This window comes from Clarias gariepinus, chromosome 19, assembly GCF_024256425.1.
Source record: "Clarias gariepinus isolate MV-2021 ecotype Netherlands chromosome 19, CGAR_prim_01v2, whole genome shotgun sequence".
In the NCBI taxonomy this organism is placed as follows: domain Eukaryota; kingdom Metazoa; phylum Chordata; class Actinopteri; order Siluriformes; family Clariidae; genus Clarias; species Clarias gariepinus.
In genome coordinates, this window is record NC_071118.1 from 24,118,962 (window position 1) to 24,407,319 (window position 288,358).

General features: G+C 38.0%; 2 protein-coding genes across 2 annotated transcripts; one reads left to right on the plus strand and one right to left on the minus strand.

Moving 5' to 3' along the window:
• Positions 1-22,213: 22,213 nt before the first annotated feature.
• Positions 22,214-149,064, minus strand: sfswap (splicing factor SWAP). Its single transcript, XM_053478414.1, has 18 exons — positions 148,728-149,064; positions 145,762-145,925; positions 143,554-143,685; positions 140,196-140,275; positions 133,681-133,906; positions 133,437-133,561; positions 129,991-130,135; positions 117,994-118,273; positions 114,873-115,061; positions 114,440-114,533; positions 90,297-90,375; positions 89,715-89,948; positions 74,660-74,844; positions 45,398-45,669; positions 39,100-39,231; positions 33,702-33,872; positions 32,902-32,974; positions 22,214-22,899 (listed from the first exon to the last, which is right to left on the minus strand). Exons 1-18 carry the CDS (start codon positions 148,913-148,915, stop codon positions 22,840-22,842), a joined length of 2,829 nt encoding a protein of 942 aa, XP_053334389.1. The 5' UTR covers positions 148,916-149,064; the 3' UTR covers positions 22,214-22,839.
• Positions 149,065-172,987: 23,923 nt separating this feature from the next.
• Positions 172,988-183,180, plus strand: si:dkey-11o15.4 (C-type mannose receptor 2). The gene is made up of 12 exons (XM_053478033.1): positions 172,988-173,013; positions 173,407-173,435; positions 173,587-174,030; positions 174,984-175,340; positions 175,421-175,795; positions 176,936-177,322; positions 177,405-177,752; positions 177,861-178,232; positions 179,547-179,912; positions 180,109-180,120; positions 181,079-181,161; positions 183,100-183,180. The coding sequence occupies exons 1-12, from the start codon at positions 172,988-172,990 to the stop codon at positions 183,178-183,180; spliced, it is 2,880 nt and encodes a 959-aa protein (XP_053334008.1).
• The last annotated feature ends 105,178 nt before the right edge of the window (positions 183,181-288,358 follow it).

A 288,358-nucleotide genomic window follows, 5' to 3' on the forward strand; every position in this document is an offset into this window, starting at 1 on the left:
ACTTCTGAAGCCACGGCCTGAGTCATCTTTACATTTAGGCATTTGGCAGACGCTCTTATCCAGAGCGACTTACATTTTTATCTCATTACACATCTGAGCAGTTAAGGGCCTTGCTCAAGGGCCCAACAGTGGCAACTTGGTGGTTGTGGGGTTTGAACCTGGGACCTTCCGAGCCGTAGTCCAATGCCTTAAGCACTGAGCTACCCCTGGCCCCTTCTTTAGACCTTAACTTAATAGCATAATAACTGTTTGACAATGGTGAAGAAGGCAGTAGCAGTCTTCTGTGCATGATCTTCAGGAAACAATCGAGCAGGCATTGGTTGAACGAGTGGCACCAGAGTAGTGTAGACATCTTTTCGACTCTATGTCCAGTCAGATCCAGCAGGTCAAAATTGAGAAATAAAAGACTTCATGATAAATATTGATTGATTGTTGTTTAGCAATTTCACTGCATAAAATAATTAAACAAATATTCTTATTATCTCAATTGGCATTACGGGGAAAAAAAAATCTTTTTAAAGATTTTAACATTTTAAAAATATTGCATTTCGTTTTATTTCTCGATACTTTTAGCCATCACTGTATACATTATATTATAGACGTATATCACAGTATCACTATATTATATAATTATATAATTAATTAGTAGGCCATCTGATTAAGGGGTGGTTTCTTCAAAATGCACTTACTTCAAAGTGGAAATTGATCTCACGATCACAGAATCCCACCTTTGGTGCTAGCGCGTTTAAGGCAGTGGTAGCTCAGGGGGCTAAGGCACTAAATTTACTAATCGGAAGGTTTGAGCTGGAACCACCAGGTTGCCTCTGTTCTTGAGAAAGGCCCCTTACCCTATCTGCTCCAGAGACGCTGTATCTTGGCTGACCCTGGGCTCTGACCCTAAGTTATGCTAGGATATACGCTGGAAGGATTTTACTGTGCTATAATGTACAGTATACTGTACAGTATGTGACAAATAAAGGTTTAACTTATCTTAAAAAAAGGATAGTGATGAAGCTCTTCCTCCATGGGGTCTAGAGAGCAATATTGGGCGCTGGTACCCTGTGGCAATCGCATGGACACTAGCGAAACATTGGGCATCTGTGAGCTTGTGTAGGATAGATAGTGCTTTTCATCATTTGTCTTATGCTTATATGACGCAGCATGAGCAGCAGTATGGTAGGTTAATTTTATTTAATTATAAGGTGTGGGTGTGAATTGATCAGATTATGAACATCATAGTAGAATTACTGTGCAAAACATCATTAATTACCTTCATTGTATTTAACAAGCAACAAATAAAATATTTCAGGATAATTCTAACCCAAAATCCCCCAACAGCTACACCTCTGGTGAAGTTAAATGCGATTTAGGAACATACATTTTAGTTGATTTCTTTTAACAGGAACAGTAAGTGATGAATCATCAAGTACCACCAGGAATAGATCTGAGCAAATGCTAGGCAGCATTAATAACACCTTATCATTACAAAAAATACATTTGGTGAACTCCAATGGAAATGACAGTGTAACAAAGTAAGGAAAAAATTCCTTACTTTTAATAGATACTAAGAAGAATACAAATCGGAATCTATAAAACCTTTTTACACCGTATTCATTTTTTATGTTGTTTTTTCCCCCTTTCCCATATGCACTTTCTCATTTCAAATAAAATAGCGCTATGTTCCTGGAAAGTTTTTTTTTTTTTTTTTTTCGCGAGGGGGAGAACTTTAAAGAAATGAGTTTTTGCCAAGAACAGATGCTTTTTTAAAACACCCAATGTACTTTTCCTGCTGCACCGGCCATATTCGAGATATTGAGTTTTGTACCCTTGTTGGTAGACAGTTGTGACTGTCATTCACAGCATTTCAAATGACATGACATGTGGGTAACATGAACTTTCACCTCTAATCCCTGTTCACACATATGATACACAAACACACATACACACTCACACATGCAAACACATGGCATATCACCTTCACCCACACCATATGCACCAAGGCTTGGGGCAGGTCAAGACACACAGATACGTTGTACTGCAAAAAGCATGTTGGGGAGGGAATGTGTGCCGTTCCTGAAGGACACAGAGAGAATACTGCTGTTAAAGAGACTACACAAGTCCAGTTCTTATCTAATAAAGGTCATTAAACGGCTTACACTCTGTGTTAAAAAAATCTACACATGGTAAAAGGTTTTTAAAAAACTACCTGACTTGAATGACGTGTTTCTCTTTATATTTATACTTACTGTAAAAAGTCTTAAACCCCACTCATTTTTTTCTACTTTATTATATTTTTAATGTAGAAAAATATTGAAAAAAAGTTCTTCAGATTTTTTGAAGGTCTCCAATCCCTGTACCTGACTAGTTTCAGAGGATTTATTTATTTTTTGTTATCCAACACACAGTAAACTATTAATAATAAGAAAACTTAAGACCATGAACCAGTGAGAAACAGGTGCAAATATTATTATAATTACATTAATTACTATACTAGTGATGCTGAATGCTGAGAGGTTGGACAAGACGAGAGGGGGAATGAGGTTGCTGTTGAGGCTATTATTAGAATTTTAGATTGTTCCCAACATTTCTTCAATTTAAGCTATACATTAAGTCCCCTATATATAAATGAGTTCCATAAGTCCAATTTGTTCGCAAGTCCAACAAACATTGTCTAGGTACTAGGATACTAACACAATTGGTTACGCACAGTATATAAAAGTACTGCGTTCGTATCTTGTAAAGTTCGTAACTTGAATGTTCGTATGTAGGGGACTGTGTATGTAAATTCCCCGGCTTGTGCATTTTGATTTACAGTGGGGTACAGTAAATAAGTATTTAGTCATTCTTTAAAAATCCTACAATTTGATTTTTTTGTTTTTTTCCCCCTTATTTTGTCTCTCATAGTTGAGGTAAACCTATGATTAAAAATTACAGGCCTCTCTTATTTTTTTTTAAGTGGGAGAACTTGCACGATTGGTGGCTGACTAAATACCTTTTTGTTCCACTGTAATTCCATCTGCTGGCATCAACATGGTCAATAACACCTTACCACCACACGCATATGCAGGTTCTTACAAAACTATAGCACACAATTCTCTAGTAAATATGCAGGTATCTGGTATCATGCTGGCTATACATGCTTGTTGCATCTCTACCAGTGCCTGTGGATCAGCTGTAGGATTATTAGCCAGGAACGACCAATCTTCAGTGTTTTTCTCCTTTAAACCTGAAACATCACCTGGTGACGGAGCGGTAACAGGATGCTTCCCTGCCACCCTATTAAGCTCGCCCCTGGGTTAGATGATCTTTTCCCAACACTTGTCCTTCCTCCTTCACCACAGCCAAAGCTGCCCTGCTCCGATCCTCCTCTGCCAGTTCTTTTGTTGCCGGCCCAAATTTTCCTCCCAACACTCCAGCATCCCTCACCAGGGATGTGATTAACACCCCAGCTAAGCTTCAGCATCTGATTTCCACTGGTTAGCTGGGAGTCTTCCAGCTAACCTTCCAGAACTCAGCAGGCAGGTCTGAATACTTGACCTTTTTCTGTTCTAAGGCATCTGCCATCTTCTTTTTGCCATGGCATTGTGACCTTAATGAACCACTTGACTATGTCAGGGTGATAAATTGTGGCAGTGATCTTGCTTGGGAACTAAAGCTTCCTCCAGGATCAATGCTCATGGTATTCCCTGGTGGTGGAAAAGAGCCTCGGTGTTTCTCCTGGACTGGTGCTCTTTTCTCCACCTTCCCTGACAAATTGTATCTATAATGTCTTTGTATGCTATTATGTTTTTTTTTTTACTGGTCGAAGTAAAATAAATTGAGAGGCTTTGCACAAGACTCCAACTTTAACTCTATTGATCACTTTTAAAACAAATTGGAATGTCGACAGTACCCCAGACCAACAGTAGTGCCTAACCTCAGCAATGCTCTCGTGACTGAATAATCACAAATGAAATTTATTTTAAAATGAAATAAAGTGGACTAAATCCAGGACTAAAAATTTCCTTTTGAGACATCTTAAGAGTTTTATACTCTGTAGGACTTGACTTGGAAGGAGGAAGTCATGCCCTTTTTGACTGAAATACAGTATATAAATAAACAAATATTGAAAAATGGTTGCTTTCATAGTCATCCTTTGTTCATGTTACAAATTTATCAAGCTATTATGCAAATTCCAGTATATAACTCACTTTACTGTAAATTGAAAACATTCCAACATCATTTTTAACAAGAATATTATTCATGCCAAAACATTTAAATACATTTACCTCTAGTGCTGTCATCATAAATCTTTACAGGAGAAAAAAAATCTACATTAGAAACAAAACCAGAAGCAATACAGGCATTTATTTAAATCCCTATTAAGCAGCTCTAATATTTCCTTGTTTTTCAGCCTAACGGTGTGTGTGCGCTTTCTACAGTAGATATCAGTGATGGCTAAACAGGAGGTCAAACCTTGACAGGTCTTGACCCCTGATGTTTATTTGTTTAAAACAGAAGCCGAGCCTGAAAAAGAAGAGCGGATCTTGAAGGGTAACGTGACGATGGGCTCGAGAAGATCTGAGTACACAGCCAGCTTGACAGTATGAGAGCAACCAAATCTTTCTCAGTGTGTATCGCGGACGCACACTGTTTTAGACGAGCTTACTGCCCAAGGCAGAACGAGCAGAGAGCCAAGGCTAAAGGTTGGCGAGAATCCTCCTGCAATATTACACGGCTGTTCCCAACTCCCTCAACGCCCATAATGTCAAAGTAAAAAAAAGTAACTCCACATAATGAGCCGGCATGCTCTCTCGTTTTTTCGAACGGAGCCGACCACAACCCGTTTCTTGTACTATTAAAATTAGATTCCCTAGCGCTAAAGCAGTGTAATCCACTTATGTGTGCCTGGATTTCTTGCCTCTTTTATTCAAAACTAGGTGTATCTCTTTGTACAAATCCCTTCATCTCCTTCTCTCAGGAAATATTACATTTGGCTTCTACTACACTACCAGCTGGGGGCTTGAGTAATGTCAAACTTATTATACACTATTTCAACAGACTTCCTACGCTACTATAATTACTTCTTCCAAAGTCAGATTGAAACCAGGGTTGCAGGGAGAAGTGCAGTTCGCAGAAAATCCATCACTGACACGCTACAAGGCTGATACCTCCAGAAGTACAGCAGGAGAGGACAAAAAAAAAGCTTCTTATCGTAATGATATGATAATATGATGAGAATGGTACAGAGGATAAATGGTAAAGAGATAGCGATAATAGTTTTACAGAGCCTGACGTGTTGAGTGGTTGACTTTTTATAATCAGAGGGAGCAAGAGGATGGCGGGGTATTCTAAAGAAAACCTGCTCACCAGCAGAGGAGGGTTCGGGGGGTTAGCAGCGATGAATCGAGCCTACACAGATATAAGCGATAGATGTGGAGTCTGAAAGGAAGACAAGGTAGTGGTCTTTTCATATCGGATGTGTGTATTGATAGCAGGAATGTCTGAAATGGTTGGAATCGCATCCAATGGAGATTCTATCAATTACCTTTTACAGTCATATTCATCACCATTGTTAGGGGATGTTACTTTATAAAGTAACTAATTACATTACAAAATTTCTGATAAAAGTAACTAGTTTGAGTACTTTTCCATCGCAGAAAATGAAAACTCCTTTGTTGTTTTAGTCAAGACCTCTATAATTATTCTACCATCATTACTCAGCGAAGTTCAGCCCATAATCTGTTAATTACTAATACTGTACGTCTATGGTTTCGCAAGTACGGTTCATTATGATTCACTGCGAGTTTTGTCGCTGTGATTACGTTTCCATCTTTCCGCGCATCAGTCCTCGCATAGGTAAGATAGGGGTATGACAGCAGGAATAACAGAGGGGGACGGGTTATCGGGGGCGGGGCTTGTAGGACGACTTTCACACACACGCACTACGGGAATGGGAATGACTGCTGTTAAAACATGTTAGATTACTCAGTACATCAAAATAGTAATCCAAGTAGTCTAACACAACACTGTTTATCACACTTAACCACCATGACTAAGCTGTAATGGTCTTTTAGACATTTTATTGGAATTAATGGATATAATAAAATATATAAAAGAAAAGATATATGGAAAATAACATCAAATATTCATATCAGTATATCTGTAATATTGCAAGTCCAGCTCGCTTTCCACATCATCTACTGTTAAATAGCAGAGTAAATAACACAGCAGGAAAATTGTAGGGGTCCAATATACTGAGAGAAAGATAATTCTACCATGTAACTGGTCTAAATTTGGTCTAAACAGATATGAATACATTTATTTCTTAAAACAAAATAAAATACCCTTTCTCGTACCCTCAGGATAGGCTCCAGGCCCCAAGGTGCCCTGTATACAGGATAAAGCGGTATAGATGATGAGTGAGTGACCAGGATACAGCAGGATGCAACAAAAACAAGTGGTGTTAATGGAAGGTTCATTGGAAACATTGTTAACATTAAACATTAGGATAGTATCCAACAGGAATTTTTAGTTGGTCTGCTGGTGTTAACTTGGTTATGGAGGTTAGAGCAACGCTGGTATTAGTTTGATTTTAAAAGTTAAAATGACTTTGGTGAAATGACGTCAAAACAACATTGACTACATGACAATAGGACAATGTTGAACAACCCCCTAAAACAATGTTTACATCGAAACAAGATTCATATTAGGACTCAAACTTTTGTAACATGTAGCAGTAATAAAAAATATATACAGCAATATTTCGGAAAAAGAAATTAAACACTAACATGTATAACATGAGATACACACACTGTGTGTGGGAAGCTGTTGTTTCCATCCCAATCTCAAGTTGAAATTCTAAATCCTGTTAGAAACTTAAGGGAGCATGGGTTTGGTCAGAGGTCATGCGAGTGGATGTGGATTGGCACAAATGCCCCAAATAAACGTTTTGCCGTTTTATGTCATTCATTCGACTTTATCTAAATGCAATTTCATAAACTACATTGTTACAACTATTTCAAAGCACTCATTCAAAATTAGCATTCCTGCTGGGTATTTACATTATTATTATTTTTTTTTTTACACTTTTTGCTAGAAACTTTTGCAGACATAAAAAAAAAACCTGCATGAGTGGGTGATGAAGCTGAGGTTGAGAAACTGCAAGAGAATTCACACACCGTGCTGACACTGCTGGCGAATCTGCCTCTACGTTTCTTTCCTTGTGTTACCGATAGTGCTCAAACCAAAACAAAAATGTAAGGAGGAAAGAAAAACCTTTTACATTTAGGCTGCACTCGCATCGGATTTAAATAAGAAAACAGACAGAGGCATTGCAATGCATTCAATTCATCATGAGTGTGACCTTCAAAACAACTTGACAAATACAGTTGCTGTTGTGTTTTGTGTTGCCATGTTTCTTTACCTGGGAAAAAAAAAAGGAAAGAAAAAAAAAAAAGCAGAGTGGGTCTGGGAAAATTGTCATGATCCCTCAAGATTTTTTCATTCCACTACTTCAAGGCTAAGATATTGCACTAGCAAAACAAGACCTTCATCATAAAGACAGTGTGTTGCCCTGAGTTGTAACCCGGCTCAATAATAGACTGCATAAATCCTTCTAGGGATAACATTAATACAGCATTAATCAGGTATGGATAGCACCTACTATTCAGTCAAGTGCAATTACCCTTCCAATATGCTAAGGTCTCTGTATCCTCAGTGCACCATGAAATATACACAATGCTTGACAGAGTGTCTGACCTATTGAATAACACATTTGAAATATAGTTAATCCTATTCATATAGAGACGTGCCAACATTGACAAGTTAGCAATAACGTTGCTGTTTTTAACATCCGATTTGGAATATTAGGTCCCAGATTTTTTTATTTATACATTTTTTGCTCTGGACCTCAATAAAAATATTGCTCTGTGGAAAATAGCGTTTGTTTGCAACACCAATAATGCGTTGTCAAAGTGCCAGGCTCATATCTGGTCCATCTATTTTGATGTAAAGTAGACAGAGATGCTGATTTATCTCGAATGCATTTACCGAAAGGGTGAATTGTAGCAAGCAACCGCACAAGAAACACAAGCGAGACAGATGTTGATCTTAAACGAATTTCTTTTAAATAGCGCTAGAATGAACATAGCATCTAAATAAAAAAAATTTAAAAAATATATCTATCTAAGCAAATGTGAATAAAAGAAAGTTAACTGAAGGACAGGTGGTGGTAAAGGCAGACGTTTGCACCTGGTAACGATTAGTTACTACAGTATATTTAGATGAAGAACATGGTTTTGTGAACCAATTTTAATAACGTTGGCTAGGGTTGCAGTCTCCTTCTGGTAAAGAGTGTACACAGCGTTTAACCATAACCTTCGTACCACAAAACATAAAGACATTAGCATTGATTATCATTTATATACCAGTAAACTGGTGACAGGATCATGGGCACCTAAGGCTCACCCCTGCCTATTGGGACAAAAGACCAACCCTACTGGTTTTTCCAAAGAAAAGCCAATGCAGCACAACTCAACAAAAAACGTCAGTGCTAGCCATGATTGGACGACACCAGACAACCCAATGTACCACAGCCTGTCTCACATGGGGACCAGCAGGCAAAAAGTTCAAGACCGCCGACCAGGGATATAAACTCACCAGATGAGATGTTCCAGACAGTCCGATCCATGGAGGCCCAACCTCGCCACCCATTGCACCCAAAGTATCCGCTGCCAGACATCATTGTACACCCCTGAGGTCTCGTGGTGTCATGTCCCGAGGGGCCAGAGCTGCACAGGTGGCACAAGGGGGAACCCAAAACCTACTGTAGGTGGTTATAATGGAAATAATCTGCCCGATCAGTGCAATTGTTTATGTTATCACAAAGCTGTCAAGAATGCTAATAATGTTTTGTGGTAAAATACTCTCTGCCTATCAGGATTTCCTTATTAGCAATATTAACATCACTCAACATTCTTTTTCGCCTTCCACAGTCTATGCATCTTCCTTCCTTAACACAACGCCAATGCTGTAGCACCGAACTTGGATAAAGATCACCCTAACTCCTTTGGACTCCATCCACCCTACAAAGCCTCTGTTAAAACATGGAAATAAATGAATAAAACCCTCCTGACAATTGGAAATATAAATTCCTCCAGCTGTGAGGATTTCTTCCCAGGTTGCAAATTCCAAACAGATTCACAATGGTTATTAAACCAAAGAGGATTAGTCTATGCTGGACAGTGTTTTTTTTTTTTTTTTGGCACACTTACCTTATCACAGTCATGTTGACATACATTCCTCCAAAATTAGGTGCATCCTGTAATATTTTGTTGGCCCATCTTTAGTGTTGATTATGAAGCGCGTTTGCCATGGCATTGTTTCAATAACCTTATGCGACCCCATAACATTTATTCCCGCCTAGAGCAGCATAAGTTTCTGGCAGAGATCTTCTATTGATAATAGCAGAGTCAAAAAACTCAAAACTTCAGTTTATCTCAAAGACTTTCAGCGTGGTTATGTCAGGACTAGGTGGTGGCGTGTGCCATCAGAAAAGAAAAAAATCTATTAACGGGATAAACCTGGTGACCGAGTAGATTTTATTGCCACATAATGTTGCAGAGTCTAGACCTGATCAACTGAAGCAACCCCAGATCATAACATACAGTGGGCACTATGCATGATGGGTACATCGCTTCATGCACTTCTCTTCTTACTCTAATGCACCCATCATTCTGGAATAGGGTGAATTTGGACTCAGTCTCATTACAATGTGTATATAAATTTCTTATTTTGACTATTAAACATACCTTTGGTTTCTACTAGCCATTTTTTATGATTGGCAATCATGCATTACCTTTTTTTTTTTATTCTGCAATGGCTGATTAAGAAATAAGACACTACTGACAGTTAGCAGATAGGGTTAAAAGAATCGTTGCTGTATAAAACATATTAATCAATGCTGTAATTATCCAATTATCCAAAGTTGCTTATTAAATCCACAGCATGATTTTTTTTTTTTTTTTTTTTTGCCAGGCAGATTATAAACATTGGCAGCAGATCCTCTAAATTCTGTAAGTTGCAAAGTAAGGCCCTCCATGGAAGGTTTTCAAGTACATTCCCACACCGGGTTTGCTTGGATTATAATTTGATAAATTTGGAAGCCAATCCAACACCTTCAACACTTTGTCGTGTTCCTCCAACCTATGCATATGAACAATTTCTGCAGAGAGTCAGGGCGCATTATCCTGTTGAAGGACCACTGATGTTAGAGGGTGCACTCAGTCCGTAACGATAGTTGGATAATTGGTACCCAGGGTTTCCCAGGAAAACCATCTCACTCTAAGTAGGATTCATTAGACTTGGTCACCTTCTTCAACGGCTCTATGATCCAAATCTGAAGCCGATTCTCCACATGCTCACTATACTGTACAGTAGCTGGTGGAAATTCTGACCCGTCTGTGGTTATGCAGTTCAATACAAAGCAAGCTGTGACAGAATTTTTCTTCTAACAACTTTCTATCTATGTAGAACAAAACAAAAGAAAGCAAAAAAGTATTTTCTACTTGCAAAAGGATTATTTGTTTAATAACGTGTCACCATGAACAAGGCTCAGGATAATTAGTCAGCGCTGTCAGAACCTGTGTTTGCATCAGATTTACTTCTAACATAATAACTGAGACATTTGCAAAAATTCTATTAAAAAAAGAACTGCGGAGGCCTTATTTGCATGCTGAACATGGCACGTGATGAGCCTTCATCTTGGCGTAGCAGGTCAGAACTGTTTGACCCGGTTCCACTTTTTCTGAGTGCGGATGGAACACAGAAGGGGCCGAACCCATTCCCGAGTTCTAGAGCTGCTAACTCGGCACTCAGCACTGGCTGCAGTTGATGAGGCCATTCTTCACTTGATAAAAGGAAGGTGTGTGGCATGGAACGAACACAATGGCGCACTTTGCAGGTAAATTATGCTCACGCTGCTCGGTAATCACGCCGCAGTCACGGCTGGCTGAGATTGCGGCTCTCGTGGCATGTTGCTGAATGACCACTTTTCTCGATCCCAGATCGTACCCTTTATTTTTTTATTTATTTTTTTTTTAAACGTTTGATTTCGGATGTACTGTTATAACCGAGAGAGTTTGTTGGACAAAGACTGGTGTACCGGAATTGAGATTTAGAGCAGGTTCAAGGAGGTGTGGTGCTGGAAGTCTGGCACTGTCTCATTTCTGTAGCGTTTCTTTCAATCAACAAAATGGGTCAGGCGCTTACGCAAAAGTAGCCCTGACAAAATCGAAACTGGGTTGTAGAGGTTAAGAAGTCGGTGAATGTGTTCCCGGCGTAAACATACCTTCACTTTTACCTAGTACAGAAGGTAAACAAGCGTTCTATCGTACGCCGATCTCTCGCAGGGAACAATTATGTCGAGCTGTTATTATGTTAGTGTTAAAACAGAACATACAGATGTTACTCAACATTAACATTAATGAATCTAAGTGGATAAAAAGGATATGTTGTAGTATAAAAGGAATACATCACTTTAGAAATCAAACAATCAACCTCAGGGTAGGAGCAGTAACTCTCCTTTAGCGTCAGGTCCCATCACTTCACCCTGACACCGATGCTCCACTGCGTTTTATTCCATACGTAACTAATCTTACAAGTATACTACTCCCCATTTATTCCCTTCTGCTTCTAGGCCAGTACAGCACAAAGCATCTAGAAGATTTGTGATGATTAGGTCGCAACTATACCGGTTTATCTCGCAGATGCTATGCTAAGGCGACGGCGTAATATAAACAAATGCATTAGTTTCCTGCGATTGCATTATACTGAGAGGCAGTTCCTCAGAGGGAATTGCACACAGAGGTTAGAATCAGCAATTATTACATCCATCGCTCACAGCTGAGCTCCACTGCACCCCCTCCTCCTGTTCTCTCCACTGGCCTGCGTGGTAAATGGAGGCCGTTATTGCCATCCGAAACGGCTCCGGAGGTCACCGGCTCCTGCGTGTGACTAAGGTGAAGCGAAGACAGCGACAGATTGCACCGTCGTTGTCTTAGTGATGGAAGGAAAAGCACTTCATCGGCTTGCCTGCCTGTGAAAGGAAAGACAATATCTGGCTGAGAAGATGGGCATCAAATCACAGGGCATCAAAGAGATGGGCATCAAAGGGATTTAAGGAAGTGACTGGATTCCAAATGATTAAATTATAAGTAATAAAGGTACAGCCTTGGAAATTGACACATGAGGGTGTGAATCAATGAAAAATCCTGCTTTGCATTTCAACTTGTGTTGTAAAGTGTGTTCTTTTGTGTCTTATTTGTAAGAAAACGCGTTTCCTTAAAATATTAACGTAATGAATCCAAGTCCAAGTTTTGAACAGTTTGCACAGAAGATAAGAAACAATTCAACACAACATGGACCCTCCAATCAAGCGCATCTGGATCACAAGCTTTCTCATTACAGCTGTTTGGGAAATGATTTTTCTTCAAGACTTCATGAGTAAGAATTAAGCCCTGTGGAAGGCTTTTATGAGGACACCAGGGATTTGGCTGGGAATGTGAGAGACACCCATCAAACGATTGTTTTCAGTCTTCACCAGCAATTGAAGCCCAGCCCTGGTGGCCATCATTAACCTTCAAGTGGTGGCTGGTGGCTGTGTGATATCTGACAGGCGGGGACATAACGAGAGCAACCGTGTTCTGCCTCAAGCCTTGTCAGAGTGTGAGCAATGCCATGTTAAAGGCTGACAAAAGCACCAGTGCTGCTTGATCTGTCTCTGGCTCCGAAGTAACTTTCACTCCTCGGACACACGGACCGAACCCAGTCCAATCAATGACGAGTTGCGTGATAGCGAATAAAGTGAGGAAAGGAAAATAAGCTAACCAGACACACACAGCTTCAGGGAAACTACTTCATCTAGCGCTGGAAATTAAAACCTTTCAGGTGTTACAATCCGGAGACAACCAGATTTGTGCAGTGGTGATGAAGTCACTCCTATTGACTCTATCTTTTATAAACCAACCGGTCCTCAGAGATTAGCTAGTGCACCAGCTTCATCTCCGCAAACATTGTAGGATGCAAGCATTTTTTTGTTTATTTCTGCACGTCTAATCTGATACATCTGACGGGGGCATCAGACCAGAGTCAGTGCCAAGTGTAAGAAAGAGATAAGAGAGGAGGAATGCGGCTTCAGACAAGTGCCATTAAACATCTCGCCAGTTTCTTACTCAAGACCATTTCCAAATTAGACTTGCAAATGATTACTGAGGAAGGCTTTTAAAACATTTGGAAGAAATATTCTTTATCCGACTCATCTTGACTTTCTAAAATCGGCAGCAAATGATCTGCACAAGACAAACTGACACGACGAAGAAAATGAACTCGGCGAAAACCAAGCTGGCCTATTAGCTAAAACTCACTGAGGGGAAGGCGGGAATATATCCTGTCTGGGATGGAAGGTAGAGACATCATAGGGTACCATCTATGGCCCTTATACAGTATTATTTAATCCACCATGGATTGCTTTGGTGAAAATCCATAGAAACCACAGGTCATAAATTTTGCCCTGGGAGGCGCATTTAATACTTTACTCTATGTAGACAATACCCCAAACTCAGGATGCATCACTATGGCACCCACCTGTAAATGAAAAAAAAAATGCATTCTTTAAATAAAACACATTTTTTTTTGAAAAGCTGAGTTAAATTTCAGTTGACACACCCAGGCTTGAGTACTTGTAAAACCTGTTGGATCAAGAAGTTACCTAAATAGAACCTTAATGACAAAGTGAAGCATGCTATAAGATCTCAAAAAGCAACACATCATAGCGCAATCTAAAGAAATTCAAAAACAGATGAGAAACAAAGTAATTGACATGTATCAGTCTGGAAAGGGTTACCAAGCCATCTTTAGGACTCCAGCAAACCACAGTGAGGGCTATTATCCACAAATGAAGAAAACTTGAAACAGTGGTGAACCTTGCCAGGAGTGGCCGGCCTACCAAAATTACTCCAAAAGCACAAGGACGACTTTTACAAGAGTTTATAAAAGAACCAAGGACAACATCTAAAGAACTGCATGCCTCACTTGCCTCAGTTAAGGTCAGTGTTTTTCAGAAATAAGAAAGATTTTGTATTTTGACTGGGCAAAAATGGCAACAATAGAAGAGTTCCAAGGTGAAAGCCACTGCTGACCAAAAAAACAAAACAAAAAGGCCTGTCTGACACCGGCCAAAAACATCTAGATTATGATTAGAACTTTTGGAAAAAATATATTGTGGATCAAGTTTAACTTTTTGGAAGCTGTGTGTGTCCCATTATATCTGGCATAAAACAAACACAGTATTAAATAAAAAGGACATCATACCAACAGTCAAACCTGGAGGTGGTAGTGTAATGGTCTGGGGATGTTTATATATTCAGGTTCTAGACGACTTGCCATAATTGATGGAACCATGAATTCTGCGCTGTACCAGAAATTCATAAAGGAAAAAGGTAGGCCATCAGTTTGTGTCCTCAAGCTCAAGCACACTTGGGTTATGCAGCAGGACAATGATCCAAAACACACCAGCAAGTCCACCACGGTTAGGTTTTAGAGTGGCCAAGTCAAAGTCCGGATTTTAATCAGATTTAGATGCTGTGGCATGACCTTAAACAGGCCGTTTAGGCCTGAAAATCAATGTAGCTGAATTAAAACAATTTATCGCAAACACTTGATTGCCAGTAATTAGTTTTACGGGCAATCACATTTTCAGATAGGGTTAGGTGGGTTTGGACAGATTTTTTTCCTTAGTGACAGATACGCAAAAAAATAAATAAAAATAGGCAAATACTTTTTTCACAGTGTTTACCCTGTGTAGGGTCATATGGAGCCTGGAGCCTGGAGCCTATTCCAGAGAACTTGGGGCACAAGTCAGGGTATATCCTGGATCTGGTGCCAACGTACTCATGTGCAAAAGTGCACACAATCAGTTATACACTAAATTGTCAATCATACTTAATCAAGAAAACCAACAAGACCCAGAGGAAAGCCACTGAACTGGGATTTAAACCCTGCCCCAAGAATTGCAACGTGACAGTGCTACCCAATAACCCACTGTGCCACCACTTTTTTTTTTTAAATACAGTTTGGGACACCATGATTTTGTCATACAAGACACATGATAACAACTGGTACATCAAACTGCTATTCATATAACATAACAAAATGTGATTGTACCTTGGTGTGGAGTGGAGCACTAACTGCCATCTTAGTAAGTGGGTGATTATAGGCCTCTGGGTTGATCTTTTGGAGGGTTTTATTTTTTTGTCCATGCAGGTTTATTTCAGGTTTCCCAAGCCCAATGAAGCTAGGTGGATCAGATAGAATGCGGATAAGCTGTAACTCTGACCAGGATAAAGCTTTTACTTGGGTTGAAGAATTTACCCAAAGAAAGAATGATTTCCCCAATAAAGGAGCCAACAGTAAGCCCATTCTAGAAGCAAAGCAATGCTGTGTAACCGTATTAACTCTAGTTATTTAACAGTAGCTTCATTTATCAAATGTGCCCCATAAATTAGAAGGCTGCCGTTTTGTCTGAATACATCAGTATTACTGGTTAAGAAACAAAAAGCCTTATTTCCCAGGTGGTCTCCATCTTGTAATTCGAGGCACCTTCAAAGTCTACAAAAAGCCATTGTTGCAATTAAGAAACAGCAGGAAGTGATTTACTAAGTGCCCCGAACCACCAAATTGAAGCACAACAATGAAGGGAGAAATAAGCCAGTTGACGCTACATCAACCTAATTCGAATGGACGCAGGCGTCTAAGCAAATATTATTACATAATGGAACGCAATAAAGCTTAAACACCAAAAACCAGCACCAGTTACGGGTGACGTCTCCCTCCCTTGTGGGAAGTCTATATGTCTGAAGTGGTCTGGACAGAATTTAAAGCAGTCCTCTAGGAACCACATCAGGAGTCGGTTTTCATTCGGCACATCTCGAGCTCTTTAATTTTCTCCTGAATCGATGGCAGATTTGAAGCCTGCTGCGCTGCCGTTTTGCAGCTTATTGCCTAGTTTAGTTCCTACAGCCGAACGAATATGTAGAGGTTGGAGAAAACCCACAACAGAAAGCAATTGCATGCTACGCTTTAACCTCTCGGAGTTCTCCCAAGGTCTCTTCGTCATCTAACTGCGAAATTGTGTCAACACTGTGTATCGTTGGTGGTGGACATGGATACTTTTCTTCAGATGAGGTGCATAATGAGAGCGATGAATAAACTCACCATGATGTAACTCTACCCGAGAGAACTATTCTCTCAGCATGCAAAATGATGATCTGTGCACGGCCGTGCTCTGTGCAAGCCAGATAAATGAAATGTTCCTTCTTTTTGTTTGGGGGGGTAGAGGGGGGTGGGAATGGCGTATGGAAAATATGGCGGGAATATGGTTTATTTTGGAATGCAGTAAGCCGGTGATTAGGTTGGGCCTCTACAGCAAGCTACAGATGGAAGAGAGAAAAAGCATCATGCTTTCTGTTTGGATCGTATTAATGACTGTAGCATTTGTCCCGCAAGAAAGGTTTCTAGGGTCATTGTTTGAACAAAAGTAAATTTTAATTTAAAAAGATAGTGAGGCCACTTACCATAGACATTGACTATGGAAAACAAAGAGAAAGTGTTAGTACAGTTATTGTACTTGAAATGATATAAGGATTGAATTGGATAATAGAAAATATTGAAGATATCACAATTGAGAAATGCGTGCACACCGCTGTTGACTTCCCACACAAGGAAAATTGCTTTTCTTTCAAAGAAAAGCCTTTTTTTTTTTTTAATCTTCAGCTCATTTTGTGTTGTTTTTGCTTTTGTGGAACCCTGCCAGTGAGCTTCCTACTCACGCTCCAGATTTCCAAAAATCCTAAAAACACATTATTGTTTTTTTTTGTTGTTTTTTTTAAATGCAAAAAATATTGCCACTATTTGGCAATGACGTTCAATGCGCTGGGCAGCCATGTGAATTGTGTAATTACTGCTGAAGTTAAGAGGGTCATTCATTTGGGTTGAAATCTTTGACATATTACATCCTCAGGTACTTCCTCGGTCATTAGAGCCACTCCAAACCAAACATGAATAAAAAAAAAAAAAAAAAAAAAAAAAAAAAAAAATTTTTTTTTGGTCCAAACTGGTACATTTTCAGTCCCAAACTCCAAGGCAAACATCCATGTCAGCAGGGCAACGCTGATCCGCAAATGGCCGAACAGTCCTCCAGGGAGCTTGTTTCGGTCCAAAGGAAAGCCTTTTACCCAAATTAATTATGTTAATTAGCAAAACCTATAAAGTAATCCATTAAAATTATTTGTGACTGCCATGCTGCAAAAAAAAAAATATATAAATACAATTTTTATTTTAAAAAAGCACATCAAGGTAAAAAGGTATTTACTAGCACCATCTCGTCAAAATTAATTTGTTTCTGCCAAAACATTAATTTTCCCTTTGCAGTCATTAGCAACTAATTTAACAGTTTAGAGAAATACGTTTTCGCAGGATGCTTTTTGCACTTAGGCTCGGCTCCACTGAGAGCACTCTCGTGTCCAAACATTTCTGTTCAGAAACTACTCAAGGATTTCCAAAGTATTTCCAAACCCATCTCTCTCTTTATTTTTTTTTAAACAGTTACTCAATTACTCATCATCTTTACCACTTTATTCTGTATATAGGATCATGGGGGGCTTGAAGCCTATCCCAGGAGACTTGGGGTCAGAGGCGAGGCACCACTCACATGCTCCAGACAATTTTGGGAACACCAATTAGCCTAAACTACATGTGTTGGACTGTGGGAGGAAACCGGAGTACCTGGAGGAAACCCACCAAGCACGTGCAAACTCCATGCACACAGACCAGATGTGGAAATTGAACCTGGAGGTGCAAGGCAACGGTGCTAACCATTAAGTCACCTTTTAACAGGTAATAGTTTGTAAAAATCTTTTTCAGAACTTGCATCCTAACCAATGTAGGTCTCTCAGTCACTCATTCTCTGCATCGCTTATCCTGTACAGTACAGGGTCGCGGGACACCTCGAGCCTATCACACAAAGCGGGGTGCCAATCCATCGCAGGGCAAACATGCAGAAACACTCACTCCTACACTACAGGCAATTTGGGAACTGCTTAAACATTTAGCCTAATCTGTATGACTGTGGGGGGAAAACCACCAAGGACAGAAAAAAAACCATGCAAACTCCACACATGAAGCCCCAAGACGGGACTCGAACCCTCAACCTCGGAGGCGCGAGGCCACAGTGCTAACCATTACACCGTTGTGCCATCCGTTGTGTATGGCTATGTAGAAAAATTATAAATAAAATGAAATAAATAAATCAAAATGTAGAAAAAAAAAAAGTCCTTGGTATTAAATCCGTCCATATAAAAAGTGCTTAATTAAACATATTTCATTTAATAAGATTGAATTTTATATTTTAATGAAATCAATACACTTCATAAACTTGCCAATTCCATCTCTAGAACCCCGAACGCGTGCAGCACGAGGATGGGGTGTTCAGATGCAAAAACCTAATTAAAGTTTCCTTCATCAGCTGCGGTTTGAAAAGCAGAAAAGATGCATCGCTTTGTGTAATTAAATATTGGCAGCGTGCGAGCAACTGTAAGAGATTTGCCTAAACATATCGTTAACCTCTGATTAAGCACCATTGTACACTTTAGTGAAGCTGATTTACTCTGAACGTTGTTTGCTTTCGACACAACGACCTACACAGGGATCACGGTTCAGGGTTTATAGACTTATGGACCAAGCAACACAACCAAGTAATGCTTTTAGCAACACACAGACCACATCTGGGCAGGGCATGTTTTTTTGGGAAGTCTTAATCTTAGCGGTCAAGTGTGTTAGCAGTACATGGCGGTCCAATTTATCAGGAGATTTAATAAAAAAGTGCACTTTCTTTCAGGCCAAAATAAAAAATAAAAAAAGCCAGCGAAATCCCTGCAATCATCTTAAATCTACTAGTCGGTGAGGGTGAAAGTTAACACAAGACTCCCTTTGGTACACATGAATGCAGCATCTTTTTAAACATTTGAAAGCACTTGGGAGAATGCAAAGCGCTTATTCCGTGTACAAACAGACTCCAGTGTTCGATAAGGGGTAGAGAAAGGCCATCCGAGTCAAAAAAACAAACAAAAAAAAATAAAAACTGGGGCTTCAGCATTCGGGCTCTCAGACATGGGTGGCTGTAGCGTAGTCAAGATTGAATCTTGTAATTTTCTGATAATAGCATGAACTCTAAGACGAGGTTCGTGCCCAGAGAGGGTCTTCCTCATGAACTCGGACCAGATTTACGAATTTACTGAAGATTATCAGTTACCAAGCCGACCGGACAGACGGACAATCCGAAAGACGGATTTACAGATGCAAGAATTAGAAAATACATAGAAGCGAGCACATGGATGATCCAGATTACACTGTGGACAATTTGGGATTTTTTTTTCTGTTGAATTGAGAAACCTAGGATCTCAGACCTGAAAAAAAAAAGTGTACTATAGGTGGCTTAATTATAATGTCGTATATCTACACAAAATACTAATAAAACTCCTAATATACACTGTCGGCTAAAAGAGATCTCTGTTTCACTTCACAGAAGGAAATTAAAAATCCTGAATGTCTTTGAAAGGAAATCACTTAAATGTTTGATGAAGTTGCATCGTAGTAGAATGCAGAGTAGAAATCTTTAGAGTAGAAGTACTTTCCACACAAACGGTGCAATTACAGTACAGCTCACAAGATTGTGACTAACCAACGTTGCATCCATAAGAAAAACACTTGTTAGAAAGATTAAGCAGGCTTCAGGTTGCTAGAAAGCATAAAGATTGGACTTTAAACTATAGAAAAAGATTATGAGGCTGATGAGTCCAGACTGCCCATATTCCAGAGCATTGGTGCATCAGGGTAAGAAGGGAAGCACAAGAAGCCATGTACTCATCATGAATAGTGGCTCCTGTAGGGAGGTCAAGCTAAATATTGAAGCGCGAGACTTTTTTCTTTAGGGCAGGAAATGTAGTTCAACCGTGAATTAATTCAAAATAAGAAAAAGGAAAAGAAAAAGTCACTACGTAAGTATGCACTCCTGTACCCGCAAAACACTTAAACTAGATCTACGCCAACCAGCTGCCATCAGATGTCAAAAGCCATGACCTTGTGCAGTTGTAGGGTCACTTTGGACTCAATATACACGCATCTGTTCCTGGAAGATCCTGAGAAAAAGAAGACTAAGACAGAGAAAGGTCATGGAACACCACCACCGAAAGTCAGTGATTTATAATCCCAGTTAAGTTAATTTCATACTATAAATTGTAGAAAAACTTTAAGAGGGAAGACTAATTTGTGTTCTAATAATTAAAAAAAAATTAGTTGATAAAGTTTTTCTTATTATGTCTATGGTAAAGCATTTTAATTATAATCTCTAGGATAGCATAACTGTAGAAAGACGAAGTCTATGCGGTTGGTCTTTCGCCTGATCCCGGTGTTCTGTCCATTTTTGCTGCCTTGTCGAAAAATGCTACCATAGCACGAATCGATAGCAGAGTCTATCGATTTACGCTACCTCAATTCATACGGTAAACCTCATCACCGGGGTAATAGCGCAGAAGTTAGTTAGGAGTTAATTCGCCCTTATTGTTACTAAGGTTTTTGTAAATTAATAAATGCTGACCGAAATTATTAAGAAACTACACTACAGTTTAGTTTGAGCTCAACACGTTTATGCGCTCTGTCGCTTGCTGTCAATGGGCGCCTAAGAGAGAGCACACATTTTCGGCCTCAGTAGACACACAATACTTCAAACTGAAACACGACTGCCCCCTACATGTGGTAATGAAGGGCATTTTCACAGCTTGCCGTGAGCAGCCGCGCAATGCCGCGGCAAGTCACGGGATTTCTTTTCTCGAAACATGCGTTTTTAACGGCGACATCTGTATGGACGTTCAATCTTCTTAGAAGAGCTTTAAGTATTCAAAAAGATGTAAATGTAGGTGTTTAAATTTGAGTAATAAAGCTTTTCCATGATAGTTTTCTGCTCTACGTTTTTATTTTTCGTAAACATTAAGGCTCATTCATGACAATATGAAACTCAAATGTTTCAGTCAAAGTAAGCAAAGGAAAACGGTTTAAACTCACGGTCAACCGAAGTCTCAGCACCAAGGTAGCATGGATTTATGGGTGTGGAAACAGAGCGCCAACTAGTGGGACTGCGCATGCGCAGATACGGTATGTAGCACAACTCGATGGGTAGCATTTTTCGATTAAACACCGGCAAGGGGTCGGCATTGCGGAACGTCCGGTCCGCGGATACAAGCTTGGCACAGGTTTTACAACCCTCCCATTGTATCCGGGCTTGGGACGGGCACTGCATCCAGGGGCTGGGGTTTGGGCGTTGGGTGGGAATCAAACCCAGGCCTTTCGCATGGCCGGCGAAACACCTACCACTGAGCCACCAGTGCCCTAAGAAGACTAAGCCCATACTGGACATATTTTATAAGTGTGTAATATGCTCCTGTACAAAATATGAACAGCTGCTTTACATTAGTGAAAAACTAAAATACTAGCAGCTCTGTTAAGAACTGAAAAACGCAGCTGATTATAAATAAAGCACCAAAATTAGAAGCATCCTTACTTTGTCACAGATTCATTACAGCACAGTGAAACGATCTTCTACACACACCTCAGCTTGTTAGGAACCCGGGGTCAGAGTGCATGGTCACACATGAAACAGTACTCCTGAAGCAGTCAGGGTTGAGGACCTTGCTCAAGGGCCGAACAGTGGCAGCTTGGTGGAGCCGGGGCTTGAACCCTTCACCTTCTGTTTAGCAATCCAGAGCTTTAACTTGCTGAACTACCACTGCCCCACTTTGCGCAAATGTTATTTAGCATTGTACATCAACTTAAAACATACATTATTTACATATTTTGCACAAAAGAAAATATTTTGGGTACCATTGGCATTAGCCAGTCATTAACTCACTGATCATGATTTAAAATTTAGAAATATCTCCCTTTTCCACTCAAAACGGCATTATCTCAAAGAACTAAATCCGGATATACTAATCAGCTTTTCTGGAGCGTTTGAAAAGCAGAATTAGCTCATTTTGAATGAGCACGATTAGCAGTTCTGGTATGCAGCATCTTATCATGGATCTGTAAAGCAACACTGAACTTAATCAGACACGGACTCAGTGGCACAAGTTCATGGCTCGAATTTTATTGACTGTTCAGTTTTACAAAGCAGATGCAAAGAAAGGCCTGTACAAACTTACAGCATGAAGGCCACATTAGATAAAAGTAAACGCCACAATCTCGAGCAGCAAAAGGCTTTAGAAAAACGAACCTGGCTGGGAAAAAAGAACTGAGACAGAAGAAGAGAAATGATCCTAATCCTTCACAGAAGGATTAAACACTTCCCCGCTGGTTGAAGCCTAATCACACAAGATGGGGCTCTGTTATCAATTTAGTCAAACGTTCTAATTTGTTCTCGTAAAATAAAGCATTTCAATTTTCAGATTTTTTATTTATTTATTAATTTTACAATAGCACCTCCCGTGGGGGAAAAAAAAAAGAAAGAAAAAAAAAAAACATGGGAATACCGCAAGTACGCAAAATCAATAAACCCTGCATGCAGCCTGGCTCATCACAAACCTTTTACATTAAAGGGAATCACCAACGATGCCCGGTGACATAAGATCCATAAGAGTATGCATAAAGGGATAAAAGCGCATCAGTAGAGCCCTGCATTGCAGTCCTGAATGGTGCTGATGAAGGTGACGCTCGTGGCTGGCTCAGTCTTCTGTCTTCCCCTTTTCTCATCTTTCAGGACGGGTTGGGCTGCAGGCCTTTGGCCAGCATTGCTCGTACTTTAGCCATGAGGTCCTGTATCAAGGAGGAAGATAAACAAGAGGTATGAGATACACTGGACTGAGTTTGGGAGGCAGAAAAAAAGGGGGTGTAAAATAAATAAAAAAAAAATCAGAAATGATCAGTAAAAAATTCAGACATAAACCAGAAGGCAGAAACTTGAAATGGAAAATAAAAAAAATAAACCCAAAGCAAATCATAACACAGAGTGATTGAAAACATTGCTAGAATGCTACATCACAGCACATGTACAGTAACCTGCTCAATCGTGGAATCATCCAATAGTGTCTGTTAGTGCCAAATGGGCTCGTTTAACATTTCAAGGCCCGAAACACCTGTTTAAGAAATGAGAACGGCAGACAGTTGAAGTTGTCAGGACAGCTCGAAGTAAAGCATCTAAAAATGAACAACATGTTGAAGCTTGAGGCGGAGGCTACAACAGCAAGAGACCACATGCTTCTGTTTCGCAATTCGGTTCTATCTTAACCTCCTGAGACTTGAATGTCCTGAAATGAGCACATGAAACTGGGACTTGTGCAGAATAACAGAACACTGTTATGATAGTAAAAACTCCCTGTATTTCTCTATATAATCCCCCCTCTATATAGTACACTAGAGACATAAAACGCTAGCCTCCCAGGAACTCCTTTAATGACCCAAACATGTCAAGTGAAAAGGGCTTGGAGCGAGGTCAGGACTGTACGGAGGTTGTGTCCCTTCTGAGTTCCTGTAATGTGTGAAGTGATGTTGGTGAGTGAATGTGTGTACAGTTCCCACTCTCTGTACAGTTGCCAGATGATTTTACCAGTTGAAGGTTTTCACCGTTCCGATGATTTACTGCGGCTAAGAGTCTCATCACTGTACTGCGCTTTAAGTCTTTTGTAAATGTCACTTGGTTTTTATGCCTCTGCTCAGAAGTAAAGTCCTAGTTTGACTTGAATGCCTATCATACATACCCATGTGCAATTTTCATATGAAAACTTCTAGGTATTTTTGTCTAAAGACATTAGATTTATACTTGTTTTTATTAATTAGATTTGAATCTTGAATTGAATGAATCTAATAGTAGAAACAGGAATGTACACAACAGTAGCGTTTAGGTCACGGGAGGTTCATTATAATGAAACGTCCAGCATTTAAATTTTGATCCCAAAAATGACAGAAAAAGAATATTACATTTCAGGCTGAGTCTATTAGTCTCTAGTATCATTTCCTGAGGTAAATGTCAGCCATACCTGATTCAGACTTGACTGATCACTGTTGGCTCTTACAGCTGTGCTAATTACTGATTAATTCAGTAAATTTCCCATTTTTTTTAAACAAGCATTTAAATTTAAGCTGTCATCTCTAAAGTGCCAGAGTAGAGTGTGTATGTGTGTGCGCGCGCATCACAGATCATTTGACAGCTGGTATTTAGAGCATTTACAAACTGAATCTATTAGGCTTAGATCTGTTTTGCTACAGCAGGTAACCAACAAGTTGCGAGGCATGACGTTCAATGACAGGAAAACACACTTGCCAATTAAAACATCTTTATGCGACTGTGTTTGTGTTCCTAGCATGGTATTTATCTAATGTGATCTCAGCAGGAAGATAGCACAAACAAGAGTAAAAATGTAAAATGTAAGAAAAAAAATTGTAAAAGATTCCGTTATAATTTAAATGTTTCCTTAAACTAGAAGCATTTGGTCAAAACCTGACTTTTGATCTTTTTTGGCCATAATTCAGCTGTGGGACATATGATGAGGTTTTCTAAAGATATACACAAACCCAGTACTTAGAGATTACTGTAAAAATATTACTGCAGTCAAAGTTAGTGATTGAAAGTTTGGATCATTTTAGTGACTCGGTTCTTTAAATCTCCTTCATCAAAATAAACAAATCCTTTTTTTAAGTCATTTAGGTTATTTAGTTTGTTTGATAAGCAATAAAATACAATGTGACATTATTAATACACAGACCCCCAACACGTCTACATACACAAATTTTGGCTATAGTTCCAGTAATGAAAATATTACAATGCAGCTAAGGACATATTATGATAAACAGAATGAGTAGTTGGAGTAATCTTCTGGTCTGAGTCGTTCGTTCATTTAAGTCTTTTGCATTGGATAGCGTCTATGGCTGTCATGTGCCTAAAAAAAAAATTAACGACTAGAAATAGAAGACTTATTGAAAAGAACCGTTCAATTCTGTATCCTGTGTACTGCATGGCATAGCGTCTCTGAAAGTCACGTAACAAAAGAACAAACGATTCGGACCAAAGACTCAAAGATAACTACTCATTTCTGTTTCCTGTACATAACCTACGGACGTTTTTGCGATGCTTTGCGCATGCACGCTCAATAGAAAATTAATGAATCACTCTCCGAGACTACTCGTTCTTCTGAGTCACGTTAAAGACTCGTTCAAATAAAACGAATCGTTCATGAACGACCCATCATTAGTAAAAGTAGAAGTCATGAATTAAAACTTTTACTTGAGTAAAAGTATAAATGCCTTTAATGTACTTATGTATCAAAACAGTAAGCTTACTGTAGCCTTATATGTATGGTAACACCTGCCTGAGTCTTTTGGTTGGAGATCTCGTCGCTTGTTTGGGATGCGTGCGTTGACTGGCGGACAGTTCCACATGACTACAGACTCAATAGTTCAAAACTGAAATTCCTACAAACAATTTTGTACCTGAGCCTTTAATAACGAAAATAGACTGCATACAAACTTAAACACCTCTACTGTTAGACTGAACTTCCAGCCTCCTAACACACAGTATGACAGCAGATCACTCGCTGCTATCTGATATGAGCACGGGTTCCCATGTTAAGTCTGGTATCTCACAATGTTTCTTCCTACCGTCATCTCGGAGTCTTAATTTTATTTTTTATTGACATAACTCTCAGCTTGCTCAATTGAATCTGTAAAGCTGCTTTGGGACAATGGCCCAAAAAAAGCGCTATACAAATAAAGATGAACTGAAATCTAAAGACTGGATGCTGTTTGAGAAGGAAAACACACATCACTTGCTCTAGTTAGAAAAACCTGAACACGTGAGTTTAAGGGCGTATACACTTGGCCATGCAAACCTGCTCATCAGCACGTTCTTTATAGAGTTATAGATTTTAACATTAGCTGGCTCTCCCTGAGTCAGCATTAGAAATGTCCTGATGGTATCTGTAATGTCTCAGAAACTGTTATAAAAATGTGTTATATCTTACTGTTATATTATATTTAATGTGTTAAATATAATAGCAAGAGAAGAAGGTAAGAAACCAACAAGGTCTTGAAGGCGCTGATAAAAAATAGATATGGATACTTTAAAAAAGGAAAATAAAAAAGGCAAGCACATAGGAGAATACTTCTAAGCAGGAATCGAACAACTTGGAGTGTGTACGGTAATCCTTGTCTTTATATGCACCTTGGGACACAGCTGTGTTGCTGAAAGGGTCACAGAGTCTTTCTCTGCATATCTAAGCCTTCCTGTCACTAATGTGGTTTAAATCCACGGTACTACACACTCCTCTGCTTCTTCTACTGTTTGTCTATTCATTTATGTATTACATTCATTTATGCAGAAAAGTGTTTCATCTCAGGAGATCGCACATCGATATATCAGCGCGGAGTCGTTACATGATACACGGTACCAGGAGCCGCAGCGTGCTCGAATGTCAGCTGCTGCTTCAGTGCTGATGCGCAATGATCGGAGATATGCTCAACCCGCTTGCGATCTGATAAAGCTAATGTTTTAGCAGTGACAGCTTAATGTGCCTTGACTATTTACGTGCTTGTCGCCTTCAGCACCTTTTCGCAAAACTGCTCAATCGTGCTGTTTCCCGCTTGAAACCAGTCCAACTTGGAGAGCACGCGCAGCATCACGGAGATATTCAATCTCCCAGAGCGGGAGGTGCTTTTGTACAGGGCGAGCCAAAATGAGCCATCAGCACAGCCCTCGTCTCACCTTGCTTTTGCTCGTCTCGCCCGGCTGAGATATCGATCCAGAAATTCCAATAAAACCCGACCAGAAATAATCATAAAACAAACCAAACATTGACTGAATACAAACAGGCACGTCAGCAGGCTCGCGCTGAATGGCGGTGAGGAGGCGGATAAATACAGCGCAGTAGGAGGTTGGCGGTCCAAGTGCTGAATAAAACTCACCCCAAGCGGTACAGTATAAAATACTGGCTTACAAGCGAGAAGGAAACACAAAAAGCACAGAAGCAGTCACTGAAAAATCTCTCCTGACCCTCTCTCTTATTTGTGTCAAGTCAAGTCAGCTTTATTTATATAGCGTGTTTAAAAAGACAGCCCGTGGCAGCCAAAGTGCTGTACAGTAACTATTTGTGAATCCAAACAGCAATGAAATAGGATAAGGAGGAGGAAAAAATGCTTTTAAAGATAGAAGGGATAAAAACACAGGCCGAAAACTGAAGACCTGATGCTATAGACATCAAAAAGACTTCAAAAGTTCAAGGAGTAAATCACGTTTAAAATTTAATTCCAATTCCGTTGAAATCTTTATACAGATCAGGGAATCCTCACTTAAATCACGAGTACCCTTAAACATCAACCTCATGATAACCTTTTAACTTGACTGTTCTGTGTTCATGCTAAACTCGTTGGCATAATAATCACTAATTAATTCAGACACGACTGTTTTACTGGGGGGAAAGTCTTACTAATATCTATTTATTAGGTATTTTAAGCCATTTAATACTTTGTCTCCTAAATAGAGACTGTCCCCGGTTCTTTGTGTAGTTAATGATGTGATGGCTCATGAGCGCTGAGGACATTTTGACAGCAATTATCTAAATACAAATGTAACTGATTAGGTCGCTATGGCATGAAGTTATGCAAAAAACTTACTCAATCACACTTAAATACCACCATTAGCTAGCACAGCTTTTAATCTTTAGTCAGACTTACTTCTCTGACCTTTGCATTTGTTAGCATGTTTTATATACTGCTTGGCCAAAAAAAAAAAAAAAAGAAAAAAAAAAAATGCAGCTTTTTTTTTTTTTTTTTAGATTTGATTACAGCACACAAAGTGGTGTCCAGTTCATGTATGAAAATGATTCCTCATGATCACAGGATCACACTTTCACAATCTGAATCTAGGAATATGCCTGTGCCGTCGGGGATCAAATACTCCACTGATGTGATAACTTGGTCATTCTGTACATTCAGGTCATCAGCTAACTGTATTTTATTGCCACATAATATTGCTAAGTCTAGCCCTGACCAAGTGAAGCAACAACAGATCATAACACTGTCGATCTGAACCTTTTTCCATCGTTCCAAAGTCAAACACTTATACTCCATAGCCAATTTTCTTTTTTATGAGTCTCACTAAACAGTGGTTTTCCTATGGCCACACAGCTGTTTAGCCCCAATCCTGTGAGTTTTAATCAACGGTAATGGAAAGGCTCTTACTTTTACTAATAAACATAGCTAGGTTTTTCTGCTGATTATTTTAGCATGCAACTTCACAGAGTGTTTAAATGATCTTCATGTATGATGTCTTTCCAACAAATTTTGATGATTTAACACTATTCTTCAAGCTTTTAATAATGTGTTCAAGGGCTCTTAATCCAAATCAGGTCATTTTAAATCTCCAGGCTGTTTTCTTAACAGGTAAAGAACAACAAGGTTAGAAAGTAGACTAAATAAAAACACTACTAGTATATTTGTGTAATATACTATATCTATGTTTTCTTACCAGAGAGACATTAAAGCATATTACAGGCAGAAAACATCTTTTTTTTTTTTAAAAAACATATTTTTTCAACTGGTGACACAATTCAGTCATAGTGACATACAACAGGTCACTAAACATTTATATAAACTCTCCCTGTTTACAGAAAAGCAAAGTTAAAATCTGTTCGTCTCTCTCTGGCCTTTCTCCAAACTCTAACAACAACCTTCTAGACCAGTAGAAGTACCAGGAGGCATGATAACCTAACCTCCATCCAAGATCTAATCCTACTTGCTACTTATACACTCCAAGCCTATAAGTGGTGATCGGCAGACATGTCTGAGCTGAGACGAAGAGTTTCTCATGATACAGTGAGTCACATTAAAACTAAGCAGATTGCAGCAATATCTTCACCGTCGCTACGGCGTGTCAAATAAACACAGCTGCGTGACTCGCCGAGCTCAAAATGGTCACAAGAAAAAATAATAAAAAGTCTGCCGCAGCTGTTTAAAAGAAAAAGTTCTCACCCACGTCTTTAACCATGAATGATCACGATTCCAGTTTATATTACATTTACTGTGTTAATGAAAATTCATTTGTTCCACGGTTTATCTGAGCCTCAAATATTCTTCAGGATTTCACAAGGGTAAAATTTTGGTCTCTTTCCACCGAGCACATTTCGTGTACAGCATTATGTTTTTGTTAATCTAAATCAACAGGCAGAAACAGTGTTAGGGATAAACAGTCATCAAAACATTGCTCACTTTCCTGTTAATAGAGTCAGTTAACCTGAGATTTATTTATTTATTTATTTTTGGTTAGCTCCCTACGTAAGAGTATCAGTCCTTTAGGAATCTAGACCATGGCTTGTTTTCAAGCAACCAATTCCTAATTTCTTGTTGTTCAACTGCATGTTGTATGAGAGAAGAAGCAGAGAAGAAGTACTTAGATTTGTCCAATGTGGAAATGCTCTGGAGACACCCGGTGTTGTGGACGCTTATTTTCCCCCACACACTTATTTTCTCTCACATGAGGGATGAACTACAATTGACTGCAAAAGATAAATTATGCAAAAAAAAAAAAAAAAAGGCAGAAATGAGCTCTCTAAACCATAAACACGCATTAAGCAGATTTTTAGGATTTTGGCCTTATCGAAAAAATGTGTTGGGGGAATGATAATTTATCGCTGTAACATAAGTAATCACAGGAACTAACTTAATTAGAGATGACTTATAAAATTACTATTATAGTAGTTACTTTTAAACAGCATGCTAGAACGAGACAACACAGTGGCTGGCATGGTTATCCATGGTTAGCACTGTCGCCTTGCACCTCCAGGTTCCAGGTTCAATTCCCGCCTTGCGGTCAGTGTGCATGGAGTTTGCGTGTTCTCCCTGTGCTTGGTGGAATTCTTCTCCGGGTACTCTGGTTCCCTCCCACACTACAGTATGAATACATGCAGATTAGGCTTTTGCCTGTAGTTTGTGAAAGAGCGGGTAAGAATACATGTGTGCAGGTGCCCATTAACGGATTGGCACCTTGTCCCTGGTGTGCCCCGCTTCATACCCCAAGTCTCCGTACAAAATAAAGCAGTATAGACGATGAGTGAGTGAGTGAGTGATTCCAGAACAATTGCTGGCAAACTGCTGTGGTATTAAAAAAAAAACAAAAAACACTAAGACATTTTGTTACAGAAAAATCAACCTTCAGATGTTAAGGTCAGCGAATCCTATTAGTATGGTGTTCCTAATAATCCCTTAGGATATATATATATATATATATATATATATATATATATATATATATATATATAGATAGATAGATAGATAGATAGACAGACAGACAGACTGGACACATTTTGCCCTCTTTCAGAAAACACATTGATATGCATTGCTGGTTTGTTGCATGCATGATTGTGGATGGAGATCGATATTATCTGAACTTTTTCCTGTGCTGTAATCTGACAGATGTGAACAGACCGGCTGGGAAGAGGTGTGACATGACCATAAGCTGCAGGTTTACAATACTGGCTTGTATAGCTTCTAGAGTGGACAGACATCATCTTTAAAAGCAGAACAAATGACTGAAGCCTTGCCAAGACCATCCCCTAGTGACTGGGCCATGTACTGGTGTGCCAGTGTACAACCTCGAATTCAGGAAAAGTTGGGAAGTTTCTTAAATTTGAATAAAATGAAAACTAAAAGACTTTTAAATCAAAAGGGCCAATATTTTATTCACAATAGAACATAGAGAACATAAATATTTTAATGGGGAAATTTTTAACTTTTATTCACTGAATTAGCTCATTTCAAATTTGATGCCTGCTACAGGTCTCAAAAAAGTTGTTATATCTGTGAAAGAGTGCATAAAAAAGATTGTGGAATACTTTTAAAACATCTTTGTGCGTAATGGACAAAGCCAAAGACCTTTGTTTAATGCCCGTGGTCTTTGGGCCCTCAGATGACACTGCATCACCCATTGGCATGACTGTGTCATTGACATTAATAAATGGGCCCAGGAATACTTCTAGAAACCACTGTCGGTAAAAACTATCCGCCGTGCCATCGGCAGATGCCAACTAAAGCTTCAGCATGCAAAAAAGCAAGCCATACGTAAACCTTAACGCCCAGACATCTTCAAACTCTTTTGAAAAGAATAGAAGACTCTTCTTCCATGGTGAACATGCCGTTGTCCCAACTTTGAGACCTGTAGAAGGTCAAATTTGAAATGAGATCATTTTGTGCATAAAAGTGTAATATTTCTCAGTTTAAACATTAATGTTCTCTATGTCCAAATGTAAAAAAAATATTGGCTCGTGATTTTTTTTTTTTTATTTTATAAAAATTCGGCTTGTAATTCGTTACCGGCGTTGATGGTGATATTCTTTTTCTTTTGGCTGCCCCAATTATGGCTCGCCCGAGAGGATAATTCAATCTGCGCATTTGATTTGGCACAGGTTTTCACACCAGATGTGTTTATGGCGTAACCCTTTGGGCTTGGGGCCGGCTTGGAGCGTGGACCCTCCCACATATTTCCCTTTTAGGGCACTGGCTTTGCTGTTTGTTTTTTTTCATTATTAATTTTTTTTTACGCCATACCATGCAGTATATATTTTTCAGAAAACATACTGTAGTAAAGTATCTCAAATTCTCACTAGCTAGCGCTACCTTTACTCCATTTCACTAGTCCGTGCTCTAATTCTTTATAATTCCTTGTCCTAATGACAAATTAATAAGATGATGTCATCCTTAATTATCTCCATCAAATCGAACTACTGTAACAGTTAGCTGCTGTGTCTTAATCTTCATTTATGTCAAATTAGCTTGTATAAAGCAAAACGATTTAAAAAAAACATTTCATTACATGCCAAGAAATAATAATAATAATAAAAAAAAGTTTTATTGCTGCAGTAGCAGGTGAGAGTGACGCAGGAGGAGAGTAATACATTCACTTACACACAACTGCAAACATACGCACACATTCAAACAGTCTGCCTACATCAGGCTCCTGGCTGTAAAGGTATTAGCACAACGTTATCAGCAGGAGCTCTACGTTCTGTCAGCAGCTGTTGGTTTTAATATGAAGCCTCTCTTCATTGGTGGTTGCCGTCCGGGTTCGGTGGTGTCAGCATCGCTAACGTGATGCCGGCAACAGAAAGCACAAAAGAGCTCCGAGGCTCGGCAACTCTATCAACAACAGGATATTGCTTTAGCCACAATAAAAGACTGCTTAGCAGAGTGAATCTGCCTTCTCTGTGCAATCAGACAAACATGGCAGCTAAGCAACAAGCGCCGCGTCGGAACACGGCTTTGACGGTCGGGTTTTTTCACCTTCGAGCTTTCCTCGCGTTTCCAAACAGAGGGCCCGGTGGAAGAGGAACTGATAAATAAAATAACCAAACATGCACGAAGCACTCGGTTTCAGAAAAGAGAGACAGAGAAAAAAAAATAGAGGGCAGAGATCAGCGGAAAGCTGTCGAGGGTGACAGCTGCACTGCATCAGGATGCTGAAATGACATTCTTTTTTCTTCTCGCTTACAAATACACACATATACACAGACATGATGGGATCAAGAAAACATCACTGCATATCATGACTAGAAAAGAGATGAAACATACAAGGCCCCTGGTGCTATTGGAAATTAATCAACGAGAGGGTGTTTTGGCATGAATTAAGTGACCTGACATGACACACATTTGTTGCTACCACCCAGAAGATAATTATTTTCACCAAAAAAAAAGGGCAAATGTTTTATTTCAGAAGTAGCCTGATATTTGTATGAGCCATGATACAGTATCTATGCTCGTCATATTTTGCCTACATACCTGAGTGATTTTGTTTTGAACTGAAGAAATAATCGCCGATGAGACATGCTTGTCTTTTTCCTGTGACGCGTCCCTGTTGAGAGAGAAAGAGAAGGGATGAGATATGCGTCAGCAATCAACAGGGACTAATACAGTATGCGCGTAGATGCTGGCCTGGTATTATAAGCTGTAAGGATTGACTTGTAAAAAAGAGGAATTCCGCAACACAGACAGAAAAATAAAGAACCAGAGAAACGCTATGAAATATTCATCCATCCCCAGAAGAACTGAGACAAGGGAGGCACCCTAGGGATTTAACTTTCTTTCTTTCCTTCTTTTTTTGATGAAACCTGAGAAACTTCTGACAGGCTACTTTTATACACAGATGTCCCCTGCGGTGATTTGAATAAAACGATCAATAACGGAGAAGGAACAACAATAACAAACGCAGTGTGTTCACTTCGCTCCTTTTTTTTTTTTTTTTTGTTCCTCGCGTGTCAGGAACGCGTTCTGAATCAGAACGCGCTTTGCGACTCGGCGCTTTCATGTTTCATTCAACAGGTCATTAGTCTAGATGTCAAATCATACCAAATCTGCGGGAAACTTTAAAAGAAAAGCAACTCTTTCTTGTTGTGATGGTAATGTGAGATTCACTAAGAACACTGTGGGACACTCTGCTGTGAGTCATGGGGAAATAAAAAGAAGATATGAGGGCGGAAAAAAAAAATCAAGAAGCACAGCCATATATAATTCATAACGTACACTTGTACACTCGTCCATGGTACTCCTTAGATAGCAGAACAGTATGGGATTAACGTTACCTGGAGCTCCTTAAGCTAGAGGTGGGGCTAGATGTAGGGGAGGAGCTAGCAGTGTGGGTGGAGACCTTCCTCTTCGCTCTCCCTCTGTCTGGTGAGGTTGCGGGTGAATTGGAGGAAGCCTTCGAACGATGCACTGATTTCGATGACTTCTTTCTCCTCTCACGAGGCGATCTGAAACGTTTTTGTAAAGTTTAATAAAAAAAAAAAAAAAACACACACAATATGCTTTCTTGCATGGTTCGTAGATACGACAAAAATTTACAAATAAAATACACCTACATTGATGTGAAAATCCTCTTTTTTTCGTATTTGTCGCACTTAAATAATTGAGATTATCCAACAAGTTTTTATATCGCACAAAGATAACCCGAAAGAGTAAATTATTTAATTCATAAAGGTGTCTGAACTGATAAGATTAGATGATTAACCATGTTTTTTTTTCACTTGCTACACCCTGCCAGACCTGTCAAATCAAGAAAGCCACTTAAGTTGACCCTGACTGACAAAGTGAAGCACAGTAAAAAAAAGACCTCATAAAGCAACAACATAGCGTGGTCTAAAAAATTCAAGAACAGATAAGAAACAAAGTAATTGACATGTATAAGTCTGAAAGGGGATATAACGCTGTCTCTAAGGCTTTGGGACTCCAGTGAACCAAGTTAAGAGCTATTATCAACAAAGAGAGAAAACTGAAAACGGTTGTGAACCTTCGCAATACCTTCCATGAGAAAGTTCCAAGCAAAACCCCACTGCTGACCAGAAAGAACACAAAGGACCATCTGACAATTGCCAAGAGACATCTTGATTATCCCCAAATCTTTTTGGAAGCTGAGAGACAGCAATTCATAAAAAGAATACCATCATACCAACAGTCAAACATGGTGGTGGTAGTCTGATGGTGTGGGACTGCTTGGCCACTTCAGGACCTGGACAACTTTGCATAATTAATGGAACCATGAATTATAAACTCTACCAGAAAATCCTGAGAGAAAATGTCCAGCCTTCAGTTTGTGACCTCAAGCCTCAAGCTTGTGTTCTGCAGCAGGACAAAGAACCGAAACAGCAAGTCCACCTCTGAATGGCTGAAAAAATACAAAACTGAAGTGGCCTAGTCAAAGTCCGGACTTAAATTAGATTGAGATGACATTAAACAGATTGTTTATGCTGGAAAAGCTCTTAAATGTGGCCGAATTAAAACAATTGTGCAAAGAAGAGTGGGCCAAAATTGCTCCACAATAACGTGAAACACTGATTGCCAGTTATCGCGAGCGCTTGATTGTAGTTGTTGCCGCCAAGGGTGGCACAACCAGTTATTAGGTTTAGGGGACAATTACTTTTTCACAGAGGGCCAGGCAGGTTTGGACAGCTTTCTTCCCTTAATAATTGAAATCATCATTTATGTATGTGTAATAACTTTGTGTAATGTTAAAATTTGTTTAATGAGCCCAGTCATTTAAATGTGAGACAAAAAAAATCTCAATACTTTTTTCACAGCACTGTGAATTTATCCACATATTCCATTTGGGGATCATGGAGATGTAAGGAGGCAATACTACTCACATCACCATTATGCATCCCCCCCCCCTTACATATGCGCATACTGACCTATAATGGACTGGCATCGTATCTAAGATAAACCCCTATCCTGCTCAAATCTGATCGTTACCAGGAAAAAGCAGTTATGGACGACAAATGAATGATAACAGCCTGGCGGTGCATAACTGCAAACTGACAAGAACAAAAAACGCAATAACCATCCGTCACACACAAGTTTTAGGGATTAACAAGCATGGGTTGAACTGTCCTCAAATGAATAAGTCCACTCAGACTTTCATGCAGTTCTTCGACAAACTGCCTGTTCGCCAGGACTATATTTTCCCCCTGAAATACATGCATTCATATCAAATATAAAGCTTGAGCGCTGGCTTTTAAGAAAACGCATAACAGTGGGACCAAATTTGCATGGTACTATTTTGTTGTCTTCAAACGTCAAACTCTGAGAGGCTTGGTGGCCATTAGTCATACAGCAGATAGGAAGGAAAAAAAAAAGCTTGCATCTAAGTGAAAAATATTATCAATGGGCAAAGCGGCACAAAGCTTGAAAAAAAACTTGCTCCTTTCTTTCTCCAGGGAAAATGTGGCTCTGGGCAGAACGAAGACTTTGTAGAGGTGTGTAATGTGCACCACATACAGTGGCAGTGTAATCAATGTGAAGGCACACAGTGCTATAGTGCACTAGCTGCAAATGATCCAGAACAATAAAGTCAAGCTGGGCTTCAGTTACAGGAGTGCACGGCGGTCAAGTAACTCATTTCCGATTTGGACGCAGACAGACATGACTCATCTGAATGGGTTGGCCCTTTTCTTATTCTTTTAACAACAGATCAGAGGTGCACTTTGTTATCGCTGAAAGGTGAGAAGTCAGTCAGCAAGCAGTTGAAGTTGAGGCAAGTCCCTAAATAGTTTTCCATCACACAAAACTTCGTACGAACTTCAAAAAAACAACCAAAAAAAAAAAAAAAACACCTCACGCAGACAAATGCAGTTATTAGAGTTTATGTTGAAAGTTGGGGCAGAGGTACAAATCACGACTGGGATTTTTTATTTTTATGATTGGCCGTTTTTACATACGACGTGCTCAGTTTCTTGAACAGGATGGAATGGGATAAGAAAAAGAAAAAAACAGTCCAATGAACACTTCTAGACAGAGGTGTTGGAGTGCTTACATGCTTCTAACAAAGCTGCAACAAGCCCTAAAACCAGGAATTACAAATTGTGTGCATGCAGCCAGTTTAAAATCTTTAAGTCAAACCAGAACATTTGATTGTGCAAAATAACAGAACACGGTTATGAGAGTTTACACCAACTTTATTTCTCTAAATAAACCCCTGCTACAAAAATGCACTTATCCCACTATTTCACTAGTGCTCCAAGGTACAATGTTTTCTCAGTATGCCAGAGCTTCATGTCTGAAACACTGGCCTTCCAGGAACTCCAAACATGTGGAAATGGCTTGGAGCGAGGTCTGGACTGTACGAGGGATATGACGATAACTCCCAGCGAGATCCTGTGACGTGCAAATGGTGTTTGTGAATGATTACGTGTACAGTTCCCATAGACAGATGCGTCTTTTTGATGTGTTCCACTTGCTGGGCTTGGAGCCCACTTCGGCCAGGATATTTATTCACGGTCATGTACAGCCTTCCTTAAAATCCTTCCAGCATTCAAATGTTTTACTGTGGCTAAGAGTCTCATCAATGTACTGTGTTTAAAGGCTTCTCTAAATGTCAATCGAAATGTCAAGAAATTTCTGGTTTGGCATAAAAACCACTTGTATATAAATTTTAATATAATTTTGTCTATAAGATGATAAACAACAGTCTCATTATATTGCAGTAAAAAAAAAATTCTCAATTTGGAACATTTTCAAACACTTCAGCTCTTTAAAAGGATCCGAAGCTGTAACGTTCAGAATTTTGGCAAAATCTTTTCTGCACGAGCTCTAAAAGCCCACGAGTCTGAAAAGCCACCCCTGTGATGACAACTCTGTCGATTGTGAGAATTTGTGTTGGATGCTCTCTCTTTTTGTTCTGAAATTGCCCCTCAGCTCCGGCGCAGAACATTATTTCCACATGGAGGCGATTTTCTCTAAATGACGTACGAGTGATGCGATCCTAGGATACAGATGTTATAACAAACGCTTTAAAGCTGGAGTACTGCGTGCAGGGTACTGGCATACACCACGGGTGCCAAAGCTTTCAGCTGAAAGCCACTGCTGTTTCTCGCCTTGCTTCCTCTCTCATCATACATGCTGAAAAACTGATTCTCTGGTACAGAAGACATGGAGGGTTTAATGACATGAGATGGCACTCCTCAAAAGCGAGAGCTGGATGTCCCTCTGGGAGAAAACCGAATGAGGAAATTTTTAGAACAATTCAGCCTGAACTATAGAAGTATAATTAAAGGTGGTGGAAAAGAGGACTGTGTGTTGGATGTTACCGTGACCTTTACTCAGAGCCATTCTTTAATAATTTAAAATTGCTTTGGGGTCAAAAGTGAAAGAGTGGTAATAGGAAGATTGTGAATTGATGGTAGCATCGTGCTTAATGTAACAGTCGGGCAGGATTTAGTAGTATCCATTAATTAGGAGCTCCATTTGGACTCACTTGCTTACAGAATTCGCCAACTGGTAATGAGGGTGCTGTCAATCAAGTGCATCATGCTTTCCTCTCATTCCCACTGAAAAACTGATGTCAGACACTGTAGATTTCTTTATGTTTATCTGCCTCATTGTTACAGTGAAGCTCTACATAGACAGAAGCACAAGCCCCTATCAGGCACTAAGCAGCCCTCTACTTCCATCCTGCTCATAAGGCAGGTTGTCTACAGGTGCTTTACAGCCTCTAACTACTGTAGCTGGCCAGGAAATATGTGAAAGGGGAACAAACTTAAGGATCTTACTGTATATCAGACCCTATGGTGTTCCAATTTAGTCAACATAAATCAACATACTTTCCATTTAAAATGAAGCATTTTGTCGGAAGGATTTCTGTCTGATTAAAAAAATTGAAGAATGATGGACTGGTTCCTAAAAGCCTTGCATACACCAAGCTCGGGCCATTAAATATTCTTCATGCTGTAGTTCAAGGTTTGCTTTCGCAGCAAAGGCATTCCAATTCAATAATCTCGAAAGACCTTTCAGCCTTTCTGTAGCACCACTGGTGAGGCAGCCTTGTTGCTTCTTATGCTCAGAGACTATATTGCTGTATAGCAGGCCGTCTGGGACACCAAGTAAGTACTGTACATCTCTATCTTATGGTGAACTTGGAAAAGTTCCTCAAATAGAAACAGGCCACACGTACACAAACACCAAAAGGGTTACACACAATCTCTTCACTGGAGGTGTACATGATGTTTAATGGGATTTGCTGAGGCGAAACATTTTCCTCCTCACAAAGTCTCTCTCAATCAGGCCGGGCGGTTTTAAGCCAGGTTTGGTCACGCTACAATACCGCATGAACAGACAAACACAGCAAGTAGTGTGGCTAAGTTGCAAGAAGACTTGCATATTTTCATAGCCTTAAACCGTAAGTCTTTGGATTTCTAAAACTACTGAAAAAGCAGGCAATATCCAGATTTCCCAAGAATAAAAAGAATCTACACTGATCCTCGCAAGCCTGCATGGATTTAGAGACCTTGGGTTGTTTGGAATTATTATACGAATCACGCCGTGATGTCTGAACAGGCACGTGGTGCTCTAAACTTAAAGGGAAGCATTTTCAATAGTAAAAGATTACCAAACTGATGTCTAAAGGCAACGATCCGATTAATTTTTACAGGTGCTGAGAGCATGGATGATATAATATTTATTTCGTAATACTTTAACTTGTGTGTGTACCTGGATCTGGACCTTGACCTCTTCCTGCCCAGGCCTGGGCTGTTGCCAAGGCGATGGTTGCTGCCTCTGTAGCGCTCCCTTTCTCTTTCACCACGATGACGCTCTCTCTTGCTGGGAGAACGTGATTGGGATCTGAAAAGTATAACAAGTACAATATTACAGTGAGTCACAGCGGGGCAAACGACATACTGTATAACATACACTATACAGTACTCTATATCCATCTCAATCCACCCACACATTGGTGCAGAGCAATTTTAAGGTCCCTTAATTGAAGGATTTTTTTTTCCTTTTTGATTGATCCTATGGCCCATTTTGACTCAGTGTTCATTTCCTCTCACTAATGACATAACTTTTTCTCTTTCTCATCATTAGAAGTGAAATGCAAATTGATAAAAAGGAGACGAGAACATCCTACTAGTTTTCTTACGGCACAAGTTATTAACACAAGGTACGAGTTGTAGGGTGTAAGGCACTCTTTCACAGTTCTCACACTTTCACACCAAAACAGATACCAAAAAAAACAAAAAAGGAACAGCAGAGCGTAATTTAAACTTTTCCATTAGCCTTAGTGACAAAGCAGCAATCTGAGTAGGGTAATAGCGACAATTTCCCAGGGGTCACACAGATTTAAATGGACGATGACAATGGAGTACATCCCGCTTAGCTGAATGGCTCATCCACATCATTTACTGGTGTAAGAGCCTGCTACATTTCCCATTAGTTCTTTAGCTGAGGGATGGCATAACTGGAGAGGTGAGAAGGATTTTCGCTTCTGTTCCTCCATGCCTTAGGCTCAGGTAATAATCAATTTTATAATACTAAAAGTTTTTTTTATTATTATAAATGTTTAAGGCCAAGAGCAGTATAAAATAACTCTCGTACTGTAAACCTTAAAAATCAAATTTTCTATTCCCACCCCCAAAGAAAGTCGACCAGACAGCAACCGTGCATCCCACGAACTAACGAAGCAGTTTCAGGTATATATATACACACACACACACACACACAAAGACACAAGTGCCCATTTATAACCTTCTCACAATCTAATTACCTTAGTCAGGAGAAGGGATATACCAGAGAGGAGGGTGTCATTTATTCTCAAATAAAGCAATATACAATGACAAATGAGAGTTACCTGCCAAATATCTCTAAGCCACTGCTAAGATTAACTTTGGGAAAACTTTTTGGGAAGTGAATGCTGATTCATAAAGCCATTTTCACGTCCTATGGAAAGGGGACGATGGGGGAAAAAAAAACAAAACAAAAAAAAGAACGAAAAAAAAAGGTAAACAAATTAACTACTCAATAAATAATAATACACACTCCATATAGTCAATCTTTTAGCAATAAGCCCTTGTAGAAATTGTTAAATGGCTGACATCACATTTTCTGCTCACATTGATCAAACATATCTGCGCTCCCTTTTTTATTCTTGCAACAGCAGCAGCTGCATGAAAAAATAAATAAAATAAAATAGGAACCAAATTTTCCAATAATAAACAGCCCAATTACGAATCAAAAGGCTTCACGTAAGCACCTCAATCAGAAAAGACTGAGCCGATCCGGCCCAGACTACATTTACTGTACAGCATTTTGGCAGACGTCCTTATCCACAACAACTTTTTTTTCTTATTATACAGTACATCTGAGCAGTTAAGGAGTTATGGGCCTTACTCAAGGGCCCAACAGTGGCAATGTAGTGGTGCTGGGATTTGAACCTGGGACCGTCCTATCACTAGTCTAAAGCCTTAACCACTGAGCTACGCCTGAACTTACTGAGACCGAGAAGAGCAAAGGTGTAAACCCTTGATAATCCATTCAATTGTTAGCCAGGTAACCACTAGATCTTAATCGTTTTTCTTGTTGGAATAAATATACACTTTCCAATAAATATAATGCTTCTATTCCTGATTAATAAACTCTTTCACCCAGTTGGTCTTTAGCACAGAAATGATCAATACTGTAATTGGCTCATATTTGACACATACAAAAGCACCTTTGCCTTTGAACATCTCATTTGGAGTATCTAATCGGAATGATTTAAATTGGATTAAAGAAATATTGCCCATGTGAACGCAGCTATTGTGAGGTTTGGTTTTAGAAAACCTGAAAGTGGAATCCATTTTAAGCCTTATTTATTTATTTTTTTTAATTGTGTAACAGTATTTAATTAAAGATGTGCCAAACACTTGTCTAATGTTAGTCAAGTCGAACGGAAAATGCAACAAATATGTGGCAGACTGTTTAATTTCAAAAACTAAAAGTGAATTTTAAACTTCTGTGGCAAATTTCCTTTTACGATCTTCAGGAAGTAATCAAGTAAAGATGGATTGAGCGACTGAAACCAGTGTATGCTTCCAGCAGATTTTATAGAATGAAAGAATTCATACTATATACTGATCATTGTTTAGCACTTTTTGTCTCAATACCTTCTGTATGCTGATAGATTTTATTTTACACCAATGACCTAAAAACCTTTTATCTTCTCGATTTACCTATAGAAAGTGGGATTGGGAGAAGAGTTGGGAGTTTTCAAAATGTCAGTTAATACTGGAGAGGTCAAAACACACACACACACACACACACACACACACACACACACACACACACACACACACACACACACACACACACACACACACACCAGATTCACACGATAAGTGGCTAATATGCTCTTTTTGTTGAAGTGTAAGAAAGAAGACTGCTCTTTTGGCAGATTTTTGAAAAACAGAGCTCCTGATTTTAAAATATGTGAAGGTTTGACAGGTCTGCAAATGCCCTTTATATCTCACTCTCATAGAAAAGGGTGTCATGACCCACCGTGGTGTCCCTGTTCTATCAGAAGTGTTTGGACAGGTCTGGAAAGAAGAGATGTGAAGTTTGTGACCTGTGAATAACCGCACAATAGTCAAGCTGAAGCAGATGAGAGTCAGCGATAGATTGCTGAAAGACGAAACAAATGGTGGTTCTTTAATTAACTGGTGCACCAGTCAAACAAAGATGGTCTTCCGACTAAAACATTGTTAAAAGACTGTCAATGAAATAAAATACTACCTAGTGGCTACCCTACCTACAACATGCATATGTGCTACTGTATATAACCAAAGTAGAAAACTTTTCATTGTGTAAAACTTGTGAACACGATGGCCCTAGTGTTGAGCGCATCAACTTCCTTTCACTTGCATAGCTACCCTTGTGCTGTCTATTTCAGGATAGTGTTCAATCTGCCTTAACATCTTAAACAGAAAAATCATATGACGAGGTAACACCAATACAGCAACAGAATTTAAGCTAAAATAAAATGCTAATGTGTATTAGTAAGCAATGATATCACAATTTAGTAGGATCATTTATTTTTCAGTCTCGAGAGATTTCTCAGAGAGCTGGTTTAAAGCATATTTATGGAAAGGTGACTGAAAAGGAAAAGTGTGGTAGGAAAAGGTGCAAAAGCAAAAGGGATGGCCGCAGCCTTAAAAAGATTATCAAGCAAAGCCTTTACAAGGAGTGGGGTGAGAATGGAGAAAGTGCATCAAGAGCCACCACGCACAGAGATAAAAAAAAAGGCTACAATTGTGTTCTCAGGATAATGCCAGTCATAAACCAGAGAAAATGTCTGAAATGTTACCTAGGAAAAGGAAAAAAAGAAGAAGAGGCGGACCATTGATTATTGGGGGTCTCTTTTTTCAGATAACAAAAAATTATACATTTTATTTAGAAATCAAGCTTCCATGAAAAATAAAAAGGCACAGAATTCAAGTTTCATGAAGTCCAGAGTGAAGTTTCCCAGTTGGTGGTGATTTACGGTGCCATGTTATCTGCTGATGTTGGTCCACTGTGTTGTAAACAGTCCAACATCGACACAGCCATTTACCAGAAGACTTTATAGTTTGTCATAATTCTGCCAGCTGACAAGTGTAGAGGAGATGATTTCCTTTTCCAGCAGTACCGAGCACCTGACCACAGTGTCAAAACAGCCACTAACTGGTTTGCCGACTATCATATTACTGTGCTCTACTGGCCAGCCAATTTACCTGACATGAACCTCATAGAAACCCTACTGTCAGGAGGAAGATGAGAATCAGCTGACCCAACAATACAGATAAGCTAAAGGCTGCTATCAAAGCAATGTGGTCCTCAATACTGCTTTAGCAGTGCCACAAGACCAAGCTGAACCTCCATGCCTTCCGTTATTGATGCAATATTGATGCAACTATTTTTTCTTATTGTATTTTTTTTAATGACTGTTCTTAGGAAACATCCCTCTATTTTGAGTTATTAAATTTTTACCTTTACAAGTTGAAAGCTGTAATCAGTCGCTCATTCTTTATACCCTCTATCCTGTACAGGGTCACGGTTGGTCTATACTAGGGGACTCTGGGCAGGTGGTGGGGTACACACTGAACAGGGTTTTAAACCATTACAGGGTACACAAGTGCACACACTCACTACAAGAAAATATTAGCCTACTCTTACGACTTTGGACTGTGGGAGAAAACTGGAGCACGTAGAAAAGGGGTCGGCAATCTTAAACAAGAGCCACTTGGTCCTGTTTCCCACAGAAAACACAATACTGGGAGCCACAAAACCCTTTTGACATCCAAAATTAAGATACCACTGCATATATCATTTCTTACCTTTAGTCTATGAAATTAATAAACTGCTACAGAGAAAACAAATTTTTTTTTCTGCATGCAAGAAACGCCGGGTTGAAGGTTACTTTCAAAAGAAAATACTTAATGTCTATTTGAGTCCTCAATCGTATTTATGAAATAAAAAGCCAAACTTAAATCCTCCACCTGCAGCAAACCAAAAATGCCATCTGCTTGTGTGCCGTCATCCTTTTATCGTGTGTACTGGAGCGTGCGGTCAGCTGTGAACCTGAATAAAACCGGGGTCGAAAAGCTTAATAAATCGCGCACCGGCGAGTGTCGTCACTTTACATGTAATAAATCAAGACTATATGAAAGTTAACATTTTTATTCAGTCTTATACCATATTAATTTCTTTAGAGGCGTTTGTATAAGTTTTTACAATATTGATAATATTTCTAAAATTAAAGAATATTTATATGCATACACAACTATTAAACACTTATCTTGTCTGAAGGAAGACAAACAAAAAGATTGATGCATTGTAAATTCATACACAGCTATGTATAATACTACACAATTTAAAAGATCACCATGGAAACCGGAACAAAAGGCATTTTGGTTTCCAATGTCATCAGCTTTAGAGACACGATGGAGCGACTCGAGCCGGGCTGAGGCAAGATCCGGACCCTTGGTGATTGAAAACTACAGTGTGTTTGCACCAGCTGTGTGTGTGACTGCATGAGCCAACTCATTTTCCTTCCCTTGTCTATTGTAGTTTCCACCTTTGACTGAGCAGATCAGCTGGAGTACCAAAAGCCAGACGAGCCCATGCGGAGATAAGCTGAAGGTGAAACCTCATATGTCTATTCTAGTAGTGACGGCAGGTCAAAAAGAGCAAGCTTTTACCCTTTTTTTTTTTTTTTTTTTTTAAAGAGCAGGAATTTTGTACATCAGCAAAGCTAAGCCAATATCAGCAGATATTCAGAGGCTCGACTGCGACAGATTAGCAATCATTAGTTTCATGCTCTCATAATCCGGTATTAGATAATTAGACATCATATAAGGAATAATACGTTCCTTTCTCATTCATTTCCTTTTTACTCTCTTTAGTTAAAAAAAAAATTCTCCTTACTTCTTGGCCAGACAGCAAGAAAGAAAATAATTAGAGTGAAAAAAGAGAGAAGAAGAATTAAAGGTAAGTAAAAAAAAAAAAAAAAAAAAAAAGGAGGTGAGAAAGAAACCGAGACCTCAATTCCAGCCTTTAATTTGCACTGTAAGTGATTTCAAGCCGGGGGCAGAAATGATTCAATCTGCAGAAAATATATTAAGGCGTGTCAAAAACGGCAGGATGAGACGAGAGTAATTGCTGCGACTTCAGCAGCTGATAAGGACAAATTGGCGAGTCGTGAAAAGTGAAATGACAAGAGAAGAGCTCCTTTTTGTGAAACAGTGATTACAAAAAAGGTAGAGCGAATGTGGTATGTTGTAGGTGTGAGGGTTTATACGTCTGAACCCTTGTAACGATGTTGTCAATTAATATATATATATATATTTTTTTTTTAAAGGGTACTGTATGCTGTAAACAAGCAAAAGATTATAGATGGAAAATCATAGAAGGTTACCGTTAAGCACAAAGTCCTGTTGGGTATCTGTAACAAACGCTGTTATTTAAAGGGAGGAAAAAAAAAGATAGATATTTATACCTGGCCCTTTTGTAGCTGCGGTACGAGCTCGGTAGTGAGTGCTTGGTTTTGGATCTGGAACGCGACCTGGAACGAGACCTTCTTTTGTGTTTTTTCTTTTTCTTGTCTCTATTCCTGTCCCGTTCTCGTGCAGAGGAGGAGGCGGATGTAGAAGAAAGAGGCAGAGTGGTGGCAGGGGGATCGGTGCTCCTCACCGAGGGCTCCGGCGGCGGCGGGTATTCAGAAAGCGGCATCTGGATTTCGGGCGCATCTGGCACACTGGACACCTCTGGCTGTAAAAAGAGAGAGAGAGAGAGAGAGAGAGAGAGAGAGAAAGATGCTGATTAGATTAGAAGATAAAAAGAGCTGAAAATGAAAACAAGAGGGGGAAAAAATTAGAAAAAGCCTGGTAATCTGTGAAATCCAATAATGGTGCTTTGAAGGCAGTGAAAGGGTGCATGAGCTGGGAAAAAATAAAAAAAAGAAAAAAAAAATCAATAAAATGAAGCAGCTGGTTTGGTGAGAACAGACCCACTTTTCCATGCTTTCAAACAGGGTACATGAATGAAAAGCAGCATGGAGGCTAGAAGAGGAAATATGAGTGTGTGTATACACACACACACATATACACATTTTATATATATATAAAAGGCTTCAGCTCTTCAATAACTGGCTCACTGTAACCAGCGCTATTGACTGTTGAACCTTTTTCCTGATAATGTTCCAATATTTCTGGCCCTTGAAAATCTCAGAAAACTGTAAGTGTTGCTGAATTTTCCAGCTGTTGTTTGACTTGTGAACTTTTTCTCGGTCTGCGATTGAAGATGTTTCCGTTCCACACTCTGCTGTTTACTCTCAGGCTCGGAGTGATGAATCCATGTCTCGTCACCAATAATGATTCTCAAGAAGGTTACAAGAAACCTTCATCCTTAAAGTATCGGCCTGAATTTTGTTTGCAGATATCTAAACACTTCTGTTTATGCTCCTCTGTGAGTTTTCTGACACTACAAACAAAAAACAAACAAACAAAAAACAAAAAAAAAACGGGTCACTTCACACTCCTTTTTTTTTTTGGTTTAAAAGTGGGGCATTTATTTTTCCAGTTCCAAATGAACTGATTTAACACGTTCACACCTGCACAGTAACTGGGGAGACAGTAGCCTTAAACAAGAAGCTCTAATGAGACCATCAGAAGTTTTAATATAACCGGAGTGCGGGTCATTTTCGACTCACCCCTGTATAGATACTGTAAATGGATAGATGGATAGGATGGATACTTAACAAAAACACCAGTACTGGTGCATCATAATGGGCTCTGACGCACACTTACCTCGACATTCGTGTGTGTGTGTGTGTGTGTGTGTGTGTGTGTGTGTGTGATTAAAGGAAATGACTTTGCCTTAACAATGAGTTGTAAACACTCAGCCTGCTCTTTTTCGAACCGCTACTTTCTATTCCGTCTGATTCATCTTTGGGAGGAACGGCGAGCGCTGAGAAAAGTTTGCGAGTTTGCCGAGCGTTAGTGCCTGAAATTCAGGGGAGCACGGGGCGCGCGGAGATTCAAAACCAGCCCAATTAATTCTACACCATGGTGTGAAACACTAGCTACTGCTCGTATGGAAATAGTGCAAATACATCACTCGGAACAGGACGGTGCGTTTTTTTTTTTTTTTGGATGGCGGAGCGAAAGAGAGAGAGATAAAGAGAGGATTGCAGAGGAGTGAAAAAACATTATGTTTAGAGAAAAGCCAGATCTGGCAGTATAAACAACAACAACAACAACAACAACAAATAAATCAGTGCCATCAGTAAAATCATCGCACTGGAAACATTTTAATTAGTAACACACATTAATGAATACATGTTGGTAATCTGATTCGAGTGAAACTGGGCTCTGAAAGAAATCAGTGAGAGAGACAGAAGATGGAGATGGAGAAAAGGAAAAGACGGAGACGAGTGTAGTGTATTCTGTTTGATACCGGAGCTCTCGGGGAAACTTCACTCTAGCTAAGGGCTGGATAACGAGAGGCAGGGCCCGGGTTTGATTTCACTCACCCGGGTTAAAAATAGGCTGACATTTGGGAGACTAATTCCCCTGAGATAGGGGCAGAGGGAAAGGAGCACGTGTCTAACACACACACTGACCTGTGCAATCTGTGTATATTTACACACACACACACAGATTCCTAAGCACAGGGTCACACAAGCAGTGTCGGACACTAGCAGTGTCTCGCACGTACACAAACACACAGTTCACACTGTCACACAAGCAAGGTATTACACAAAGAAACGGTCGTTCATACACACATACAGAGTTCGATAATGGTACAAGCAATCTTAAACAGAATATCACACACACTCGCAGTGTCTCACATACGCAAACACGCGGCGTCACACTGTCCCACAGTCTCTCTCTTTCTTTCTTTCACACAGTCTGACACACTGACACAGTCTTGACTGTTTAAACACAGTGCTATAACAGCTCATCAGTATGCAGGGATTTAAAAAAAAATAATAATAATTTTTATGTTAGTTTGAAAATCACACTCATCATGACGATCAGAACACTTCCATTCCAGCAGCCGTTTCGTTCCGCACTCTGTGTTCGACATTAACGTTCATAAGCAGAGTAAAACCTTAAATCCACGTCCTGCTGTGATCGTCTTACATCATTTCTTTCATTCCAGCTTAAAGCCCTATAGAGAGGCATTACGATCCCACGCATCCACTTTTAACACACTAGGAACCACATGATCATAAACCACAATGCCTTAACTCTGAAACCTCTAGGTGTGTGTTTAATCAAGCCTGTGGTTAAGGCAGAGAAAAATCGGTTCAGTTAGGGATCGTGTGGAGATTCATGTATCGCTATGTTGACTGTGTTACAAGGGATGGGAATCACCAGTGACCTCCCTATACGATATCATCACACTACCTCAGTGCTAATTCGGTTAAAATTATGATTCTATAAGTATTACGATTTTAGAAATATTCTGATTTGATATTACATTTGTCCCAGGTTTTGCAAAATTTTTTAATCTTTATAAAGTTTCATGATTACTTACTTGTAGCCCGTTCCCTTATAACTTTAGATTTCTTACTTGAAAAACCAGTCGCAACAATAAACAAATACAATACAATTAACTATGCAAAAAAAACCTTCAAATACAAGAGTTTAACATTTAACTGAGAAGAGTGTATTTCCGTAATTCTCCGTAAATTTGCCATAATTATTATTTTTCCTAAACAAATGCGCAAATTATTCAGTCCTACCACACAGGATAAAAATGTATAAATAGTTCAAAGTGCGCCACCTGTAGGATTATAAAGAAACTGCAATGTTTCACCTCCTTGAACACATTTAAAGTCTCAAAATTCAACTCGACAGTGAGCGCGCAGGTTGAGTGACGAAGCATATGGACACATGTGGCTTCAACCGCCAGCATGTGGGGCTTATGACGCATGCGATTTTCCAATAATTAGTGTATGTAATGAGTAGATTTGGAGAAAATGGCAGAATAGAGGCTTTTAAGACATGCGATTTTTAATAAGGTATTGGCTGATCACCGCTCACAACCAATCAAACTGACATCCAGCCAATTCTGGTCACTGGCTAGATCAACTGGTTGATTATTTTTATAAAAAGTTTGGAGACACAAAAGAATCACGATTCATAACTGACTCTATATTTTTCACCCATCTCTATTTATTAAATTAATTTATCAGATGGCCCGTGACCGATCCACTTAAGGTCTAACGGATTGTGTGCCGAGTACACAGGCTTCTGAATTGTGCATTTTCATGGCGTCATATTATTGAAAGTAATGTCCAATCCGCCTTTTTCTCCAAATTTGTTTTAGAATTAGTTTCAAAACCCATTTGTTACACTCACACCAGACAAACAGTCATTGCAAATGCAAATCAAAAGCTGTACATGCCCGTGTTCTCATTGTCAAGTAGAGTTTCGAGACGATAAAACACCGCCGTTTCTTTATAATCCTACAGATGGCGTTCTAAACTATTCCCAAATTGACAACCCGTGTGGTATGAGTGAATTATTTGCTAAGTTTGTTTAGAGATAATTATGGTGCATGACATGACACAGATATGAGCTGCTCAGTACATTTTGTTTCAATCAATTTAATTCACTTCTGGCTGTGATTCATTTCTCTTCGTTACAGAGGTTCATCTAGGATCAAGCCTAGGATTGCTGTTGTTTCCTACCAATTCAGGTTTCTGAAAAACTATTTAAAAACGATGCAAATAAACATTTACAAATTCTAATCATTAACTAGCACAGATTGAAGGCATACAGGTGGTGCACTCTAAACTATTCCCACATCGGCATCCCCTGTGGCAGGAGTGAATTATTCGCTAAGTTAGTTTAGAAATAATTTTTAAAGTTAGTTTTGTTTCACTGAAAAAGCTTATGCTATACTGAACGGGATACTACATTCAATTACTCATGTTCTTAAAATCTTAACTAAACAGAAAAAAAAAACCTTTAAATGAATGTATGAATTCATGATATTAAAAAAATCGTAATATGAATCGAATCAACAACTAGGTTGTTTGATATGGAAACGTGTGGACCCTGGTGATTCCCATCCCAAACGTTCGCCCCCTCTCCTACTTCATCATATCACATGTTTCAGATGTGACCCCATTTCTCACATCACGTTGACACTGTTGTACTTCGAAAGGTTTCAGCCAGCATCCTCAGTTTTAGTTATGCTGTCACACGTAGATCTGCCTGCGTTCTCACTTGCACTCTGCTCACACTATGCAGCCTTTTAAACCACTGAGGGAAAAGAGCACACATAATAATCTGCTCTTTGCTAGGACTCCTGCTGAGTGATCCTGACACACTTCTACCGCCTTCTTCATGTTTGGAGCTTTCCTGAACTCAGCTTCTACTCCTGGGGATGATCCCACATGGATACACTAAAGACCAGCAATTTGTTTGCAAGTCCCAGCTGAAGAGAACTCTACTAGATGGCAGGATATTGTCAGGGAGAAAAAAAAAAATTCACCACCTTCACCAAACTCTACACTCTGCCAGTTACAGTTAAATATTAGGGAGATATATTTGAAGTGGGAGAAGGTTCTTAAATTTGATGTATTGGAAGCAGGAAAAATGGGCAAGTATAAAGTGCATTTAAGTGACTAACATGGGCCAAGATGTGATGCCTCGATGACTTGAGAGCATCTCCAAAACAGATCCCAATATGCAGTGGCCAAAAACACATACAATGGACATGCGAGCATCAGAACTGGACCATGAAGCAATTGAAGACTATGGCTCTTGTGGATGGCCAGGTGCGTGATGGAATCAGGATGCGCTAGGGGAATAAAACAAGCCAGAAGAGGGTGTGTGATGCGCAAGACAACCTTCTGATGGGAAACCTTGCATCCTGGCATTCATGTGGATGGTAATTTTACACACTGCACAAGAATGGTTTGAAGAGGGTTTAATGCTTTAAAATCCCTAGATCATAATTCAATAATAATAAAAAAAAAAACATGGAATGTTCTGCACAAACAAGTCTGATCCACTGAGGCTCCACCTCACAACTTACAGGACTTCAGGGATCCGCTGCTTACATCTTGTTGACGGATACAAACGTACACCTTGTGGAGTACATGCCTTGTCAAGTCAGAGCTGCTTTGAAAATATTGAGCAGGTGGTTTTAATCATAAGGCTGATTGGTATATGCTATATGGCCAACGGTATGACCATCACACCAATATGCAGTTCTTCTCCAAACCAATGAAGCCATACAATTTTCCTTCACTGGACTAAGAGTGGCAATCACGTTTCAACATGGCAATGGGCCTGTGCAAGATATGGTCCACCAATGCTGGGGAGGAAGATCTAAAATTCTCGACGTATAGCTGTGATCCTGACCCCCACAGAACACCTTTTCAGCTGAGAAGATCTGAGGCGTTTCAGTTCATTCACTGCGTAACCTCTGTAACACTTTCTGGCTGACCGGATGAACCGCAGTAGTCTTCCCGAAAGTGTGGAGGCTGTTACAGCAGCAAATGAGTGAGCAACTTTGGAATGGCATGTTCTAAATGCCAGGGGGGGAGTTTCCTTCTTCTCACAGATTTTGTCTCGCACGGTCACTACCTCCAATCCGGGATTAAAGGTGAGTCAAGACCGACCCCTGATTCTGCCTTTATTCCTTCCATACAGAATAGCGCAGTAACAATGGTGCAATATTCCCACCTTGAACAGGCTGTGTGAATGGGGCTACAAGATCAAGTTGATACCCTGAAAGAGAAAATCCCAGTAGTGGTTTAAAAGCAATACCCATGAAGCCAATAACTTTGATTTCTCACAGGTAAGAATATTAGAAATAAGTGGAAGGATACTGTACCAATAAACTCTACCGTACTTTTCTGGAGTAATTCCCAGAAAATTCAATGTGGAGATCTAGTTTTTATTTATATAAAAAAATAACCTTCCGTTATCTTGAAAAATACATCTGAACTCTAAATAACAGCAAAAAAAAAAAAAAAAAAAAAAATCAATAGTCGGGCTTAGTCATTCCATGCTCTTTCGTAGAAAGCTACATAAAAGCTTAAGAAACTGCATCTCTGCACCCCCCCAAAATGCCTTTTTGACTCTGACTCTTTTATCTCCGCGAGCATTACTGCTATTCCCCAGGGGGTTCCTTGGGTTCAGAGGAACATTAGCAGCTATACCTGGAGCAGAGTCGCCACTCAGGACTGGAACATGCTAATTAACATGAAACCAGTGACAACGGTGGCCCTGAAGAAACAGGCAAGGCTTGACTAGAAAATTCTGGCATTTCAGTTAACATTTCAGCATGAGAGCAGCCTCATGAACAAGGCTCTGAAATGTTAATCCAGCACGAATAATGGTAAAATCAGCCTGTGTACACACTTCTTCGTGGCGAAACAATTTAGTATCTCCTGATGAAGTGCAGCAGGTAGTGATGGTGTAACGCAGGAAAGTAGAAAACGTTTAAGTCAATCTAGCTTTAATCTAGCACTTCAGGGCAATCTTTTCCTCTCCATTTCTCATTTGTACCCTCTTAAGCTACCGGGCAGCCTGTTGATTGGGGTCAGCAGATGATGAGAGAACTTGAGCAAGAGATTCATGTATGCATAAAGGCAAGTAACCCGTGGGCTGACCCTTTAGCCACTGTGGAATCGAGTGAGGATAAAATAAAGATGGGAGTAGGGGAGTAGAACCTGGTGAAGAGGAAGGAAGATTTATAGCTGCTATAACTTTTCTTGCAGATGTAATGCAATGTTAAGTGTTACTATAAATGCAAATGATATGTAAAATATGAAATTATAAAAACAAAATTGTTGTGGGATAGGAGGAATGCATACTGGTAACCGTAACTCTGTTTCGCACCAGGCTACATCACACTGCACCACCCTGCTGCTGACTATTTTTCCATAACAGCCAAACTTGTTTTAATCTTTACAAGAAATAAAACTGAATCTATAAAAACAACCACAGAGGTTATGAGGATAAAATAAACATCAGGGGTGAGGGAGGTAGCAGAATGTGGAGATGTGGGAGCAGGTGTGGGAGATATGTGGGCATGGCAGGAGTGGTAGAAGGTGTGGAGAAGTGGGAGTAGGGTTAACAGGAGTGGAGGTGTGGTGGGGTCGATAGGGGAAGGGGAGCAGGTGGTAGAGATGGGAGGAGGTATAGGAGAATTGGTAATGAGTGGGAATAGTGGAAGGAATGGGAGGAGGTAAGATTGTGAGCATGTGGAGAGGAAGGAGCTGCTGAGATGGGATAGGTGTTGGAGGAATGGCAAGAAATGTGGCTTAAGGTCTGTGGTTGTAGGCGGTGGTATAGGTAAGAGTTGTGGTCATGATAAAGGTGGGAAAAAGTGTTGGGGTGCCTATGAGAATTGAAGAGCAGGTGTGGATGTAACGGGTGTGAAAGAGTGACAGCAAGTGTGAGGTGAGGTAGCAGGTGACCTGGTAACTTAAATAGAATAAACGAAGCAGTGGTGGTAGCAGCTGTATAGGTGTAGGATCAGTTGCGGTTGTAGTAGGTGTGCAGAAGTGGAAGTAGATGTGGTATTACGCATGTAGAAGGGTGGAGAGGGTGCTGGAGCGGGTGTGGTGGTAGCAGGTGTGAAGAGGTACTACTGTGGGTGTGGGGGCTGGGGTATCATGTGTTTAGAAGTAAGATTGGCAGAAAGGAACTTTGCTGATACTCTACCAGGACCATGAGAGGTTACAAAGAGAACGTACAGTAGGAGGCTTTAACTATATAACAGATCTCAAAGAGCACATGTCTTATTATTTAAAAGCCAGCTAATCATAAAAGCTATAATCAGAATTTGGCTGAAAAACTAATTAGCAAAGAAAAAAATAACGAGCTAGTCCTTTTCAATTTAAAAGCTTCAAAGTGCAATTATACAAGATTACACGGATAAACGGTCATCACCTCGTCTGATTGATACTCTTGATTTTATTTAGGTACTCATGAATGGATACAACAGATGGATGGTGTTTGTGCAGTTTTATTGGCAACTAGCCAACTACCTATGCATGTTGGTGAGCAACTTGGCAGAACAGGTTCGGAACGAGTCAAAGATATTGCAGGTTAAAAAGAATACTCTATTATTATAAACAAAGGGTCTGAAAACAATATAAGATGATTGATATAGATTATCAGGACAATGCATATGCACATATTTCAGAAAGGTTATATAATTTCCTTTACTGGTAACTTCTGCACCTGGGTATCCTTGTCCTTGTAACATGCATAAAACATTTGAGAAATGGGATGGATGGTCACCCCTGCACTCAGATTTGGTCTTAATTGGCAGGAAATTTCCCATGATGGTTGCCTGTCCTGTTTAACCAGGCCTTGATGGATAGTTCCTCTCCCTAGAGGAAGGTGCTTTTGAAGAGATAAGATCCGTTTGGAGACTAAGAGCCCAATCAATTTGAGAGCAAAGTACACATCTGCGCATGGCCCATGGGTGTGTAATCCTACATCCCAACATGACACTGGGGAGAAGCAGAACTAAGGATAGACACCAGACGGGACCTGGGTTTAAAACAAGGCCTTTAAGTTGTGGACGACATAAGGAAGCTCAAAGGGATCCCTGAATGACTGAAATGGAATCAAAGAAGTAGGAAAACAAGAAAAAAAAAAAGACAAACCGTGAAGGACAACTGAGATTTTAGTTTTTTAATAAATATGTTGCCAATATGATGTACTGGAGTTAATATATGTAATGAAATGCAGTTTAGAAGCAAAGGGCGTATTGATAAAAAGGGCTTGTGATTGATAGTTGGAGCACGCCACCGCCCGTGGCTTAAGGGTCGCTGGAGAGCCGTCCGTCCGCCATGAACAATTTATGCCTTTATTCATCAGTCCAGAGAGCATGAGGCAGCCAGCTGGCACGACGGCTGCCGCAGCCGCACACTTTCCTTAATTAGTCCGAGAACACTCAAGGTGAAAAATATAACTGTAATGATTATGCGCTGTTTGTTTATTCCGAGCAAAGCGATATTTGTGTCAACAGAAGTGAACACGTTAATAAAAAAAAAAAAAAAAAAAACCTTGACTGCCTGGATGCATAAACACACAAGATAATACCATCAGCAGCTCAAACACTGAGACAATCGAACAAAAACTGCTTGATGTTAACTCTGTTTTTACATTTTAATCCATTTTAAATGAACCCTAGTGTGTGTTCTATTTGTGCTGCCCAGCAATTAAACAAGTGAAAACCAAAATTAACTTGTCCGATGAAAAAAAAAAAAAAAAACTTTTTGTAAATGCAGGCTGCCTAATTGCCTCTATTTATGTAAATACAAATATAAATAAAATCATTTGTTCATACACTAGACATTTAGACTCTATAACAATAACCAGGACTAGTTATATCACCTCCATGCTCTAAGGAGTCCCTTGCCCGTTTCTTCAGGGTCACCATAACTTCCCTATGGATGGAGTCAAAACATTTCTGATTTTCAAACATCAATATTCCAACTGGGGAAAAAAAAGTATCAGCAAGCCAGAAAGGAAAGCAGCATGTTATATTGAACCCTTTTTAGTTAAAAACAAAATATAAAAATTAATAAATAAATAAATGGAAGCTGCTGGGTTTTACATAAAAACAAAACAAAACAAGTCAACGTCCTGAGAAGAACTCTGGGTGGTTCTGCAGGATGCTGAGAAAAACGAAAGCTTATAAAACTGGATATATTGTAACTGAGAATTAACGGTCCTTAAAACGTTGTCATACTGACTTTATTTAATATTTACAGTTTACTGGAATTTATAGGGATCCTTCCCCCCCCGAAAACACCCTCGCTCTAATAGTATTTATTTCCATGTGTCTAAGACTTTTTTTTACAGTACTGTACTTAAACCAATAAATAAAAGAGTACTGTTAAAATACTTTTGGTTTTATACCCTCCTGACTGATTTCTTTTTTTTTTCCTTCCTGATTTACTTAATTTATCAATACAACTTGTTCATACAATTCTTCTGCCAATTCGGATTCCAGCTCATCCAGGAGCTCCTGTAAATCCACTACATTTATCTAATATATACAAATTCCTGTAAAGCTCCTTTAAGCATGCTGGAAAAGGCATATTATGATATTTTCACAATAGTATACTATACAAGAATTAATATAATTATATAAAAAAAACTATTAATAATAATAATAATACTTAAAACAAAATCACCACCTAAGCTGACATTAGTAGACATTAGAATACCAAATAAAAACACTACTGCTACATTTCAAAACGGATATACATTATAACCCTATTTGGTTTAAAAATCAGACTAAGAACATGGTCTAATGGATGTGAAAGTGCCCTCAGTCTACTTTATGACATCAACTTAGCAGGTCGATAATACTAACCTTTAAAAGATAACCAATATTTTTCAAATTTTTAGGGTAAAGGACAGAAGCATGTGGTACAACAAAACCACTGCGATAACTGGAAAGGTTTATCTAATGCTAACGATTGGTGCGTCAAGCCTTGGTAAGAAATTAGATTTGGGAAAGACAGATGTTTAGCAATAGCTTCGAAATACATTACATGTCTTTTTCTTTATGTATGAACTCAGGATAGAGGTAAAAAAAAAAAAAAATCCTTTTCTGACACTCTAGCTAATATTGGAATCTACATGTCCAAGTGTCTAACAGTAAGCAAACACGTCATGCATCATCACTGAGCCTGTGCCGAATCCTACATTTCTCACCGAGATATTTTTAATCAAACAGATCTATTAGGTTTCCCACCTGCCCTCCAGCCTTCTTGATCTGTAAATATTAAGACGTGACTGCCACGTCTGAACAGAAAGCTCCTAGTGGGCGATCCTGGTCGATCCAGGTCGATTGGCGCATTACTCCAGTATGATAGATGATGCCTCTATATGCACCAACAGTTATAGCCCAGGGTGTTGATGCTGACTCTACTGCTTAAAACTAATACAGAGAATATGATAAAGAAAAAAGTAACATTAGGATAAAAGTTTTTTAAGAAATACAAACATGAATATGTTACTCGTCCCCACTTATTCAAGATAAACTTTTATGAATGCTGGATCAAGACTATTGGAAGTGAGCGGGAATAAAGTGAAGAACTCATTCATTTATTTTCTTTATTCATTGTGGACAAGTTGAAATTAAAGATGCCTCCACCACCAGCAAGTTAGGTCTGTTTTTGTAAATAATGTGTGTACTCTTAAAAGGACCTTCAAATAAAGCTTCTAAGGAAAAACTATGTTTAACCTTGTGACCAAAATCCTGCCTGAATTCAATATAAATCTTATCAGTTCATATGCTGTTTTTTATAGTAATTTCATACACATCCAACTACCATTCGTCCACTTGCTCGAGATATCACGCTAATGAAAATCTTAAATCTCAGACGGACCGTAAAAAAAAACAAGTAACTTCAAAAAAAAACAAAATAGATCTTTACATTTTTTTTAATGAACGCGCAAGTTATTTCTTTGCATGAAAAAACAGGAAATGAACAATTAAAGGATTTCAATTCATTAAGTTGCTGGCTAAATTAATTTCATACACATTCCTAAAAACAGTCAGACATTTTTTGATACAGCACTATTTGGAATCTCAAACAGTCAGACAGACAGACAAACAACCCCAAAATATAACAACCAGGAAAAAAAATAACACTTCTAAAAAAATATATATATTTATGCGAGCTGCAAGGACAGAATAACACAACTCAATTCTACAACATGTACCAACAGCTTGCTATCTTTTTTCTTTTTGAAGACCTGAACATAAAGAGCTACATTATGTTTTTTTTAAGATGGTAATAAATAATAATAATAATAATAATAATGTTACGATATTAAGTATTATTGTATTTTGTAATTTGTGTGTCTGGTTATGCTTTCTTTGTCTCTGCTGTTGGTGGGATAGGGAAGTGTCTCCCTTATAGTTTTAAGTCCCACCCTCTTCAGTGTACCCTTGCCTGCAATCTATTGGTTGTAAATGCGTTTTGTATATATTTGTATATAAGGCTGCACTTATTATTATTATTATTATAATGATAATAAGCTTGCCCACTTACAGCACATTTAAAAATCGACTCATCATGTTGCTTTACAGAAAAACAACAGTAAATAAAGATTTTGAAATAAATCGTGTTTTACAGTTATGAAAGTTGCAGCTTTATTTATCTGTCCTAATGAGCAGACCAGAGGCGACGGTGGCAAGAGAAAACCTCCCTAAAGTGATGGAAAGAAAAAAACCTTGAGGAAAACAAAAAAAAAAAAAAAGACTCAAAAAGAAACCCATCCTTCATCTGGGTGACACTGGGTAGTGTGATCATACATAAATCCTTTCAGTAACTGCATGCTGTAAGGTCAAATGTGCTACTGTATAACAGGAAATTCATGTTAGTTATCCTGAAGTCCACTCTGTAATATCAGTACGAACCAGTCCTGCCATTCGAATGACACCCTCATTCATCAGCAACATTTCCTTCTGCAGAACTGATGCTCAGTGGAAAGACTTTTTTTTTTTTTTTTGCTTTCTTTTTCGAAAGACTTTTAAGTGTGAAAATCCCAGGAGAAATAGAGTTTCTGAAATACCCAAACAAGCCCATCTGGTACCAAAAAGCATGCCATGTTAAAAATGAAAACTGAGATCAGTCTAAAAGATGTGTGATATGAACATTAGCTAAAGCCTGGATTTTGACTTGTTTCTGTATAAACACATGTACTGCACTGATGCCACATGACAGGAAAACTGCATAAACATGCAAGAATAAGGGTGTTACCGAGGGACTGTATAGCACTTACCATGAAAAAACATGCTTGGAAATGTACTTTTCATAAACGCTTTCAAGCTAATACATCTTAGCAGTCTATAATGTCTGGCACATTTAACGACATGTATGAAAATGCTTATTATTAAATATACTGGGATGCTCACCCCTCCACACACATACCTTATCTAACGAGAAACATACTGTCATGAAGAAAGGACAGGTTTTATGAATCAGTCTTATTTGAATAATAATAAATTAATAATAATAAAAATGTAAAAATCCAGCTCTATTAGGAAATCTCTCCTCTTTGTCAGCGGATCCCACTTTCTACTGAGACCAAAAAAAAAAAGACCCCCAACAACAACAAAACAAGACTCCTCAGGCTGAGAAAAGATCACGAACATCAGCATGCATGTGCCTACATGGCCAACCTTTCTCAGACAGGCCCATTTCCTCCGGCTCTATTGATTCTGTACTTCTGCCCTATTACTCTAAAATGAAAGAAAGGGGAAAGGTTTGCTTTAATAGAAAAAAAAGAAAAGAAAAAAGTGATATTAAAAACCCCCTTCAAAAAAACAGGCGCTCTATTTCAAATAAGAGTTTCGGTTCTGCTGCAGGGTCTGCACGGTTCTGCTTGCATGCTTCCGTAGGCTTCGGCTCGGTTATTAAAGTCAAATGGGGATAATAAAACAAACAAGAGGAAGGAAACAGAACTAAGTAATCTCTCTCTGGTTCTAAAGAACGCTTTCTATGTATTGGAGCCTAAATGGAACACATTTTACACAAAGCAGTCTTTGGACGGAAAAGTGTTTCTTGGACTCTTGTTGGTTCCCTGAGTAATGGAGCATATGGGACATTTGGGCAGCTTTTCAAGGCCAGTGAATCAGAGGTGTTAACTTCGGAGTCTGAAGGTCTGCCTTTAAAAAAAAAAAATTATAATTACGCGCGCCTTCTTTTTGTTAGGCTACAATGACGTGTGGGATGTAAGGTACAGATTAGTCAAGGCTCAATGCTCGGTTACAAATCATTTAGCAGATGTCGTGGGGAATATCCAGTAGCAGAGCAGATACTGGGTTAAGAGGCTTGCTGATGGGCAGACACTGACTCTGTGGCAGTGCTGGAACATTAACTCACAACGGCTCTGTTAATAGCATTTCAGTGTCACATGAATTGCAGTTAGACTGACTTTATTTTCCATTTGATCCGGGGATTTTCTGTTTAATTAAACAGCATTAATGTCTGATGTTGCTCAGCTTATTTACCTTACAGGTTTTAAAGTATTAAAACTACTAAAAGTATCTAATAAACACTGAAATGATGTGTCTAACTTATGCTGCCGATTGTTTAAATGTCATGTCTCGTACAAAGTGATAATCTTCTGTTTTATACAACGTCTAGTCTAGTAGGTGGATAATTACAAACCTGACTTTTTATATGCACAATTAATACAGTTGCCACCATCATTTATTATTCTTTTTTTTTTTTACATATTTATATTATCATACTTTGAAAATTTCCAACTATGAACACTTACAGCCAGCCCAGAACCTTGTAACAACGCCATGCACCACCAACCCTGTTGCCAAATTATATGCACCATAAAATGCATTAGAGAATTTTGCACCATACAGCTTTATACCTGTATCCTGCTTTTACATGCAAAATTTTACTTCCGTTTGGCTCAAGAAATGGCTGACGAGTCAAAAATGCGCCGAGAAAGAAAAATCGGGGGAAAAAAACATGGAGAATTAGTGGTGCATGAGACGCTTCTTTCTTTCTTTCCTACTGCTTTGAGAAATGGACTAGCACCACTTCAAGTTGAATGAATGCTAAGACTCACAGTTCAAATAGCAATTACAAAACATATAATTAGGATTTATATTTAGAATCTGTATAACAATAAAAAAATAAAAAAAAGCTGCAGGTATGCCATCTCCCTGCGGGTGGCAGAACCCAAATACCACTGCTGATTTAATTAAAGCAAAAACATTGAATGGAATTAAATGTTTTTTTTTTTTTATTAAAATATGTATGGCTTACTTGAATTTTAAATAACTAACAAGATTATATACGGACATCTTTATTTCCCTGCAGTCATTGGAAAGCTACTGTATATTAAAACTGAGGATAATGTACACAGTGGGATATAGTGTACTGCAAATGTTTGCTTAAATTACTGTAATTATATCAATTTCAACTTATGTATTGTTGTATACGATGTACATTTTTCTTTGTGTTGCAAAGAAACAAAAATATTATAAATACACTACCAGAAGGATTGAATTATTAGGCTGTGTCAAGAACCAAAAACTATTTTTTTTTCAAGATTTGAAATGACATGAAATGAAACTGGGTTGAGAAATGTTCAAAATATTATTTAAACCCTTAAGAACTGTGTGAAAGCTTCAAATTTGCGGAAGAAATGTGGTCAGGAATGAAAATAAATAAATCATGAATAGCTTTAATTGTCAAAGTAAGAGCATTTCCTTACCCACACAGTGTGATGAATGCCCACAGGATTGGAACTAAACATCTGTGTGGCCATAAGAAACACACTTTTCAGGTGAAAAGGCTTTAATTTGTTAAAGAGCATAAAGATCGAACTTTATATTGCAATAGAAAAAAAAGTCATCCGGTCTGATGAGTGCAGATTAACTCTATTCCACAGTGATGTGCATGAAGTAATGTATAATGTCCACTGTACAATCCTATGGACGCAGTGTTATGATCAGGTCTAGGCTCAGTAATGTTACGTGACAATAAAACAAGGGCTGATGACCCGAGTGCACTGAATGACCAGGTTATCACATCTATGGAGTTTTCTTCTTCCCTGATGGAACAGGCATAATCCAGGATACAAATTGTAAGTGTGTGGTTCTGGGAGCATAAGAAATCATTCTTACACGGGTTTACCCCCACACAATGCGCTGTAATTAAAGCTAAGGGCAGTCAAGAAAATCTTGCAGCTTTTTATTTTTTTTTTCATATAAATTTTATATGAATTGCTCTCAAGGTCAATACAGAATTAAACAAATAAATAAATAAAAATGGTTAAGATGTAACAGCCATAGAAACTTGTACATAACTAGGTTTTAAAGTTTTAAATACTGGCTCACTCCGAAAGGTAAACAACAAGGGAAATTTTTTTTTTTACACTGAAAAATGCTTTACATTTCCACTGCAAGATATTCCACCCACCCCTACAATTAGAACCTAATCAAATTAAGAAAAAGAAAAAAATTCTATATATTATTCGCCATTTGCGAATAATTATATACTTAAGTGAAAAATGAGAGCAAGTGCATTAACTAGATTCTTTGTCTTATTGCCTTAAGTAAAATGCATTCACTAAGTTCTGTTTCTTTATTTACTGCACATTTAATTAAGTGTGTTTTTGGTCAGTCGGTATCTAATTACAATATAGGAATGATTACTGCTTAATATATTTTGCTTATATACAGTATATTCCTATATTGTAAGCAGATACTGGTTGCCCTTATATATACAAACAAAAAGTTTGCATATCTATTAACCTGTACAGCACACAAGGTTGCATTAGCAGCTCAGACGATGAACAGTTTTGGATACTATTTTAACTCGTAACTAAAATATCAAATTTGTTAGCATTATACACTTAGACCTGATTGGCTAAAACTTACACCAAGAAAAAAAAAGTGTGTCTGTTTAACTTTCGGTTAAAAAAAAAAAAAAAAAAAAAAAAAAAGTTAAAAATTGCAACCTTATTACGAACTGAATCAATAAGCCTTAAATTAATTTTACTACAGCATGTACATATCCAAAAGCTTAACCTAAATGTGAAAAGCATTTAATTAGCAAGCTTTTTGACAATTTTAAGCAGACTGACTACATTTACTGTGCTTGTTAAATTGGCACCTTAACAGGAATCATCTTGGCAGAAAGAGACACAAATTAATGTTAGAAACCAGCCTAAATATGACCAATTATATGCTGTTTGGGTAAAATAGATTTATGCTTCTAAGTATTCTACTGACGTAATAACAATAATAATAATAATGAAAGACAAAACACGATTAATTTTTTTTCCCTAGAATTCTGCTAGAGTAAAAGCTTTTTTACAATTTTTCATAGACAAAACATGTAATTGCAAGTAGATCTTGATGTACTGTAGGGCAAATATATATATATATTTTTACTTAAATTCTGTCAAGTCCTATACAGGGGAACTATATAGAAATACACAGTCATGCATTTCTGCTCCTTTAAAACTGACACACCAGTAAGTGTGCTTTACTGCTAAACCCACTCATTAAAAATCTCCACAGGAAGCGTGCAAGGAAAAGTCATCCTACAGCTTTATATAAAGTCCGAACGTCTTTAAACCTCAAACTGACTAGTTTTATATGGTCGCAAACTGGAGTCTGAAATGTGGAGGCTCGCACGCTATGACGAGGAGAAATATTTCTAATACTGCTAATAAAGGCTGCACATCTGGTCCTCGAAGGCTGTCTGAAGTTATAAATATAATTGCTCGCTTTCTTCTGCTGACATCTCCACTTACCCGTGTTGCCTAATGACTCTGGGTGACTCACAAACTCCGCCCATAGACTCTGGATTAGCAGCGGGTGATATGACAAAATTGCCCAGTAGTGATATGACGGCATGTCTACATTATACTTTACATAACTAACAAAAAGTCAGCAAAACAGTAATAACCTTAAAGACAGAAAGAAAGAAAGAAAGATATATATTTAAAATAATCTACTCTCCTCGGTCAGTGTATTATGACAATTTTTCAGCACATCAATCATGGTATTACACTGCCGAGCTTCCTGAACTTTACTTAACAGCTTACACACACACACACACACACACACACACACAATTTTGAAGGCTATAGGCCTTCATTGAGCATTTACAGCTTTTCTCCTTTTCAAATAACTTCTACATTTATTTTAAATGTATTCGAACTTAAAACCTTATTAATACAATCATTGCGTTTACTTTTAGTTAAAGATGTTCACTATTCACACTTCACGGCCAAAACAAACATAAAACAACCCTGTTTTATCCAGCAATACAAAAAAAAAGGTAAACTCAACATCTACTTAGAAAGTTTATTTTATACTTAAATTGCATTGCGTTTACATAGTAGTCCAGAAGAAAGCACTCTGCGTTCTCTACACCTGGTCGTCGGTGCTGCATGCACGCGTCCTCTTCCAGCACAACGCCACCTGCCCATCCAGGTGACACGCTAACTTTTCTCCCAACTAAACGACGCTCTGCATTTCAAGTGTTTTCTTTCCACTTAAAAATCTGAATGTGTAGCACCAGCCTTAGTTCTATAAAACCGGGCCTGAATTAAACGTCTGTGAATCTACAGTATCTCTCTGAGCATATGGAGACATTTGCATATATATAAGCATCTGCCAAAAACATTCACATGTAGCAGAAATATGCACAGCAAGAATCAGCGTCATATGAAATAAAACAGTAGGGCTGTAAAGACTAATTTATGCTTCCGCATCAAGTATACACATTTGAGGCATTTATACTTGAGTGCAATTACCCCGCCAAACCGCTAGTTGTGGTACAGTTAAGTTTCTATCCCACTCTCTTTGTTACCCTATGAAGAGATTTTTTGCCTACTACAAACAACACAGAGTTGCTGTTGTCTTTTGTTATCTAATCTTTAACAACCTGTGTCGACCTCTCGCCAAGACTCTGCTGCCATCTGGCCGCCTTCGTAGCCTGGCGAAGACGAAAAAGTACGAATGTGGATATTTACAATCATCTTTGGTTAGGTTTTGATTTGGTTTATATCTGTGAAACCCCTAACTCAATAAAAACATTGGAGTAGAAGAGGCGGATATACAGTACAATAACACCAGGTTGACGAATTGTTGCATCTTACGATGCTGCAACGTGTAGACTAGTGACGTTCCCGTGGAGGTCCATGTCAGACTACTGCATGTGGCCTAAACCATAAATAAATAAATAAATAAATAACTCACCTTTGGGAAGAAACAGATGTATAAAAAACATCTGGAATTCTGCCTCTAACAAGTTCCTCAATCTCAGTCAGCTTCATCACTCAAGTTCCTACGTAGTCTTATATAGATATGTCACTATAATTGTTGCTTCAATTTGCCGGCTGTATAGACTGTACTGAATCATTTATTATTTATCATTAGTAGGTTACTTTAAGTCCTAACCAGGCGGTTAATAAGCAGCTATGGCGCATTCATGTTAATGAACTTTTCTTTACTTTACAAAAACATAAACTTTTGTTTCACTAAAGAAGAAATAAATAATAGATGTGAAAAACAGCTTGCACTGTACTTAATGATGATCTAAGCTTATGTAACACCGAAATTTGGCTAGTTGTGTTTTATTACTAAAAAATTGAGAACACTGATTTATGCATTTCTTTTTTTACTGATAAAAAAAAAGTAGAGTTAGCATAAAGTTCACGACTGCTACTTTTTTTTTTAAGCCCCTTCTTTTAGCTCTTTCTATTAGAGGTTGTCAGACGGGATCACCAGGTCTGCATATGCAATTTGGCCCGCGGCATGCCCTTACAGACACAACCATTCTCAATTTATCAGGGCGCTGAGAGCACACCGACTTGCAAGAGACTTGGTTTTGTTTCCTGACTGAAAATCAAACCTGGACCAGAGCGGTGTAAGCCACAAATACACCAGGGAACCACTGACACATTGATTAATAGGGATGGGAATCACCACTCACCTCTTAATACAATATCATGATACCTAGATAAAGATTAATATTGCGATTTTGTAATAAATTATGATTTTATGGTTCTCAATTCAATATATTTTTTTCTGATTTTGTTCAATTTTGTTTAATGAGATTGAACTTTTAAAAAATAGTTGTCATAACTCAAAACTCTTATACCTTAGCTTTATTCAACAGAGTCACAACTGAATTGAACATGAGCAATTAAATATAGCCCATTTCTTATAACTATAGATATGTCACTTAAAGACAAGGTGCAGCACTTTAACAAGACAAACTAACTTCAAATACTGAAGAGAATAATACATACCTTTAACAAAAAATTCTAAACATCTACTGAGCAGCATGTACCTCTGTATGTGCCGTAATTATTATTCCTAAAGAAACTTAGCAAATGAGTTTGGGAATAGTTTAGAGTGTACAGACAGCTTTTTGTGTGTGCAGCTTCTGACGTGGGCACGCTTGTGGAGTTTTGAGTAGTGAGTTGTTTTGAGAATAATTTGTTCACAGACTTTGGGGGAAGGGGAAGCTGATCGGAGGGTTTTTAAAAAGACACGCAACTTTTGATAATGTGATGCAATAAAAATGTGTTTCTGTTGCACCATTTGGACACTTGCGCATTTAGCACAGAACCAGTTAAGTCTAACGTGATCAGTTATGGCTGATCAAGCTGAAAAACAGCCAATTCCGGTCACTGACTGATCGACTAGTGACTCTCCATTATAAATGTAATAAATCATTTAAAAAATTGATTTTGGAGTGAGTGTGGCGATACACGAGTCGTACACAAAGGAATCCCGAATATAACTGAATCGATCCCCACATCTCAACTAATTAGTGATTTGAACTGTTTGTTATCGGCATTATTTTAAAAATAGTTTCTTTGAAATAGAAAAGGCAGCAGGAAACAATACCGCAGCAATCCAAGGCTTGAAAATCTATTAACGCTCACCTAGATGAACTTGACACAAAGGGAAATTAATCACTGCCAGTAGCGAATTCCCTTTTTGAAATACAGAGTCCTAATTGGGTTTTTCTAAAGGCAAGATTATTAATGTTGGCTGCGAGCGCTCTTGGCTCACTACAAGAACAATCTATCTTTCAATATTTGGTCCACCAAAAAATAAATAAATAAATAAATAAATAAATAAAAAACCCAAAGTCCACATTATTATAACCAATCAGGATTTGCACGACAAACAGCACCACAGATTCCTACGATGTGACGATCTTGACGATATGTCCTTTTCTCAAGGTAAGCTTACCCAGAATTCTTGTCTGTGTCCTGACGCATGCCTCTGCTTCCACGCAACTATGCAGAAATATGAATCAGCTTTAACTGAGGAACTTCAGCTACCACATAACCCACTATGACTGCGCCATGAGTCACTGTAAAAGGCCCGTGTGAATTCCTGAGAGGACGGCGAGTAAAAGTACATGACTTCTCGAATGAGACAGCTCGTCTTTATTACTGGGCTGCAGAGTGTGAAGAAGCTTCACAAAAGCTGGAGGCTCAATGCCAAGTGTGGTACAACCCCACAGAACTACACGGCCATTAATCTCTGTGGCGTACTTTGGCATTAAGTCATACTGCTGTTTTGAATTATGACTGTGTAACATTGTTTAGTTAGAATTTAGAACAAATTTGGCATCCCTTATGGATTCTTAATGTGGAGAAGAGAAAAAAAGAAGCTTCAGTTTTTTAATGGACTAACACAAAAGAAATAAATACATCAACTTAGAAAGGAAAAAAAAAAGACACAGTTTAAGACCAAATCAACTGAAATGTATTAGAACAAGACTTCACTTGGCTCTCGGACCTGGAAGGCAACGTGTATAACAAAATACAGGCAAAGATTTGCAGGCAACAGATAATATTTCCAATGTAGTCCCTCCACCGTGTGCTTGAGGAAGAAGAACATTTTAATCAACAAAAAAATCTTCAAGTTGAACTTAATGTTGCACAAAAAACAGAAATTGGATTTATGAAAATGTGTTACATATAGGAATAATTGAGGAAACGTGAAAAAAAAAAAAAAACTTTTTCTACAGGCTTCTTACCTGTTAACTAAATCTAAAAAAACTATGGTCTAAACTTTAGCTAGGTTAAACAATTCTACAACATTTAGTCCTGACCAAGTGCTCTGATTGGACGAAAGGCATTCCATGAGCGATGATAATGGAGCATGACGGCACTGGGATGTTTAAATACATTATCATTCTGCATCACAGGTGTTTTAATAATCATTAATTACTTATAGTATTAGACGTACTATAGTGTTATTTCCTTAAGAACTGGATTCCATACACATGTGCACATATATTGATCGCCTGACCAGTAACACCCACACTGTTTTTTTTTTATGTTTTTTTTTACTGTTGTTAGGATCACTATGGCAACTTAGACCACTGATTTTGTTTTATAAGTTCTCTTGCTAAGCATACACTTTACTGATTAGATCTTTGACTACTTATAAAAAAAGTTTATGGTTGAACCGGATAAATTCTTCTCACTTGCGACCGAATGATTTTCCTGTTGCTGGCTTACTTGTTTTTCCTTCCTTGGAGCACCTTTGGTAGGTCCTGACACTGTACCTCAGGAACATCTTACAAGAGCTGCTGTTTTGGAGTTGCTCTGACCTAGTCGTCTAGCCATCACAATTTGGCCCTTGTTGAAGTCGTTCAAATCCTTATACTTACTTACTTATTTTTTTCTCTGTTTTTAACACATCAACTTCAGGGACAAAATGTTCACCTACTGCCTAATTTACTGCGCCCATTTTCAGGTGCCATGAGGTAATCACTGTTATTTACTTCACTTGTCAGTATTTATACTGTTATGGCTGATCTGTGTACATATGAGGCCAGGGGTAGTTCAGTGGTTAAGGCATTGGACTACGGTTCGGAAGATCCCAGGTTCAAACCCCACAACCACCAAGTTGCCACAGTTGGGCCCTTGAGCAAGGCCCTTAACCCTCAACTGCTCAGATGTATAATGAGATAAAAAAAAAAAATGTAAGTCGCTCTGGATAAGAGCGTCTGCCAAATGCCCAAATGTAAATGTAAATATGAACTATCTATCTAGATATCTAGATTAGAACGTATTGAAAAATCATGTTAATGTTGATTAGACTTCACCGAATTAATGAAGAAAATCAAGCAGCACTAATTAATTCTATACTGAATTCATTCAGATTGCAAGATGCAAAAAAACAAACATCGTGCCAGGAACATTTCGAGCTTAAATATGTCTACTGTTGCGGTCCTACTTTCATTCACTCATTCATAATCATTTCATATAGATTTTTTCCCTAGCTTAGTCGTAGCTAATTCCCACCCGTCGCTGTTAGGAGCGTTCTCCCATCATGCCAACTCCTACCATCCAGGGAGGATGTAGACCATCACGTGCTCTGACCTGACCGCATCTTTAGGACTCCTGCTCAGACAACATTAACCGGCAGCATGACACACTCAGAGGAAAGCGCTGTCCATCCCTCCTGCTTGTATGAGTTTGGCTAGTGTCACCATGATTAATGGAGAGAGCAGGTATGCCATGCCATTCTTTTGAGACAACACAAGCCAATCTGCTTCCTAGATCCCGGCCACGGATGGCTGTTGCATCACCCGATAATCGAACTATCGAAGAGAGTACCGATTTACTAGAAAAAAAAAAATAATTAGTTTCTCTATGCTGGTGTGAAGTGAGCAGACAAACACTCACTATGCTACTAAGTGCACAATAAACAGTAAGTAGAATGTGTTAAGGGGTAAGAGGTGTAAATACAGAAAGGGTTTTGTCATTTCAAGGAGTTTTTTTTTTTTTTATCTATGTCAGGGGATGTGACACAGGATGTATGGGGTGAACCTGCTGCACCTCGGACACGGTCTGAAGTACCTATTGAAAAAATACAATGAAGTAGCCTCTTGACAAGCCATGTTCGGTTCTGATCAAAATTCTGTGCAGCACACACCCGAGCCAGAATGCGAAATCTGTTACTGCAAATAAGACGATGGGAGCAAAGGTACCACAGCGGATGCTGAAAACATACACAGCATATGCCCTGCGTCTGCCACCTGCATCTCTGATTTGAATCATCATAACGAGAAACGGTGAGGGGGGGAGGGAGAATAGACGCTTCTAATGAGGCCAAAGCAGCTGCACTGCCAAACGCCTGCACAAACCCCTGGAACTGGATTATAGTGCCTGAGTGAAAGAGGCTGGGAGACTGCGGCGAAGAAAGAGCGAAACGACGGCCATGAGTACGTCTTATAAAAAAAAAAAAAAAGACTGATTACTCTGAAGACATGATTTGCGTCAGAGATGCCAAGTAGCCTTGAAGGAATGCCGAACACTCTGCAAGCCGCTTAGCAGATAAAGCTGGTCATTACTGATATTCACAGGAAAGCAGGAATTAAATTACTGAGGGATAAATTATGTGGGTAATTTAAAAAAAAAAAAAGGTAGAAATTTTTATTTAACACTTATTTAACACCTCCAGTGTCAGTGCTTTGTAACTGTCAGATGGAATGCTTTCAAACAAGCTACAATATTCAATTTGAAGGGCTCTGTGGTTCCTTTGGTAACCTGACAAGCCGTGCCTTTTTATTTTTCATTTGTTTTGTTTTATTAACATCCAGAGAGGGGAAAATAAATGGGCTAATGAACAAGCATTTATATCGGTTTAAACGTCAAAGAAACAAACTCATTTTAGAGAGGGAAAAACTAAAAGTAACTGTGAATAAATAAGAAGTTAGCAAGAAGTTGAAGACGTGTAATGAGACTCTTAAGGCCTTGTCACGTGCTCTGGAACATCTGCTCCCCAGTCCGCCGCTGGCCAACTATCACATTATTTTTGTTCTCTGTTCTCGGGTGCACTTGCGTATTTATGCTGTATAACTAACTGGGTTTGTGAGCTGCCATTAAACAAAACAGAAAAAAGAAGTTATCCTTCTCACTACGCCAAACAATATATTGACATTTTGTAAAGAAGGTCAAAATCTTGTATGCCTACCTACTTTATTAGCTATGGTTGTGTTGGTCATAAGATGAGATTGGAAAAGATTTCCCCGAAGACCGCTGGCACTGATGACGTCGTGTCTAAACTGCAATCTACTTTCATGCTCAGGTACGATTGGCTTCCACATCCGACTTGATCTGTGCCCAAATATGCTGTACTGTGTCAGAAACCACCTCTTCAAGTCGACTCGGGCACGGTTCCCAAGCCTGGAACGATTGTGTTAATGCTAATCAAAATGAACCAGAGTTTGGGGTCAAGTATTCTTCGAAAAATCCTACGGCCCCTAATGTGACATCTGAATGGTGCAAACATTTTAAAGAAGGCTGTACATGCATGAATGGCGATCGAGGTCGAGGTGGCTCGGCGCACACTGCATTCTTTCCTGTTAGCAGTCAGCGAAAGTCAGTGAAACACCTGACTCTTGAAAATTGGCAGATAACTTGTCACCAGCTTGCGGAAAAGACGCATCTCTCTGTGGGAACTGTGCAGTCGATTATTCAGCAACACAACTGGCGCGTTACAGGAACTCAGCTGGGAATTATTGCCACACCCCTGTACAGTCCTGCTTTGGACATTTTCACATGTTTGGGCCATTAAAGATCTAGTGAAACGCTGGGATGAGTGCATTAGTGAGTTTAGGAGATTATATGGAGAAATAAAGAGAGATTTTACTGTCATAACTGACTGATTCCTGGTCCTGGACTTCAATAGCACCAGTACAACAGCATGAGTTACTGCACGTTATTCCCTTTTTGTACAACATCTCCGCTGTAGTTGGTTTCAATTTAAGACAACAGGCACATGTTTCAATTGTCAAAAAATTTATGTTTTTAATAACTTTATGCAAATCCAGCAATTTCTAATTGTAGAAAGTGTTTTTTTTTTTTTTGTGTGTGTGTGTTTTTTATTTTTTACTTATACCCGATACTGGACAAAGAACACCTCAGAGACACGAAAAAAAATGAGTTGTAGTTCTCACTGCTGAACTTGAACCAAAAGTTCAACTAATCATGTAATGTGATGCCTAGAGTCTGGAGTAAACTTGTTTTAAAGGAGACATGGCGCACAAAAAGATGCTGACTGGATGTGAACCCTAGACTACATTAGAGACTTGTTTCTGGACTGGTCTCAAAACTGGCCAAAATAGAGAAGCTGGAATATTCTTTAACAAAGCGGCCAGGGGTCATTCGAGTGTTAAAGTGTTGGTGGAGCTAGATGTATCACAAACATGACTGGGAAATGTTGTGGCTACTGTGGTGTGCACACTTTTCCGGCATGTAGTGTGTGGTACTTTGTTACGTTGTATGTATTTAATACTAGTCAGCCTTTCTGAACAACACGAGACAGAACGGCATCCATGATTTTCTAACAAATAAATGGTAAGTATGATAAACTCTATATGTAGTTAAAAGAAGAAAAAAGTTACACATATTGCAGTGTAATTCTGGTCTCCGCATATTCCAGCATGGTGAGAACACCGGGTCAGCCATGATAAGGCTCTTGCAGCATAGACGTCTGACTCTAAACCCACGACAGCTGCAGCTTGGTGGTGCTGAGGTTTGAACTCCTGACCTTCTTGATGCAATTTATACATCAGCTTTTAGAGAGAATACATCTGATTTATGATCAAAACAGACATTATACTGTACATCATTTTTAGCAGGAAGCCATCTGACTGCGGTTAAGTGGGTGGCTTGGCATGCTTTCTCCGAGTTACCCGTGTTGCAGCGACACGCTGCCAAGCAAAACATGGCAGGAGCAGTTGGAACTCCTGCTGACCCACAAGTAGTGAGTCACTCGAGCAATGTGAGAAATGAATTCAGCGCAAGGAAATGTTACTATTTATGTACAATAGTGACTGAAAGTATTAGGACAACACGTGCCATGTATTATAGTTCTCCCTGTGCACATAACAGGTGATGTCATTAATTAGTTCTAGCAAAAAACTTGTGCTAATAAAAAGCTGGAAAAAAAAAAACTTGCTATGTGACAATGGTATTGAGCCTCTGGTGCCATGGCCTGGGTCATCTCCACTCCTAAACCCAAAAGTAAACTGTTAAAGAAGGTGGTAACAGTCAAGGAACTCGAGAGTCTTCTGAACATGATCCTCAGGAAGCAATCAAGCAGGCATGGACTGAGCAAACGACCCCAGAGTAGACACCTTGAAACATGGTTTTGACCAGCCTGATCAAACTGTATTTGAGGAAAAGAAGAACTTCTGACTGAATAGTGATTGTTTCGTTACATAAAATAAAATATTCTTATTATCTTGATTGGGATTATTTAAAAAAAAAAAAAAAAAAAAACGTGAACGTAATAAAAACATCAAATTTCACTTTTGTCTCCATAATATAGGGGTTTTGCTTGACCATGTATGTGAATTTCTTTTATGAGTTGTATAATGTACGAATAAGATACTTCAGCTTCGTTCATACTATCAGCCTGAAGTGATTCAATTTTTACCCTAATGTGGCATAGATCTTATTTTTAGCCCAGTCTGAATGCACAAATCTGATGCTTTTCCAGATAGAATCGGAGACACTTTCAAAGGTGCTCCTATGATATATAGTCATGCTAAAAATTTAGCACTCCCTTTTTAAGTCTATGTATTTTGTGTAGTACCATTATCAAAAATCATCTAAGTGTAGCAGGTCTCAGTATTCTGCAAAATGAAGCTGATACAAAGTTCCCTCTTACTGCTTCTACAGGATTTAAGAGGGTAAGTTGCAGCCAGAAGCTATTGTGCAGACCTCTATAATGAAAGAAGTTTGGTCAGTTTTCTGGACTGGAGCATTGTAGTAAATGTTAAAACATTGAAAAAAGGAAACAATGTTTTTAGAGTAACAACTATTAAGGCACATCAATCTGGAAAAAATCTGAAAAACAATTAGAAGTTCAATGATCTCCCATGATAAAGATTATTCACAAGTGGAAAGAATTCAAGACCGATCTTCCCACTTGTAATTACGAATGTGAATTCAAATCAAAATTGAACAATGTATCTTGTAATGTGAACGCAGCCTTACACGTCCTTAAAGATATCTGGTGATATTTTGGATAATATTACCTGAATAAACAGAAGTGGGATAAACCTTTGGAGACACAGTAGGTATGAACAAATAAGTAGGGATATCTTGCATATGGCCAACTGGTGTATACTTACAGATCATGCTATATCAAAGAATAACAACTATGAGTGTACAGTATTTAGCTATCGAACAAGTTTGCCTTTACATTTACTCTTTCTACCTTTTTTAGCCTGGTCAATTAGGTTTCCAGGCAACCACAAAAAGGAACTGAACAGCAGGCAGGAGCTTCCACTTACTGAAATGGCTAGCTAATGGATTTATGACTTGTCCACCACAGCAGAGTATATAATCTAGTATGAATCACAGAGCTTGAATCAAAGTCATATAGTAAGGTTAAGTGCACCTAATTTATAAGCTAGTGTTACATGTCAAGCACGTACACAGAACATATTAAGCAGAAGTCAGAAGCATGTGTTAGATCCACCGTGCATGTTAATACAACATGGTGAAGCTTGAAATGCTGAATCCTATAGATTTTCTTTTATCGCCTTGACTTCTTTATGCGCAAACCCCCGAAAATACATGCTAGTCCAAAAACAGTGCATTACGGCTACACGGACCAGAGGAAGAAATCCTGGCTTGTTGTTGCCTTACAAATACGGATAAAGAGCTCAGCAAAAACAGCACAAAACTTTGCACTCACACAGTTGCTCAAAAACTAGGAAGCCAGGCAATAGGTCCAAGTCTGTAATGTACGGGGTTTTTCAAGTGTAAATCTTCAAGTTCATCCTTCGTCTACCCCCCCAACCCCCTTTCTCCTTTGACACACAGCATCCGAGACTTCTTTGTAAGGTCCATAAAGAGCCCCGGCGGCCCAGAAGAGATGCATTACACCTTTACACATCATTTACACGGCCAGCAAAACAAGCGTAATCATTTCCAAAGGGAGTATATACAGCGGTACATGACACGTATTACATTTTCCCCAAACCAAGACGGATCGATAAACATTTGAAATCCTTACAGTCTATTTGAAAATGCAGTAATGGTTTCAGGAGCCCTATTTTTCCCACAATAATAAACACAAATAGCTGAAGCTAACAAAGCCTCGAAAAGGCAGCGGCCTTAGATTTTCTTGTGCGTTCTACAATGACAAAAGCACCACTTCGAGGCAGTGCAGGTTTAGAGCAGGACACGTAAACATATTGTACCTCGACAGAAGCGAAGGATTCATCCGGCCGTTTGAGCTCGACGTCTGGGCTGCGCAGGGTCTGCAGGAATAACGCCGCCTTCCGCTTGCGCTCAGCCTGGAGCTGCTTCTCCTTCCACTCTTTGGAGGCCTGGGCCAGCTTTTCGCGTGCCGCAGCTGCCAAACGATCCTCCAGCTTCTGCTTGGCTGCGTGAAGAAAAAAAACACAGGAGGGGCATAAGTTTAAGCACTGGTAAGATTGTGTGTTAAAGGCGTTCGAATGATTTCGTTTCACTTTGTTGAAATTCTTTATATCTAAAGCATATGGAAGACTATCGCAAAAGGAAAACATATGTAAAAAAACACAAAAACAAAGTGCAATAACCAATAAACTCAAAAAAAATAACCAATATACTCAAAATTCACTTATAGTGGAATTCATTTGTGTTGAGGGAATTTTAAACCAGGTAAACATGTACTCATACACTTAGGAGACTGGCTTATGCAGTTAGCTTCTAAGCGTCGCTAGAGATTATGCTTTTTTTTTTACCTTTAATGCAAGACTGTTAGCAGGCCAACATGTAGTGATTTAATTTTATTTTTTAAACAAATGACTTTTCTTTGAAAAAAATATGCGTCATAAATACAACTTCTAGGAATCTGAAGGTTGTGGCCAGCAAAGTGCACAATGAATAATTCCCCGCCCCCAGACATTTTTAAGGCAATTTAGCGTAAAATCTTGCTTCATGTTCGTGCTAATTAAATGGCTTAGTCATACAGAGAACTCCTTTAAAACATCAAGGGGATCCAGGCATTTATTTTCATTCAGGTGTCCCTTGTCATCTCAAGATAGACTGCAACTCATTCCTGGCAAATTTTCCAGTGTCTAATTAGACCCCTGTAGCTGAACAAGAATCTCAAAAAGTTATTTCACTGCGACAACATACAGCCAAAAGTATTCACTTTTTTGAATCCATCATAGTGCAAGGGTTTGAGTCTTTTTTGCATGCTTGATAATTTGTTTTGGCTCGCGCTCTCTCCTGTGAGAATAATATTTCATAAAACATGTTTAATTGAAACGAAGGGCCAAAGGTCCTTGCTTTAATTGTTCTAATAAGCAATTAACAGAAAGCAAATTTGTATTTGTCTCTCTTTTTCTGCTGAGCTGCAAAATAATTTTGTCCATGATTTAAAAAAACGTAATACAATTTTTTTGGAATTGTGAGTTTGGTGATCAGTTGCCCTTAAACTAAAAGCTCAAACTCACTTTCAGCCAAGCTGTGGCATTTCTCTCTCTCCAAGTCTCTTTTTATTTGACATGCACTACCTGGCCAAAAAAGGTTGAAAATTTAAAATGATTCCTTATGAACCACTCTGTCATGGTTGGAGTCGAGGAATATGCCTGTGCCATTACCAAAGGAATACTCCATAGATGTGATAACCTGTTGACTTCACTTTATTGCCACATAATGGTGCCGAGTCTAGACCTGACCGACTGAAGGTACCCCAAATCGTAATACTACCTCCAGGGGCTTGTTCAGTGACCGCAGTTGTTTCATGCGCTTCCATTCTTTTATTCCGGAATAGGGTCAATCTAGACTCGTTAGACCATGTGACCCTTTTCCAGGGCTCCAGAGTCCAGGCTTTATGCTTGCTAGCAAACTAAAGCCGTTTTACTGATTAGTCTCACTAACAGGTGTTTTTCATAAGGGGCATACTGCTGGTTAGTCCTCATCAAATTTTAAACATAGCTATAGTCTTCACTGTAGATTTTTTTTTATCATAAAATTTCACCAAGTGATAAAAAGTGATTTTTTTTTTTTCTTGACCACATTTCTTCCACAAAGTTGGTTTTGATAATGGGTTGAAGGATTTAAACATAGTTCCAGTAATTTCACTTCTCCTTAGAAAAAACCCTTCTGACTTTTTGACTAGAATTTCAAGAAGCTCAAGAAAATTTAATTAATGAATTGAGATTCATAAATTTCAAAAAATGTTTATGTTTAGAAACCCAATGAATTGTGACGTTAAACTATCACAATTATTATTTCGCCAAAATCGAGCATCTCTGGTTCAGGGGCAGCAGCAAAGCGTCATGGCATCATGAAATTTAATAAACGTTTCAGTACATTAAAGGCTAAAACCTGACTGTGTCCACCAGGAGTTTTAGAAATATATATATAAAAAATAATAAAATAAATCAGTGTTATGAGGTAACTTCAGTATAGATTTTAACCTCATCATTAATATCGTGGTCTGAATTGCAGATAAAGGTCCACATAAACACATCTTGGAGTAGTTCTGCATGAAGCAGTGGGGCTTGTATAAAAGTGTCTCCAACTCTGCTTTTAACATAGCTATATATGGGTGTGTGTATATATAATATATGGTTTCTCGGTGTACATACGCCATAGTGCTGGATCTGACTACGTGTGTGGAAGTGGAGCTGTGTCGTTCCTGAAGCTGTGGTGTAATTCTTTGGTTTTAAGGTTATTGATCTGAAGGTAGTTCTTGCTCCACTGGGACGTTAATTGGTTCACTTACTGGTGGTACTTTGTCTCATCGCCATCTGTCATGAAAACAATCAATGTAATGTCATCATTAAATTTTATAGATGCGTGCCTGGAATGGCATTCAGAAAAGTGTTTTCACAAACTGCTTCTTGTCAGACAAGAAGTTTATGATCCACTTACTGTCATGGCTGCGAAGTATGTCTGCACAAAAAAGTCATTATGAGGGAATGTTTAATGCTGAAATCTTGTTCACAAGCAACTGTCAGATAGCGAGTTTCCGCTAGTGAGCTAATGCGATTCTCCGTGATGCATTAGCACCAATATAACATCAGTGTTAATTTCCCATATGGTCTGCCGAACTTGCAGTAACTGCTATAGTTCACTTACCGTAAAAACCTTAACAGATGTTACAATTGGGCTAATGCAAAAATTACACAGGATGGATAAGCCTCAATCATGGTCAACACGAGTCCTTGTCTGGCTTTAACGAGAGGAGAGCTCATGTCATTGCAAAGACCCCTGATTGGGGCTTTAAAAGCTGGTCACCTAAGCAAAGACGAGCTGCAGAAAAATGTTATGCTTCTCAGTCGAGCTGAAGTTCAACAGCTCAATTTAGCTTGAGTGGGTAGGGCATTTGTTCTCCAGCCCATTTCTTCAAAAATTGAGAGAAAACAAGTGATTACACAAGGACGACGAAAACACTGTGCTTATCCTCTGAGCTAAAAATAGGTCTCCTGCAACGCAACATTATATGAAACACAGTGGGGACAATGTAGGTGAGTGAAAACACTCAGCTCTCACTCAGGTAGTAGAGAATCAGAACAGAAGAGAAAATGTGTAGGGAAATGGACAGTTGTGGCCGGAAAACGTGATTTATTAGCCTAATAAATGAATATGAAATTTGTTAATAAACCTCATTGTTGGAGAGAATCAGTTTACGTAGTTACTGAACACATTTATTTTTTTATCTTTTTTAAAAATTCACGTAAAAATTTATTATAGGGGCCTCCGAGTGGAAAAAGCGCTCGCCCTATCATCCTGAGATTGCGAGTTTGATTCGCGAGCGATGCTGTTACCTCTCGCAGTCGGAGGTCTAAAGAGAGCTGATTGGCCAAGCTCTCTCAGAGGGGAGGGATGAGTGTTACTTGGAGCACTCTCAGAGGGGAGGGATGAGTGTTACTTAGCACTCTGGGGCCAATCAGGGGCGTCTGTGAGCTCACGAAAGCAAAAGGAGCAGATAGCACCGTCCTCAGAGTGTGTTACGCGAGCGAGCAGTTCGAAAATATGTGGTCGGCTTGCTTCACGTGATTTGGAGGAAACACGTGATCGTCTTCGGTCCTCCTGACTGAGTGGCAGTAATAGCCTTGATGTGGGAGCCCCCTAGTGACGAGGAGGAAATGGAAACGATTTAAGTAGGAAAAAAATGGGGGAAAAATCCCTTCCCTAAAATTTTAATATAAAGTCGACAAATTAGTAGTGTTGGTGTCAATGACGAGCAAAGTGTGTAAAGACTATGAGACATGGAGCATGGCGCTACACTAAATTATCAAAAGTATACGGACACTTAACCACAAGGTTTTTGAACAACCCGTTCCAAAACCAAAGACATTAATATAGTGTTGGTCACCCCTTTGATACACGGCTGCAAGGATGTATACTTATTAAGCCTTTGAGGCCATGGAGACAAGCTGAGATCAGGGCATGGTGCGGGTCACTCATGTGTGTCCACAAAACCTTGGCAAAGCATGTCTTTATGATTTTTTTCTTAAAGGAAATGCACAGAAGCTTCATCATCATGTTGGAACAGGGTTTGGGTCCCTTTGTGCCAAGGAAAATTATAACGCAATGGCATCCAAAGACATTTGAGAGGATTGTGTGCTTTCAGCATTTTGTGAATTGCTCATGTATGGCTGACGTGATAAGGTGTCCTCTTACAGTAGTAAAAACTTTTTTCATACTCTAATACTATCTATGTGAAATGAGAGGACAGAATGTCTTAACACACAAAACATAAACCAATAACTTTTTGTTATTGAGTGTGCAAACACAAAATGCATTATTATTATTCTTTCAAACCATCACCTGAAACTATGTTTTAGGGAGACCAAGACTTTGAACTAGATAATGTTACGTAGAGCTTTGACGTACCTGCTGGATTAGCCTAAAACTTAAGATCTGTCAACTGTGTGGGGCATTTTTCCTATGACAGACACTACCCTAGCATACAAAATTTTTTTTTTTTTTTTTGTGCGCCAGTGGAGAAGCAATTCCAGCTAGGGACATTAATCAAAACTCCAGTGTGACTGTTTGATCAATCAATGGTCTGCACTATTCTATACAGTACTATAATTCCACCTGTATGTCCTGCCCTGGCTTGCACAGTACCTGGGTAAAAGGTGTACTGCACAGGCACTTAAAGATTGCGAGGCTTGTTTGGTGGTGGAAACAAACACCATTAAGAATTATGATTAATTTATTGAGCTGAGCCGAGCTGCACCGTCTGGTGGAAAGGTGCTATATAGCCTGGAGATCGGATGACCTTTTCAACGGGCAGAGATAAAAGACGGCCGTTTACTCCCTGTGCTCGGCAGGGCATAATATATTTACAGGCACAGAAACGTGCATGTGTACAGTAAAACTGTTTCATTTGCAGACTCCGGGCAGTACTAGAGCTCCCTTACATTACATACTGCTGTACAAAAATGACAAAAGGACAGTTATTTTGGAATATGCCAGACTACTGGACATTCTGTCTTCATCTAGAATTCCGAGCTTCTGTCAACTTGCTCTATTTTAAGCTCAGCAAAATCATTAATAAAATATATAAAAGACTATTTAAAGTGAAGTATGCTTCTTGGTCCTTAAAGCTTGCGAATGGATCCTGATACAAGCCGGGGCAGAATCCGGGATTACTTTCAAACCTTCTCTCTAATTTAAATCGAAGCAAAATCCCATAAAATGTAAATAGAAAGTTATAATAAAAAGTGTTTACTAAATTATACTTCAATTAGCCACTTCATTAGGTACACCATGTTAGTACTGGGTTGGAGTCTTTTTTTTTTTTACCTTCAGAACTGCCTTAAATCTTCATGGCACAGATTCAACAAAGTTCCCGAATCATTCCATAGGAATTTTGGCATGAGGTTCATCAGATTTGTCGGCTGCACATTCATAATGCAAATCTCCCGTTCCACCACATGCCAAAGGTACTCTATTAGATTGAGATCTGCTGTTTGAGTGGAGACTATTTTGAGATGATTTTACCTTTTTGACATGGGACGTTATCCTGTCGCCATAAAGGGTCAACAACAATACACTGGTAGGCAGGAAACCATTACACCACTAGCAGCCTGAACCGTTGATTCAAGGCAGGATGGATCCATGCTTTCATGTTTATGCCAAATTCTGACCCAACTATCCGAATGTAACAGCAGAAATCGAGATGCATCAGACGAGGCAACGTTTTTCCAATCTTCTATAGTCCAATTTTGGTGTATCCATGTGAACTGTAGCCTCGGTTTAACGTTTGTAGCTGACAGAAGTACAGTAGCACCCTTTGTAGTCTTTTGCTTTTGTAGCCCATCTGCTATAAAGGTTGGATGTCTTTTGTGTTCAGAGATGCTCGTCGGCATACCTCGGTTGAAATGAGATATTTTCTGAATTACTGTTGCCTTTCTATCAGCTCGATGCAGTCTGGCCATTCTTCTCTGACCTCTGGCATCAACAATGCATTCTTGTCCAGAGAACTGCCGCTCACTAGATATTTCTTTTTCTCAGACCATCCACTGTAAACCCTAGAGATGGTTGAGAGCACATCTATCCATAATATATTTAAATTTCAGAAATACTCAAATGATCCTGTTTGCCACCAGCAACCATGCCATGTTCAACTAGTGTCACCTTTCTTTCCCATTTTGATGCTCGGTTTGAGCTTCAGATGATCAACCCACTATGTGCATATGCCTAAGCATGTTGAGTTGCTGCTAGGTGATTGGCTGATGATTTTTGCATGAATGAGCAGTTATAGAACAGGAACAAGTTTTGCACTTTGAAAAAGACCATGTTATGTCTCAAATTTAAAACAAGTTTGTGTGAGCCTTGCACTGCACCTGCACTGAAAAATATGTGGAGCATGTTGTTCATTTTATTATTATTATTTTTTAAATTAGTGACTTCAGTTTAAACATTACATCAATACTTAGACAGGGAAAGTTATGCATAATCCGAGATGGGTTAATCACCTGCTTAAGTCAATTTTCTAGGCTTCCCATTTAGATTATGCAAATTAGAGTTCTCGGTTTGCCATGCAGATTATAAAAATTAAATATCTTGGCTTCCCATTCAGATTATGCAAAGTCCTTGATCTTAAAGCTGCCAGATTGTTCTTGACCAAAATTTTTTTTTTTTCTTGAAAAGTGTCTACTGTACATCACCCCATCCAAATACTATCACTTGCCTTGGTTTGATAGTGTAAAACAGACTAAAGAAGCAGACTATTTTTTTTCTTTTTACTATGAATTACATTATAATCTGATATAAAAACAAAAGGCGACTTCAAAATAATCTAATTAACTATGACATGAAAAAAAGACAATGGCAGGCATTCAAATAAACTACTAATAGCAGTCAATTACACTGTCGATATACTGCTGCATAAATAATCAGAGTTGTAATTAACACATTAATCACTGCAAATTTGCACAAAATTAATTGTCCTTCCAAGGTAATGAGACCATGAGATACTAAATCAAGGTCAAGAAAGAGTTGGAACATATTATGCAACTTTAAATTTCTCTATTTTGATTTGTCAAATATAATAATAACCATTTCATGTAGTTTTTTGTATAGAAGAGTTAAAAAGTATACTCCGACCACGGCTCATGTTAGCTCTCAGGGATCTGTGCAAATTGATTCATTTATTTAGGCATATTTACAGCCCACATAGATTTTAGACTTGCAACGTGCTCACAAAAAAACTGCAGCCTTATTTCTGTATTCCGGATTGTTGCATTTCTGTAAGTATTACAATTTTACAAATATCCTGATTCGATTGTGCTACAAACTTGCCAAAAAATTCTCTCCTGCAACACAGCATGCTGGTCTGTGTGAATAGTTTAGAGTGCACCACCTGTAGGATTATAAAAGAACAGCAACATCTATGCAAATACATATACAAATTACAAAAATATATATTTTTAATTAATTAAATTTTTAATAAAAAAAAATTCAAATGTAATTAATTTTTGGAGTTTTAAAAAATCGATTATGGGCTCAATGTGGCAAAATTTGTGGCGAAAATCTCTAATAACTCATGGTTCTTGGAACAAGCTATTGTGGTGAGCAAAACTATTAAGACAACATATGCCATGTGTTATAGTTCTTTTGGTCTACAAAATGAATTGGTGATGTCACTAATTAGTTCTCGCCTATCTGGCTACAGCGTTAGCCAAAATTATAACCAGAAGGTTTAGTTAAAGGATAAAAAAAAATATATATATGGCTTTTACTTTCTGAACCCGGGGTTTCCACCTCTGCACAAAAAAACTTGGGGATTCTCAAGTGAACTTCAAACTTCCGTGGAAAATTTCTGGCCGTGATCTTCAGGAAGCAGTGAAGCAGACACGGACACCAGAGTAGACGCCCGCTGATGTCTTTTTGACTCTATGCCGAGCCGGATCCAGCGGAGTGTTTAAAAGAATAAAAAACTTCATATTAATTCTCAACTTTTATTTTATGCAATGGCATTTCTATACACTAAACAAATTATTCCTATTAAATTGTAAATAAAACTCATCAAAGTCATTAAAACATTGAATTTCAGGGTAGTCTCAATACTTTTTTTTTGTTGTTGTTGTTGCCACTGCTGTAGACACCGGTATCACACCATGATTCTGTGATCCTTTCACAGCCCATCGACAGGGATTAGGGAGCTTCAGAACAATCGATAGTCCCTCAGTGTATCCCAGCCTGCTGCTGACTGAGCTGCTGTCTATTTCACTTCCTTTAAGCTGCTGTCGGTCACTGCATGGAGCCTGACTTTTTGTAATTTGAGGCTGAGCTAAATAATAGAATCTTTCTGTAGGTTGTTTGTGTCGAAATCACTACACGAATTCAATAAATTAAATATGAGCAGCTGTATGTTTTTTTGATTTATTTAAGAAGTACTGTATGTGTAACTCTATCATGGAATCGACATACTGTATTCACATACTGTACTGTGCAAAAGTCTTGAGTCACCCCTCATTTTTTCATATTAATTTACACTTAATTATGGACACAAATGTTTTACTGTGACGGGCTTTATCGTGCCTAAAGATAATACTTTTTTTTTTTTTTTTTTTTTAAATGCATCAATCTCTTTAGCAACCTCATTTCCGCTCTTGTCTGGTCCAAGCATTCAGCATCATTAGTATACTGATAACTGTCCTGATCATGTGTCATCATCTCCACCAGTTTTTCACTGGTACATGTCTTGAGTGAGAAGTTTATGCTGGAATGATTTATAGGTAAAAGGAAAAAGTTTTCAACATGGTGTAGTACAGAGACTGCACTGAAAATGAGAGGCAAAACAGTCCGCCAGGAAGCCTGGAGAAGTATTTCTCAAGAGTACATTAGAAAAAAATAAGTACAAGAAAGTCTGGCTCTTTGGGTGCAAAATATGAAGAAATGAGGGGTGGCTCAAGACGTTTGCTTGATACTGTGGATTATATTGATGTGATAAAAAGAATACTAGAGCCTGAACTAAAGAACAATCTGACTTACTATTTTAAAATATCTAAAGAATTTTTTTTTTCTATATAGATCTCAGAAACGAGAGCATGTTATAGTATAGTGTAGTGCAGAAAAAAAAAAAAATCAGTCAAGAGGTGAGTTATATTAACTATACTGGTGCTAGAAATGGCCTCATATTCTTAATACCCTTTTAAAAGAAACAGATAAATCTGTCCAATTACTTCCAATCTGGCTTTATTTTGTTTGTCATGTGGATTTGTGAGAATCACAGCTGCTCTGTTTTACAGCGTGATTGAGAGCCATGGCGAATTTATGCTTGATGATTCTGCACTGACACAAGGGGCTGTCATCAAAAGGCTATAATCACACTTGCAATCATGGCCATGGCAAACCACAGTGTTGTTTTGAAGTAAATATTTGTAACTACGCTTTGACCATGATACCTGAGCTGAAAAGTCTAATTTTCACAGGTACCACTCATCACCATCGCCACAGCGAAGCATGGTGCCGATAGCATTATGCTGTTAGAATGCGCTTCATCAGCGGTAACTAGGAAACTGTTCGAGCTTAAAAGCAAGATGTACGAAACCCTAGAACAGAAACTGTTTCAGTGTGCCGGAGACCCGAGAACGACAGCGCTGAAAGCGCCTGAAAACTGAAAGCGATCTGAGAGGCTCAAACACAAACATCTCAACCTGTTCGAACGTCCCAGACCACAATCCAATTCAGAAACTACAGCAAGGCTAAAAATTGCTTTTTAAAAAAAAACAGTCTCCGGGTAATCTGACAGAGCCAGAGGAACGGATGGATCAGGATCCAGATGGACAAAGATGATCGAGACATATCCCAGAGGGCTTGGTGCAGGAACTGCAGCCAAAATATGGTTCCATCAAATACTTATGCAGACATTAAAAAGTTTGCTTGTTTGACCTTGCACCTTCTTTAGATGATTTATTTCAATTTAGGGTTGTTAGGTTACAAAATGTGAACAAGACCATTACTATCATCAGTAACCGTCACTTATCCTCACATATCTCACTTCCACCCACACACACACAGTACCTGAATAAAAATAAAATAGACTAGACATTAAAAAAAAAAAAAAAAAAAGACTTAACTGTATTATTCAAAAGTACCAAATATTTTTTGAAGGACTTGTTCATTATGCTGAAAATGTCAGCGAGGCATGCTACACTCTAATGCATAGCCTATATAAGCTCATGAGGGAATATGATCCCAGAGCAAACTGGCATAAATGATGAGCAAAGGTCGTTCTGCAGCGACGGAGTGTACATGGACAGTGTAAATGTCCTTCTCCTCTTTTAACCCTGGGATAGATGTTCACCAAATTACTCGGGACAACCACGAACTTCTAGTGCGCCAATGGACAGATCGTTCGTAGTACAAGCTTGCTCTTTGACATTTTATTTAATGCCTTGTCAGTCAGGGGAAAATGACAGGGAGCAGGTCAGGATCTACACTTAAGAGACTCTCCAGTAATCGAGTGATAATTGCACACTACACACACTGCATCTTGATTTCTTTAGCTACAATAGCCACTTTACTAAACTATTACGCATTTTTTACATTTTTTTTTACTGCAAATTATGTAGTTTATATTAGACCTGCAGTAATGATGCTCTAATATGATGCTCACTCAGGGTAACAGACACGCATATAGATCAATAAACAAAGCTAATCTGCAGAAGAGGATATCAAGAGGAGGTACTACAGAATATTCCTGAAATACATAAAACCTGATGAAAAATAGATTGATCAGTAAGTTTAAATATAGTTACAAACAACGATGAGTGGGCCCAAGCACCGTGCGCCATCGTCACAAGGCACACCAGAAAGACAGGGGGGCACAGTGGGCATAGATTTAAAGTGGATATTCCAGTACCATTATGACATAATTTTAGAAAAGGGGGAAGTTCTTGTTGGACCTCTAAAAAGCCCCAGATGCTGGTAAAAAAAAAGGATCACACTAAGATTTCACACAATGTGATGTCACGCAAAAAGAGATTTAAACACTTTTCAGCACAAGTTTAAGACATCATCACGGCTGACCCATTTGAGATATCAAAAATCCCTCTGCAATTTTGCATCCTCAGTGTCTGGAGATCACATAGGCCTGGTTTGGTGGTGATCATATAAATTCCCTAGTTAGAGTATATGAAAATCCTTTGGGTGCATTTTGCAAATGACACAAAGTAACTGATTTCCTGTTGAGTTGAGCCCATGACATGCAACATGAAGGTTATTCAGCTCAATGAGCTCCATGTTGATTGCATGCGTGCAAGTGTGTATGGGCATCCCAATGGCAGCAGATTCCAACCGGTCTGCCAATTTGCATGTGTTTTGAGCATGTCAAGCCCCAAGCCAAAAAGGCCCAGATGCTGGAGAAAAAAAAAAAAAAAAAAACTTTCACCACTATCATAGCAATGACCCTAATAAACCATTGCACTGAAGTGCAGTTTCGTTCGGAAAGCACTGAAACACACTTACTTTCCGCTTGATCAATTTTACTGTTTAAATAGCATAATTCTAAATAGAGATGTAAATCACAATTCGATTTGATGTTTGAACATTTAGGTTTTCAAAACTATTCAAAAGCACTAAAGTTGACTAACACTAATTTGTCTCAAGTAGCTATATTTCTCACAAGAAATAAAGTATCAAAATTACTGAAACGCGGTGTAACTTCATACTGTTGACTGCTTAAAAGTCATCTCATACAAAGCGAACATCTGTTTTCCCTGCCAATTTTCTGATCCACACTCCAGTCCAACAGTATTGAACCAACAGCTTAGAAATTCAAAAGAAAAAGACGAGGCAGTGAAGCATTCACAAAATGCTTTTATATTTTCTGCAACAGCTGTTTATATTTTAAAGTAAATCAGCAATTTTAGACAATTTAACGTTTGTTAGGTTACCTTAATAATTAACAATCAATTCTGACCCCTCGCCCGAAAAAAGATCAATTAAATTGCACGGCACTAATCGCAAAAGTAAAACGAAGCCAGAAATCATCTTTAGCAGCACAAGGCTTCAATTAAAATAAACAGAGCTAAATAAAATGTTCAGTGAAGGAAAAATGAAACAAAATTGTCCAAATGAATTAAGGGCAGTTTCCAGCTGGTTCTAGATCAACATCTGAGTTATTTCCTAGAAAATGTACACTACTGCTGAGAGTAACTAAACTTTGCTCATTGACCATGTACCTTTTTAGCATTAAAAACAACGCATGAAATCACAGCTAAATGAAAGTGGGCTCTGTGCTATTTATCAAAAAAATAATTTAAAAAATCCTGGATGGCTATTAGGTTCATAGCTTTATGATGCATCATTTATTTATTTTTGTGCTTCCAGACACATGTTACATTTTGTTTAAAGGGAGGCTGTCTCTAAATTTCAGTTCTGGTAATCACAGATTACTTGAGATGTTTGTATGCACTGCACATTTATCTCCAACTTTTTTGTTCCACAAAAATAGTGCAGAGTTCAAAAAACATAAGGGTAGTTAAGTGATCTGCTGTATGTCTCGCCTGAAAATGGTCCATTTTTCTATACAAAGTGAACAACGACTTGAAAAGTACAGCTGTTTCATATATGAGGCAGACAAACAAATTACTTCAGTCTGCGTTTTAAGTATGGGCATTTTTTTTCTTTTATCTAATACTTTTTTATTTATTTAAACGGCACCAAGAAGCTGAGCTAAAAGTTTCAGGTGTTTAATGACACCACACCTGTGTGGAATAATCTATGGGCAAAACAAATTGTTTAAGTTTTTTTGGACACAATATTTTCAATATTGCTAAAATTAGCTTTAATAGTCTATATTTAAATGATAAACGCACTTAATAATAGCACAGTGTTTGCTGATCCATCTAGTCTCAGGATATTAGCATGTAAGAAGAGAAAACATGGCCAGTTAAGCATTAGCCAACAGTTAGTTCCAACCAAGCAATCTGATTAAACAAGAGACGTCATAATAGACGAGTGGTCATAATAGACAATAACAGCACCAGGGCGTTTAACTATATGGCTCGCACTACATCACAATTGTTCTAATAATTATTAATTAAGCAATTATGGGTGATAGTATATTAGGATGGTCTGCAGGACTTAGGAGAGAGCAGCTGCCTGCCAAATCTCAAATCACATTCAAAATCAGCAAGAACACACACATGATAATGTTATGTCATCTCAAACAACACTTTCCCTTCTCATGAATTACTTCCGATTTGTTCTGAATTGTCTTCAAACCGTCCATATTGTTCCGCTTCCTAATCGAGGGCATTACTTGTTGTGCAGGAGAGAGGCCTGTATACCCTAGCGCACTAACTTTCCATGTAATGCTATTTGAAATTAAACCCCGGAAACTGGGGTCAACCGGAAAAGGTTAACTTATTCTTAAGTGGAATAAGTGGAAATATAAAGTTTCTCAGGACTGTTTCATGGTTCCAAAAGACCTTCATGGCTTATTCTCCTCACCGTTTGGCTATGTAGTACCCCTGTTAATTACACTAACTGTTGGTCACGAGCTCTGCCAGTCGCGATTAGTTAGTTCCACCTGCGTGATGAATACGTGATGGTGAAGCAAAATAACTGGTTAAATAAACAAACAAATCATAATCTGTTTATAAGTGGTGTTTGCAGACCTGTCGTAGAGCTGTGCCCTCATGTGATGTTCCTGAATTAACATTCAGAATACGTGTTCACTGAGGTGACTCAAGAGGAGCAAGTCTAAAGCACACACTGTTCGGTTTTTCATTTTAATTTCTGCTGTTCTTCCCTACCGCAAATGTGGATGAGAAAATCATCGTAAATGCAACTTAGACATAGGTACTTAACTTACCGAGAAACCAAAAGGCTCCCATGCACTTTTTAAATCTAAAAAAGTATTTTCAAATTTAGAAAAACCTTCCAGTGCTTTTTAAGAGTATACTGGAGGTTCCATACTGAGGATCTCATTCTGGTTGGTGTTAAGGTAACTCAAGTAAGGTTTTTTCGGATGATGTTCTATTGAATAAAAAAGCTGTGATTAATTTATATTTGCATTAATAAATCGTTGATTGTTAAGTTACAAGTTGCAGGGTTTGTTTCTATGGTGGGAAGGTATAGGATTTATTTATTTATTTATGGTAAGGTAAAGGACTAAATGTGTGAGAATTCCTCTAGATAAAAGGTGTCATTTGGGCCACTCATCTGCATTTGATTGTGCAGTTTGCACACCATTATGTCAACAGATTAGAGGAAAATGTGTTGGTTAATGTGCAGTGTGTGTCAGCAAACCGTGTAGTGGGAGCAGTTTAGCAATTTAGCAGTTCCAAACACCTGGCCTTCTAGATACACAAACTGAAAATGCATCAAGCAAATACTTAGCTTAACATGCCCATTAAGGCGGCATTTTGCAACCAAAATGCTTGACTCCTCTGCTTAGGATTCTTAGAAGGTGAAAAAAATCTACACACACACTACCTTATTCATTACTCAGATGACTTTCTCTGCAAAAAGATATATTTGCTCCATTCGTGCTCCTTTCACTCCTGCCACTGTTGTCTGATGTTCTGAAAAGGTTGCCAGGTATTTTGTTTCTTTATGAATTCACAGATCCATCTGACCCGTTTCTAAGTTACTTTTGCTTTATACCCATGTCAACACCATGCGTCTCTTTGGCATGGTGCTCCCAAGGTTGTGAACTGCACCCATGCAAGGCACACATGAGAATTACTAGCTAGCAAACTGTATCACCGCTGCGAGAGCACAACAATCCCGAATGCTATATTTAAAACGGCTGTATTTGTGCGTTGTGTGTTGTCACACCACCTTGCTTGGCTTCCAGCTCTTCCTGTGAAAGAGTGGGCTTCTTCTCCTCAGGCTGAGAAGGAGGGGCCTCACTTTGTTGCTCCACCCCGGTCGCGCTAGGCTCCGCCCCTTCCCGCTCATCCCCTTTCCCCTTGTCCTCGTCAGAATCGTCATCCAGACGCACACGGTTCTTCTCCAAAGGCAGCATGTCGTTCTCTTTGGATTTTATCGCGAAGCAAATGGGGGCGAAGGATGCTGGGAAAACAAAACAAAACCAACAGAGGTTAGAAGTGAATTCTGATCTGTTCCACTTAGTTACAGCCATTAACCTTCCCCCAGGGCAGGAAACGTGTCTAGCACTGAGGGTCATTAGGGGTAAAGACAGCATCATTACGGTCTAGACACACCAGAACAAGTGTTAATACTGCACAATAATGCTCGGCTCACCACTTCACTCGGTGCAACATGGGAACTTTCGGCACAACAGTGATTACAAGACTAATTGCAGCAGTGCAGGCATTTCTTTTTTTTTTTTTTTCCCTAATTCTGACTAGTGCTTTGGTCCCAGAAGTCAACTCCATAGAGGCACATGACGAAGCATACCTTTAATGAGTTTGCCCTCATTAGACTGTTTGTCAGAGGGACAGTTTGCAGTGCTGTCACCCTTGTGGACTGCAGAGCCCTGAGAAAAAACAGAGGAAAAGAATCAGCAAAATAATCACACAACATAAATAACAGCCAGGATTGAGAAACAGACTGGAACATAGGGGCGAAAAAAAATATTACGGCATATTCTTTATAGCTTGTCGGCTAGCCAGCTCACACTTCTGTAATTTCTTGTTAAAATTGCTTTCAATGAAAGTGGCTTTCTTTCTTTCTTTTTCTTAAGAGCTTTTACTGTAAAAATTACACCAATCATCCATAACATTAACACCACATAATGTAACACACATTAACACTGATTATCAATTGTATCCCAACAGGATTATGGGCACCCTAATTTCTGATCTCACAGAAAGGCCAGGGAGAAAAAAGTAGGTAAAGTGCAAAAGAAAATTCTCTCTGGGAAATTCCGATCTAAAAAAACATCCATGGGATCAGGTCTGATCCACGGTGACCCTGTCTTGCAACCCATAGCACTCAAAGGCTTCACTGCCACTGTCCTGGTGCTAGACACACAGCCCTGAAGAGTGATGCTCTGGGAAGGTGGAGATGCCCAGACGACACTACTGGAGCCTTCACAATAGTGGGCTTAATGTTTTGTGCTGCAATGTTATGGCTGATTGATGTATATTCATTTGTCATTTCTGCTGATAATAAAGCAAATATTATATAATAATATACTGCAGTAACCGAGCTAGTTTTCAAGTTCAGGGGAAACAACAGAGTGAAACATCTCAGGATGGTTAAACTATATTTGAGCACTCTCTGAATGCATCTTGACTAATCAAAATGATGCTTATATTAGCCAGTGCGAAAAAGTCACAATGCATATAAAAGAAGTAAAAGCAAGGTTTTGATAAGAAACTTATGAACTAATGTTAAAAAAAGAGCTACATTCCATTAACGCTAAATAAATAAATAAACTTGAACTTTTCTGGCCTTTTCACTAAGATAACTTAGATAAATAGAGAGAAAAAAAAAACCCTATAGAAATATAGAACACTGATTAAAATATGGACTAAAATAGAATATATGGAAAAATACTGACTGAAATTACATAGTATCCTGATTAAAACAGAATACTTGGTGAAACACTGACCAACGTAGTATGAGCACTGACTCAAATAATATGGAGCACTGACCAACATAGTTGTTTAGCATCTTGGAGTCTGCAACATATTATTATATAATTATTATTATTATAAGATGCAACACAGACGTCATAAACTTACATAAAATTATTATTATTATTATTATTAAATTCAAGAAGAAAGAGCCAGGCTGGTGAGGGAAAAATCCTTTTTAAAACTTTCTTTGTTAAACATTGCTAGATGGTAATGATCCTTTTTTTTTTTTTTTTTTTTTTTACATTTAGTAACTGTTGTGGTAAAAAAAAAAAAGTTAAAAGGAAATATTTCGAAGACATGCTGTTATAGAAAAATCAACTTTGGAGTTGTAACAGTAACTCTGTTTTGTAGCGTCACTGGTTATTTTGCATTTGCAATACGCCATGTGATATTTTATTCCTTCCTTGAGTGTTAAATGTCCCTCCATGTGCGCTGAGCTCAGCAGATTGAAAATTTACATCTTAAGCTGTTGACGACAGCGTGTCTGAAAATCACGGCTGTAAGTTACGTGAGTTATGTGACAGTTGCTTGGAGGTGACCTACCCATTCAGCTGCCTCCCAAATAAAAATAAATATTCATCTTCTAAACGACCTAGCTAGAACATCGTAAACGATGGAAATCCGTTGCAGTGTCTGAGGAATTGAGGGACGCATTAATGTGGCTGTTTTATTTCCAACTGCTTTGCGGATAGTCACTTAAATCTCTGAACAGCATGTTGACAACACTACCTCTCGATTACATTAGATTATTACTTAGATTTCAGATTTAATATGCATAGCGTAATAACACTTTTCCACTATAGAGCACATCACTCCCAGGCTGATTCTGCCAAATGAGCAGCACTGTACAGTAACTACAGTACATACGGTACCCCAGCTAAAATTGGTTAACCTTCTTGCCTAAGCAGTATGGATGATCATCCGGACATATAATTGGAGTTTACTGGAAGATTAGGGTTTCCTTTGTGCATTCACGTCCTCTTAGTGTTCTTCCAATTCAGTTTAATGAACTTCAATTAGGTCAATTTAATTTTATCTGTACAGACCTTGTAAACATGGATATTGTTAGAAAGCAGCTAAAAGGCTTAAAAGGTCTTAAAGGCTCTGATTCGCTTGCTCAAAAAGAGAACTAACCACACATCTGCATTTCTGTAAAGCTGCTCTGTTGCTTAACCAAAAAAATAATAATTTTACCATTAAACATATCTACCTATAACATGACGCACACAATCTGCTTTGTCCTGGATATGTGGGACTACTATATACAGTACATACAGCACTGTTGGACAAAGAAAGTGGTTGGTTAAGGAAAAAAAAAAGATGTAATATTGGTGTGTAACAATTGATGTGTATTAGAACGCTGGTAAAAATAGAAGGCTATTCAACATTATTCTTTCTTTAGAAATGATTCGAGGTTAAATTGTCTGACAAGTGTTCTTCTGTATTGGCACCAATTATTCCAAGCACTGTACAGTATACACCATATTTCTGTTGCAAAATAATATCTCTATGCAAAAGCCTTCCTAAGATAATTATTTGTGTGGGGAAAAAAAAAACATGAACAAGGTAGTTTAACTAAATAATATGAAATAAAATGAATGTCAAACTATAATTATTTTGTGTGGTACATCATGAATTGTTCGTCTAGTTTACGTCCATCGCACAACGTAGGCAAAGAAAGTGAGAAATATGCAGAGTAGGAGTTAGAAGAGCGTGAGTCAAGCGAGTAGCTGGAAAGTTATGTCACTAATTGAAATGTTTCATTATTTTACACTTCTGTTTGAGAAATGAATGTGAGTCAGTCTTCAGAGCAGGGGTGGGAAACATGAGGGGTCCATTAACCTGCCTAAAAATGAGAGTACACACAGGAGATTAGATCCAACAACAGGAATAATGAGGTGGACGTTAAACGAGACATTCTTCAACACCTTATCTAGTTGTTCGGAATTATATTATAGAGACACTTCATTCTTGCTGATAGTTTGGTTCTGCTTTGTTGCACGGTATTGTACGGGCAAGGTTTTTAATTTGTTCTACTCGTCTGGGGATTTTCCGAGCATGCATCTTTGTTATACATCACCAAGTTAATAACACAGTGCAAACCCTGCCATATTAGGTGGTCCTTTAAGCGCAGAAACACACTACTAGTCAAAAGTTTGGACACACCTTCTAGTTCCATGGTCTTTCCTGATTGTTATTTCATAACAAAGTGTAAAAAAAATTCTGAAGGCGTCCAAAATATGCAATAATCTCCTTTGAACAGTTGATATTGAGATGTGTCTGCTGAAGCCTTCATAACGCCTGGTGATTTCAAATGAACTTCTTTGCAGCAGAGTTAAGTTTTGTTTTTTCTTTCCTGGGAAGGTCTTCATAAAACCAAGTTTCATCATTGTGCTAGACGGGTTTTTGCAAAAGCACTTGACAATACTGTTCTTGCGAGAACTGTTACTACTGAAAATCTCCAGTATTGGTCTAGAATATAGAAAATAAATCATGAAAATTCACATTGAATGAGAAGTTGTTCCTAACATGGACATGTCTTATTAAAAACATCAGTTATTCTATGCAAAGTACTTTTCCTTTCATCTTTTACCGAGAAATCAGGGCGGGGTTATGACGGAGAGGATGATGCATGGCCACCTGAATACAAAATTTCGCTGTCACTGTGACTGACACGAAGTTCATTAAATCAACGAATCTCCTAAACCCTGTGGCGGTTAGAACTTTCATTAAGTTTGAATATGAACCAATACCAGAGTGCACACTGTAAGGCCTACAGGCTGAAATACTGAGCTGACATTCAAAAAAAGATTTGGTGTTTTTTTTCCCCCCCTTCATATTTTAGTTCATTATTTCTCGGCTGACACACCAACACTTTCCATTTTTCACTCGCATACATGCACACAGAAAGAAGAGCTGCAGTGATAAGCAAAAAAAAAAAATAAATAGTGAGGGACAGGGGCAATTAGAGACGCAACGTGGAAAAAGAAAGACAGCAAAATAAGAACGAGAAACAAGACTAAAATGGGGATGAGAAGAACAGCATGATCGGCGGTGAGAGGGGAACTAAAAAAAAAGTTCAGAATAGAGAGGGAGCTCAGCATGACCGAACCCTTAGTCGCTCCCCTGAGGACCAAACACAATAATTGGTGATTAAGTACAGCCATGACGAAGGACTAAAAGCAACACACTCCACTTTTCTTGCCTATTGAATAGTAAAGTTCCACTCTTGAATAGAGTGGAAGGGCAGGGGAGGACCTCAGAGATAAGGACAGCAAGATACGGGACACGCTGAGCACGGTGACGACAAATGTTCATCGAACTGCTTCAACGCTCGACATGCCGCAAGTTTGGTTTTTCTGTCTAACCCTTGTTGTAAAGAGTGGTTGTAACCCTAACTGGATGTCTGATCCTGCTGACTGATGTAAAACAGGTCCTAAAGCTTTACATCTGACAAAATAAGCAGATATACAGATGCTGCTCCTTATTTTTATTAAGGCTGCCAAAAAAAAAAACAAAAAAAAAAACACACATTTCAAGGTATAAACATAAAAACAAAGGTCTAGTTTGGAAACTTATGGTAAATCTTTGTTTAAAAAACCTAATTTCTACTTTTTGACTTTTAATTAATGGTTCTTGGCTTATATGGTTTGAATTTGTCGTCATTTTTTTTTTTTCTTTCTAATACTTAATAATTTTCAATGTACTTTCAGACACGTCCTTTTAAAAACGGCTATAGAAATAAACTTTGATTGATTGTGACACCCACTGCAATTGCAATTTAAGCTGTGATATTTAACCCTCACTGTGTGAGTCTCACTTAGCCATTTTTTGGCATAAATTTGTTCTATAAAATTAGTGCTGGCTGTGAAAAAATATTTGTTCCTTCTGGACTTTTTTTGGCATATTTCTCTCAATTTAATGATCGGGATCATGAAACCAATTTTAATATTACAAAAAGATAACCAGAGTAAATACAGTAAATATTAGTTTTTAAATTATGATTAAATTTATTAAAGGAAAAAAATCTCTCCCAACCAGGCAGGCCCTCTGAGAAACAACAACAACAACAATAATAATACAACAGGCATTTTAAGAGTTCAACATTTTGGCGATGTCATTCCCACACTCTGGTAGCAGTAAATTTCAGAGTTTTAAAAGTAATAACTCATTGGATCTACCGGACATGTCAGAAAACCCAAATGCACAGTTTGATGTCTCCCCCTTCGACACACACCGGCAGGGTTTCTGTACAAGGTTTATTCTTTATAATTGGTTATTGACCAGTTTTGTGTTGCTGACATGAATTCTGCTTGAGTTTTAAGGGTAAATTTTTACCGTTATTTTATTCACACATATTTACCTATGCTACTGTACTAACACCAAATAACTGGAGAAATTCTCTCATTAAGAGAGGGGGAAAAAAAGACTTAAAATTTTGACATAAATTCCTAATATGCATACATTACCTGTAATACACTGCAGCCTTTTATAATTAAATAATTGCACAGGTCCATACTGTGATTTAGATTTTTTTTTTTATAGTTATAAAATCTTCATAGTACAAAAGCAAAAAATCCGATTTATGAATGGATTTCGCAGGTAAATCTGACCTTGCTTTGACGTACAAAAGACAAGTGTGCTGTCTCACTATTCATTTCGTTAAATGATTCATATAAGGTAAAAACATTAAAAAGCCAGAATGTTTATATAGCCGTTTTCTTAATTCCGTCCCTTCACACTTGTGTAGTCTTTTATCTTAAAAAAAAAAAAAAAAAAACTCATCAAAAAGTAATGGTTAAGACCTTCAATAATGTATTGCCTTTACTTTAAAAAAATATAGAAAACCCCAAAACCAACAAATATATAAAAATAAAAAATAAAAACTCGAAATTTCTCTCTCTACAACTAATAGTCTGTTTTTTGTCTTGCGTGACTTCTGGTGTTACATAAAAACAAAGTGTCTTTTGCACATCTGGAGGATGGTTAGAACCTGTCCGGCACTGGAATCACTACACGGAAACATTGTCTCTGTTTTCAACAAAATGGCGGCTCCAACTTTCAAGCCATTAAAATAAAACTCGGATACGACTGCCTTGAAGAACGCAGCAGGCCTGATTTCAGGAGAGCAATAACATCTGATGGGTTTTCCCAAACTGTCAAACATTTTTATGCCTATCAATCAAACACGACCCAGTTGGACAGGAGGGTGTTCTCGCAAATCAGAAGCGACACTGGCACATTAACTGTTGCTTGATGTGCTTCGAAGGTCTTCCACTTTAAAAGCTGCACGCTGCCACCCACTGTGCCAAAGTCTATTACTGTAGTCTCTCTGTCGATTGACTCTCCGCCCACACTTACAGACAGCAGCACTAATAATCCACCGTACACACAGACATACACATTTATTTGCATTTCGTTTTGAAACAAATGATCAGACGCCCTCATGTAGCAGTTTAAAGTTTTTTTTGCCTTCATGTGCATAAACAATAATCCTAAAAAAAAAAAAAAAAAAAGATTTCATCCAACATGAGATGAAACATTATGAAGTTAATAAACCTACTTTAGGACCGCTGAAAGTCACATGACTGCACGTGCTCTAAGTGCCAGAACTGTCATAACCCTTTTTAAATACATAATGCCACTTTTTTTTGCAGCATCGCAGCTAATTAGATTGGAGCTCGACTGCGTTCCTTTCAATTTTATGCTTATTAAGAGGATGTGGTGTCAGACAGGAGACAGAAACAAGGATATGCTGCATTGTTTCTTTAAAAATAGAAAGAGAGAGAAAGAGACTGACTATTTTTTGATATGTAAGAATAAACCCTCTAATATTGTCACATGTACTTGGATGGATATAGGCACTTCAGCCAAGAGAGGGTGTGTGTGTGTGTGTGTGTGTGTGTGTGTGTGTGTGTGTGTGTGTGTGTGAGTGTGTGAGAGAGAGAGAGAGAGAGAGAGAGAGAGAGAGAGAGAGAGAGAGAGGCTGTGAGAAAGAAGCAGAGAGACTTAATGCATACCTGTTTCTGCAATTCTCTTACTTTCACACTTTTTAAGTCTCTCCATCTTTCTCTCTTCTCTGCCTCTTCCTCATTTCTGCACTCTGTGTCTTTTTCTCACTCCCACACTCTGAGTGTCTCTCTCTCTCATTCCTCCTCTCTTCCTGTGTCTCTCTCTCTTTCTCTTTCCTCCACTCTTCCTGTGTGTCTCATTTTTACAGTCCTCCTGTCTCTCTCTCTTTCTCTCTCTCTCACTCCTACACTGTTCCTGTTTTTCTCTCTTATTCATAGTCTTTCTTTCTTTCTCACTCCTACAGTCCTCCTCTCTCTCTCATTCCTAGTCTTCCTGTCTCTCTCTCCTACAGTCCTCCTGTCTGTCTGTCTCTCTCTCTCTCTCTCCTACACTCTTCCTGTCTCTCTCATTCCTACACTCCTTCAGTGTCTCTCTCATACCTACACTCTTCGTGTCTCCCTGATTCCGATACACTCTCCCTGGACCTTTCAAAGTCTCTCTGTCTCTGCATCAATGCAGAGTCTCTCCGGTGTTGTGTCTTTCTCTCTTACATGATCTCCCTCTCTCCATTCCTTCACCTTCTACTGTACACCTCTCACACTTCGTTTCTCTTCCATGATCTCGGTCTGCCTCTTCATCTCCTTCTCTCTCTCTCTCTCTCTCTCTCTCTCACACACACACACACACACACACACACACACTGCTTCATTCCTCTCTTTCTTACAGCGTCCCTTCTCTCCAACTTCCTCTCTTGAGCTCCTCTTCATACACACTCTTTCACACTCATCACTTTCTGTCTCAAAACATATATCTCGTCGGCTTCAGCAAGCGATACACGGATCTCTGCCATGTAGTGCTACTGAACAGAACCAAGGCCGTCATGACTGATGATGAGATGCAACGACCCCCAGAGGATTTACTGAGTGTGTACACATTTTACAGAGATTCACTCATCCCAGGCTTTTAATGCCCAACTCCGCTTGTGACCCGACTCATCATTTAGTGTTACTCTGACCCAGAACTTGCTATAGCAAACTGTAGTATCTCTGAACGTTTAAAAACACAGAGAGAGAGAGAGAGAGAGAGAGAGAGAGAGAGAGAGAACTGCAGGGAGAATATTTTTAGATATCAAACAAATTAGTGCAGTTAACCACACAGTGAGCATTATTACCAATTTCTTTCTTTTCCTTCGCCAGGAGTGATGATAAACACACACGCTGCACACACTGGCACTTTCCTGAGGTGAAATATTGTGAGGAAATCATCCACCAGTGACTCAGTAATTAAAAAGAGGAGGGGAACAAGGAGCGAAGAAGGAGACAGAGTGAGTCGCAATGCTCACGGCTCACTAACTTTAGCAGATAAACAGGCTTTTCCCCCCACTCTCTCTAAAGTGTCGCCGCAGTATGAAAGCTGAGATTTTATTTGATCAGCAAACCTGTACAATTCGCTAAAAAAAACAAAAAAACAAAAACAAAAAAAAAACACTGGAGTGGCTGAGTAGGGAGGGATCTCAAAGCTGGGGATTTAAGACTTGATTTGGACCTTAATGTAAGTAACTGGAACACAATGCTTTATTTACTGAATGCCGTCTGAAGCGTTCGGTTTGCACAGCTGATGAAAGACTTACAAAATATCCCGTAACATCCTCCAGTAGGATCACGGGATTCCTCGATGAAAATCCACCATCCGTTATTGGTTCTTACTAGGAGTCTAACGTTGCGCAAAAACAGTGTCAAGCTGAGCCATACTTTCTCCAACACACAAAAAGGGCAAATGTCGTTTTTCCATAATAAATAAATTAATTCATTAATTAGTAAACCATAGCTTTAGGTTTTTTGGTGCTTAGTTGATTAACAGAACTATACAATAGCAAATAGTGTAAACGATGCTTCTTTTAAATACATGATGTTTAAAGGATATGTTTTAAACATTGTGTGTTATGTTTCTCCTCATGATGGTGTTGTTACTGTTTTTGTCCAACTCTGTTAATCCTTGTTTCTTTTTTTTTCTATTTTCTATGTCTCCTGCAAACTTTGTCTATACATGGTACCTATCGTGTTGATTGGCTCTGCTGAGTGATACGTTTACGAGGAAAGACCACTAAATTAGAAAAATTTATCACTTGTCTACTCAATATTTAGATTTCATTTATGGCACAAGTTTAACTTCAGGCAAATACTCAAGTATCGCCAAAGTGAATCAAAACTGCATGGAATTCGGTGACAACCTGCTCCCGGTCCTCTCAGGATGGTGTCCAACAACGACGGGATGGGAGAAGATGAATTGAATGATGAGGGAACCTTTTCTTCATCTGAGCTATGGCTTGTTATGACTGGCATATAAAGTATGTGTAGACTAATTTTAACCTTAACAGCTAACGGCTTCCATTATAGTGTTTCTCTGTTAATTAATAAGCAATTGGTCTCTTATGAAAATTTTTTTTTTAATTATATAAATGCGACTTAATCACCAAAGCGACCTACATATGTTTGTTTTCTTGTTTTGGCTAATAGCAACTAATATTGTGTGCAACTTACTGTATAGTCCGGAAAATATAGTAAAAATATTTGATTATTTTATTGTTGAACTCTGCAAGTCAAAAAATTATAGCATGTCATCACTACTGTCTGAACTATAAATAATGGTAATACTCATTCACACGACAACCATCATTACACATATTTTGCCAGGTGCCAGGAAATCAGAGAACCCAGTGGAAACCACTGGAACAACATGTGGAACTCCACACAGACAAACCTGAGCTCTGGATCGGCCTTGGGACTGCTAGACCATGATTACAAGGTTGAATCTTTCAGTTAAAACAAATAGAACATAAGCATCCTTTAATATTTTATTTTGGATACTACACCAAAACCTGGTGTAATTCATGAACACAGAGCTCTTGATGGGCTAAATAAAGTAAATAGTAGAATAATTTAAACATTAGCTTACATTTATTTGAATTGTATTATTTGACATTAAAACGCAGCCAAACGGTTTAAAAAAAAGTCTTTAAAAAATGCATAAAAATCTGAGTTATAGTTACAGTCCTGCCAGACCGCATATTGCACTGTAATTAAGTGCCAGTCATCTGACGAGTAATTACCATTCCCATTTGCTATTCATCATCATCATCTTCTTTTTAATACTAGTAGTGTCAGTGATATTATTCCTACTAGTAGTAATTATTAGCAGCAGTGGCAGTTGTAATCTCGTTCACAGGCCCCTAATCTCATGCTGTGCCTGACTTTTTTCCACAACATAAGCACCTGAAACCTTTTTTTTTTTTTTTTTCATCTGGGACTGGGACTTTTGATTTACTAGTGCTTGTGTACCATTAAGATAGATTTAAAAAGATAGGAGTGCCTGCTCCACGTCATCATCACAGGTGAAACACCGCCCTCCCAGGAATCCCAGTGAAAATGGCTCAGGACTGTACGGGAAATGTGGCTACTGTACAACCCCAGTATGAGGTTGAAGATCTTGCCTTTAGTAATAAATTGATGATCAGTTAATTTTTTTACATTAAAGAAAAGAGCCATTAAAGAAGATCCTTGGAGGCCAGCGACACGAAGCAGACATTTCGATCATGGCTCTGATGGTATCCGTCATTCTGCACGACCTAGTCCCCAATTTAAACACCGTCCGCAGCACACTGTAACAATGTTTGACTCCAGTCCTTATAGGGGAAAATGTTGGTACAAAGGTTTATCACACCCAAAGTGGTCATATCATGTAAAGTGTGTGTTTGCATGTTGCTATTGACAGGCTTTCATACCGCTGAAGTAGTGCTGGAACTAACAAGCTAGCTGTCAACACAACTGTCACAAGCTCTCAGGGTTTCTAATCACTTTGATCAGTTGTAAATAAATAAATGTGTCTGAGTGGATATACGCAAGATTGCACATCGCATTACAACGAGGGTCTCGTATGGGGACTTCTCGTGTTTGATACGTCTTCACAGGAAAAGCTACATCCCTGAGATCTCTCTGAATAGGAAACACTCTCAATGAAGAATGCTCTTTATGTGAGCCAATTATACACGCTCGGGCTCCCGAGTGCCGCAACGATGTTATCGCTCAAACATCACAGGTCCAAATCTTGGCGGAGTCTAGAGGCCAGATTGGCCTTGCTCTCAGGAGGGAACGGATGTCAACAGCACCGTCGTCAGAGTGTGTGAGAAGCAGTTTGCGAAAGATGCCGTTGGCTAGCGTTAGAAATCCGAATTGGCCAAGTAAACTGTGAAACTGGTGCAAAATCGGTGCATCGAAAATGATAGGTTGCAAGATGTGGACAAATTCTTTAACATGAACACTAAAATATTTTGCACATACTGTAAATCATGACAATATACAAAAAGTTATTATGCATGCGGCATATTAATATATAACGCCAAATTTGAGGCAAACAATATACGAGAAAGCAGAAACTTGAACTCGATGGCACTCGATGGAAATATAAAATACACGACATTTGAACAAGATTACATGCTGTTTCAGGTCTCAGTGGGAAGGGACGTACGCAAACTCAACAGTTCAAGATACTTAATTTATTTATAGTTTTTTTAAAATCACCTAGTCATTTTTTCCGCCATTTCAGTGTATCCGCCTCATAAATTGGAATTAGAAATTATGTACATCTTTTTTTTGTTTGTTTTTGGTGACGATTTATGTATCAACACACTGATTTTTATTTTTTTTTATTTTTTTTTATGATTTATCACATTTAGAATACAGATGCATCAGTCAGTGACCAAAATCCAATCATGTTGGAAATTACTGATTTGTGCCGAATACAGGATCTTTTTTTGCATGGTGTAACAAACACATTTTTAAGGCGTTACATCATCAAAAGTTAAACACGTTGCATCACATTGCTTTTTACGATCCTACAGGTGGTGCAATTTAAACTATTCACACATTGCCATCCCCTGTGGTAGGAGTGAAATTTTGTCAAGTTTGTTACAAATACAGATACGTGCTGCTCAGTAAAAATCTTTTAAAATCGTTTCATTTAAAGTTAAATGTCGAACTCTTGTATTTAAAGACAGTTTGCATTGTGTAAATGCTGCGTTTGGTATTTAAAAGAGAAAACTAATGTTATAAGGACTGGGCTACATTTAATTACACATGTTGAACTGAGTTGTGAAACCTGCTAAATAAAGCTAAGGTTTTTTAGTTAACTTTTGGTCCAAGATCTTAAAATTCAAACCAAATTGGGGGAAAAAAAATTGGGATATTAACAAAATTTTGATACTTACAGAATCATAAAATTATTTGAATCGGCATCTAAGTAGCGTGATATTGTATTCGGTGGTGACTGGTGAATCCCACACCTACTGTGCATTCTGAGATGCTTTTCTGTTCAACACATTTGTAAAGAGCATCTTTTTTTAGTTACAATATCTTTCCTCTAGGATTAAACCAGTCCAACAAGACTCAAGCCTCTCATCTTAGTTATTGGGAATCCATTTACATCCAAAAGACTGCTGTTACAGTATGTGTAAACTCTATAAGCTGTGTGTGATACTCAAATCAACAATTTTAGCTTCAGTAGAACCTGAAGAGCCAGCGGTACAGAAAATAGTGTGTCTAGCATCCCAGTATAGATGTTTGACCAGAATCATTAAGTAATTGCTTGTTTATGACTCTGCACTAGGAAAAAGAGACATCTGGCTATTAAAGTCTGACTTTCAGAATGCACGCACTACCAGAATTTACTTGGTCATTAACTGGAGAGACTTTGTGTGGTGGTGCTGGGATTCATCTAATTAAAACGCACACTTCCTGAGCCTGAAGCTGAAATGTGTTTCCTTCGAATTGTTGGGCTGCATCAAGCAAAGAAAACAACTAAGAACTGGAAATGGGTTAAGAACATTCAACACATGATTAAAACATGAAGGGATAGTGCTAACTGAGAAACTTAAAAAAAACATATATATATTATTTTTTTTTTTTTCTTTTACATTTAAAGTCATGAATGGATCACTTAAGCCCTTGGTGAAGTTGTATGGATTGAAAAAATAATAATAAATCAACAGTAAAAAAACCAACTATAGCTATGTATAAAAGTGAACATAAGAGCATTTCCATACGCATAGAATGTTATTACATCTGTTTTTTTCCCCCTGATTGCACAGGCATAGTCCCGAATTCAAACTGTGAAAGAGTGATTCTGGGAGCAAGGGGAATCATTTTGGCACATGAACTGGCCACCATATTGTTTGGTTGAATGAAATCTCCCTCTCTTTTTTTTTTTTGGCCAGGCAGTTTACAGAATAGCCATTTCGAAGGATTATAAAACAAAAACAAAAAAAACAAGAATGTATGTTGGACAGAAACGATCAGATAAACTATAGAAATTTTTTCATTCTATGCAAATTTAAGGCATTAAAAAAAAAGAAAAAAAAAGCAGTTGCTCTGGTTTTTAAGTAAAAAGAGTAAAAGCACTAATAACAAATGTGCTTGAAATTTCAGGTAAATTAGAGGTGTGTGTGTGTGTGGGGGGGGGGGGGGTGTAAGAGCACATTTATTGTAAAAACATGTATTCTTCGTGTAATTCCCAAATGGACATACTTAAGAAAAAAAAAGGCAAAATTAAAAGCTTGAATATTCTCTTACTGAAAGCATCTTAGAGTTCAGTATCGAGACCGCAATTAAGAACGAGTACAAAGTTTTACACCCTGCATAATTGTAAGGTCATAGCTATTACTTGATGTTAAATGAAATTGATTTTCAACTTAGGGTGAAAGCATAAGGAATCTCACTGAATAATAATTTCTACTCTGAGGACACTCTACTCTTTTCACAGTGGGAACCATAATAACAATCTGCATAGAAGGAACTGGGAGGGGGGAGAAAAAAGAAAGGAAGAAAATCAAATCATTTGCATCGTTTGCAGTTGCTTGAAAGCTTGTGAAATCTGAATCGATAGAGTATTCTCAGAGGTGGCACACAACAAGCCCTAAATACTGTGATGAATGAATAAACTAGCACATTCGTATTCACTCGTAATAAGCCAAGTGCTCGTAAACAGACTTATGGGGCTAGGCTCACATAGTAAACAGGGACATTATACTAATAAATTGCTGTGCGGTATTAAACCATACTTAGGATGCTTTGGCGTAGTCACCCATGTTATGTCAAGATCTTGAATATGCTTCAACCACACGCACACGTTCACGTCGGCTTAAGGCTCTCTCTGTCAGTTCTGAGAACTTCTGCCTTTCTCTATCAAATTCAAACAAAACTACTCCAGGCTACAGCTGAACGCACCATGAATTCAAAATGATTTTTATTTCACTCACAATTACACTACTCTGGATGAAACAGCCAACAATCAGAGTATGTCACACTGATTATACACAGCCTGGCCAAAAAAGAAAAAAAAAAAAAAAGTTACACTCTCCACATTCCAACACTTCACTCAGTCACCCTTAGCTTTGATTACAGCACACAATGGGGTGGTCAGTTCATGTGTGAAGATAATTCCTCATGCTCACAGAACCACTCTTTTACAATTTGAGTCCTGAAATATGTCTGTGCCATCACAGAAGTAGCATCAGTCAAATTGTGCAGCTTAATCGGAAATAGGGAAAAATCCCATAGACTTAACATTACAACCAACTTTTACAGATTCTTCCAGAACTTCCATAGAAACTTCGAAACTGAACCTAACTGTCGATCGCATTATTATAGAGATATGGGGGTGAAGGCCCAGGGACTCGGGTTTTTCCACAGCAAGCACCATTCACATTTTCTTCAGAAAATTGACCTCTCTACTAATACTATTACTAGTATTAATATAAATAATAATTATAATTGTACTTGTAAAAGTGGGAAAAACTGTAGCAGGAGTAGTAGGAACAGTACAAATTATAGTATGGTATAGTAGTGTTAGTAATAATAATAATAATAATAATAATAACTAGAGACTTTCCTACACAAAAAGGTAAAAAGCCTTTTTTTTCTAGGCCATAGGGTTTCCTGAGATATGGACATTCACGTACCCTGTGTGCGAGAATGTGAAGGGGGGTGTGGTTTAGCCCGGTTGTCTTACAGTAGCTGTCTCCACATGACTAACTCGTAAACAGAACATGTAAACTAATCTCTTTCATAAGCTTTAATAGGGAAGTGACTGTGCTGTTTCTTGGGACCGTTAGTGCTAAAGCGCTCTTGAAAAAAAAAAAAAAAAAAATTAAATTTTGAAGCAGTCATGAGACCCAGAGGAAGGTTTGGATAGAAGGTTTTGAAAACTGAACGAGAGTCTGAATTATTTCCCATAGAGAATTTACAAACATATTTGGTGCTGGTTTTGAAGCGGGTTATTTATTTTTGATCAAAATGATCTTTTCCAAAGTAGCTGTTCGATGTGACGTGTCTTGTTTTCTGAACACACTTAAAACGAGTGAGCAAGGGCTACAAGGAGCTATGGGTTCAAATCAGGTCTCAAGCTCATTTTTAATAACTTGAAAATGATGCATTTGATTTGTGGTGGTGGATGCAAAATTTAGGGAGAGAAGGCTAGATAAAGCTCAGAAAAGCTGGAATTTAGGGAAAATTCTCTCTGATTTCTTAAAAAAAAGCAATATTGAGCAATTCCCTATGGGCGCCCCTTCATATTAAATGCTCTTGTCCTATTGTAGTAAAGACAAGTACTAATTATAGACAAGTACTAGTAGGGGCAATGATAAAAATAATGGCAATAGTAAAAGATGCACCAGTTGAAATTTCCTTGGCCGATTCTGGTTTTTGTCTTCAGATCTGCTGATTTTTTTATTTTTTTTAAACTATAACTGACCGCAGACAAATTCTTTAACGAAAAGAAAAAAAAACGAATAGAAGCTTCAGATTTGTGTTTATAATTAAACATCTTTCATTACCTACTTTTACAAATAATAATAAAAAAAAAAAAAAAAAAATATATATATATATATATATATATATATATATATATATATATATATATATTATTTTTTTTAATAATATAGATACATAGGTAGATAGATAGATAGAGAGAAAAAAGTAAGTAGGTTGTTACCATCAAGGGAGAGGGAAAGGCTAAAACCTGCTTCATCTGAGACGTCAGTATCTTTCTTAAACTGCAAGTACACAGGTAGGTGCGGAAAAGATGTGCAGGTTAGAAGAACAGTTTGGTTACTGTCACTTTCTGCAAGGCACTTCCTAGACTCCCTGCTACAAAGGGCTGCATCAGGATTTTTACTTGTGAACGCATTTTCTGTTGCTCTATTTGGTGTGCGCTACCCCCTTGAAATTGATTATATGTTCAGCAGTCGTTGAGCGATCATGCTGAAAACCAACCGATTTCAGTTATCGACCAATCGACCGCTGCGTTTTTAGAAAAAGAATAGTGATTAATTATCAGTGCCGGTTGAAAACACACTGGTTAAACCTTATGAGATCTAGTAAAAACATTAAAACTGTTAGGACTATCAAAGTCATAGAAATAAGTTGCCAACAAAAACTCAGTAAATGCTGTTAAGATACATTATGGCACACTGTCACAACCATGAAGAAAAAGGCCCAAAGCATAGTGGGCAATATTCACAGTTTGATTTAGTACTTTGCATATTTGTCACCCTTAAATGATTGAGATCATCTAATTAATTTTATTAGAACACAAAGAGAACCTGAGTAAATACAAAATGTTGAACCGTTTTTTAAATGATATCGTTTATTAAGGGTAAAAAGCTGTCCTACTTGACCCTATTTGAAAAAGTAATTGCAGCTTCAGGACCTGGACGACTTGTGATAATTGGTGGAACTATGAATTCTGCACCCTAACAGAAAATCCTGAAGTAAAATGTCTGGCCTTGAGTTATGCAGCAGAACAATGATCCGAGACACACCATCTCAATAAGTCCATCTAAAAATGGCTCAGGTGGGGGGGGAAAAAATTGGTTTTGGAGCGGCAGAGTCAAGATTTTGACTTTGGTTCTTCTGATTATCTTTGTTAAATATTAAAATTTGTTTTAAATCTGACAAATATGCAAATTTTTTTGTTAATAATAGTAGCAATTTTAAAAATAGTTATGCTATTAAATAATAATGCAGTCCAAAAACACACTGGGTAAACTCTATACCCTCACCATTCCTGATACAATCAGCAAAGAGCGGTTCTTAAGGGCCCAATTGCATGATGGTTTATTTTCCCCCAATGTCACAATCCTAGCGCACATTATCAGCACAATCTGTGCTGTGATCTATGGTCTCTATAGCCGTGCACCAGAGCGATGCTAGAAACAGAATGATTCAACTGATACCAAGAGACGCTGAAAAGAAGCAAAATCATTTCTGTTTCCTGCTATATCAAACTGTGAGATTAAGCTACAGTCTAATACTAAGCTCCAATTTCAGAAATATATTCAGGAAATAAATTGCGCAATAAACAACCGAAAAGACACCGGAATTGAAAAGGTGCGTACAGTCTGATAAAATAGGTAGTTAACAGGATCACATCCTTATTGACAGAATGTTTAATTGAGCTGGACATCTCATTTACACTGGTAGACACGGAAAGCAAATTACACTGATTAAGCTTCAAAAGGCTGGGGACAGATGAGTGAATTACCCAGAGCAGAATTGTTAGACAGAGAAGCCATCACTTGAGAACCTCTATAAAAAAAATAAAATAAAACAACAAGGAAAAGCAACAAATAAAACCAAACATCTTTGCTGCTTCTACAGACCTGTGCTATGGTCTGTTTTTTCCCCCATTTTCAGTTCGACAGAACTTAAATCCACTCCTCCCTTTTCCCTGATTAAATCAGTTCATCTTTTCACTTCTGCTCTCAAACCTCAGGAGCTGCAGGCTAGGATGTCTGATGACTGGTCAAGGTCAAGGTACTACCAGGGCCTCTTATCCAGACGTGACCCTTGCAGATCTCGGGGCATTAAGAGACGGGTCTGTTATGTAAGAAGGTCTGATCGTGACCCTGCTTTCACCTAAAACAGTCTCTTAAGTCCTTACCCTAAACCCAACCTCCTGGCAAGTGAAAGTCTTCCTCCGCTGGCTGAGAGTGGGATTTTAGAAGTATTACTTACATAAAATTTTGTGGAATGTATTTAACAGCTACTTTCTGTAATTATTTACATCTCTAACAGCTACAAACAGTTATTCTCATACCGGCTTCTTTTTTTCTCTCTTAACAAGATAAAAATAAATAAATAAATCTAGAACACAGTAGAAACTACTACTGATGTTATTACTACTACAATTAACATAATGCACCATGATGGCTAAGTGATTAGCACTGTCATCTTGCACCTTAAGGGTCTCTGATCCGTCTCTGTCGAGTCTGCATGTTCTCCTTATGCTTGGTGGGATTTCATCTGATACTCCAGTCACGCATTATTAACTGACTGCGGTTTCCAAACTGTTCGGAGCGCAGTATGGCATGAGTGTGCGCGCCTGTGGGTTGCAAGAAAGTTGGGGTCCTCGCTAATGTACAGTGCTGGGAAAAAGTATTTGCCCTCTTCCAGATTTTTTTTCTTATTTAAATGATTCAGATCATAAAAAAACATGCAAGTTAAAAGCAGTTTTTCAATTATTTCATTTATTAAGAGAAAAAAAAATAGGTCCCAACCTACCTGGCCTGGCCTTATTTGAAAAAGTTAGTGCCCTCCAACAAGTGGCAGGACTATACAAATTACTCAGAGGGCAAACTCTGACTTGTCAAGGAGAACAACACCTAAAGAACTGTGGCTTTACAGTTGCAGTCAGTGTTTATGATTAAACAATAAAAAAAATAATAATAATAAAAATTCCAAGGTAAAAGCCACTGCTGACTGGCACATGCCAGTCTGGAACACCACAGTGGTTATTGATTAATTAAAATATATATATATTATTAATAATAATAATAAAAACAACCATAAAAACACAAAATCCTATGATTATGTGCTATTTCTTTGTCTATGAGAGCCATTTTGACCCCTGTAAGTCCTGTTTGTATAGTTGGTCAAAACTGAATAAAATTTAGTTCATCATATTGTGCCTAGGTTGTCCAAAAAAAAAAAAAAAAAGGATACGTTACTCCGTGCAAAAAATGTTTAAATGTTGCTCTGGTTTTTAAGGGCTACCTGCTCTGACAAACAGTGCCATGTTTATACACCAAAGAGTGTTACATTTTAATATTTTTACTTACTTCACATACGAGTAGATGGAGGGGAAATTAGGATGGAAATTAGTAGATGGAGTGAAATTTATAGAAATACCAAATTAATGAAAAGATATGGTGTTAAATGTCATGTGTAGCTGTTGTTGGTTGTATGTATTGACCCACATTTGTGCTCGAAGGTAATGCCGGCCCCGTTTGTAATGGCTACCACCATTACTACTACTTTAGCACTTGAGGAACTTACAATCAAGTTCCATTCCAGGGGGCATGTTCGTAAGTCAGATTTGTTCTTAAGTCCTTCAAAGTGAGTCTTGTACGTCTTCACACGAATATACAAGGTAAAGCATATTTACCACTTGACTAAATCTGCCCGTTTCCCGACACTGCCATCACGTGGCCGGAAACCATAATCGCACCTAAGGAAATTAATTTCATAATGAAATTTACCAGCGTCGTCTCTGCGCCTTTAAATTGTCTGGGGAATACAGGATGCCATTTTGTCTCAGAGCTGTGGACTATGAGTTCTGTTTCGTTGATGATTTTCCGAAATTAGGTTTATTCACCATCAGGACAGATTTACAGCAATTTTCTATCATCGTGCTCCCTAAGCCATTGAAACTAATACGCTAAAATCCTGTGAGGCCAACTCATTTCTCCTGTACTCCCACACGCACGCGCACACACACACACAATATACTTGTCATGGACTTTGGACATTTTGTTAATTCCCTTACACCACGAAAATATTGTGTAAGATTTTTAAATATTGGTATCTGGTGCACTGCAGTGTCTATTTTTTTGTAAAATACATGTGACTGAACCTGAAGTACAACATCAGTCGGTTCGTATCTGCCGAAATTTTTAACTCAAATGTTTCTAAGTCAGAAAATACCTGTACTATTACATTACTATTACCATTATTTCTACTACAAATTTACAGCCTTGCCTCGGACCGTTACAAATCTAACGTCTTACAGAAAACTGTCCTACATCAACAATTAACTAAGCTTTTTAAATCGTTTTAGCTGAAGCTCCCATCGTACATGTGCCTGTGCAAATTGTTACTACAAAAACTACAACATTTATCATAAACAGCAAAGAGCGCATGCATACATTCAAGCGAGCACAATAATTAATAATAAGAGGAACAAACTCATTTTCACGATGTTCCACCTCATTAAAGACACTAGTAAAACATACAACATGATGATCCTTAATAAATCAAGTGAAACTGTTAATAAAAAAATAAAAATAACACTTCAAGTCATGATGTTATTGGAGAATAATTCACTGATAATAAACCACCCTGGAATAAAACAGGTTTTTATTTCAACTTATGGTGGAAAATATTACTACGATAAAAAAATTATAATATAAAAAAATGAATAATTTAGCATGTGTACTTTTGCATCGTGTTTTTAAAAAAACAATTTCAGTCACCCTATGTGGGTAACGTGATAACACCGGTCTTGTAGATTATGCGGGTTTTGTTTTTAAAAATCCGACTCTTGCTTTTGAAATGTATAGTGGATGAAGGATTTGGGCAGGATGGGAATAACGAAAGCAGCAGGTTCGATAACAACTCTTGCAGTAAACAGACTTTAAAAGAGCACTATCTATTAGATTTCTGTAAAAAAAAAAATAATAAAAAAATAAAAAAAATTGCTGGAATTAGTATGTAGGCCGAAAAGAAAAAAAAAAAAAAAACTGTTTTTGCAGAACATTCATTATTAAGGAAGGAGGAAAAATCCATAATAATTTAGAGTACATGCTGATTATATCCTGACGTATTGTAAACTAATCATTGACACATGCCTAGACTTGATTTACTTCTAATTGCAAGATTGGCATTTCCTCTTTTCTGTCAATTTGGTTAATGAACACTTCTGACTCTGGAAAAAAAAAAACGGATTGAACTGAAGCAAAATCGTTTTTGACCGTGTTTTTACCTCTATCACACAATCAAACATACACAAGATAAAGGGGTCCACTTATTAACGTCCAAAAAAAGAGAAAAAAAAAAAAAAACACCCAGTCACTTCTCTAGCTCACTAGTTTATTTACTACAGCATTATTAACTCAGGCTGCTGCGTGCTCAGAATATAAATTGGCCACTTAGCACACTTTAAGCAAATAGCTTAATAAATCTGTCTCTGTGTGTCACAATTAACCCTTCAGATTTTATTTTACAATCTCTGGCTTTAAAAAGAAATCCATGCTCCTGCAATATCGTTAAGACAAACTAGTAAGCTGAAGGACACTAATGTAATGGAAATGACCAGTATGCTGAGCAGGATGAATTGGTAATGCCATATGTGCCATTCTGGGTGCTAGGCTTCAGTCAAAAAAAATTATATAAAATAAAAATGAATAAAATAAACAAATAGAATAAACATGCAGGAAAACAGATATTGCAGGGGGCGGAGCGGCTCGATCACAGCTTGCACTAGCCTGAATATTCTACATGCAATCAGAGAACAAAATGAGATTTCAAACATAGCCTGATAAAACATCATATAGAGCGCACCACCGTCAATCACATAGAAGATGGAGAAATAAACAACTTTCGGAACTGGATATTATTCTGTCTGTCTGAAGACCAAATGAAACATCAGTCAGACCAGGGACGACGTCGTCTCCTAAACTAATACAAATGCAGGTATATATTTATATATACATATTTTGCAAAAGGTCCTGTGGGAAGCCACAACGCAAACATGCAGTCAGATATTACGCCTGGAGGAGGGAGAGAGACCTTGTTTCTTCAATCACTGACAGATTCCCTGGTCTACATTGACAAAAAGGCATCACTTCAAAAGGATCAAATTATTGGTTTAGGCCAAGCAAAGATAACAACTAAGGAGATTTAAGGGAATGACTGGAATGAGGTTAAGAACTCAACATGTTAATAAAACCTAGCAGGTAAGCACTGAACCATGAACAGAGGTAGGTAGAAGCGAGTTACATTTACTTCATTACATTTACTTAAGTACCGCACCGTACTTTCTACTTTTACTTGAGTAGATTTGTGAAGAAGAAATGCTACTCTTACTCGGCTACATTCGACTCGTTACTTTTTTAACCCTTTATTCTACACGTGCAGCCGGTAGATCTACCATATGTCTGTTTCACCAATCAGATGCAGCAACGATAATCACATGACTCATCGTTTGACCAATCAGCAGCATAATTGGAAAAAAAAAAAAAAAACTTCAGTCGGTGTTCTATAAATTCATCCTACCCGTGAATCCGTCCTACATACGCTCACTGCACATGCGCAAACAAAAGATATAAAAACATTAATATATAATTAATATAATAAAAAAAATAATAATAAAATTTTAAAAAAATCAGACATTGTGATTGAAAAAGTTACTCAGTACTTCAGTAGTCTTTTCACCGAATACTTTTTTACTCTTACTTAAGTAATTTTTGGATGACTACTTTTTACTTCTACTTGAGTAAACTTTTGACTACTCTACCCACCTCTACTTAGTCGAAGAAGTGCGATTTTGTTGCATTAAAAAACAACAAAAAATAAAGGACATTACAGGCACAAATTACAACTATGTTTATTAGTAAAAGTAAGAGCAATCCACACTCCAGATTGATCCCTATTCGAGAGCGATAGGTGCAGGTAAGGGGAAGAAGGGAAGCGCATGAAGCGATGTGTCCACTGTACAAGACTCTGAAGGCAGTGTTATGATCTGGCCTAGACTCAGCAACGTTATTTGGCAATAAAATGAAGTCAGCTGACGTACTGAAAGACCAGGTTATCACATCTATGGAGGATTTCTTTACTCAAACTGAAATGCGAGGGAGTAAAAAAAAAAAAAAAAAGCTGAAGGCATGAGGAATCATTTTCAAACATCAACTGGCCACCAGATCGCACGTTAGTGTGACAAACAGCAAAGACTGCACTGATAGGTCAGTGGGAGCCTGAGAGGAAACTATTATAGTCACAAAAAAAAAAAAAAACTTGATAAGTCAAACATGAAAGGAATACAATAAATAAACATAACATTACTTTGGACTCTAGTTCTCTTTGCAGAACAAGTGATCTTCACACAGCCATCCCCTTAAACTACACCTTCTCCACAATTTTCTCTTATTTCATTATTTTTATTTTTTTTTGCATGCAAAATAATGCAGACGTGACCAGCACTACCACAGCCGGTTGCTCCATCCTATAATAAACATCCCATAATGTTGTCGTGTTTATTTTTGTAGGAAAGCAGCAGATTTGGGGGATCAGACGTGCATCATCTAGGATTTCTCTGGGCGAAGATAAGGCTGTGTAGCAACTCGAGTCTCGTCTGCGTTTGCAAAAAATGTGTGTAAAACTGAGACGTCCACAAAACAACCGGACAACAGTGAGGTGGGTCATTAGATTTTTTAAAGGCAAGTAGTGTCCACTAGGTGTTACAGAATGCGGATTCAGACGCCTAATGAGCGGGCCAGAGGCGTCAGTGTCCAGGAAGAGCTCGATAATGATAAGGAAAGAAGAAACCTTGAGAGGAACTGTACTCAAAAAGGGAAAAAGGCATTTTATAGAAAGTGGGATTATAAATCATTACTCTTGTATGACTGCATACTGTAAAGGAAGACTGAATACTAAGTGTGTTGAAAGGACGTTTGATGAAAAGTGGCTCTTTCTTTAACAAATGTCCGCAACAAAAAAAGGATTATACATGAGAGACGCGTTTTATCATGTGATTATAAAGTGGAAAAAATATAAAAATATAAAAAAAAAAACGAGAGAAGTGAAGAGGTAAAGAGTAAAAGCTGAAGGATAAAAGTACCTGAGGCAGGTTGGAGGCTTCTTTCTGCATGAAGTAGTGCTTCTTGAATTCATAGTAAGTGTTGTACTGGTGCCAAGACTGCAGGAAGTCAAACCTTTGGACACACAACAGACACGCGGTTATTAATGTTTTATCATTACACCACAGCGCTGTCGATTAATTTTGTATAACATCACCTTTAACTGTAGTGGTTACTATGGTAACATGTAAAACTGGGACTTAAAATATTAAAAACACTTGTAGGCGCTGATATATGTATAGCATTGATGCATTTTTAATTTTTTTTTTTGGAAAGGAGTCTCGTGTGTCGGCGCTTTGCAACAGTGAGGCGTAACACAGCTAAAGTTTTTAGACACAGTAGGGTGTTTAACTATGAGAAACATCCAAGAATAACGTTATCCTGTGGTGAGAAGGAGGGGCTTAAAGTGCTTACCGCGGGTCGTTTTTAGCACGCACGCTGCTCTCAAACTTCTCGCCGTTTCTGGCTACGTATTCGGCCAGCTTATCGATGACAGGCTGGATGTCTGGTGGCGGAGGGACGATTGCCGCAGCTGAAGACGAGGAGGTGGAGGAGGAGGAAGAAGAAGAAGGCTGGCTAACACTGGTCTGGGGAGTGGAGGAGCTGAAGGAGACACACAGCAGCAGAGAGAGAGAGAGAGAGAGAGAGAGAGAGAGAGAGAGAACAGGGAATGTTTGCAAGACACAGAAAAACCTTAGTTAATTGAAAATGCAAGTCAGTCATTAACAAGCACTTTTATGCAAACTTAAAATCTATCCGCAGCACTATTCCAAATAAATAAATAAATAAATAAATGAATAAATATAAACAGGTTTAAAGCAGAAGTTCGATTATTTAATGCATTTGAGTACATGAATGTTTATTTTATTTATTTGTATTTAAAAAGGGCGCCACGGTGATGTAGTGGTTTGCAACTGTCGTCTTGCACCACCAGGGTCCAGGTTTGATTCCCGCCTTTCTGTGCATGGAGTTTGCATGTTCTCCCCGTGCTTAGTGGGTTTCCTCCGGGTACTCCAAATTCCTCCCACAGTCCAAATATACACAGATTAGGCTAACTGCTGTTTCCAAATTGGGAAACCCAGTGTGTATGTGTGTGTGTATGTCTGTGTGTGTGTGTGTGTGTGTATGTCTGTCTGTGTGTGTGTGTGTGTATGTCTGTGTGTGTGTGTGTGTGTGTGTGTGTGTGTGTGTGTGTGTGTGTGTGTGTGTGTGTGTGTGTGTGTGTGTGTGTGTATGTCTGTGTGTGTGTGTGTATGTCTGTGTCTGTGTGTGTATGTCTGTGTGTGTGTGTGTGTATGTCTGTGTGTGTGTGTGTATATGTCTGTGTGTGTGTGTGTGTATGTCTGTGTGTGTGTATATGTCTGTGTGTGTGTATATGTCTGTGTGTGTGTATATGTCTGTGTGTGTGTGTGTCTGTCTGTGTGTGTGTATATGTCTGTGTGTGTGTGTGTCTGTCTGTGTGTGTGTGTGTCTGTGTGTGTGTGTGTCTGTGTGTGTGTGTGTGTCTGTGTGTGTGTGTGTGTCTGTGTGTGTGTGTGTGTCTGTGTGTGTGTGTGTGTCTGTGTGTGTGTGTGTGTCTGTGTGTGTGTCTGTGTGTGTGTGTGTGTGTGTCTGTGTGTGTGTGTGTGTCTGTGTGTGTGTGTGTGTCTGTCTGTGTGTGTGTGTGTGTCTGTGTGTGTGTGTGTGTGTCTGTGTGTGTGTGTGTGTGTGTGTGTGTGTGTGTCTGTGTGTGTGTGTGTGTCTGTGTGTGTGTGTGTGTCTGTGTGTGTGTGTGTGCGTGTGTGTGTGTGTGTGCGTGTGTGCGTGTGTGTGTGTGTGTGTGTGTGTCCTATGATAGATTGGCACCATCCACTTGTACGCCCTATTTGTAGGCTCCAGTTCCCCCGCGACCCCGAATACAGAATAATGCGATATGGAAGATAAGTGGGTGAGTTTAAAAGTATTTGAGGATAGTGGTGGATCAAAAGGCTAAGGTTACTAATCGGTAGGTCAGCGATTCAAGGCTCCACCAGGTTGCCATTGTTGGGCCCTTAACCTTAATCAGGGCCCATAAACCTATCTGCTTCAGGAGCACTATATCATGGCTGACCCTGCGCTCTGACCCCAGTTACGCTGGGATTTGCGAAGAAGAATTTCACTGTGTATACAGTATGTGACAAATAAAAGCTAAACTTAGCCACATGGATTCATTCAAATCTAGCATCTTCTTATATGATTAGTTGTCACGGCAACAGAGGGCTGTTTGTATAAATGTATGCGCAAATTGTATCTATTTAAATGTGTGCAAGTCAAACCGGAAATTCTGATTGTGCGGAATAACAGAAAACAGATATAAGAGTAAAAGCTAACTTTATTTCTCTACATAATCCGCTGCTACACTAATGCACTCATCCTAGTGTTTCACTCGTGCTTGGACACCGTCAAGGTAGAAAGGTTTCTCAGCCTGCTTCATGTCAGAAACCTCCTTTATTGGCCTAAACATGAGAAGCGATTTCAGGACTGTATGGGGGAATGTAGCATTAACACTCAGCCGAGTTCCTGTAATGTGCAAGTGGTGCTGGTGAACAACCGCGTGTACAGATCACACGCATAGATGCGCCTTTTCTGTAAGAATCCACCACAACCAGGATCGTCATTCACAGACATAGTATATAGTATCTATATTATCATTCAAATGTTTAACTGGAAGAGTCTTAACACTGTACTGCACTTGATGTCAATCAGTTTTACGCCCTTATTCAGGTCCCAGTTAGACTTGAATGCCTCTCATACATTATCTACTGTATATATCCTTGCACATATATATCTTCATACGAGAACAACTCTATTTGTCTGAAGAGATTAATTACGCCTATGTAATAACAATTATAATAATAATAATAATAATAATAATATGTGACGTACACAATAGTAGGTTTACCGCGAAACCTCCCACCCGTTGAAACGTTTACTTCGAAACAAAAACACAGCTTTTCCAGTTTTCCATGTCAAACTTTCAAAACACTTAAAGCTGTCAAATGATGGAGAAGCGTGCTGTGCTACGGTCGGCCCTGTCAATCACAACGACTACACCATCCATCCAATTATTTCTGATGACACACATTCATCTAGTGACATACAGTAAAACCCAATTCCACATGGAAACTATGGGGGTTTGCAGGCTATTCACTAGTTTGGGTATGATTAGGTTAAAAATGGATATGACGGCCTCCTGAGTGGCACAACAACATAAAAGCGTTCGCTCCGTCAAGCACGGTGTCCTAGAGAGGAAAACCGGTCATGATGTCTGGATGGAAGGGATGGCATGCTTTCTGTCTTGTATCAGTCACATTAGTGGGCATTATGTGTGTGGAAATTGCAGGTCAAAAATATGCGATGATTAAATTGATGTGCGAAGCATCTGTTATTGTCAGGAAACACAATACATTTTTGCATTTTTTAAATTATTATTTTTTTTTTTAAACTGAAGTAACTCAGGAGCGACATGTGGTAAATTACTAGCAACCTCAAATACTCAGGTGTCTGATACACATACCTAGTGCTGTAGAAGCCAGAAGGTGTAGCATGAGACAGTGGAGCGGGCGCAGCGGGTGGAGCGGCAGCAGCTGTTGGGGCTGATGGGACTGTAACGGCAGAGTCGGGAGGAGGTGTAGTGCCTGGCGGTGGAGGAGCCGGGGATGCTGAGTGAGCAGGCATCATGCCAGCAGGCATCGAGCTGTAATAGGCGTTGGCATCAATGCCAGGTGGCGGTGGCGCCAGGCAGTACGTCCCATCAGGCAGCATGCAATACCCATAATACACTGCTGCCATGTTCGCTGTGAACGTATACCAACAAGGGGATAAATTAGATACATGAGGTATTACGCTACACATAAAAGAAATAACAGATCCAGTATGTGCGATTATCATCAGCATCTCTGCTTTAGCATCGTATGTTAAATTTCTGATTTGTGTATTCACTACGTATAAATATATACGTAACTTTTCTTTGATGGAAAATTAAACTTTTTTTTCACATTTTCTTCAGGACTTTGTCCTAAAACAAATCCGAAAATAAAACAATTTTTCGAGGTTCTTGGAAAGAATACAAAAAAATAAAAATAAAAATTCAATTTGGAAACTGAAAATGAGTCAACAGCTGCCAACCGGGAGGGCGAAGGCTATTACGTGCTTTCTCGGAGGCACATGATGCCAGCAGCCAACCCATATGATTGGAAAAAAAACTGTCATCTAGACTCCCTGACTACAGATGGCTCCAGTGGGATTCAAACTCACAAACCCTTTCCTGTTGCACTACTTAAAAGAGTGGGCACAATTGGAACAGAATCGACTATACAGTAACAGTCAAAATTTGGATACACTTGACTCTATGGTCTTTCCTGATTTATTTATTTTTTTCTACACTGTAAAAACATTGGTGAAGGAATCCAGAATATGCAAGACAGTATCTCCTTTGAACAGTTGATAATGAGATGTTTCTGCTACTTATGCACTGTAAAGCCTTCATAACGGCTCTAATCTGTGGTGCTGTTTGATAATTGGTGATGTTTGAGGCTGGTAACTCTAAATGAACTTCTCCTCTGGAGAAGAGGTACCGTTTTGGTCTTGCTTTCCGGGAAGGTCTTCATTAGACCCAGTTTCATCATAATGCTTGATGGGTTTTAAACGGCAAATACTCGCTGTTGTTGTTACATAATTATCCAATGGCATGTGTGTTATTTCATAGTTGTGAAAAACCCAGTATTTTTCTAGAATGTACAAAAATAAATCCAAACTGAAGCCTGAAATCTGTCCGAGCACGATCATTGGTTCATCTCTTGGTGCAATCTATATAAATAATATTCAAATAAAATGTCCTCAAATATAAATGTAAGGCACTGGGTCAGAGACACATCAATTTAATTTGGTTCAGTATTATTCGTGTAGCACTTTTAACAACGTACATTGCCGCAGAGATGAAAAATAATAATGTAAATATTTATATGCAGCTTTATCAGGTCATCCAAAATAAGCACGCAGGAAATAACGAAGAAAAAAAAGGGGAAAAAACAGGCTTAAAAAGGAACTCAATAAGTAGCACAATGCAAACGTGTTCAACCCCTCATATGGAGGTCATGTGTTCAATTTCCAGGTGATGCCACAGCCATCCATAGGGGGGAGTCTAGAGAGCAGATGACATACCCTGCACTCTCGCATGAACCTCTAGCCAACCGTGAGCTCATGCTAGCTGAAAGGGAAGATGGCGCTTTTCTCAGTCCTCAACATTGTGTAAGCAAAATTTAGTAAAGGAGAAATTATTGGAGGTAGCCGATTATACTCTTCACCACCTTGATGAATTTGCGTATTAACAGAAGGACGGTAGAAATTGACTACAACTAAACTATGAGGCAAGGGGAAAAGCAAAAGAAAAGGGGAAAAAAATCCTCCATTTGTGTGATACTAGATACAGGTCCATGAATAAATCCCTTCTATGATTGTTGCTTTCAACCTTATAGCACACAATCATATAAATAACAATGTAGTTCAGTCAATCCAAAGTCCAATTGGTGGAGTTGACCAACTGCTCACTGATGGAGGCTAAGAAAGTAAGAAACAAAAAAAAAAAAAAAAAATCCTGAGCAAATCTATGTACTTTAAGCCTGACAGGAGCGTCTTTAATATTTAATGCAAGTCCCAACAAACTTTTTAATTTTAAAAAAAGTAGCGCAGATTTGTTTTTTATACAAATTCAGAAACGTTCCGCTTTAAAGCAAAACCTCTATTTGTTTCCAACAAAAACACTAAAAAGCACTGCGCGTCCTTTCATGAATGATATGTAGATTCTACCTCTGCAAAGACATCATGGTACACGCCATACAGATCTAGGTTGTGTGTCCATGTTATTACCGTGCTTGTCATGTAAGATGGCGTCACAAGCGCACAACATTGTGCACAACACACATCGCAAAGCATAATCTATAGTTTCGAGTTGAGAGATTTTTTTCTCCTCATGCTTTCACATTAGCTACTACTCCATCGCGTGTAATTCTTTGCTTTATTAATGACTGCAGTCTTGCGCGCTCTAGCTATACAAAAAAAAAAAAAAAAAAAAAGAGTCTCTCACAAACAAATTGAAATAGATGGACTAACTTAATTTCGTGGCATTTAAAAGTATGTTTACGCAACATACGTATTTTTTTTCCCCATTTATCTAGTTTTTCTTTATTTATTACAAGGATATTCTTGAAGGTGAAGGTGTATGGATTGCATATGAAAATGCTTCAAAAACTGACACTACAGCACATAAAAACTTCTGAGATTCACTCTGGTGCTTCTGAGCTCTTTTATACCAAACAGTTAAAAAGAAAAAGTACTAAACATTGGTTCCCACATCTAATAGAAGTGAGAAGACAAAAAAAAAAAAAAAAAAAGCTGACACTGTGATTTCCAAATTGGAGTCCGGGGACTTGAGCAATTGCGTTACGGTGATTGAAATCGCATTATCAACCTTGTTATATTTGTTATTGAGCTTGTATAGTTATTACCATGCATAACAGCTCCTATAAATTGAATAGATTTACCCAGAGCACAAAGGCAACGTCAGCTCAAATCTATGTGCAAAAACACCCAAATTATTATTATTACTGTACTTTAGTGCTGGATTGTTCAGTCTTTAACGTGACTCAGAAGAGCGAGTAGTACTCAGAGAACGATATGTTCATTTTCTATTGGTCACGCAACACAAAAGCTCCATCTGTTGTGTACAGGAAACAAATGAGCGTTTTATCTCATGTGTCTTCTAGTCGTTGTCTAGTCGTTGTTGTTTGTTCTTTTGTCACGCAACTCTCATAGATGCTATGCATGTGCAACAGATTGAAAAGAACGAACGACTCGGACCAGAAGATATATGATGGTGAGCTGCTCATTCTGTTTATCATATGTCCTTAGCTGCATTGTAATATTTTTATTAATGGAACTATAGCCAAAATTTGTGTATGTAGATGTGTTGGGGGGTGGGTTTATTAAAAATTTAACATTTTATTTTATTTCTGATAACAAGAACGAAATAAACTAAAATGACTAAAAAAAAAAAAGGTTTGTTCATTTTGATGAACAAGATTTAAAGAACTAAGTCACTAAAATGATCCAAACTTCCCATCACTACTTAATTTACGCTCGATGTTTGAATTGCTGCAAAAAACATCCACAGGGAAAGAACGAAACCTTGAGCAGAGTAAGGAAAAAAAAAAAAAAAACTACAATAAAGATCACCATGACCCTGCAGAGATAGTAAGAGTAGTGATCAATTCTGAAAAGCATCTGAGAGCGGTTAGAATCAAGCTCCTGGAGTTTAGTCAATCATTATGATCTTAGAGTGATTGCAGCCTTGTATCAAATCCAGCCATGTTTATAAAAAAAAAAATATGAAATATGAGTGAATATGTGCTGGACATCCCCAAATGTACGTCACGTCAGATCTTAGTATTTATTATAATGCTACCCTCTCCGAAAGCTAAAGCTTGAAATTCGATTTCATTTTAGACAATGACACCGAGAACTGTCATTCCATCAATTCTTCATGTTTAGTGCTTCACAGACCTGCTGTTCAGGAGCATAGTTAAGTATTTCTGACACGCCGGACTCTCTTAGAGCTAATTGAGACGTAAAGTGTTGACAGCACACACCTCCATCACAGGGGAAATGTGCACCATAAAGCCAGATGCTATCACGGGACAAAGCTCTAGTGCGCCAAAAAGAGAGAGGGAGGAAAAAAAAAAAAGTAATCATCCCATTATGGTGTCTCATTTCATCGCGGGCCGAGAAGGGATTGGTTTCAACAAAAGATGCTAGTATCATCAATCATCTGACAATTTGGAGAAGACAACTACTGGTGTGCGCTGATCTGGGTACAGCACTGCTTGATGGTCACGTTTATAGCCTGTTTTCTCGAGTATATGGCTCATTTTTTTGTTGCAGCATAAAAAGCAAATGTACCTCCTGGCTTAAAAATAAACAAACACCAAAGAGCAAATGATTGAAAAGCCTTTCATTAAATAATTGCAGTGATTAATATGCATCAGCTGGCAACAGTTCTTTTTAATTCAACTTATGCAGCATTGAGTATTCAATTCAATTTTATTTGTATAGCGCTTTTAACAATAGTCATTGTCGGAAAGCAGCTTTACACAATTAAAAGAATTAAGTTTGTGAATGTGTATGAATTAAAATGGTCAGATAGTCCCAGGTGAGCAAGCCAAGGGCGACAGTGGCAAGGAAAAACCTTGAGAGGAACCAGACTCAGGAAACCCATCCTTTGGGTCATCATTTGGGTAAAACAGAAAGCAGAAATGTATCTGCATTCATACTGTGTGTTTGGTGTGTTAGCCAGTTCAGCTATAACATTTGATGTTAATTGATGTTAATATAGAGTCCAGGTAGTTATTGAAGACTCAGGTAGACTTGTAGGAAATTCCAGTCCTGAACTATTGAGCAACTGCAGCCAAGTCAAGTCCTCAGAGAAACAGCTGTCAACACCAGTTGAGGCCAGAACCGTCTTCATGGTAGAGTAAAACTGTCCCCAGACACCGTATGCATCCCAAGCTTTTTATTTCTTAAACAAGTGAAAATATTGGCCTGCAATTAAGCAAAGAAAACAACGAAGGAGATGTGGAAAAATTACTGGACTTGGGTTAAAAACTTTCCAGTGCATTATTATAACCTGCAAGCACAGAGCTGAACAGTCAACATCTGGGATCACTTATACGCTTGGAGAAATTGCATCGAAAAATGAGGGAAAAAAAAAAAAATCAGCAGGATTTTATTTATTTTTTTTAGATATACACAACAGCTGTTATTAATGAAAGTAAAAGCATTTCCACAATAGGGCTGCAATTATCATCTATTTTTACAATCACTTAATTAAACATTAAACACAAGAGAATGCGAGAACAAGAAAGTTAACCTCCATATGACTGGTATAAATGATATTTCAGAAAATTTTTAAGATCGACGCTCTCAAGTTCTTTCTTACGTCATTAGCTCTGTGTGTGTGTGTGTGTGTGTAAGTCAGAGGATGAGATTGGCGCATTCTACACGCACACAGATTTACGTTGAAGTCAGGCGGCACTGATGACGTTGCGTCTAAACAGCTATCCGCTTCCATATCTGATGTGATCTCACAACAACTTTTCTAGCGGACTTCCCAAACACGGAACGATTGCGTTCTCACTGATCAAAATGGGCCAGACTTTTGGGTCAAGTGTTTTTGGAAATGATCCCGGGGCCTTGATGTAGAAACTCCCTTAAAGCTGCTGATGTGACGTTTTCTGATATTTACATTGTCTGAAATGAATGATAATCGATTCATGATGCTATTGTCCATTTCGCCATGTGGCCTGACATGAGACTTAAATTTTTAACAATATAGTAGAGAATCTGCTGGAAAAGAAGATTTACCAAACTAGCATACAGTACTGTGCAAATGTTTTGAGCCAATATTAAATTTTAAAATGTTTTACTGCAACATGCTGCAAAGTGCCTAAAGATTCGATTTACAAATTGGTTGTTTATGTAACAACCTCCGCTGCAACCTCATTTCCCTTTTCGTCTGTTCCAACCACTCAGCATTCAGCATCACCAGCTTACCTGATCATCTGTCATCATCTGCATTAGTTTCCTCACTAGTATTAAAAGTTAGATGGCTTTTATGCTTGAATGATTTATAGGTCACTGTTTGGCTTAACAAAGAAAACATTCCTCTGAATCTGGTCAAGTACTGGGACTGGACTGAAAATAAAAAAAAATTTTAAGTCCTTTTAAAAGCATGGAGAGTACATTAAAATACAAGAAAGTCCGACTCTTTGTAAGCAAAACATAAAGAAATGAGGGTTGGCTTAAAACTTTTCTATAGAACTGTATTTCAGGGAACAGGAAGGCACAATGCAAAAAGAACTACTGAAACTGTGGATTCCACTGTGCAATTTTACCAATTCAAGAACACACCCAAGTGTTATTTTCTATTCGATTAGAAACCTAATAAAGCTGATGTTTTCTCAGATGAACTGGCTTTTTCCACCAGGCCTAATTTTGTTCTTGTTTGGTCTGCATGCTACTTTATTTAAAAAGCACAGAAGCATACTTTTCTTGTCTCCTGTACATGAAGCGGATCAAACTGTTGTTCTGCAAGACCTTGGTGCATCACACGGGACCATATAAGAGCGGTCTAATGGACTGCATAAAGTGCAAATTGGACAAGCTTTGGATAAAAATGTACGAAACTAAAGCTATAGTGTGCCAGCACACACGTAAGGGCAAGCTCACAGGCGCATTGTTGCAGAAAAAAAAAAAAAACTCAAAGTACTTACAGCAGTTAACAGTCCATTTAATTGAGTGCACAATCTACCCCTTTGTTCTGTACAAACACTGAGTCCATCGGTGCTCGATAAAGCAGAAACTTGACAAATATGACTCAGGGTTGATGAGTGGAGGTGACATACGCAGAGGTAACAAGAGGCCAGAGCTATCAAACCACCGTACCTTCACCGCACCTGGGCGATGTTAAGTGGTTGAAAACAAATAGCCTAGTATATTACAGTTACCTACAAAGCAAAAACAAAACTGTAAATCGAATTACGGCAGCCTTGGAAGCAGCTTTATTTCTTGCAGTCATGACAAAATAAATTGCATTAATAAAAACCTAAAAGTGCTCGAAACAGCTGAACCCTGTCAAACCCGAGTGGAATTCTTCTTGCCGGGTGAATTTGCACTGGTGTAAAGGTGAATCATTGGTGATGATCAGTGCATGCTGGAATAAATGAGCAACATGGCTAGTTGAGCTTGACAAAACCTGTATTAGCCTAAACAAAAACCAAGGGAGAAATCTTTTTTTTTCTCCTTTTTTTTTTTTTTTTTTTTTTAAACGGGGAGCTGAGGGAGAAAATAAAAACTGGGATTTAAAACCTGAACTCAAGCTTTCTCCAGTGAAAGGACTTGCGCTTATAAGGAAATAAAACTGAGAACTCGTTTTCATGCAACTTCCACCGAAATTATATTCAGAAACTGTTAGATATTATTACCAGAGTTTTTCACTAAATAGAAATTTTCCCATAAAAGTTAAATCCTGCTTAAAAAATAAAAAGTAAGAAAAAAAAGTAACTCAAGCAACATGCTTCATTTTTGGTGAAATCCAATTATTGACTTATATTTCATGTATGGTCCTTCAGTTTTATGCACAAAGATGAAACACTCCAAGAATCAAGCATGGAAATTGATTTTCTGTTTTTCCCCATTCTCTGAAGATTGACACATATATGAGCCTCTACTCGGTCTGTGGAGCTCAGGGGAAACCTAAATAAGTCATGGTAATGTGATGCAACCAGGAACTAAACCAGAATGTAGACTTTCTTTGGGCGAACAGGTAACAATGATGCAACAAATGATAAATAAGTATAAACAAATAAATAATTTTTTCATTTTCATTTGTTGATAAATCCCCCCCACCCCACAACTCAAGAGAGAGCAGCAAAAGGATCTGCCTCTAACATCCAAGTGCCAGATACCAGAGCACACCTCAAAAGGTCTTGTTGAATAATGCCCTAAGGGTCCAGAGCTGCAGCAGCACAAGGTGACCTTAACACTATATTGAAGACTAACTATATGGCTGATCTGTATAGAGGAAAATTGATTTCCTGACAAAGAATATAATTGTCCTGAAATATACAGTATCCTGATTAGCCATAACATAACATCATGACCGCGGACAAGTGAAGTGAATAGGACTACACATCAGCAAACTGCTCACACAAGGCTCATCAATGCCTGCGAGGAGCAAAGGCCAGTCTAGTCCGATCCCACAGAAAAGCTAATGCTAGCCGTGAAGAAAATGGCACCGGAACACCCAGCGCACCACAGCCTGATGTATACAGGCCCAGGAGGAGCTCAAGAGATCTTGCTAAATGATGCCCTTGCTAAATAATGCTGTAGCTCTGAGGCTGAGATCAGGGCTCTGTGCAGGACATGAGTGCTTCCTTTTTTAACGTCTTCATGAAGCTTGCTTCGAGAACAGGCCCGTTGTCAGGATGAAACCGTCCTGAGCCTCTTGGCTCTAGTAAAGAGAAACGGTAATGCCACAGCATATAAAGAAATCCTGTACAAGTGTGTGCTTCCAACTTCGTGGGGAAAAGGTTTGGGAAAGAACAAAATAAATATGCATGATGGTCAGTACTCTACAGACCAGACAGTGTATTACTGAAGCCTAGCTTGTGTTTGTGTTTTTTTCCACTACGTTTGTTATGCTAGGAGGAAAGTTAGGGTTCATTTGTGTGTCAAAATGTTTCTGGTTCTAAAAAGCTTAAATCTTGCAGCAGTCTGTGGACGTGTCGCATCATGGTGAAGTGCATTATACTTAAACACACACAGGAAATAAAAAGTTTAAAACAAGTCGAAGAACCAGGGTTTGTGTTATTTTTTTTTTTTTTATGTAAACGTGTAGTGATCAAGTTGTTTACTCCTGACAATAGTTTTGACAGGAAAAAAAAAGGGGAAGTCTTTATTGACCTTCACAAAATAAATGCCTTCCTTAAGTATGTAGTTAGTTATGTATGTAGAATAACCAGGAACTACACTATACGATACCACAGTACTAAGGTGCCGATTCGATTTGTATTGTGATTCTATTGCAAATCTTCTATTGAAATATCCTGATTTGATATTACTTTTCTTTTACGTTACACTTCCAAACAAACTTGGAAAATAATTTGCTCCTACTGCACAGGATGCTGTGCTGCCTGCAAATGAATGAATAGTTTAAAGCATGCCACCTAGAGGATTACAGAGGAACTGCAACTTTAATGAGGACTAACTATTGCACTTTAAATATGCTGTTCATTTCATTTCACACTCCATGACCACTCATACTGTTGCTCTTTACACACATTGCACATTCCATATACTTTATACAGTTTTTATTTATACAGTACACTCTTTCTACATGTTTCTATTTTATTGTAACAAAATTATTACATATTGTATATTGTATATTTTACCTATGTCTTTAATTAGCATTTGTACCTCTTATTTCCTTTTTTAGGTCACAAACAGTCGTGTTAGCATTTCACTGCATATCATACTTTGTATGTGATAAATAAATTGTGACGAATTAGAATTTCATCTGCAAGACAAGAATTTCATCCAAATGAGAAGACAAATTGAAAAAAATCTATAGAATTTTTTTGTGTGTCAGTGTTGCGATAGGGAAAAAAAAAAAAGATGACTGCCACAGCAAAGAATAAAAATATGTATGCGAATAGCACACACGGACATCAGACGAGACAAACCGGAATGTGCAGCTACATGAAAATGAACCCATAAAGTATGGCACAAAGTTGGGACATAACTCAACTTTAAGAAAAAATAAAATGCAAAGACAGGACGCATCTAAAACGTAAGACGACATTTTTTTCCTCTTTTTCGCCGCGATGTATTTATACATAATCATATACATATTCATTCCTCTTGGTCTGTATAGATGCATCAGCTTGTCATAAGCTACTGTATTTATATCATATTACCAGAGCAGCGCATGACTGTTTTTACTTTCTTAGAGTGTAAGCGTATTTTTTTTTAAGATGTAGAACATTTAAACATTGTCCAAAGTTAACCCAGGTTAACCATGCAGCCTCTATTAAACAGACACTGGATGGGAAATAAAGCATCTGCAGAATTCTTTGGCATTAAAAATAAATAAAAAAACCGACAAAAATAAGCCAGACAAAAGTCCGTCCACAGTTATGCAATCAACTTTCATTGACATTGCATCATCCTTTATCTCGTCCAAATGAATCTTTTCAAAATGTTTTAAAAATGCCGTTGCAAGTACAGTAACCTGTAATGTGTATTTTACATATCTGCACAGGATCTTAATTATTATTTATTCCTCACAGTATTGAATCTGTGCTAATAAACGTGCCTCAGTGTTAGCGAACACATTTAACTAGTCACCATTGTTATTTTCTACGTATGAACAATTATTCAAATTCCACTAACAATCGAGTGGCACATAATTATGAACCCCATAATTATACTAACTGTTGGACTCGTTTTACTACAGACTCCCGCAGCTTCTGACCCTCAAATCAAGGGCAATGTTGGCCATTCAGTGGTTCAAGCTTTCTGTTCAACAATGAAGTATTCCCAGGGGGTCAGTGATGGGGCAGAAAAATCATTCGGAGGCAAATCACAGGGGTGATGATGCAGTCCACTGGTCCTGGCACTTAATTAAACAGTTAGATTAAACCAGTACGTAAAGAACCGTCATCAAGGTTCAAGAACATCTACGTCTTTCTCTCTCTCTGTCTTGAAAGCTGTCCTCAGGTTTTAATCTAGTCAACAACCAAGTCCGGTGTTAAATCATTTGCAATACATTAAGAAAGAATGAAAGTCATATTTCGAACAAGCTGCTTAAATTTGGCATGAACATCACAGTGAGAAACACCTCCTGGGGGTCAGGCATTAATTGGACAGATTATCAGTACATCTGCCTCACATTGTTCAATTCAATTTTATTGTAGAGCACTTTGGACATGGTTGCAGAAAATCAGGACAAAGAAATAATTAACTAAGCCAGAGGCGACAGTGGTGAGGCAAATCTCATAAGGAAGAAACCTTTAGAGAGAGCAGACTCACAAGGGAACTCATCCTCTGGTGGGTGATACAGACTATAAAGCATCAGAAACTGGATGTTTTATTGACAAAAAGTTCAGGAATTAAAAGCTAGGCAGAACAAATAAATACAGTGGAACCTTGTATTGAGAACTTGTGACTTGGTCTGCAAGCGATTTGCAACACAAGCAAAGTTTTTGAATAAAATTTACCTGCCGAGCGTCACGTGATTACAACTGACCCAATGGTTCTTCTCTTTCTTGCACTGTGGGATTGTAGGTAATCGTCTCACATGCTCAGTCTCAGTACCTTTTACTATATCATTGTGGCGACGTGTGTGTGTGTGTGTGTGTGTGTGTGTGTGTGTGTGTGTGTGTGTGTGTGTGTGTGCGTGAAATAATTTTAAAATTTTTGTGTAGTGACTGTTCTTCAGTAACTGTACTGCAACAACGCTCAGGACGGGAGATGAATCTGTTTAAAGGAGTGATTCTGGTTGTGCATGTGTGAGACAGTGAGAAAGTCGTCCTACACAGTAGCCCCCCTTGCTCCCGCTTTCAAAGGTAAAGTGCAGGGTAATTTGTTTTATTTTTACTGTATGCTTTGTATGAATTATTTTAATATGAATATTTTTGTGCTGTGAAACGAATCATCCAAGTTTGCATTATTTCTTATGGGGGGAAATTCACTTTGAAATACAAGTGCTTTGATATACAAGTGCCTTGAAATATAAGCTCGCTCCCGGAACAAATTATGCTCACAATCCAATGGTACACAGTACTTTAAAAAAATTATAATAAAAAATATTAATAGTTTGATAAATCAGTAGTGAGGCGTCTGAAACAATTTGTTGATACTGTTTTTTTTTTTTGCTGTAAAATGTTTATTTAGTACTTACGATCAGTGGTGTACTCTGCTGGCGGTGCTTGTGCCACCACCTCTTCCTCAGGTTTGGCGGTGATGGCTACATTTCCATTCTTCTCCTGCTGGGCTTTGCGAACGAGTGCAGCCAATGGATGATCTGGATCCATGACCTGTAGTGGCTAGAGTACCAAAAGAAAACAAACAAATAATATAAGGGATTGATTGAGACTTTTAAATGATGCCTGTGGATGCATCCAAGTTGTGATGGTGCAGCTCTGAGATTTAATCAAATCAATATAGTAGTGTGCAAAAAGTCAGTCATTTCTTATTATGCTTTCAAAGTGCCAGACCTTTTTTTTTTTTGTTTTGAGTTTTTTTAATGTCCCAGTTTCAGAGGAATGTTTTTTTTTGTTTGTTTGTTTGTTTATTAATGCAACACAGTGACCAAAGAATCACTGGTGACGCTCAATGCTGAGCGGTTGAAACAGACGAGAGCGAAAATAAGGTTGCTGCTGAGGTTTTTAAATAAACGACCAATGTTTAAACAGTATCTTGAGGCACTATGCAGCCTGTTGAAGTAAACCATTTGTCCCCATTTCTTTAATACGAAGAAATGAGACAGGGTTGGACCGTTGGTCAGTACTTCAAGTATAACTGATGGCTTGATCAATAAGGAGGATCAGTATGTAATGGGGTTGGGGCAAGAACCCAAAAGATGAAGAGCAAATGCAAAACGGACCGTTTGGCAGAAATACTGCAGACTTAAGCCCTTTTTTTATACCAATGTGCTTTCAGATTCTATAGTATCCATAGCATGTATAAGTAACAATTTGTACTTGAACTGGTGTGGTGGACACGCCATATTAACAACTTTTAAAAACACATAGTTAAGATGGTTAAGCTTTCTGCGAGAGAACAATTATTAAGCCTCTGGAGTTGGTGCTTTATAGAAACTGTAACTTTGCTTTTTGTCTGAAGGGGTTTTGTCAGGCTGCCACGTAGGATCTAACCTTACCGAGTACACTGTGACTTAGCAAATGTACTAAGATAAAGCCTTATATTATGGACTGTATTTTTCCCTAATGTACAGCCTACAAGTCTGTTTCCTCCGGCAACTCAAGTTCTTAACAAATGTAACCCTGGTTATCAGCATTCTACAGCTTGATTATAAAGCTCTGCCATCCTGGGAGCTGAAACACAACGAGCATACGAAATAGAAAGAGGCCCTCAAGCCATATACACTTCGCAAGCAACAGAATATCCAACTGAATTTGCCGAGCTATAAGATGATATACATACATACAAACAATCATGCTGTGTACACAAAGAGACATAATTTATCCAAACTCAAGCTGTAATTAACTTTAAAAAAAGACAAATGCATACTTTTGCCATAATTAAATTTTCCAAGTTTTCATAATCCCTCATTAAAAATGTTTTAGGCTAAGCTGCGAGCCACAAATGCACCACTGTCTTCACTTCTTCATCAGAAGTAAATCGTCGTCCTCGTAGGGCTGCTCTCAGGGGACCAAACCGGTGAAAGTCAGATGGAGCAAAATCAGGAATATACAGAGGATGCTTTAACACCTCCAAAGGTTTTTTTTCAAAGCGACGACAGCACGGGCAGAAGTGTACAGATGTGCATCGTCATGCAAGATCACAACACCATGTATAGCAGTGCTCCACGTTTAATCCAAAGTTTAGGCTTCAACTCTTCATAAGTGTCTCACTGTAACACGCACTGTTGATTGCTGAACGCTTTTCCTGATAATGCTCCAAAACTGGCCGTTGAGAATCCTGGAAAACTGTACACATCTGTAATTTTCCACCTGATGGTTGACTTTTGAACTTTTTCTCGGTCTGTGATGTTTCTGTTCCATACTCTCGGGCTCGTCGTAATGAATCCATGTCTCATCACCAGTAATGATTCTCTTCCGGCAGTTGTTTCGACATCAGATACTCCTCTCAGACAACTGAAATGCTGCCCTTTTTTTTTTTTATGCAAATCACCAGTGGGGCATCCATTTTTGATCACACCGCATTAACAAATCAACCGATGTAACACATTCACACCTGCAAGGCAGTGACTGGGGAGACAGCAGCCTTGTACAGAAACCGCTGATAAAGAAGTTTTAATATATCCGGATAATATTTAATATCATATATTCCGTTCTCCCATCTAACAGGTGGTGCAACTTTCTGAAGCGACTCCAGTACAATTTTTGTACTGAAATATGCCAGTTTGTAAGATTCTTCAATGGGAGTGCGACTCCAGGAGTAATGAGACGGCTTCATGACTATTATACAGCATCCCAAAAAAACACCGCAGCTGAGCTAAACGAAAACTTTTATTCTCATACTGGCAAAGATCAGGCCAGTGAAAGCTACTTATGAGATATGAGACATTTCAGAATGAAAGCAAAAATCCACCTTGAAGAAGCGGATTGAACCTTCAACATGCTGAGAGTGGTGGTGTCGACTAGCTAAAAGCGCACGATGCGGCAGAGCTTTATTCTTTTAAGGGTTAGCGCAGTGTAGCTACAAAGCATTTTGGAACTTTAAAACTCTTTAAAAGTCTTTCTTGCTTTATCAGATACTTCCAAGTTGGATTTCTCATGAAGAAACATGACGGACAATAAATAAATACATAAATAAACGAAAACGAGTATATATACACACTACTATGAAATCATATAAAAAGATTATAGATTCTCCCCCTATACGCAAATAAAAGAAATGTCTAGTCTAGTATGTCTAGTCATACCATGTATTTTCAATAAACCCCTTGATTAATAAAGGATTTACTATGAATGCTCCGTTTTTTAAAATACAGAACTGCTACAGTATGTCCTCTACAGAAACGAGGAGAAAATAAGTGTTAGGAAAAAGTTGAATTTACAATACTGAAAACCTGATAAGACGTCATCTTATTTATCTTTCGTTCGTATGCATGCTTTAAATGCTTCCCTGCAACACACACCGTGGAACATACAGAATATTAAATCAGGTAATCGAGTTTAAAATGACTTGCTGTCATTGCATATAAAACCGGGGGGAAAAAAGAAAAAAGGAAAAAAAAAAAACCTGTCTAAAGCACTTTGATGTCGGATGACTTCATAGCAGGCCCAATTATGTCAGGAAATGTAACATTTGAACATGCATTTTCAATTCATTCTACTGTGGGTGGCTTTTAAATGCAGGAACAGAGGAAGGGGATAAATATTAGGACTCACGCAGAGATGAACACGGTCACTGAATGAGTGCATTAGTGCCTTCTTTTGAAAGGATCTATACAGCCCATTATCATGTCGTGTGTGATTTCTAAAATATACCGTGGTGCAGGAGAATGTATGCAAAGTGGACACATAGTGAGCTCAGCTCTTGAAACTACCTGAGACGACGCGATAAAGCAATTAGACGCAACATACAGCACCATCAAGGGGGGAAAACGAGACAAACAAGCAAAGACTCGAGCTGTACCTTTATTATCTCCTCTAGACGTGAGCTCTTGCTCGGCGCAAACAAACTGGGATGGAGGTAATTGCCATCATCGTCGTCGTCGTCATCTTCGTCCTCTTCCTCGTTTGAATTTCCCATTTTGGTGTCTGCGCGTTAAAAATTTCACTTTAAAAGCAACTTTTGCAAACATGATGCATGTATATAATAAATAATTTTGTGATACTACTATTGGTATAAGGAGTCGATGTCAGAACTTGAAACTTGCCCCGAGTCTGATCCTGCTTGCTCTCCGATGCGGGCGTGTATCGTCCCTCCTTCATGGCTCGAAGGATGTGCTTGTAGTAAGGGTTCAGGTAATGGTCGAAACGCAGGAAGTCGAACTGGGAGTTCCCGGCTTGCTTCGCCTTCAGCACGATCTCGAACTGGGCCCCTTGCTTGCAGACGAAGTTGGCGGTGCGCTCGATGATGGCATGGGTCTTAACGGTCGCAGGCTGGAAGACATCACATCGGAATGACACTGTTGAGATCTGAACAGTTCTCTCGTTCCGCAATGAATGCATACATTTTATAACAGATATTGACCAGGAATTTGATGTGTGTGAGATAAATGGTTTATAAAGTAAAAAAAAAAAATAAACTTCACTGATCAATATTTCCCATAAACAACCAATGAACCATTTGTCACAGTAAACAAAACTGAGCAAAGAAAAAAAAAATATTCACGGTATTCATTAAAAAGTCTGCACTTGCAACCTAGTGTGTGACACTGTGATTTAAAATGATCAACTTATTGCTTTTCGGGCCTGGAAGGCCAAATTCTCGTCCGTAGCAAATAACCTTGAATTTACTAAAGGTGAAGAGCAAACATGTTTCGTCACGCAAAGAAAGAAACGTTCTTCCCGCCGGTTGTTGTGGAGAGGCTGTGTAGCCTGACATGAAATAAAGAGGGTGAAGAGAGCAGAGCAGATTAATAATTCAACAGATACGTTCAAAGGACTGGCAGACTGGCTTAAAACTAATTGGGAGTTTCAAGCTGGAGGGACTGAAAAGTTTCGTTGTGGTACTCATCAAGGTTGCATTAGGAGAGCGCTCAAGAAAAATACTCAGGTCTGAATGGAAATAAAGTTTCCAAGTTTCGCCCTGAAGTTTCGATGGGATCACGGACTGATAATGTGAGACGGAGTGATAAGGGACATGCGTGATTAAAGTCCTTAAAAGAGATGCGAATCATAAGGTTTGATTTCTGGCCATTTTAGCATTTTTTTATTTAATATTTTGATTGTCTTAAGCAGCTATATTTCTTACAGGTTTTAAAATATTAAAAATGCATAAAAAAATTGTGCAATTTGGAATCATAATTTAAATACTGATGATCTTTTTTCCTCTGGGAGTTTCTGCACCACTCTCCAGTCCAACGGGTGGCTATATTGCGCCAACCGCCCCAAGGATTAAAAGTACTCAAAAGCAATCCTCTCGCAAAATGTGGAACTCTTAGATTTTCTGCAAAAGTTGTTGTTGTAGTCGGTAGTTTAAAGGAATTTGACCTTTTGGGAGAATTTAATGTTTAAAAGTTTTACCGGAATACTTTAAAAAGTCTAAATAGAGTACAAAACTGATTTGTCAATTTATTTAAGTGAATTGATCAAAAGAAAAAAACAGTAACTAAACCTCACAATTGGTTAAATCACACGTCTCTAGTCCTATGATGTTTGTCTGCACATTCTCTTCGTAAGCCTTTTGTCTATTGTGAAGGATTTTTCACAGCCTTTTCATGGGCTTTAATATGGATTATATCCTAGACATCAGGATGCTGTACGTCTTTATAAAATTACACACAAGTTTCAGACGATGGCAACCACCAGAGGTGCAGACGGTAATGGAGAGCCTGAAGGTCATAATTGAGGGGAAGATAAAATGATATGAACAACTGTTCCCGATCACACATGCCATGTTGTGGAAGACTATATTGAGTTTCTTCAAGCACTTAGAACATTTTTAGCACACTTGCATCAGTTTATCAATGTGTCTATGTAGTGTTCAGAGAATTTAGTATGAATACCGAATACAGTTCCTCAAAACATCACTTCGTGGTAAAGCACGTTGCACATGTGGCAGTATTTATTCCTCTGACGATGTAGCAAGTGCATGATAAGTGCATTATAAGAACGTGGTGCGATCGGACATAGTAATAATAACCTGGTTTGATGTGAGCGCGTGATCATGAGAGGAAACTAGTAAGAACATGATAGACGCACTGAGAACCTGACAGGGATGTGACTTGAAGCAGTATTAACTGCCCATGGCGTTCCTTCGATATGTTTGGGCTGCAGTGAGAACTTCATGAATTTTGTGTGTGTGATTGGGCCTTTACTGAGTTTGCTCAGAGGCTGTATAAAGAAAGAATCGGGTTCTCAAACCATCTGAAATGAAAGATACATAGGATGGGGGGGGGGGGGGGTTGACTACAGAAATTGAACTCAGGTGTTAAGTTAAGTCACATTTAAGTTATTTTTTAACAAGGGGGGCAATCACTTTTTCACACAGGGCCATGTAGATTTTGAGTTTTTTTTTCCTCCCTTAATAATGTAAACCTTCATTTAAAAACTGCATTTTGTGATCAATTATGTTATCTTTGACTAATAGTTAATGTTTTTTGATGAGCAGAAACATTTAAGTGTGACAAACATGCAAAAGAATAAGAAATCAGAAAGGGGGCAAATAGTTTTTCACACCACTGTAATATCCGTGCACATGTTTCAAAACCTCCAAACTGCATTTATTTTCAACAAAGGAAAAGTTGGAAAAAGGGATAATATGAGGGAAAGCATGCTGGCATGCAAACTGCCTGAAATCAGCAAACTACATCAATGATCCACATTTAGTGCTACCGTGGAGCAAGACCTGCCCCAAGAGTGAAACTTTTACTTTACAGAAAGCTTTTACATGGACAAACACATCTCCTGAGTACGTAGACGGGGAAAAAAAAAACGTTTGCCTGATCGTCCATAGATCACTAGTTTGAATTCTGATGATGTTACAGGTATCTGTGTCTGGGAGCCCAAGATAGCAAAATTAGCTTCTGGATGGAAGGTGCAGTTTTCCCTTCTCCGCGTTTAATCGCTGCGCCACTGGACGATCACAGGCATATATAAAATGAAGCATGCGGAGAAGTGCAGATCACGCTTTCCTACGATTGTGTTACGGTGTCGGTGGCTCGCTTCACGAGCCAGAGGAAACAGTCTCTTTTGAAAGCTATTTCATGATAAGGGAGCTAACCGGAATTTTTTTTTAAATCATGAGAAGTGAAGGGAGGGTAGGATAGCAGCAAACTATCAAATTAAATTCAAGAATATATCACTCACAGGTATACAGTCATACAGGTTTCCCCAGGTACAAAAAGCTCAAAAAGACCAATTTTGATTTCAGGGCCATTTTAAGAATGACTCCTTAGAGGTTTAGATCCTTGGAGCTCATGCTGCGTTTCCAAAGGAAACATACTGAGGTGAAAGCAACCTGTCTCTATGAAGGGAATGCTTCAGTCTCTCTCCATGCTAAGCCTTGACAAACACGGCAATCCAAAAGTTCACTGAAAATGACCTTCAGACGCTGCACAAAGCAGCATCTCTCGATGATTAGTTTGCACTGCGCAGCCTGGGGAGGGGAGGGGGGGACGGAGGCGAGGTGGGGGTGAAAAATGGCAGCCGCTTCATTTCATTTTTGGACACCCAAGGACAATTTTTTTTTTTTTTTTTTTTTTTTATAAACAGCTTGCACCCTGACCACTTTAAAGATGAATATTTAAACACTAGGACTGAAAAAAATGTAAATTGCATAAAAACAAATTTCACGGCTTTAGATGTAATGGTATAGCTTTGAAACTTTGCCAATAAACTTGCATTACTACATTGTTCTAGACTCTGAGAGTTTAAATATGGGTCTTTAAAGTGGTTCTGATGCAAGCTCTTCAGCATAGATTTAGTTTCCATAAAGGCTTTCTGAACTGATTCAGAAGTTCACCAGATGGACGATTATAGATAAAAAGTATGCATCCCACTTCCGTGAACATATGTTTAAAAGAAACACACATACATTACTCAAACAGAATACATGCTTATGATAGGAATCCATCACAACACAGTCGTACGTTTTATTTTCATCTGCTTAAAAGTTTGAATCCCTGTTGGCATGCTCGAGTTAATTAATTTGAATGTGCTCATTTTTTTCTTTTTAAATAAACAGCCCCTCAAAACACTCATTAGATGTTTACCAGAAATCTATTTACTCATGCAAAGTTCAAACGCATTTAAACTCTCAAACTGTTTGCTTTGGGAGCAGTGGGCTAAATAGCTTTTATAAGTCCCAGAATAAAAAATATTGACCTTTCGGAAAGCTGTGGAAGCATATTACAAAGATATGACAATGTTTAGAGTGAAAACCATCATTCATGGATGAAACAGACATGAAAAGTGGAGAAAAGTAATAAGTGAAAGAAAGGAAAATGTCTAGGAGCTTCACAAAATCCAAGATAAACAGAAGGGTTTTTTTTCAGTGGTGAATAGAAAACATTTCAATTTGTATTATAGTAAAAAATAAATGTTTTTAAATAAAAAAAAAAAAAAGATATTTGATGAATAATACCCTAACATAACATTCAGATCATAAATTTAACAGTTCTGTGGTATTGGTTTAAAATATGCATCAAAACCTGAAAAAGTTTGTAGTGTGTAGTGCCATGTTAGATTGTGATACCTTATCACGCTCAAACAAGCATTTAGTTCATCAAGCATTAACTTACATTCCTGCTATATTTCTACAATAGACATTTTAGATATGGCTGTACATATGGGTGCTATTCTATACAGTCATGGCCAAAATTGTTGGCATCCCTAAAAATTTTCCAGAAAATCAAGTATTTCTCACAGAAAAGTAGAGCATTAACACATGTTTTGCTATACACTTGTTTATTCCCTTTGGAACAAAACACAAAAAAAGGAGTTTTGTGTGACATTATGTCAAATTTGCTTATTTTCCTCCCTTAAAAAAAAAAAAAAAACTAGTTTTGTGAGAAATTCCCTTTGCTCATTGTAATTGTGCCTGTTAAGTAGAAAAATACTCAACATTCACCCTTACCAAAAAAAAAAAAAGAAACACTTAACAACAACAGATGCTTCAAAAAAATTATGCCGCACTTGTGGTTGTAATGATGTAATCTCCCACCTTGGGATGTTTTGTTCTGCACAGTAAAAAAGTAAAAAAAAAAAAAAAATGAAAGCATTTCTTTTGTTTGCTTGGTCAGTGCACATAAAGCTCTTAAAAATTGCACTTTTACAGTTGCATGCTTGAGGAGCTCCTGGTTATGTTCAAATAAAGTAAACAACAAACATCCATACAAAAATTTTTGACCAACATTATGGCTCAGGAAAAACAACGATGGCTGGCTGTTAAAATGTAAGTACACTCACAGTCATTGCAATATTGGGCTTTCAATGATTTATGACTTATAATAGAAACAATAAAATTTGGGTTTGGTCTCACAATGCCTTATACACTTTTTACACAAAAGTGGTTCTGGATGGAGTAAATAAAATAATCTTCCAAGTAATAATAAAGCCAGGAGAAGCGCTAGCAAAGCCATGTTGAATTTCGCCATTGTTGGAGTGCCTTCCACAAGCCGCCAACATAACACCGGGAAAGTTAAGATGTACACGGAAGTAAGATCTAGCCACTTTGCCCTGTCAAAGTCTGGAAAAAGGTCCAAAACAGTCACCCTAAGTTGAGAGAAAACTGGTTTGGATGGTCAGGAACAACCCATGAACCGGAAGCTGATGTAGAACCAGCGTCACTGTCTACACTTAAGTAGGTTTTATGCAACCACAGACCGAAAGGCTGCCATCCGAGAAAGACGCCCCGTTTCAAGATTGGTTATTACATTGACAGAAAAAAAAGCCTTCTAGATGAAGGTGTTGACCAGAGGTATGTTTGGAGGAGTAAAGCTGATTCTATCATGCTGAGATAACCAGACAATTCCAAACTGATTAGTTGAAATTACATGCTGAGGAAGATTTTACAAGGTTGTAGGCTAAGGGCAACAAGCTGCAACCTTACTTTTAATGCATGAGCGTCTTATGCCTATAAAAGCTTAGTTCCTCGAACAGAGTGGAATTACTAAAAAAAACCATTCACAGATTAGTAATGCTATATGCCATGAGAGAGAGCCTTCTGGTATCCGAACAGGAAGAACAGTGCCGTCCATACTCGCTAACATCTACACCGGTGGTGTTGAATCTTATCCAGAAAGGGCCAGTGGGACTTGGGTGAAGGTTTTAATTCCAAATGAGCACCTGATAGTCTACTGAAAGCCAAAAATGATTAATTAAACATGTGGAACCAGGTGTGGCTTCTGCTTGATGGGAATAAAAGCCTGCACCCCACACTGGATAAGACTCGACACCCCTCGAGTAAGCTTATTTTAATATTCACACACTCTGACGTTTCTTTGTGCGCTTAGATTGTTTGCACGTATCGATTAGGTTCCATAACCGCTTAAATGTAAAACCTGGCATGAGCAGCAAGCACATGGCAGCAATTAATTATTACCTGAAAATGAATAAATAAATAAATGAACAAACAAATCGTCATTTTGCTGGCCCTTCCCTGTAGAACAAAACATTTATGTTTACATGTACACTATTAAAAAAAATACTACATTATAAATCCACCAATCTACCTGAATAACCATTTCCATTGAAAGTTTATAGCTGCACACATCCTCAAACTTACCAGCTCTACATCTGAGGGTATGATTAGTCCAGGGGGCGCTCTGAACGGCTCTTCACCGTCTTCTTCCTGAGGCTCGGGCTCTAAAGAGATGAAAGTATAAGAAGTATAAGAAAACAAAATCGAGTTGCCGGAAACACTTGAGCCATCATAATTATTATTACTACTTTTAATTACTCCGTCTGTCGGTTTAATTAAAAATGTTTATTCTTCTCAACTTCATGGGTTAAAAACGGCTGACCATGGCGTCCTGTGAATGATTACTCTACAAGACAGACATTTTCTCACGCCATGAAGCAAAGCATTACATTTATAATTAGCGCGCTGTGTTAACAATGCGTTTATTATTATTGTTATTAGTATTAGTATTTAACTGGAGCATCGCTACTGGTAATAAAGCTGACCGAATCAGATGGATCCATGTAATAAAGTTTTTTTTTCTTCAACGCGGTAGGGTTAATTAAGTTATTCGGTATCTTGTGAATCGATCCCATAAACTGTCAATTCACTGACTCTAGGCGTTAAACAAAAAATATTAAAAAAATTTAGTCGATTCCGCTCTTCAGTTCATTCACTTGAGCATGCTAATATTTCTTTTAAAATTATTATTTTTAAGCCCCTGAGAGAGCTTGTGCTTGTGTGAGAATGATTCCTCAGGTTCCTAGGATCACTCTCGGAATACGGCTATGCGTCAGGGAACTAAAAACAAAACGGGTCCTTCAGTACTGTACATTCAGGTCGTCAGCCGACTTTATTTTATTGCTGAGCCTAGACCTGAGCAACTGAAGCAATCACAGATCATAACACTGCCTCCAGACGCTTGTACAGCAGCCTCTTTGCATGATGGGTGCATCATTCCATGCAATTCTGTTCTTATTCTGAAACATCCATCACTCTGGAATGGGGCAGTCTGGACTCCTCAGACCACATGACTTTTTCCATCACTCCAACGTTCAGTTTGTACGCTCCCTAAAGCTTTTTTTTCTGTTGAGTCTCACTAACAAGTTGTTTTCTTATGGGGAGACAGTTTAGTTCCAATTGGACCCCAGTTGGTCAGGTCTAGGCTCAGCAATTTTATGTGGCAGTAAAATGAAGTCAGCTGACGACCTGAATGAACCAGGTTATCACATCTATGGAGTTTTTTCTTCCTTAATGGTACAGGCATAACCCAGGACTTAAACGGTGAAAGAGAAAAACCACTTCCATACATGAGCTATACGACACATTTTGTGCTGTAATCAAAGCTGAAATTGTAGGTATGGATGGATGTATGGATGTATGGATGTATGGATGGATGGATGGATACAACACACTGAGGTCACCCAACTAACTGGCAATCTGCTAAGGAACATTCATTTTACATTTAAGGCAGTGATGCAGTCTGGACAGCTTTTTTCTTTCCTTTAAATTAATAATTTAAAAACAGAGAAAAGGAAGTGCTCTCTGCCACCGTCATCGTCATTTCTGCCAAAAACTCAGGAAAAACAATGTTAAAGATGGACCTGACAATACTGTGAGTACTGCCAGCGTGAGGTTGATGCAGATGGACCACCCTGCCTCTAACCTTTGCCAAGGCTTACTTTTGGAGAAGGAAAAAAAAAAAAGAAAAAAAAAAAGATCTGTCTGCTTTCTTGGCTCATAAAAATTTTTTAAAAAAAATGCGGTTTGGATTTCTGCACGACACCAACAATACAACCGTCACTATGACAAACAGTCGGCTTCACTGCTAGACGCCGGATGTGGAGTAAACAAATCAAAAAAACCCTACTGAGAACTAAAGAATTTGAATAAATATTAAGGCCATATTTACTCGACTCAGAAGCTAATATCTCTTTGAAGGCTGAGAACATGGGAGTGCAAGAATGGATAGCGAAAGCTCAGCCCTCACTATTTATTCAACAAGCAGAGCATTACCGAGATGAATAGCCTTTGCGTATAGCCGTCCTGTTTAACTTGTGCCATTGAAAACCTCAATGTTTTGTTGTTTGTTTGTTTTTGTTTTGTTTTTTTTAAGAAAAAAACCTTCAAAATGACAGCTCATTTAACTTTAGAGCATCTGAATAATTCATCATCAATGTCTGAATATATTCATGGCCAAATTTGCATGTTTTCAAGGACTGGCAACTGTTTACCTAGTGAAAAATGACCTAGAAACTAGTTTGAAGAGTTTTCTGCTAGAATCAGACTGGCTTTTAAAGAGCTTTGTGTATCGATCTCAAGTGTCACGGTAAAATTATACGGAAACAGTTTTTAAAATATTATTGCTTAATTTTACAGTTCATCGCGTCACTTTGTACTTTTTGCCAATGTTTGTACTTCAAACACATAAATGTTTTCCTGAACATTAACGCACCGTAGAGCCAAACGTTTGACCATCATATTCACATGTACTTTCTGAACGTCCCATTCCAGACCTTACCCGCTTTGCTGTTATAATAAATGTGGCACCTCCATTAGGGCTTCCCTATTATTGGATATTGGAGTGTGGCTGTGGAGATTTGTCATCAGAGCGTTAGTGAAGTCATCAGACGAGAAAAATCAACCCAAAGGAGTCAAAATCTGAGCAGTCTACTCGACTTTTTTCACTCCATCCTTAACAAAACATATCTTGAGGTGCGGTTCATGCTAGGACAAGAACCTACAGCTGGAGGTCCTACTGAACTACGGTTCAGAAGGTCCCAGGTTCAAACCTCACGACCACCAAGTTAAAAGTCGCTCTGGATAAGTGCGTCTGCCAAATGCCTACAGTACAGGGGTGCGTCATACTCTACAGTAGCAGCTCATTAGCTGAAATCGAGTGTGTGTAGGTGCATTTTTGCTTTGGTGTACGCTACTTCCTTTCCCAAACATCCCTTTGTTATAAAAAAAAAAGGGTTGGTTGTCAATGCTTTGTTTGGCACATGGAATTTGTGTGTGGTTGAAGTTATGTAATTAAAACACTCCTCTGAAACATTCCCACCCACTTAGAGCTGTCCAATGCCAAAAAAATCTTTCAATAAAGAATCCTTTATACGCTCGTCACTGTAGGCAGGCGATGAGAACTCGGCACTTTACTAAGATACTGTTAAATCTCTTGGGTTCAACAAGGACATAGCTAATTCCCAAGTTTGGGGGGTAAATCAGTTTAATACACTTGCACTTCCTGTGTTAAAGGGTAACGTGTGGAATCAGACGACAGATTTTTTTTTTAACATCATTTTAAGTGGTGGAGAAATCTTAGATTCTGAGCCCGAGAGCGCGCAGCAGGGAAGCTCGTGTCCGCTAACAAAAAAAACCTTTCCTACAGCTCACACCGTCACAGTGAATTCTGTCATGACTTGCAACATTGTGTGTGTGTGTGTGTGTGTGTGTGTGTGCGCACCGTTGTCTTTGCTGCCATCCTCTTCCTCAGTGGGCTGCGAGGGGTCGTAATAATCAGCACTGTAGCGGAAAGCCACCGCGTTGTAGGAGCCTTCATCAGCCAAAGCCTCACTTAGCCTTTTATATTCCTCTTCTGCACATCAAAAAGAGAGAAAGAAAAAAAAAAAATTTTTAAATCGCACACAATACAAAAACAACACCTGTGTTACATCTTTTTTTTTTTTTTTTTTATACAAGCAAGACTGTAATTAATTCGGAAGCCAGTGCTGGGAATTCTAACAATGATCTGGATAACTAAACTATGGGGTCTGATAGATATTGTGTCAAATAGAGTCATATTCAGAGTTGAGTTGAGCGTGTGTAGTGAGGAGATAATACTGCAATTATGCACATTAGTATTCAAATCTCAGAATAACCCAGACTCAAACTGGGCTCATGCAGTGCAAGCGGGAGGCATGTCTTAGTTCTTGGTACTGAGGTTTTAAATCAGGAGCCCTTCTCGTTCAAAATCGACTCATGCAGGAAGGTGTATCAAATCCGGTGGCACCGTATGACAAATTTATAAATTTATAAAATATAGACGGAAGGGCTGCCACACCAAAACATAATTATTTGCGTTTAGGAGTCTCTAAATATGAACTAAATTTAACTGATTATAACAATATTGATTGGGCACATTACCGATTAATCATTCATTAACTGATTGTTGATACGAATTAAGCTGATTTACAAATTCATTAACTAATAATGTTTGTTTTGCATAATATTTCGCAGTAGCTCACATCTATCATCCTGTTTGTAATACAGATGTGTAGAGAATGAGATATTAGACGCTGTATTTTAATCACCATGTTTTTCAGTGAGGGTCGAGAGGCAAGAGCAATATTTTCTCCTTAAAGCCTTATGGTTTTATATGATGTTTCTTTAAACTATTTAAACTATGAATATTACACATAACACCACAAAATAATGTGGAAATTTTTAAAACACAACCATATGCATCATCATTATGTTTAGACTAATAGTAGCTCATATTAATTAGAGTTTGCCCTGTTGTATTATATCATATCGTAGCAGACTCAGTGACAGACAAATATTAAATAAGTTACTGTTACTGACTTATCAATTGAAATCATAACATTTCACGTGGATGCTTTAGGTTAACCCCTTATACCCCTCGTCTATGGCTGCATTCCATTCCGAAGTGTACTTCATAGGGTGCTCCCTACCCCCTGCTCTGTTTGCAGAAAATGCCAATAGAGGAACCTTCCTTGACAAAACTTCACTATTTGGAAACACCCTGCGAAGTCACCATCGCAGATATCACGTCCTCTGTGCGTTACCATGGTAACATAAGCACCTCGGATACCCAGCACTCCTGCTGTGGAAATTTCACACTACTGACATTAAATATTGAATATTTATTGAAACAAAAAAAAAATGATACCATTATAAAACAATGTTTTATTTTTTATTTTTTTTTTTACAGATAATTGGCCTATATAATAACTAAGGATTTCTTAATTAAATAAAATTTTTAATTGTGTCCTTTTATAATAATGATAATGAATATATAAATCATTCACCAAAATCCATTTTTTCACGCTCCAGCGAGACGCAGTGAACTAAAGGAGTTTTTTTTTTTTTCCTATTCCCTTGGGTGAAGTGAAGACCCCCTCTGGTGAAGTGAAGACCTGTTGTTCACTCGTTCCCCACACCATTCACAGTTCCCTTTGTACTTAACATTTTCGCCTTCCTGCAGTTTGAATTCACACTTAAACTGGCTGAACGCCCTGTGAAGTATACTTCGCAGGGTACTTCAGGCCATTTGTTGTTGGACTGATGGATCTGACTTGATTTGGCAACAGGTTTTACACTGGATACCTCTGCATTTTTATCTGGGCTTGGACTGGCACTAAGGATGCCCTGCATCTTTTCCTTCGCATGGGAAAAAAAAAAAAACCCGAGCCTTCCACATGGCAGGTGAGAAGCTTACCACTGAGCCACCACACTCCTCCTTTTGGCTGCTCCTGTCAAGGGGGTCGCAACTTGGCATGGGTCTTACGCCGGATTTACTTGGCTTAACCGACGTATAAGCACGTCCTTAAGTAAATACTTGTACCCGATTGGCTGTTAATGTTTCCCCGTTTGCTTTTTCGAACGGCTCTAGCCTGTAATAAATCACAAAACAATTGCTTAAGCTCTGTACCTTGCCTGGCCTCCTCTTCAAGCAGGTCAGTGTGCAAGGCAAGGTATCTTTCCTCATCACACAGCGCTTCGATCCTGGCTTCCTCTTCAGAAAGCTGGTAGCTCTGGTTCCACGAGCCTGCATCATACTCCGAAAGATCATGTAAATGACCGCGGCCATCGTATCTGCAAAATAATTAGCTTGATTAGACAGGAATTCAGCCAAAGCACAAACACAGAACAAATACTCACCGCAACGGGAGAGCCTGAAGGTAAGAGGCTTTTAAAACCGAAACTATTTCTCTTACAAGGCAACTGCACAATCCCTTGGAGGCAAAAAGAAATAAGCATCGCTACTCCAGCACTTTAGGTGTACAGACAAAAAAAAAAAAAAAAAACATTTTTCTTACTATAGACGTACAATCCAATTCTCGACTAAACATTTAAAAGTTTCAAAAGCCCTGGAGTCAAACGTAATAAAACCAAAAAAGCAACTTTCCTCTTACCTTACACGGTTTCATAAAAATGACAGCTTGTACCCCCGTCACTTAATTTTTTTTTTCTTTTAACGATATCTCACGTCATCACTCTTACTTTTATTGCAAAATGGTATATCCACACAAGCCCGAGCACATAAATACCTATCCGCAAGAACCCATATGGACGATTTTTTCCTGCGCTTGCTCCTCTATTCCACTTCTCAGTTCCAGTCTCTTCGTCGAAAGAGAGAAGTGGGCGGTGAGATGGCAATCGGGGCCTGGCACGACCCCTTAGCCTTAATTGCTGGGAAAATAAGGTCTGGGTTACGTGATAGAGAGACACACACATACACATTGGAAACAGGGAACAGATCCACGTATATTAAGGTGGCACCTTGCGAGTTACTTGCATAGGCATAACCACAAATGTCCATGAAATTACATTGAACCAAAACAGAGACACAGAGAGAGAAAGAGAAAGAGAGAGAGAGAGAGAGAGAGAGAGAGAGAGAGGGGCCATCACTGCTGAATCACATCATTATTAATTTTATATGAAAAATTATAATTTTATGAGAACCACCTTAATAGACAGAATGCTTTGACAAAGTTGCAGGTACAGCAGTAGAATTCGCTTTGGCTTTCACTTCAAAAAATTAAATGGATATTATTTTATAATACACTTCCTCGTCCATATATTTTCCATATTTTTTAATTTTGTTCTCCTTTAGAATCAGATTACGGTCGCTCACAAGTTTCCCAAAAGCATCGCACTTTGTTGCTAAATTGTAGAACGTGCTTCAAATCTAAACGTCTCTTCCTACCTGCTAAGACAAGAGTTTCCAGCCCTCTTCCTAAAGTACCTACAACTATTCTGCCTACTTTAGCGTCCTCCCTAGCAGTTACACATGACCTTTGATAATAAAACAATCAAGAAGATACTGCAATTGACTTATCCTTTAGGCTACTAGTAAATTAATTCTTATGCCAGCCCTGTAACAGGAGATTGAGCATTGACCGCATAAACGCTCAATCAATCAGCCCTCTTTCAGAGGTATCTGATGGAGCAAGTGGGTTTTGCAGAACTCAAAATTTTTATTATATGCTTAATTGTGATTCTGTTTAAATCTACACAAGATCCTGGCAACTGTGAAGAAATTTTAAAATAAAATTGACAATTTTTAATGTATTGTACAAGATGGGGCAGCATAATACCTGCCTCTCTGGGCCTCTATTAGAAAAGAAAAAACATGCAGGACAGGGGGTACTTTATAAGCATAAAAAAAGAGCTGGAATGTAATTAGTATATTAATATTAAACTTATGCTCCCGGTTTCTGAAAGTGGTGGGGACGACAGCAGATCACCGAGCCTGCATATTTTCAATGAACTACAGGTTTTTAAACCGAATGCCCTTGCTGACACAATTCTCCACAACTTATCCGGGCTTGGGACCGACACTAGGAGTGCACAAAGCCGTACAACCATTCCCCTAGTGGCTTGGATTAGGGTTAAATCAATATGTTTTTTATCTGACACAAACACAACCATACAGAGTAGGAATATGTAGTAAAACGCTTAGACAACTGTTCCTGACCTACAAAGAAACTGAAAAAAGAATAGAAAGATTTTTCTGCATCAAGAAAAGAGAAAAAAAAAAACTTGAAGTAGGAAAAAAATAAAAAAATATTTAAAGTCTATAAATATCCAGAATGATTTACATTTTATCCTATTGTACACCTGAGCCGGTGCCAACCATGAATAAAATGCGAGGGTTGCATCAGGAAGGACAAAAACCGGCGTAAAACCTGTGTTAAGTTCTTGTGCGGATGGGATGGATCTGTGTTAAGTTCTTGTGCGGATGGGATGGATCTGTGTTAAGTTCTTGTGCGGATGGGATGGATCTGTGTTAAGTTCTTGTGCGGATGGGATGGATCTCAGTGGGAGCTGTCGAAAGACTAACAACACTTTATGGTGCTGGGGTTTGAACCTGCAACCTTCTAATCAGTAGCCTAACACTTTAACCACTGTTTTTTTTTTTTTTAACCATTAAATCTTTGCAACGCTTTTGGGAAAATGCGCGAGAGTTTTCTCCAAAGCGAATTCGACATGCACCACGATGCACAGGCTTCCCTCAAGTCAGATCGAATCATAATGGGTTAAAAAATGAGACATTTTAACTCATTTTTGATAAGAAAAAAAAAAAAAAAGATCTTAGAGGGAGGAATGTGCATCTCTGTATCATGATGCATAGAATCTTTCAGCAAAAGAGCTTTTTTTTTGTTCCTAAATGTGTTTCCTCTCACAGGACAGCATCTTCAGCTTTAAACAAATAACACAAAACAGGCCACGTTATTCTCGATCAGAGGTTTGTTTTTATTTTCATTCTGATGCATGTCACTTGAGCCGCGCGCCTCCAGCTGCAAAAAGGAAGATCCGAGAGTCTTCGGAAGACATGTAAAGTGTGTGGAGGGGTTAAAGAAAGCATTCCCTTTTAAGGTTTGTTCAACCGACCTATCGATCATGAGCTTGCTGTCTCCCATCCAGGGGATGAGGTGCTTGCCCTGCTCGTGGTGCACGGCCCTCTCATCGTCCCGGAAGAGCTTGCACGCGTAGCCGAACACCAGCAGCTCGGCGTACTTGCTGCTCGCGCTCTCCTCCTTCCGCGGCTTGTCCGTTTTACTCGCTCCTCTCCGGTACATTCCGACGGAAACACTTGTCCGAACCGCTCATAAATATCTAACAATTATTATTACTATTATTACTATCACTCCGTTTGAAATAAGCAACTAGCAAGACTAGCCAGCGTGCGCTAGGCTCATTTTCAAAACACTTGCGTTGTCCCCGTTTCCCTTTGAGCATAAGTAGCTTCTTCTACCTTTCTCGCACTTTCGATATTTTTCCACGTACACGCCGCCTCGATACATGTAAAAAAAAATAATAATAATCCTATTTAAAAAAAGATTAAACAAACATATGAACGCCTGAATATTATTTTTTAATCCTCGTTTCAAACCATTATAATAAGAGATCCTTCGTATCAGACGCATTAGTTTGTCGAAAGTGCTAACAGTGAATTAAACGACACTTTATTAATGAATCGATGCGGCGTTTCCGGATGCAGGAGGAGCCAATACTTTATGTCACATAATAATAATAATAATAATAATAATAATAATGATGATAATAATAATAACTTACTTGAATATGTATTTCCCTAAAACAAGTAAAACTATAATCATTATAGCACACCAATTAAAAAAAGTTAATTAATATTTTTAAAAATCAATTAATTAATTAAAATATTAAGGTTATTAGTAACTAGCTGAAGTGCCTTTTAAAAAAAAGTGTGTCGGGTGAAAAAAACTTACTAATACAAAAAAATATGTATTTGTAAGTTGGAGTATCTTACGCCTTTGTTTATGCTATGTTGTACTTCCTTTGTCATCAGTCAAATCCACTCTTTCAGTGATCGGAGAATGAATCACAGATGAGAAATCGGAAAATTAGATCGGATAAAGATGAAGTTCTGTTTTACAACGACCTCAGTGCATTAAAAATTCACTTATACCACATTAGCGCTGTTATTTTAGCTATGAAAATATGAACTATTCCCAGTAAAAAATGACAGTTTAGCTTTTCTGATTAATATCTATTGGTGCAGCTGTTTGTTTACATTGAGCAGGTAGCGCATTAGTATCTTATTTTAAAGTAGATTATTAAACCTGGCACAAAACTCTTCTCGCTTTTTAATTTCACTTATGGTGCAGGTTAAACTTCAGGCAGATATCTAAGTACTGTACTTTAGGACGCGCCCACAGTTTAAACATGCTGAACGTTCTTTCTATGGATTTCCTCCGGGTACTTCAGTTTCCTCCCAGGGTCTATTGACATACGGTGTAGTCTGATGTAACTCGTTTCCAACTTACCTGTGACGGCATGGCGGTGTAGTGGTACTGGCACATTGCACCTCCAGGGTCCAGGTTTGATTCCCACCTTGGGGCATAGAGTTTGCATGTTCTCCCTGTGCGTGGTGGGTTTTCTCTGGATACTCTGGTTTCCTTCCACAGTCCGAAGACATGCAGGTTAGGCCAATTGCTGTCACAAAATTGCATGCAGCGTGTGAATGACAATCGCCCATCGAGCTAGCAACCTTAAGCAAGTTACCCCTAAATTAACCGCCATGGAAACGAGGGATGTACAGTATCTCCAGGGTGTGGAGTATTCATCAGAGCAAAATACAATTGGGTGATTGGGTACGTGAGTGGGTGTGTGTCACCTGTCCAGGGTGTATCCTGCCTAGTGCCCCAAGTCCCCTGGCATAGCCTTCCGGCCTGTACAGGATAAGTAGCATGAACATTGAGTGAAAATGATTTAGAATAACTTAAGTCTTTATGACTTTAGGTCTTATATGACTTGTCAGTCTGTAAATATGATATATGATCCATGCATGCAAAATAATGTGAAATAGTTTTCCTAAAGGCTTTGTTATGTGGTAACATTGCTCTGTGGTACCCGGCATAAGCTACTTCTAGGGTATCTTTATTCATAAACATGGTCTTAGCATTCCTCTGTCATGCCTTTAACAGAGAGGTGTTTGTGTGTTTCTACAAAAGTAAAGAACAGATACCAGCTTTATAATAAAGTAGGGCATTAGATAATACATGTGGAAGACCTTTCTTCTACTTAGTTTTACTTGGATAATATTACTAGGACTATCTTTGTCATGTAAAGAGAAACCATTCAGGTTAGGAAGTATAATGTCATTCGATGATGCAGGAAAACTGGTTCATGCTTTTGTCACATGTAGGTGGGACTATTGTCATGTCTTGCTCTCTGGATGTCCTCTGGAATTCTTACTAGTAACCATGTTAGCGTTTTGTTTTCCATATTACACTGACTCCTAGTATAATTTAACATTTATCATAACATAATCCTAATGTTCCGCATACTGACGTATTGTGATCCTCTTTAACTGTTTTTTTTTTTAAACGTCTCAGGCTTCAGGTTTTCTGTACCTAGAATAACAAAATCTACAGCAGAGAAGCATCTTCTTCTTCTTCTTTGTCTTTCGGCTGTTCCCTTTCAGGGGTCGCCACAGCGAATCATCTGCCTCCATCTAACCCTATCCTCTGCATCCTCTTCTCATCCCAACTAACTTCATGTCCTCTCTTACTGCATCCATAAATCTCCTCTTTGGTCTTCCTCTAGACCTCCTGCCTGGCAGTTCCAACCTCAGCATCCTTCTACCGATATATTCACAATCTCTCCTCTGAACATGCCCAAACCACCTCAATCTGGCCTCTCTGACTTTATCTCCAAAACATCTAACGTGGGTTGTCCCTCTGATAAACTCATTCTTAATCCTATCCATCCTTGTCACTCCCAAAGAGAACCTCAACATCTTCAGCTCTGCTACCTCCAACTCTGCCTCCTGTCTTTTCTTCAGCGCCACTGTCTCTAAGCCGTAGAGCATCGCTGGTCTCACCACTGTCCTGTACACCTTTCCTTTCATTCTCGCTGATACTCTTTTATCGCACAACACACCTGACACTTTTCTACACCCATTCCAACCTGCCTGTACCCGCCTCTTCACCTCCTTTCCACACTCTCCGTTGCTCTGGACCGTTGACCCCAAGTACTTAAAATCCTGCACCTTCTTTACCTCTGCTCCCTGTAGCCTCACCGATCCTCCTGAGTCCCTCTCATTTACACACATGTATTCCGTCTTGCTGCGGCTAACCTTCATTCCTCTGCTTTCCAGAGCATACCTCCACCTCTCCAAATTTTCCTCCACCTGTTCCCTGCTCTCGCTACAGAGCACAATGTCATCTGCAAATATCATAGTCCATGGGGACTCCTGTCTTACCTCATCTGTCATCCTGTCCATCACCAGAGCAAACAAAAAGGGGCTTAGAGCTGATCCTTGATGCAGACCCACCTCCACCTTAAACTCTTCTGTCACACCTACAGCACATCTTACCACTGTCTTACAGCTCTCATACATGTCCTGCACCACTCTAACATACTTCTCTGCCACTCCAGACTTCCTCATACAATACCACAGCTCCTCTCTTGGCACCCTGTCATACGCTTTCTCTAAATCTAAAAAGACACAATGCAACTCCCTGTTACCTTCTCTGTACTTCTCCGCCAGCATCCTCAAAGCAAATACTGCATCTGATGTACTCTTTCTAGGCATAAAACCATATTGCTGCTCACAAATGTTCACCTCTGCCCTTAACCTAGCTTCCACTACTCTTTCCCACAGCTTCATTGTCTGGCTCATTAGCTTTATACCTCTATAATTGCCACAGCTTTGCACATCTCCCTTGTTCTTAAAAATTGGCACTAATACACTTCTCCTCCATTCCTCTGGAATCCTCTCACTCTCCAAGATCTTGTTAAACAAACTTGTCAAAAACTCTACTGCCACCTCTCCTAAGCACTTCCATACCTCCAAAGGTATGTCATCAGGACCAACAGCCTTTCCACTCTTCATCCTCTTCAACGCCCTTCTCACCTCACTTCTACCAATATTTGCTACTTCCTGTTCCACAACAGTCACCTCTTCTACTCTTTGTTCTCTTTCGTTTTCCTCATTTATCAACTCCTTAAAATACTCCTTCCATCTTCCCATCACCCTCCTGGCATCTGTCAGTACATTTCCATCTCTATCTTTAATCACTCTAACCTGCTGCACATCGTTCCCATCTCTATCTCTCTGCCTTGCCAACCTGTACAGATCCCCCTCTCCCTCCTTACTGTCTAGCCTAGCATACAAGTCCTCATATGCTCTTTGTTTGGCCTTTGCCACCTCTACCTATACCTTACTCTGCATCTCCCTGTACTCCTGTCTACTCTCTTCAGTCCTCTCAGTGTCCCACTTCTTCTTAGCTAGCCTCTTTCCCTGTATACACTCCTGGACTTCCTCATTCCACCACCAAGTCTCCTTGTCCACTTTCCCCTTACCTGATGATACACCAAGTACCCTCCTACCTGTCTCCCTGATCACATTGGCTGTAGTTGTCCAGTCAACTGAAAGCACCTCCTGACCACCCATAGCCTGTCTCAACTCCTCCCTGAAGACTACACAACATTCTTCCTTTCTCAGCTTCCACCACTTTGTCCTCTGCTCTGCCTTTGTCCTCTTCGCCTTCCTCACCACCAGGGTTATTTTACACACAACCATTCTGTGTTGTCTGGCTACACTCTCCCCTACCAACACTTTGCAGTCACTGATCTCTTTCAGGTTACAACGTCGACACAAGATGTAGTCGACCTGAGTGCTTCTGCCTCCACTCTTATATGTCACCCTATGTTCCTGCCTCTTCTGGAAGAAAGTATTTACCACTGCCATTTCCATCCTCTTTGCAAAGTCCACCACCATCTGTCCTTCTACATTCCTGTCCTGAAAACCAAACCTGCCCATCACATTTTCATCACCTCTGTTCCCTTCCCCAACAGCAGAGAAGCATATGGTTCTCTTTTTGAAGGAAATTTGTAAGGTGCAGGTGCAGATATAGGAGACATGGACATAGCTAGGATTGAGGTCACCGAGGTTCCGAGCTTGTTTTATGTTTTTTTTTTTTTTATGAATGGGCGTGTATTTAATAAAAGTTCAAAAAGGATTGGTTGAATGAAACCAACCAATTTTCCCATCTGATCACTGATGTTGCTTAACCATTTGTGTGGAGTAAATTAATCTTCTAACAAAATCTTTACTCAACACAGTGGTTCTTTGAGTACTATATGTGATCAAACCAGGACGAGCAACTGAATCCACCAAAGTATGATACAGATAACAAGAACATTTTACTATCTGCTTGGAAGACAGGTGTTCAAGTGAATCTGGGACTTATTCCAATGTCTTACTGGTGCTTGGATACCATCAAGGTAGAAAGTTTTCCCAGTACATCAGAGTCATTAGTGGACTTCCTGCTTCATGTCTGAAACGCTGGCCTCCCAGGAATTCCTTTAAACGCCCAAACACGTAGAAATGGCTACTGTAGGGACGAGGTCAGGACTATACAGGGGATGTGGCAATAACTCCCATGAATTGTTGTAATGTGCAAATGGCGTTCATAAATTATTGTGTCTAGAATTTCCACATCAGATTGCATCATTTAAATGTTTTACAGCGGCTACGAGTCTCATCAGCGTACTGTGTTTAAAGTCAGTGCCTTTTAAGCGATTATTTACCGGAAATTTCACAGTCCCTGTTTGACTTGAACGCCCCTAATAACTCAGTGCCATTCATTCCCAGACTGTGGCCGCCCACCAAGGCTGTCCATCATGATGCTGGGTCGGTAGTTCCACTTGAGTGAGTCCAATTCAATGTCCGTCCAATGTTAAAAATTTATTTTTTATTTTTCTTTTAATTACATTTCTCTAAAGCATTATGAAATGCATGTTAAAATGAAGTATATAATATTTTTATTTTCCTTGCAAAATAATTCTGGAGGAGACTGGTAACCTTTTGCATATGTATATCAACCTGAATATGAACCCGTGTTTATTTCCTTCGCAGACAGATGAAAATGAAGAGACGGCACCAATTAAAGCTCTGTCTTTGGAAAGACACTAGAAATGAGACAAGAGAAGGAAAAGGAAAGAAAAAGAAAGAGAGCTAATGGAGACGAGAGCGGTGCTGCTTACTTTGCCCAGGATAGGAATAGCATTATGTCCATGTGCTGTTCAACACAAACAAATCCTGACTCACCTGATCACATTCAAACAATGTAAGCCTAATTGCCACAGAGATATATGTTCAACACAAATCTAGCATAATTATAGTGTCATTTTATAATAAAGTATTATTAGTTAAACATGTATATACAGTATATGGGCATTTACTGTATGTATTGCTTGAGACACATTTCTTTTATTTAAATTCAAAATGATTAACAAAAGTGAAATAAAGAAAGCACATAATAATCCATCCAAGGTACAACATGGAGAGGGTGCCAGTTCTCTGCAGGGCACACAACCACACTACAAGCAATTTGGGAACGCCAGTTAGGCAAAACTGCATGTTTTTGGACTGTGGGAGGAAACCGGAGTGACAGGAAGAACATGCACCTCCATGCACACAAACTCAAAGTGGGAATCGAACCCAGACACTGAAGGTATGAGCCCATGGTGCTAACCACTACGCCTTCTCTGCTGCTCAAAGGTGTATTTATTTTGACCAAAACCTTTTGTCAGATGCAAGGCGAATAAGGCACAGGAAGTTAATATATACATAGAGAAAGAGAGGAAAAAAGAGAGAGTAGAATGAGTGAGAGAAAAGAACAGAAATAATAGAGAAATAAATATTATTTAGAGAAATCATATCATTTTGATTCATACACATTCACATTTTACACAAACTTTCATATTTTTTTTTCGTGTTAAGCTGCTTTACGACAATAACAATTCTTAAAAGCGCTATACAAATACAATTGAATTGAATACATTTTGAAATTGTCCATTGTATGTGTGTGTGTGTGTGTGTGTGTGTGTGTGTTCCCTGCGATGGACTGGCACCCTGTCCACAGTATACCATGCCTCGTACCCAAGTCTCCTGAAGATCCTGTACACTTACACTTGCTTACACTAGATTGGGACATACTGTACATACAGTAGGTTGGACGTACAGTACTGTTTTTCGGTGGACTCCAATGAATTTTTTTTAATCGAATTTTGATTGATTAAAAACCATGCCCATTATAAATATGTTTGGGGAAAAAAACTATCGAATGAGTTATCCAAATTGGCCAAAAACACAAGTGCTCCTACAGTATCTTCCTAATGCATTTATGGAATATGCAATCGATAAATAAGGGCAAATCTCCAGAGCTGAATGGTATTTCCACTGAACTGTGCTTAACATTATGGCCTCCAGCAAAGGCTTTATTCTTAAATACTCTATTTTTTATTAATAACATTAGGCAGTCATCCAGCTTTATTATAGCTTTACCCCTTTCCCCTTTTGAAGACACATAAACCGCAGACTGAATGCTGTAGCGAGATTCCGCTTAGTCTGTTCAATTGGGAAATTAAATTGTTTGCATGGGTTATTGTGTCTTGCCTGGAGCACTGCATGTCTTTTCTTTAGTGCACATTGATCCAGCTGGCTTTATTAAGTCCAGATTCGCCTCAGATAATGTCTGCTGCTTACGCCATATTGTTAATGTTTTTGAATCAGGGCCAGTTGGCACAGCCATTTTACTAAACATGGAGAAAGATCATCACTGGAATACTATACTGGAATAGAATTTGCAAACTGTGAAGCAAAAGACAGTGCTGTTCTCTCGCTCTTTACGTTCTTTCACTTGACCCCTTGTCAACAAATAATGCTGCTCACTTAAATGTAACGATAACGAGTATAAAAGTTTTACATTTTAATGGAAGCACCGAGCTGAAAGGAAATTGTTAAAGACTCCCCGAGTGCTGGATTTAAACATTCTGCATCTATACAGATCTTAGAAGATAAAGGGCCGTTGTTCGCATGTCCAGGCTTCAGTCTTTGCGTGTAGAAGTTTGCATGTCCTCTCTAAGCTTGGTGGATTTCCTCCAGAGAATCCAGTTTTCCCATACAGTCCAAAGGCTGATTGCGCTTTCCAAATTGCCCATAGTGTATGATGAGATGAGTGTTACAACATAACTTTCCCTACAGCAAAGACGGCTGGCATGATTGTTGTGGTCAATCAAAGCTTAAAAGCTACCAAGATAAAATGTTACAAAGGGTCATGAATTAAATGTGGTTTTTTTTTTCAGTTTCAGGTCTTTAAACTTGCACATTGTTGAAATAAATGTTAAAATATTTTTTTTTTTGCATAATTAATGTATTTTTAAAGAAAAACTAATAAGAATAAAGCTGGTACATTTAAGTAAGGAAGGAAGAAAGTGAAGGAGGAAAACTTAGATAAATAAAAAAACAACAAAGAAAAACTCACTTCCTCACTCTTTCTCTATACCACTTCTTCCTGTATACAGGATCGCAGGGGGCCTGGAGCCTATACAGTACCAGGAGACTAAGGGCACAGGGCGGGTACACCCTGGACAGGGTGCCAATCCATCACAGGGTACACATACATACACACACTCACACCCTCCTTCACACAGTACATGCAATTTGGGAACCCCAATTAGCCTAATCTGTGTGTCTTTGGACTGTGGAAGGAAACCAGTGTACCCGGAGGAAACCCACCAAACACGGGGAGAACATGCAAACTCCATGCACACAGAGGCGGGAAAAGAAAAACCTATTACATTCATTTAAATACTTAAATAGAGTAAGCAAAAAAGAAGCTCATGAAATTAAAATAATGAATTCAAAAAATTAAGTAAAAATAAATGAGCAGGGATGTAAAAGCAATTTAAGGGAATTAAGTAAAACAAAGTAAAGAAAGTAAAAGTAAAATACGAACGTAAGGTAAATATAAAAGCAAAAGTAAAAAAGCAAATGCTAAAAATATTTTAAAATTAGCCGAATTCAGAAAAAAAAAAAAATGAAATAAAGTAAAGCAAGTACGAGGAAATTAACATAATAAAAGCAAAGTAAAGTTTTTTTTTAAGTACATAATGTAATAATACACAGTCTAAGAGAGAAAACTAAAACTACAAAGAACTACATAAATACAGAATAGGTGTAGAATGTATGTAAGAAAAATGGCTAAGCAAAGGGGTCTGAAATCAATGTCCTTATAAATTCCATATAATGCCTTATATAAACAAAATAGAATTGTGTTTAAGATTGTATGTCTCACAATAACCTGAAAACTGGTAGGTGTTCAAAAAAGGTGTGAGAGCCAATAAATGTTAACCTTGGTGCCTTTTACCGCTGCAGGGCACAAACATTTATACACACACATTCATACACACACATTCATACACACATTACTCACACCTGTTCTGCATATCTTTGGACTGTGGAAGGAATCCAGAGCACCTGGAAGAAACAAACCTACGCCACCCTATTATACCCTGTGTAATTAAAGGATGCCAAATAAAACTATTTTTCGTCTCCATGTGTTATTTTGTTTTATGAAATTATTTTCTATCTTATTTCTCAAATGTATATTTTTCTCAAATCTAATGTCACTACATGACTTGAATGTAGGCGTCTTTCAATGTTGCATACCCTGAAGGATCAGGAGTCGAAAAGCTTATTGTATTTCTATCAAGATAATGTCAATGTAATGTCAATGTGATTCACGTATAAGCTCATAAGTATAGTTTACATTAATGGTGCAGGAGCCTTTAATTATATATATATATAAAATTTCTAAATAATATCCAATATGGTGCAATACCATTACAAGTTGACCAGCTCTATATTTATTCAAGAAATAACTAAATAAAACTAAACAAACTACATTAATCACTTAATATCTAAATTTATGCTTAAATTAATATTCCATAAAATAGAATTGCTAATTATTTTTTTAGTGCTATAGTTTAAATAAAGGATTTTACAAAGGGCTAAAGATTTACAATGCATTCTGAAACCAAACTTAAATTCAATATCTTACATTTTATTGCATCAACAACATTTAAATGCACACCAGCAGGTAATTAACTATTTTTATGTGAGACATAATATATAATATTAGACATAATAGATTCTAAAACATTTTTTTGAAATTTGTGGGACATTATGTAACATGATGGAACGTTTCTCCGCAGTATTTCTCCACCCTGGCCCTGGAGGACCTCCCGTCCTTCGTATTGTACTGTTTTCCTGCTCCATCTCACCCCCATTTCCCTTGAGAAAACCTGTTAATTAGCTGAATAGTTAAATTAAGTGTAATAGGAAATGATGAAACATGAAGGACAGGAGGTCCTCCAGGACCAGGGTGGAGAAATACTGTTTTAAAATGTTCCATAATTTTCCATAATGTTCCAAAAATGTTTCAGAACGTCGTGACCGATTATGTCTCACATAAAAAAAGGTTAATTTTCTGATGGGGTGCTTTTAAAGGTTGTTGATGCAATAAAATGTAAAATCCAAATTTAACTTTGGTTGCAGAATGATTTTTTTTATGAGCTAAAAAAAATCCATAAATTAGCACCAATAACGCATTTCTGGAATTCATACAGTGTACAAAATATACTCTGTGGGGAGCCCATCTGGTGTGATTATAGTTAATGGCATACAGTGGCTTGTAAAAAAAAACAGGAAATGTCTGCTTTCTGTGTGTGTTTGTGTGTGTGTGTGTGTGTGTGTGTATATATACTATATATATATATATATATATATATATATATATATATATATATATATATATATATATATAAATTGCACCTTGTTTAATTGGTAAAAATGAAACAATAAACTAAATTTCAAACAGATTGTAACACTTCAATAGAGAAATGTTATATATTATGTATGTATATATTCTATTGTATACTATATATTCATCACATGTGGAAACTGCTTGGTGTGAGATCAGGACTGTACGGGGCCAACGTGGCAATAACTTTATAATATGCAGGTGGTGTTGGTGAATGATTGTGTCCAATAAGAGTCTCATTTTGACTTAAACAACCCTCATAGTATTAGTAGGTTAAAACATTTCTTCCGTATTATAACCAATATTTTGTTATGTTAAACAAAAGTGGCAGATTTGTTCCAACTTGTTTTTGTTAACCTGGGCCAGTTCTACATCTATAGCGTTCTACCGTAGAACTACTAAGTGGTGAATTGACCTCTTATAATAGAGGGTATAAGATGAGCTGTTTCCTGAATATAGTCAGTGCAATCCCAGGGTGAGAAAGGTTCCAACTGCATATGTATTGTAGATTTAATTGAAACAGTCAATAATCAGGTTTTTCTGTAGATTTTTTTTCCCTAGTCTTATTTTATTGCTTTCCTCCAGAACTTTTTAAAACAAAGTCACAGACATTACTTAACTATTCAGTATTAATCATTAATCATCATCTGTATTCTTCAAAAATACATGCCTTGGCAAAGCATGTCATTCTACATTTGAGTAGTTGAGAGTTAAGGGCCTTGCTCAAGGGCAACTGTTTAAAGCCCACAAGGAGCTCAATCACACACTATGGGCAATTTGGGAACCCCAATTAGTAGTACCCAGAAGAAACCCACCACGCACAGGGAGAGCATGCAAACTCCATGCACACAAAGACGGGAATCGAGCCTGTCCCAGAATCGAACCCAGACCCTGGAGGTGAACTACAATAGTGCTAACCACTACACCACCGTGCCACCAGCGATCACATTATGCCATGTTTTAAATACTTTATATGTAGTTTATAGTATATATTATTATGTTGACCACTTCCTCATCAGTCCTGACATAATTTGACTAATTTTAAGTAAAAAAATATTTTATTTATAATTCCCATTTAATTATACACTCACCTAAAGGATTATTGGGAAACACCTGTTGAATTTCTCATTAATGCAATTAAACTAATCAACCAATCACATGGCAGTTGCTTCAATGCATTTAGGGGTGTGGTCCTGGTCAAGACAATCTCCTTAACTCCAAACTGAATGTCAGAATGGGAAAGAAAGGTGATTTAAGCAATTTTGAGCGTGGCATGGTTGTTGGTGCCAGACGGGCCGGTGTGACTATTTCACAATCTGCTCAGTTACTGGGATTTTCACGCACAACCATTTCCAGGGTTTACAAAGAATGGTGTGAAACAGGAAAAACATCCAGTATGCGGCAGTCCTGTGGGTGAAAATGCCTTGTTGATGCTAGAGGTCAGAGGAGAATGGGCCGACTGATTCAAGCTGATAAAAGAGCAACTTTGACTGAAATAACCACTCGTTACAACCGACGTATGCAGCAAAGCATTTGTGAAGCCACAACACGCACAACCTTGAGGCGGATGGTCTACAACAGCAGAAGACCCCACCGGGTACCACTCATCTCCACTACAAATAGGAAAAAGAGGCTACAATTTGCACAAGCTCACCAAATTGGACAGTTGAAGACTGGAAAAATGTTACCTGGTCTGATGAGTCTCGATTTCTGTTGAGACATTCACATTGTAGAGTCAGAATTTGGCGTAAACAGAATGAGAACATGGATCCATCATGCCTTGTTACCACTGTGCAGGCTGGTGGTGGTGGTGTAATTGTGTGGGGGATGTTTTCTTGGCACACTTTAGGCCCCTTAGTGCCAATTGGGCATCGTTTAAATGCCACGGGCTACCTGAGCATTGTTTCTGACCATGTCCATCCCTTTATGACCACCATGTACCCATCCTCTGATGGCGACTTCCAGCAGGATAATGCACCATGTCACAAAGTCGAATCATTTCAAATTGGTTTCTTGAACATGACAATGAGTTCACTGTACTAAAATGGCCCCCACAGTCACCAGATCTCAACCCAATAGAGCATCTTTGGGATGTGATGGAACGGGAGCTTCGTGCCCTGGATGTGCATCGAACAAACTCCATCAACTGCAAGATGCTGTCCTATCAATATGGGCCAACATTTCTAAAGAATGCTTTCAGCACCTTGTTGAATCAATGCCACGTAGCATTAAGGCAGTTCTGAAGACGAAAGGGGGGCAAACACCGTATTATTATGGTGTTCCTAATAATCTTTTAGGTGAACGTATAGTGCAAATATGTAGTAATTTTTTTTGTAAAATATATATAGGCCTACTAATATACTGTACAGGCAAGTTTTTGATAATAAAAGGGCAGATTTATACTGTATATTTTTATACTTATGTACTGTACAGTATATTTTTTAATACTGTATGTACATTTAATAACAACAAAGGCAGACTTATGTGCTCTGATGAGTCTTAGATTGACTTGGAAAAAATGTAATAATGGTAACTGTTTCAAATTGAAGTGTTAGTTAGATATTTTCCTCTGATTGCATCTCTGACCGCGTTGCCTAGCAACCGAAAATGTAGTCGCTGACCATGGCGTTAAAGAGCCCTTTAAATGTGTAAAAAAAAAAGGGGTGGGGGGTGTATTTGGAACTCATAAATCATTGATAGGAATTTTACAGGAGTTTCCATGCAGTTCCTTGAGGCCCCATAATGAAATTCCCTCAAATCACGCATGATCATCCATTAAAATACTGGGATTCAGGTCTTTAGTGTTGGCTTTAGTGATGGCTGTTAAGGTTGAGTAATTAGTCATCAAAGCACCAGTGCCAGCACCTTTCACTATTATTAGGATTAAACTTTTCTGCAAATATGCAATTATTTTATATGATTTAGTATTTACTCCACCATCGACATGGCTATAGTTATAACCCCTGTATGTCTCTTCATGTCGATCCAAGGACTTATAAACTTATAAACATTCTCCGGACTGCAGCTCACTAGGGCATGAGTTCTGCTCCCCAAGTTTGATGAAATATATCATATAATATTATAAAGATGAGACAATGTCACGATTTATCTTATATCTAGTAGAATAGCATCAGTGTCATGAAACACTGTGGTATTATAATTAATACTCCTTTTATATAAGTTTAAACGAAAGCCTACTGTACTGTACATTTGCAGCTGTTTAAGACCTGCAGACTGATCCTGATCACAGTAAAGCCTGGAGCTGCCCTCCAGGCCCGTCTCGTGCATATAACACTTCCTCATTAACTCATTTACTCTGTTCCTGACCGTCTGCCAATCATCCTTTCTCTTCTGTTTCCTTTTTACTTTTACGCTTCAAATTGATCTCCTTTCATTTCCCCCAACTTGACCCATTACCTCCTTTCCATTCTTCTTCCACATTCCTGCTATCTTTCTTTTTCCACCTCAACAAATGTGGCCGTGTCGCCTCTCTTCTCCTACAACAATGTGTCCTGACAGCTCTCACCTCCCGAGGGGGCTAAACATTGTGCCTGGACACCAGATTAAGCCGGTCCTGATATCATCTCATTTGAAGAGAGACAGAGCGATAAGAGCTAGGTCGATATATAAATCACATACTTGGGCGATGCCAAACTGGCCTCCTTACCAAAGCCTTATGCTGTTTCTCTGTGCAGTTTATGGGATTTTATGACCTATTATTACGTTTCCACAATGTCAGAATAATCAATGGCATCAATCAAAAACCATTAAATCATCACCATGAAAAAAAAAAAAAAGATGCTACGCGATTAACGAGTCGGTGTAGCCTCCTAGGGTATGAAACTAGAATTTTTTTTAAACACCTGATGAATGGTTTATATGTCACTTCCTATTGAGAAGAAAAGACTTTTGAGTTAAATCCCATAGTAGCATACACTGATGCTTAAACATGCAATCCCTCGTACAGAAGAAGTGTTATTTTGTAAAAGATTACAATAAATCTGCCCCGACATCTCTCGAACTGTCTCATGCAGACACTTAACAGTGACTCAGAGGACAAAAATGAAAATGAGCGAAGACGTACTAGCGAAAGTACACTTATTCACACTTAATTCTACCGTCTTTGATTCACTCTCTTTCAGCATCCAGTCTGGTGTTAATTCACAGTCTCTCACATGGATCGCTCAACACCCCCCCCCCCACCTTTGTTTCATAACTATCTAATTAAAAAGTCGTTAAGAAGGCCTTCTCAAATCTAAAACCTTGATAGAAATGAAGAATGTTCATGATCAAGGAAGGAGAGAACTGATTTATAATTGTTCAAAGAGCAGAAAAAAAAAATTCTTTGTGCAGCTGTTAGAGAGAGACAGATGGACAATTCAGAGAACCTGAGCAAAGCAAGACACTTACTGTAGGTTTTGCAGCGAATGCGTTATCTTATTATCTTCTTATTACTTTATTATGATTGTTATGATAAGGCTTCTCTTATGATCAGAAATATACACAGTGGGTATAGAAAAGCATCAGCCCCCCCCCCCCCACACACACTTTAAAATAATCACATTTTGTTGCAAAATGAAGACAGACACAGGTTCTGTTTTATTCAGCAGTAATTACTTAGTGCAACTTTTAACATTCAAGTGAAAAATATAACACCAACATGTGAGAAAAAAATAGACAGAAAAAAAAAACAGAGTCACTGATTTGGAAAAGGATCACCCCCCCCCCCCTTCTAAAAATGACTTGTTAACGTATAACCTGCTGTGTGCCGTTTTACCTGATATGGTACCTGAAAAGGTTAATACCCAATTTCGGGATTAGTCTTTTGGCTGCTCCCGTTGAGGGGGTCGCCATAGCAACCTGCACATAACTTGGCACAAGATGCATTTGCTGACACAACTCTACAATTTTATCCAGGCTGTGGGACCGGCCGGGGCTGGGGTTTGGGCATTGAGTAGGAATTGAACCCGGGCCTTCTGCATGGCACAACTTACCCGCCCAATGTTTCTGTTGGTCTTCTACTGGTTGCTACAGTGGACCATCCAATCTGCACAAATCCTTGGTGAACATTTTATGCCAGATTCCCAACAATCCTGGGGACCATCACCGCATCCAGTGGCCTGGGTTTGGGCATTGGCTGGGAATTGAACCTAGTCTTCACACATAGGCCACCAATGCACATCCCAGAGCCACCCAATACAGTACTATAGTGAATTCCATGGTACCCGTTCAGTAGGTATCTAATATGGCACTGCCTGTACTATACCATTAGTACTATCAGTATTTACTAACATACAGTATAGTACTACAAACATGCAATCGTGGATATCGGTACCATGCCATTAACCAAAGTATATTAGTACACACCGTGGTACCACAATGGGATGACACTGAGGTTCCATAGCACCTACAGTACCCTGGTACACTAGAAAGTCCTATGGTGCCTCCCATGGTGGTAATGTCTGAAGTAGCACCCTAATACCATGGAGTGTTATGTTATGTGCTACTGTACTGTACATGACATAGCAACATTTCTGATGGGTGCACCAGAAACAGTTTAATTAGAAAATACTGTATTTTTAACAAATTACATTTCGTAAAACTTGTGATGTTGATGTGAAATCAGTTTAAATGTTTTCGTTCTGTTTCAACAAATTAGAAAAGGGAAAGTTATTCCAGCTCGCGGAGGCTGAACTCATTTTGATTTAGTTAATCTGCCATGTCAGTTGCTGCTAATTAGCCCCTGTCACATGTGCTGCCTAATTAACATCGCCAAATAGTGGGGACATAGTGAGAGTTAAGTATAATCTGTACATAGTGAATTTGTCTAAGCTCTATATTACAACCGTATTGTCATTAGTGTGCGTTTTTTTTTTTTTTTTTTTTTTACTCCCCAAAGTAAACGTGGTCTTAAAAAATAGAAGAAAGATGTTGCAGGGTGGCATACACACTGCCAGGCTGCAATCTGACCCTTTCTGGTGTACGATGCACTCTAGAATTTCAAATGAATATGAAAACAGCGAGCTGCACAGTGTTCTCATTATTCAAAGTGACAAACAATTATTTACATAATAAATTCACTTGTCTCGATTTTTTTCGCCCTGTTATATTCAGGTTTGTAATAATGCATGAAAGAGTGTTTTTCTTTGACCTACTTTCCACCGTGTCTGTTCAGCGGACAATGAGAACGTTTTACATAATATATAAAAATGATGCTGATTTGACTTTCAAAGCCAAGAGATAAATAGAAGTGAATGAAACAGAAAATAAATAAAAAAGAAAGGAGAGAAAAAAAAAACCCAACATGGAGGTTGCGAATAATAACCTGCTGTATAACCATGTGCAGATGCACAGCATCTGGTTTCATGGTTTATTGTAATGTTTTCTTATCATTCTCCCGTTACCTCTGGGGAACTAAAGCTGTTCGGGAGAATGAGCTCAGTACAGGAGCTCCGAGATGAGCTATTGGATGAACGTCTGCATAGGATTCATAAATTCTACATTAATGTCAGGCTTCGGGGTTTATACAACTGGATGTTATGCAAAGGTTGCATTACAAACTGTATATAGGAAAATCTGCCTATGGAACTGATGTATGAGTTGCACTGGAACCTTATCTCATATATTCGGGCTTTTTCCGAAAGTATCCAGCTTCTAAAAAAACAGGTATACACTAATGTCATGGAGATTATTCAAGATACTGACTGCCTTACACTGTTGTTATTATATTGGCACCCGATGTTGTTCATTTTTAGCATGGATTTGGCTCGGAGGATCATTTTGACAGCATGATAATTACGTCTTTGTTGCCTTCATGAGAAAGTTTTTGTTCCCCCCCCCCCCCAATTTTGCCTTGAAGGAATGTTTTTCAATATTTTTAGACCTTAAACCCCATGCGCCCATTTCAAAATGCAGCCTATAATGTATTACTTTATCTCTAATTAATTATTAAAGAATTGCATAATGTGTATTTCATTTCTATGTGTACGAGCTGCACAAATGACCCGCATTAATAATAATAATAATAATAATAATAATAATAATAACAATAAAAATAATAATAATAATAATAACAACAATAATAATAATAATAATAATAATAACAACAATAATAATAATAACAATAATAATAATAACAACAACAATAATAATAATAATAATAATAACAACAATAATAATAATAACAATAATAATAATAACAACAATAATAATAATAATAATAATAATAACAATAATAATAATAATAATAATAATAATGATAATAGTCGTCTCATCATTTATGACTGAACAGGCACAGCGATGTTGTGCTATTATTGGCATTTAGCAGTGTCCTGCTGTAATGTAATGTCAGATTTAATGGAAAAAAAAAAAAAAAAGTTGGCCCTGGGGCCATGCAGAGAGTTTGAGAAGCAGTGGAGGGAGAAATGAGCATCCACAATCTCACCGTTCAGCCTCGCTTCAGGGGCTCGTCAATTAGCGCGACTGACACGAGTCGCAGGGGTTGTCTTGAAACAAAGTGCTGTCATAAGTCTCAAGGTAGGCTTTATGGAAAATGATGACAAGTATGAAAAAAAAGGGAGTCATTATGAATTTCCATTAAAGGCTCATTCACGTCAGTTCACTTCATCCAGGGTATAAACCGCAGCTATAACCCACTGTACAACTAAATCTGTATAGAAGCTAGAACAAGAATTTGGCATGACCACCTTTTGCTTTTGAAACTGGACCTGCTGTTTCATGCATATGCAGTTTTATAAGAAAACTGACTTTTAAAGGGTATAATCGGTAAGAAAAAAAAAGAAGAAAGAAAAAAAAGAAAAATACAACCATAGATCTAAAATAACAAGGGAGAGCAAAAACAAGAGAAATAATATCTTGCTCATGGGTTCCTGAGTGGTACAAGCGAAAAATCATTCGCTCTATTCACCCCGAGATCGCAAGCTCAGATCTCAATAATGCTTTAGCCGTCCATGGCCCGGCAGTCCTAGGGAGCTAAATGGACCATGTGCCTCGTGGAGTAGTGGGAAGCGATGACTTACTTGCCTTTCCATATCAATCACAGTAACACTGGCCAATCATAGGTGTCCGTGAGCTCACTCAAGCAAGAGGGCAGATAGATAGTGCTGTGCGCTGGGAGTATTTTTCAGTAAGATAAAAGCCTCTCTTTTGCCCAGTGATATGTTAGATACTGTTAGAATCATTTTACCCTAAATGGTCAGTAAGTGTGGCATATGGCTCAGACGTTCATACAAAGGAAAATACATGGCACCAGGGGGATGGTTTTCCTGCCACATCAGCTCTGTTCAGTATTATGACCCCAAGGTTAATGTTATTGACAGCAGGTGGCACTAAAGTGGTAAAATCTCTACATCTGTAGAGGTCAAGCGCTGGGGAAAATCAGAAGTGTGTCGATGTAAGGCAAGATGATTTCAGAAAGCTGTGACTTACAGTATGCTATCCTCCACAGCATGTGTGACTCAAGTGTACATCAGTCTACCAAATCAGTGTGTACACATATAAAAAAAAAAACTAATAAATAAATAACAAATGCACCTTTTATCTATTTATGTACCATAAACAAAATTATTTTTAATGTTTGGTTGTACTCTTCTTCTAATTACTAACACATTCGATTTAAATATAATTATCACTGTAACTGTTGCAATACCCAGCCATGCTTTTTTAGGATTTTTTTTTTAAAATAAATATTAGTGTTTTGCATATATTTGTTGTTCTTTTTTTTTTTTTTTTTAAAGTATGAGCTTTCCTGCCTTTTTTTCCTTTTTTTTTGATCTGCCTGTTTTTTGTCTCCAGCCATGTGCTTTGACTCCTTTGAGTATTTGATTACCTTTAATAAAAGGCTTTGACCTTAATAGCAGGAAATTCAGTAATTCAGGAGAATTTGGTCCAAATATATGAACTTATGCTTATGTCCAGTTTATAAGGTAGTTCTCTTGCAATAAAAAGTATGCTTTATAAGTTTGTATCACATAATTGATTTTAAATATATCTTAGTCCTGCATACACTGTCTCCAGGGGGGGCCTGGAGCTCATCCCAGGACACCTAGGGCATGAGGCTTGGGCACACCCATATACGTGCGCATTTACACACTACAGATGATTTGGGAATGCCAATTAGTCTAAGGTGCATGTCTTTGGACTGTGGGAGGAAACTGGAGTACCCGGAGGAAACCCACCAAGCACGGGGAGAACGAGCGCACAGACCAGAGGTGCAGTCGAACCCAAACCCTGGAGTTGCAACTAGACAGTGTTAAACAATACGCAAACAAAAGTCTTTATATACACACGTTACTGCCTCCTGAGTGGTCAGCTTAGCTCATATTAGCTTACCTTGTCTTCACATGTCAACACACTTCCATTAAAGAAATAAAAACCCACAACGGTCAGTAAAATAAACTGACATTGACTAAAGCAATAATAATTTAATGAACATTGACTAATGTAATTCAGACATTGCTTTTGATTCAACAGAATAGTTTAAAAAAAAAAAGCTGGACTGGACAAAAGTGATGGGACCCTTAACCTCATGTGTTGTTGCCCTCCTTTGGAGGCAATCACTGCAATCAAGCGGTTTCTCTGGCTCTCAGTCAGACGTCTGCGCCATGCTACAGGCAGTTTGTCCCACTCGCTGTGAGCAGACTGCTCCAGCTGTCAGGTTTGAAGGGTGTCTTCTTCACCCTGCATCTTTCAGCTCTTTCCACAGATGCTCGACAGGATTTAGATCAGGGCTCACAGGAGGCCACTCCAGAATAGTCCATTATTTCTGTTCGTAGCCATCTGTGGGTGTTTTTAGCTGTGTGTTTTGGGTCATTATCCTGTCTGAGGACCCATGACCTGCGACTGAGGCCAGGCTTTCAAAAACTGGGCTGTACGGCTTAGTCTAGAATGCTTTGACAGTCTTGAAAATTTCACTTCATCCTGCACAGATTTAGGACACTCTGTGTCAGAAGATAACCAAGTTCTCCTCCATGTTTCATGGTAATGTAGGCAGTGTTCTTGATTTTTGCGTCAGCTGATGTGCCTTTCCAGTTTCGTCCGAAGCACTTTCTCACAAAACCATTGCAGCTTGTCAATATGCATTTTGCTAAATTGCAGCCTGGCTTTTATTTGGTTTTCTTTCAACTGTGGAGTCCTCCTGGGTTGTTCGCTTTTGCTCAAAGAATGTCAGATGGTGCAATCTGACACTGATTTGCCTTGACATCGGAGTTCATTTTGAATCTCTTTGGAAGCTGTCCTTGGCTCTTTGCTTGCCATTTGTATTATCCTTCCGTTTAATTTAAAAACAGTTTTCTTCTTGTGGCCACTTCCGGAGGGTTTAGCTACAGTCCCATGGACCCTAAACTTCTTAATAATATTTGCAGTCACAGGAATATTAATCTGTTTGGAGATGCTCTTATAACCTTAAATGACTACTTTGCACCATTTAAATAGGCTGCCCAACTGATTGCAAGGTTGAAGACACCAGTGATTATAATTACAGGAGACACTTTAGTATATATGATATGTCCCTGTGGTCAAATCTCAATCGTGTTCAGGGGTACCAATAAATGTCTTTATTTATTAATTTTTTAAAATTTGAAAAATTCTGTTGGATCATCTGATTTTCATCAGTCAATGTTCATTAAATTATTATTTGATTTTTTTTTTTTTAATTTTAAGTGATTTCAGTGATCATTATTTGTTTTTTTTTCCTTAATGGAAATTTTTACCATGTGTGTATTTCAAATACAGTGTGAAAAGGTTTATTTATTACTTGTAAAATGACACTGCAACCGTTAATTTGATAAATGTAATAAAATTAGCACAACATAAATTAACACATAGAAGGCACATTTTTCAAGGACCACCTTTTCTTTTTTTATTTGTTAGATTGGTAAAAAAATAAATAAATCAAGATTAAAGCATTTTCCAGATATTTATCTATTAATTTATTTATTATTTAATTTTAAGTTATATATTTCAAATTGTTTATTTATTTGGGTATTTATAAAAAAAAAAAAGAAAATTGATATGATATTAGTATGTTTTATTTTTAATTTTTTAAATTTTACTGTAGTCTGTATTGTGAGTGACAGCAATGTTCACCAAGGGGATCAATAAAGTATTCTGATCCTGATTATTAGCATTTATCATTTGCAAACCATGTTCACATGTGATCTTCATGCTTGCTTTGTTCATGTCCACATTTCATTGTCTTGCCCTTGTATCCACGTCCAGCTGAAAACCCAGGCTTATGAAATAATCTTATACAGTACAAGCCATAAATAAATCATGTTAAATATCCTTAAGGGGAAATAATCACCAAGTTCACAAAATATTTTGTTTTAAATCAATGCCTTAATCAGTTTAAATGGAAGCAAAATCAACAATTCAACAATCAGCTTTTCATTAGTTATGAACTTTTTTGTTGTTGTTGTTGTTCAGCACAGGAATAGAGCGGGGCCTGAGGCGATGTCTTTGTACATAACCTCTATATCTGTGTACAGACACATAACCCTCTTCACATGTCAAGATAACCCATCTATCCAGGGCAAAAGAAGTACGAAGGAAAAGAATTCTCAAGTGCCTGTTCTTTATAGCATTTCAGGTTTCCCCTTAGACCTGCCAGGCTCTGAGTGCCTTTTCTCTATTCATGCCTGAGCCAACCTTTCGAAAACACTTCAGAAAACAACAACATGGAGCAAGATGTACGGCTAACACCCGTCCAAGCAAACTGGACAGCATGGACACTTCTTATCCATATGAAATTTAAACATGGCATACAGTATGTACCATTATAATCTGATGGTACTGTTGCAATGGTAGTTTTGATCATGGTACATATTTTGTATGTTACTCGCGTTACTATAATTGAGTAGTTTTTTTTGTGTACTTCTACTTTTTAAAATGTTGTTTTTATAACCTATAATTGTACTTTTACTTAAGTATGTTTTGTTTAAAGTATCATATTTGCTACTTAGTAATAAATAAATGAATAAAAAAAATAGAAATAATGCAATGGGGAAGGAAAAAAAAATGCACCCCGGAAACCACTGCACTGATTGTTCGATGGGCGTGGAGAACAAACACGCTAGCCTCACAAGAACGACGGAGACGGACAAAAAAGAGACGGCAGTGATGCAGACGCAGCTGAAAGCGAAATGCCATTAAATTCTTACGGAGCAAACCCCTGGCCACATTTAAGCGAGCGCTTTGATTTCAAGCACAAGAAAGGCAACAACTTTATAATGCAGAGGTGTTCCTTCAATTAAAAACAACTAGTTTGAGATTTATAGCTGCTTGTCTCTTTTAAACTACACTAGAAACCCACATCCCACCCCTGCTGTTAAAATAAAGGAACTCGGTAACTTTTACTTACTGAGTAAAATTTTAATTAAGCTACTTTTTACTTTTACTTGAGCAGCTTTACTTGTACTTCAGTACTTTTACTTGAGTACAAAATTGTATTACTTTTTCTACCTATGGTAAATACCATGGTACTTACTAAGTAACACAGTGAGTACCAAAGTTTAGCAGTTATCTAATATGGAACTGTCTGAATTATACTACAACAGAATCTAATATGGTACAGATATCCGTTACATTTTGGTTGCCACTGTGGTACTTAATAGGTTTCTGAATATCCACTGGGGTCTGGCCTTTTACAATGAATAGTCTGAGACTTAACTTTAGTTATATATCCTCTTGGAGTACAGAAGCATTATGGACACTCAAACTGTTCACTAATATGTTATGGAACATCACTATACACCAATAACATAAATGCCACCGCCAGATGAACTTAACAACGCTGATCAACAACAACACTATACACCAGCAAACTGGTGACAGGACCATGGGCACCCAAGTCTCACCAACACAGTTCAAATTGCCGGCCATGATAGAAGGGCACCAAAACACCCAGAGCACCCCAGCCCACCCTGCAAGGGTGTCCATCAGGCAAAGAACCCAAGGCCTCCAAACTCCCCAGACCCCAATCTGATTGAGCATCCATGGGATGCGCCTGACAAACAAGTCAGATCCACGGTGCGTCCCCTTTAAATCCCACAGCACCCAAAGGATCTGCTGCCAGTGTCCTGGTTCCAGACACAACAGCACACCTCCAGAGACCCTCTATAGTCATGCCTCAAGGGACCAGAGCTGCCCAGGTGGAACAAAGGGAACCCAAAACCCAAGTGGATTTATTGTTAATTATTTTAACAATAAATAGTGTATAGTCATTTTTTTTTTTATATGCCATTAAAAAAAAAAAAAAGTTGTAAGCTATGTTGTACTTTAATAGTCATGCACTCAATAAATCTCTTCATTTTTCACTTTATGGTTACTGAGAGCAAACAAAAAAAAACAAACCTGTCTGTCCACATCTCACCAAACCCCTCCCATACTCTATGAAACTTAGACCGACCTTTTCAGAAGACTTTATTCAGTTTTCTAGGGCACTGATGCAAATTGGTGGAAAGGAAAGGAGACGACATGGCACAAGGACAAAAACTCATAAGGTATCGCGGTAACTTTTTAAAGAGATTTAGATAAATGCACCATTTTCAGCAATAAGGCTAAACAAATTCTTTAATAACATCTTTTATAACATCTGTTCCACCAGCTTCTTAGATATTAATAACAACTACACGACAATAATAAGAATTTTTTGTTGTCTTCTCCTCATCCGTTTATTCCTGTTACTTTTCTACTTGTGATGACCCGTGCCCTTACGTCCCAGAACTGCTTCATAATTTATAGTGGAATTGATGCAGCTTCTTTCTGTACAAATAGACTTCAGTGAAATATTACCAGCTGTTCGTGCCATGTCTATAAACCACATGTTGTTTCTTTGGGCATTTCTTCCATACTTTTGTTTAAAAAAATAATTTTTTTTGCTTGTATTTTGCCAGAGCCATGTTTCATCTTTTGCTGCTTTTAGGTCAGTGATCTATAGTATGTATCTTGTACAATTTTAGTAATCTTCCAATCTGAGATTTCAGATTAAAGAATAATACTGTTTAAACTCTCACATGCATGCGTTACTAGATAAAAACTCAAATTGTTTTTACAATGCTACATGTCTTAAACAGGGTTTTCCGCGATTGGGGTCTGTCTCTCCCGACAGTATCACTTCATTAACAAGAATAAAACTTGGGCTGAAGCACAGAGATACTGCAGAGAGAATTATGTTGACTTAGCCACCATTGATAATGTTGAAGAAGAGCTGGCCCTTATTAAAACAGTAGATATCAGGAATACCAGCCCCATCTGGATCGGACTTTATGATGATCTGAACAGCTGGAAATGGTCTCTGGATGATGATGATGATGATGATGATGATTTCTACCAGGAGGCAGAGACAAGCTTTAGAAATTGGTATATACAGAAACCCGAAAAGTGGTATGAAAATAGCTTATGTGCAATCTTTTCAGGGTTTAATGGAGCATGGGAGAAGAAGAATTGCTCAGATGTGCATCCATTTATTTGCTTTGATGGTGAGTATAGCAGAAAGGTATATTTATCATTAAACATTTGTCGAAAAAGAATGATGTAGTACGCTTTCATTTTAGCTGTAAAACATGGCAAGTATGTCTTTCAGGGTAGTGTAAATTAGAGCAGAGTCATAAAGATAATGAACTAAAGATGATTCTTTGAGAAATGATGAAGTAGAAGGGCACAGATGCATGAGTCTTTCTGGGCAAAACAGTTGAAAATGAAATGGTTAAATTGTAGAGTTTAGTGTTTCTGAGATGGGGCGACCTCCTGTGTGTGTATGTCTTGGGGTTTGGGGGTTGTGTGGAAGGCGCTTGGTCTGGACTGGTTTTTGCTTGAGAGAAGAGGCTTTAATCCTGCGGGATTTCAAGTTTTGTGTGTATCTTTTAAAAGTTGGGGCCAGGCTGGCAGTTTTTCCAAAGTGGACCAGTTGGCATTTAGTTGTAAAAAATAGCCAAAGGGTAAAACGAATGGGTTCTTATTTGAAAATGTGTTGTTGTTTTTTGTGAGGTCCAAAACAAAGCTCCATAACTCCTAAATGATTTGACCCATCTACTCAATTTAAAGTTTAAAAAAGGCAGGAGACCAAGCTTTCCAGTTTGCTATAAGTGCGAGAAACTGATGTGTGTTCGTTGTTTGTTTGAGAGATTGAGCCTTTTTTCTGATTCACTGCCTCTCCACTATAAAATGCAGTTTATTCTTTATGGTGCAAGTTTGGAGTAAGTTACTCGCTGGAAAAAAAAAAGAAACTTCCCAAGCACAAGACAGAAATAACATTTCCTCAGGACTGAGTTAATCTGGACAAACGTAAATGACGAGGCTCATAAGAACAGGCGGTTAGAGGACACTTGAGAACATGGTGCCTAGGTGTCTAGATGGTGTTCATCGGTCTAGGCTTCGAGCCTCAGCGGAGGACGTTAACAGGACTAGTCCAGGACTGTCCTGTACAGTCATGTGTTTCTGATAAAATAAAATTTTAATTTTGCTTTTCTAGCTAAGTCATCAGCATCTTCTTATGTGCACCACTTTGTAAATGAAAGTAAGACCTGGCTGGATGCACAGAGCTACTGCAGAGAGAATTATACTGACTTGGCTACCATTGACAACATGGAGGAAATAAACACGCTCCTTAAAACTGTGAACGGCAGCTATGCAGATTTCGCCTGGATTGGAGGGTATGATGATCTGGACAGCTGGAGATGGTCCTTGGACGAGGATAGTGAACGAGGAAGTGGGTGGAACCGCGAACCCGATAACTACAATGGGAAAGAGCTGTGTGTCTTTATCCGTTCTGATGGAAAATGGTCAGATGGAGATTGTAACAATCATTTGACATTTGTTTGCTATAACGGTGAGGACAGAGTATCATGACAAATTGTGTGAATATTCTAATGTTTTATATGTTTTATATTTAACATTTCTTCATTACAGGTAGAACTGTAACAGAAGGCTACGTCTGGGTTAACCAGTTAATGCCCTGGGCGGAAGCTCAGCATTACTGCCGACAGCACTACAAAGACCTGGCCAGAGTGAGAAATCAAGCAGATAATGAAAAAATCCGCAACCTGACAGGTGGCTTCGAGGCTTGGATTGGTTTATACAGGACCAGAGTTTGGTCAGACCAGCATGTGGCTGTATATGAAAACTGGAGACCTGCCACCACTTATAGTCCTGGACAACCTGACAATGGTTTATATGCTTATTGGGAACAGGGCAATCAGCAATGTGCTGCTGTATCGCTCAGCGATTCAGGGCAGTGGACAGACGAGGACTGCTTAGCTACATTCCCCTTTATTTGCTATAGCAGTGAGTTTGTTTTCTTTTCCTATCCTGTACACCAAGTGTCTCTAATCTTAAATGGCCACTTTGGCATCAGATCTTTTTTATGCAAATCAGGCCTGGTAAAAAAAAAAAAAGGAACATATACTGTAAGTAGTTGTCGTATTTGATTTAAATTAATACCAGCCAATACTCTTTCTCCTACCACTACTACAAAGGGTGTTTAAGTCAGACTGGGACTTTTGACTGTGGAAAAAAAACAGAACACAGTTTTTAGAGTAGAAAGCTTTGTTTCTCTATATAATCCCCCGCTACACAAAGGCACATTTCATTAGTGCTTAGACACCATCAAGGTAGAACCTTTTTTTAGTACACTAGAGTCATGATTGGACTGAAATGCTGGCCTCCCTGGAACTCCTTTAATGGCCCAGACATGTGGAATGGGCTTGACTGTATGGGGAATGTTGCAATAACTCCCAGCTAAGTTTCCGTAATGTGCAAGTGGTGCTGGTGAATGATGCGTACATTTCTCACACACAGATGTGTTTCCTCTACATGTTGGTGACATGTTATCTGTTGATTTCAAGGACCAGGCGTTCTACTTACTAATTGCTCATGGGAATGACTGCAGTGGGCTTACAGCCTGATTTAAAACCTTTGCACCATTCATATGTTTTACTGCGTGTAAGATGTAAATGTCAATTGATTTTATATCTTTATTCTCAAGAAATTTCATCAATCCAGTTTGATTTGAACACCCCTCATACTACTACTAAGTACAAAAAGAAGAAAAGCTTCCTGATATTGCCCTTTTAGTTTTATTTTCATCAGTTATAAAAAATTAAAATTTTCAGAAATTTTGTAATATATTTTAAAGTAAAAAAAAAAAAAACTTTTTTATTTGTCAATGAATTTAAAATCATTTAACAGTTTTGTGTCCAGTAATTATTTCGTTTAGATTTTTAAAACACCAGGCTAATTAAAAAAACAATCTTGCATGTGTAATATTATAACAGACAAATTGACTTTAATGCGCGTTTAATTTTGAGAGAAACATCCAAAATGATGTACATTACTCCATTGTATACTGTGCACCTATTATATGTACATCTATTATACTGTATGTTGCCTGAAGTTTAATAATGCAATTTTGTGAATTGTTTAAAGAATTGTGTACAGGATCATTATGTACCCATCAGTATGACTTCATTACTGAGAATATGACCTGGACTGAGGCCCAGAGTTACTGCAGAGAGAAGTACACTGATCTCGCCACCATAGAAAACATGGAGGACATGGGAAGTCTGCTTGACACAGTATACGGCACCTATTCTGGTTTAGCCTGGATTGGCCTGTATGATGACCTGAACAGCTGGAAGTGGTCTCTGGATGATGGTCCTTTCTACAGAGGGAAAGAGAGAAGCTTTAGAAACTGGTTTCAATACAAACAAAGGAATTGGTTCGGCAACACTTTGTGTGTACACCTTTCGGGTTTGGATGGAATATGGTGGGGAGCTTCTTGTTATATCTCATTAGCATTTATCTGCTTTGATGGTGAGTCACACATATCTTATACGCAAAGAGCTTAAAACTAAATACTTTGGACTGTACAGTACGTTTTCTTTGTTTATTTTAGGAAGAGTAAATGCCGGCGAGAGATATGTCCTTGTTTATCAGTACCTGAATTGGACTGAAGCTCAGAGATACTGCAGAGAGCATTACACAGACTTGGTCAGTGTAAGGAACGAGTCTGAGAGCCAGAAAATAAGACTATTATTATATAAGTATAATTACAGTAGAAGCGTATGGATTGGCCTGTACACTACAAGGTCTTGGTCAGATAGGAGCAATTCTTCGTTCAGCAACTGGTATCCAGGTCAACCTGATAATTCAGGACAGGATGAATACTGCACTGCTGTTTTAACTGAATCCGGAAAATGGGCAGATGAAAACTGTGGTCAAGACTTCCCATTCTTTTGCTACAGTTGTGAGTTGATTTCTGTTTTATAAAAGGAAATAAAGCTTTCGAGCTTTAACCTCGACTTGCACAGAGTATATACTGTATAATTGACAATTTTGTTGGATTTTGTAGCAACGAGATCGATCTCTCATCAGTATCACTTTGTCAACGAATCTAAAAACTGGACTCAAGCACAGAGATACTGCCGAGAGAGTTACACCGACCTGGCAACCATTGATAATGTAAAGGAAATGAACAGCCTCCTTAATGCAGTAAATGAAAGCTATTGGGGCTTAGCCTGGATTGGATTATATGATAATCTGAATGACTGGAGATGGTCTCTGGATGATGATGCTTTCTATGAGGAGGGTGAGAGAGAGTTTAGAGGATGGTACCATGAACCGAATAACTACGGCGGGAACGAACTGTGTGTTTTCATGTACTACACAGGGGAATGGTTTGATCTACAATGTAATCAGAGGTTGGGATTTGTGTGCTATAATGGTAAGTGCAGAAAATATTTGCTACCTAACGCTTTGCTCAAGTTATATTTTGATGATACTGTATGCATATTACAGGGTAGGGCAAACATTTTGTCAATAGGCAGCATAAGTGGCAGTAATTAGTCTCAATCCTGAAAGACCAATAATGTAATGACTTACAGCAACAAAAGCTTTTGGCTATCGCACTGAAGTTTCCTTAGCTAATGCCAATGTAACTAACTAACTAACTAGGTATCCAGTTTTTGCATTTAAATGTTATTTCCCATATTCATCAGTGATTAGCATCTTTTAAATAAAAATAGATTTTTGTTTTATTTTATTTTCTATTTTTTAGATTTCTTATTTTCGCAACCCAAGGCATAGAACATTTTTCCTATTATGGTATTCTTCAAAGGTTAATACACATTACTTTGGGGAATCCCATGGTACTTATTAGGTATAACAGTGACAACCATAGTACAGTAGGTATCTAATATGGTTCTGCCTGTACGATACCATACCAGTAGTACAGTACGTACTAAGATATCTAATATGGCAGAGTATGTACAAACATATCACAGTAGCTACCTTCCGAATTTTGGTAGCCTTTATTGTACCCAGTAAATACTGTGGTATTGAAAGCAATTCAATTTGTTTTTAGTCAGAGTTGCTCAGGTCCTTATGCTTGAAAGGATCAAAAGACAGAAGCAGCGATAATGCAGGTAGTCAATATACAGTAGTACACTATTTTGTCTAAAGCCTTTTAGAGGCAGTTAAAAAAGAAACTTTTTTTTTATATGTTTCTTAGCATGTGTTATTTTGTTGATGTGATGTCAGTCAATACCATTAAAGTTAGCCTATGTATTGAGAAGTCTGATAGAGATAATATCTCTGGTTGTGTGGGCCCAAATTCTTCAGCACCTTTTGCCAGATGGCAGGAAGGTAATTAGTTTGTGTGGGGGTGCCTGTGGTCATCCATAATGCTCCTGGCCTTGTGGATGCAGTTTGTAGTCTAAATGTCTACGAAAGAGGGAGAGAAGCTCAGATCATCGTCTTAAATGACATTACTATCAAAGATCTATGCAATATCTTGAGACTTGGAATTTCCAAACCAGGCAGTAATACAGCTGTCCAGGATCCTCTCTATAGTGCATCAGTAAAATGTGATTAGGAAAGGAGATGGGCTTTGCTCAGGCGTTGTAAAAAACAGAGGTACTGCTATGGAGATGGTGGTAAGAGACCAGCTGAAGTTCTTAGCCAGGTGAACATCAAGAAATTTAGTCCTTTTAATCATCTCCACAGATGAGCCTTGATGATATATCGCTCACTTCCTCAGGTACAAGCAACATGTATGTATGGGTCTCTGAAAAAATGACTTGGGAAGAAGCTCAGAGGTTCTGCAGAGCAAACCACACAGACCTGGCCAGTGTGAGGAATGAGACTGAGCTTAAGAAGATACTAAGTGTTACACAAGACTTTGAAGTATGGATAGGTCTTTACAGGAACCGATTATGGTCAGATCAGAGCAACTCGACTTTTGCATACTGGAGACCAGAAATTCAAACTCATATAATAGCAGAACCTGATAATGGTTTGTATTCAAATGGACAACTGGGAAATCAACACTGCACCGCTATGGATAATACTGGCAAGTGGACTGATGAAAACTGCTCAGCCAGGTTTCCCTTCTTCTGCTACAGTGGTGGGTTCATCTATTTTCTTTGTAGTAATAGTAAAAAATATATACAGAATATCCAATAATTTTTAGATTTTCATTCAGTCACAGTTGAATGGCCAAACCTGCTATAAAAATTGACCATAGCAATTTTCTGCACTGAATAGATTTATGCATGTTCTCCAAATTATAATTATGCCCTTTTTTTTTTTTACTCTTTCAGTAACAACTCCAGGTAAGGAAGCATAAGTTCTTAAAGTTAAATTTATAAGGGTCTGTAGTAGATTGAAAATTCAACCTACAAAACTGAAGTATAGTTCAGGTCTTTTTAAGTCTGTTTTAAATCAAAATTAATGTGCATATAGTAAGTACATTACCAAAGGTCTTGGTTGTTATACATTTTCCTGCTCTGCAGTCCTGCTGAGCAAAATCGAGTTACCATCTTTTTAAAATTATGGCGCATTTAGTACAAATTTAACTATTTTCTTTCTTCAGAACTTCTGGTTAACTATATAGTTAGTTCAGAGGAAAGAACATTAAACTTTTACTAAATACAGCATGGCTTTGAAAGATACCGACTGGATTTTGCTCCATATGAGTCTCTGAAGAAGCTTCATACAGGATAAATCTCAGCTGAAATTTGGAATGCATTTTTGCCTCGAATGAGGGCTGTGGAATTTGGTCCCATTAACTTACGTTGTCTTCAACTGGGCCCAATTACTTACATTGTACTCAATTGGCCCCAATTACTTACATTGTACTCAATTGGCCCCAATTACTTACATTGTACTCAATTGGCCCCAATTACTTACATTGTACTCAATTGGCCCCAATTACTTACATTGTACTCAATTGGCCCCAATTACTTACATTGTACTCAATTGGCCCCAATTACTTACATTGTACTCAATTGGCCCCAATTACTTACATTGTACTCAATTGGCCCCAATTACTTACATTGTACTCAATTGGCCCCAATTACTTATGTTGTACTTAATTGGTCCCAATAACGTACGTTGTACTCAACTGGTTCCAATTACAGTATTAACATTGTACGTACTTTACATTCCAGGTGACAAACTTCAGGCGACAAACTTTGGTGTGCAGAGCAGAAAAATTTATATTGAACAAAAACAGTTAAGCATCATGTGATTGTGTTTTTTTCCTTCTAGAATATGGTACTTCTACCACAGGAGCTATGATAGAACTGCAAGTTAAAATGAAATTGAAGAGAAACATGCTGGACTCTCGTATAAAAGACCTTTTTTCGATACATGTGTGTAAATTTTCTGTACTTTTCTCCTATAAGGAAATAAAAGTCATATTTTACGTTTAGATAATCTAGTCCAGTAATAATTGTAACAAAAGTCTAAAGAAATATCTGTTGATAATCATAATGATATGATAAACATAATGATATATAATATATAAAAACATATATATATATATATATTTACAGTGGTGTGAAAAACTATTTGCCCCCTTCCTGATTTCTTATTCTTTTGCATGTTTGTCACACAAAATGTTTCTGATCATCAAACACATTTAACTATTAGTCAAAGATAACACAAGTAAACACAAAATGCAGTTTTTAAATGATGGTTTTTATTATTTAGGGAGAAAAAAAATTCAAACCTACATGGCCCTGTGTGAAAAAGTAATTGCCCCCTGAACCTAATAACTGGTTGGGCCACCCTTAGCAGCAATAACTGCAATCAAGCGTTTGCGATAACTTGCAACGAGTCTTTTACAGTGCTCTGGAGGAATTCTGGCCCACTCATCTTTGCAGAATTGTTGTAATTCAGCTTTATTTGAGGGTTTTCTAGCATGAACCGCCTTTTTAAGGTCATGCGACAACATCTCAATAGGATTCAGGTCAGGACTTTGACTAGGCCACTCCAAAGTCTTCATTTTGTTTGTCTTCAGCCATTCAGAGGTGGATTTGCTGGTGTGTTTTGGGTCATTGTCCTGCTGCAGCACCCAAGATCGCTTCAGCTTGAGGTGACGAACAGATGGCCGGACATTTTCCCTCAGGATTTTTTGGTAGACAGTAGAATTCATGGTTCCATCTATTACAGCAAGCCTTCCAGGTCCTGAAGCAGCAAAACAACCCCAGACCATCACACCACCACCACCATATTTTACAGTTGGTATGATGTTCTTTTTCTGAAATGCTGTGTTACTTTTACGCCAGATGTAACGGGACACGCACCTTCCAAAAAGTTCAACTTTTGTCTTGTCGGTCCACAAGGTATTTTCCCAAAAGTCTTGGCAATCATTGAGATGTTTTTTAGCAAAATTGAGACAAGCCTTTGTTCTTTTTGCATAAAAGTTGTTTGCGCCTTGGAAATCTGCCATGCAGGCCGTTTTTGCCCAGTCTCTTTCTTATGGTGGAGTCATGAACACTGACCTTAATTGAGGCAAGTGAGGCCTGCAGTTCTTTAGATGTTGTCCTGGGGTCTTTTGTGGCCTCTCGGATGAGTTGTCTCTGCGCTCTTGGGGTAATTTTGGTCGGCCGGCCACTCCTGGGAAGGTTCACCACTGTTCCATGTTTTCGCCATTTGTGGATAATGGCTCTCATTGTGGTTCGCTGGAGTCCCAAAGCTTTAGAAATGGCTTTATAACCTTTACCAGACTGATAGATCTCAATTACTTTTGTTCTCATTTGTTCCTGAATTTCTTTGGATCTTGGCATGATGTCTAGCTTTTGAGGTGTTTTTGGTCTACTTCTCTGTGTCAGGTAGCTCCTATTTAAGTGATTTCTTGATTGAAACAGGTGTGGCAGTAATCAGGCCTGGGGGTGACTACAGAAATTAAACTCAGGTGTAATAAACCACAGTTAAGTTATTTTTTAACAAGGGGGGCAATCACTTTTTCACACAGGCCCATGTAGATTTGGAGTTTTTTTTCTCCCTTAATAACGTAAACCTTCATTTAAAAACTGCATTTTGTGTTCAATTATGTTATCTTTGACTAATAGTTAACAATTTTTGATGAGCAGAAACATTTAAGTGTGACAAACATGCAAAAGAATAAGAAATCAGGAAGGGGGCAAATAGTTTTTCACACCACTGTATATATATATATATATATATATATATATATATATATATATATATATATGTATGTTTATATATATATATATATATATATATATATATATATATATATATATATTTTTTTTTTTTTAATCAACAATTTACTTTTTTGTCAGTTTCAACGAGAACTGAGCAGACTGGGGCTGTCAAGGACCTTTACTTTGAGAGTGAAAACCATCCAGAAGGTCAGCCCATGAAACTGGAAGCATTCACAAGAGATTTAGCAACAGAATGCTAAACTCTGAACAGTTCCAGGTCTCAAGACTTATTTATTTGTTAATTTGGGCTGTATGAGATTTTCAAAAGATACACCTTTAAGACTAAATATGAGAAACATTGAATATACTGTACAGTACATGAAAAGTTCAAGATATTGTAAATAATGAGTATTTAATAATAATAATAATAATAATAATAATAATAATAATGATGACTACAGCACTCATCAGCCACTAAAGGTCACATTTACAGTCGCTTGTTAATCATGTGGATGTTTTTAGGTTTTTATGATTGGCGCTTTTAGTTTCAGGTCTCATTTTATCTCACTTATAGTTTATGTACTTTGTGACGTTTATGATACTGCTAATGCTAACTATTAGTTCGACTTTAGTTTCTGGTCCTGTGTCTAGTCCTGCAATTCTTTAAAATTTGGTTCCTGCGGTTTGCCTCAAAAGCCTGCACCTGCGTCCATTTTTTGTAGTTAATAATTTCAAAAGTTCAACATACAAAGTTGTGAAATTTTGGGCAAAATCCTTTGGCTATATGCCAGAAACAAGTGATTCATGGAAATTATGGTCTGAAATGAAAATATTTAATATGTACCATCAAATCAATAACAATATGCAAAAGCTATATAAGCTAAATGTAAAAAACATTTATTTAAAAAAATCGTGGTCAATGATTTTTCTTTATTACATATAAGGGTGCAAAAGAAAATACACAGTAAAGCACATACTGTTGCACCATGTGATGCACAACTATGTTTTCTATAATTCTCATGACTAGCTTGTCTTTACTGTCATAACTAGCACCCAACCTTTTGTAGTTTATACTAAAATCATTTTTCTATTTTAAGTGCTATATAACAACACTTTCATCTTTTTTACATTATGCTATGATTTTCCAATTTAATAAATGAACATACAGTACAGTCAGGTCCATAAATGCTGGAACAAAGATACCACATACCCGCTTTGACAAAAGTGTCGCATTATCCATCCATTATCTCACCCCACCTGCCAATTTAAGGTTGTTCATAAAAATTGGAACAAACTAATATAATTACAAACATAAGGACTGTCTTTAATACTTGGATGAAAATTGCCTGCCAACTGCCTGAAGTCTGCCCGAACCCATGGACATGACCAAATGTCGAGTTTCCTCTCTCGAGATGCTTGGATATTTGTCTTCAGCTGCTGCTTGTTTATGGGCCTTGTTTTGTCAGTGTTGTCTTCAGAAAGTAAAAAGCATGCTCTATTGGGTTGTGCGCAGGTGACTGACTTGGTTAGTGAAGAATATCCCTTTTTTTTTTTTGCCTTGGGTAGTTTTCACTGGCCTTTCTGTTCTTGAGTGTTTCCTGGTGGATTACATCTTATTGTGAAGCGTCTGTATTTATCTCATAAAGCCATCTCTTGACTGTAGACTTTGACAATGACAGGCCCCAAGAGTGTTCTTGACATGGCTAGATGTTGTGAAAGGATTCTTCCTCACAATGGACAGAATTCTGCGATCATCCACTGTAGTTGTTATCCGTGGTCTTTTTCCCCTGGTCAGTTTATTCCTTCTTTTTAAGAATGTTCCTAACATGTTGTTCTGGATGTTTTTGTTATCTCTGTGATGGGTTTACATTGTTTTTTGATGGCTTCCTTCACTTGCATAGACACCTATTTGGACCTAATTAAACAGCTACCAAATGCAAATGTGACACTTAAAACAACCTCCAATCGTTTCATCTCATCGATTAGTCTTGGAGTAATGAGGGAACAGGCTACACCTGGCCATGCAACTGCTAATCAGCCATTTGTTCCATTATTTATGAGCCCACAAACTGGTGATTGTGCGCATTAAAATGGCTGTAATTCCAGAATCGTTAATGCCTCCATAGTTAATAATGTTGTCAGCCCCCTTGGATTAAAGCTGAAAGTCTCACATTACTCACATCTTGAGCAAATCTGGTTTGCTCCACACTGTGTTTTCTAGTGCTCTCTTAGATCCTAAGTAATAATGTTTCAAGGTTTATTCTGTCTAAAAAAGTTAATTCTGTCAATGTGTTGTTGCAATTTTAATAGTAATATTAATATATGAAAACAGTTAAATGTTTTTTTTTAAATCAAGAAGATGCAAGGTTTTACTATCTCAGTAATACTTGAAATAATTAAAAATAATAAATGGAGAACTTGACCCTAGTATCACTGAGGTACAGTTATTCCTGCAAATGCATCCCACCGCACTACTCCCACACCCGATGATACTTATACAGGCTTGTGCAGAATATCTTATTCAGTTGTATTAGGGCAGTACAACCAGCTAGAAAAAGGAAAGAAAAGGACACAACACAACAGCATTGTACACATTTCAGTAATAAGGCTAATGATGGCAAAGAATGTAATCCTTTATGTAAAGCAGGTATTGTTGCCATGTTTATCAATAATCATTCCACTAACTCAATCAATACTCAAAATACTCAAAACTCATTTTTATAAGAGATGGGTTTTCAGATATGCTGTACTGTAGACAACAGTATGTTTTTGTCCCTGTAATTTAATACAAGCACAATAGCCTACACCATATCAAAAAATATATTACATGGAAAGAAGAAGATTTGCCATGTTATTACAACAACTCTGTCAACTTCTTATTAATTTGAATAACCATATTAACCACAGTAATAAGGATTCTTTGCTGTCCTGTAGTCCTTCTTCTTTTTGTTCTTCTTCAACATTTGCCCATATAGTGTATATTGCCCTTTTCACTGCCATGTTCCACCTGATCAGAGAATTTGTACATATTTGCCCAAATAGATTCTAAATAAAATATTTCTAAATTAAAACACATTTACTACTTCTACTACTACATGGATTCCTGTGGTAGTTCATACATCTTCTAATTATTAATTCTTATTTTACATTACTTGTTTTACATATAATAATAATAATAATAATAATAATAATAATAATAATAATATACAAACATACAACATTTCTTTAAAATTTGGTTCCTGCAGTTTGCATCAAAAGCCTGCATCTGCGTACATTTTTGTAGTTAATAATTTCAAAAGTTCAACATACAAAGTTGTGAAATTTTGGGCAAAATCATTTGTTTTTGTCATTTTGGCTATATGCCAGAAACAAGTGATTCATGGAAATTATGGTCTGAAATAAAAATATTTAATATGCACCAGCAAATCAATAATATAATATATAATATATCAAATCAATAATATAATAATAATAATCATTATTATTATACGTTCTTCCTATCATTCTGTCCTACCTAAGCCTACTACAAGTGTGCAATATTGCACACTTGCACTCACAATGCTTATTTGCACACTTCTGGACATTTTCCCATTATTCCACTTCTTATTTGCATCTAAATCTAAATTTATTTTGTCTTATACAGAAAAGTTTTAAATTTTTGTATATTTTAGAATTTTTTTATATTTTTGTCTAACTTCTTATAGTTAAACTATTTATTTATTTCTTACTTCTTTGTATTTTTCTCTTATTTCTTTTTAATTGTTTTTTTAATTTAAGGTCACTGGCAGTCGTATAAGCATTTCACTACATATCGTACTGTGTATGACTGTGTATGTGACAAATAAAATTTGAATTTAAATTTACTTTGCACATACTGGATCAAAAATATATCACAGTTTACCACTTTAGCAGCTACTTCTTACTGTTTTATTTGATTCGCTCAGTTAATTCAACATTTGACTTGTGAATTGACCAATAATGTTAAAATGTATCAAGAAGTGTAACTACTGTTAAAATCAGACAAGCTAGCCTACGGATGGGCCTTGGATGCACATTCGCCTGGTGGTGTTAATATTGTGGCTGGTCGGTGTATTTCAATTTGCATTTAGAATGCAAAACTACTGTTGTGTCATAAAACAGGCTTTTGCACAATTGGGGTCTGTCTCTCTCCCCAGTATCACTTCATTAATGAAAATTAAACTCCGGCTGAAGCATAGAGATACTGCGGAGAAAATTGAAATGTTGACTTAGATAGTTTAGATAATGATGAAGGAGAGCTGACCCTTATTTAAAAAGACATCAGAAACAGCATGAACACTGGACTGTATTATGACCAGAACAGCTGGAAATGGTCTTTGGGTGGCAGTTCTTTCTACAAGGATGAAACGATCATTTTTAGAAACTGGTATACAACAAAACCAAGGAAGTGAGATAAAAAATAATATAAAAAGTTTATGTGCATTATTGACAGGTTTTAATGGAGAATGAAATGAGTATTACACCTTTTTTTTATTTAAATAAAAGTGACTAATAATGATTTGTAAATACCACCATATTGTAAATCTGACGTTGCGCTGTCCTTGTGTTGTAAAGAACAGTTGGGGGTTAAATGAACATCAGTTATAGCAAGGGACCGAAATGTCTCAACAAGTGTCTCTCTCATCATGAGTTCGGAAAAAGATTGGAAACTTCATTATTATTATTATTATTATTATTATTATTATTATTATTATTAATACAGTATCAGTCAAACTTTTGGACAAAAGTTGGGATTTATGTTCTACATTCGATAAAAAGAACAATACTAGATTTTTAAAAACATTTTAAATCATGAAATAACACAGTAACAACAACAACTAAAAAAAAATAACAAATGGAAAATGTGTTGTTTTAAGGCACAGAGGTCAGCTGTTCTGGAACAGTTCTTGCATGAACAGCTCTGTCAAGTGCATTTGAAAAACCCATCAATCATCATAATGAAACTGGCTCTCATGGAGACCTTCTCATTATCAGCCTGATTAATAATTGTTGTTTTGGTCCGTATCTGTCTAGCGGATTAGTATTACATACAAGGGGCATTCAAGTCAAACCGGGACTGTTGACTGGCCAAATATTCATTCTATAATGATTTGCTAAAATGTGTAAAAACTGGCATCCCATCCAGAGCGCGTTCTTATTTCATGCCCAGTTTATACTGATCTATTGCAACCAAGCACTTCCTGAAGACATCTGGCTGAAAATAGGCTTGGACATAAAAAAAAAAAAAACCATATTAAATTAACTAATTCACCAATCAATTATTCAGGAAAAATTGTTTGATCTTGAAGCAACAATAAAATGCTTCATTTGTCAAATTTTGAAAATACATAACAATTTGCAAATACCCCAAAGAATTCTTTGTATTTGGAGGAAGAAATGATAAAGAAGTCACTTAATAATGTGATGCAGGCAAACAAACAGAATCCATTCGATGCTGCTTTTTACAGCTGAATTGATGTGAGCGAGCAGAAAACATTCATTTGTTACATACCTCCACACAGATCCACTCATAGAGCAAATTGGAAAGCTCTTGTAGTGGAGTGTAGGATGAAATTACGGTAAATAGCACACCATCTCTTGCAAATAGACCAGCAGGATTTAACAGTGAGGCAATTTAAAAGGGCGACAGGAATTATTAAATCATTTTTTAGTTGCTACTACTATCTTATTCTAAACCTTGTGGGACTGTCTTCTCTACTCCCAATTGATTTTTTTCAATCCATACTGATCCATACAGTAGCACCCTGTACTAATCTGCTGGACAGATACTGACCATAACGGCAATCAATATACAGAACATTTTCAGAATTATTCATCATGCTGATGCTTTTTTAAAGCTTTAGGTTGTAAACTAAGTAAATGGATTAGCAGATAAAGGTCTTGCTGCGCGGTACTATGACTATGACTATGAATTGCTCACAATAAAGGGTTAAGCTTTTTAAATTCTCTCCTAAAGGTTACAAGGCACTGTGGCTAAGGTGACTAAAAAGCAATCCTTAGCCATGTAAGTAGTACATAAGATGGACGCTTAAGTCAAACCGGGAAAAACTGCCTTTATGTCTCTATATAGTCCCCTGCTACACTAATGCACTTATTCCAGTGTTTCACTAGTTCTCTCAGTACGGCAGAGCCATGATCAGACCGCCTGCTTCACATTTGAAACGCTGGCCTCCCAGGAACTCCTTTAATGTGGAAATGGCAGGACCATAGAGGGATGTGGCAATACCTCCCAGCTGAGCTCCCGTAAACGATTGCCTGTATCCCACAGACAGGTGCGTCCCTTTGGCAAATTGACGACATCATCGACCCATCGGTTTTCAAGCTTTAAGTGTTCCGCTCGCAGAATGTCCGGGAAAGACTGCAATGGGTCCAGAACTACCTTGGCCAGATCATCATGGCCTTCTTTAAAATGTTTGCCCCATTCAAATGATTTACTGCAGCTACAGTAAGAGTCTCATCACTGTACTGTGCTTGAAGTCGGTTCGCACGCCTTCATTCACAAGAAATTTCATCACACGTCAAGCTTTGTCTTAAACACCCCTTATAGTATAGTATAAACAGTATGCATTCAGGTCAGTGTTTCTGACAACCCATTTGTTCGTGTTAACATGATGGAAATTGAGAAAGTGTGAATTACTTGACACCCATTGTCCCTAAGAGACTCACCCATTACATAGAATTAAAAATAAAGCAGACTGTTATCAAAGAATCAGATGGAAGGAAGTCAGATTTCAAGAGGTCGCTTAAGAAACGGACGTCTACGTCGACTACGATTTCAGATTGTGACAGAGAGCCAAATATTCATTTCAATTTCCATTTACTACCTTTACCTGCATTTGTATTATTGTATTTCTTTATGTGGAAGCGTACTGTGTGTGTATTTGCATGTGGGGGTTGGAGGACATCATGCAAAAACCTGGAAACAAATATTTAAATAATGTAAAGGAACTGTTTATAATCTTGGTAGGGGTTGCTTTAAAAAAATGATGGACATATCCTTTAAATGGTCTTTGTATAGAAATATTGCTTATTAAGATTCGTCAGTGCACATGATTATAAAAAATGCACTGCTTGACATTCAGAGTGTACTGATCTCTGCGGTAAATTTTCAGTCCGAGCTTGCTACTCGGGCAGTCCGTTCTAGTCGTGGCAATATATAAAGTTCACATTTGATTAGTTTGAAGTTATTGGCTAAATGTCAAACCTGCAAAGTTTTCCAAACATTTCTCTCTATATTATGAGCCCTATATCCAAAGGTGCTGACTTATGTTCAAAAGACGCATCGATCATTATTAAAGGATTTCTGGGTGCCCCATTCAGATTATTAAAACTCACTTATTTTATTTTACAAAGTAATATCCATTGAATGGTGTTTCCACACATACAGTCATGTCGTCTTTTATGATATTTTCAGTAAAATATGTTGGGGGACTTTAAAGTAAAGGAAATAATGTACTAATATGATGATATGATAATGAACAAATGCATTGAAGCGTTGTACATGCATTGAAATGTGGCAGGAGTTTACCTTATTACCAGTTCATTGCTGCATGAGTAGTTCTGTTTATAATGATAATTCATAGCGAATAACAGCCTGCTACTGGCTTAATTTGAAAACAAAATAGCACTTCTTTTTGCTTAGTTAGTTAACATAAATTTATGCACACAACTTCATTTCACCATTCTGAATTAAATTTGTCACGTGTGACATGCTTTTAATGAACTTTGAGATTTTGAGTTGTTTAATGAAAACAATTGCACTGATTTGGATGATTTAAAAAGATACCCTACTGTTTTATATTTTATAGATTTTGCAACATGTGGGGATTTGTTAAGTTGGAACGTGGCCCTTCAGTTCCACTGTACTACAGCATATACAGTCATTCTATATACAGTAATAATATAGCTGTCAAATGCCAGTGCACTGAGTGGATTTGCAATCCAATATAATAATTTTAGTATGACATATGACATATAGGTAATATTAGTATTTTTTCTCCATTTGATCTCTGTATACACCTACTGTGTGAGGATAACACTATATGCCAGTGAGCTGGTGACAGGATCACGGGTTCCCAAGGCCCATCTACGATCGCTGGAACCAAAGGGTAGCCCGCCCAGCCCGATCCCATAGAAAAGCCAATGTAGCACCAATGAGTGCCAATATATTAACACTGGCCACAACAGAAAGCTATCAGAACACCTGGGCTCAGCAGAAAAAGAGCTCAAGGTTGTCGTCTCAGCCTCCAAATTCCTCAGATCCCAATCCGATCAAGCATCCATAGGATTCGCTAAACAACCAAGTCAAATCCACGGAGGCTCCACGCTGCCACCCACAGCACCCAAAGGATCCGCTGCTAACATCCCAGTTGAAGACATCATGCACACCCCCACAGGTCTTGTGGAGTCATGCACCGAGGGCCTGAGATGGGGACAAGGAGAACCTAATTGGGTTTAATAGTAATGGTTTTAAAGCTATAGCTATTTCCTGTGCAACACATAAGCTGTTGTGTTGTGAGTGGTTTAAATGTGTTAAAAGGGTTTTTGGAGAATGTTGAACCCAGGAAAAAGAGTGTCATTGCAGTCACCATTTTATATAAAAAACTATGTAGGAATATGCATGTAGGTCCTACCATAGTTGTAAGAATAGGAATACATGCAATGGTCACCATTGGCCTCCATGGTTCATAGTCAGACTGGAGTGCAGAGGTCCATAAGATGAATGGATGGAAAACTATATACTGTATGTGGTATACTATGATGTACGCACTGTGGTTAAGCAAAGAAATAATGTTACAAAAGTTCAAATATTTATAATGCGTTTGTGTACAAGAGACATGAGTCTGTGAACTATAACAAGGACCTGTTGTCATGTACCAAAGGGAAACAGAAACTGGTAGAAAGGATGCTTATTAATTAAAATCTAATTACCTGCCATTTTTCTGTTTGGGTTACTACAAAATCACAAATATAAACCATCTTCTCACTGTTTTTTTTTTCAAGATCTGGGCACATTTTACACTCAGATATGCTCTTAGTGATTTCAGCAATTAATCATTGGAAACATAATATTTCAATGTCTTTATTTTCTAGTATGTATCTATCAAATGAAAATGTCGGCCTTCTCGTATTTGAAGCTGTCCTAAAAGTAAATAGGGAAACTTCACACTTGAGTAAAGAAGGCAGCTGTATTAATAAATGAACCAGTAGCATCATTAATCTTTCATGCTATTTTATTGCATTCTAATGTCTGAACAATCTCGCTAGCATCTGGTTTAAACGTAAACATTTTTTTTTCTGTAATATCTACAGTATGTTTGTGTTGGAAGGCAGTATGTAATGATGAAATAATATCAAGCTGTGCATGCAATACATACAAAGTTTTCTAGAGAGTGAAAGATTTAATTTAATGATGCTAATTTAGATTAATTATGAACTACTGTAACCTTAAACAGTCCAGCAAGAAGACAAAAATCAATCCAGCTCAAAGTAATGCATTTGATTCTCTTGTGACACTATGCAGGAATCTTATGTATGCTATTGATCGCTGCGGTTTTGGTATTAATTTATGCTGTAATGTTATATAATATACTGTAGCACACTACATTTACAGTTTGCCTATATGCAATATTGATCAAACACATTGTGTATAAGAACAAGTATGCTTTGTTGCACCACATGAAAAGTTCACCAGCAGATTAAAAAAGCCCTTTCTGCATTTGCACATTTAGATTTACAATAATGTGCAAAAGGTCTTGAGCCACCCCCATTTCTGCATATTTTCCTTCCAAAGAGCCAGACATTGTTCTATTTTTAATATAGTCTTAAGGAAAAGTTCCTTAAGTGTTTATCTAACTTAAGCCATGAACAAGTAAGAAACAGGTGCTGATGATGATCAGGGCGGTGATTAGTATACTGGTGATGCTGAATGCTGAGTGGTCGGGAAAGGAGGAGAGGGGAGATGAGGTTGTATGGAGGTTGTTACAAAAATGACCAAGCTTTTACTTGTTTAATTCAGTTCAATTTTATTTGTATAGCAATTTTAACAGTGGTCGCTGTCACACAGCACCTTTTTAAAAAAAAATGGATATAGCCGGGGGCGAAGGGGGCATGAAAAAACTCCCTGAGATGGCAAGAGGAAGAAACCTTAAGAGGAACCAGACTAACAGGTGAATTATTATTATATTATATTATATTATATATTATATTATAAATATATGAAGAGAACATACTTAAAGTCACATAATGGATAAGGCTGGTGTATATTTTGTACAGAGTGCAAGCAGGAATTCCGGCAGGACAAGGTATGACAACAATTCTTTTTCAGGTTGAAGCCCACGTACATGTCTGTCTGGCTTCTTGTCTGGCATGGCATGAAACTCTCTGCCTAACTTCTTAATACAAAGAAATCACATTTTCCAAGGTTGAGTATTTTACACCTTGTTTACGCTAAGTTGTACTTCTTTCATCCTCAGCCAAATACACTCCAGGAGTGTAATCGGAGAGTGAATCACAGACGAGAAATCGAAAAAAGAAGACTGGATAAAGATACATTTTTTGTCTTAAAATGACTCCAACGTGTCAAAATTCATTTATACCACTATTATTTCACTTGTAAAAATATGAACTAATCTCAGTAAAAATATTCAGTTTAGCTTTTCATAATTAATATCTATTGGTGCCGGTGTTTGTTTACATTGAGGAAGTAGCTTATTTTAAAGTAGATTATTAAATCCGGCACATTACTGTTTATAACATTTTTCTTATGGACGCTTTTATTTAACACCAGATGTGGCCATAATTTATACATGATCATAAATCCAACTGCACACTCAGTTTTATAATATAAAGGCATTTTCCATTTAAATTTAAAGTAGCATATCTTTTCTGCCTGTGGGCCAATTGCGATGTAGTGGCTCAACCAAATACACCTGTTAAAACCCGTTTAGTAGTTTTTACACAAACAGACTCGGAAGCAGATTACTTATCTTACTGTACATCCCCCCAATTTTTTTTCACGCCAACTATTATTATATGTACAGATTTTGTTTTTACGTACAGCAAAAGTTAAACTTTAGGCAGATATCGAAGTACAATTCAATTCTGTCCTGCAGTTGATTTAAGATGCACCCACAGTTTGACACAGTACAGGGTACACTTGCAGTTTGCAATCTGTCACGTACAGTAATAGCTCATAACTTCCCTTTTAGTCAACATTTAGGTTTTATTTATTGTGCAAGTTTAACTTTAGGCAAATACTGAAAGACCGACAAAGGTTCGTTAAATTCTGTCAGAGGTTCATTAAAGGAATCTACATCTACATTATAGGACATCAGAGTACAAAAACAGCTGACGTTAGCAAGCTAATCAGCTTGGGTATGCATGCTAGCTAGAAATAAGCTACTGTTAGTGGTGCAGTAGTTTAATCATTTTCAAAGTCACTAGTACAAATAAGATGAAAAATTCTATAGAATTTTTTTTTTTTTTTTTTAAATATATCCATGGTCTCAGAACCTGTTACACAGCTGGACAATAAAAAAAAAAAAAAAAAAAACTATTCAGACCTTTAGTCTGAAATATGTTTGTTTTTACAGTGCTACCTCTGCATATTCCTATAGAAAATAAATTACATGCAGATAATCCGTTCCAGCCACCCAAAAATATTAACAATATTACCAATTTGCAACACTATAATAATATTTTTGCATATACAAACAATCAAAACATTTAGAAAAGACTTAGAAATGAAGTCAAATGTAAAATACATAGACATTAAACCTCACTTCTCCTTAAATTATGATTCCTTTAGGTAACGGCTGATTTAAAAACAAAACTGAAAGTCACTCCCTTTTCTTCTTGCTACCGTCCTTAATAACATTTTTCGCTTGGCTTTCAATTGACGAGAACACATTTTGAATGACTAATGGATGTACTGTATGTGTTTTTCGGGTATAGCGATGCAAATTTCTTACAGCAATAATTCTTAACGTGGGGTGTTTGTATACCAAGGTTCCACTGTATATTGTTTTTTTTTTGTAAGTAATTTTATAAACATGACCCCCAAAGCCCTTCAAATCCTGATAAGCCATTTATATACAGTATATATCTGAACAGTATATATAAAGTACTCAATACAAACAATATACGGTGTGTATTCTTTGAAAGTGAGACATTGCTAATGGTAACTCTATTTATCATGCTAGTTCTAGTTTAATCACAATAAGTTGAATCTTTGTGTACACGGTGGAATGGACATGGTGGCAGGCTTTATGAGTAAAAAAAAAAACAGTTCAAATTTTATTCGGCTCCACCCATTAAACTGTTAGAGACCTATTTTTTCTTTCTCCTCACCAATTGTACCTATCGCGCTTTTAAAGGACAAACGGTTAAGCTCTGTAACCTAGCACTCAAGGTTTTATTCTCAAAGCGTGTCTGTCACATCGAGATAAGGATAATGGCACCAGATAATTACGTCGATGTGTAGGAGAGAAGGCTAAAGCATCATAAAAGGTTCTTGAGTAAATGGTGATAGTATTTATTTCAATTATTTATTTATTTTTTTTTATCAGAGAAGGAAAAATTCCAAAATCTTTCATCTAACAGCTTAAACAGCTCTCTGTTTTCCTTGTTTACTTCAGCAGCCATGGACATGAAATGAGGCTGGCAAACATTTTTTCAGCATTCGCTTGTTTGTATTTCTAGTCCCTCCTGAGGGTTTTCTAATTTTATGCACTGTATTATTATTATTATACACAGTATTTTTCCTTCTCACTATTTTTATTTTTTTAAGTTATACTTCCTTTCAGCCATCTAAATCAAAATTAACCTTTGTTAAAAGTAAATAATACAGAAAATGATTGAACAAGGTCACACAATGTAAATGCACCATTGTTACTAAGCCTTAACTGCCCATGACTCGGTTGCCTGGTTTTACTTTCTTGGACCACTTTTGGTATGTCTTGACCACTGCAGACCAGAAACATTCCACAAGAGCTGCAGTTTTGGAGTTGTTCTGACCGAGTCATCTATACATCAAAATTCGACTCTTGCCACGTAGCTGCAGTAACAGTATCTCATTACAATGGCACCTGGAAGTAGGTGAGACATATTTTTTTTTTCCTGATGGTGAAAAAATAGCCAAGCTTAAGGATTGGATTGACTTTGATAAGGGTTTTAATTTTATTAATTGCCACTTATAAAAAAATTCAGTAACATAAAAGATCTGAATATTTTCTCAGATTAATCAAGAAAGCATTTACAATACAGTATCATTTTTATGATAAGAAGTATGATTATTTAAATACTAAATACTTGGTCATCACTCCGTTAGAAAACATTTGTACTGCATTAATGCTGCATGGCATAGAGGTGATCAACCTGTGGCATTGCTGAGGAATTACTGAAGACCAGGTTGCTTTGATAGCAGCCTTCATCCTTCAGCAGTCTGTATTGTTAGCTCATCTTACTCTTGACAATTGTCCATTTACTCTCCATGAGGTTCAGGTGAGGCGAATTGTCTGGCCAATCAAGCACGGTAAAATCATGGTCAGCAAATGAGTTAGTATTAGTTTTGGCACTGTAGACAGGTGTGATCACGAATGACCTGCTGAAGTTGGCTGATGCTGGTTTTCCATCGCTTTTCATCCTGTTAGACTTGTCTTCGGCCTTTGATACTGTTGATCACAACATTCTTCTTCACAGATTATGTCACACTGTTGGACTCTCTCACTCTGTTTACAATTGGTTCTCATCCTATCTTACTGAAAGAACGGAGCATGTTGCCCTGGGAGAGGCTAAATCCGCTACACACAATGTCACCTGTGGTGTTCCTCAGGGCTCTGTGCTCAGTCCTATTTTGTTTATATTGTATATGCTTCCCCTGGGCTGTATCATCAGCCAGAATGGTATTTTATTATATTGCTATGCTGATGATACTCAGCTTTACTTCAGAATAAATTCAACCTCCTCGTCTACTCTGCCATCATCCACTTTGACCATCTGTTTGGAGGAGATAAAGTCATGGATGAAGGAAAATTTCTCACTTTGAGATTTGCCTCGAATATAAAGTGCTTTATAAATAAAATGTTTTATTATTATTAGGCTCACACAATGTAAATGCACTATTGTTACTGAGCCATAACTGTCCATGACTTGATTCACCGGTGTACTGGTTTTACTTCCTTGGACCACCTTTGGTATGTCTTGACCACTGCAGACAACGAATGTTCCAAAAGAGCTTCAGTTTTGGAGTCCTTCAAGGGTTTAAATTTACTTTGATTTTCTTAAGTCTGCGGACATCGCTGTTGCTTGTGCACCTTTTCCCACCACCCTTTTCCCTTCCAGTCAACTTTCCATGTGGGTTGATATGGCACTCTGTGAACAGCCAGGCCTTTTAGATATAACTTTCTGTGATTTTTTTTTACACCGTGGAGAGGTGTCAATGATCATCTCCTGAACAACAGTCAACAGTCTTTACCATGCGTGTACTACTCTAGACTGAGAAATAAATGGTACTTATACTGTATGAATAGTAATTTACTCAGGCTGGAAATTAAATATTGCAAAAAAAAAATTGTCATTGAAATTAAAACAAACGACTTGAAAGATTTCATTTACATGTAATGAATTTAGAATATATAATTTTCCCTTTTTAAATTAAATTATAAAATAAAATGAACAAAATTCCAAGATACACACACAAATACAAACTATGTGCATGTCCTAGAAAATAGCTTCTTTCATAAGGCATTCAACAAGATATCTAACTTTTGCATGACCTTCCTTTCCCTATGAATTAATGCATACAAATTGGAATGAATTGTAGATGGGCTAATGGAGAAAATAAAGACTAATGGAATCCAGGTCATGCTCTCTGTCAGAGTATGCTGTTTTACATTAACATGTAAAGTGCATATATAGCTTATTATACATTCTGGCTTATTTAAAAAAAAATGGACAAAAGTGAGTACAGCTAGAGCTTTTAGAATGTTTTACATAATACACACAGATGGCTGTTGAAATGCATTTGAGCCTACATGACCAATTAGCTAAGATATTATTACACTGTCAAGTAGCCATGATCTGATTAACCAGGTTACTATTTGCAGTATATAGTGGTTTTTAAAGAGATTATTATTATTATTAGTAGTAGTAGTAGTAATAGTAGTAGTAGTAGTAGTAGTATTTTCCACCACAATTACAAGCTACAGACACAAAGTACAGAATTCTAAGACTATTACTGTAAGTGTCTCTGAATTACACTCTTTAGCTATTTGCCCTATGGGACCATAAGGCAATGAATAGTTCATTATCAAGAAGATTTTACATTCATAAGTGATTATGAATTTCCATTTCTCTGACCTTTGTCATTACATTAAAATTTTGTCCTCATAGGACCCTAGTGGGTCTGGAAGAAAGTGTCGTTGGCGCTGTATTTGACATTTTATTACAAATGAACAGGGTATATTCAAATGAAGGGAAATGAACAGGAATTACCTTACTGTTTTTCAATTATGCATAAATCTGCAGGGCAAACAGTCGCACACAATTCAACCTATGCGCCTACTCCTTAGATGTCATTTAAAATGATTTCATCCCAAAATATTGCTACTTTTCCTATCAATTTCCTATCTTATGCTTCCCCCCCTTTTCTTTAATATATCATTCAATGCCAGCTAAGTCAATGTAAATACAAACCACTCTGTGCAGTTATTATTGAAAAAATAAAAGAATAAGTGAAGTGACACAAAAGTATTTGACACTGCCACGTATCACCAGTGCTACTAATATAAGCATTATCAATATGGCAATTTGGAGGAAATAACAGAAGGCAAACGGTGGACATATCTAAATTCACAGCATGCTCAACTGACTCTGCGGTTCAGCTATGTGATATTTAATTTCCTTCCAGCACAGGACAATAGGGACTGCCAACTCTCGCAGGGACAATACTGAACTATTAAATACATTTTCAAGACCATTACTCAGCACTCTATCATTTATAGAGGAAAATGGCAGCAGTTCTACTGTCGCTGTCCTATACCTCACCTATAGTGACAAGGCTATATACTCTCTGTAATAATGTGAGGAGTTCAGCAAACCATGAGAGTTTGGAAATAGAGCAACGTGTCCTGTGAATAGGGAACTTGGGGTGTTTCGGACCACTTTTAATTAATAAGGGGTGCACACTGGGTACTCTCGGTTGATCCCTCGGAGTCTGGGAGGGGATTAAGAAGTCTGATACAAACTTTGAATCCTGTTGCCAATATGGCTTCCAACTAAGAATGTGAAAGGAGAAGAAATTAAATGAATTAAGATTACAAACAAGGCTTACACGGACCATAATTTGTGATCCAATTCCAGTTGGAATTTCTGATTTAACACCTTTTCTTTTCACAGTGCCTGGGGATGTGATTGGAATTCTTGGCCAGAGAGTCCCTCAAGCTTCCTATTGCTCTCCCTCATAATAACATATTTATTGATCTTCTCATCATATACCTTATTTGCATTGACTTTCACTACCTGTACATCAGTTTTAGTCCATCCACGTTGGCACTGCTGTCACTTTTAATAGCTAGAACTCAATGTCTTTTTTCTGTAGTCTATCCAGACAGAGTCTGGCCAGGTCATTCTTGACAATGACAAACAAATGAAACGTATGAAGATTCTCAGACAGCACGACTGAATAAAAAACAACCTGCTTAAAAACTGTCTGCAAATTCTTCTGTATCGCCATGTATCATTCACCTTTGGATTGGCTCTAAATGCATCCTGCCTTCAGTTGGAACCAGACCATCTGCAAAATGGTTGGAGAAATGCTGAACTAAAGCGGTGCAAAGAAACAGTGTTGGATATACGCCGGATATTGAAAGATGTAATGTCTTGTTTCTCATTTCAAATTTCCTGTTTGTAAGCTTGTGCATTTTCCTCTAATAAAAGCTTTATTATGCCCATTTTCTATCTTAGCAATTACAGTTAAGGATCTCGTTAGTTTCCTAAACCAGACTCTATAATCCAATTATGAACTGATTTCGTGCCACTTGGTCTCACATGTACGACACAAACAACAAATCAGTACAAGTCCTGTTTTTTTTATTTTTATCTATTTGCACTTCTAATACAGTGCGACAGAAGCTGAAGGTCCAGCCGTGCATGAATCATGCTCTTTCATCTCTGTCTGTGTAGATTTTAGTCATATCGGCTGTCATAATCATCTGGCACGTGTCTCTTTTATGAGTATAAATGAGCAATGCCTTTAGGCATCATTCATGTTTAGAGCAATATTTTCAAACAAGCATGCAGTGGAAGAGAACTGAAAAGACCGAAACATGTAATAAAAGACTTCAGAACAGCTGAGGCTCAGGGACTGATGCAGGGCAGGCTTAGCGACGATTTGTTTCCATTAAGAAATCTATTGGGAATTTGTACTTGCTAATTTTAAATCGATGTTGAAATCTAGGCAGAGCAAAGATCAGAGTGGCATTACAGACAATTACTGTATCTTAAACAGAGCCAAGCTGTGCATTAGATTAATGAATGATTATACCATACTGCATGCACTTCCCAATCCCTAGGGTAGCTAGTGAACCATTCAACTTAACCCAAAACCTAATATGGCATTTTTGCCTTGTAAACAGAGTATTTTATGAATTTTTTAATTTTTTATCTTATTACTGTTTATAGATCAGCCAGCCGGTGGCTTAGTTGTTAGCACTGTCGCCTTGCACCTCCTGGGTCTGGGTTCGATTCCCGTCTCTGTGTGCATGGAGTTTGCATGTTCTCCCAGTGCTTGGTGAGTTTCCTCTGGGTTCTCCGGTTTCCTCACACAGTCCAAAGACACGCAGATTAGGCTAACTGGTGTTCCCAAATTGCCCGTAGTGTGTGAGTGTGTGTGAGCCCTGTGATGGATTGGAACCATGTCCAGGGTGTACCCCGCCTCATGCCCTAAGTTTCCTGAGATAGGCTCCAGGCCCCCTGTTACTCCAAATACAGATATAAGCAGAGTTTAGCATCATATTATAAGAATAATATTTTAGGTTCATTATTTAAGCTGTTATATACTCAAGTCCTGAGATGCAGCCTAAAATTGACAGACGTCATCAGCCACATTCATTCATGGTCACTACCTTGCTTATTGCATCGATTTAAAATCTTTTTTTTTCAACGGCATTTATCAAAGCAAGCAGAGTTGAAAAACTCTCAATTCTTTGAAAAACCACACCACAGATTCGGTGTGCGTGTGAGGCTAATGACGTCAGTCGTGATGTTTTTTCATTGATTTTTTGCCTTTTCGTTTTTTTTGCTTTTCTGTTTTGCTCTTAAGGAGTGAATTGGTTAGTTTTTGTAAGTGTATTCCTTTTATATGTTTGCAATTTGCAATTCAAAGCTAAAAGTTTTTTATTTTCTGGTTGTTTTCTTGCTTTTTTTATGTGTGTGTTTTGCACTTTGGGGTTGAAAGTTTTTGTTTTCTCATTGATTTCTCTCTTTGTTTGTGTGTGTGTGTGTGTTTGCATTTTGCAATTCCGGGCTATGGGTTCTTGTTTTGTTGCTGTTTTCTTGTTTTTTTGTGTGTTAGCATTTTGCACTTTATGGGTGAAAGTTTTTGTTTTCTTCTTGTTTTCTCTTTTTGTTTTGCACTTCAATCTATGTACTTCAACAGAAGCCCACGATGTTACAACATTGTTTACACTGTTACTATTTTTTCCGTATTCCTTTTTTAGGGTGCGGGCTGTGTGTGAAAACCGTATTTTTAACTTAGTGCAGTCGTATGCGCTGGGACACTGCGAAACAATAAACACAAGGTAGTACTCTTTCTCGCTCTCTCTCTCTCTCTCTCTCTCTCTCTCTCTCTCTTTCTTATTGTTATTTTAGTTCTAATATTAGTCTAATATTAGGTTTTTTAGTACAGTTGTTTGTATTTTAATATTTCATACCCAACTGCTTAACATTTTTGTGATTACATAAATCCACTTATTCATTAGTCAAACACATAGCAAATGTTATCCTAAATTGTTAAATATTAACCTATGGCAGGAAATGCGATACGGTTCTAGAGGAAAACAAGTGGAACCTTCATCACTGCATTACTTTAACAGCAAAATCATTGTATTTTTAAATATCAGGGTTTCAAATGGTTTCACAATAAGGTTGAGTTTTGTTTATAAACATCTGGCTAGAGCTCTGCTTAACCCGAACTCTGCTGTACTGTACATCCCATAAGCCATAAGCTTACTGTAAATATCTTTTTTTTTTCCTCTGATGAAGCAATAAATAGTGTCACTAAAAGTGGAAAGTACGGTTGGGCAAGCATTGTTTCTCCTTGATGAAAAAAAATGTAAATTAACCATCAAACGCAAGCAAGAAGCTGTAATCTTATACAGTATACTTTAAATTCACTACACAAAACTGTAGGATGTGTGAAAATATAGTTAATTTAATTCAATTCTACTGTATTTTATTTATATAGTCAAAAAATTGTCATTGTCTCAAAGCAGCTTCACAAAATTAAAAGAACATTATGTAAATGTGTATGGATCATCATAATTAGATTGTCCATGATGGTAAAGCCATGGGCCATGGCGACGGCGGCAAGGAAAAACTCCCTGAGATGTCAATAGGAAGAAACCTTGAGCGGAACCAGACTTAACAGGGAACACATCCTTATTTGGGTGATACCAGATAGCAGGAATTACATGCCGACATTCTGTGTGTTGGACAGCTGTCAGTTCAATAAAACAGAAGATGTCTAATTTGACATGGTGTCCAGTTCAGTTCAGCATGAGGATGAGTCAGACAGGTGCCGAGGACAGAGGGGGGTCTGGATCACTGGGAGCTCAGGGGCAGCTGGTGTAACTCCAAACCATCAGAATTCAGCTGGGGATGGTTTCTCTCTGGATGCCTTAGGATCCTCGCTGCGTTGGCCTCTGTCTTCTAAAAAGAAGGAAGAGGTGGTAAAGAATAAGCGTAGTTGCCGTTCATTATATTAGCAGCTTTAGATTAGAGTGTGATGCACTGGAGGACGAGGTTATGGGATGAGTTATGAGTATGCCAGGTTAAGGGAATGTGTCTTGAGTCTGCTTTTAAACTGGGAGACTGGGAGGGAGGATCTGAACGCCGAACACTGTCAGTAATTCCGAAGCTATTCCAAAGTTTCAGTATGAGAACGCTCTACCCCTTTTGTGGGCTTTGATATTTTGGGAACTAACCGGAAATCCAGAGTTCTGTGATCTTAAGGAGCGTGGCAGATTGTAACATGTCAGAAGACTGGCTTTGATTTGATGATATTTGATTGACTGTATACTGCATGAAACAGTATCTAAATTACTTGAAGATTAGATTTCTATAGATTTTATTTTACAAAGTGAGGAGTTTTTAAACCCGCACAAGGTGTGCACTTCTTAAACTGTATATACTGTACAGATAAGCAAATAAGCAAAGCCCTTGAAGTTATCAAAAGATGTGCAGGCGGTATACAGCTGAGACGCACTAAAGCAATAAAGCCTAAGAATTACTGAATCAGGCAATGCATGCTGGAGGTCACAGGTACACTCTTTCATTAGAGTTTCTTATCTTGCACACTTTACCAGCAAAGGCATTTGTGAATTTGCAAAAGCAATTAGCCTACTATACACAAATTCTACAGTAGACAAATAATAATAATTTTTTAAAAATCCAATCTTACAGTTTTAGCTTGAATTGTAATAATTTGCTTTGACCTATAATGATTTTTGTTTTCTTCAGACTCCAGTGATGAAAAAACTGCCTACAAGATACATGAAAAGACATAGTACGTTTTTGATTGGGAGTACACAAATGATCCATGAAGCTAAGAAAAAAAATATTTTCCAATAGACTAACTAGGAAATTAAATACATTTTAAAGGTATTATGTCATGTATATAATGAAGAGTCTATCAATTTCAGAAATGTAACTGTAATTGTAATTAAAAGTGATCAATAGCAATAATTAAACCATTTATTTTCTTACATAAGGAACAAAACAGTTCCTCAAGCGCAAGGAACAAACAGATTCAACATCCAGGTTATTAATTTATTATTTGTAGCTGTCTGGCAGACAAGCAGGAAAAGAAAATAACTCCTATTCCTCATCACTGACTTTTGAAAAACAAGATTAATGCTGTAACTACTGTACATATATATACTGTATAGTGCAATGCTTGTTCTGAAACCCACACCTTGCTGCAATACACACATTAGCCTAGTCGTGATAATGCTGGCAGAAACCCCATCCAAACATGTTTAAGAAATAATTTGCACAATAACAACAGATGGTATGCTCATACGTTAATGTCATCTCTCCATAAAGAAAACTGCACCATATAGACACTGTATATAGCAACGTGTGAAAGGCTTTTAAACCATCAGACATCAAAAGACTGGTCTTCACCATGCCACTATGTCCTGCTTAGAGCATCTCCAGAGCGGCACATTAGGAGGAGGAGAATGATTTAAAGCCACGCTCGAGTAAGCAGCCCTGCCAACAGACAGAAGTGAAGGACAGCTGGAGATTGTCCAAAGACAAGTAGCCTGGCAGTGCACTTTAATCTTCAGGGAGTCATACCCCTTCAGTGGGTCCATAAAGTGGAGATGTTAGCTATTGCTGTTTTATCTCAGAAATCTAAGAAATGTCAGGCCAGCAAACTATTAAGTGAAACTGCAACACAACACACCATGCAGTATAATGTAAATACAAAAAAAAAAAAAAACTTGAGGAATTGAAATTGGAAACTTCTTTAAGAAAATTGTTGATGCATTGCATGGTACCCAGAATTGTATTACATCATTGGACTACGGATATGAGTAAGACACCATTGCATTTTAGTTGCTGTGTCTGAAAAATAGAGCTTGTTTTGGGGGAAAAAAACATCTTGTCAGTATCCTTCTTATTACGCAAACCATGCAACTTCACTTCTCATTTCCCTTTAACAGGGACCTATTCGGTAAACCATCCTCCGAACCTCGTAAGCCAGCCAAACGCATCTTTTCGAACTGTTTGCTCACACAACATTGGGGGCGGCGTAACACACTCGGAGGACAGTGCTATCCGCTCCTTCCGTTTGCATGAGCTCACAGACAACCCTGATTAGAGCTGTAGAGCTGTAATTAATGTAAGAGGGGTAAGTACCTCTCCTCCCTCCCCTCTGAGAGATCTCGGCCAATCAGCTCTCTCTAGACCTCCGGCTGTGAGAGGTTACACCCGGGAATCAAACTCGCGATCTACGGATGATAAGGCGAGCACTTTACCACCACGCCACTCAGAGGCCAATACTTTCATTTTAACATTGAAATGGGTGTCCAGTGGACCTACAAACAAAAACATGAGATTAAAGCATTTTTATGCTTTTTCTCCTTTGAGGTTTTCCCTTTTACATGACATACAGTATGAGAAGATACCTTTAGTGGGAAACCTTCTGAGGGGAAGAAGGATAGAAGAAAAAAGATATGGGACCTTTAAATCAGTTATGTAGTCATGGAGTGAGTGCAATGACATTACAGAGTGTGAACGCCTTTCTCCAAAAACACTTTCAAACCTGTTACATCATGCACCTGTGATGGGCGTGTATCTAAATCTTTATTTCTTCTCGCTCATTTATTCATTATGTTGTTTTTGGGTGTGTGATTTCTACCTGAGCACTATAAGCATTTAAAATAACTCTTGACTTGAATTAACTTTTTTTTTTTTTTTTTATCTCATAGACCATATCCACTCATCATGATCAGCAACTTTATGATACAAAATTGAATGAACACATTTTACACCGACCTTTGCTGACCTTTGGTGAAGCTAGCCGGGTAATGTCAGCGGTGGCATATCAAATTGTTGAAAATATTTTCTGCACTCCATCCTTGGGAGTTCATGAATCTTGATGAAAATAAATTTCAAGGTAGGTCATGACCTTTTTTTTTTTTAGACCGGGCAATATTTTTCACTATCAGAGTGGCAATTAAACAGCTCAGCGTTTAAAATATAAAGGGTTCCAATATGGTTTTGACCTTTCATCGGTCAGAAAAGTATATTCATGGATTATACAGTAAACTTGGTTCTTGTAATTGGCTTTCAAGAGTGGAAGATACAGTAGCTGGGTGTTAAAGTGGGAGATGTTAGATGAAAACAAATCGCTACACTCTGTATTCTCTACAGTCATTTACAAAATGGAAGGCATTGGTGTTTAAATGAGAAGGCCAGACCGGGGCAGTCCACAGTGGAGAAAAGAGGCTGCTATAAAAACTGCACAGCTCCTTGTGTGATGTGAAAGCTCAATGCTTGGGGGAGTCATTAAAATATTCCTCTAGCATTGCAGAAGCTGTGTTTATAACTTTTCCTATCAGGGATGGACTTGAATAATGTTATTTGGTTCCAGATAATGAATGATTTAAAGACTGTGGTGCATTTCGAATCGGATTTTACATTTACAAATAAGTATGGGAAGTGGAAGTAAATGTGCTTTGTAATAACTTATGTGAATCTTTCAGGTAAATACAGCTACTTAGCATATTAATAAAATATATATATATATATATATACACAGTGTACAGTACTATAACTTTTACACTTTACTTTGGAATATAATCGTACATATTAATATTTTAACATCATGAACACATGAGTCATCCATTAAAGTTTATTAAAAAAGGACATTTTATGCATAACACTACAAGCAAGTTCACTAAACCCTGTTACCTGAAAAAGTGGGAGTTCAGTAGTAGTAGACTACTTATTGTAAGGTTCAGAGAATTCAGCACTGCCATGTTACCTTTGTTGGGCCAAAAATAAGACAAATGCAATGTCCTTTCATGTCTGTGAGTTGCTCTGGATAAGTGATTGTCAAAAAAAAAAAAAATTGCATTGTTCAATTTTTTTAAGGATCATACAAGGGGAAAATGTTTTTTCATTTTTTCCCCTTTACTTTATATTTCTACAGCAGAGTGCACACTAACCAAACATGACAAAAGAACCGTTTTCCCCTTGTCTTACCAGAATTGTCGATAAACTCTCAACTGTAAAGGGAAGTCTAGCAGCAAGATCAAGTAAAATGTGCAGGAAGTATAAAAGATAAAAAATATATATATATATCCTGCTCCAATGTAACACAATAGAAAAGTGTTCTCCCAGCTGTCATGAGTTTGAATCCAGATAATGCCACAGCTATCTGTGACTGGAAGCCAAGGGAGGAAATTTGGCCATGTGGGAGGGATGGGATGCTATCTCTCTCTTGTCATTCACAGTAATACTTGCCAATCTTAGGCATCTGTGAGATCACACATGTGAAAGAGAGCATGTCATACTGTCTGATAAGTGTGTTACGCTGTCCTGTGGTGCAGCCCCCAGAGGACGCACAAACTGGGAACATAATGGGGAAACAAAGGGACCCATAGAAGCACTATAACTGGTTGTACAAACATGGGTGTTAGGAAGGCTTCGGTTAGTCCAGGAGGTGGAGGTAAACTATATGGCCAAACCTGTAATGGCACTGTATGCAAACACATATACGTTATTATAGAGTTGGTCCCCCTTTTGCAGCTATAACAGCTTTCCTTTTCCTTGCAAGGCTGTTCACAAGATTTTGAAGTGCTTTCGTTCTGTAAAGCATTTATAAGATCAGGCACTGATGTTGGACGAAAAGGCCTGGCTCGCAATCTCTATTCCAATTCATCCCAAAGGTGCTTGATGGGGTTGAGGTCAGGGCTCTGTGTTAGGGCCAGTCAAGTTCTTCCACAACGAACTGATCAAACCATGTCTTTATACAGTAAGCCTTGCTTTGTGCACTGGGTCACAGTCATGTTGGAATAAAAAAGGTTCTTCCTCAAACTGTTGCCACAAAGTTGGAAGCATGTCTTGGTATGCTGAGGCATTAAGATTGCCCTTCACTGGGGATAAAGGGTCTGATTGATTAGATTAGATTAGATTAGATTAGAATTTATTTTTGTTGTGCAAGGTACATGTACAGAGCCAATTAAATGCAATTAGCATCTAACCAGAAGTGCATTAGTGGCCCATTTACAATAAATAACAATGTGTCATACAAACAGAAGATGCATTAGGTAACAGAGTTATGATATATGTATGTATATAGTAATGTGCAGTATAACTGTAGATTAGTATGTCTAGAAGATTACATGCACAGTAACAGGATATTTGTGTACATATATGCGTTCTAAATTGTACAGTATATTCAGAATAAATAGGGTTGGAGAATACAGTAGTGCAACGATAACCATAATTATAGATGGTGCAAAGATGCATAGTGGACAAAGCTGTGCGATATAGACAGAAAGTGACAGTGCAGTGATGTATTAGTTAACATTCCATGATCAGTTGTTCAGTGTGGTAACAACTGGGGTAAAAAGTCGAGGCACCTGTAGTGCCTGCCCAATGGTATAAGAGTAAACAGTCCATGATTGGGGTGAGAAGAATCTTTAATAATGCTTCTCGCCCTTTGCAGACAGCGTTTCTTGTAAATGCTTGGAGTAGAAGGTGGACTTTCCAGTTCATCCATCATTTGATTGGGGAATGCTACTGTATGATATCTTTTGTGTGGTCCCCCAATCCACACACTTGTTAATACAAACAGAGTTTGTGTAGGTATTGATATAGGTGAGTGAGTCAGTGGTTGCCTGAGCAGCAAATTCACTCCAGTCTGTGTGTGAGAACTGTTGCTGGTGAGAGGCGTCAGCCCCATCCAACCAGACTTTGGGCCTGTCCACACAGAGACGCATTTCGCTGTATACGTATACATTTTTTATCGTATTGGCGTTTCGTCCACACAGATCCGGCGTTTTAGGAGACTGAAAACGCTATTTTTTGAAACCGGGTCCCAAAGTGGATAAATCTGAAAACGACACCCTTGCGTCTTCGTGTGTACGGCCAATCCGTATATTTTGTGAAACGATGATGTCATCACATCACGTGTCGGCTGCGTCACACGTAACAGCAACAACAATAATGGCGGACAACATGATTGTGTTCGTGTTGCTACAAAGCCTGCTAGCTTTATTACAGCAAAATCTATTGCTTCCATGCAACTGTTATGAGCAACAAGCGATAATGGACAACACCATCTTGGTTCGTATACAGCGCGCAAGGTTATGCGCATGCTCAAAGTCTTCTTCTCCTATAGTGTATCTCTATGGCAGAATTACAGCGCCCCATACTGGTCTGGCATATATACTACACCGTTTTCATTTTTTTCGTGTGTACGCAGATATTTCTTGAGACGACGCCGGATCGGGAAGGGAACGCACCAGCTTCGTGTGGACGGAGTCTTTAACAGTCCTGATTGTTGGTTTCACACGTTTGATGACTTGGGCAGCAGAAACAATGACAGATTGTTTGAGGTGGGGGAGGGGAATAACTCTGTAAGCATCAGCCACACTTGTGTAAACATGGTCCAGGGTTTTGTGGACGCATTCTGTTGTAATTTTGGCAGAACAAGTTCCAAGTTGCGTCCCCAGTGATGATAAAAGCTCCATTAGAATATTAGTCTGAAGACTGCTAATAGCAGCACTGAGGTTTTTCATGCCTGTGCTAGCCTTAGCATCCAGGGCGGACACTGATATCACAACAACGCATGTGAACTCACACATGATAAAAGGGCGCATGCACTTAATAATCAGGTATTCATGATCGGCAGAGCAGTGGGAAGAAACAGTGACAGAGACAGTGCACCATGTTTTGTTTACATACAGGAAATGCATAAGCCGCCGCCTCCTCTGTTTTAACCTGTGCATGCTGCTTCTCTATCAGCCCTGAAAATGGCACACCACTCGAGCTCCAGCATGCTGTTTGGGGTGCCGATGTTGAGTTTCAGAGAAAACCAGTCCGTACTGTAATTACTGTAATCTTCGCATTAGAGGTCAGATCCTAAGCTCATGCAACTTGTTTGACAACACTTGAATTTAATAATTTACAGGTTTGGCCAAATACTTTTGTCCATATAGTATATGTCTAGTATTCTTACTAGCTCCGGCATGCTCATATTTTTGGGATTTTACAGTGGTGGCATTCTGGAGTTTACCAGAAGTTTAACTTTTCATCATTGGTTGTTTAAAAGCATTAGCAGGGAGTATCTATGTAATATCCGAACTGATACATTGTATAACCTTAGGCAGGATGAAACTGTAGGAATGGCGATGTGGTAAAAGTAAGGGATTTAATTATAGGGCTATTGGAACATAAAACAAGGTTTATGAACATCTCTCTCTCTCTCTCCTACACATACCTTATCCATGGAAGGTTAATTCCTATAGATTAATGTCTTATACCCTTGTGGTTGAGAGCATATGTTTAAATGAGGACCTAAATGCAGAATGTCCCCCAACTCCTGTAGAAAAAAAGTTAATAGAGGTTAGAGGAAATTAGAAAAGACTGTAGTCATGCATGATGTTGCACTAAATTACCCCAACCTAGGGCATTTGAGCATTTTTCAGATCCTTTCGGAATATCGCTGTTTATGGCCTGTGATGTAAAAGCCAAGCACAACACAAAGCAGTATAAAGTCCGAGCAGTACAAAGTGCACCGGTGTAAAAAAAAACTTTTAAATGGGCTTCTTGCCTTGTGCATAATTGTTACTGACAAACCACTATAGATCAGTGTTCCTTTATTTAACATCGCACATAAAATACAAAATCCATGACTTCCACTGTGAATGATGCGTTTGGTGCACTGAGCGCTGTTATTACTTGAAAAGGGTATCGTAATTTATTCAACAGCAAGCCCACATAACCAGTTAATTACACCGTATCCCATACTAGAGGTCAAAGGCGGTCTCCTCCACCCGTACAGTAGTGCTAATAGCAGCGATGTTTGGTGTTAAATGAGAAAACGCTGACCTTTTGCCCTTGAAGCAGGGGCGTCTTGTCTATTAATTGTTGAGCAGCAGTGAAAAGCCATTTCCTCCCCCCAACAGCATCGAGATGGGTGAGATAAGAGTTCAGGGTAGATAATGGGTTTTAAGCTACTACCCAGCTGGCAGGTCGAAGTGAAGGTCCACTCATACAGCACTTTCGGTTTTGTTTGTATTATTTGTTTGCTCCAGAAATTTCAAAAAGTCAAGAAGCAGTTATTCAGCATGGCAAATGTGAAAAAAGAGCCACGTTTTAATTGTCATACTTTGCTTTTGAGGTACGGCCTGATAGGAAAAATCTGAAAACTGTGCAAATATATCAAGAAGTGTAATTTATCTTATTGTAAAGATCATAAGAGAAATGTATAAAATACACACAATTTATATACAGTATATAACCATATACTGGTATGATACAGAACATACAGTATATTCAAAATACAGCCAAAATTTAGTCACCAGGGAATCACACCCTTTTGTGTGTCTTCACCAAACTGCTGCAACAAAGTTGGAAAAACACACTTGTATAGAATGTCAAGCCAAGGATATTGGTGAAGAACTCAAGAGACCTTCCTCAACACCTTTGGCAAGAATTGAAAGGCAAGAGTACATGCCGGTATTGTTCATCCAGCATCAGTACCTGACCTGACTTAAGCTCTAGTAACAGAATAAATACAAATCCCCACAGTCACATTCCAAAATCTGAGTAAAGTCTCCGCAAAAGAGTGGAGGATGTTATAAAAGCAAATAGCAAAATACGACTAAGTGTGGAATTTGATGTCCAAAAAACACGTAAATGTGATGGTTTGGTGTCCACAAACATTTGGCTAAAGTAATATTACTTTCTAATTTTTCTCTAGTTTTAATGTATGTGCATTTTCACAGCAAAATGAGATATATGCATTTTGGCATTTGAATAAAAATACATTTGATGTATATTGTGTATACTGTGTGCAATACCTATTACAAGCTGTTAATAAATATTTTGTGCCTGTTTATTTGGTTTACGAGGGCATTCTTGATGTTTGTATGCAAAATTGCTTTGCTTACATCAGTGTGAATTGGGTCGGATTTTGCAAAACACTATGATTCCATCTGCCACAGTTTTGTCACAATAAATAGTTTGTAAAATCCAGAAATCCAACATGGAGAACAGGACGTAATAGGCATAACTATGTGCACTGGGTTATGTTTTTTACATTCTGTTCTCTTTGCTCCATATTCATGTTGTAAATATTAATTTTGTAAACATTGAAGTGCACAATGGCTCCCAAATGCAGGAAAACCAGTGCTAAAAGAAGAATATAGAGTGATTTTTTTAAAAAAAAACATGTTTGTCTGGTTTGTCTGCCTGGGGACAATAATTTGTCTTAATGAGTCCGAAAATGATGTTTATCTCATTTTGTTGTTAAACTGCTTGTATTTTCAGTTTGCAGCACATTATTCCATTACTCACAAATTCCTTGAACTGTAGGTAAAGACCTACCTGGGAATAAACGCTGACTCTAATTAATGAGAGATATTTCACCTCAAATAAAAGTAACGGAGGAGAAAATTCCTTAATTCTCTAATGCTAATAAGTAAGTAAATAAGTAAGTCCCTTAGTATTTAAATAAATCTGTATTCTACAAAGTATACATCAAAGGCCCTTGCTACAAATCCCCAAGATATACCTCTGTATTAGAAAGCTCATAAACCTCTGTGTAATATTCTCTACTGGAATTAAAAGGAATCTTTAGTGTATTAAACCTACTTTGCGTTTCTCTTTCTTTTTATTTAAAGCAAGTGCATTAATTCCATGGCTGCTAAATCCCGTGTGTTGTTAGATCAGGATTGAATAAAGACCTTAAAGAGTAACTAATGATCTCTTTGGGTAGCAAACCTTTATATCCTGCAGTAAAGGAAAGGTCTTACAGAGGCTTAATATACCTAATATAGCATTAGCACTCTTTAGGCATTGTGTTTTTAAATGCTGGTTTCAGTTGATACTGTGCACATTTGAACTCTCAAGTGAGTTAATTCGAGTCTGCTTTTAATAAAGATATCGGTTCATAAAACAGGGAGAAAAGCATAATATGGGAAGTATAATACTATAGTGGTTAGAACTGTTGCATTGCACTTCCAGGGGAAGAGGGTTCAAATCCCACTGTTTGGTCTTTATGCATGATGTTTGCATGTTCTCCTAGTGCTTCTCCCTAAAGCTCAAAGACATGCAGATTAGGCTAATTAATGATGGATTGGCACCTCATCCAGGGTGTGAGTGGAATTAATGAAAATGCTTGATGAACGATCAGCATGAAAAACCCTATAAAAACATAAGCATTAGCTGGCAACCAATTAACTAGATCAACTTATTAAATACTGTTTAGTGTGAATAAAGTACAATACAAGGTAAAACATAAACTTTGCCATGCAGCAATTAGTGTGATATGAGAATTATTACATTAACCAAAAGCAATTTTGAGGCCTAATTTGGTTGAAATGTGTTAAACAAAGTCATTCGATTTATTAGTGAATGGAGCTGAACAGAAAAGGTGCTTTTTTAAATCAACTTTATTGCCTGTTATTGGACCGTGTGTGTTAAATACTAAAACACTGATGTTGTACTTTTTCAGTTTCATTTGCACACAGCAGATTTCTGTTACAGGCGTTATCAAATTTTGATGAGATTAAGAATCACCTAATTAGACTGAAACAATTTTCCCTTTGCATTTCTACCTTGGGGATTTTTTAAATTACCAACAGTTAAATTCAACATCTGGTTCTAAGTGAACAAATCTGATGATGATGCCACCAGGTTTTATATGGTATTGAACTACACATTTTTAAATGCTGTTTATACAGTAACTATGTGCACAGAGTAATTATGCTAACAAAAAGCATTTAGAATGATCTTTTTTTTTTTATAGGGATGGCACTGGTCTAGCTCAGTGGGTAAGACATTGGACTACTTGTCATACAGTAGGTTCATACACCAGTACCACCAGGCTACCACTGCCGGGCTGTTGAGCGAGACACACACCTGCTCGGCTGCATTGCAGATAATTGAAAGTCACACTGGATAAGTCTGTCTGCCAAATGTTGTGCATGTAACGGAAATTTCACTGAAGTGATGAGCTCTGGTATTAAAAGTTTATTTAAAGTGAAATTAATTTAAGAACGTAACCAGTGAAGTTAGTAGTTGGATGACAGAAATTGTTAAACGTGCACTACAGTACTGTATATAGAGGTTTGTTGTTAGAAATGTTACAGTGTGCCAGTTATGCCATGTTGGCCAAGGCAACAATAGTAATCAATTAGACTTAAAATTATCGAAGAAAATGTAAATTGACTTTCCTATCCATCCATCCATCCATCCATCCATCCATCCATCCATCCATCCATCCATCCATCCATCATTTCTACCAAATGGAAGGTATCCCAGGTAGCTTGGGGCAAATCCTTATCCTCTTATGTAAAACATCTGCACACTCACTTACTCACACACCCATTCACACACTGATGGTAACTTATGAAAACAATTCAGCCTTCACCACATCTTTGAACTTTGGACAAATCAAGCACAGGGAAAACCTGCAAACTCCATATACACAGTCAGGAGGCAGGATTCCCTGAATGTGTAAGGTGACAGGGCTAACCACTAAGCCACCGTTCCACCAACCTACACCACTGAAAGAAAATGAATAAATGACAAAGATACTAAATGGTAGTTGTATTAATATTTATAAGCGGTCAGGGGTACTTAGAGGTTAAGGTGCTGGACTGTTGATCAGAAGGTCCCCATTTCAAGACCGGGAACCTTTGACCTTAATGTTAGATACAATCAGGTGTCAAGCTGGCAACCCGACCCTGTAAGAAAGTGCCACCGAAACGACAGATACCTCTCCGGGGTAAAGAGTATTTCATCGTCGGATAGCACATGAATTGAACCTAATCACATTCAGAAAAAAGGCCATATTTGCATAGATGTCTGGCAAGCAATTAAAAAGGAATATTAGTATTCAACAAAACAAGCCTAGGGTTATACACCAAGACGTCTAGCCTCATATTATACAGTAAATGTTAAATCAATTCTTCAGTGGATGGACACTCATACATGAGTTGGTTGATATGCTTCAGCAATTAATCTACATTTTACAATCCAAGCATTTTTTTTTTTTTATTCGACCGAGGAAAAGATTTCACTGGAGCAATGCACATTCACACAGCAGGGCTAACGTTTAAAACTAGAAAAAACTGCTGAACCAGACACTTTGACTAAGAAACAATTCCAAGCTGCCCGAGTAACAATCTCAAACATGCAGATTGTATTTAAAAAAAAAAGTTGTGAACCTCGACTTGTTTAATGAGTAAAAAAGTTTCATTTGAAAAATTAAAAAACAATAGGGAGCACAGACTGAAACCACCTCTTTTTCTGTGGTCAATCTGCATTTAGACGTCTTTTACAAACAGAACAAGATGGCACAAATTAATGAATAGATTGAATTTTACTGCTTTTTCTATTTCCTTTTAAAAGCCAATTAAGTGTCTATACCCTGCCATGATAGCTAGTTTGCTAATGAGAAATCCTTTAAGGGGGAAGACGTGAAATTACAAGGAAGCTCGAGTGTTAGCAGAAGTATTGGAGAAGCTGGGAGCCATGTGGAATTCATTCGTATCCAATCATAGTGAGCCTTTGATCCATGACGAGGGTGATCAGTGCTGCTTTAAAGACTCAATCCTTCACTGTAGCCCCACATGCACCCTACCTCATGAACCCATGATACAGGTACCCGAAATGGCCTGCAAAAAGAATCAGGTAAACAAAACCGTCTGAGTTTACTCAACTTCTTATATTTCTCATAAATTCATACATTCAAGCCTAGGTTTCATCTGACTGCTCCATTATTGTTGTTAATAAACAAAATGTAATTTTCAAAAGAAATGTAAAGATTTTAGCAAAAAAATGTTTATCAAAATGTTTATCCGTTTAATTGTTAATGATGTCCTAAAGTTTCTGCGATAGCATTTGACGACATGACACAAGTCGAAATTCGCACTTGTTTCACCTCTACCTGAAACTTTGAGCAAGGTACAGTATGCGAGCTCTGGCAGCATGGTGGCTGTTGCCTTGCACCTCCAGGGCCCGGGTTCAATTCCCATCTTGGGGTCTGTATGCATGGAGTTTGCATGTTCTTCTCAAAGACATGCAGATTAGGCTAATTGGTGTTGATGATGATCCCTAATTGAACTACAGAGGTTCCTAGATAGATGGATGGATGCATCAGAGCTGTAATCCTTCAAAACTGTCCATCCTTCTCATCCCTTCACCAATCTGCTTTCCAAGCTTTACTTTGAATGCTTATTTCATTATTATCCTTTAGTCTCAGTAACTAGACAGAGTCTCTTATGCAATTGCATACTAAGCACATCTACTGTACATCCTATGCTACAACTTTGAATGCGTTGTCTTAGCTGAATGTCTGGGGAGAATCCCAGTAATCCAGGTCATGGTCACCCCAGGCACTGTTTGCTTGACATTTCTGAAGACATTTCACGTCTCATTGGAAAGGCTTCACCAGTTCTATTAGACTGGTTTTGAGTGGCAGGTATATTAACTCTGTGGAGTCATTAAGTCGTTTACATCATTCATTTGCAAAAGTTTGATTTAGTGTCATTTCCTCAGACTGTGGTTAATGTGCAATATGTGATTTGTCCTGGATTCGGTGATGTTTGCTAGTGTTAAAGTTAACTCATTCAGTGCTGTTGCAAATTACAAACATGCTTTATGTTTCATGATGAGGTGATGTTAACTAATACTGGCATTTAAAGTTTTTTAATTAAAGGCTAACTAATTGTTCTGGGGCAAAATAGAGTGAAATGGTGGCCTAGGTAGAGTTTCATGATCGTACAAAATGGGAATAAATACAATGGTCACCATTGGCCTCCACAGTCCCTGGTTGGACTACTACAAGGGGTCCCTAGATGGATAGATGGATGGATGGATGGATGGATGGATAGATGGATGAATGGATGGATAGATGGATAGATGGATAGATGGATGGATGGATGGATGTAGGGTGTAGGATCACTTGTTCCACTTATTCAGGGTATTCTATCTCGTGTGTTTGGGTTATCCGTAAACAGAACAATGAAGAAAGTTCAAAGGCAATTTGTAACAACGTAAAAGCAGTTACCAAAAAGACGATGTGTTATTTAAAATGATATACTGTTATCAGATGTGTTTTCTTCCATGACTGGTTTTGAATGTGAGTTTTGGCACTGCCATCCGGTAAGTAATGTCCCATTTGCCGTCCAGAAGTTGGCGGGACCATGAAGGACAAAAGGTCTATAGGATTATTTATTGTTCCCCAGTCATAAACTCTACACCGTGGCTAACTTCTCATGGAAGTAACAAAAAAATACCAAACCACATCCCAAATATTTAACTATAAACACACTGAATGTGTTTTAAGGTGGACTTTTCCTTTTCCGTGGAAACAGATTCTATTATTAGCTTAGACAATCTATTATATTTTCATCCATTGCAATGGATCATTTGTATTCATTTTTTACTACATTTTCTATGCTTACCTAATGTCCCTGTGCTATTAACAAAACCACCCACCTGAATATATTTTATTAAATAAGATGTGTGTTTGTGTCCTGTGTATCCATTATGCCCATTAAAATGATTGAAACCTTCTCTTTTCAGACATTATTAGACAATGTTTGCCCCAAAAAGGTGAATTATTGATAGCTCCATGTTTTTCTTTTTCTTTCTTTTTTTTTTTTTCAAGGACCTTAAGGCATAAAAAACCCTACTGTGCTTTTGATGGGGGGGACAAAAAGCAAACTGGTGTAACATATGTGACAGCCAAACTGAGCCATTCAAATTGACACTCCTGGGCACTTTCAAATGTGTGAGCTGTCTGGCTGACACGCAGATAAATCTGTTAATCAGCTTTGCCAGTTGCAAACCGATGCTGATGAAGGCCTGAGATGATGAACGACGTTCTTTCTGAAGCCTACCTACATAACACATTTATAAGCTTTGCAGAAATCATTTAGGAAGCAATAATCGAGGAATTATCTAAGGCTCATGTCACAACTTGTGAGCTGAACACTTTCTGTGAAGCCCATATTCATAAATCATCCTAACTGTGCTATAATAAACTGCATACCTTTATGTAAGGATTATAGAAACTTTTATAATGCTTCATAAAACTCTCAAGTATTTAAGTATGTCCTTGATAGGCCGCGTGGTTAGCACTGTGCCCTTGCACGTCCAGGATAGGGGGTTTGATTCCCGCCTTGGGTCTGTGCGCATTGAGTTTGTATGTTGCTTGGTGGGTTTCCTCTGGGTAATCTAGTTTCCTCCCACAGTCCAAAGACATGCAGATTAGGCTAATTGGCATTTTAAAATTTAGTGTGTGTACGCTTGCGCCCTGTGATGGCTCCATGACCCTGAATGAGATAAACAGCATGGAGAATGAGTAAGTAAGTAATTTCCTGGAAAGTCATGTTCATTATAGTGCCAGGTGCTGTACATAAATAGAAAAGAATAATAATAGAGATAATTATAACATTAAAAATGTGTGTACCTTTTTATGGTCTTCTTTTTAAATAAATATTATAAGTCTATCAATAATACTGAATTATGACCAATTGGCTACATTATTACGTACACACATATTATATAGGGTTAGGGAACTATCACATCATTAGAGTTTTGTGACGCGTTATTAGAGTTTTGTAAAATCCATAGACGTGAATTAAGCAAGGCTTCATCAGAGTTTGTAATATGCATAGAGTTTACAAATCATTATAAGAACAGTCATAAATAATTCATAATAAATTAATTCCCTTTGAAAAAAGTCTCTTTCTAAATATAAGACAAATCAACCTCAGTACTAATGACCGTCATTTATTCACATTAAACCTCATGAATGTGGATATAATATACTGTAAGCCATCAGCATCAGATCTATTGTATGCTGCATGTACTGAATGTATTATACTGTATTAACACCCTGTATAGGTAACCTTTTAAATAAAATGCTACTAAAAAAAGTAAAGTGCTTGCGTTATAAACCACGTGACTCGGTACACAAATTTCCATAACATACACTTTATGGACAAAAGTATTTGTCCGAACCTGTTAATTAGTGAATTCAAGTGTTGTAATAGGATCCCTTAATCCCAGTGAAGGGCAACCTTAATGCTTTCGCATAACAAGACATTTCGGACAATGCTTTGCCTCCAACTTTACATCAACACTTTGGGGAAGGCTATTTTCTATTTCAACATGACTGTGCCCCAGTGCAAAAACCAAGGACTATAAAGACATGGTTTGATGAGTTCGGTGTGGGAGAACTTGACCGTCCCGAACACAGAGCCCTGACCTCAACCCCTTTGATCACCTTTGGGATGAACTGGAATGGAGATTGCAAGCCAGGCCTTCTCCTCCAACATCAGTGTCTCCTGACCTCATAAATGCTCTACAGAATGAACGGGCACAGATTCCTACAAAAACAGGCAGCCTTCCAAGAAGAGTGCTGCAAAAGGAGGACAAACTCCATATTGAAATGTATGTATTTGGATACAATGGCAGGTTTGGCCAAATACTTTTTGTCCATATAGTGCACCAATCAAGAAGCTTAAGAGATGAAAAACAAACAAAAAACTCCCAACCTATATACAGTACTATGATCATCCAAATTCGTAGTGAGACGACCATGATCAATATCACATCACGGAAGTAAATCAATGATGAGTCTTCAGTTAAAAAAAAAAAAAAAAAACACTCTCCACCAGATGGGAACTTGATGAAGAGTAAAGACATAAGACAGAGCCAAGCTATTTTTAAAATCATTTTCAATTATGCAAAGGAACATCCAGCAGCGTGACATAAGGAAAATAGGGATTCGCCTCGTCATTTTTTTCGGCACGCCAAAAGAATGAGATGCCTCTCGATGAACAGACTAATATTAATCTCCAGGATCCATCAACACTCAGCAGATGGCTACGGATCATTAGCAATTTTCAAAAAATCTGGGGATTTCACTGAACCGTTTCTAATGTGAAAGACAAGCAAGTTTGTGCATGTGTTTGTAGTCTGTGATTGATTGATTTAGTTTTAGGTTATTTGGAGGAACACGACTTTCCTGCTCATTTATGTCTATTTTTTCAGGCATGTCAGAAGAAGTCCATGATGGACGCATAATCGAACCTGCAAGATTTCTTGAGCAGCCTGCTGATTTGTCTCAGTTCGCCAGATCTACTGTATTAGGGTCATTTTTGAGATTTTTATTTAATATTATGAATTGCATTTACTTGAAGGTGCAATAGTCATTTAAAAGTACTAGTTGTAAAAATACCCTGGGAAATTATGTAGAAAATAGAATAAACTCAAAAATATTGAAGTCATGGTCTCAACTCTCCAGTCTGCCCAATCTCAGTACGAGATCAGTAAGCACACAGGACAACCTGATAACTCTTTTTCTAATCACTCTGTGCTTTGTGGAAAAAGTTAGATACTGAATAATGGACACTAGCTTGCTCCTGGACCAGGATGTACTGTCGTAGACACAACTTGTATTAAGCTCTGGATTGTTGCATAAAGAAAAAAAGAAAAGCAAAAGCACTCCTGACCATTTTCATAAATCATCACCAGCAGAATTATTAGTGTGTACATTATTACAAGTTGGGTTCTCAAATTTTTAAATGCTAGCATTATACAAGCATGAATCCCCTAATGTAACACTCGGTGTCAATACATGTCATGCAGTCAGGTCTATTGCTCGGTCCAAACTAACCATTGTACAGTATAATAGGGTTTAAGTACAATTACATTGTGTCATATCTATGCTTTATATAAATATATACATTTTTACGGTATTTAGAAAATATACATTTTTTACTAATGCTGGAACAACAAAGTAATAAAATACCAATATGGTGCTTTTATAAAAAGTAAATAATTTTAAGCTTTTCAACTGCATTATTTAGATTATTTGGAGCATGTTGTCTTGGAGATGGCACAGTGGCGTAATCATCAGCACACTAGGCTCGAGGGTTCATGTCCCACTTCTGGTCTTTGTGCAATTGTTTGCATGTTCTCCCCATGCTTGGTGGGTACTCCTGTTTCTTCCCACAGTCTGAACACATGCAGGCTGTCCAGGGTGTACCCTACCCTCCTGGGATGTAACCCTGTAACAGGAAGGTGGTATAGAGGATAGATAGATAGATGATTTCTTGGTCCTCGGACACCCACTACATGGCCGGAGATCTTAAACCTCCCAGTGTTGGACTAAAGTTACACCATTGGTTGTTCTCACAGTTTTATTACTTGGCTTTCAATTGAATGGCCAAGTTTGTTTGAAAGTTGAGTCATGATACTCCTTGCTAATGCTAGCTCTAGTTTAAACCTCCATAGATTCTTGGTGTGAAGATTAATTATCCATGCAACAGTATACAGTGGGGGCCAAAAAATATTTGGGGCAAAAGTGAAATTAAATGTTTTAATGAAATTGACATTTAAAAAAAGACAAAATAACGAGAATAATATGTTTTATGCCATGGAATAACAATACAACAATTGATGTTTAGTGTCAAGTCCTTATTCTTCAAAACCTCCAGTATTCAGCTGGGCATAGAGTCAAAAAGACAAAATCAATGACATCACAATGACATCACAATGAGAAATATAATGACATCTTAGTACATTTGACCACCACTATATACTGTAAAAAATATCTACTAGACCTCTATTAGATTAATAAATAATAAAATAAAATAATAAAATTATTGCCATTTTCTCATTTACACATCAACTTGTTAGTCGTTTTTTTATTTTTAATTGTTTTCAATTCATTTTTGCTTTCATGTTAGATCATATAACATTTAAAAAGTAACAATTAAAGACCTTCTTCAAGTCCATTTATTTAGAAGGACATAACATTTTAGAAAAACACTTATCTCAGTTAATTTGCCCCAAAATAAACCTGGCAGTTGTGGATAAGTGGCATAGCACTGTCACCTCACACCTCAAGGGTTGGTGGTTCGATTCCCACTTCAGGTATTATTGTTTTTCCTTCCACAGTTTAATGATAAGCATTTCCAAGTCTCTCTAGTGTATGACTGAGTGTGTTTGTGTGTGGCTTCTATGTCTTGGCATCCCATCCAGCGTTCGCCCTGTCTTGTGCTCTATGTTTCCTGGGTTGGGCTCCAGCTCCCCTTGAAGTCAATAAATGATCTCACATCAACCATGTCTGTAAAAACCACTGTAATCATCTGATCCATCATATGACCTGCTACCTTGCTTTGACAAACTGGATCTATACTAACACATACAAATCATTATGGAGGCTAACCTCAAGCCATTACTCATTGTAAAGTACTCTTACTACTGTAGCCTATGGCTTTATCCTGCTTTTTGACCTTGAATTGTTTATGCTATTGAGTTTGAATTACCCAGGCTAATCTGTTTATCGATCACCTGCACTTTCGATTTTATGCCTGCCTCTGGCTTTGGACTTGTCTGCTTTGCAAATATACTGACACATCCATCCAATACACCCCTGTGCCTTAATAACACACGGTTTGTATTCTCATTATACTGTATACTGTATATGTAAGTTGAAAAGATATTTTATTAAAGGCTGTGATAGCACGCTACCACTCAATCATCAGCTTACCAAGAATAGATGCAGTGCTGATGAAAGCACTAGGCCTTACATAACTAATTTAAATGACAAAACAGAACAAAGAATGTATATATACAGCACACACACACACACACACATACTGTACACATACAGAAAATATTAATAGATTCTGTAAAGAAAAGGTATGGAGGAGAAACGATATGAAAAATGAAGGTGTCCACTCTTGGAAAAAAATAAATAAATTATATATATATATATATATATATATATATATATATATACATTACAGGTTGCCGTACCAGCGAAAACATCAGGCCTCAAGGAATTGGAAATTAGTGACAGTCAATCTAGCTCTCCCAGAACAGAAATAAAAGACCTCATGGCTTTTAGCCAGTGAAAGGTTGCATTATTCCATCTAAAAGCCTCTTATTAAAACAATTTTCCATTCTAAATGCAGAACAAACTAATGAATCCAGCTCATTTCAGCTAAACTCAATAATAGGCTGGAATAATCTTTTAATCCTTTAAATAAACTTTAAATGCAATCTTCTGAAATATTCCCAAGACTTTAAACCTTCTTTACACTCCTAATATATGACACTGCATTAAGGAGCAGTCTAGTTTAATATTTACAGAAGTTATTTGAGAATCTTTTTAAGAGAGGTTACTGAAAGTATAAAAAAATGTGAAAATCAGAAGGCTTTTTTTCCATTAAATCCTGCCATTATGTGCTTAGAAAACATAAAACATTAGCAGAAAAAAAAGTAGAAATGCATGGATCTGACGGATATCACTTGAGTTTATAATTGGTCTCGGTCTTCTCTAAAATGTTACGAAAAAGTTAATTAAAAAATGTGTAAAAATTAAACATGTAGTATCTCATTTAAGTTTCAGTTAGTACATCCAGTAGCTCACGGCTCAGTCATTAGCAGTAACTTCATGCAGATCAATATTATTGCATGCTTTTTTCTCATGATACCCTGTGGAAACCACCCTAGTTTAAAATCATTAGGCCCAAGGTCTCTGAGGAAGCTAGATGGGAGTAAGTTGTGTTTGTTGTTATAGAAGATCGTCATACCTGAGTGATGCTCAACAACATTCTCTATGCTTTAATGGGGCCAAGCAAATGTCTCAATAATGTGATCAATAAACACCTGCCTATAGTTTCCAGCATTGAGGACACCATTAATCCTGATCAAATGTGCAACTCCATTTGCAGAAATGCAGCCCTAAACTTGCAAAGAACCCCCATCATGCTTCACAATTGCCTGTAGAAACTTATTATTGTACGGCTCTCCATCGCTCTGGCAAACATCCTACCTCCTGTTACAGTCAGATATTTCAAATTTTAACTTATCAGTCCAGAGCACCTGCTTCCATGTTTCTGCACCCCAGTTCCTATGGTTTTGTGCATAGTTGAGTCACTTAGTCTTGTTTCCAGAGATGTCAGAGATATGGCTTTTGGTCTGCAATTCCTCCATGAAGTCCAGACTTTTCTGGACAGTTTATGGGTGTACCTGGGTCCCACTGACTTCAGCCAGTCCATTGCTGATGGGACTGCTGTACATCTTCAGATGTCAAAGGGAAGTAAGCATGATGTGTCTTTCATCTGCTGGTTTAACGTTCCTCTGCCGACTACTTCTACCATCTATGGTCCTCAACATTGCCTGTTTCTTTGTGCTTCTTCAAAATAGCTTAAGCAGAACATCTTCAAACCGCAGTCTGTTTTGAAATTGTTGTCTGGAAGAGAACTTGCTGATACAGGATGTGTACAGAACCGTGTATCTTCTTGCTGTGTTCAGTGCTGCCATTGTGTATGACCTGTGACGTGACCTGTGACGTGAGATGTCGTCCACAACCTCATATTAGGAGCAGAGTTTGGCTGTTCTACACCACCAAAAAATAATGTACTTTATCGGTGCTAGACTAATAAACTTTATTTGGATCAATAGTGTGAAAGCTCCTGGTCATTTCAGCTCTTCGGGTATGACCAAGTGAACTTGAATAGGAAAATGTACTATTGGCCAGGTCTTTTAATGGAACCATGTCAGGGTGGAATTGTTTGAACAAAACTGTTTTTTGAGGATTTTGCTAACATTGACAGGGCATACAAAAAAAATCAAGGAGCACTTTTTATGTGCACGGTTAAGGTTACTTGCAAGTGTGGGAGTGGAGCATGCAATCGATGAAGGTCAGCATATACAGTACAGGTGCCAACGCATAATGAGTAAATAAAAAAGGACATGAAATATCTGAATTGCTTAATTGATGTCAGTTCACTGCTTGGCTGTCGAGAGCTGGCTTTCAGGGGCTACTTAGTGACTAGTGACTAGTGAGGATATTGATTCTGTGAATAAAGGAATTACAGGGAATTCATTGTGGTGTTAGCCAAGTATGACAATGTCTTATTTAATTCCAGTGATCTTCTTTGATCTTCTTTGTCTCATTCCCCATTCAGGATTTCTTCCATTAAAGCCACTGTCCTTGATAAAATAAAAAAATGATAAAAGTCGATAGGACTGTCTGTAAAAGTGCCGCATGTAGATACTGTACAGTAGGTTAAATTCAGGAGCAGTTTATTGGCCGTCTTGACGTATCAGAAGGACGAGATGTCCAGTTTGGCTTTGATTCTTGAACATGAACACATGTAGGGTTAAAATACCAAAAACAAACGGTGGCTTTTAATAGGAAGCTCTTAGGGCTTTCTCTCTGAATGATCTTCAGGCAAAAGTCCAGTATCCTGTATTTGTGCACTTATGTACACCGATAAACCAACTGTAGTCTTATCCCAGGAGTGAAAATGCCTGCCGGAATCCAGGGTATATTTTGCGACACTCTCCGGGTTTGCCATATTGTACATAGTAAGAATTGTGACAAACGACAACAATAGGCTCCTCCAGACTATTGAAAGGGTTTTGACAGCATAACGGAGAAGGACACACTTAAGGCAGACAAAGGCACTGTAAGGGTTTGAGTTTGTTTTCATGTTAAACGCATATGAATAAATCTTTTCAGAAACTAATGTGGTCTTTGACATTGTGCAGCAGACAGCTATGGATGTTCTCTATTGCAATCATAGAATCTCCTTGAGAGTCTTCTTTCTTCTGTAAAGAAGAGTTCAGAGGGGGCATTCAGCAAATCTTACATGAACTCAAATGAACTGGGACAAAGGCAGAACCCCAGGAGCAATACAGGAACCTATACATGACCATCTCAGACAATCTTATTAATCAGATTTCTCTGTACTTTCCAAATCTGGTAAGTATATATGCAGCCTCGAATGAATAATATAATAATCAAACTGAACACATTTAGTGAGGCAACCGCGGAAAGCTCTGTGGCATATTACTGCTTTTTAAAGATAAAGAGCTGGCTAAAGCAAATGCCTCAGCCATACAAAGTTCAGATTTTCTGAAAGTTTTTTTAAATTCAAATGCTTTAACCATGATGCAACATCTCAACCCTTTGGAAGAGATATATACTGGAGTCTGTTAAAAGAATAAATATTTATTGGTGTTATATTGCCCCAAAGAAACTATAAATAGAAAATAAATATTTAAAAAAAAAAATATATTTTTTTTAGTGAAGATGTTATAGGGTAAAAAAGCTGGTCATGACGGTGTGAAATTATATATATATATATATAGACAGCAGGCTGACAGCCAGTACACACACATCACATGCGTCTCACTCACACTCCTCAGGCACATGGCATAACCTCTGCTGACTCACCTGCAACCGCTGTGTGTCTGAGAAGGGGGCGGGGCACTCTGATTCACCTGGGCTGGAGATGGAGACTACAGTAATATGGAGATGCTGTGTTCCGGCTACTTGTGGCCCTTTTTGTAGCCGGAAATAAACACTTGAAACACTGCATATAATTCTGTGTTATGAATCTGTATAATACCTGAGATTCACTTTTTGATCTTTTCGATTATATTCCAATTTATTATGATGCACCTGTATATAGGGGTTGGACATCTTCATTGTTTGCACATTCCACTATTAAGGGCAGAGTGTGAATGTTTAATTAGCAGAGTAATAGCACAATTTTGCTTAAAATATTGCCATGCACACAACATTATGGGTGACATATGAGGACAAATTGTTGGTGCACGTCTCGCTTGCCCATCTGTGACCAAGACAGCAAGTTTTTGTGATGTATTAAGAGCCACGGTATCCAGGGTAATGTCAGCATACCACTAAGAAGGATGAGCCACATCTAACAGGGGTAACTGTTGACGCAAGAGGAAGCTGTCTAAAAGGGATGTCCGGATGCTAACCCAGATTGTATCCAAAAAATAAATAAAACCACAGCTGCCCAACTCACTGCATAATTAAATGTGCACATCAACGCTCCTGTTTGCACCAAAACTGTTCATCAGGAGCTCCACAGGGTCAATGTACATGGCCGGGCTGCTATAGCCAAACCTTTGGTCACTCGTGCCAATGCCAAATATCGGTTTCAATGGTGCCAGCAGCGAAAACCTTGGGCTGTGGACAATGTGAAACATGTAGTGTTCTCTGATGAGTCACTTACACTGTGGAGAGTTACGGTGTGGAGAAGCCCCAAAGAAGCGTACCACCCAGACTGTTGCATGCCCAGGGTGAAGGATCAGTGATGGTTTGGGCTGCAGTATCATGGCATTCCCTAGGCCCAATACATGAGCTAGATGGACGTGTCACTGCCAAGGACTACCAAACCATTCTGAAGGAACATGTGCACCCAATGGTTCAAACATTGTATTCTGAAGGCGGTGCCAATACACACAGCAAGACTGGTGACAAAGTGGTTTGATGAACATGAGAGTGAAGTTGAACATCTCCCATGGCCTGCACCGTCACCAGATTTGAATAATATTGAGCCAGTTTGGGGTGTTTTGAAGGAGCGAGTCAGGGAACGTTTTCTCCTCCAGCATCACAGAGTGACCTGGCCACTATTCAGCCACAAGAACGGCTCAAAATCCCTCTGGCCAATTGATGCTGTATTGGCTGCAAAAGGAGGCCCTACACCACACTAATGAATTATTTTCGACTAAAACCAGGCATTTCAGTTTCATTGTCCAACCCCTGTATATGAAAAATGTCATTTTTAGGCGAGGTAGTGTTTTCCATTTAGTCTTAAAGCCTGTGTTCCAAATGAAATTACCAATTAAATACCTAGATGCCAAAATAAGTTCTGCCATCCTGCTATGTGATTTAATTTAATTTTTTTTTCAATTTGATGTGGGCATGATGTGCCTCAATTCACTGATGAAGAAAGACAGGAAATGAATGAAAACCACCCCTTTTCCTCTGCCTTACCTTTCAACATTGGCATGAAAGCACCAATCTTTGTGTGACTCATCACCACTGAGCTGGATTATTTCATTTTCACAACATCACAAGGTTTGCAGTGCACTCGTATGCCAGCACCATTTGCATAAGGACAGATTAATTTAATCGATTTTAGGGCAAAAACATAGCCATGGTTTTATAAATATGTATTAACTATTTACCATCCTTACAATAATAATAATATAATAATATCAATAAATATCATTAACCAATATTTAGGCATGTTGTGAACGGTGCTTCAAGGTTAAGGTTAACATAACAATACATTTATACTGAGAATACAGTACAAAAAGGTCAGAAATTGGCAAAATCATCATCATTAATTAAGGTTTATTTTTTGAACAGTCCCCAGTATAGACCTCTTGCAAATGGTTAATTCAGAAAAAAAAGTCTGAAAACAAATGAGAAATTTTTATGTAGTTGGACAGCTACACAAATGTTTTTGGGAATTAGATACATTTAATTTCTAATGATTGCTAGAAAGCAATTAAAAAGACATAGTATTATTACCATTATTTGGTAGACTTTTATTTAGTAGACTTTTATTTAGTAGACTTTTTCATACTGTAGCCAAGTGATCAATATGTTTAAATCAGTGTTAAGTTTTACACATTTAGTTTTTTACTATGATTTAGTGACTCATAATGTGCCCTCCTCAAAACGTTTAAGGGTTAATATATTTTAATTTTCTTTCTCTTGGAGGTACACGCAGACATATGAAAAGTGTATAATATAAAATACTTTTAATGCTTTTCAATAACACAATAAGTCATTAAAATAAATTACACACAAAAGGAATGTACTAGAACAGTTGACTGATGTTACAACATCTAATAAGTAGATAAGGAGTAATGTTTTCTTATGAATAAGTAAGAAGTAGCCCGCTGCTGTAGAAAAATGGCATTGTTATATGTGTGATCATTTACAGTATGACAGTATTAGTGTAAACAGTCATTCCCTCACCAGGAGTCTCTTATTTCCCTCTCTCTTGACATTAATAAGACAAATAATGCAGCCGCTGTTGTTAAATCAGAAAGTGCAAAGACCTCCGTTGTGTGCAAGGTTACAGGCCTGACTGTTACAAAGTGCTGACATTGCAGACTTTTAGAAATGCTAAATGATCCTCCCATTACAGTTAACCCAATCAACAATTATACAATTTTTCAAATGGGTTTATGCAGACCATCCATCATACAAGTTCCTGTATAGGATGCTACTCTAAAAATGTTATCAGTTTTGAAATGAGAAAACACTCACTCACTCACTCACTCACTCACTCACTCACTCACTCACTCACTCACTCACTCTCACTCTCACCAGGAGTCTCTTATTTCCCTCTCTCTTGACATTAATAAGACAAATAATGCAGCCGCTGTTGTTAAATCAGAAAGTGCAAAGACCTCCGTTGTGTGCAAGGTTACAGGCCTGACTGTTACAAAGTGCTGACATTGCAGACTTTTAGAAATGCTAAATGATCCTCCCATTACAGTTAACCCAATCAACTCACTCACTCACTCACTCACTCACTCACTCACTCACTCACTCACTCACTCACTCACTCACTCACTCACTCACTCACTCACTCACTCACTCACTCACTCACTCACTCACTCACTCACTCACTCACTCACTCACTCACTCACTCACTCACTCACTCACTCACTCACTCACTCACTCACTCACTCACTCACTCACTCACTCACTCACTCACTCACTCACTCACTCACTCACTCACTCACTCACTCACTCACTCACTCACTCACTCACTCACTCACTCACTCACTCACTCACTCACTCACTCACTCACTCACTCACTCACTCACTCACTCACTCACTCACTCACTCACTCACTCACTCACTCACTCACTCACTCACTCACTCACTCACTCACTCACTCACTCACTCACTCACTCACTCACTCACTCACTCACTCACTCACTCACTCACTCACTCACTCACTCACTCACTCACTCACTCACTCACTCACTCACTCACTCACTCACTCACTCACTCACTCACTCACTCACTCACTCACTCACTCACTCACTCACTCACTCACTCACTCACTCACTCACTCACTCACTCACTCACTCACTCACTCACTCACTCACTCACTCACTCACTCACTCACTCACAGGTACAGGATGGCCACAACAACTGCCCGAGTCACACCAGGAACACACAATCCCTCCATCAGTGCTCAGACTGTCCGCAATAGGCAGTCCATGAGGAGGAGATGCACTGCAGTACTTCAAGCAGCTTTTGATTTTGAGCCTCCCTTCATTCAGGGACACATTGTGAAACATTTTTAGTTTATGTTACTTTTAATATAGTTTTTTTTTCAATCATGGTGTAGTTTTCCTTTACCCTTAATGGCATTCATGTCTGGCATACATCATGAATACATACTCAAATGATGAAAAACCTTCCGGCATCTTTTAGTTCTCTGCCCTTGGCCTATCTACATTTGGGATATGAAATGGCACAACACAGTCATTACTTCTTATTAAAAAAGTACCTCAACACTTTAAGACTATAAGACTGCTTAAATGCTCTTCACCATGCATCACCATCATTTTTTTTTTATGAAAGGTTCATACTGCATACAAATAATAAAAATACAGGATGTTGAAACATATTTTAGAATTTACCACTATTTATTGGTGTGCTATGCTTTCTTATATAAAATCAGCAGATATGTTTATTCAAATACGACAGGAGGACAGGACAATTGAATGAGCATCAAACAAACCGGTGATAATGTATGACAAAACGATTGAGAGGCAAGCTGTCGTTCCAGTCTGTTCTTGCACTCCATATTGGTAATAACCATAAATCTAGTGGAGCATACATTACTGCTTTAACCTGTTTCTGTTCACAGAATATAAATGACCATTAGGCCTTTTCTCCACATTCTTAATGTTGGTAAAATCATGTGGAATTTAAATTCTTGATGGCTCTTGGTTGCTTGACTCACATGCCTTATTAACCTATGAATATTATGATGCATTTACGATGTACTTAAAATTACCATGAAACCACCTATAACTGCACTAAAAACCATTTCAAAGTCATACCCAACTCTACAAACTTAAATGCTGTAGATATTATCAACTGATAAAGACAAGAAGAAATGGAACATATGAGGGGTGTTTAAGTCTGACTGGGTCAAATTTCTCATGAATGATGACGCAAAAAAACCGAGTAACCTCTTACCCGCAGTAAAACAGTTGAATGGTGCAAACATTTTAAAGAAGGGTGCATGTCCGTGAATGACAATACCGATCGAGATGGCTCGGAGCCCACTGTAGTTGTTTCCCTCAACATTCAGCAAGTGTAACTCTGGAAATCGACGGATAACTTGCCACTAACCTGACTACCAAACACCACTTACTGGCTGGGAGTTATTGCCCCGTCCCCCGTACTGTCCTGACCTCACTCTAAGCCATTTCCACATGTTTAGGCCATTAAAGGAGTTCCTGGGAGGCCAGTGTTTTAGACATGATGCAGGCTGTCTGATAATGGCAAAAACTATCCAAACACTAGTGAAACTCTAGGATAAGTGCATAAGTGTAGCAGGAGATTATACAGAGAAATACTGTGTTCTTTCATTCTGCACAATCCAAAGCCCGAGTTTGACTCGCCTCTCTTATAATAGTTTATGGTGCACGAATAAGTGATAATTCACAAATAAGTCAATATGAAAATGAATTGTGACACATGGAGAAAGTAAGTCAGTAATCAGTAACATGTCCTTTGGCAGATATCAATACTTGAAAAAGATTTTTCCAGCCAACTAGAACTCATCAAGGTTTTTGATTTATGTTTTGGAACATTGTGTTGATGCCTCAGTGTCAGTCTCTTGACTGACTGTTTCACATTTGCATCCAGAAATTGCTGATATTTAGTCTGTGCCATTGGCTGCCACACAACCCCAAAGCATAACAGATCCACCTCCATGCCTAACGCTTGTCGAAAGTGTTTTTACATCAAGTGTTGCTCTTTTTGCCCTCCAAATATGCCTTTGGTGAGCATGGCAAAAGTTCATTTTCACTCCAATAGTCCGTCATCCACAGCACTTGTTTCCAAAATGCAGCTGGCTTATCTAGAAATGTTTTTGCATATACAGTACAGTGCTGTAAAAAGGTATTTACCCTTGCCTGATTTTTTTTTTGCATATTAGGTACACTTACTGTAAATGATTGTGTAATATTATATTTTGTTTGATGATCTCACAGATAAAATTCTTCGCCTGGAATTCTTCAAATTAATCAAAAGGCAAAGTTGGACGAGCCTTTGTGTTCTTTTCGGTCAGCAGTGGCTTTTACCTTGGAACTCATTGTGCCCATAAACACTGACCTTAACTTGAGCAAGTAATTTTGGTAGGCCGGCCACTCCTGGGTGTAACGAGTGCTGTGCGTGGGCTTTCGAGAAGGCATATGTGCAGAGGTGAATACTTGGGAATAGTCTTTTAATAATGAAAACTGAACATTAATAGACACTTACATATGGGAACTTAGGAACAATAACACTGGGCCTAAGGGGAACCAAAAGCTAAGCAAAACAGAATTTAAACCAACAAGAGTTAAACTAAACATGAGCTCAACTACACAAGGAGCTAAACATAATCTAGAACTAAACATACCAAGGTACTAAACTACATAACATGGAGTTAAACATGACTAAGACATTAACATGACCTGGAGATAAACATGGCTAGGACTAGGGTTAAACCAAACATGAAAAAAAATTACGTAGTTTTTTTTTTATCTGTTCTTGAATTTCTTTAGATTGTGAGAGAAAATACTCTATATTATGTACACACACTCACACACACACACACACACTGGAACCTTGGATTGTGAGCATAATTCATTCCAGAAGCTTGTATATCAAAACACTTGTATATCAAAGCAAATATCCCACATAAGAAATAATGAAAACTCAGATCATTTAATCCACAACCTAAAAATATTAATATCCAAAAATATTGAATACAAAATATAAAGTAAAAATACAACAAATTAACCTGCACTTAACCTTTAAAAAAACTAAAAATAAATTCCGACAGATAGGTGTTTCCGTTGGTGTGTATGTGCACGCATGCTCTGTGTATGTGTGTGCATGAGGCTAAGGTAAAACGTGAGAAGAAATGTCTCCCTCCCTACTACTGTGCGCTACTGTGTAGGATAACTTTCACACACATGCACACACACACACTAACGGAAACACTGCTTCATTGGAAAACTTAACAAGGAACCTGTCTAATGACACCCAAGCACAAATGTTAACTATATGAGTAGCGCACGCGCACTGAGACCGAGCATGGGAGACTTTCACCCACAATTCTGTAGTGCGAGAAAGAGAGAATAACCATTGGCTCAGTTGTGATCACGTGACACTCTGCGTCAAAACGAGAAGCGCATGCATGCTACATGATACTCGATAATACTTGATACTCATAAATCAAGATTCACTCATTCATTTAAAAGAAAAAAGTTGTTTTACAAACACATGGTTTGTATGTAGAAAAAAGAAATGCAGTCTAGACTCATTAAGAATGCACATGTAAGATATGTCTTTTTTAAACTTTGAAAAATGTGAATGTGTTTAACTCGTGGGTGTACACAATATGGTAGAAATTTGGATAGTTCTGCCTAAAGTCAGAGTTATGCATGTGTAGTGAGGACGTACCATCAAAATATTTAGACCTCAGGTATAACCCCAGGGCTTGTATGCACTAAACGTCTCCAGGTAGGAAATTGCTCCTAAGTGGCCAAAAAAAATCTCAAAGTGTCTTAGTTTTGGTACCCCTAAAAGATACAGTAGGAAAGCACTCCTGTCTACACCAAAATATAGTAGAGTTCCGGAGGTGTCCTAACTGGTGACGAGCTGCCAGGAAACAGCGATCAGACAGAGACATGCAGAGGACGGACATTTTGGTAAGACTAAATGACACAGGGCTCATTAAAAGATACCATTTGGACAAAAATGAAATACTTTTTGTGACAGATCTTGGGCAGTATGCAACTTCGCTTCCCAAAAAACCCATTTTGTATGCTGTCTCCACAGAAACGGCGGTAATTGCTACTGAAGACACAGCTTTGCAACACTGATTATTTGAGTTGTCACAGCTGACAATGTTGGCAATGATAAATCAAACTTTGGCTGCTGTTACTGCACCACAGATCATGTGCAGATTCGTACATTTCCCCAGCAGTGTGTGCATATTGTTAGTTTCCCTGGAGTTGTTGGCATCATTCATGACCCACAATAAAGTAATCAGCCTCAGCACCAATAAGGAGACGTATGTGAACCCAAAACGATAACACAGCATCAACACTCAAGTGGTTATAGATGCAAACAACATAATCATCAACCTAGATACACGTACTGTAGGATCAGTTGAACTTGAGACTTAAGTTTTTTTGTTTTTTTTTCAGATGTAATCCTTTTCAGTACTTTCATTTGAATTCTTAGTTCTTCCCATTTTAGTGATTATGATTTATTTCCTCATCGCTGGAACGACAGGGTCTTGAATATGAATCCATCATTGGGACATTGGGAATGGGCATGGGCTCAAGAGGCCTGGGAAAAAATGCTGCACATTAAAAATAAAATATTTGTAATCCAAGTTTAAATGTCTCTTTAAATGTTTATTGGTAGTATTTGGAAATTATATCGCATCGTTTTTCTAGTTACATGAATTGGCAGAGTGGGGCATTATGGCTGGGTACACCCAAGACTTTAACATTATTTGGCCACAAATATTGATATACACACTTTGCCAACACTTTAAGGTTTGGGTGGAGGCCCGTCCCCTGCACAGTTAATCCAACAAGAAAAAATGCAGTAACCCATATTTCAGTGAGCAAACTGAATGGATTAACACAGGAACATTTTTGGGTGTGCATACCTGTTTTTTGAGATTTAATTCCATCCAGCACTTCTCCACCGATTTTTCGCACTCTTTAGTTGTATGTGAGGCAAACTGACAGGTGGCATTGGTGGTTTAACAAATTGCAATCCACTCACTCTTTTTAACTTTGGAGGTTAAAATAGGGCAGAATTTTCCTTTAATTATTATTATTATTTCTGCAGGCAAAATAAGCTCACCTTCTTTTTAGTTTGGTTTTCATTTCATTGTCATATCGATCAGTTGTCAGGTTTGAGGGATTGCAGGCAAGGAATATTCGCAGATGATTTCATTTGCAGACTTATAATTAAAAAAAAAACTGTAAAAAAAACAAAAAAAACAACAACCAAACATGAATGAGACAAAAGAGACTGTGAATCAAAACCGAATTACTTCACAAGAACAGCTCAAACAGAATAAGCGTAACAGGCAGAATACACTTAGTAGAATAGATCGGATACGAGACGCAGACTAACTAGATAAGAAATCTTAAATAAAGCAACAAATTGTGGGAACATGGGAAATGAAGTTTGATCGCAAACCTGAATTCATAGGTGCAAGGTACCCTCCAGGGGTCATCCCCAACATATCCCAGATGAAAGTCCTACACACCTCTATTATAGATGCTTGAAACAATTGTGATAGGAGTAGTCAGATTAGGATAATTTCATACAGCCAAGTTGCAACTACCAGTTTTGTCCACACGCATAATGTATTGGGTTCTTTCGTGACTTCATAATAATCTGAGGTAGGAATATTTGTCCTAAATTAACTTTCAGCACGATTTCTAAGAGGGAATCAGAGATAAATGCGAGGCCCTACAATGCATTGTGATAGTCATGCACCAGGTATATGTGGCAATGATGAACCATTTTTACATATGAACTGGGTACCAAAGAGTACCTTAAGCATCTGTCTCTGGCCCGGCGATCAAACGGCAGTGTACAGTCCGTCTGCCTTTAAAGTCCCTGGGGTGCATGACATCGCCCCCATTCTGGTGGTTAACGTCCGTCATGATTTCCCCTCGGATCCGAACCTTGAGCTAAGCTCCATGCTTCACTTTTAAAGAGAAAGGCCAAGGTCCATTTTTTTTTATATCGCCCACCAGCCATGCCAGATTTAGTAGTGAGTAAGTGCATCAAGAGCCCCCTGGTGGTAGTCATGGTGTTGAATTGAATTTGCTTGACAATCTTCTTAACATTTTTGCACCTTTTCCTGCCGTACTATGAATATACTGCGATACAGCAATCTGCCAACCGCCAGCTCTTTCCGTTATGACATTCTGTGACTTGCCCTCCATGTGAAGGGTGTGGTTGATTGTGTTCTGGACAACTGTCAAATCAGTGGTCTTCCCCATGTGTTAGATCACGCAATTAAGAAGGAAAGGCTTCAAATATTTCACTCGACATGAATCCAGAACAAACGAGGGACTTTTACTTTTTGAATTATTATACGTTACAAAAAAAAAAAAATCCATGGTATTGTATTATTATTATTATCCTTTTTTTTTTTTTTTTTTTTTTTAAATGCATTGTATATAGCAATCAACATCTTTCAACATTAGACACACAACTTTTGGATGTGCTTAATCAAATGCTATTTTATAAGCTGCTAAATAATGAGTGTGGAACTCTATTTGTTAAAGCAAATTTCCAGTGATAAATGTCCTAATTACAACTGGAAGTATTCATGCAGCAACAAACTGGTGCTATAGTGATATACAATCCTCTGTTTAGATGTTCACGTGAATGATTGCCACCTCCTCATTTATATAACAAAATGAGAGTTTAGAAGTCAGGGGAGAGTTTGAGGCTTGTTTACCGCTGTGCTGATGCTTTAGTCAGCTAATATGCAAAGAAGAAGATATTACAACCCTGAATTGGGGAATTGAATAATAAAGGAGGGAAGGAGGATTCTGAACACATTTAAACATTCTTAGAAATCTGTGTTTTAAAGGTCCCATATGTTAACACAGGTCTCAGGGATCTCTCGAGCTGTGTTTGGTTAATGTCCCGGCTAATATGCTCCCTAGATAATGCATTTTCTATACAAGTGGCTGGCAAATTAAAGGTTTGTTTTTTGGAACTTTAGGAAAGGTTTTTTCCATATATATTTTCCATACAATGTCTAACACTAAGAGCCAGAGCTACAAAGCCAAACATTTTTGTATTTTTTATTTTTAAGTTTTTTATATATATATATATATATATATATATATATATATATATATATATATATATATTCTTAGTCCTAGTTCTTGTATCTGTGTAGTTTCAAAGGAATAAACCAGTAAGAAACAGGAACAAATGCAGATAATGACAGATAATCAGGCTGGTGATGAGCATACTGGTGATGCTGAATGGTTAAAAAAAGAAGAGAGGGGAAATAAGGTTGCTGATAAACCTGAGGTCCACTTTAGCATCGCTTGCAAGGTTACAAAAAGAATGCATTTATCACATATACTGTATAACTTATTATATACATTTTGCCAGTTGTCATCATGTTAAAGTAACAAGCAAAGCAATTAACCTCTTAATCACTATTTATACTTGTATCCAAGTAAATTATGACCAGTAGCAGATAGTTTGTTTTGCATTCTTTCCACCAACGATTCTTAAAATGTCATGAAAATCAGCACACAGTTTGGAATATTCTGCCATTATAGGATTCCTAAGTGGCTAGAGAAGGGTGTGAGCTATGCGTGTCATTCAACAGGAAGTCAGTTATTTTAGATAAGGTCAACTCAACAGAAAAAACAGTTCATGTGCATGTGCATCCTTTTTCTCAGCATCCAGGACTTTTTGGAGGTCTTCACATGCTCAGAAAGAACACAGGATGTGTGTGTTGCGCCCGGATGGCCATGGCGCAGGTGCTTGGGCCCAATCCTCGTCGCTTCGCAACTATAATTTTACAATCAGTGAAATGAGAAAAGTGACTTTAAAACAGGCAATCTCAACTTGAATTAGGAATGAAGTAAAATTTTCAGAACAGGGACGGTACGCCAAGTGCAAATATCATATCAGGTTAAATTGCATATATATATATATATATATGTTTTTATTAATTAAGACTCATTTAAATATATATATCATTATAGAAATAAAGTCATCAAAGTGACTGGTATTAATATTTATTAGCTGATCATAATTACTGTCATCAAGACAAAGTGATGCATTATTTTAAGATGATGTGATGACTGCCTGGAGGCGAGTACCTTTTATTTATTTATTTATTTATTTATTTATTTATTTTACTCAGCATACATGAGACACAAGAGAAAACAACAGCATGAATATTAGACAAGTGTGACTGTGCATGCCCGTTAAAACACACACACACACACACACACACACACACACACACACACACACACACACACACACACACACACACACACACACTTTGCATATTCAGAGGAGTTAATTAAGCACAATGCTCCACCAGTTCAAACACTACTTCACATGAGCACTGAGCTTATGAGCTCCTTGCCCTGTGACAGGATCTGTATAATCAGATGAATCATGAGTGCAAGTGCAGGCGTATTTCTATAAACACTTGGCACACAGAGATTTGTTTTTCTCCCTGATGCCTTATTATAAGTCCCATGAAGAAGCCATCACTACCAAATATCACATAATAAGATCATTAGGGAATAAGTGCGGTGCACATGTTCCTGTAAGCTGCAAGCACAAGCAGTTTTGTTAATGTTAGAGTACTCGACTGCAGGGAGGATTCACTCTCAGGACTGCTTTCTGGTCAATTCTAACCACACCTGCCTGTATAAAGTGACGAGTTTACTGTTAGCTTAACATAGGCTTCTTTATTTCTTTAACATACACTACACATCTCAGAGGTCTCCTTAAGACTGTCTGTTAAGGCTCAAGCTGAAATACCCCTTATATGATAATGTATTTTTTCATACCGCAAGCTCCCTTTGTTTCACTCCCTTCTGAACACAGTTTCAATTTCTATGTAAATAAGCCACTGCTAAGCCATGCCCAGCCAGAGAACAGCAGAGCTGGGCACAGCTGGATGAAGATAAGCAACGAGCCGAGGGAGGGTATAATCTTATATGAGGTCACATTAGGGGGAAAGAAAAATCTAATTCTCCTGTTTAAGCCATGGCCAATACAAAAATGGTAAAAGAATAAAATGCATGGAATATTTTTTCCCATTCACATGTTTTATACTGTACCAGAGTCCCATCTGAATGTTTAACAATGGCTAGTGAATACTCTATATAAAAGTGAATTCTATAATACTCTCCTTCAAAATAACTTCACATCAACAACAAAAACATAAGCACCAAGAAAAACAGAGACAGAAGACATACTGTAGGACTGTGCATTAAGTATTGAGAGGTAAAGTACAGTATTAAGAGGATAGAATAAAACAAGACACTTCAATGTGAAACATGGTACATGTGAACAGGTTAGGTTAATAATCCAATCTCTGATATAGGAAAACTGAAATTATTTAAAATTATAAATGCATTAATAAAAAAATAATGTGTAGACATAATAAATATTGTATTTGTTTAATATAATTTTATACTAATTTTAATATAAAGAAATGGGACACTCAGGACGTCTGCACAGTACTGCATGTGTATAATTAATTTGGTTACCTTTATGTAAACGATATTCCTTGAAGCATTCTTTTGATGGCACGTAACAAAACCAACAAGAAGTGCATTTAAAAGGACACAAATATTCCAATAATAATGGGAATAATAGCCCAGTCTGAATAAAACTGCATCATGTAAACACCTCAGAAACCTTGGATAATAGACATATAACACTTTTGTTTCCTCACTTAATGGGATAAATATAAAAAAAACGGAATGGAATATATTATTATATATTGTGTGTATAAAATACTACAGTGTAAAATAACATATTTTATAATAATATACTTTCTGTTCATGTACAAGTGTAACGTTACTGTAGGTACGTTTCTGGTATAGTAAATTTAGCCTCCATTCCTGGGCCCGTATTCGCAAAGTTTCTTAGAATTCTCTCAGATAGCTCCTATCTTAGCCTAAAAAGTGATGAGTCCTAGACTAAAAGTGATTTAGGAAACTTCTCAGAGCAACTCTGAGGGAGGAAAGTACAAAAACCTTTATCTTAGTGAGGAGGTGTGGTTGACCTCATTGCTAGGGATGATGCAACAATTAAGAACTGTGATTGGTTGATAAACAAATCTGTAAAGGGCTTAAAAAGCACTCTTTGTGAAAATTATATATATATGATAGTAAAATAAACAGTGAAATCATAATGTTTGTATATAAAGAAATTGTATAATCATGAATACAGGCTACATTATGCAAAGTTTCTGTTTTAGGATAAATATCTTATAGTTAATTAACACACTGATATTATTACATGTAATCCACAAACTCTTCAGTCTCTGAAAAGTCCTCCTCCCTACTCTTAACAATTTTTTAGGTATTTTACGTCTAAGATGTTTTGTGAATCATTTTTATCTTTACTAAGATTTAGTCCTACATTTAAGGGGAAATTCTAAGAAAATATTATAATTCTAAGAATTTTCTTAGAATTTCGTCACTAGGAGTAACTTTTAGGTTTAAAAAGCTTTGTGAATACGGGCCCTGATCGGCATACTCCTAGCTGTCCTTACTCTATTAGGTCTTTGGCTGAGGAAGGTTCACAAACTGACTCTGCATTTCACATTGAACCAATCATAGATGAGACTGAATTCTTGGAACCAATCAGATCACAGAAGCGGGGGTTTATCAGAAAAGATAGGCAAAACCACTTTGTGCGGGTCGAAAAAGAACATAAGAGTACAGTAATTTTCCGATTGGCGGCTTGGTGGCTTAGTGGTCGCTTTGCACCTCCAGGTCCTGGGTTCGATTCCCATGCCGAGTCTGTGTGCATGAAGTTTGCATGTTCTCCCCGTGCTTGATGGGTTTCCTCCAGGTTCTCTGGTTTCCTCCCACAGTCCAAAGAAATGCAGCTTAGGCTAATTGGCTATTTATTCCCACTAGTGGCTATTTATTCCCATTAGCCCACTTATAGGCTTTTTATTCCCATTACACGTACTGAGTAAATGTACAGTACGTATAATGGGAATAAATACAGTGGTCATTGTTGGCCTCCACGGACCGTGATTGAACTACAGAGGTTCTTAGATAGATATATGGATGGAATATTCTGATTACAGGTAAAAACATATTTTAACATATTAATGTCCATGTAAACAGTAAAGTCAAAGCCTCTGATCAGAATTATTTTAATCAGATAAGATTATTGTCCTTGTAAACATAGCTAGTGTACTGTGTATATTGTGTAAAAATCATGATCCAATCCTGAATGCATGCATAGTAAAACAAAAAATAATAAGCATAAGGAACATAATTAAATGGAAAAAAAAGCAGGACGATTGTTTTAATGCTTAACAATCAAACTCGGGAGACAATAGATAAAAGATGCTAATTCGACTTTGAGTAAATAAAAAGGAATTGAACACAAAGAAGAAATATACAGTATACACAAGTATGAGCTAACAAAACTGCAAACTCATTCTCGTGTGACAGTTCTTTAGTTATTTATTTGTTTGTTTGATAAGGTTGAATTTCTGTAATGTACATACATATAAACATTTTATGTCCTCAATGGGTTCAGACAGATTTATTAAACAAATGTTTTACATATTGCTGCGTTAAGTCCCTTACACTAGTTGTTACAGTCAGGGCTACATAGGGACACTGCGTTATTTATCTGGTGTATGTTCATTTGTTCGTTCCCTCCGGTAAATTAGTGAATGAGTGCTTCTATGAGATAGTTTGACAGCTCTGAAATTCAGACTCATTGCTCATGTCAGCTGCCACCACAACACAGCAAATAGAGGTGAACACTATAAGAGTTCCAGACAGTGACGGAGTGATTAAGGAAAAAAAGAAACAACAACAAAAAAACACTGGTGTGGTGTCATTCATCATTCATCTTATATACCACTTGATGCTGTGTAGAGTCCTGGAGGTCCTGAAACCTTTCCCGCGGGAACTTAGGACTATACGGCTGGAGCCATCACAGGGCACAAGCACACACTCATAAACCTGTGTATCTATAATGCATGTCCTTGGAGTGTAGAGGAATAGAAAAGTGCACATAAAGTAAAGGGAGAACATGCACACAAACACAGTCCATAGGTCAGATTTGAAGAAGAAAAAAAAAAAAGGCAATTCAATCACATTTAGCTTTGATTACGGCACACAATGTGGTGGCCAGTTCAAGTGTGAAAGTTATTTCTTATGCTCCCTGAAACACTTATTTACGGTTTGAATCCTGAAATATGCCAAAAAAAAAACTCATCAGCTGACTTCCACATAACATTGCTGAGTCCAGATCTGAGCAACTAAAGCAACCCCAGGTGACAGCACTTCTGCCTCCAGAGGCTTTTACTGTGGCCACTAAGCATGATGAGTGCATCGCTTCCTGCGCATCCCTTCTTACCCTGATGTACCCATCACTCTGGAATAGGATCAAAGTAAACTTATCAGACCACATGACCCTTTTCCATCACACCAAGATATAATATTTATGCTACATATCAAATTGAAGCATCTTTTTTGTCAATAATAATGACCACGCAGCTGTTTAGTTTCAATCCTGTAAATTCTCATCACATCATGTGCGTATGAAAATGATCTCACTTTCACTATGAAACATAGCCCTGTTTTTTTTTTTTGTTTTGTTTTTTTAGAAAACTGCAACTCAAACAAACAGTTTTATGGCTATGTTGTTACATGAATCTTACGAGTATGAGGATGATGCATCCAGAATATGGATTATTATCCAGATTCACATCCAGATTTGTTTTATCCCTTTTATTTTTGAAGACTTATGAATTACAATTTTTCATTTAAATTAAGTAATGAATTCCGCATAATGCTTTAAACTGATTGTTAGTTAGGTTTAAGCAGAGTGTGCCTCGTACCATCTGTGTCCGGGTTCGAATCTCGCATCTGCTCTCTGTGCATGGAGTATGGATGTTCTCCCTGTGCATGGTACAGTAGGTTTCCACTTGGTACTCTGGGTTCTTTCCACTGTATAAAGATATGCAGTGTAGACTGATGGGCATTTTCAAATTGCCCATAGTGTGAGACTGTGTGTGTGTGTGTGTGTGCTGCGATGAATAAAACAAAAAAGCAGCTTGTCAACTTTCCCCATACAGAAGCCAAAATGTAAAAAAAAAAAAAAAAAAACAATGCACAAAATGCTTTTTTGGTTTCATTTCTTTCCAAAGAAAACCAATTAATGAATCCATTTATATTAATCTCAATTAATGGATAAATGAATAAATCATTATGCAGTTGCTCAAATAAATAGTTGTCTTGCAAATTGTAATTAACTATGTCCTCAGATAAATTATAGGTAATATTTTGCTAAAGAGGTATGGAAATTACTGCACAGCCTGCTCCGTCCAATATTAAATTATTTTTTTAAATATTGAGTGTGTTACAAAAAGGGCCTTGCTGTCCCATATCAAGGGCAGACTGTATGGATTCTTTAAAACCATCGTACGCAGAGGCGAGATATCGATGTACAGACGCCGACGACAGTTTTTCTACAATTTCCTCCACAGCTTTTTTCTCCTTTGTCTATCACAGAAATGTCTGTCTGATGGTTTCTTAAAGGACAGTTGATGCTATTACTAACAACCCTGAGGTCATCATAGTGATCTTCTGGAAAGAAGAGATGTTATTTCTAAAATGGCAGGAATAAGCATTATAATTGGTAATTCACTTACATGCATTCTAATATACTTTAGGTACAATGGCCACCATGGCTGTTACAGAGTCGTTTTTCTATTCAGTGATTGGAAAATCAAGATAATAAATAAATATTCAGTCCTTGCTTCAAAATAACAAAATATTATAACATGATAATGACATCTTAAAATAATTCTACAAGGAGATAAGGACACAGAATTTCAAGCAGTTCAGGGCCTCCATGGATTAATGAAGTTAGTGAAACACATACTGGGTTAAATGTTAAAAACAGACTGTATCTGTATCTGCGTAAAACTAAACACTTTAATTCTTGCGATCATTAATCATTATACATGACCTTTTTTTTGTTCTTTTTACATTGTAAAACACTGATGAAGGCATCAAAATCTGCAATAACCTTTTTTGAACTTTTGAACTTTATTGAGATGTGTCTGCTACATTGTCCGTTTTTTCTGTTTCCAAAATATCAATTTCAGAGACAAAATGTTCACTTGCTGCCTAATTTATCCCGCATACTTCCAAGAGCCATTGTAATGAGATATTTTAACTGTAGCTGCTTTGACAAGAACAAGTAGCTGACTTAATAAGTGTGACTACAAAACTACAGCTTTTGTGAGATGTTCCCAGTCTGCATGGTCAAGACCTACCAGAAATGATCCATGGGAGAAAAAACTGGCAACAGGGTCATTGGCGTCCAAGGCTCAAGGATGGACACATTGAGAAGCGAAGGCTATCCCGTGTAGTCTGATCCAAAAGAAGAGCTACAGTAGATCAAATTATTTAAAAGGATAATGCTGGTTCACAAAACAAAGGTGTCAAAGTGTGGACCTGTTTTATTTAAAGGCAGGTGGTTATAATGATATGGATTATCAATGGAAATCAATGAACACAAAAGCACTGAATAAGAACGCCTGTCCAAACTTACAAATATTGTAAATCTTAACATGTCGCAAATATTACCCAACTACTTATTCCACAGACACAGTTTACTCTTGGCCAGATTGTGTTGGAGCTCTCAAGCCTTCATTCTGTTTTAAGTCTGTCTGTAAATTAGTTTCTGCCTGATTAGAACCTGTCCTCAGACTGATTTTTTTTTCAGTAACTCTAGAAATCTGTTTGTCTGGTTGTCTCAGTTAATTTCCTATCAAGCATTGTTTGGACTTCGTCGCTGCCCTGTTTACCCTGTAATATATGTCTACCGGACATCAGACTATTCGGCTATCAGACTATTTTAAGTTTATTAAAATTGGATTTTGTCCCACCCTTCGATGTACACTATATGATTCTAAGTATTTGGCCAAAGTTGCAATGGCGTTGTATCCAAATACATATACTGCACTTCGATATGGAGTGGGTTCCTCTTGAAGCTTCCTCTCTTCTTGAATGGCTGTCCACACGATTTTGTAGTGTTTGTGTGGAAATTTCTTGCCCATTCATTTTGTAGAGCATTTATGAGGTCAGGCTCCGATGTTGGGGCAATATTTGTTCCACTTCATCCCAAAGGTTCTCAATGGGCTGAGGTCAGGGCTCCGAACTCATTAAACCATGTCTTTATAGTCCTTGCCCCTTTATAAACTAGGGAACAGGAATGTTGGAAGCATAGCATTGTCCAAGAAGTCTTGGTTTGCTGAACAATTAAGATTGCCCTTCGCTGGGGATAAGGGTCCTCATTGAAATATCTGAAGTCAATAATGAACAGGTTTGGCCTAATACTTTTGTTCATATAGTGTAGCTGGTAATCTGATCTATGACCATTGTTTGCCCTGTGGATTTGGACAATTGCAGTGCATTCGAATCAAAACTTATAGTTAATCCTGGGATGAAAAATTGAAGTATTACTCAAAATTAGCAGTGGATAGAGTTGACTTGGATGAAATCAAACAGTCCTATGCATACCGGAAAAATCTGTCCAGGAAGACATTCAGCCGCTTTTTTTTTTCAGTTAGTTCAGTTTCCTCAGCAACTTTTGTACGACAAGGTGAAAGCTGCTCTACAGACGTATCATAAGACATTGACAAGCCAGTTATAAAAAGAAGCGCTCAAGACTGTGACAGAAGTCAATATTGTCACTGCATGCTGTGACCGTCTGGCAAACACTAAAAGAAGAGCATCATATCTAATGCATGAATTTCCGATGCATGAATTCGGAGAAATTGCTAAGCGAGCAAGATATTTAAGAGAGGGCTAAATCATAACCAGCTCATGTCCCAGATCAGTTCGACTCTAAAGCTGGCAGGTGCTACAGAGGAAACGGCCTTCTCTGTATTGACGAGTTCACAGTTGCTCGCCGCCTGTATATTGATGAATTCGAAATATCTAACCCATTCGCATCATTAAAAGGGAAGCACATGATGTGTGAGTAATTTTGGGCCATTGCCAGCAATCCTGCAAAATTGTTCAAAGCATGCCTCACAGCCATCTACGAAAGCCCCCTCTACCAAGGGAAGCAATAAGAGCAAATGACTATGAGACATAGCGCTTAATTAGACACCTTCCTTTTCTAATTGACCATTCTGAGGTGGATGGTGCATGGGATGTACTCATGCTCCTCAATGACATGGTTGAACTGGTGATGCTGATGTTGATGACTTAATGACAAAAAAGATATAACGCTTTCTGTTTTAAAGCATGACTTAGATTTTTGCCGTGGGCACAGAAATGTTGCTCATAGTGGAAAATCGTGGAATGTTGAACAGCTTTGGTCATGTAAGATTTTCAGTATAGACTATCCATCTTTTTGTGTGCTTGAATATCAAGCACTGTCAATATCAAGTAAAAATATAAATAATACCCTAAGTACAGCAGGTATAGAGCTGCTTACCACTTAATCACAGGAGACAAGAACGCCATGGTCTGATGGGTTTTTCATTCCCAAACTTTCTGTTGACATCGGATATAGATTCTGTCAAGGGAATTTAAGTTATCTCAAGAATGGAGCGTGCCTACATATTGGTGTCAAAGGAGTTGAAAAGTATTTAAAGTACGTAGAACAGGGACTGGTATTAACAGAAGCTCATCCCCGACTTCAATGACCGGTATCGCGATCTGGTTACTGCAGATGCGAAATCTAATAGATATAATTGACAACTATGGAATAAATAAATAAAAATAAAAAATAAAATATATTGACTTTTTTCTCAAGGCACAATTTATTTTAGCTTTTTAAGCTCTGTGATATAAGTAGCTTCTTCAGTGTTGAGTGCGGGTCAAGTGGCATGGCTAACAATAGTGGCATATTGTTCTAAAGATGACTAAATACTGTACATTTAAAAATACAAATGCCTCTATTTCTTTTATATTAAGTAGCTATACATTAAATTACATTACAGTTGGCTATTTAAAAAGTATGTAAAGTGAATTTGTAAAAATGAGGGTTAGCTTAGGCTAAAGTTTAATTAAAAAGCAAACATTTCTGAGTTTAAAAAAAATGCATTTAACCTATTCTAATATACAGAAGAAGTTAAGCCTAACATGGAGAATTTGTTTATTCTACTAAAACTTATGCTGTTCACTATCTAATGGCAGAGTGGTGCAGTGGTTAGCACCGTCCCCTTGCACCACTGGGGTCTGGGTTCTATTCTCAACCAGGTTTGATTCCCGCCTCTGTGTGCATAGAGTTTGCAAGTTCTCCCTATGCTTGGTGTGTTTCTTCTGGGTACTCTGGTTTCCTCTAACAGTCCAAAGACATCGGATTAGGCTAAGTGGCGGTCCCTACGATGGATTGGCACCTGTCCAGGGTGTACCATGCCTTGGGCCCAAAGTCTTCAGGGATAGGCTCCAGGCCCCCACCCCCCCCCCCCCGCAACCCTAGATCATAAAGGGTATGGATGATAAGTAAGTTTAGTACTTAAAGTATACTCAAATTAAACATTTGTTTAAAAATGCTTACCTTTAAAGTAAAGCATTAAACGTATGCATGCAATGGATACTTTACATTTAATTTTAGTTTAACATACAATATTTACAAGAATGTTTTATCTGAGATTATAACTTATAATAAAAATTATGGATTGTAATATTTAAACAACACTTTAGGCTATTCTTTTCAAATTCAAAAATACAAATTTTATTTGTCACATACACAAACATACACAGTACGAAATGTAGTGAAATGCATTTTATGCATTTTATTTTACTTTTATGCTTTCGCACATCATCCTGGCCACTGTGTCTCATCTTCTCAAAATGTATCATGTTTCCCTACCATACTCTGTGCACTTGATCATAATAAAGCTTTACGGTTTCATTATGATCAATGCTTTCTAAACTAATTGCTTACTTCAAGTGATGGGAGTTAGTAGCCATTCCACAACTGATCACTGATCACTATTACCCCATAACACATATCTACATCAACTAGAATAATAGTTATTAAATATATTAATGGTTCTACTGTAACACAACACAGCTGTGAAAACCGAAGCTCACTGTCGGCCAATTAGTATTTACCATTGTACTGTACACATTGTACTCCTTGTGACTTCATGTTCACATATTCTTTCGTTTGATAGTTTACCTTGCATGATTTTCCTAAAATCAAAGTACATCCCTTTTTTATTTCATGGGAAAAGTGTATAACAGGTCTCTCTGCGTTGTAAGTGAATGTGCAGTTAACAGCATTGTACCAGTTACCCATGTGTGCAAAAAAAAAAAAAACATGCAACATGCCGTGTTTACAGATTAAAATCAATTGCCATTTTCATCCTTTGAAATGTGCAGTAAATCAACTGATTACTGACTATAATCAGTGATCATCCCATCAACACTTTTGCCTCATTTTTCTCTTTTTGATTTAAAGGAATCTTGAGATACAGTAATGTGCTACTACAGTGATGTGGTTACAATAAAATGTGTTTGCCCTTTTATGAGGAGATTGCGAGTTTAAATCCTGACAATGCTAAATCCATGCTTCATGGAGGATAAGGACAGTAACCTCACTAGAAACCTTTGTCTTCATATGACGACATGGCATTTTCCCTCATCTATGCTGTGTGTATTTCTCTGTAAGATCCTTATAAGAGGAACAATAGAGTATTAGGCTTTCTCCAGACTGTTTCCTGTTTTAAGAAATTGATCAAATTCATTAGTGGTTAAGTCATGATGTGTTAATGAGAATAAAAAAAAAAGGAGTTTAAATTACATACAGTAGGATACAACATCAGGGTTTGGGTATGAGACGGGTAAAATCGGCGGTGCTCTCTGGCTGTCAATCATAATGAGTGCCTGTGAGCTCATGAGGGGAAAAAAACTGTTGCGCAATGTGTACAATCTGGGAGAAATGGGCTTTAATATTGTTTTGACCTCAGCCATGAACTTTGATTTTAAATCAACTTTTGATTGAGGGACTTGTTGATGTCCCTGATGGGGTTGGAGTGGTGACACTGGGGGCTGTGATATCCATCAGTAGGGCTTAGCATCACAGATTTTCCTGAAATTTTAGTTGCTAATTCCCTAAATACTATCAATACTAAAAATATGACGAATTCTCCACTGTGGCACTATATTCTTTTATATGGTTTTTGCCAATTACTAAGAACTTGCAATTATGCTATCTGGTTAGGTGAGCTGACACATACTGTAGAAACACATGTACTGTACCGTACACTTGCGTAAAACACTACACACCCCAACACTACACTCATTATAATTACAAAAAAGCTGCCGTTCATTATGATTTGTTCTGAAAGCTGTGTGTAGACCACTTACAATATTTTGCCAGGGAAGTATAATTGAGCCAAGTAAACGTAAGATATGAAAATTATTGCACTAAAAGCTTTTCTAATTAGATTACATAATGACTGCTTCAAGAGGAGCAAACTGTGGCATAATCTCAATGCAATAAATATATTTGTGGAATTAGAGCAATGATAAATATATATATATATCTCTGCACATAAAAAATGATCAAGTTTAAACAATGCAGGCACTTCATAAATCATGGTTCATAATTCAGTTGTGTAAATTTACATTTACATTTTATGCAAAGTAGAACATGACTAATGCATAATATTCACCAATATAATTTGCACTTTGCAAAAGTATCAAAATTTTTCTTATTAGATTTGTACAGGAGTTTTTTTTTTTGGGTGGGAAAAAAAACAACCACTCTCTATATTGAGTTGAAAAGTATTTGAAAATTGAAAAGTAGGTAAATAATTGATCAAACAACTTGGAACTTGGTGTATCAATCTCTTGATCTAATTGCTTTGATCCAATGTTTGACTAAAATCCCATGAAAGCTATTCAATTATTTAATTATCCATTGACCGATACAACTTCACCATGAGCAGGCTATATCTCCAATGCTGTTTATTATAGAGATGTTTCATTGAAATAAAAATATATTTTTATTTTCTGTATAACTGTCCACAAGACCATGATCTTTTACTAAAAAATGTATGGGGTATAAATACAAACTTTCGGTGAATGAACCTACAAACTGCACTTTCAACTTCTTTTACATTGACTGGTTAAAAAAGTTGTTACTTCGGAAGGGGAAAAGAAAACATTAAAATTGCTAAAATTTGGTCCAACACTTTAGGAAAACCTTCAAATGCAGTGATGAAATGTAGACTTTTTAATAAATTGACAGAATTCACAGCTATTTAATTGTGTAAATAAAATTATTTACACACACACAACGCAATGAGAACTCGCAGGATTGGGACTGAACAGCTGTATAGCTATAAGAAAAGCACTTGCTAGTGAGACTCATAAAAAAAACAGACTTATGTTGGCTAGGAAGCATACAGATTGGACTTTAGAGCGATGGAAAACGGTCATACTGTATGCCCAGACCTACCCTATTCCAGAACAATGGGCGCATCAGGGTAAGAAGGAAGCACATGAAGCAATGCACCCATCAATTCTCAACAACGTTACGTGGCAATAAACTGAAGTCAGCTGATGACCTGAATGTGCTGAATGACCAGGTTATCACATCTATGCAGTTTATTTTCTGATCACATGTCACAGGCATGTTCCAGGACTTTAAGTGTGAAAAAGTACTTATTGCAGCATAAGAACTGAATTTAACATGTACAGTGGTGTGAAAAACTATTTGCCCCCTTCCTGATTTCTTATTCTTTTGCATGTTTGTCACACAAAATGTTTCTGATCATCAAACACATTTAACTATTAGTCAAAGATAACACAAGTAAACGCAAAATGCAGTTTTTAAATAATGGTTTTTATTATTTAGGGAGAAAAAAATCCAAACCTACATGGCCCTGTGTGAAAAAGTAATTGCCCCCTGAACCTAATAACTGGTTGGGCCACCCTTAGCAGCAATAACTGCAATGAAGTGTTTGCGATAACTTGCAACTAGTCTTTTACAGCGCTCTAGAGGAATTTTGGCCCACTCATCTTTGCAGAATTGTTGTAATTCAGCTTTATTTGAGGGTTTTCTAGCATGAACCGCCTTTTTAAGGTCATGCCACAACATCTCAATAGGATTCAGGTCAGGACTTTGACTAGGCCACTCCAAAGTCTTCATTTTGTTTTTCTTCAGCCATTCAGAGGTGGATTTGCTGGTGTGTTTTGGGTCATTGTCCTGCCGCAGCACCCAAGATCGCTTCAGCTTGAGTTGACAAACAGATGGCCGGACATTCTCCTTCAGGATTTTTTGGTAGACAGTAGAATTCATGGTTCCATCTATCACAGCAGGCCTTCCAGGTCCTGAAGCAGCAAAACAACCCCAGACCATCACACTACCACCACCATATTTTACTGTTGGTATGATGTGGACACGCACCTTCCAAAAAGTTCAACTTTTGTCTCGTCGGTCCACAAGGTATTTTCCCAAAAGTCTTGCCAATCATTGAGATGTTTTTTAGCAAAATTGAGACGAGCCTTAATGTTCTTTTTGCTTAAAAGTGGTTTGCGCCTTGGAAATCTGCCATGCAGGCCATTTTTGCCCAGTCTCTTTCTTATATAATTTCTGGAGTCGTGAACACTGACCTTAATTGAGGCAAGTGAGGCCTGCAGTTCTTTAGATGTTGTCCTGGGATCTTTTGTGGCCTCTCGGATGAGTTGTCTCTGCGCTCTTGGGGTAATTTTGGTCGGCCGGCCACTCCTGGGAAGGTTCATCACTGTTCCATGTTTTTGCCATTTGTGGATAATGGCTCTCACTGTGGTTCGCTGGAGTCCCAAAGCTTTAGAAATGGCTTTATAACCTTTACCTTGACTGATGGATCTCAATTACTTTTGTTCTCATTTGTTCCTGAATTTCTTTGGATCTTGGCATGATGTCTAGATTTTGAGGTGCTTTTGGTCTACTTCTCTGTGTCAGGTAGCTCCTATTTAAGTGATTTCTTGATTGAAACAGGTGTGGCAGTAATCAGGCCTGGGGGTGACAGTTAAGTTATTTTTTAACAAGAGGGCAATCACTTTTTCACACAGGGCCATGTAGATTTGGAGTTTTTTTTTCTCCCTTAATAACGTAAACCTTCATTTAAAAACTGCATTTTGTGTTCAATTATGTTATCTTTGACTAATAGTTAACGGTTTTTGATGAGCAGAAACATTTAAGTGTGACAAACATGCAAAAGAATAAGAAATCAGGAAGGGGGCAAATAGTTTTTCACACCACTGTAAATTGGGCCATATTGTGCCCCAAACTCAAAGCTTAAGGTGTTTAAACAAAAGAAGTTTTGGACTCACTTTTGGCCAGACAGGGTATATTTAATGATGCTTACTGTAGGTTCCTTAAAAAATTCTGAAATGAAGCATTTTAGTTCTAAGTTGTATGTAGAGCCAATTAGGTACACAATTCGAACAAAAGTTACCATATCATTATTTATTTTCTCATTTATTTAATTTCATGCTTTTTTTATGCAAACTCACTTACAGTACAACTGAGACAGGATAGTTGAGACAACTGAGTCGGAGCAGCTTAAGGAATAATGGTCTTACTGACGGATCCAACCGTGGCGGCTTAGCAATGCTGGTGTTTCAAATTATAGTACTTTTCTTTTGGCATTTATGTAAACCTATTGTGCTCTGCACTCCATGTGCTTATTCACTACATAAAAGGTTAAAGTAGGTTTTCTCTATTGAATTGCTTAAAAGACTATAAAGAATTTTTTTTTTTAAAAAGAAAAGAAAAAGACAAACAGTACTTTAATATTATTACTTTAGAAAGTTATTACATAAGTCTTTAGTCTAATAACCAGTCTAATGCTTTAAAAATATGTTTAAAAATGCGTTGTTCTAATTTTGTCATGTAACTATATGGTATGTATAATGATATGTATAGTGTATGTGTGTATATATGTGTGTGTGTGATTTCAGTGACTTGGTGCTGGTAACCATGGCACACTTTTGGGTGCTAAAGTTTATGAACAACAGGTTCTAGAGTTTAGGTGTAATGGCAAGAAAAGCAAGACACATCCAATGAATGTAAGTTCAGCAGGTAAAAAAAAAATGAGACAGGTCAGAGGAGAATGACCAGACTGTTTTAAACTGATAGCAATGCTACAGTAACCACCTTTTTGTAAATGCTTGGAGCAGAAAAGCATCTCAAAATGCACAAACATCCAGCCTTGGAGGTAGATGGACCAGAAAAAAAGAAGACCTGCTATGTTCCACCACTCCTGTTGGTCAAAAATGGGCATGTGAGGTTCCAGAGGGCACTTTCGTGACATGCAGATGGTGAATGGAGTCAGACTTTGGCCTTAACTACACAAATCAATGAGAACCCATTAGTTAACAGTGGACATGGCGCTGTTAGTTTTTATTTCACAGCACGTCTCTGAGTTTTTGTAACAAGGGAAGTGAGAGATTCAAGGCTCAATGTGCAGCAAACAGGGATCTATTTAAGAAGAACCAGCAAAACACTAAGTACAGCTATATTTCAAGGGAAATGAAAACAGGATGGGAGATTGCCCCCATTAGCTTGTTCAGATTACTCACATAGCTGAGCTTCCCTGCTGAACTGAAGAGGTTGGATAAGCTTCACTGGCCCATGACCACAGGGGAAAAAGACAAGATGCACTTACCACGAGCAGAATTCAGAGAAATGCCTTGGCAGTTGGCACGTCACACTCTACCTAGTGCAATGTTTTTTTGTGTACCCACACTCTCCCTTATGATCCTCCCTTGTGATGAAAATTACATACCAATCCATTTCTCACAAGCCCTAACTAAATTGCAAATCATTCATTCCATGCAAATGTGTTATCCATCCTAAAGCCCTGTCGACAACACACTGAGACCATGTTTCAATTAAGTGCACTGGTGTAAGTGTTTGATAAACATTTTGACCTGAAGTCTTGGGTGATCATTTGCTAAAGTTTACATTAATACAGTTCTTAAAAAAAAAAAAATTGTCTTTGTCATCTGCAATGAGAAGAATGAGCCACGTTGCTTGTTTCAACTCAGACTGGAAAGATGGTGATACACTTAATAAAGATACATACGCTTAAAAGATGGACCAACAAACATGTTCATTGGATTTTTATTGAAGAAAAAGTTCTAGATAACTCCCAAAGAACCAATTCTGTGGAATTATTATAGGGAAAAAAAAACTGGAAACCTATCGAACGTTTGTCCTTGAGTTTTGAAGGATAAAACTTCTCATAAGGTTTTGTCAGAAAGGTTTTATAGAAATAGTCTGGTGAGAGGTTAGGGTAAAAGTTATATGGGGGATGACCTTTCGGCTTGAACCCCTGGTAAGGTATTGATCCACTGACTAGGGATGGTTCCCTGACCAAGGCTCAAACCCAGCTCAGTTTAATAGAACAGTCATGTCTCATGAAATTCTCAGGCCATGTCCACACATATCTGGGTATTTTTAAAAACTGCCCACTTTCGTCCACATGCAAACGCAGTTTTGGTTATTAAAAACGAAGCTTATAGAAAATTCCTTCCAAAGTGAAGATTTTAGTCTTGTTGTGTGGACAGGGAAAACTGAAATTTTGGCTTGTTGTAACATCAACTTGTGTGCCGATGATGTCATTGTCTGTGTGCTACTGTAGTCTTCTTGATTTGATGGCGGCACAACCAGTAATGACGTTACGTTAAGATATTTTTAACATGTACAGTAGGTCAAGTAGAAAAATCTCTGCTTTTAAAAATACCTGGCTATGTTTGGACATGGCTGTAAAAATCAGTACCATAGCATAGGACCCGGGGTAAAATTATAGAACATGCACCATGAACAATGCAGATGTTCTATACGATCCAAGTGCACATCTATAGAGATCTATTGAACAGAGTAAAATTTCTATTCTGTCCATCATACATCTCGAAGTAGAACGTCTAGCCAGATCATGGCCTCTGTTGATATGTGTATTGCAGCAGTTGGTGGAATTTAGAAGCAGAGGCTATAGCTACAACATTAAGGTTTGTTGCAGAACAATGAAGTGAGTATATAATGTTTAAACATTCATACCATGAAAACTTTTGTTCCGAGAAAGTTAGTAAGAAGCACAGATTCATGTCCTGGTTATTGAACCTACACTAAGAACTGAATCTGCTTGTCCCTAATGCCCATGCAACCGAGTTGTGCTCTGTTGGATAAGACTCAAGCCTTGTCTTTAAGTCATACAGCCATAATGTACATTCACAAAGAAATATAAGCATCCCTGAGAATGCAGTTCTGTCAAATAGAATAGACTTGACCGTAAAAGTAAACCTTAAAAGCTTACAGTCCAGGATTATTTTAAAGGAAAACTTCAGATGGAGAAAAAAAGACACTCAAAGCAGAAAGCAGGAGTAGGAGAGCAGCTGAGGCAGAGCTGTGGTGACAAGGACAGATAAGAGAGGGTAGGAGGACCCTGTGGAGGCTTAAAGCTTAATTGAACTCTATAAAGATAAAAGAAAAAAAAAAAGGAAAAAAGCTAATGCAGATCATGCAGGGCAAGTCAAAACACAAACATGCACACATATTAGACCTTCTCCACATTCAAGAAAGCAAACGTTTCTGTCCCTGGGTGGTACGTATACATATATCCTTAAAAAAAAAAAAAAAGCTAAATAGATGAGTTAGGGTAAAGGCTAATTGCATTTTTGTCAGAAATCAAACTTTATAGAGTCCATACATGCCACTTATTACGATCTGAAACGTGTAAACAGGCTCCTTTTATGGCTCTATTTAAATGTGTTTTGCCTATGTTAAATTCAGCTGTGCAAAAATCCCACATACAGCTGCCAAGACCTTCTCATCCTGGGTTCACGGTATAATCAAGCTGTCATGAGTAAAATTTCTGCACATGCACAAAAGACCGGAGGAGATAACCAGAACACCAGGGTCTTCGTAAATCATCATCAGCTCCATCAGGCTATAGAGGTGGAGGAGACATAAAGAGCAAAAGGGGGGGGGGGGGCAAAGCTTATTCCAGGAGACTTAGGGCACAAGGCCAGGGTGCCAATCAAATGCACACTCTCAAACGTTCATTCACACACTACAAGCACTTTGGGAACGCCATTCAGCCTAATCTGCATGTCTTTGGACTATGGTGGGAAACCGGAGTACTTGGAGGAAACCCACCAATCAGGGGAAGAACATGCAAACTTCATGTACACAGACCCTGAGGCAGGAATCGAACCAGGAACCTGGAGGTATAAGGCGGCATTAATATTGTATAAGCACTACAAAGTTAATTTTGCATAATAGGTGGCCTTCAGATTACATTTTGAATGAAATTAAGTAGTTTCCACTCTTCTACTTTGCGGACAGGCTTCACTTTTTCTGTATGTAAAAACCTTGAGCAACTTGCTTATCCTTTTCTTGTAAACCTACATGTCCTTCTCATGAGTGTGAGAAATGTGATTTTGTTCCCTTGAATTTTTTTGTAACTAAAAAAAAAAAAAGAAGAAGTTTAACGCGAGTTGCTTAGAATCTCATCACGCAACGATTTCTCTCATTAGTCCTGCTATAAAAGGTCAGTGGCAAGTTGTACCAAACAAAGATGAGTATGACTGATGTGTCAACACACAGGCAAAAGTGTAAAATGCAAGTGGATTGCAGAGCCCAAGGCAGCATCTCTCTCTCTCTCACACACACACACACACACACACACACACACACACACACACACACACACACACACATGTCTCCTTAGGAGAACCACTGGAGCAAAGCAATTTTGTCATTTATCTGTCAGCAGCTCGGGGTGAGTTATCCACCCATCCAATCTTTACCCAATCCATAGACCAGCCCAATCACTATCACTGGGGCTGATGTTAGTTTTGAAGGCAATAAAAATGAAGGTGTGATAAAGTTAAGAGTAGCGTTAATAGATAGCTCAGCCACATCGGCTCCACCTTTATTAGTTTTTTTTTTTTTTAGTGAAGATGTGACAGCTGGTTTTGATATTAGACTGGGAGGAAAAACGTAATTTCTATCAAATTCTTAGACACAATTGGTTGGCGAATGCTGGTCTCCAACTTCTCCTTGAAATGGACCTGTGCCAAAAAATATGTGTGTGAAAAGATGATACTGCTTTTTTTTTTTTTTTTTTTAGGCAACAAAAAAAAAATCCACTAATAAGACACTTATAACACTTAGGAAAGAGTTTTCCGCAGTTAAACTGTGCAGAGCTGTATGCGACAAATCTTCAAACCTAAACTGTGTTTTATATGATCTATCTTATTCTATCAATAATGCCGCTTCACTGGGCGCCTGGAGCCTATCCCAGGAGACTTAGGGCACAATGCTAGGTACAACCTGGATGGGTGCAAATCCATCGCAGGGCACACACACAGTCATACATTCATTCACACACTACGGGAAATTTGGGAGCACCAATTACACTAATCTGCACGTCTTTGGACTGTGGGAGGAACCGAAGAAGAAACCCGGAAGGAAACCAACCAAGCACGGGGAGAACATGCAAATTTCATGAAGACAGACCCGAGGCAGGAATCAAACCCAGATCCTCTAAGTGACCGTGCCACCTCTATCATTTTTATTCTACTTTATGTTTAATAACATTTAAATAAAACACATACTTTAGCTTCATAATTCCTCTCAATTGTCACCTGTCTGGACGTTGTTGTAAGGCAACATGCAAATGCACTGCAAACTCACAGCTAACGAAACATTCGCAGGTTTAATAAATCAATAAAACAATCATTATTGTTCAGGTGTTGCTGGATCATCAATCGAGTATGATCATTAAATTAAGCCAACACCAATATCCAGAGGTTATGATGTCAGCACCTGAATTAGGCTCCCCGTCTATAAGGTCCCATCCTGCTTTTGTGCTCTTGCTCATTTCTTAATTTTAACAAATCTGAAAGGAATGAATTTAAATCCATGCAAATTGAATGTAGCCGTGAGTTTGGACCTTGTGCTTATTGAACGCCTTGTCCTTTACTGTCAGTTACATTAGGTGAAGCAGAAACTTTATGATTTATGAGTTTTATAAATTTTTTTCCCAAATATCTAAGTTCTCACACGGTGGTATAGTGGTTAGCACTGTGGCCTCGAGGGTCTGGGTTTAATTCACAGCCAGGCTTAACCCCCGTCTCTGTGTGCATGTGAGTTTGCATGTTCTCCCCATGCTTGGTGGGTTTCCTCGGGGTACTCCAGTTTTCTCCCACAGTCCAAAGACAGTGATGGATTGGCACCCTATCCAGGGTATACCCTGCCTTGTGCCCTAAGCCTCCTGGGATAGGCTCCAGGTCCCCGCAGACCTAAATACAGGATAAAGCGGTATAAAAGATGAGTGGGTGATTTAGTGAGTGTAAGTTCTCATTATGATTTATGCATCATACATCATACAGAACAATCCATGTGATTAGAACAGTAACATTTCTGGTATTCAATAGTATAGTAGCATTTAAAATGTACAGTAATAGCTGTTGAGTAATTCATGAGCAACTAAACGGATCAAAAAGTGATTTTGTGCATGGCTGGAGTTTTGCGACGTTTAAAAATGTAAAAGGTAATATGAATTCAGTTATATGCTTCAAAATAACAAAACCAAAAACAAAATAACAAAACTGGAAACAAAATAACAAATCAGAGAACACAATAACAGTTCAGACAACCCGAAAAAGGTATAGTTTGTAAAGTCTTACCACTGATTGGACGAGAAATCAGCACTCAAGTTTAGAAGAATTGAATTCGCAAACCACATCTAGCTTTTCCAGTTTGTTGATTCTTCCTGCTGTTGAGACATCTGTCAATTAAATGATACAGCAATTACTTCAGCCTGATGTACATTTAAATGCCGTGAGGCTGGAGTACTTCTTGTATATTCTGAGTGGCAGATGTCTCGTCCTGTAAGGGACCACCACTAGAGGTCACTGTTTTGATTGTGTAGTTTTGGTTTGCAGCCTCAGTTTCCCAGAAGGCACCTCGGTCAGGTGATGCGGGTGCTCACCTGAACCGACGTAGCTTATCACTGTACATCTTCTATAAATAGTTGTTTAGTCTGGGAAACTAGGTCGAGCATTGTTTGTATATACTGTCACTATGTGGGCATTTTGTTTTGTTTTGTTTTGTTTAGTTTAAGTTGTATTTAAAATTAACTTCTGTTCTGAGTTTATAAGAAGGCTCTAGTTTTGCATATGTTTTAGGTTCACTGTGTTTCAGTGTGTGTGAAGCTGATTCTGTATTGTGAAATGTTGTGTTAAGTGTTAAAGTTTACATAACACACACACGCTGCAGCGCAAGAGAAAGAAAAACACACACACACACATACGGATGTTGATTATACCAGTAAGAGATGAGCACTAAGACCCAGCAGGGGAGATAAATACCCGCAGGGCAAGAGAGAGAAAAAACGTTGTGATGACGCGACGCTCGGTGTCAAAACAAAAAGCGCATGCGTTACAGATGATACTCGGTGCTCGTAAACCACGACAACGCTTGTTTTTTAAATACAAAATTATTAAAAATCTTTGCTCGTCTTGCGGAACACTCATAAACTGTGTTACTCGTAATCCGAGGTTCCACTGTATAATAGATAATGTCAGGGATAACTCCTAGAGGGCGCTGTGCACCCAGAGACTCTGTTCGTGTGTTTTGTAGTTTTATGTTTTTTGAACTCGGATTCCCAGAGTGCATCTCGGTCAGGTGATGGGAGCGCTCACCTGAACCGAGGCAACTCGTTAGTTTCAGTATAAGTGGTCCTTTGTTCTGTTATTCGGCATCTGCCATTTGTTGTGTTTCTGTTGGCATTTGTTTTGTGGAGCTGTTTTAATGTTTGCATTTGTTTAGTAAAGTTTGCATTTCTTTGTACATTTGCATTGTTTTGTTAAAATTATATTTGCTAATTAGTTTTGTCTTCTGTTTTGTGTGTCTCCAAAGCCTGTGTGTCTTCTAGTCAGTGTGTCTTTAAGTATGTTTAGCCTCTGGTTTGTTTAGTTCAAAGTCTGTTGAACTACTAACCTGCTTAGCTACTAATTCGTTCAGTTCATAGTCTGTTTAAGCTCCTGTTAAGAAGAGTCTCATTTGTTGAATTTTGTTTGTTTGTTTAAAACCTACATCAGCATTTTATGTTTTGTTTTATCATTAAAAGAGTTTCGAAGACTTGCAGTACCCTCCTCTGCATTTACACCTAAACCTAAGCCCACAGCCAACACCAACATGACAGATAATAATAATGATGATGATAATAATAAGTTTACTTGTAATTTCTATTAAAGAAAACTAAAAAAAAATGAGATTCTCAGAGTAATGCATGTGGAATGACTGATGTGGTAAAGCACACACACACCAAGCTAACCCCCATCAAATCCATTGCTGCCTAGTCAGATTCTTTGTTGCACTCGTTATAAAACTGATAAATCATGCAATAGTGCTAGCAAAGCACAGCTGTCCTTGGATATCCAAAAGTAAGTTTGACCATCATATATTTAAATATATAATGAAAAAATGATTGAAGGTAAATGCTGCCTCTGTATTTGAGACTGTATGTTTAGAACAATACTCATTTGTGTGTTGAGTTACATGAATGACAGCCAGCCCTCAGGAGGTGGCTCATAAGAAAGAAACTTCAAGACTTGAGTGACTTAGTACAAAGCCAGACTGGGTAAAAAGCATGTCATTGCTATAAATGTCACTGTAATGCACAGCGTCGTGAGTCACCCAATGTATACTTTTTTATAGAGACTCCGCAAATCATAGCAGGGTTCAGACAACAACAGACTTCAGAAAAAGAGGTAATATCGCCAATGGGTTAAGTCTAACTAGCCAATAATTGAGCAATATCACATGAGAGGGAATACTGTATTGCTCTATATAGCACTGCAGTGATGCAGTCATAAACCCCCTTTTATACAAATAGTTCTGCAAAAACCATTTGTTATTAACTGATAAGGATTTTTTTATTGATTTAACTAGACAAGTAATATTCCTCGGCGATTGTGGAGATAACTAATCGCGACTGGTGGAGCTGGCGACAGACAGTTAGCAACTAATAGTTAGTGTAATTACCAAAGGTAAAAGTAGTTGTAAATTCTTACCGGGACTATGTAGCCAAATGTTGAATGAACCATGGAGGTAGTGGACAGTCCTGTAAATCTCCTAAGTTTCTTTTCCTATCTCTATCTATTCTAATTTGAATATCAGCTCTGCTAACTTCAGGGTTCCTGGGTTGATTCCCAAATAGATCTAAGTAGTGAGTGTGCTGTAGAGGGTATGCAGTACAATGTCACTTTATCAGGGGTTGGAGAGCAATTTGTAATTCAGCCTTTTGTTAAACGGTAGTTAGTTTTGTAGAATAATACAGCAACGCTTCTTAGCAACCTAGAACTAATTACAGTTTAACCTTGTGAGTATAATTTGTTCCGTAAGGATGCTTACATGTATATCCGTATATCAAAGTGAGTTCCCCTATAAGAAATAATGGAAACGCTGATGATTCGTTTCACAACCCAAAAATATTTATATAAAAATACTTAATACAAAATATAATGTAAAAATACAACAAATTAACCTGCATTTTTTTCTTTAAAAGTATGTGTGCATGTGTTGTATGGCTGAAATAGAGAGAAGAGGGGGAGGGAGGGGGCTACTGTATAGGACAACTTTCACACACACACTGATGTATTGGCAAGCTTCTTTAACAAGGAACCTCTTTAATGACACTTGCTTTTGTATCTTTTTGAGAATGAGACATTGCATTGTTTTTAAACATATTCCTCACCTGCACAGCTGCAGCTTTTTAAAATTTTACCAATTTTTCTTCACTTGGGCTGTTATTGCAGTACTGTTACTTATGTGCAATTAATAGAAAGCTAGGATGCAGAGTAAAACATATAGTTAAACATCCCAGCGCTGTTAACATCTATTATCATCACTCGTGAAATGCCTGTCAACCAATCAGATTGCTTGGTCGGAACTAATTGTTGTATAAACGCACGATAAGACAAACAAACAAGTTAATAACTGAACACAAAACATGTGCCAACATTTAGGGTTTGGGTTTCCTATTGGGTTCGTGTCAGGTGCCTGAATTCACACTCAGTTGCTAAAATATTGTATATACAGTATAAACCCGACGTCTTGGCAGGCAGATATACAGTAGATTAAGATGTAATTTTACAATTGTTATAAACAACTAGAAACTAGAAGTAATTTTTATAACTGTCAATTATCTGAGTAAAAAGCATCCAAAGTATGAGTTCAAAAGTGTGGCTTTTTTTTATTTTTTTTTATTGCTGGGATGCCTGAATAAAGTCATTGCTATAGAAACATTATCACGTTTGTGCCTGTGCGTAATACGCCTATCAAGGCTAACAGAACAGACCTTATAAGAACAGATAAGTGCCTTATTTTACTTATGTGACCAAGGCCGAATAAAAGGCCGAATAAAACCCAGGCACTCACTTTTAGTATACCATGAAATAAAAAGGTATTCCATTTGGTCTGGATGAAGCTGGCCATCCAATCACTCATATTACAAATCAACACTCCTCTCCTTATAGACAGTCTCAAACTCTATTATAGTGTAAACTGAACACGAATAACCACAGCGTTAGATGCATCCTTTGGATAATTCTTTTTTTTCTTGTGATTTTTTCCCCAGATTTTCTCTCTAATTCAGTTGTAGCCATTTTCCCCCAATCATTAGGGCACTCGCTCAATGAGTTTACAACTACCACCCAGATAGGGCGAAGGCTATCATGTTTCCTCCGGGCCATGTGACCCTGGCTGACATTTGCACCTGTTTCTCACTGGGTCATGCAAGTTAGATGTTTTTTAAGGCTTGAATGATTCACAGATCACTGTGTGGCTTGACAAGCAAAAAAAAACTATTTATCTGAAACTGGTCACGTACTGAAAATAAGGACGAAAAAGTCCTTTAGGAAGCCTGGAGGAATATCCTTTAATACTACATTAAAAAAATAGTCTGGCTCTTTGAAAGCAAAATATGAAGAAATTGAGGGGTGGCTCAAGAATTTTGCACAAAACTCTAGGTTGGTACACGATAAACTTTACTGTATACTTTCAAGATTTGGTATTGTGTCTTTGCACAGTGCTTGTTTGTTAGATAAGACACAAGAGGAGGAAACTGAACAGAGCATTAACAAATCACAAGTCAAACTTTTAATCAAACACAGTAACAGCGAACCAATCACATACTGTAGCTTCTTTCTGTTATATAATCAATGAAGCAAAAATATTTCCTGCTCAACACAGTGGCTGCTGTGATTGTTATAAATAGTTTAATTGGATTCATTTTTAGAGAACTATGTTACAAGTAACACAAAACAAGCGAGATGTTCTCTGTAATACTACACTATGCGATTTCGATGTTGTGCATTACAGTATAATGTTGTGCATTATATAATTAACCAACGTATGTAGGATACTATAGTGTAAGCACTGTGGTGAATTTTAGGTTTTTGTAACCATCTGTTTAATTTCACAATCGATATGTCTCTTTTACACTCTTTCTCCTGCTTTTACTTGTAATTGTTTTGCTGCATTGCGGAACAATGATGCACTAAAAATAATACCTTTTGAAAAAGATTTAAGCAGATATATACCGTTTCAACACAGCATAAGTGATTTGTGTACTAGAGACATGATATGCAAGTGTGTGAAGGTACTGCATTTACTTTATATGGTTTTGTTATTGTTATATAATAATATTGTTATAAACCTTTAGTGATGTTCAATGGACACGAGGCTGATAAACAAACAGAGGCTAACTGGCACCTACCTGTACGAGCTGTACTGATGTAAAAATTAAACTGGCAAAGTAGGACTCTGATGATGCTGTAAACTTTTTTTTTTTTTTTTGGTTTATGTTTTGTTTAGAAACTTTTTCATGATTTTCAGCAATCTTTGAAATTAATAAGGTTTTGTGCAAAACTAAAAAACTTTTTTCTTGGATTCAATTTGAGGCCCCTACTTGCTGTTTGACCGACTACAAAATCACAATCAAAGCATGAGCTCATACAACATATTATTGATATTCATATCATAATCATGTTATTGCATACTTAAATGACCACAAACACAACTGCAGGATGATTTATCCACTGTGACCTTTGAGAGATGGATTTACAGCTTTAAAAAGAAAAAAACACACAAAATTCATGATAATATAAACCAAACAATTATGATACAATATTTTGGCATATAAGTTTTTAAACACCCTTGTGACTCAAAGCAGACACGCCCAAAATATTCAACTGTTTTGCAAACTGTTTTTTCTCAAAACTGTGAAAATGGAGTTATCTTATTTTGCTGTCAAACTGTTCAGATGAATCAGAAGAATTTTAACTTGCAAAAATTAAATAGACAAACAGCCTTGGTTTATTCTTCCTGCTCATGTAAAGAAACCCTCGTAGACTATTTTAGATGTCCCTTCATATGCTTGTTTTCAGGCTCGCTCAGTCCGTCAGTCATTTCCATAATATTCGCAGATCTGAAAGGACGTCAAGATCTAACTGAAACCCATGCAGACACTTGATCAAATGTGGCTGTGATCACAGACTGTGTGCTTGACTAAACTCTCTACTTTGCTGTCAGTTATAGAAGGTGAAGCTGAAATGTGTTGGTCATGAATTATGGGTTACTGCAAATATGTGCAAGCTGATACACATGCGTAATCATATTCCATGCTGCACATGTAAGTGGCCCCGTAGAATTTCTAAAGAGCTCTTGTACTAGCAGATTTAATAGTTGATGATATAGTACTTTGGCGGCAGGGTAGCTTAGTGGTTAGCATTGTTGCCTTGCACCTGCAGAGTCCATAATCGATTCCTGCATCAGGGTCTGTGTGCATGGGGTTTGCATATTCTGTTTTTGATGTTTCCTCCTGGGCCTCTGGTTTCCTTCCACAATCCAAAGACAGATTACAGTAAGTGGATTGTGTGATGGATATTATGCAGATTAGGCTAAGTAGCGTCTCCAAATTGCACAGGGTGTGTAAAAACATGCAAATATTGACCATGGTCGTAAAAAATGTAAATAAATACACTGGCCTCCGATGGTCATCATTGACCTCCATGGTCCCTAGATGGACTACAAAGGTTCCCGGATGGATGGATGGATATAGTACTTCATAAGCAAATAGACAGGATTGTAATTTGGTTATTTGTCGCAATTTGCTAAACGTGTAAAAGGAAATGAACGGAAAATCTGAGCTTTTTGTAAATCTGAAAGTGGTATAAGGTTAATGAAAATATGCAATAAGTATAAGAAGTTGAGACACACACACATTTAAATCAGCTACATTATGTACATAAAAACACAGTAAATCTGTATTGTTTTTATTCTGCTGAGTTTATATCCCTTAGGGTTTGTTGGTGTTGTTGTCATCGTATTGGCAAAACTAAGACGTGAAAATGGCCTTTATGGTCTGTGTGTCAAATAACCTAAATTAACACAATATCTACATCTGATATTTGAGGCATTATAAAAGAACATATCTTGTTGTGATAGATAAAGCAATAGCAAATTAAGCAATTTCAGCAGCACCAGCCACACTACACTTAAATGAAATTATACAAAATCTAATTGCCTACTTTGCACAGCAATATTGTTTTCTGCTTGAAAACTGCAAGCATGAATGCGAAGTGTCTGCGTGTTTCTCATGCGATATTAACATCTCTGGCTGCGTGCAACTTCCTGAATAAAAGTGCTTATCCATATTCAGCTGAATCCTCCTCTTTAGAGGATTTGAAATAATAAATAGCAGCGTGCATGTTCTCTTTTGTGCTGGAGAAACATGTAAGAGGCTTCTTTCATTTACATCGACCGTAGCTGATTCAGATTAGTCAGAACTCATTAAAGCCTGAACAATGGCAGATCATTTGCATCCTTGCCATCTATTGTACTCCCAGCCGAAGTGGAGGAAAACAATTTGGCCATCTCATTTATGAGCAATAAAAGCTAAAAAAAAAACAAGATTCAAGGACGCTTTAAATCCTGGTCAGATTTGTTCGATATAATCAGGGCCTATGGTTCCACGCATCATACTCTCTCATCTGTCTTAACTTATCAGATTAATGAATGTCTTAAAAAAAACATAACAGCCATGGTATATAGACACCAAGGGAACATGACGCCTTTCTTTCAGGTGATTCTAAGATCTTGGAGTCCAGTTCAGCCTTGATACTGTCAATCTCAGGCTACCATAGTGTTCGAGTGATTAACACCTTTAGTGAGGGCTTTGACAGAAATTCAGACATTTACATCAATCACAAGCTAGTTTATTGTCAGTGACGCATCGCAGTAGTAGTGTAATGTTGTGGGGACTAAGTTGGAAATACTTGGAAACTGGTCCAGACTGATGGTGCGAAAAAGAGGACTACGTCAGTTATTCCTAAAATGAAAATAAACATCAATCAAGATTAATGTACTATATCATGTAATGTCCGCTTTAGGTCCATTAGATCTCAAGGAGACATTAAATTTCTCTTTCATAAATAAACCATCTTTTTTTTTATTTTTTTTTTTACTGATTTGCTAATTTATGGGAGGCACAGTGGTGTAGTGGTTATCACTGTCGCCGTGTACCTCCAAGGCCCGGGTTTGATTCCCGTCTCTGGAGGTCGCATGTTCTTCTTGTGTTGGGTGGGTTTGTTCCTGTTTTCTCCCATAGTCTAAAGATCTGCAGATTAGGCTAATTGGCATTTCCACAGTGTGTAAATGAGTGTGTGTGCCCTGCGATGGATTGGCACTCTGTCCAGGGTGTACCCCACCTTGTGCCTTAAGTCTCCTGGGATAGGCTTCAGGCCCCCCGCAACCCTGAATACAGAATAAAGCGATATAGACAGTGAGTGAGTAAATGCCGTTTCATTATGATGCACTTTAAGCACATATAATCTCTAACTGTAGTCCATACACAGTTTAACAGCACCCATCTAATGCCTCTTTCAAAAGGACCACCACTTACTGTATTTGGGTTGTGTATGATTCTCAGAACAGGAATAAAACTGCTAGGGTAAGAAACATATCACCAAAAAAAAGTGTCTTCTGCCAACAACACTGCTGAGGATAACTGTAGGCATTTTATTGTACAGAATCACAGCATCAAGGAAATAATAAACTTAATATTATGATATTGGAATATTATATGGATTGATTGATATCCATCACAATCCATCAATCCACTAGCCAGCCAATCCTCCACTCATTTACAAACCATGGGCAATTTGGGAATGTCAGTTAGCCTAATCTCCATGTTTATGTACTGTGGGAGGAAACCTGAACCCTCAAGGTGCAAAACAACAGTGCTAACCACTAAGCCACCGCGCTGCCTAATTTATAATCCACCGTTTGGAATCTTTGAACAAAATATATAAATTCGCCAGTCGGTGTTAAGGATTTAATACACAGACCAAAAGGTTAAACTGACAAGAAAAGAGAATAAAAAAAGCTACACAGAATAACAGGGTTTATGAGACTCATTGATGTCATTCATTTCAATCAAAAGTTTGTTGTGGGCATCTTCTTCCTTTGTGTATTGTAAAGATACGATGTTGAGTTCATTATGAAATGTGAAATAAATAAATACATAAATAAATGATTTCCTGAATCCTGATTTATGAATAAAAAATAGCCAGTATAATGGAAGAGTTCATAACACTGAGGTACCCACGCCAACGAGCCAGTGCCCAAACGTAAGTCGGCTCAAGCACGGAACGAATCAGTCACTTAAGCGAGACCTCGTTTGTCAATGGTCACATGACACTCAACAAACCCCTCGAAGCATGCAACAGCTGGAACCACCTGTTGTGCTCGACTTCGTAGCTTCTATGTCATACTTAACATCTTAAATGTTTTGGATTTCATGTTTGGTTTGCATAATGTTTTAATTCCATGTAAATTCCATATACTGTTTAATTTCACTGATCCACATTCACACTTGAATGCTCTGGATATGCCAATAAAATGAAACAAATATGCTCGTTCCTGTTCAGACCCATATACTATTCACTGCAGAATGTGAAGGGGAACAAAATGAACCTACATTGATAGATCTTAAGATTAAGGTTTTCAGAGAGAAACTCAGGATCTCAGGATTAATTTACACTCAGATAATGGCTTTCCATTCCTGTTTTTTTCCCCGTTTTTTTTAATTTTAATCCCAGCATCGCCTATTTGCATCTCAATTATGGGTTATAAAAGGAAATGAAGGTTTCTATAATGATGCAAAATTACAAAAAGGATACGTTGACGCAGTGGGTTCTAGCACTCCACGGAGGACTTCACTGCCTGGCTATATTCTTCGCTTAGACATAGTGCAGGAGTAAAACAATTATTCTAGTTTATTGAGGGGAGTTAGTGATCGGTAAGTGATATCTGCTGCTGCGCTACTTTCACTTTCTTTGAAATGTCTTGGATGTATTTGTAGGCATTCTCATTAAGAGTTCATTTCGTTTCCTCAAAAACAAAAATCACATGGACAGAGGTAGAGTACACATAATGACAGAAATCGCCCATGATTGCTGGGGAATTATGTTTAAAAGTGGCAGATGATGAGGGACATACGGAAGGGTAAGTGCTGTTACTGTGTAAATGTCTCCATTCTGCACTCGGTGTCATTTCAAAAGCATGCGCAGCATAAAGACAAAACAAAAAATTCAAGCTACAGTACATTCAAGCACCTATGATTTGCTGAAAACAGCAATAGGGATGTTAGTTACTGGATTCCAATGCCAAAACCCACATATTCAAAACCTCAAAAGCACTTTTAGCAAGAAAACACAACAGATCATTTTGTGTCACCTTAATAATGCTCTGGCTGCTCAGTAACTGTTTAAGTCGTTTTAAAATGAAGTCATAGAATTGCCTTTAAATTGTTTAAAAGTTTAAAATTGCCTTACGTTTTAAAGCTGAATCCTAAATTTATCTTCAACCCTTGATCAAGGGCACTACTTGTGTGGAACAACAGATTGTACACCTCCACCTACAGTACCATGTGCATAGGGTAAGAGGTAGCTCAGTGGTTAAGGCATTGGGCAATGCTTTGGATGAGTCCTGGTTCAAATCCCATGACCACCATGTTGGGCTCTTGAGCGAGCCCCTTAACTTTCAACTTCTCAGATGTATAATGAGATAAAAAATGTAAATGTATCTGAATAAGGGTGTCCGTCAAATGCCTAAATGTAAATTGATGCGCTGGCTTCCCATTTTACGCTAAACCCTGGGACAGTTGGTAGGCTATTATTTAGAAAGCTTGGAATGTCAATATTAGTTAACTTTATCTGCACATCATTTTATCATGTGTACAACACATCATGTTCCATAGCATAGTCTCATTTGCAACAGAATCACTGAATGAGGTAATGCCATTGCTAGTAAATGGTATCAAATCCAGGAGAAATCACATATTTATACACCACCTGAGGTAATCACGGTCTAAAAACAAATCAAACTTCTGCAAATTTGTATCCTTTGAGAAGGTTTTCTTGCAGGTTTTCCGGTTTCCTCCCACAATCCAAAGACAATGTAGGCTGACAAATTGCCCATAGTGTATGATTGAACTCTGTTCCCTAGGACAGGCTCCATCATGAACCTACAAAGGATAAGCGGACAATACACGTAGTCTCCGACTTACAAACGTTCAAATTCCCACAGATACGAACAGACAAATCCGTTTTTTGTCCGTTATCCCATGTATTGTACAAATAATAGATACTGCAGTCCAGATATCAATATTTACCAATTATTTACAATATTTTCAGTGTGTAGGAAGCATAAAGTTAAAAAATGGCTCTCCTTTGATGCTGTCCCGCTCGTGAATAATCAGAATTTTTGAAAAACCTCAACAAAACAGAGTTTACAGTCCAATTCAGTAGAAAACAGCTCTGAGACAAACTGCCATCTAGGATTCCCCTCACGATTCAAAGCGCAGAGACAACACTGTTACAGTTGAAATGTGTGAGATTCATTTCCCTTAGGCCTGGTTACGGTTTTTGGCCAAATGTTGTGAAAAGGGGACAGGATTTTTATGCTTTACATTGTATATTCGTGTCAAAGACGTATAAGAATCACTTTGTCGGACTTAAGAACATATCCAATCTACAAACGTGCTCCCAAAATAGGACTTGTTCGTAAGTCGGGGACAACCTGTAGATTGATAATAGATGAATGCTGTCTGCACATACTGCATATAAAAATAATTAGCAAAACCAAAGCTATCAATTGCTAGTTTAGTCTTTTTTTTCTCTTTATAACAAAGCAGCATTTCATCCAGTAAGTGATCAGGTTATCATCAGGTAATCTTTCTGATTTTATTTTAATAATCACATGTCTGCAAAAAGTCTACTAAGCATCTAAAGAAACCTCGACTCACTATTATAGTTTTTGGTTTAAAAAAATGCATTGTACCTTTGTATCGAGCCACTAGAACTCATAGACAAACAATGCTTTCATGGTTGAATGAACATGTCATGCTCGATTAATTCAGAATAATCAAGAATGCCTAATCATGCAAACCCTTGAGGTGTACTTATTAAAACACAAAAACAATCTTTGCCACATTTAAGGGCAGTTGGGATGCTGGAGGCTTGTTTTAAGCTACCGTAAGGTTGCTCTTCATGTTATGTGCTCACAGCCAGCAGTTTTAAACCTTGCTAAACACTACGATAGAACAAGAAGGTAGATTGGTTGTGTCAGAGTACAGGAAAGCCACACATAATACTGAGGGCTGCAATCTTTACCAACTGGGACTTGTTCCACTGTTCATGTTTAGCATGCTGCACACACTGATTACTGTTTAACCAACGTTTAGCATGATTGACACTGCTGTTCTGTTTTAATTCATGCCATCTAAAGCTTTTAATTTTTAAGAGGCTTGACATAACATTTTCATAGGTACTTATTGTTCTCTCATTCATTCATTCATTCATTCATTCATTCATTCATTTTTACTTTTGTAAACTGCTTATCTTGTGCAGAGATGCGGGAAGCTTGGGCACAAGTCGGGGTACGTGCTGGACAGGTCGACAATCTACTGCACACTCACACACTACGGACAATTTGGGAAAGACGAATCTGTCTGTTTTTGGACTGTGGGAGAAAACCAGAGTACCTGGTGGAGAAACCCACCAAGCATGGGAAGAACATGCATACTCCGTGCACACAGACCCAAGGTGGGTATCGGATTTTTGACCATGGATGTATGACACCTCAGTGCTAACCACTATGCTAACTGTAATAAATGTTTATATGTTTAATACGTTAAACACTGGAATAATAGTTAAACTGGGTTTGGAGAGTCCCAGGGTTGTGTTTCTTCCTTAATGCTTGGTGGGTTTCCTCCAGGTGCTCTGGTTTCCTCAAAACTAAGATTGTGTGTGCTTGTGCGTGCTTGTGCTCTGAAATAGATTGACACATAGGCTCCAGGTTCATCATGAACCTATAAATGATAAGTGGACAATAGATGGACAACAGTGTTTTTTAGTTATACAGTATATCAACGGGGATTCTTGCTTTGTCAAAAATAAAACCCATGCTGTTCAAAGCTTCAAAAACATTAGTGTCAATGGCGAAATTTAATAAAATGCTAATAAAAAGAGAAATATCTTTACTACCTTAAGCTGGATAAGCCTGGATCGTGCTGACTGATGTTATAAGCAGAGCATAGTATTAAGGATTTTTTAAATTTATTTATCAGGTCTGCATAGAATTTTTTTTAATTTCTGTATCATCTGATATAGAAATCACATTGTCATAGACGGTGTTAAACCTCGTGACGAGTAACGATCTCAAAAGATGTGTCAGTGTTATTTTTCACTCCCTCTCATGTTTGATAGGTGAGATGTGGCTGAGTGGGAATTTGCAAATGACCAAACTGGGGAGATGAAAAGGGGAAAATAAACAGAAAAACAGACTTGAGTGGATGAATAAGAATAAGGATAGCGGTGCACATCACATAACTTGCAAATTAGATCGAGAAAAACAATATTTAAATTAGAATCTTGCATGTCTCAGAAGAGTACAACTGAAACTGAACCTTGCAACTCAAATGCGCTCTTGTGCATCAAGATAATTGCACTGGTTAAATGTGTAGTAAGATGCATTAAAATAGACAAGTGGGCATTCTGTTTCTAAAGCAAACTTTTAATTGGAAAATCGGTGTGAAGAGTTTCACAATTTAGACAACTTTGGCATTGAAACTCCAAGAAAGCTGCATTTTCACTACATCGTGTATTTAAAGATCTGAAATGCAGCGTAATGCAAAGTACAACACAGCAGTGAAGTTTTCATTTATTAGTTTTTTTTTGCCATGGGTCCGGTGGGTTAAGTGGGTCTTTGGTCGGTCCTATGACCTCTCAATTGCCCAGTAAAATCTCTAGTGATGAAAATAACATGATTACAAATACGATGATTCATCAGTCCTCCAATCATAACGGGTGTGTTCCGATTGGCTTGAAGTTCCACAGTTGCACAGGGTGTTCAGCCATGTTAAGTCCCACTCCGCAGGGAGTGAAACTGCTCAGGGAACAGTAAACTGTGTGAGAAATAAGTGAACGATGGGTTTTCACTTTGCCGGAAATGGACGAGAAAAATTTCCCATCAGTCATTGCGCCTTGCTGGAGCATGAAAAAAAAAAAAGAGCTTGCAATGGGATTTATATATTTGATATTGTTATTATGGAGTATGATATTATAGAGGATTATTATTATAGGGTCCGTGTACGTAAGAGTTTGCATGTTCTCTCCGTGCTTGGTGGGCTTCTTCCAGGTTCTCCGTATTTCTCCTACAGTCAGCCAGATAAGGCCAGTTGATCAAGTGGGCCAAAAAAAAAAACCTCAAGGTAATTCCCAAATTCCTTGTTGTGTGTGACTGTTGACTGGAGCTCTATGGGTTAAGAATTTGGGTGTTTATAAGCATGAGCGAATACTTTTGGCTACAGTGTATAAAGCTCCAAACAGCATGCTTGGAAAAAAAAATCAAGCTTACCAAAATGCATGATCTGATCCAAATGACACCTCTGACAGACCCCTAAGACTTATATTAACAGTAAAATATGATACCATTAAGAAACAGTAAGACCTTTCATTGAATGTTTATGATGACATTATGAAGAAAAATAAGACTGGGTTGGAGAGATATTGGTCATGCGTATCTCTTCACATTCCCATCATTCACACTGATAAAGGAAACATTATTGCTTAAAACTGGATATTGACTGAACAGCATGGAATGCAGCAGGAGTGTGTGTATTCATCCTCAGATAAGTAAAGCATACAGAATGTTTTACCAATATCTCTCTCTCTCTCTATCTCTCTCTTTCTTTATTTTATTTCGAAGAGGTCAGGAAAGATAAATGAATTCATAATTCACCGAAAAACAAATTACCTTGAGTTTTTTAATTATCATTACGGTCATAACTTGGAGTGTAGGCTGCAGCCACCAATAAACATTTCTCCCGCTGAATAATAAACCTTACAGGATTATGTAATTAGAGGTTTAATTTATTAATTATCATTACCAGGCTGCTGAAATGAAACATCGTGCTCATTAAGATGTAATTACTGACAGTTTGGGTCTATTTAACAGCCGAGCAAGCAGCTAAACCCAGAGGCCGATAAACATTTGCTATAGCCTAACAATGTTTAAATACAACGCTGGTTAAGACTAGCAGATCAGTTCACTCTTCCATTACTTCATTAGTGATCAGGGAAGAACACTAAAATACCTGCTGCATGTATCCACGTATACACACACACTGTTCAAGAACAAGAAACTGTTCCAGTATATACCCCGTGGTTTCAACAATAGCAATTACTAAACCTTTTTTTCCCCACTTTAACAGTAATGATGTGGTTGCACCTCTTGTATAAAACATTTCTTCACGAGCAGCCTTGTTGACGTTGCCGGTTCATTCCGTCTACAAAGCAGTCTTAATGAATACAAAACAATCTCTACAGTATCCACATTCAGAAAAAATCCCAGCAGTGAAGAAAGGAAATTCTCACAAAGCAGAAATGTACAATAGTAATTATGGATTGTTTGTACAACCAGCAAGATTTATGTTTATACCGCCGTGAAGTGAGGCAAAAAATCCTGATTAGTTAAAACGCACTTCTGGAATGAAAAACGTCAATGAATTAAGCAGCAAAATTACAATTTTTTTTCAATCATCCAACCATCCATCCGATGTCTGTACCTCTTATCTGGTGTAGGCTTGCTGCCTGGGGTTGAACTCGGCGACATCCTGGATGGCACGCCAACCCAATGCACGTCACACGTAATCAATTATACACTGCATGTCTTTAGACTGTTGGAAGAAACCAACCAAGCACAGGGAGAACATGAACATGCATCAAACAGACAGGAGGTGAGGTTCGAGCCCCCATTGAAGGTGCAGGGTGGCAGTGCTCCCCACTAAGCTAACATCCAAGTTATTTGTGCTACAATGTCTGTTATTAATGATGTAGTTCTGGTGATATTCGACTACACAATTACATCAGCGAGGGTATTGGTAAATGTTTATACCACCGTTTGTCTGGATTTGCCACATAAACTTCCGATTCTAGCATTGTTGGTTATCATAGTTCGTTGCTTTGTCACTCTGTCGGGATTGAGGATTGTTACACTAATGGAGCAAAAAGAAACGGAATATTTGAACACATTAGCTGTTTTTACATAGAATAATAGCCCAATCAGAATAGAAGAAATGCATCATATAGCCTATATCAGGGGTGACAGCACTCTGATATATAATCCTGCCATAATAATCTGTTCAGTGGGAAAATATCAGCCATGTTAACACTTGATCTAATTACTTTCTCGCTCTTGTAGGACTAAATACCTTTCTTTTTGCACATTTACCCCATGAAGGGGTAACATTAGGTGATGTGAGGAGTTTCCTGGAGGCTGACATTCCTAATCGAGAACAACTGATTGTCTTACATTTCACACACATTTAGGATCTAACTAAAGAAAAATTTATTACCGTAACCAATTGTAATATAAAAGTTGGGATTTGTTTAAAAATGATGACGAATATAACCATAGACATGAGTGAATATACATAAGAGTATAAGCTCAAAAGCTTACCCTAATCTAACCAAAAACTAACCTCTGCATATCTTTTTCCTATTCGTTTCCTGTAGATTAAAAGCTTTACCTCAAGTGGAACCACTTTGGTAAAAAATTTATATTCTAATAAAATGCTTTAACCCTTAGTTGCGTGAAGAAACACATTTGGTAACACACAAATTTGTGGACAGTAAGTATTTATGTATTTTTAAGACATTTTTTAATGCATAAATAAGTGTGCCTTTATCTTTATCTGTTTTTGTGAATTAAAAAACGTAAAACGGCATCTGTTGAATTTTTTAATTTATTACATTTTTTTACGTGTTCCGTGCGCAGAATGATGATGCAAGATTGGGTTTATTAAGTAGACTTTAATTGCACACACCATAAGCTTAAAAAATGATGATTTATATATATATATATATATATATATATATATATATATATATATATATATATATATATATAAACATATTTTATGATATAAGGGCATAACATTTCAAATTAGCAAAGCAAATAAAAATGTGAAAACCCCATTAAAATTCAGTCAGTAGTTTTTACATAATGCGTGTACAAACAAACAGACAAACAGACAAAAATTCCCCAAACCATCTTGATGTGTTCTGTTACTCATCTTACTGTACGTCTCTCCAAATTATTTTTTCTCAAATATATTCAATGTACAGACATGCCAACTTTACAGTTTTAACACACACACACACACACACACACACACACACACACACACACACACACACACAAAAGTTTTTAATTTCCAAGTAGTTCAATGATTGATAAAGGCTTAAGCATTTAAATTAAATAAAAGAAAAATTGCCCATGTAAACGCATCTATTGTGCCTGAATTGTTAGTTATTCAATATTCAATTTCTTGTATATAGACCTCTTGTATGAAAGCAAACAGTATAAGTGATGTTTACTCACAACAATCAATCAATCAGACTTCCTATGTTATTTGCCATCTTTCTGTTGATAATAGCAATGTTCTGTTTCTTATTGAGAATCATTTGGACTGAAGTGCAACAGTGTCTTTGTACCAACAAAATGGCACAAGAAATTTATTTAATCTTTAAAAAAAAAAAAATAAAAAAAACAGGAGCAAGAGCCAATCATCCTTTTATACATTATACTGCCCATTTCCAAAGACCTGTCAGGTGTGGAGTAAAGTACATAGTCAAGGTTGTCAAGCAGTAGATCTGAGAACAGCAGCCTCCCCAGGAGAATACTATTAGATAAAACAGGAAAATAAGCCTGCCATACTTAAACATTTCTGTAATAAAATGCCTGTTGAATGGCATCCAATATTGTATCAGGGACTGTGTGAAATAATAGCTATTATTAGCCAAGATGCACAGCTCCAAAACTCAATAAGGTATTTTTCTGCGCTCACTCTCTGAAATAGGACTCCCGCTTCCATCAGTGACAGGTGCCTTCAAAGAGGCTTGCTAAATTAAATTTCACATTGTGGCAGAAATGAAAATGGAGCATCTATTGCTTCAAACGACTCTAGAATGTTCGAGCACAAATTGGATTGAAATAGCGGCTCAACAAATCTACTCTTCAAACAACAAGTCATCGGAGACCAAATAAACGGAGAGCCATTTGAACACTATTAAAACTAAGCTTGAGAAAAATAAGAGCTTTGGGTAACCATACAGAGCGTTCTATAAAGTCTAAAACCAGCAAAGCATTTACACGCTAAACAAAAGAATCATTCGAGTGTGACTTACAGTACAGAACTGGAAAGAAAAAGGGAGATGAAGGGACTGGGGACAAATAAGTCTGATTCGCATCGCTGCATCCTGAGATTGGTGGATATGTTATCAGTGTTTCTGCCAGACGTTTTTTTTTTTTGCAAAGCAAATTATAAATTACATGCATCAATTACGTGCAGACCCCAAATTCTCTTTGTGTAGTTTGTGTGGGTTAGGACATTGTGAACATTAGCTGGATATGCTTAGGCATTGATTTTCTTTCATTGTTTTGTCAAAAATATGAGTGCATGACTATTGACAAAAGACACGAGTACAAGACTTATTCTTGCTTGTAGTAATAACGACAAAGAACATTCGGTAGCAACAAGTTGGTCTGTTATTCATTGTGTTCACTTGTCTCAGGTTAACATTTTATTAGTTTCTCTGCCGTTGCACATTGGTTTTGTGGTTAGCAACTCTGGAGGTAATAGTGTCACCTCCAGAGTTAGAGGTTCAACTTTCACGTTTGCTGAGTGTGCATGGGGTTTGCATGCCCTCCTTGCAATGATTGACCCTATATATATACTGTAGCATAAGATGTATAGATAATGGATGGATAAAAAGTTTGCTACTTAAACCCTACTGTATCTACGACTATTTGTGAAGTCTTGCCAATTGTATCATGCATTACTAAAACTTGTGATGAATGTGATTTTCATGTTTGCCTGTGGCCTGACCTTAGTGGTCCTCCCATATTGTGGTTAACAAAGACATTAGAGGTCACCGAATGTGTGGGTTTTAATGCATAGCCAGGTAGGTAGTTTTTTTTTTTTTTTTTTAAATAAAGGTCACATAAATAAATAAAAAAATCAATTGGCATGTACTGTATAATGCAAAAATGGAAAAAAGGTCAATAAACAGACAATGTTACAACTGTAGATATACAATGACATGTAACTTTTCCCCATATTTTTTATTATTATTTATTTAACAAAGACCAAGCCAAGAAAAATGTGGGCCATACAAAGTCCCCAATGATTTAATAGCTTGTAGAATACCTTTTGCAGCAATAACTCAAAATAATGATTTCTATTATTACTTTATTTTCAATTTGATTTTATTTGTATAGTTTTTTTTAACAATGCTCATTGTCACAAAGCTGCTTTACAGAATCAAAAGAAAATATGAAAATGTGTATGTATGAATTAAAATAATCCTGAGAATCCCTGAGAAGACACCCTAAGAACCCTAGAACCATAAAAAAGAGGAAGCAGACTCAACAGGGAATCCATCCTCATTTTAGTTAATTTTAAAAAATTGTGGAGGAAGTTTTGCCTATTCTTCTTTGCAAAATGGTTTCATTTCTTATCAGGTTTTTGGCCATTCGCATATACACATCTCTCCTAAGGTCCCAAAACAACATTTCAGTCTGAAGGCCATTAAAAAAAAAAATTCTGTTAATTTTCAGTCCTTCTGATCTAATGTTACAAATGTGCATTGGATCATTGTAACATTGGATCAGCTTTTGCTTGTTGAAAAATTTACTTATAACATTTTACCTTGAGAATATTCTGGGATAAGGGGATGTTCATTGTCAATTAATTGACTACAAGGTGCCCAGGTCCAGTGGCTGCAAAAGCAAGCATAATCATCATCCTTATATAGATGTTTGACATTGGGTATGAGGTGTTTCTGCTGAAATGATGTTCGGTTTCCCCAAACACAGCGCTGCGCATGTAGGCCAAACAATTTCACTTCCGTCTCATCTGTCCACAGGAGATTGTTCCACAAGCCTTGTGGTTGGTTCAAATGCAGTTTTTTGAACCTCAGTCGTGCTTTGTGTTCTTTTTAGACAGAAGATCTTTCTCCTAGCAACTCTTCCAAACTAACCAAACTTGTTCAGTCTTCTTGTAATTGTGCTGTCATGGTATTTGTAGCCTGTAAGATCTGAGATGTAGCTCTTGTTTTTTTTTTTTGAGCATTGCTTTCCACTCGAGAGTAATCCTTCTTGCGAATGTTCTCGCGAAGATCTTCTGTCCAAAAAGAACACAACCTTTAAATTGTTTGGACATGGTTTTTTAAGCCTTTCCATATTGAGGTGCAGCAACAATTGCTTCTCTAAGACAATTGCTTTTGTCTTTCCCTCTTGGCATCGTGTTAAAACAAACCAGACCAGCAAACTTCTGCTGAGTCTGCGTTTACATACCTGTTGATAATTAATTAATTAATTAATAAAGGGGTGATGATTAGCAGCAATCGGCTGCAACTTAACCTCTTAAATCCTCTGAAAGAAGCAGCGAGAATACTTTGTATTTTTGGCTTCATTTTTGTTTAATAAATATTGTTACTGTGAAAAAAATTATATGTTTTTGTTCTTTTGAGATTGGATTTGCAGAACACTATGACTCACTACAATCAGATGATTTCTATTATGTTTTTTTTTACAGAAACATAAAATTAAGAGACAGAGTATTTTGGACTGTACATCCTGCTTTATTATTTCTCACATGACAATTTGATTCATTTCCTATTTGCATATTTCTTTTTTTTTATATTTAAATGCAATAGTCTTTGGACAAGCAAGCCTAATCTAAAGGAATTTAATATTTAACCACTAAAATTCTAATTACCACGAGCATTGCAGTAAGCAATTTTATTTCATAACTAGCATGGTGAGCGTGACTCAGCCCTGTGTTCAATAACAATAGGGTTTATCAGAGCAACTTACATTAGGGAGCTTTGTGCACTGTTATCACTCCCTGGGGGAGGACACGCTGGAGACTGTGACTTTGGGCTTTAATTAAGAGTTTGACTCGGTGGAGTTGTGATTTGTTAACGCTCTGTTCAGTTTCATCCTCAGAGAAAGCTTGTGTCTTATCTAACAAATAAGCATTGTGCAAAGACACGGTGGAGGATTGGTTTATTATGAGCTCTCACAGGTACAGAATCCTTAAAGTATAAGGTTTATCATATTCCAACCTAGAGTTCGGTCCAAAATACCCGAGACACTCCTCAATTTCTTCATGTTTTGCTTTTGAAGAGCTGGACTTTCTTGTATCTTTAATGTACTATCGAGGAATAGTTCTTCAGTCTTCCCATAGAACTTTTTTTTTTTGCCAGTCCCTGTACCTGACCTGTCTTTTTTTTGAGGAATATTTTTCAGTTTTTAAGCTGCACATTAAAATTATCAAGCGTAAAAAAAAAAAAAACATCTAACCTAAGGCATAATGCAGTGAGGAACAGGTGAAGATGATGACAGATGATCAGGGTGGTGATTAGTATACTGGTAATGCTGAATGCTGAGTGGTTGGAACAGACAAGAAGGGGAATGAGGTTGCTGCCGAGGCTGGAACATAAGTACTTCCTAATGGTACCTTGATACCCACCAACATTCTGATCACTATGTGAGCATTGCTTTTATAATAACAATTTACTCAAAGACTTTATACATAAACAGATTTTAAAAAATTGTAACTCTGGATATGGTAAGGATTTTTGTGAATGAACCTTTATTTCCAGTAGATTTTATGGAAGAAGGTTCTAGTTTCAGAGATTTACTTCAGTAACAAGTGGTTCCTTTAGGTGGCACTGTGGTAAAGTGGTTAGCACTGTCACCGTGGTCTTAAGTCTTAAGTCTTGGTCCGAATCATGCGTTTGTTCTTTTGTTACATGACTCCCATAGGCGCTAAGCAGTGCAATAGATTCAAAAGAACGAACGACTCAGACAAGAAGGTATAAGAGCTGAGTTGCTCATTCTGTTTTATCATAATATGTCCTTAGCTGCATTGTAATATTTTTATTACTGGAACTATAACCAAAATTTGTGGATGTAGATGTGTTGACAGATGACTCAAAAAATAATAATTCATTTTGATGAACGAGAATCACTAAAATGATTCAAACTTCCCATCACTAGTAAGCATTTGTAAGTTTAAACAGATGAATATACTCTATTTTGGTGTGTGTGTTTTCCAACACCATACACCATGCTTTATAAAATCCCAATCTGAAACAAATCCTAACCCAAGTGCCTGTACTCCATCCAATCATTCATCATAACATTAATTCTCAGACAAGGCCACTTCCCTAGTCATTAAGGTAACCAGAAACTGGCTTTGTCAGGCATGTTGTGCTTTTTATCATTTATTTATTGATTTTTTAAAACAAGGCCAGTTGCAGGAACCAGCAGGAATTTGTAGTTATGATGCCAAAGTGGGAAAAAAAATTTGAAAAAAAAAAAGAGTGAGAGACTGATTCAAGATTACCATAGTCAAATCTAAAAATGAAAGGGTGACAAGGGGGCGTCATTATTGTCATTATTCTGCTTACTTTTGACAAGTGGTAGTTGTTTACAGGCACTCTATTTATCCCCCAGCCTGAGCCGCTGATGATTCCTATGATGATAGGCAGAAGTGCTCTGTGCTTTTGTGTTGCTGCTGTTGTTTAAGGCCATTAAAGGTTTTGTTTAGAGTAGCTTCATGTTGGAAACAGAGGATACAGCAGAATTGTAAGGCAGTATGCACTGTTTTTAAATACAGTATGGTTATTAAACTGGGTAGTAATTGTGTTTAAATAGTTTTAAACAAAAAAAAAACTGTGTATCTGGTAGCATTAGTGGCAAGTACAAGGTTTTTTGTTGTGATCTGGGGTTGCTTTATTTGGTCAGGTCTAGACTCTGGTACTAAATGGCCAGGTTATCACATCTATGGAGTTTTTCTTCCCTGATGACACACGCATATGTCAGGATTCTGACTGTGAAAGAGTGGTTTTGGGAGCATAAGGAATCATTTTCAAGCATGAACTTGACCACATTGTGTGCTGTAATTAAAGTTAAAGGTCACCTAATGAAAGCTTAGGGTGGATTGTGTCATGTAATGTAATGCGTTGTAATTTCATGTCATGTAAATCATGTAAAAATGTTACCAGGATAGCATTCTTTCACCTCAGAAATATTGCCAAGATAATTCAATTCAATTCAATTCAATTTTATTTGTATAGCGCTTTTAACGATTTACATTATTACAAAGCAGCTTTACACAATCAAAAGAACTAAGTTTGTATGAAATGTGAATGTGTATGAATTAAAATGATATGATTGTCCCTGATGAGCAAGCCAAGGGTGACGGCGACAGTGGCAAGGAAAAACTCCCTGAGATGGTAATAGGAAGAAACCTTGAGAGGAACCAGACTCCACAGGGAACCCATCCTCACCTGGGTGAAAACAGATAGCAGGGATTGATGTGCATAATAATATGCGAGACTGGAAGTTCAATATAAGAGGAGATGTGTAAGATTAAAGTCCAGTTTGTTCCTGGAGGCTCATGTAGACTGTGAAAAATTTCAGTCCTGAACTATTGAGCAACTAAAGTCACAGGTCCTCAGAGAACAGCTGTCTGCATCAGTTGAGGACAGGACCACCTTCATGGAAAAGTGGAACCAACCCCAGTCACCACACGCATTCTAGGCAGACCACACGGTGGCATCCATGTGATAAGATCTCCAACCAGAAGCAGGACTCCAGGATGAGTTAGAGAGGTCCAGCGGGCAGAGGAGGACTGGATCACTGGCAGCTCAGGAGCGACATGTGTAGCTCGACAGAGAGATAGGTAGAGGAAAAAGGAGAGAGGGAGAGAGAGAGAGAGAGGAGAGAGCAGAAAAGGAGAGAGCAAAGAGATGGAGAAATAACAGTTAGGTATTGTCACAGTCAAACAATGTAAAAAGTGAATGTGTATTTAATGCAGAGTGCAAGCAGAGACTCCGGCAGGACTAACTATGACAGCATAACTAAAAAGGGAGAGCCAGAAGGAAACACAAACATGAGGGCTTCCAGAGATGTAAGGCAACCAATCACCTCACCGTCAACAAACCTGAGTGATCAATGAGAGTGGGGAAGACAGCATCCAAACATACCAGTTCACCTAATACTCTACGTCCATGAGTCCCCCAGATCTGCTCCTTTACCTAAGGATAATCTATTTATAAAAATGCTTGGCTAAATAAATAGGTTTTTAGCCTGGACTTAAACACTGAGACTGTGTCTGAGTCCCGAACACTATTTGGAAGACTATTCCATAACTTTGGGGCTTTGTAAGAAAAAGCTCTGCCCCCAGCTGTATTTTTCATAATACGCGGTACTGACAAGCAGCCTGCATCCTTTGATCGAAGTAGGCGTGGCGGATCGTAAGACACTAGCAGTTCACTCAGATACTGCGGCGCGAGACCATTTAATGCTTTATACGTCAAGAGTAGTATTTTAAAATCGATGCGAAATTTCACAGGGAGCCAATGCAATGTAGATAAGATAGGGGTGATGTGCTCATATCTTCTGGTTCGAGTGAGGACTCTCGCTGCTGCATTCTGGACTAATTGAAGCTTGTTTATGCATCTAGCTGAACAACCAGACAGTAAGGCGTTACAATAGTCCAACCTAGAGGTGATAAAAGCATGAACTAGTTTTTCTGCATCGTCTAGCGACAGTATAAACGATGCAGAAAAACTCTGCTTGCACTTTACACTAAATATACATTCACAATATACATTATGTGACTGTGACCATACCTAACTGTTATGTTTCCTCTTCTGCTTTCCCCTCTTCTGTTCTCTTTCCCCCTCTTTCTCTTCCCTCTCTTCCCCTCTCTCTTCCCCTCTCTCTCTTTCTCTCTCTCTGAGCTACACATGTCGTTCCTGAGCTGCCAGTGATCCAGACTCCCTCTGCCCTCCGGACCTGTCTGACCCATCCTGGTGCCCCGCTTCTGGTTGGAGATCTCGCCACATGGATGCCCCGTGTGTCTCTTTGGGATGCGTCTGGTGTCTGGGGACGGTTTCACTTTACCATGAAGACGGTTCTGGCCTCGACTGATGTTGGCAGCTGTTTTTCTAAGGACTTGACTTGGCTGCGGTTGCTCGATAGTTCAAGACTGCAATTGTCTCCAATAACTACCTGGACTCCATATTAACATCAATTAACATCAACTGTTATAGCTGAACTGGCTAACACACCTAACACACTGTATAAATGCAGATCAATTCCTGATTTCTGTTTTAACCAAATAAGGATGGATTCCCTGTTGAGTCTGGTTCCTCCCAAGGTTTCTTCCTATTACCATATCAGGGAGTTTTTTCTTGCCACTGTCCCAAGGCATCTGGAGATTGTGCCAGCTTCAGTAGACAAAGGCCAACCCTGCCAGGTTTCTGAGGCATCCAGAGAAGGACCAGCTCCAGCTGGATTCTGCTTTATGATGGTTGGAGCTACACATCCTGCTCCGGTGCTTCCAGTGACCCAGACCCCATCTGCCCTCTGCACCTACTGACTCATCCCTATGCTGAACTGGACTTCATGTTAATTTAAATAACTTCTGTTATATTGAACTTTCACCTGCACAACACACATGATGTTATTTCTATCTGTTATTACCTAAATGAGGATGAGTTGCCTGGTTGAGTGTGGTTCCTCTCAAGGTTTCTTCCTATTGCCATCTCAGGGAGTTTTTCCTTGCCACTGTCGCCGTCACCCTTGGCTAGCTCATCAGAGACATTTCATTCATCATTCATTCATCTCATAATTATCTAGACACATTTGTCTCACACATACACACTTTCAAATATTTTCTTTTCTAAAAAAATTTTTTTTTTCATTTTTGTGAAGCTGCTTTGAGACAATGACCTATAGCTATATAAATAAAATTGAATTGAATTGAATTAAACTGTTTCCCGCGGCTTGCTCACCAGGGACTTTTGATTCATAGACATTCATATTCCATACAAACTTAAATAAGTATTTAGATTGTGTAAAGCTGCTTTGCAACAATGACAATTGTTAAAAGTGCTATACAAATAAAATTGAATTATATAATATCATCTTCTTCTTTGTCTTTTGGCTATTGCCTTTCCACTCCCAAAAAACAACCTTAACACCTTCAGCTCTGCTACCTCCAACTCTGCCTCCTGTCTTTTTTTCAGTGCCACTGTTTCTTAGCTGTAGAGCATCACTGGTCTCACCAATGTCTTGTACACCTTACCTTTCATTATTGCCGATACTCCTTTATTAAACAACACAACTAACACTTTTCTCCACCCATTCCAACCTGCCTGTACCCGCCTCTTCACCTCCTTTCCACACTCTTCGTTGCTCTGGACCGTTGACCCTAAGTACTTAAAGTCCTGCACCATCTTTACCTCTGATCCCTGTAGCCTTACCGTTCCACTTAGGTTCCTCTCATTCACACACATGTATTCTGTCTTGCTCCGGCTAGACAGAAGAAGTTAATTTAGAGTTACCAGCCTGAAAAATCAACAATTAACAACCAGAACCTCAAATTAGAGCCATTATGAAGGCTTTACAGAGCATAAATAGTAGACACATCTCAATATCATCTGGTTAAAGGAGATTATTGCATATTTTTAATGCCCTTAGTATTGTTTTACTATGTAGACAGAAATCCAAGTCAGTAAAGACCATGGACTTAAAAGGCGTGTCCAAACTTTTGCTGGTTAATAGTGTAAATAATAAACAGAATTAACTTTCAAATATCAGGACCATCCTACATTGTACTATATTTACAGTTGCTCAAAGGCACATAGAACGAAATTTTTTTCAAACCATACACCTACATAATTTACAGTATAACCTGTTGAATTATAGAGATCCACATTCGATCAGAATGTAACCTCTTTCACTTGGGGTCCCCTTTTCAATCCAGCGTCTGTCTCTGTCTCCAGGGTTGCTGCTCCCCGTACACTTTCTGCTGTCTGTTGTTCTGTTGTTCAGTGCCTTGTTCTTTCACTGCAGCCCCTGGCTCATCTCCTTATCTGACCCCATGTTTCACTCCATCAAGTACACATTTTTTTTTCCTTTTTTTTTTTTGCGGTTTGGGAGGGGGTCCCAGATTGTTCTCCCTAATTTAGTCGTATCCAATTACCCTCTATCACTAGGGGTCTCCCACTGTAAGGCTAATAGTACCAGTCAGTCTGGAAGGGCCAAAGACTATCATGTGTTTCCTCCAAACCATGCTGACCGCGCTATCTGCTCCTTCCACTTACGTTAGCTCAAAGACGAGCACAATGTCCACCCCATCCCCTCCTGCTGAGAGAGCTCGGTCAATCAGCTCTCTCCAGGGTTGCGGCTGCAAGAGGCTACAGCATCACCGGTGAATCAAGCTATCGATCTTCAGATCATAGCACGATTACCACTGTCTCCATTTCGTCGATACCGCTTTATCCTGTATACAGAGTCACAGGGGGCCTGGAGCCTATTCCAGGAGACTATTCTATGAGGCAGGGTAAAAACTGGATGGCTTGCTAATCCACCACATTCACACACTATGGGCAATTTTGGAATTAGCCTAAGCTGCGCATTTTTGGACTGTGGGAGGAAACTGGAGGACCTAAAGAAATCCTTCAAGCATAGGGAGAACACGCAAACTCTGTGCACACAGTCCCCGAGATGGGAATTGAACCAGAGCCCTGAAGGGAATGAAGCCACCATGCTGCCCTCTATCTAATCATGATATTAATAAAGCTGTACATTTCAGTGTGAACTATTAATGACACAAATAGTTAAACCATGAAAGAGTTACCGAGACCAAGGTGCCCTTTAACACCCACTCATACCTGTATTATTCTCTGTTTTTGTTCTTTGTTTTGTAAAATTCACCAAATAACGTGCACATAATACCATTTCAAACCCCACTTACCACCAGCTCCAGCTTATTATTTTTTATAGAATAAAATAAGATCCTGCTGAGAGTCTGCCCGCCACACCCTGGCAACTATAATTCCTTTAGCCGGTGCACGTCATGAATATATTGAAGGCGATGTACAGCAGCTACAGTAGGTCACTTTATTTAGGGCGAAAATATTTGAAATTGGAAAATGTTTGATAAGGACCACAGGTGGGTGTTCACAAAATAAAAAAGATATTTTTGGGTAACATACAGATGTTTGAGCAACCTTCAGGTCCCCACCCCTTTCCTGGAAACTGGAAAAAAATGGTAATGTATAATATTTTAAAAAAATACCTACAAACAGCATGACCACATTTGTTTTGTTGTTTACAGCGAAGCAGCAAAGGAAAAAAGATCCCAGCTCAAGGCAGATACACAGAGTCGTCCCATTGCTCTTTCTCTTTGCGTGCCTCACCCTGATGGAGTTCACCTTCTCTTCTGCATAATCAAGTTGATAAAGAAGTCGACCACCAGCTGCGTGCCGAGTTCCAACCAACACACTCCAGCAGGAGCGCGTTACACAGATGAAAGGACGACGCTCAGGATGTTGTCTGACTATCCGAGCGCGTGTTCAAGTGCGCATGGATTACTACTGTGTAGCGTTCGGAACAATCTTGAATACACTGCAGGCAATTTTGCCTATGAGTACTGCTGGGGTAAACAATTTGATTTGTCTCCTCCAGGATGTATTCAAGTTGATTATTGCCCACTTGATATACAGATGTCGAAAAATACTAGCAAAAACAAGCTCATATTTTCATGATTAGTCAATGTAAATGTAATCTCTTCGAACACTGGAACTGCACCACACACCCACTACTGAATATCAAGGTTTTTTTCCTAATGTGCAAACAATCTCACACATCCAAATTCCTGTTTATCTCTTGTAACCACTCTTCAAATTAGTGCATCGCGTTTTGAGGCTCATTAGCAAGTCACTTCTCATATTTCACAACCGCATGCTCGTAGGAGAAGCTGTCAATCACATCAAGTAATAATTGAAACAGTTAACCTATGAACCCATATCCATGTGGAGGCTTATGATCCATTACATCAGTGTGACAACGACAACAACAACAATAATAATAATAATCATAATAATAATAATAATAATAATTTTTGACAAATTTTACACAAGCACCAGATTTTGATTTCGAACTTTGCTCAGTCAATTATTTTTAATTATTTTTAATGCAGATAATGTTTAACTGCTATACAATATATTAAATATAGAAATATACCACATAGATTATTTATTTCTGTTATTTACACATTTGAAAATTATTTTATGGATCTCTGCACCCATACCTGTAATTACTCTGTACTGCATCTACATTGAAAACAGGACTCGTGCTATGCAAACATATCAGTTCCATCCAGCCGCAAATGCTGCTTTAATCTGATGCACACAAGGGCACTGATCTGATAAATGAATCTATCTAATAAGTGCATCTCATAAATACATGCTAGCGAATAGGACTGAAATTTGTGTGAAGTTTAGTTGATGTATTGCATTGTTATGTAACGTTTTACTAAAGTGCACTGAACAATTGAGAAGACTTTTTAAAAAAAAAAATACTAATGGTGTAATATATACAGTGTCTCACAAAAGCGAGTACTCCCTCACATTTCATCAACCACTTTATTATAGAATGGCCTTAATCCCTCTCTTCCACTCCTTCATTAAGATATCATAGATGCTAGACACATGGTGCTTCCATACCTTCCGCTTGAGGACGCTCACTGGTGCTTAATAGGCTTCAGATTTGGAGACATACTTGGCCCAGGACAAAAACATGAACACGATGAAAAGGACATGTGACTTTGCATGGTTAAAGATGTACAGCTGTTATCACTCAGGGTGTACTAACTTTTGTTACCAGCTATTTTAACACTAATAGCTGTACATCAGAGGTGTCAAGTACAAATACTTTGTTACCTTACTTAAGTAGAAATTTTGGGTATCTATACTTTACTGGAGTAATTATTTT

Bases quoted from the DNA above. Each gene is read 5' to 3' on its own strand.
- sfswap (XM_053478414.1), bottom strand. From the start codon at position 148,915: ATGTACCGGAGAGGAGCGAGTAAAACGGACAAGCCGCGGAAGGAGGAG. The intron at 74,845-89,714 runs GTGGTGTGACAA...TTCTTCACGCAG, and splicing joins AGAGCTGGAAGCCAAGCAAG to CCAAGCAGAAGCTGGAGGAT. The intron at 45,670-74,659 runs GTACAATATGTT...CTCTTTTTACAG, and splicing joins AATCCTTCGCTTCTGTCGAG to CCAGAGGTGTCCAGTGTGCC.
- si:dkey-11o15.4 (XM_053478033.1), top strand. From the start codon at position 172,988: ATGGCACAAGGACAAAAACTCATAAG. The intron at 174,031-174,983 runs GTCGAAAAAGAA...TTGCTTTTCTAG, and splicing joins ATATTTATCATTAAACATTT to CTAAGTCATCAGCATCTTCT. The intron at 175,341-175,420 runs GTGAGGACAGAG...TCTTCATTACAG, and splicing joins GACATTTGTTTGCTATAACG to GTAGAACTGTAACAGAAGGC.